This window comes from Podarcis vaucheri (genome assembly GCF_965113315.1).
Source record: "Podarcis vaucheri genome assembly, chromosome: 3".
In the NCBI taxonomy this organism is placed as follows: domain Eukaryota; kingdom Metazoa; phylum Chordata; class Lepidosauria; order Squamata; family Lacertidae; genus Podarcis; species Podarcis vaucheri.
The window spans coordinates 117,051,678-117,340,035 of NC_138761.1; the positions used below are offsets into that span (position 1 = coordinate 117,051,678).

General features: G+C 44.0%; 1 protein-coding gene, 4 long non-coding RNA genes and 2 pseudogenes across 16 annotated transcripts in view; 3 read left to right on the forward strand and 4 right to left on the reverse strand.

Annotated features, from left to right (window-relative positions):
- Positions 1 to 3,326, reverse strand: part of LOC309528883 — an 8,702-nt gene extending 5,376 nt beyond the window's left edge. Inside the window, exon 1 of the long non-coding RNA XR_014217956.1 lies at positions 3,149 to 3,326. This is a non-coding gene — a long non-coding RNA (uncharacterized lncRNA). The remainder of the gene's footprint in view (positions 1 to 3,148) is intronic.
- Positions 3,327 to 22,367: 19,041 nt separating this feature from the next.
- Positions 22,368 to 176,907, forward strand: LOC309528823 (uncharacterized protein). 10 transcript variants are annotated; one of them, XR_014217897.1, is made up of 7 exons: positions 90,443 to 90,581; positions 91,951 to 92,053; positions 94,297 to 94,378; positions 124,835 to 124,924; positions 161,612 to 161,780; positions 176,045 to 176,112; positions 176,441 to 176,907. XR_014217897.1 is itself a non-coding variant. In XM_082216537.1 (5 exons), exons 2-5 carry the CDS (start codon positions 92,030 to 92,032, stop codon positions 155,214 to 155,216), a joined length of 357 nt encoding a protein of 118 aa, XP_082072663.1. In that variant the 5' UTR covers positions 90,443 to 90,581; positions 91,951 to 92,029; the 3' UTR covers positions 155,217 to 155,653. The 10 variants fall into 10 exon arrangements, 2 of the variants coding, with proteins under 2 accessions (XP_082072663.1, XP_082072664.1); XM_082216537.1 differs by lacking the exons at positions 124,835 to 124,924; positions 161,612 to 161,780; positions 176,045 to 176,112; positions 176,441 to 176,907 and adding exons at positions 152,317 to 152,445; positions 155,095 to 155,653; XM_082216538.1 differs by lacking the exons at positions 124,835 to 124,924; positions 161,612 to 161,780; positions 176,045 to 176,112; positions 176,441 to 176,907 and adding exons at positions 118,585 to 118,665; positions 118,751 to 118,932.
- LOC309528891 lies at positions 83,485 to 85,407 on the reverse strand. Its single transcript, XR_014217963.1, has 2 exons — positions 85,260 to 85,407; positions 83,485 to 83,576 (listed from the first exon to the last, which is right to left on the reverse strand). It is a non-coding gene; the product is annotated as an uncharacterized lncRNA (long non-coding RNA).
- Positions 88,702 to 90,370, reverse strand: LOC309528872. Its single transcript, XR_014217945.1, has 3 exons — positions 90,277 to 90,370; positions 89,630 to 89,748; positions 88,702 to 88,852 (listed from the first exon to the last, which is right to left on the reverse strand). It is a non-coding gene; the product is annotated as an uncharacterized lncRNA (long non-coding RNA).
- Positions 176,908 to 207,484: 30,577 nt separating the features above from the next.
- LOC309528897 lies at positions 207,485 to 219,292 on the reverse strand. Its single transcript, XR_014217969.1, has 2 exons — positions 218,842 to 219,292; positions 207,485 to 207,556 (listed from the first exon to the last, which is right to left on the reverse strand). It is a non-coding gene; the product is annotated as an uncharacterized lncRNA (long non-coding RNA).
- A 31,618-nt stretch (positions 219,293 to 250,910) lies between these two features.
- On the forward strand, positions 250,911 to 251,836 carry LOC309528714 (AMMECR1-like protein pseudogene; annotated as a pseudogene). Its single transcript has one exon. The product of its transcript is annotated as an AMMECR1-like protein pseudogene (transcript).
- Positions 251,837 to 251,924: 88 nt separating this feature from the next.
- Positions 251,925 to 252,863, forward strand: LOC309530036 (large ribosomal subunit protein eL31-like; annotated as a pseudogene). The gene is made up of 2 exons: positions 251,925 to 252,106; positions 252,628 to 252,863. The product of its transcript is annotated as a large ribosomal subunit protein eL31-like (transcript).
- Positions 252,864 to 288,358: the final 35,495 nt, after the last annotated feature.

Below are 288,358 nucleotides of genomic sequence, written 5' to 3' on the forward strand. Positions count from 1 at the left end.
ACAAATAAAAGTTTGTTGTTGTTGTTGTTGTTGTTGTTGTTGTTGTTGTTGTTGTTATTCAGAGCTAATCAGCCATTCCTTTCTTCCAGATACTCCATTTCGTTTACCTTCGGCTCCATTTTTCTTTATCTTAAAAGCATATATTATACTGTATGGCCAAATTGTTTTCTGAAGTGCACAGGACATTGTGATTGGGCATGGGCATCTACTCATCAAAAAGAAAGAGAAAAAACTCATAGGTCGTATGCCTGGCCCACAGTACACACTTACAGCTCTTTGTATCCTGGACAATATCTGGAATATTTCTACTACTGTACAGGCTTGACTACTGTAATTCGCTCTATGCGGGGCTGCCCTTGAAGCTGTCCCAGAAACTCCAGTGGGTGCAGAATGCTGCAGCGAGGGGTCCTTGCCATGGGAGCATATTCACCTAGTGCTCTACCAGCTGCACTGGCTCCCGGTGGTTACAGGGTCAGATTTAAGGTGCTGGTTTTGACCTTTAAAGCCCTTCACAGCCTAGGACCCTCGTACCTATGGGACCGCTTCTCCCGGTATGCCCCACGGAGAGCCTCAAGGTCCATAAATAGCAACACCCTAGTGGTCCTGGGCCCTAAGGAAGTTAGATTAGCTTCAACCAGAGCCAGGGCCTTTTCAACACTGGCTCCAGCCTGGTGGCCCTATGCGGCCTAGGACCCTCATACGTACGGGACTGCCTCTCCTTGTATGTCCCGAAGAGGACCTTAAGGTCGATGAATAATAATAGCTTAAAGGTCCCGGGTCCCAAGGAAGCCAGATTATCTTCCACCAGGGCAGGGCTTTTTCAGTGATGGCTCCGACCTGGTGGAATGCTCTGTCTCATGAGACCAGGGCCCTGCAGGATCTGATTTCTTTCTGCAGGGCCTCTAAGACAGAGTTGTTCCGCCTGGCCTTTGGCTTGGAGCCAATTTGATTCCCTCCCCCTCTTTCTTTTTTCTTTTTTCTTTTCCTTTCTCCTCCTGCGATGAGGCTACATTTCAATATCTTAATGTTGTATTTTAATTTTGTTTTTAAGTTGTATTCATTCAACTTGTTTTTATTATTGCTTGTTAGCCGCCCTGAGCCCAGCCTTGGCTGGGGAGGGCGGGGTATAAATAAAAATTATTATTATTATTACTACTAATGGCCCAAGTGTTTTATTCCCCAGTTTCACAGAAGTTCTATATCCATTAAGTTTACCAGAAATAAAGCAACCCTCAAATGTGATTTTTGAGGATAAATATGTTATCGGCTGGTACAGGTTTGTTTTATGACATTGCCATGAGTGGTCGTTTTTCACATCTTCAACACTGTCCTGCAATTCTTTGAAAGGATTATTGAACTTCCCTCCGAGATCTCTAATCTTTGATGAAAGGGATATATTTGAAATGACCACTGATTTCACAGCTTGCTCAGTTTATTCATAAAAGGGGGAAAACGTTTTCCAAGGCAGCTTTCACAGACAAGTGTGTGTCAATGTTTAAATATAATATGCAATTGCTACTTTATTATAATGTATTCTTTAAGACCATACTTTTGTGTGTGTGATATATTTTATCTATCTCACAATTAACCCCAAACAATAAATAATGGAGATGTCCTTTAATTTACCCCGTTACTAAGAGATACTGAATAGTGGAGGTCCACTAATAATATGTAAAGTTCTATTATGGGAAGAACTCTTGTTCAAGAGAACTTCTGTGTTTGTCTTGAGTAATGTTCTTTTGTATTATTTTTGGCTTCCCCAATAATTTTCCTACATTATTTGGCCTAATTCAGCTGAGAGTTCTAGTCTGGTCAAACAAAGTTTCCAGACATAGGCTGTACAGGCCATTAGAGGCCCGTTGAGTGGATTATTAACAAATAAATGAAGATGGCTCCTCAATCCCTGACCACCACTGGTAAACAAATGCACTTTGTGTAATGTCACCATTTCCTCTGTTATAAAGCACAGATGACTTTTCTCTTTTTCTTTAAGTTGTTTTCTCCTTTGGGTCTGCCATTTCCATCACACAGACAGGCTACCCAAGTACAATAAATTGAGATTAATATTTGGCTGAGATTGAGCATTTACGTCCAGTTGGCCATTATGGAAAATGAATCAAGCAGCCCCCTTTCTGACTGGAGCCCAGTCTTTCCATTCTCCACAAACAAAAACTTTGTTATACATCCCCGTGCAGCTATTCAAAAACGATTTCGTGGGTTGGATCAAAAGGTATTATTTTGCATGCAGAAGTCATCTTCTGAGGGGTTGTTTTATACCTTGTGCTATAGCACTGGATTGGGAAAGTGAAACTACATCCAAAGGCATTCAAGTGTTTCTGCAAGAGCTAGCGCAGCTCCATCTGGTATGCAGGCTGAGACCTTACCTGCCTGTGGACTGTCATGCCAGAGCGGTGCTTGTTCTGGTTATCTCCCGCTTGGACTACTGCAATGCGCTCTACATGGGGCTACCTTTGAAGGTGACCCGGAAACTACAACTAATCCAGAATGTGGCAGCTAGACTGGGGACTGGGTGTGCTTGCCGAGACCACATAACACCAGTCCTGAAAGACCTAAAATTTGCTCTCAGTACGTTTCTGGGCACAATTCAAAGTGTTGGTGCTGACCTTAAAAGCCCTAAATGGCCTTGGCGCAGTATACCTGAAGGAGCGTCTCCACCCCCATCGTTCTGCCCGGACACTGAGGTCTAGCTCAGAGGGCCTTCTGGCGGTTCTCTCACTGCGAGAAGCAAAGTTACAGGGAACCAGGCAGAGGGCCTTCTCGGTGGTGGTGCCCGCCCTGTGGAACACTCTCCCACCAGATGTCAAAGAAATAAACAACTAACTGACTTTTAGAAGACATCTGAAGGCAACCCTGTTTAGGGAAGCTTTTAATATTTGATGAATTACTGTATTTTAATATTTTGCTGGAAGCCGCCCAGAGTGGCTGGGGAAACCCAGCTAGATGGACGGGTATAAATTATTACTACTACTACTACTACTACTACTACTTATTTATTTACAGCACATGCAGCAAAACTCCTAGACTTTGCATGCTGGTGGCTTTCACCTCCAATAATCTAATCCAGTGTTCATTTGGTTGCAACAGAGCATGTTCAGAAATATTCTTCCCTCCTTACTCATACACTTACTTATCTGACTGGTGATTGCTCTCGAGTGGTTGTAGGTGATAGTTCCTGTTTCTTTCTGCCACTGTGTGTGTGTGTGTGTGTGTGTGTGTGTGAGAGAGAGAGAGAGAGAGAGAGAGAGAGAGAGAGAGATTGTACCTGCATATCTTCTGCTTCATTAAAGGAAGGAGAAATTAGACAATGTGGCCTCATGCTGATATTACTAGTCATTGTGACCTCATGCTGATGTTAACCACCTTATGAAAAGTGAGACATTGGTCACACGTTGTAGCCAGCTGATTTTCATGAGAAAGGTTCCTTCCTTCCTTCCTTCCTTGTTCACTGGCAGGTAGGCAGGCTCCATTATCCACTACTTATTTTAGACCATGGGATGACTGCCTTCTGTATCCTTCTGCCTGCCAGCGAAGTACATCTCTCTGTGCTATGTCCACCTGCTGCCTGCCACAGATTTCTGTAACCAAAGGAGATCCATGAAGCAGCCATGGTAAGCAGCCATTCTGTGGAGCTCCCAACAGAAAGCCAGCACTGGAACGGTTGAAGTTTTTCCCACTGAAACTAAATTAAAACCATAAACCTAAAGTATTTCCTCTTGAACACTCCTAAATAAGGGAATTCATGACCACAATGACCACCATCTTAAATGAGAGCATAAGAGGAGCAGACAAATGGATGGAGTTAGTAATGTGGAGCCTCCAAGTTCAGATATAGTATGTTTTTGAGTGCAGGTGCCACTCTTGGAAGGGAGAGAACAACAGAGGGATGCTTTTTGCCTCATATCCAGCTTTGTGAGCTCAAAGGCATTGGTTTGGCTGCTGTAGAAGGCATGATGTCTCGATGGGACTTCATGTTGATACAGCAGGGCTCTTCTTAGCTTTGTCACTGAAAATGCTGGAGTATCCTAGACTTCCAGCTCAATGAGTATACAACTTCTCTTCATATCCTTTGCCTCCCCATTCACCCTTTGCTACCTCAACCAAGTTACTATAGGTCCCTGTGGTGATCACACACAGGGCCCCCGGATGTTTGAGGGTCTATTGACCCTGTGCTGCGATAGCTTTTTCCGCTGCCACCACCACCCCGTATCTCATGGGGACACATGGAGTCCAGACAGTTGTTAACATAAACAAATAATCAAGTTTATTTTTAAATGCAGGAACAAGCTTATGGTTTCAGTTAATTTTTCTCTTGTCATTTTCTTATTCTTAGTTCCTAACAACTCCAAACTGATTATTCCCAACTATCTATCTGACTCCACCTAACAATTCCTCTCACTCTCTCACAATACAACTCTACCAACCCACACCTAAACCTCCCTCTTCCTTCTTCAACTCCCAAACCTCAACTGACTTTCAAAACCTCCCACTCTAACTTTTATTCCCCCCTTGCATTCTCGCTGGCCAATCACATCACACCCATTTTAACCCTTTCCTTATGACCCATCCTAGGAGGCAAATGCCACAGTCCCCATCTAAGCCCTGCCCTTTGGAGGATAGCCCTGCCCTTTGGAGGATAGCTCAGTCAGTACACCACGAGACTCTTAATCTCAGGGTTGTGGGTTTGAGCACCACCAGGGGCAAAAAAAATTCCTGCATTGCAAGGGATTGGACTGTGTGGTCCCTTCCAGCTCTACAACTCTATAATTCTATGATTCTAACTTGGATGGTGATTGAACTGATGGCACAACTTGTGTGAGTTAAAGGCTTTGCTTGGGAAGAGGGAACCACCGGTTCGCAATGCTATTTATCTTCATTAAAATAAGCCTTACCTACGGGCACTACTTTGTTGTTGTTGTTTAGTCGTTTAGTCATGTACGACTCTTCATGACCCCATGGACCAGAGCACGCCAGGCACTCCTGTTTTACACTGCCTCCCGCAGTTTGGTCAAACTCATGCTGGTAGCTTCGAGAACACCATCCAACCATCTCATCCTCTGTCATCCCCTTCTCCTTGTGCCCTCTATCTTTTCCATCATCAGGGTCTTTTCCAGGGAGTCTTCTCCTCTCATGAGATGGCCAAAGTATTGGAGCCTCAGCTTCAGGATCTGTCCTTCCAGTGAGCACTCAGGGCTGATTTCCTTCAGAATGGATAGGTTTGATCTTCTTGCAGTCTGTGGGACTCTCAAGAGTCTCCTCCAGCACCATAATTCAAAAGCATCAATTCTTCGGCGACTAGCCTTCTTTATGGTCCAGCTCTCACTTCCATGCATCACTACTGGGAAAACCATAGCTTTAACTATACGGACCTTTGTGGGCAAGGTGATGTCTGTGGTTTTTAAGAATCTGTCTAGGCTAGCAATTCTCTTTCTGAAGCCTGCTATTCTTATAATTGAATCTGGAGTTCCAAGTCTGGTCTAAGTACACTGCATGCTCGCTTGTTTGTTTGGTGACCTGGCTTGGGAGACTAATTGTTTTCCGTTGCCTTGAGGAAAACAAATAGTGTTCTATATTCAGTCTAGTTCTAGCTCATGTTCCCGTGCTTCCTTTAATTTTCCATGATGCCCTATGAGAAAATGGAATATAGGCTTGCTCAGTATGAATGGAAGCAACTGCAGGTCTTCAAAATGATGGATGCCGTCATCCCGCCCCGTGGCGGGAGTTATATTTCTCAGTGACACAAGAGGAAAGAAACAAACACTTTCAGAGGAGCATGAACCCTCCCGTTATTTAAAGATGCATTGGTATTTCCAGAGCTCAGATAATTTTTCTGCCAGAAGCAAATGTGACCTAACTTTAGATTTGGCCTTTGTACAGAATCCCCATTGTTAAAAGATGTGACTTTTAAGTATTGTAGCAAAGATGTGAATGGGTAGATCATCAAGCAAGGAGGTCAAAGTTTGTCTAAGTTAAAACAAGGCTTTGGACAGACAACTTGGATCCCGTTGCCTGTCTCTTGAGCCATCTGTTGTTATGTAGTTAGCAGCATATGTTTAAACATAACTTTTTACTGCTCCCTTGTATGGACTGCAATCCCACCTCCCCTTCATTCCAGTTGTCTTATTCTCCTTCTTGGTTACAACTGTTTGCTTACAAAAATGGTGCTTGTAGTATCTAGTGCAGGCATTGACAAGAAAAGTCTGTTGCATTTAGAACATTTTCAGAAGTGACTTATCAGAAGACGTTCTCCACCAAGAATGCATTCATTTGGTAAACAAGCGTCTGTGTTTATTGCCTCAGCTGTAAAGCACTCTCATGTGTATTTAAATGTATGTATAAATCTCACGTTCGCCCTTGAAAAATACTTGCCACTGGGCTCCTGGTACTTTCCTGTTGGCTGTCTGTGGGTATTTTGATGGGGAAAGCCAAGTTCATGCAAGCATGCATCTTTCAGTCCTCTTATTGGCCACATCTAGGTACAAAGTAGAGACATCACCTTGCCAACAAAGGTCCGTATAGTAAAAGCTATGGTTTTCCCAGTAGTGATGCATGGAAGTGAAAGCTGGACCATAAAGAAGGCTGATCGCTGAAGGATTGATGCTTTTGAATTATGGTGCTGGAGGAGACTCTTGAGTCCCATGGACTGCAAGAAGATCAAACCTATCCATTCTGAAGGAAATCAGCCCTGAGTGCTCACTGGAAGGACAGATCGTGAAGCTGAGGCTCCAATACTTTGGCCACCTCATGAGAAGAGAAGACTCCCTGGAAAAGACCCTGATGTTGGGAAAGATGGAGGGCACAAGGAGAAGGGGACGACAGAGGACGAGATGGTTGGGTGGTATTCTCGAAGCTACCAGCATGAGTTTGACCAAACTGCGGGAGGCAGTGGAAGACAGAAGTGCCTGGCGTGCTCTGGTCCATGGGGTCATGAAGAGTCGGACTTGACTAAACACCACCAACAACAAAGGTACAAATATGGAAGCGATATTGTAGACCTGTCGCTGCCTATGTTTTTCTGCCTTGCCATGTTTGTTGGTCAAACTGTTGTGATAGTGTTTTATGTAGCAGCAAGGGGAAAAATGGAAATGAGCACCTAACAGTATAACCACCATCGGTGCAATAGATGAGTGCTACATGAATCTACAGGACCTATTGGATAATACCTGTGTGATCTCTGAAGATGTGTTGAACTCTGTTCTCATGCACACCTCAGCTATGTCTGGTGGATTCTATTTTGTTTATTTTAGTATTGTATAAGATTTGGGCATATCTATGTGTGGACGAGCACTTTCCAGGCATGGAACAAGTGGAAGTGTGACTGAGCCCTGAGACCCTGGCAAACCTCTGTCTGATCCTGGTCTACTGGATCAGATACACCCAATGATTTGACCTAGAAGAAGACAGCTCCGTATGTTTGTAGGAACTCAACCCCGGCCCCGTTCTTTTCCGCTTTGGAATGCAGGCAGGAAATATGAAACGGATTCCTACAATTTCATTTGTTTAAGCACTAAGCACTTTCAAGATCCCCATGACAGGGAACGCATCGTGGTCAGCAGAGTATGTGGAGTGTAATGTACCAGCAGGGCAGAAAGGCTAACTTGAGAGTAGGATTAAAATTCACAGTTCAATTTACAGTGGCACGTACAGTTGAAACCCACTGCCGAGTGTGTATCCCACTCAAGACTTAAAGAGTTCTCTTTGTGAAGCCTACTGTGATTTTTGGCTGTGGAAGGGAAGTGGGTATGCAAAACAAAGCTCTTTTTACTAGTCAAACGTTTACAGTGCAAACAAATTCAACTATGCATTACTTCAAATTGAAAATTAACTGACCAAAAAATTCTATTCAAGTGTCCTTATTGTTTGCTTTCTTGTTTCCAGAGGAGATTGGAATTTTGCAAGAGAAACACTATAGGAAGAAAGGTGATCAGTACAGGAAGGTAGCAAAATTTGCAGAATTAGATTCCTAGTCACTTAATTCCATTTCCAACACAAGAGATTTGTTTTAAATGGAAGCTGCAGTGCAGGTTTATTTTATGTCTCCAGAGTTACAGGAAGGCATGTACTATGGAATGCGGCATTCATAATGAAATGCTGAAGAAGCTTGTTCTGTTGAGTTTGAAGAACGGGAGTCATAAGGCTGTATACTCACCTACCTGCGAGTAAGCCTTATTAAGCTCAATGAGCTTTTAGTTCTGAAAAGATATGCATAGGATTGTGCTGTCAGGGACCACCATTATCTTTAAAAAATATATTAAAGGGGGATAACAAAAGGTAGCGGTGATGCAGCAGCAGTTATGTAGCTTAAGAATGCCCAAAGAGCTTCACAGAGATTGCATCAATAATCCTTGTGACAAAGACAGAGAACGTGCTGTTCTCCAGATGTTGGACTCTTAGTTCCCATCAGTCCCAGCCAGCATAGCCAGCAGTGAAGGATGATGGGAATTGACCTCCCACAACATCTGGATGGTCCCAGGTGCCTCACCTCTGATTTCAACAAGCCTATACAATAGGACAGTGTCAATACTCCTCTGCAGGAGATGATGGTTAAGGCTGAAAGGTTGTGAGTTGCATAAGACCACTTACAATGACAGAGGTGAGAGTTAGGGTATGTTCACATTAGCAGCATAAAATGTACTGAGGTTGTTGTCCGTCCGTCCGGGCTGCGTTTCAAGCCACATTTGGGCAAAATGAAGCCTGAAGGAAAAAGTAAATAAAGAAGGAAGGTAGGGAGCAGCCAAAATCCATTTACAATTGGTAATCACAAAGGATGGAGTTCTCAAGGCAGATGCTCAAAGGATACTGGGATCGTGAGACGGAACTTTGCATTCCTGACCTAGGTTGGAGGTAAGTATAGTTCAGCCATCCCCATCCCAGTGCCCTTAGAAGCTCTCATCAATACCAGCCAGCAGAGCCAATAGTGAGTTGTAACTTAAATATCTGGAGGTTGGAGGAGGCTGGAGTGCTCTGGTCCATGGGGTCACAAAGAGTTGGACACAACTAAACGACTAAACAACAACAGATGCCTTACACAAGATTTGAAGATAAAACTTTACTTGTTCAGCTGTGCCAACCTGACAAGTATTATTCATATATGTATTAATGAATGCAATACATTTCTCTCCCTTGAGCCCAGGAGAGGGTTTAGTCCTTTTGTTTTCAAAACTCCTTCATAGCAATGCATAAGTTGCTAATCCATATCTTGCCCATCCTCACAAGCACCTTTAGTCAGTGTCTGATCAAAGTCACCACACTCCCACGTTCTTGGTCAAAGGATCAACTAACAGAATAACCAACCAGCTCCCAACTGCCAACTGCCACCTCCTTTCCCCCATACCATTTATTCGTTGTGAAATACATTTACAATGCAAACACAATACAGATACTAGCAACATACCCTTGCCTTCTGTGGGAGGGCCTTGGCAGTAGACCCCATGCTTTTGCATGCAGAAGGTCCCAGATCAATCCCCAGGGCCTTCAGGTAAGGTTGTCTGAAACCCTGGAAAACTGTTGTCAATCATGTACAATAGACAATGCTGAGCTAGATGGACCAATCGTCTGATTTGACATGTTTACATCTTTCTATTTTCTCATTTGGGGAGATGATCAGGTTTCAAGTATACTTGGGAGTAATTCTGAATGCACTTGCATGCTTATGTTACCCCTGATATATCTTTAGAGCTTCTACAAATGAATGTTGAATTCTGCACCTTAGCTGAGCATTGTTTGGATTTGCAAGAGGGGAGGTACAACTTGTGGATGGATGCACTCTGTGAGTCGTCAGTTATTCACATTTCTTTTGCCTTGGTAAAGTCTGCCTTAAGATGTCATCTTTCATCAGCCATCTGTTAATAAGATACTACTCATGGTGACTGTTAGTTGAGAAGCTATATTTCAAGGCTGACTGTCGCCTGATAACTACTGCAAACCGTAGTACTGCGAAGCTGAAGAAATACTTAAAATTGTCGGAGAGAGTGTTAAAACACCAAGGATTAGCAACTGTACAAACAAGTCCTGTCTCTAGCTGAAGTCAATTAATGGTGAAATAGTTACAGAGTTTACGTCTTGTGCCAAAGGACTGAGATTTGGGTCCAGATGCATTGGCTTTAATCACTTGTTCGTTTAAGTGCACGGGGGCAGGGGGGCCGCTCTAGCAATTAAGTTTTGAGTTTTGGCAGAGCCTTCAGAACTTCCATTAGTTAGGCAAATTATGGGATAGATTGTACTTGGAACAGCTGTCCTTGTTAAAAAAAAACCTCTCTTAAAAAGTAAACAATGGGTTGTGTTATAAAAAGAGAGAGAGAGAAGAAGCTTCATCTGTGTCCCACATCAACATGTTTATTAAGGAAACAAGCTAACCAAAAAAATGCAGGGTTCTCTTCCACTCCCCCCTCTCTGAAGACATCTAGAAGAACTAGCATGAAATTATTATTATTATTATTATTACGAATCAAGGGCCGCAATCCAAAGAACTTCCTAACAATTCCTAAGTGATCTTTTCTGTGGGACCAGCCACTCCAGAGGCATGTATGTCTTGTGAAAAATATCTAGCGGCTGAGGAAAAATGGATGGAAAGGGTGAACAGTGGTCATTTACACAACACCAAGAAAGACCAGCAAAATTCTGGCTGCTGTTACTGCATACAAAACTAATTTCACATCTTTTTTACTAATTTCATTATCCAGTATTCCCAACAAGAAAGCTTCTGGTTTTTTAACAAAAGCATATTTCAGCATTTTCTTTAACTCATTATAGATCATCTCCCAGAAGCTTTTTACCTTAGGCCCCAGGATTCTTTGGTGGAGGGAGCCACGACCAGGAAGGGGGATCACGGCACTTTTAATATATGCTGTAAATGTGACTTCAAACATGGTTCCAGTAGTAGATAGGTAGCCGTGTTGGTCTGCCATAGTAAAAAAAATAAAATAAAAAAAATTCCTTCCAGTAGCACCTTAAAGACCAACTAAGTTAGTTCTTGGTATGAGCTTTCGTGTGCATGCACACGAAAGCTCATACCAAGAACTAACTTAGTTGGTCTTTAAGATGCTACTGGAAGGAATTTTTTTTACTTCAAACATGGTCACCCTCATGGTGAAGATATTTAACTCTTTTCCCTTTCTGCTGATCCAGCCCTATATATGCTCCCACCAGGCTCAGAAATACTTTCTCTCCCCCCCCCCTCGTCAGACTTTGAAATCGGAAGTGAACCTGGCTGTGGGGAAAATATCCTTGGGGAGAAGTGGTGTTTGCACATCTTGGCTGTACGTCCTGGAAGACCTGCTCTCTGCCTTGCATGACTTTTCCCACTTGGCCTGGGAGGGCCTGTCTGACTCCAGTGGCAAAAGCTGAGGCTGCTGAATAGACTGTTGGGTTGAGATATTGTTTGGGAGGGAGGGTGTTGCTGTCATTCACACACACACACACACACACACACACACACACACACACACACACACCTCTTTTTAAAACAGGACGCTGTGGGTTAAACCACAGAGCCTAGGACTTGCTGATCAGAAGGTCGGCGGTTCGAATCCCCGCAACGGGGTGAGCTCCCATCGCTTGCTCCCTGCTCCTGCCAACCTAGCAGTTCGAAAGCACATCAAAGTGCAAGTAGATAAATAGGTGGGAAGGTAAACGGCGTTTCCGTGCGCTGCTCTGGTTCGCCAGAAGCGGCTTAGTCATGCTGGCCAACTGTATGCTGGCTCCCTCGGCCAGTAAAGCGAGAGGAGCACCGCAACCTCAGAGTCGTCTGCAACTGAACCTAATGGTCAGGGGTCCCTTTACCTTTATCTTTTTAAAACTTATTATGAATTATGTAGAAATGGTTGCAATTTGGTTGCATACTTTCTGATGTGTGTTTTATCTTTGTGGTTACTTTTGTTGTATTTGTGTTTTTTCATGCTGTTTTAACCATGGAAAGGTAGCATGCAAATAAATTGATGCATGTATGTACGAAAGAGGATTAAGCACCTGTCCTCATCCGGTGATCTTCCTCTGTAAGCACACTTTGGCCTTGCAGGCTCCACAATGAGCTCAGTAGTATAAAATGCAGGGCTGGATTCAGGTGGTTTCTAAGATTAACTTGGTTTTCAGTCTTGAGCCGTGTAGACAGCAATTCCTTTGGGGCACTCTCTAGATGGTTTGCCTTTGATATTTGCAGTGTGTCTTGACAGAGCGTCTCGACCCCGTGAAAAATGCAAACTTGTGCATTGAAGCAGCAATTAGTATTTTGGTCACCGAAGCCAAATTATGGTGGTAGACCCAAGCTATGTAAAAAAGCTTTCAAGAAGACATTAACACATTTATAGTGTGTTGTGTTCTCAAGGTTCAAGAGCCTATGGCTATAAACCAACTATCCCAAAGTTTTATAATAGATGTGGGAGAGATTGAGAAGAAAGATGTGCATCGTAAAACTTTCTAATTGAACAACACGTACTCATTACCCTGATGTTTTGGGCCCTGTATGAGGAATTTCAGATAACAGGTAAAGTATGTTTACAAGCCCACAACTGGAGAGGAAACATAATTACAACTCAAAATTTAAAAACGATTTTACAGTGCGCTCCTATGCTGATCTACTCAGAAATCTAAGTCCTATTCAGTTCATTGAGGTTCACTTCCAAGAAGGTCATTGGTCATTGGAGCTGTAGTCATTTGAAAGCTATACATTCAGAGCACACAAACCCAAATTTTGTTTTATGATGCATGAGTGTGTCTGTCTGTCTGTCTCTAGGAAAGCTGAATGTCACCATCTTCATTATTTAGGGATGTGATGTCCTGTTACTGCTGCAGATTTAGCAGTCATGGCAAAATTTGGAGGCGGGATTCAACTAAGTTGTTGTGCACGTGGAACAAAGTTTGCTTGTGCAATGGGTCTTTCCTCTGTTCTCTCTTTGTTTGTCCCCCATGCTCCCACATCTGTTCTGGATAGTTGTGGGGGTTGGAAAACCCAGAACTGATTTAGAGGTGGTGTGGTGGTGAGGAGGAGGTTTGTCTAGAAGAGACAAAACCATGAGCCCAGGTTCAGGCAACATACTAAACCAAACCATGACTTAGCTCACAACAGTGCAGCAGTGGGAAGAACGGAGGAGGGGCAAAGCAGCCACAACCCCTCCACTCGCCTTCATGGTTTGGATTAGTGTTGACATGTAAACTGAGCCATTAGGTTCCAAAGACCTAAAGGAATGAGCAAGTTTTGATCTGTCCCCTAAGTATGGGTAGCATGAGAGACAGCCTAATTCCAGAACAGGGGTGCCACTATGGAGAGGAAATTCTTTGGCAATCACTCATAGCCAAGTAAGATTGTCTTCCATAAACATGGTTTTAACAGTGAGTCCGTAAGTGACTGTGGAGGCTAATTCTGGATCCACACGTCCTTCCACAGTATGGACATATGTTTCTGAGTGGGAGTTGATCATGGTGAGGGTTTGCCAAGCGTGCCTTCCTCTTAGCACTTTCCCCCTTTTCATCCTGAGTTTGAGCATCTTCAAAGCCTTTGGTGGAAATCAGAAGCCCAGCTGCTGCTTGTCTAGTTGTTTAACAACCCCAGTGCTGGAAAGGGAGGCTATGTGTCAGGGTGTGTGTGTGTGAGAGAGAGAGGGGGGGGTGATGGATCATTGGTGTGCATGATTGTGCATGTGATTATGTATGAGAGAATGAATGTATGATGAGGGAAAGGGAACTCACCACCATCCTGTGGCCTTAAATCTGAGGAAACATAGGATTGCTTTCTTCCACATGTACCTACTATTTGTTGCTTAAGATCTACCTCAGATGCCCCACTCTGGCTTCCTCCAGTGTCTATTGTTTCATGCCAGCCCAATCTCTGAGCTGTGCGAGATTTCAGGGGTTCCAGGCATTTACCCAGGGTTTGTGTTTTCTTCGGAATGAGGCACAGCGAAGACCGTGGGGTCTTGATGAGAAAAGGTTTATTTGCACATATATACACTGTTCACAGCATTAACACTCCAGCAGGGTCTTGCTTCTCCCATAGCTTGCGGCACAGGATTCAAGCAGAAACCAGGCATCATTCTGTTTCTCTGGCTTCCCAGCCTGTGCTTCCAGCTTCTAGCTCACATTATTCAACTCTCATTTCTCATCTTTGTCTGTCTGTCTTTTTTATATATTCGTTTTTATTAGTTTTCCAAATTATTACAAATCCATCCAAATTACTTAAATTTAATACGGTTTCTTAAAAATCAAGTTTCCCGCTCCTGTTGCAAACATAAGTCCATCTCATCCTCCTATTGCCATATCTTCTGTTCTTAAATTTCCATTTCATCCATTACTAGTTGTTGTCCAATCTAACAACAAGCCATATTTTCCTCCACATAAGCAGCACCTCTCTATTATATCTTATAAATATAAAATCCATTTCATGTGTGTAAGGTAAAGGTAAAGGGACCCCTGACTGTTAGGTCCAGTCGTGGCCAACTCTGGGGCCAGCATGACTAAGCCGCTTCTGGTGAACCAGAGCAGCGCATGGAAACGCCGTATACCTTCCCGCCGGAGCAGTACCTATTTATCTACTTGCACTTTGTGCTTTCGAACTGCTAGGTTGGCAGGAGCAGGGACTGAGCAATGGGAGCTCACTCTGTCGTGGGGATTCAAATCGCCAACCTTCTGATCGGTAAGTCCTAGGCTCTGTGGTTTAATCCACAGTGCCACCCCCGTCCCCTTCATAATTTCCACCTTTGTCTTTCTAACTACCAGCTAGTTGAGGGAGGGGGCACACCCATTTTCCCTCTGGCACTGAGCCATTTCCTTTGTTCCATTAAATGCCCATTGCCCAGGCTATCGCCTCACCGGGAAGCTAGTCTGGAATTTAAAGGGTCTTAGCATACAACCTACAAGTCTCCCTCCAGCTCATAACAGTCTAGTGAGGTCTGGGCCTTTGTGACAGTAACACCAAGCTCTGAAACTCCCTCTCGGATGACGTCTGACCTGCTCTGTAGTGAAGTTATCATTGTTAGAAAAATCATTCCTTGGTCAAGAAGAAGAATGTGGCCTTGTGGGTATTCTGTCAGCCGCAAGGACCCTGGGAAAGGGAGTTGTGTATCTTTAAAACCCAGACTTTCTGGCTCCTTGCCATGAGAGGTTTATGGGAGGAAAGGGGTCCCTGATTAATGGAAGGTTTAACACCTGGGTTGTGGGTGTGAATCACTTCTTCCTCCCCTCCGGTTGTTTGTTTTCAAATTGCTGAGAATTGGGGATCTGGTTAATTTCCACAGGTGGGAGGAAGATTCTTTGATTAAGGGTTCAAGCCTAAATTGACCCAGCTGCAAAAGAATGAGCTGATCAAATTAAGACCCTTGACTGGCCAAAAGTTACGACGCAAAGTCAGAATTGTGAATAAAAGGTCAAGGGATGTTTTGTTCATTGCTAGATGCTAGATGCCATTGCTTGCTCTATGCCATTGCTCTGCAATCCGCAAAGATGCCCGGCTGTAAGCTCCATCGTTAACAGCCGTTTCGTCCTTTTGAAATGGAAATCCTCTAACAGCTCCATTATACAACAACTTGAAAGGACTCTTGACTATTCTAACCGTGTTCTCTTTGTGAGTATGTACGAGCTAGTTATAATGTACAATGTTCTTGTTTTCATGTTTGTAAGACTCTTAAGAAGTGCCTGTGGTTTCTCCACAAGTTTTCAGTTTCCTTTTAAAATAAATTTTTAATTTAGAACCTGTTGGTGTGTTGGTGCCTTTTCCGGGGAACAGCTAAATCCAAGCCTTCTGCTTAGTCACGCTATACCGAGTGAACTTCTGCCTGCAAGCTTGTGGATGCAGCTTGTAAGGGGTGGGGATTGCCAGGTTAATTGGACACACTCTTCTCCCTGGGTTGTGTCTCTGGGATTCCCTGAACTAAAGGGAGTGGTGGCAGCCTTACCGGTGTGATTTCAGTCTGTGTTTGAAAAGTAACTTCCCTCGCCAACCTATTCCAGAAACCTGAATTGGCCGGAGAGCAGAGTCAGGGGATGGAGGGGTAGTGTGGGCGAGTGGAACCGTTGCTACATGCTCCATTGTGGTCGACCTTCCTGTGACAAGCAACAGTTGTGTAGTTCTGAAGCAAAAAAATACTATCATTTGTAACGACACCTCTCCTACTTATTTTTGCTGTTCCTACTTATTGCATCTCATTTTAATATCTTTAGCTGCCTTGTTGATGCAAAAAGCAAGATACAAATATTTAAAATAAAATAAAATAAAATAAAGAAAGGCAGAGGACTTCCCACTCCAGGGACCATCTTTAAAATCATGTCTTTTAGAAGATGATGATGAACACACACACACACACCCCACCTCAAGTGGACGCAACAAACATGAAGCAAGATACCGATATGTAAACACATACTAAAGGGCGTTTTGCTCTCAGGGCATAACGAGAAATAAAAGCCCGAAAATGCAAATTTCTTTAGTCTTATAAAGTTGCTGGGTGGTCCTGATCACGAACATTTGCTAAGTATTATGGAAGTCCCTTGGCAAAGGATTAGCACTTGTTGGCAGCACTGCAGTAAAAGATTAGTCCCAAGAAGCTGTTACATCCTCTTCTGTTAAATGTTCCTTCACTTAAAGAGAGTGGAGCCTCATAGTGACATGAACCTAATGGTACTTATTAGGAGAAAGCTGTGTGCTTCTTAAAATCAAGTCTTACATCCCATGCCTTTCCAACAGGCAGCAGAAGGTAAAAAAGAAAGAGTTGTCTTTTCAGAATAGGCAGCTGCTTATCCTTTTCATTTCTTATGAATCCATGCTTTTAAGATGTGATGCTTATCAGCTTAGGAAGGAATCTGTGCCATTATGAAAGCTCAAACTCTAGCATCCCATAGTAAAGTTAGAAAGCAATGACAATGATAATTTTTATACTGCCTACATATATACATATATCAGATACTTATACATATCAGATTATACATATCAGATTTCAGGATAGAGCGAAGCAAAAATGACTGTGAATAACTTAGAGACTCAAAAGCATTATACCAATGCTGAGAATTTATAAAATAACCGGAACAGACACTTTTCAAAGGCTTCTCCATGTAAAGTGAATTGTTGTTGTTGTTGTTTAGTCGTTTAGTCGTGTCCGACTCTTCGTGACCCCATGGACCAGAGCACGCCAGGCACTTCTGTCCTCCACTGCCTCCCGCAGTTTGATCAAACTCATGCTAGTAGCTTCAAGAACACCATCCAACCATCTCATTCTCTGTCGTCCCCTTCTCCTTGTGCCCTCCATCTTTCCCAACATCAGGGTCTTTTCCAGGGAGTCCTCTCTTCTCATGAGGTGGCCAAAGTATTGGAGCCTCAGCTTCACGATCTGTCCTTCCAGTGAGCACTCAGGGCTGATTTCCTTCAGAATGGAGAGGTTTGATCTTCTTGCAGTCCATGGGACTCTCAAGAGTCTCCTCCAGCACCATAATTCAAAAGCATCAATTCTTCGGCGATCAGCCTTCTTTATGGTCCAGCTCTCACTTCCATACATCACTACTGGGAAAACCATGGCTTTTACTATACGGACCTTTGTTGGCAAGGTGATGTCTCTGCTTTTTAAGATGTTGTCTAGGCTTGCCATCGCCTTTCTCCCAAGGAGCAGGCGTCTTTTAATTTCGTGACTGCTGTCACCATCTGCACTGATCATGGAGCCCAAGAAAGTAAAATCTCTCACTGCCTCCATTTCTTCCCCATCTATTTGCCAGGAGGTGATGGGCCCAGTGGCCATGATCTTCGTTTTTTTGATGTTGAGCTTCAGACCATATTTTGCGCTCTCCTCTTTCACCCTCATTAAAAGGTTCTTTAATTCCTCTTCACTTTCTGCCATCAAGGTTGTGTCATCTGCATATCTGAGGTTGTTGATATTTCTTCCGGCAATCTTAATTCCGGCTTGGGATTCATCCAGCCCAGCCTTTCGCATTATGAATTCTGCATATAAGTTAAATAAGCAGGGAGACAATATACAGCCTTGCCGTACTCCTTTCCCAATTTGGAACCAATCAGTTGTTCCATATCCAGTTCTAACTGTAGCTTCTTGTCCCACATAGAGATTTCGCAGGAGACAGATGAGGTGATCAGGCACTCCCATTTCTTTAAGAACTTGCCATAGTTTGCTGTGGTCAACACAGTCAAAGGCTTTTGCATAGTCAATGAAGCAGAAGTAGATGTCTTTCTGGAACTCTCTAGCTTTCTCCATAATCCAGCGCATGTTTGCAATTTGGTCTCTGGTTCCTCTGCCTCTTCTAAATCCAGCTTGCACTTCTGGGAGTTCTCGGTCCACATACTGCTTGAGCCTTCCTTGTAGAATTTTAAGCATAACCTTGCTAGCATGTGAAATGAGTGAAATTGTGCGGTAGTTGGAGCATTCTTTGGCACTGCCTTTCTTTGGGATTGGGATGTAGACTGATCTTCTCCAATCCTCTGGCCACTGCTGAGTTTTCCAAACTTGCTGGCATATTGAGTGTAGCACCTTAACAGCATCATCTTTTAAAATTTTAAACAGTTCAGCTGGAATACCATCACTTCCACTGGCCTTGTTATTTGCAGTGCTTTCTAAGGCCCATTTGACTTCACTCTCCAGGATGTCTGGCTCAAGGTCAGCAACCACACTACCTGGGGTGTACGAGACATCCATATCTTTCTGGTATAATTCCTCTGTGTATTCTTGCCACCTCTTCTTGATGTCTTCTGCTTCAGTTAGATCTTTACCACTTTTGTCCTTTATTATGGTAATCTTTGTACGAAATGTTCCTTTCATATTTCCGATTTTCTTGAACAGATCTCTGGTTCTTCCCATTCTGTTGCTTTCCTCTATTTCTTTGCATTGCTCGTTTAAGAAGGCCTTCTTGTCTCTCCTTGCTGTTCTTTGGAAATCTGCATTCAATTTCCTGTATCTTTCACTATCTCCCTCGCATTTTGCTTGCCTTCTCTCCTCCGCTATTTGTAAGGCCTCGTTGTGAATAACTTAGAGACTCAAAAGCATTATACCAATGCTGAGAATTTATAAAATAACCGGAACAGACACTTTTCAAAGGCTTCTCCATGTAAAGTGAATTACTGTAGTCTAATCTAATAAGGCAGGCAGAACTTGGATATTGCTGATTTTTTAAGCCATGAGAAACGCTGAAAACAGATTTGTAGGAAAACTGCATGTGTGTGTGTGTGTGTATGTGTGTATATATATATATATATATATTATGCAGGTTTTGGTGTCTTCGGGTGTCTTCCCGTGTAAGAGTCGGGGTGTCTGTGCGACGTTTCGACGAGGTCTCACTCGTCATCTTCAGGCTGGTGCTTTCGGCTTCTTGTAACTGGAACAGAGCAGAATCTGGTGTTTGAGTTCCTATAAATACTGTTGAGGGGTGTGGTGTATAGCCTCCAACGTTCTGGGCAGAGAGGAAGTTCCTAGATTAGTGTGCCTTTTCTTCTTTTGTTCCTTAATTACTTGAGGGATATCTTGAGTGATTTCATGAGTGATGTTCTGAATATCACTGGGTGGGTCATTAAGTGTAGATTAGTTGCTAAAGCTTTCGTGTCTTGACCTCTTGAGCTTGTGAAGAGTTTTTCTGAGAAGATGGCTGTGCTGCATTTAGTTGTGCTCTGGCTTGGCTTCGTGTATAGGGGCGAGCTGTGATTTTGTGCCTTGTGCCAGCCAGATCTGTGTAGGGATTGCAGGGGGGTGCAGCATCCGGAGGTGCCACTATAGTTTGGCTACTGGATGGAGTTTGTAATATGTCTGTGGAGAGGGTCTGGGTTTGGGTCTGGTGTGGTTGATTGGTGACGGCGTTCTGTGTGCCTCTGGTTCTGGTGTCGGTTTTTGTGGGGAGGGCTAATTTCCAGATGTCTGGCAGGCGGGACGTGTCGTCACGTTTGTTCATGTTGTGAGGGTGTTTCTCTATCTCGATGGCTTCCATGATTATTCTCTTGTGGTGATGTTCCATGTTAAAGAGCAATTTGGAATCTGCAAAATTAATTTCGTGTCCTGTTTCTTTCATGTGTTGGAAAAGAGAGGAAGTTTTTTCTTCTTTTTTGACGGCATTCTTGTGTTCTGCGATACGTGCATTTATTCGTCTGTTTGTTTGTCCAATGTACGTGGCTGGGCAGACTTTGCATTGGACAAACAAACAGACGAATAAATGCACGTATCGCAGAACACAAGAATGCCGTCAAAAAAGAAGAAAAAACTTCCTCTCTTTTCCAACACATGAAAGAAACAGGACACGAAATTAATTTTGCAGATTCCAAATTGCTCTTTAACATGGAACATCACCACAAGAGAATAATCATGGAAGCCATCGAGATAGAGAAACACCCTCACAACATGAACAAACGTGACGACACGTCCCGCCTGCCAGACATCTGGAAATTAGCCCTCCCCACAAAAACCGACACCAGAACCAGAGGCACACAGAACGCCGTCACCAATCAACCACACCAGACCCAAACCCAGACCCTCTCCACAGACATATTACAAACTCCATCCAGTAGCCAAACTATAGTGGCACCTCCGGATGCTGCACCCCCCTGCAATCCCTACACAGATCTGGCTGGCACAAGGCACAAAATCACAGCTCGCCCCTATACACGAAGCCAAGCCAGAGCACAACTTAATGCAGCACAGCCATCTTCTCAGAAAAACTCTTCACAAGCTCAAGAGGTCAAGACACGAAAGCTTTAGCAACTAATCTACACTTAATGACCCACCCAGTGATATTCAGAACATCACTCATGAAATCACTCAAGATATCCCTCAAGTAATTAAGGAACAAAAGAAGAAAAGGCACACTAATCTAGGAACTTCCTCTCTGCCCAGAACGTTGGAGGCTATACACCACACCCCTCAACAGTATTTATAGGAACTCAAACACCAGATTCTGCTCTGTTCCAGTTACAAGAAGCCGAAAGCACCAGCCTGAAGATGACGAGTGAGACCTCGTCGAAACGTCGCACAGACACCCCGACTCTTACACGGGAAGACACCCGAAGACACCAAAACCTGCATTCCTGTACCCGTGAAAATCTACGAAAGCATATATATATTATATATATATATGCGCACATGCATTCAGAATGTATTTCAGATATATTGTTGATAACTTCCAAATGTTGTACATACAGAGCTAGCATAGGATGTGAGAGTTAGCCTTTGGGTATTTTGTTTGAACCATTTTGGCTGATCTATTGTCTGGCCAAATTCTCCAACAAAGCCTCAAAAGACAAGCAATTCCCTTAACCCTGCTTCTGTGGTTTGCGGTAACTCACAAAAGTTTACTTTTGTGAAACTTATTAAGATTTCCATTTTGCAAACCTGTGTGTAAAACAAATATAATAGTCGTACTTTTTCCAAACCGATGATGTTCTTCCTAAATTGGGGTCTCATTTCTGTTTTCACAGGCTATGAGTTTCCATGAGCAACTCATATTCATTACCATGACAGGGACTTGGGTGTGGATATTAAAATAACTTTGCCCTTCAAGGAGCATTTAATGAAATAAATAAAATAGCAGGACCTGAGATTGTGTAGATATATAATTCTCTGGTATGGCTTTGTTTCTAGAGTCTTGCCATGAGTTTTTGAGTGTCAGTTTTTGAGTTCTCAAATAACTGCATGTAGTACAAACAGCTAAATCTCCATATTGCTGAAATTTGAGTGCTGTAATATGCTCTAAGCTTTACTGCATTTTAACAGGTTGAACCTATTGTAGACACACAGATTATCCTCTGTAGGAATGGGGGGTTAATCTCGCAATAGAGGAGAAATTCTATTTAGTGGACATTTAAAGACAAACCTACCTAATTTGCAATTTCTGAAACAATATACAGACCAAAACACTTTGAGATTTGCATTTGCCTGAATTTTGCGATGCAGTTATCCAGTCAATTAATGCTCATGGATGCAATCATTCGCCCGTCTCCCCTCTGCACTACCCAGGTATAAGATGACCCCCTCAATTTATACTTTATTTTGGAGTAAAAAACCCTTGTCTAATACAAGGGTAATTCACTGACAGAACTCTGCATGTTCTCGTGTTCATTCTGTGCCCTGACCATTTAAAATAACATGGAGGGATAGGATGTGAAAAAATTGGCCTGCCTCAAGTCTTGGAGATCCTCTGTTCACAGAAGAGACAATGCTTGAAAGGCCATTGGTTTGCTTCCGTATAAGACAGCTTCTTGTGTTCATATGATCTGGTCAATGTATGTGTCAGCAGCCTTGAGGGATCTGGAGGAAGAGACGCTCTTTCAAGATTTGCAACAGTAAATACTGATAGTCAATAACTGCCTTGTGTTTGGCATCCAAACATGGGTTTCAATCTTTGACTTTGACTTTGTTATCTATGCTTTACGCTTCTCCCTTTCAATCTGCAGGTTCAGTCCTCTGCTGAATCATACCTCTCCATCCTCCTTTGTTGACAAGAAGCAAGAGGGGTGTGATCACCCATTCACGTGGAAAATGTAAGTATTTTGATGCCTTCAACACAATGGACTGTGCATGGAATGTTAATGATCTTCTTCTTCTTCTTTGGTGATCACTCGTTGCCAAGTAAGATTGTCTTCCATGAATACGGTTGTCAGGGGTTCAGGAGCAGAGGCGAGGGCAAGGGAGGAAACAGAGAGCGAGGGGGAGGAGGCAGAAGAAAGGATGAGTGACGACGACGACCCGAGATCTCCGAGTCTGTCCAGTGAATCAGAAGATTCACAAAGAGGAGCACCAGTGGCAAGGGCAAGGGGGGAGACTAGGGGGACACCCCAGGAAGAAAGAGCCAGAGGGGACTCAGAGGGGAGCAGTTGGAGATCGGGACCTACGTCACCGCCAGAGAGTAGGGAAGAGGAAGAGCGCCTGGGAACTAGCGCTGGCAGCTCACAACAGGAGGGAGGGCACGAGTCAGGAGTGGCCACACCTTCATCGGGGAGCGAAGTGACGGTTAGACGGAAAGTGGAAGGTTGGGCGCGCGCGCCAAGTTCAAATGCACAGGAAGGTGGCGCAGTAGGCAGCCCGGAAAGAGAGCCAGGTCCTAAAGCCCGGCGCAAGGAGACAGGGGAGTCAGGGGGGTCAGCGTCAGAAGAATCCCGGAAGGGAGAGACCCAGGGGGGCAGAGGGACCCAGAGGAGAACTGTCAGGCGGAAAAGGTGGAGCAGGGCTAGGATATTAAGTTGGTGCGCAAGGGGCGGAGACTCAGAAGGAGCTTCGCCGACCTAAGCATAAGGCGTAGGGTTGCACGCAGCAGCTCAAGAATGGAGACTGTAACTCAATAAAGACTTTTAATCAACAACCGCTGGCTAGCGTGATCCTCTGTGAGCTAGGATCTGGAAGTAACCCTGACAACGGTTTTAATAGTGAGTCCATAAGTGACTGTGGAGGCCAATTCTGGATCCACACATCCTCCCACAGTGAGGACACAGGTTTCCGGGTGGGAGTTGATCATGGTAAGGGTTTGCCAAACGTGCCTTCCTCTTAGCATATTTCTCCCTTTCATCCTGAGTCCGAGTGTCTTCAAAGTCCATGACACCTTTGGTAAAGGCTGTTCCCCAATTGGAGCACTCACAGGCCAGTGTTTCCCAGTTGTCAGTGTTTATGCTACATTTTTAAAGATTTGCCTTGAGAGAATCTTTAAACCTTTTTTGTTGACCCACCAGCATTACGCTTTCCATTTTAAAGTTCGGAATAGAGTAGTTGCTTTGGAAGATGATAATCAGGCATCCGCACAACATGACCAGTCCAACAAAGTTGATGTTGAAGAATCACTGATTCAACATTGGTGATCTTTGCTTCTTCCAGTACACTGGCATTAGTTCGCCTGTTTTCCCAAGTGATGTGTAACATTTTTTGGAGACTCTATTGCTGGAATCTTTCGAGGAGCTGGAGACTGCGTTTATAAGTGGTTGATGTTTCACAAGCATACAGTAAGGTTGATAGTACAATAGCTTTGTAAACAAGCATTTGGGTTTCCCTGCGAATGTCCCGGTCCTCAAACACTCTGCACTTCAATCTGAAGAAAGCTGCACTCGCAGAACTCAGGCAATTTTGGATTTTGGCCTCAGTGCTGGCTCTTGTGGAAAGATAACTGCCCAGGTAGGAGAAATGATCAACACACACAGGGCTGTGAATGGATTGTTAAGGATACCATCCCCTCTGCAGGAACCAGGCAGAGACGTATTCACTTAGAGCAGAAATGTATAGGCAATGAAACCATAATACATGCAGGCCAAGCAATCCCAAAGACAGATGTGAGCCTGCCAAGGTCCTCCTAGTCCTGTTGCCCTGCCTGCTAAGCTGCGCTTGCTGCTGACAAGTGGTGATAGCAGTAAGGAACAGCAGCAAGCTCTTATTACAGGCCTGGAATATGTTTAGATGAGCATGGTCTGCCCCATTGCTGCTCAAATGCTTCTAGGAAGTGGCAACAGCAGCTTCTTGGAAGGAGAGATAGTGGGGCTTATGCATTAGACCAGAAAAGGCTTGGGGGGGGGGGGTGGCGTCTTGTTACTACATGATAAAGCAAAATCCCAAACTCCACTCATTATTCTCGCATCCCAAGCAGCAAATGGTTAAAGAATGCTATAACAGACAATTTAAAATCCGAGACATTCCTGAAACCTTTGTGCATCAGACGTCCCCCCGCCCCCAACCCCAAGATGAGGCAGTAGGGTTAACCACTAAAATGAACTATTTTATTTGACGTGAACAAACAAGGTTTTGATGGGTTTGGTCAAAGTGGTTAACAAATACCAATGGGCTTGCCGCTTCATGATATTTTCTCAGGGTTAATGTATGTTGAGCCATGCCTGGAATTTTATATTACTTTCTAATGGGCGCTCTCCTGTGTGTTTTCAAAGCTTTTTTTGGGGGGGGGTCGGAGGTGTGTTTGAGATGGGGTGTTTGGGGATAGTGTGTGTGACACACAAGTCTTGCGCATAAAGCGGTTACGCAGACTTCAGCATTCACAAACCATTTGAAAACCTTCCCACTGAGAGACGCCAGCAGTGAGCCATATGCGCTCTTCAGATCTGAAAACACAATGAAAATGCTTTTGTGGTTCACAACTGGTTGCAAAGAGTAAATGAGGCATGCCAAAGAATTTCTTCTTTTGTAGAAACATACATGAGTGTGTTATTTTGGTGTTTTGACTTGAAAGCGTTTTCCCTCATTTTCCCTCCGCTTTCTTCCTAAGCAAAAAGCAGTTGCATATTTTCATAGATCACAATTATCAGATGATGGCAATTTATAGCCTACGTTGTGGAGGGTTCCGGTGAACCACATCCCTACCAAACGCTCTGCCTAGGTCAGCATAGTTTCCCCAGAAACAGGCGTTTTGCTCTGGCATAAGTATGTTTCTATAGAGGCCTTCAGAAACAAATCCAGCAAAACTCTTTCCTTAGTGAACGGCAAAGGTACCCTTGAGACTGAAGAGCTAATAGTCTGTTCAATTATGTGGTCCTTGGGGTACCAATAACCCCCAAAATGGTTCTGGAAGTTGATATAAGTTTCCTTTTAAAAAAGAGCTACATTCTTGTGCCTGAGTTGGCCCAAAACATTTTTCTTCTTCAAGTGGAACAGCAGGTGGTGGCCCCCAACCCCACAGGTCAAGATACAGAGTACCCAAAACTAGGGATGGGCTGCCCATACTGCTTTTTCTGTTTCCCATTTTTCCAATCTTCAGTTTAGTTCTCCGTGTTTCTACATCAGTATGCAATTTTTCAAGTCCTCGAGAAATGTAATCAAGATTTCAATGCAAATTTCACCTAACGTACACGTTTGCATGCAACTTTGGCTAACGTATACATTTTTACGGCACTGCTTTCCCTCATGCAAAACATTTTTTTTTGTACGCTATATTTACTAATATATGCATTTACATGCACACTTTATATATTGGTATGTACATTTCTGGGCATGTTTCTCAGCTGGAGAACTGCATCACGAAACTTTGGAGAAGTACAAAGTTTGAAGGATGGCTGTGTTTCAGTTTGTGTATTGGTAAAATGTGACAATAATAAATTAAATAATTACTGGCTTCTCCCGACACTCCAAATCTGCTGCCTGAGGCACCTGCCTCACCGACAGTAGGGTCGGCCTCGCTTTTGTCCCTGAGGAAGTTTGCTGCCAAAATGCGTAGGACATCTCGGTTTTTATAAGGACGTTTGGTCAATTTAGAAAGGTTCTGCAGTTCTGTTTCGAGGCCTTGCCTCAGCTTTTGTCCCCTTGTGTTAGGTGTGCCCCATTAGGTTCTTCTTAGAGAACATCAATATTTGGTAGGATTGTGGGACCGAAATAGGTTCGCCCAGCCAAGGGTGGAGCAGGATGGCAGTACTCACCCAGACTTCCACTGGAGCCCTTGTTTGCCAAGAAACATTCGGTCTCTGCTTTTCCCAGCTCCCACAAATTCAAGGAAGGCATCAGATCAGAGGTTCCCAAATTGTGGTCTGCAAGCTTCATTCAGGTGCTCTGTGGCATTCCTATGGATTTTAAGTGGTCCCAAGAACCTCAGCAATTTCCCTGGGGGAAAGTTTGGGAGCCATTGCCTTAGAAAAATACCACAAGCAGGTTCGAACACAATGCACTCCTAGGAAATTGTTTGTTAGGGGAGCGTTCACATAATGAGCTGATGGTTTCCATTATTTCCTATGGGAACATTTTTAATCGGTGATCTCTCCCTCTCTCCTGCCACAGTTCCTTAAATGGCTGCAGCCACAGGAAAGACTGATTTGTCCAATCTCCCTGGCTCTCTGATTCGGCTGATCTCTACCCCACTCCTTTTCTCCATGGTTCCTGCCCCAAATGGCTGCCATTGACCAGCAAAGCTCAAAGTAAGGAAGTGGGGAAACTTTGCCACTTGGATATCTGAAACAGCTGCACATGTAGTGAGATTTGGGCATATTTCTTACATTCAGATAAGTGGATTTTTTCCATAACGAGTGGGCGGATAGTAGGACCTGCATGTTTATGTAATATATCTCCTTTTGGCAAATGCAGCTTATCTTGAGGCATGTTCTGTGGCCTCCAGTGCTACAGTTCAACAGAGGCAACCTTTGGCACAAACAGTGGACTGTTGCTTTTGATGCGATGAGTCCCAAACACCTCAGTTCTGGTCCCCCACCCCGCAAAACCATGCTGTATGCAGTTGTTTTTTTTTATAATTTTTATTAGAGTTTCAAAAAAAAGAAAATATCATATACAGGGGAAAAAAAAGAAAATAACAATAAAAGTAAAACCATATGTACAACAAATCATTTTCCTTTTGGACTTCCATCAACGTTGCTGACATCGTTCATAGTTAACCTTTTAATACACATTCCATCTTTTTTGTTCCTATTGCCAGTTATTCCATCCTTCCTCATAATCTCTACTAAGCAATATTTATTGATATTTTACAAAGCCTCTTTAAATCCCACTAGCGTTATTTTTGCCCCATAATTATTTTCCAAATAACACACAAATTTCTCCCAGTCCTTTATAAATTTCTGGTCCTTAGTATATCTGATTTTCCCTGTCAATTTATCCAATTCAGCATATTCTATCAGTTTTGTTCTCCACTCTTCCACCGTTGGAACTCCTTCCTGCTTCCACTTCTGGGCTAACACAATTCTGGCAGCTGTCACCGCGTACTGGAAAAGTCTACAGTCCTTTCTTTTGACATCCTTCCCTACGATACCTAATAAAAATGCTTCTGGTTTTTTCACGAAAGTATATTTTAGCATCTTTTTCATCTCGTTATATATCTCTTCCCAAAAGCTTTTAACTTTCTTACACTCCCACCACTGATGGAAGAAAGTCCCTTCTTTATGTCTACATTTCCAGCACTTGTTGTCCACCTTATAGATCTTTGCCAATTTGGCGGGTGACAGGTACCATCTGTAGAGCATTTTCATCATGTTTTCCCTCAGTGAAATGCAAGCCGTAAATTTAATGTTCTCTTTCCACAACCTTTCCCAATCCTCTAGTTGAATGTTATAGCCTAGGTCCCTTGCCCATTGTACCATCACCGCTTTCACTTCCTCATCCTTCATATGCCACTCCAGTAGTATTTTGTACATTTTTGACAGGATTTTATGTTCGTTATCTATTATCTCTTTTTGGTAAGTTGACTCTTTTTCTACGTAGTTTCTTTCCTTCAACTCCTTTTTAAACATTTCGTTTATCTGAAAGTAATGCAGCCAATCGTGTGTTAACTCCTTAACTTGATCATAGGGTTTTAATTTCCACTTCCCTCCTTCCTTGGTAACCATTTCTCCATAGTTTCCCCATTTCCCTCTCATATTAACTTTTTTTTACAGACATCATTTCTAACGGGGATAACCAGTGCGGGATTTTTGGTTCCAATATGTTTTTGTATCTGTTCCATACCTCTATTAGAGCACCTCTAAAAATATGATTCGTAAATCCCTTATTTGCCTTCTTTTTGTCACTCCACAAATACATATGCCACCCGGCTTTGTTGTTGAACCCTTCAAGATCTAATAATTCCTTATTCTCCAACTTTACCCATTCTTTAATCCAGCACAGACATGCTGCCTCATAATAAAGTTTCATATCTGGTAGGGCGAAGCCACCTCTTTCTTTTGTGTCTGTTAGTAATTTAAATTTAATCCTGGGCTTCTTCCCTTCCCATACATATCTTGAAATCGCCTTTTGCCACTCTTTAAATATTTTTGTGTCTTTAATTATGGGTATAGTTTGGAATAGGAATAGCAACTTAGGGAGAACCATCATTTTTACCATCGATATTCTTCCCCAGAATGATAATTTCATTCTGGCCCAACTCTCTAAATCTCTTTTTATGCCTTTCCATACTGGGATATAGTTAAGTTGATATAAATCTATGTTCCTATCGGAAAGCCATATTCCTAAGTATTTAATCTTTTTCACAACCTCAATTTCCGTTCTTTGTTGTAATAATTTGATCTTATCGCCATCCATATTTTTTACTATCATTTTAGTCTTTTTCTTATTCAGCCTAAATCCTGCCATTTTTCCGAATTGTTCCATCTCATCTAATATCTCTTTTATACTTTCTATGGGTTCTTCCACCGTCAAAACCACGTCATCCGCGAAGGCCTTGATTTTGTATTCATTTACTCCTAATGTCACCCCTTTAATTTGGCTATTTTGTCTAATTGCATTTAGAAGGACTTTCAAAACTACAATGAATAGTAGAGGCGAAAGTGGGCAGCCCTGCCTTGTACCTTTACATATCTTTATTTCTTCTGTGATAGAGTTGTTTACTATCAATCTTGCTTTCTGGTCCGTATATATTGCTTCGATGCCGTTAAAAAAGTCTTGACCCACCTCCATAAGCTCCAAGTTCTTCAACATAAATTCCCAAACCACATTATCGAAGGCTTTCTCCGCATCTACGAATATTAGGCTTGCTGGTTTATCGCATCTATCAGATAGGTATTCAATAACGTTCACTATGCTTCTTATATTATTTCTTATTTGTCTGCCGGGTAGAAAGCCTTCTTGATCTTTATGTATAATCTTTACTAGTATCTTTTTTAATCTCTTAGCTAGAATTCCTGCGAAAATCTTATAGTCTATATTTAATAACGAGATGGGTCTATAGTTCTTGACTTGTGTGAGGTCCAAATCTTGTTTTGGTATTATTGTAATAAATGCGTCTTTCCATGTTCCAGGGATATCTTTTTCTTTTAAGATGTTGTTCATTACTTTAATCAACGGAACCATTAATATGTCTTTCATTTCTTTGTAGTAGCTGCAAGTGAATCCGTCCGGTCCTGGTGCTTTCCCTCTTTTTAACTCTTTTATAACTTCTTCTACCTCTTCCTTACATATTGGTGCATTCAGCTGTTCTTTTTGATCTACCGGGATCTTCCTTACCATTTTTTCTTTCAAGTATCTTTCTATTTTTCTTTTGTTATTTCTATCTTTATTTCTGTATAGTTGCTTATAAAAGTCCGTAAACGCTCTCCTAATTTCCTTCAGTTCTGATGTTTCTTCTCCATTCAACTCAATTTTGTGAATTGTGTTTTGTTCTTTTTTTTTCTTAACCTGCCAGGCGAGCCATTTTCCTGATTTATTGGCGAACTCGAAGTTTATCTGTCTTAATCTTTTCACGTTCCATTCAACCTCTTTATTAACTAACATTGCAAATTGGGTTTGGAGAATCTTTATTTCCTGTTTTATCTTCACGTTGTTGGGTTTTTTAATCAACTTTTGTTCATTGTTCATAATCTGTCTCAGAATCTCTTTTGTCGCTCTTTCTTTGTTGTTCCTTTTCCATACATTCTGTTGGATGCAGAGGCCCCTCATCACTGCCTTGCTCGCGTCCCACACCACACTCGTTTTTGTCCCTTTATCCATATTATTCATGAAGAATTCAATTAGATTTCTTTGTACTTTTTCAACAAACTTTTGGTCATTCCATAAATTATCGTTTAGTCTCCACCTAAAAGATCGTTCTTCCAAACTTTTTAACTCCATTACTATTGGATTGTGATCGGAGATCACCCTCGCTTGTATTTCGATTCTTTGTATTCTTGGGGTTAACTCGTTCGAGACCCATATTTGATCTATTCTTGAGAAAGATTGATTTGGTTCTGAGTGATGGGTAAACTGCTTCTCCAATGGGTGTCTGAGCCTCCACATATCTACCAGGTTACAGTTCTTCGTCATCGTAAAGAAAGTTTTGGGTAGTTTCCCTTCTTTATTCATCGTTTTTCTTAATCTATCCATTTCTATTGAAGTCACACCATTCATATCTCCCATTAGTATAATTTTTTGGTCCATATACTCAAATAACTTCTCTTCGAGCGATCTAAAAAATTCTGTCTTGTTCCCATTTGGTGCATAGATCCCAACAATTATTAGTTTTTCCCCTTGCCAATTAATTTGGACCGCAATGATTCTCCCTTCTTCATCTTTAAATAATTGGTGTGATTCGATTTTGTTTTGAATATATAGAACAACGCCTCTTTTTTTCTCTTTATCCGAGGATATAAATTCGTTCCCTAATCTTTTATTGATCAGAATTTTCCTATGCTTTCTTGCCACGTGCGTTTCTTGCAAGCATATGATGTCCAACTTTTTCTTTTTCAAGATATGTTCAATTCCGTTCCGTTTCTTCTTATCGTTCATTCCATTGATGTTCCAGTTCCATAGTTTTAGCGTCATTCTTTTAGCTGTTTGGATTTGAGTTTACTTTAAAGTTTTTCTGTCCTTTCTCCTTCTTCCTCTTCCTCCTCTTCTTCTGATTCTCTCCCGGTCAATTCTTCTTCTCCTCCTGATGTAGAGTCTTCCTTCCTTCTTGCTCCTCCTTCTGCTCCTTTTACCTCTTCTTCTCCTTGTTGTAGTTCTTTATATCTTCTTGTAAATTTTCCTATTTCCTCCGGACTTACTAGTCTTCTTTTTACACCTTTATAGAAGAACGAAATTCCTTCAGGGAATTCCCATCTAAAGTCGATCTTGTTTTTCTTAAGTAATTGCACCAGCGGTTTGTAAGCTTCTCTTCGTTTCAACAGTCTTATTGGTATGTCTTTGAATAAAATTATGTAATTCCCGTCTATGTATAATCTTCTCTCTCTATTCCTTTGGAGTACCAAATTTCTCATTTCTCTATCTTTAAAGATTATTAAACAATCACCCGGGAATTTCTTTAACTTATTTGTTTTGATTTTCATTCTAAATGCATTTTGTATTCTCTTTGCAACTTCTTCCTCCGGTAAGTCCATCCACTGCGCAATTTCCTTTGTCAATCTTTCTTTTATATTTTCGTTTTGTATTTCCGGTATGTGTCTCAATCTTAAATTCACTTCTCTCTGTTTTAGTTCATTCATTGCAATAGAGTCTTTCATTTCTTCCTGTGTTTTAATTAAGTCTGCAATCTCATTTTTCATCTTCTCTTCTTCCCGTTTCAACTCTTTCATTTCCTGCTTTGATTTCTTAAATCCTTCATCCACTCTCTTTGAAACCTCTTTGATCTGTCCCTTCAATTCACTAACTGTCTCCTCAATCTTTTTGTCCATCTTCCCGATTTTATTATCTACCTGTTCTAATTTCATCTCTAAATTTTTCTCGCTTTGTTTTATTTCTGCAAACATCTTCAATATTTCTGTTCTAAATTCTGTTTCTTGCCTTGAGGGTCTCCTTTCTGTTGGAGTCCCCCCCTCGCCTCCTTTTTTTGTGTATGTGACATTTTCTTAGGTATTGAGATATCAGGTATTCACACCACTTGCTTACTATACCGTTGCCACCCAATTCTAATTAATTATTAATGAAGTACCAACCAGAAGCAAACAGTATAACAGATTCAGCCTAAAGAAGAAAAAGAAAAATCAATATAACAGATACAATTTCTGCTTCTTTAACTTATCACACCCGGAAGCTTTCCATTAAGTATTTCTACCCCCCCCCCCCGGGAAGGGGAGAAAGAGCAAAAAAGAAGTTAAAAAAAATTGTTAATTTATCGCCTCTGTCTGTATCTTTCTGTTTTCTTCTTGCCCCTAATTGGGCTAATCCATCCGTGGCATTGGTTGAACAGTACACTGATTTGTCAGACCAAAGTCTAATTTCTAAAGTCAGGTAAGATTCAGATGTAGTTCAGTTATAATCCAGAGGAGGGCGTCGAAATAGAAAAAGAAGTCAAACCAGGTTCTAATTTATAAGCTCCAAAATCTAATCAATATACTTTATACTGAGCAGTTCATAAAGTGTGAGCTGTTAGGAGAAGAAGTTTCTCTAAAGCAGTTTCTAATCAGCTGAGTTCACAAACTTTATACGGTTTCCATTGGAGGTTTCAGCATTGGAGTGTAGTAATTAGTTCAAGCCACAAGATGGGGCCAGAGAGCCAAGTTTAGAGGGAAAGTTTAAAATGGTTGTTTCCCCTATTCTTCCAGCTCTGCCCCTTAATTTTGATAGTCTTATTCAAAGGGGAGAAGTGAACCCTCAAAAGACGGCCAAAGGAAACATCTAAGTACTCTTATCTTCTCAGCCACACTGTCTTTTAAGTCTCTTAGTCTAGCGTCAGAGTCGGAGATTCTTCTTAGCCCCGGGTTAATATGGCGCCGGAGCTTCCTCCTAGTGAAATAGTTAATTGCAGATACAGCAACAGGTGGTCCCTCTATATTCAATTTACAATAACTCAGTGTTCACTGAGATTTCTGTTCTGTCCCAAAGTTTCGCTACTCCCCTTCTCATTCCTTTAGAAGGAAACTTAATGTCAAAAGTTACAGGGGAGGCGGCAACTGTAACCGCTAGCGGCAACTTACTTTCGCTTTCAGCTCTGCTGGTAACGCTGCGTCTTTCTTTTGTGATACCAGACAACCGCTGAGCTCGGATTCTTCTCTTTGTTTTCGGAGACTTCCTTGCTGTTTTGAAACCTCAGGTCTTACAAACTTATTGTTGGAATCCGAATTTCTTTGTGTTGAGAGCAGAGCGCTATTCCCTGCAGGCTCGGGGCTTCGCTATTTGGCCGCTGCAATGGCTGCCCGATTGCCCGCTGCGCGTTCCGTCACACTCTTCACCTAGGGCTACCTGGCGACCGAACGATCAGCTTTTGGCTCCGCCGGGAACTTGGACCTCCAGACACCCTCCGGAAGGTCAACGGGGGGTTTTCCGCCCTCAAACCCCCTTTTTTCGGCCAAAAAATAGCTAGGGCTTTCTCTCCCGAAAAAACCCTCGCCTGCCTCGGGTCCGCGCTCTACCGGAAGTCCCCATGCTGTATGCAGTTGTGATAGAACTTAAAGTTGTTAGGAGAGAGAGACTTTGCCCATGGCTAAGGAATGAATTTGTGCCTTGCTAAATGCAGCTTGGACTTTTTATCTGTTTTAGGTTTAGGGATGCAAGCAGCACAAGCCACAGGTTTCTGATTCCGATGGGAACTTTGTGTGGGAGCTGCTTGGAAGTACTTGTGTGTTTATCCAAAATAATAGCAAGTGACAAGTACACAATATACCTTCTTTGTTTCTGCTGCTTCATCCATGATCTCAACTTGCATTATAAATCACCTTTTATCTCCTAAGTTTGAAGATGCTGGACATCACTGAATATACAAATAAGTGCCCACAGAGCGGCAGTTTTGGAGAGTTGCAGAGGAGAGTCAAAGAACTGAGTCCAGACTCTAAAGAAAGCTGGGAGCATCTTGGGGTGATTATGGTTCCTTCTGGTGACCTGTTGTGGGTAGAAATGCGAAGGCACAGGGGAAAGCCCCAGGAAAAAATAGGTAAAATCCCATTTTCCCCCAACCTAATTTTTCCAGTGGGGGGGGGGAATGCTCTGCCTTTTTTTCTGGGCCTTCACATCTCTGAGTGGGGTGGAGTGAACTTTGGGTATCGGTCAAAGTGCTTCACCTGCATATTTACAAAAACACCTTGGAGGTCCCGGGCCACAGAGAGGTTAGGCTGGCCTCAACCAGAGCCAGGGCTTTTTCGGCTGTGGCTCCAATCTGGTGGAACGCTCTGTCACAAGAGACTAGGGCCCCTCGGGACTTGACATCTTTCCACAGGGCCTGCAAGACAGAGCTGGTCCACCAGGCCTTTGGCCAAGGCATAGTCTGACCCCCTCCTTCTGTAATCCTCATAGAACTCTAGCCCAATGGTTGCCATTAATCTGAGTTGAACTGATTTTATAATGAAATGATTTTTGAATGTTGAATCATTTTACAGTGGTACCTCAGATTAAGTACTTAATTCATTCCGGAGGTCCGTTCTTAACCTGAAACTGTTCTTAACCTGAAGCACCACTTTAGCTAATGGGGCCTCCTGCTGCCGCTGCACTGCCGGAGCATGATATCTGTTCTCATCCTGAAGCAAAGTTCTTAACCTGAGGTAATATTTCTAGGTTAGTGGAGTCTGTAACCTGAAGCATATGTAACCTGAAGCATATGTAACCTGAGGTCCCACTGTACTGTTGTTAGCTGCTCTGAGCCCAGCTTCGGCTGGGGAGGGCGGGATATAAATAAATTATTATTATTATTATTATTATTATTAGTAGTAGTAGTAGTAGTAGTAGTAGTAGTATGACACAAATTCCAGTAAGCCTCCAGCAGAGTCCATACCTTGGAAATCACAATACCCCCTAAACGTCTCACCACTTAGAGAACTGGGGCTTGAGTACCAATAGATATATATATATATATATATACACATATATATCTCTGGTGAGGAGTGCTTTCTGATGACAGGGTAGTTTCTCCTCAAATTCTCTAAATATTTCTCATCTTTGTGACCATTAGTTTTGAAAGATACCCCCCTCATCCCTGAAAGGAAAAGCTAGACGTGGTTATTCAATGCTGACATCTTGGCAACAATTATGGGGAAAGTTGTTTAAGTTGTTTCAGGGTCAAGCAAAGATGACAAGTCAGACGATGCCTCCAGATGCCAAAGAAGTTAATAGTCTGTGTAATGCTAACTTCTCTAAATTCCTAGAATTGCTGTGGTCTCAAATATTTTTGGTATTTTTTTACTTTTGTAGATTCAGTAAAATGCTCTGCTAGTGCATATCTCAGCAGAAAGGTCGCTCCCTGACGCTGCATATACTTGAAGAAGTAAAATATCCCATATAAAATAGATTGGAGCTGTGCTGGCATTAAATATGATCTTGGATTCTGTCCTTCAGTGTATTTATTTCTCGTGCACTAAACTTATCAGATTCAAGGTCTGATAACAAGAAAACTTCAGGTAAAGAGGGTGGCAGTGGTATGAGGAGAGGAGAGAACTTTTTGGAAACTCTATTTATTTGAGGGTTGAGTGAGGCCAATACCTGTATGGGCCAATGGTGTGACTCAGTAGAAGTCAACTTCCTGTGTTCCTAGAATTCCTCTCCATGATATCCGAATGATATAGTGCAGTGGTTCTCAACTTGTGGGTCCCCAGATGTTGTTGGACTACAACTCCCATCATTCCTAGCCAGCATGACCAGTGGTCAGGGAAGATGGGAGTTGTAGTCCAACAACATCTGGGGACCCACAGGTAGAGATCTACTGGTATAGTGGTTAGTGTTGGACTACAAGGGAGGTTCTGATCTCCCTCTCGGTTCACCTTGGGCTATCTTGGACCATGTCTCAGCCTACTCCATCTCAAAGAGTTGTTGTGAGGTTGAAAGGGAAAGAATGTATACACCTCGAACCCCTTGGAGGAAAGGTGGGATATGAATGAAATAAAACATTTTAGAAGTGTTGTAAGGCATAGTGAATGTTTATATGGAAGAGAGGTCCATTTTGTGAATCCCCATCTGAAGTTGTGCAAATAGTGGGTGAATTATGGGGGGGAAGGTAGCAAGCCTGAATGAAATCCACAAGCCCCGCCTCCTCCCAAGGGTCATGGTTTAGTGACAGAACATCCACTTTGAACGCAGAAGGTCCCAAGTTCAGTTCCCAGCATCCCCAGCTAGGGTTGGAAGAGCTGCTCTCTGAAACCCTGGAGAGTCATTGGCAGTCGTTACTCAGTCATACTGAACTAGATGGACCTGTAGTCTGGTTCAGTCTAAAGCTGCTTTTTATGTTCCTAATTGTAGCCTTTAAACACAATAGGAAGAGGACAAATGCAAAAGGCAAATAGCCTAGACTTCTTCTCCCCTATTCCCAATAATTTGGGAATAATGACTGCCAATGACTCTCCAGGGTTTCAGAGAGGAGCTCTTCCAACCCTAGCTGAGGATGCTGGGAATTGAACTCGGAACCACTGTATACTCATTTCAGAGAAAGGCTTTGGGAGTAAACCCTGAGGAAAAATCCATACAAACTGCCTTGTGGGACATCTTCGGGAAAAGAAAAGGCCAAGGAGTAAATGCTACACAAATCTGGAGTCCCTAAGACAGTTCAATGGTGTCTTGTGGGCCATCTTTCTGCAACTCCTGCAGCCAAGCTGGTGCCAAATGTATTGCTCTTCTTTCCTTTGGACCACATTAGCAAGGCCGAGGTGTGTGTGTGTGTGTGTGTGTATCTTGTCATTCCTGGGCAACCTAGGACCTCCATACACACTGCCCAGTCTTGCGCCCCAGAGAAACAAAAACAGTGTGGGAGGGACTTCTGGGGTGGCGCCATCGGCAATGGCGGACTCCCTCTGAACCGGAGGGACCAGCTCCGCGTGAAACGGGTCCTTTCCGCTGCGGCGAAGCGGGGACCCTTTTAGAAATCACAGGCGGATGAAGCCTGTGACCGTGGGACTCAGCGGGCACCCTTAGCACCCCCCCAACCCGCAAAGGAACCCAATAACGGGCTCCGAAGCGAAGAGGGGTAAGTGGCACGGTGCTGTGAGTCAATTGCTTTTTCCGTGGAGCGAAGCTGCATAGCTGTTGCTGGAGAGCGCTGCCTTTTTCCTGGGACAATTTGGCATCTAAACTAATCACCCGTGAGTACTTAAACATTGAACAATTGGTCTGCAAATAAGAACTGGCAATTAGAAAGGAATTGGACTTAAAAATTCACCTTAATTTGGTACTGAAACAGGAAGGTCTAAACAGGAAGTCAGCCTTCCGTTTCCTTGTAGTCAGAAGAAAGCAAAGATAACGTACACTAGAGCTTAGAAAATCACTTTTAAAGGATCGGTTTTCACCATTTAAAATCGTTGAACCCCCCTTCGGTAGCAGGAGAAGAAGGGGGATCTTTTTTGGACTGTTTAAACCTGCAGAAGTGAGTTTAAAGTAAAGTAACTTTCCACTGTCCTGACCCTGGAGTGGGGTGTCAGAATTGACGTTTTGAAGCACATTGACCAGAGCCAAATGTTTTTGACAGATAGTTAAAAGAAGAGTAACATTGTGATTCCACTGTTTCCTTTCGCATTTTAAAGGAACAAATATTGACAAAATATCTTTAAAAAAGAAACTTTGTTGCTATTGTCCTTAAAAGAAAGAACAACCAGAAGTTTTCCCCCTAGAGGGGGACTGTGAAACTGTAACCAATTCTAGGGAGCTTGCAGCTGCCACAGATTACAACCGTGGGAAAGGACTTGTGACCTTGCAGGACAATGTTATCAGAAGTACTGTTGGGTGCTTTCTGTAAAATAAATGCCCTATTGGATCAGTTAAGTCAGAAGATGGATTTGATGACTAATGCGGCCAGAGCATTTGAACAGGTAGTGGGAAATTATATGGAGCCCACCCAGGAACTTAAACAGGAGTGTGTCCTGACAGAGCAGATGAGAGAAGAGGATGTTGCAGAATCTTGGGCGCCAGAGATGGAGGGACTTTTGGCCCAGCAGGAAAATGAGCCTTTGGATTTGACAAATGAACTTGGAAAAAACCAGATTTGGAAAGACAAAGTTTGGATTGATTTGCAAATGGGGGGTTGGACTGACACCCCTTTGCAGGGATGTTTGGACTTTCCGAGTCTGGCAATGGGCTGTCAGAGGTTTGGAGCTGTTGGGACTTCCAATCTTGGAGGGAATTTGAAACATGTCTTAAAATACCACATGGAGTCGGGTCTGGACTATGGGAAAGGGGCTGATTTGTTGAAAAGGGTCAAAAACACTACCAAGCTGGAGTTCCCACGAGTGAAAGGAAAATATGAAGAAGAGCTGCGGAAGGGACATGGAAGAGATTTGAAGGCCTCGGATATAAGATCACCAGGTTAATGTGCCAGACTAATGGGATAAAAAGGACTGACAATCCCGGGACCGGGGGGAGGGGACGCTGGAAGAAGATTTGATTGTTTTTATTTTCTTTTTTTATCATTAGAAATGTTTCATGAATGTTGGGAAAATGTTGAAATGAAATTACTTGGCTCTTGTAAAAATGTTCAAAGAATTAGGTAAAAAGGTAATGGTTATGAGAAGCTGGTAAAAATAAGATTTAAGTCTTAAGTTTTAAGGTTTTTTATAAGATAAGATGAAAATAGAGTAAGGTAATGTAATGACAGAATATTATGAATTATTGAAAGGATTTGCTGTGACAATTATTAATCAAGAAACAAGAGATGGGAGGAGGAGAAGGTCATGGAAAGAAGGTAATGAAAGTGGAGAATTTGAAAATGATGGTTTTATTTTTTCTTTTTCTTTTTCTGTTTTTGTCTTTTTCCTTTGTAATTTTTTTAAAAAATTCTTTTTTCAATAAATATAAAAAAAAACACAACAGTGTGGGAGGCAGCAGTTATGACTTACCGGACTCTGCAGCCACAGCAGGCGCTGTGATTCTACAGCAGTTTGACTTCACCCCTGGAGGTGCACTCCGTTGTCTCTCAAGATCATAGGCGCCGACTCCATGGGGCTTGAGGGGGCCCGAGCCCCCTCAAAAATTCATTTGGGGGGGCTCCGCCCCCCAATAATCTCCGGCGCCCCTCCAGCAGAGCGTCATCACCGCCGCTCCCCCAGCCCAAAATGCACAGGGTCGGGCTGCATGCCTCCTGCCCTCCCTCCCGAGCAAAAGCTCCACCCAATTTCCTTCGGATCTGATTAATAGGCGCAGCATGCTCTCCCCTATTCGCTCACGAGGAGGCGGCGCCACTTTATTTGCATATTCATGAGTTTATTTATTATTCATGAGCTTTCCCGCCCCCCCCAATATTTTTTATAAGTCCGCGTCCCTGCTCAAGATAGATAGACGCCAACAGCAACTTACAGAGGCATGTGGGTGAATGCATTACGAAAAGTTAATAACAGAAGTCCAGACTTCTGTGGCAATGCTTAGTACATTTTAGCTGTGTAGGAACTCTTTGCATCACAATAATGGTATCATTTGGAAATGTTATATGGAGATAGCACACGCCAAGATGGGCAACTCTCATTCCTAGCTCCTCTATTATGCCCAGATGATACCCTCTGGTGTAATTCGTGACATTTGAACTCCAGTAAGATGACAAAGGACGCGGGTGGCGCTGTGGGTTAAACCACAGAGCCTAGGACTTGCAGATCAGAAGGTCAGCGGTTTGAATCCCCACGACGGGGTGAGCTCCTGTTTCACAGTCCCAGCTCCTGCCAACCTAGCAGTTTGAAAGCACATCAAAGTGCAAGTAGATAAATAGGTACCGCTCCGGCAGGAAGGTAAACGGCGTTTCCGTGCGCTGCTCTGGTTCGCCAGAAGCGGCTTAGTCATGCTGGCCACATGACCTGGAAGCTGTACGCCGGCTCCCTTGGCCAATAAAGCGAGATGAGCGCCGCAACCCCAGAGTCGGTCACAACTGGACCTAATGGTCAGGGGTCCCTTTACCTTTACCTTTAAGATGACAAGGACTCGGGGCATCAGTCTGCTTTGAAGCAAGGAGTTGGCCAAACTGCACCTGAAGTGAAAAGCAGGTTGATCCTCCTCCCACTCACACTTTGCCAAGAACGGAGACGGAATCTTATTTGCAAGTCTCAGAGCGTCAACTTGAGTGGACCCTTAAACAAACAAATTCTGATTAGCGGCTGAATGAAGGGCTCGTCTGACAGTTATGTGGTCGGTACACTCACTGGTCCCAACCAGAATGAATCACAAGTTCAGAAAAACAACATGTGGGAGGATTTTTATATATGTATATTTGGTGTTTGTTCAGACTTGTGTGTACTCTGCTCTCTAAATGGGCTACTCTGTGCTGGTTGCCAGCTACTGACTACTTTAAATGCTGCCATGCCCGTTCACAGATTGTAGATAAAAGATAATGGCAGTACCTTTGGAGTGCTGCAGAATACCTTCCCTGTTGCTCAATTAAGCTGTGGGGCTGTGAAAACTTCTTGATAAATTTTCTTTCTGTTTTCCCCCCTCAAAGATTTGTGCATGCTAAAGTTAGGTAGCTTACAAGTGGGACTTACTTTTGGTAAGTGTGCTTACCTAGGAACTAGGTACTAGCACTCAGGAAATCAGCCCTGAGTGCTCACTGGAAGGACAGATCCTGAAGCTGAGGCTCCAGTACTTTGGCCACCTCATGAGAAGAGATGACTCCCTGGAAAAGACCCTGATGTTGGGAAAGAGAGAAGGGGACGACAGAGGGCGAGATGGTTGGACAGTGTTCTCGAAGCTACCAGCATGAGTTTGACCAAACTGTGGGAGGCAGTGTAAGACAGGAGTGCCTGGCGTGCTCTGGTTCATGGGGTCACGAAGAGTCGGACACGACTAAACAACAACAACAACAAGTGTGCTTAGGATTGCAGTCTTAAGATCTCATGGTTATGTTCCCATAGCCTGGGCTGGAACCAAACAGCAATCGCTTCAGTCACAGCTATGTATGGCCCTTACTTGGGGTAGCTTGGCCAGGGGTCTTCCTCTATAGAAGACAGTCCTCAATTTTGAAGGAGTCTCTTATTTGAAGGAGTCACCTGGCCACAGTCTTCCCCACAACAGGGAGATGCATTTATATATATATATATTAATTATAGTAATTATTTATATACATTTTCATATAAATCAGCATATGCTCTTTTTTACCCTCTTTTTTGATAATGAGCAAGTGTCCACCTTACCCAGGGAGAAAGCAATCTACAGTGGACCCTTCAGATATGAACTAAATTTGTTCCGGGGGTCCATTCGCACCCCAAAAATAACGTAAATAGAGGCGCGCTTCTGGTGTGATTGAGCGCTTCTGCACATGCACAAGGCACGCAGGGCGCTTCTGCGTATGCACACGGTGAAACCCAGAAGTATACACTTCTGGGTTTGCCATGCCGTAACCCAAAGATTCCATATTCAGAGGGATACATAAGTAGAGGTATGACTGTATTTGTCTTTGTGTGTTTTTGAGCTGTTTCTGCAAAGAGACCAAGTTCCTATCTGGTTTAGGCCAGGGCCTCCATTCTCCAGGGCTCAGCCTTGCTGCAGATTCGTTTTCTTCTTGAGAAACTGGATGGTGCATGGTTCAGTTTAAATTGGACGCTATAAACAATGCCTACCAAAAACGATTCTGGAGACGAGCCATGTGATCTGTAGCCTTTGGCTGCTGTTTGGTTCATTGTAATCTGGAACTAGTTAGCAGTGACCAAAAAGCCGAATAACCATCTGATGGGTTTCCGGTTGATTCTCTTCAGTTTCTCCTCAAACATATGTCTCCCATAGAACCCATAATTAAAACAGGACCTCTCAGAAGTAGCTATGCATTTGTGGTTTTAACTCTTTGTATTACAGATGCCTCTGCCTTTTGAGGACAGTGTAGATGATAGATGGGTTTAGGCAGCTTCTGTTGCATGTCCTAATTCGTCACTAGATTGATGCTTGTTTAGTGTCTTGGGGCAAGAAACCAACCGGCAAGGTCATGTCTTGGGCTAATTCACAGACAATTTGGCTGTGAAAACCTATCAAGGCTATGGATTAGGCATCTCATACGAATAAAATTATCTCATGGTCCAGGTCGTATTGGTTTTGCAAATGAAAAGGATGGTCCGGTTGTTACAGCTGTAATAAAGGAGCTGAAAAGCAATGGAATCAACAAACGATGAAATTAATTATCGAGAGGTGATACAAAATTGGAATCAGGTTGTGTAACGTACAAGGACCTAATATAGAGGATTGTTGAAAGTAAAATTTAAAAATCAACTGTATTACAAGAGCTGTATTTGAAGAGCTGTGATCCTAACCCTAATTACCCAGGTGGGAGTAAGTCCCACTGAATTCAACAGGACTTTCTTCTGAGTATACATGATTAGGTTTGTGCTGTAAACAGGGGAGAGCGAATCTGTCTATTCCCACACTTCTTATTTTCTCATTTTTCCAGTTTTCACTTCATTTCTTCACATTCCCACATCTCTCTCTCTCTCTAAATTCTCATGAAAATTAATCAGCCTTTGAATGCAAATTTCTCCTAATCGCTTCTATGCAATTTTGCACTATGGACTCATTTTTGTAAAGCAATATCCCCTAATACAATGCATTCTGTGCTTTATTTTCACCTGATGTATCCATTCTATGCATACTTTACCCTGATATATACATATTTGTATGTATTACTTTGCCGAACAACTTCATTACAAAATTCAAATAAGTGTGAATTTTGAAGAATTGCTTCGGTCACTCAATGTTTCATGAGCTTGAAGGATTGTGGAAGGATGGATGTAGCTTAGTGACAGAGCATCTGTTTTGCATGCAGAAGGTGCCAGGTTCAATCCCCAGTGTCTCCAGGTAAGGTAAAAGGTAAAGGACCCCTGGACAGTTAAGTCCAGTCAAAGGCCACTATGGGGTCTCGCTTTTCAGGCTGAGGGAGCTGGTGTTTGTCCACAGACAGCTTTCTGGGTCATGTGGCCAGCATGACTAAACTGCTTCTAGCGTAATTGGACACCGTGACGGAAACCAGAGCGCACGGAAACACCGTTTACCTTCCCGCCGGAGCGGTACCTATTTATCTACTTGCACTGCTGTGCTTTCAAACTGCTAGGTTGGCAGGAGCTGGGACAGAGCAACGGGAGCTCACTCTGTCGTGGGGATTTGAACCACCGACCTTCTGATCGGCAAGCCCAAGAGGCTCAGTGGTTTAGACCACAGCGCCACCCGCGTTTTCCCCAGTTACGGCCGGGAGAGACCCCTGCCTGAAAACCTAGCAAGCTGCAGCCAATCAGTGTACACAAGATTGAGCTCAATGAACCAGTGTTCTGAAACAGTATAAAGCACTTCCCTGTGTTGCAGTTTGGAGAGAGTCTGCTGACATCCTCAATTTTGACTTTTAGGCATCTCTTGAAGACTTCGAAGAAAGGCCTATGCAGTTGTTGATTTTTTTAAATAAATAAGTTTAATAGAAATACATACATAAACAGAAATTAAACCTGTACAAATAATTTTCTCAGTAATGTATCAGTTACATTCATATTAAAGTTACAGATAGGTAGCCGTGTTGGTCTGCCATAGTCAAAATAAAAAAATTCCTTCCAGTAGCACCTTAAAGACCAAGTAAGTTAGTTCTTGGTATGAGCTTTCGTGTGCATGCACACTTCTTCAGATACCAAATATTATACATGACTAAGCCATTTTTCACCTTCTCACCCCTTGCCTTTTCCTGTAAGACCTATTGCAGTCGTTAAGAGTTGTCAACAGGCTCATCTCCGCTATCTGCTAATCTCCCATTCCCACCACCCTTCTGAGTAATACCCCTCCCCACCTTCTCACTATATAGAAGGATCTGGCAACTTCTGTTTCAGTGTATCTGAAGAAGTGTGCATGCACACGAAAGCTCATACCAAGAACTAACTTAGCTGGTCTTTAAGGTGCTACTGGAAGGAATTTTTTTATTTATTCATATTAAATTATAAGAAGGAAAAATGATGTCTGTTTTACTACAAAGTCCCACTCCACCAAAGGTGCCCTGCCCACATTTCTTCTATTGGTATAGTAAATAAGGTAATACCAGGTTCTAACAAAAGTAGCTCATTTACCTTGGCCTCTTAGTGTTTTCATATTGTTTGTATTTCCCTCCAGAAGTGCTGCTTGCTAGGCCTTTTTGTTTTTAATTTAAGTGTGTGTGTGTCTAGTTTGTATGCTTGCAGTGATGTGAAAAAATTACTATTTTAATAACAATGGAACAACCGGAAACCAACAATTTTTGAAGATGTCTCAAGCCTTTAACAATTATTTTTGGGAGATGGAACAAAAAAATTCCTAAAATCCTTACAAGGTGAGGTCACTTTCTCTTTCTAGTACCCAATATCATCACAGAACACTTACAAAATGTCAGCAACTTGTGATTCGTCTGACATCTTTATGTTTCAAATTAAATTGACATACAATCAAATAGGGCAAGCATATCAAGCTTGCTACTAAATTGTCTAAGTTGGTCAACCATTGGCCCGCTGCCCACTCTTCATAAGGAATGTGCCTGGAAGATCCTGTGTGTGTGTGTGTTGTGGTTGCGGTTTTATTTACAAGCCAGTCTGAGCAGGTTGTATGGCAGTTTGTGGCTTGGAAATTTCCAGAGTGACTATCAAAGTGTGTAACCTCTTCCAGGTGGTAGCAGATGGGTGTGAGAGGGTTTATGTTGATGTGGAAATGAAGTGAAGTCACTGTGGTTTATCTAGGGTGAATGGAATGGAAATTCATGTTCATTCTTCCTTCCACCATGCCAATGATTGATATTCCTGTCAAGCAAATTGTAATGATTGTATTAGTGATAACTGGCAGAACCGTCTTTTCCGATGGGTCGGATCCTACTCCCAGAAAAAAACAAGGTTGAATGTGGGAAATGATGAGGTGTTTTGGTATGTTTTGCGACATAAACCCAAACCAATCTGGTTGCCAATACAAGAACTGGCTAAACATTGTTGCTTATAATGTGGGGATTCTTGGGTCATCAGAGTTGGGGGGGAGGTGCTTTAAATTTCATCTGATCTCCTTGACCCAAACACATCTACCTTGCAAAGTACTTTGAGGGGTTTTTTCTACAACCATTAGGCATATAAATGCTGTGAAATAAAATAGAAAAATAAATAAATAAATACAAGTCATGTTGAGCCACTGAAATTTTCAAGAGCAATTGTAATTTATGCCAGCTAAGAAAATAAGGCATCCATGGTGTGTCTGTATAGAGCAGGGGTCAGCAAACTTTTTCAGCAGGGGGCCGGTGCACTGTCCCTCAGACCTTGTGGGGGGGGGCAGACTATATTTTTTGGGGGAAGTGAACAAATTCCTATGCCCCACAAATAACCCAGAGATGCATTTAAATAAAAACACACATTCCACTCATGTAAAAGCACCAGGCAGGCCCAACAAATAACCCAGAAATGCATTTTAAATAAAATGACACTTTCTACTCATGTAAAAACACCCTGATTCCCGGACTGTCTATGGACTGCATTTAGAAGGCAATTGGGCTGGATCCGGCCCCTGGGCCTTAGTTTGCCTACCCATGATATAGAGAGAAGAGCAATGCCGCTGTGAAAAGGGAGGTTGAGAACTTGCAATGTTAAGTTAGTAGGTGACCCAAGAACATTTTTTGGCATTACTTGGTAAAACTAAAAACGTGATAATAAATAGATGTGATAATTAGATGTTCATAAGAGTGACACATCTTTTGCTCTGTACCAGCTATTCTGGACTGCCTATTCACAATACGCCACCAAATTTGGTGCTGATTGCACAGTCCAATGAAGTTAGTGTTTCTGCTTTGTGATAGCACCTTGGTAGTTCTAGACCTTCCCAAGCAAAACTACTGAGCTTGACGACTTGGAAAGCGTGTGACAAATGAATTAATGCTTCTGCCGATTATGGCACTATTTTAACTGAGGTCTCTAAAGCCAAAACTACAAAAAATGACTAAACATTCTGTCTACCCCCCTGCTTATATTTAAATTGTTGTTGCTGCTGTTTAGTCGTGTCCGACTCTTCGTGACCCCATGGACCAGAGCACGCCAGGCACTTCTGTCTTCCACTGCTTCCTGCAGTTTGGTCAAACTCATGCTGGTAGCTTTGAGAACACTATCCAACCATCTCGTCCTCTGATGTCCCCTTCTCCTTGTGCCCTCCATCTCTCCCAACATCAGGGGCTTTTCCAGGGAGTCTTCTCTTCTCATGAGGTGGCCAAAGTATTGGAGCCTCAGCTTCACGATCTGTCCTTCCAGTGAGCACTCAGGGCTGATTTCCTTAAGAATGGATAGGTTTAATCTTCTTGCAGTCCATGGGACTCCCAAGAGTCTCCTTCAGCACATATTTAAATTAGCTTCTTCTTTTTCTGAGCTTTCTAGAAGAACGCACAGAAAATATTCAGATTCATTACTGAAAATTAGTCAAGGGAGTCTCAACAACCTACAGAGGAGGGTTCCCCATCTCTCCTTTAGCTGTACTCATGATATAATTATATCTATATGTTTATAACGTGAGAGGCTTTCTGTTCTCAGATTTGTTAAAGCCCACCGCCACTGCTTAAGATTATCGTGCGAAGATGACTTTAAGTCTTGGCACTCTGAGGTGATGTAGCTTCTCTTGGTACAAGTTAACGTGCTTTGAGAGGTCACTTGTAAACACTTCCCTGCTACAGGCTGTTTCTTCAAGTCAGATTGTTATAGGTCAACTAATTTAAGATGTTTCTCTTTTTGGAAGATGTTTTTACGTGCATAAAGAGAATGAACTCCTTGCATGGGAAAAGGTCACACAAATGGAAAGAGTTTTGATATGGTACCATTGTTATAGTTGCCCCTTCGGTGGATCATAAACCTATGTAATCCTTACAAAATCTACATTAACAAGGTGACACATTGCTTTGTTTCCAGATCACTTCTACCTCCCACAGATAGTATTGTTCTGTTTTCCATCATAGTCGAGAACCTGAAGGCTTTACAGAGTTGTTGAATCATTGCTTATTACACAAAGATTTTTTCCATGTGTTCGTTTGTTTTCTTGCTTAATGCTCATCATGTGCCTTGTTTAGTCATCTCTCCCACATGCCAAAGAATGGCCTCCTTCCTGTACCATAGACAGTGAGCAGGACTAATGCTGGTGCTCTTTGGAGTTCCCCACAAGTAGCAATAGAGACAGGAGACCCACAAGGCAGGGGGGCTTCATTTATTAAGTCATAGTTGAAAGTGACATTCTCCCAGTAAGGTTTGGTAGGAGAAAATGGATTTCTCCTGTCCCATTTTATAATTCTTCCCATGGTTTGGCTGTGCATCATGGTTTGTTCCATCTACCTTTTTTTTTTTTTAACATGGAGATATTCTAAAGTGAAGAGTGTGATTTTACATTTTTGTCACTAGGTGGATCTGAAATAGATGCCTCTGGGTGGAGTCAAGAGCTTCTTGCTAACCAGGTTGGTTAAGAAAAACAATAACATTCTCTTCACTTTGTGATTTTAGCATCTCACCTCTTGTGTCATCCATTAAACATGCCACTAAGGTAGTTAAAAAATATTCAAAAATTAAGGAAGTTAAGTTATGAACCTGCAATTCTTGTTAGAAATTGCTTTCAGGTTGTCATGTAATTATTCTCTCTTAGATCAGATGTGGTTATTATAAGGTGAAAGTGATTAAATTAACATATCTAAGAATGAAAGAGAAGAGACTATCTTTATTATTTCAGTGAGGAAAAAAGTCCCTTTTCATTTCTTCTACGGTTTAGGATTAATCCAATGTGATATCCCCCTGTATGTTTTGGACTGCAACTTCCACAATTCCTGACTATTCCTAGGCTGGCTGGGACTGTTGGGTTGCAGTCCATAAATTTAGGAGGGCATCACATTGGCTTCCCCTGGTTTAGCTACACAGAACAGAATCCAATGTTGTATTTTTTATATTAATGTATAATAGCAGTTTGTTGTTAGCATTTTAAGCTATATCAATTTTTATCTGTTCTTTATATTGTTGACAATATGAGAGGCTTGATCATTGGACAGCAATGCTCAGGGCCTGAATGACTAATTCCCATTTGAACATAGTAGGTGGGGCAAAGCTCTGTCATAGAATCATAGAACTGTAAAGTTGGAAGGTACCTCAAGGGTCATTGAGTCCAAGGACCCCTGCAATGCAAGAATCTCAGCTAAAGCATCCATGACTGATGGCCATCCAATCTCTGCCATCTGAAACCTCCCATGAAGGAGAGTGCAAAACCAATGGGAGACCGTCCCACTGTTGAACAGCTTTTACTATCAGAAATTTCATCCTGATGTTTAGTCAGAAACTCCTTTCTCACAACTTGAAGTCATTGGTTTGAGTCCTGCTCTCCAGAGCAGGAGGAAACAGGCTTGCTCCATCTTCCATGTGACAGCCCTTGAGATATTGGAAGGTGGCTATCATATCTCCTCTCAGTCTTCTCTTTTCCAAGCTAATCATACCCAGCTCCTTCAACCGTACCTCATAAAGCTTGGTTTCCAGACCCTTGATCGTCTTGGTTTCCCTCCTCTGCTTGTGTTCCAGCTTGTCAAAATCCTTCTTAAATTGTGGTGTGGGCACAGTATTCCAGTTGTGGTCTGACCAAGGCAGAATATAGCTGTACTATTACTTCCCTTAATTGGGAGTCAACACTATACTTCTGTTGATGCAGCCTAGAATAGCATTAGCTTGCTTTTTTTTTTTTTTTTTTTTTTGCTGCTGCTGCATTACACTGCTGATTCATGTTAAGTTTGTGATACTCTAAGACTCCTAGATCCTTTTTACATGTACTACTGTCACCTTAGGACTCCTTTTGTTGTTGTTTAGTCGTTTAGTCGTGTCCGACTCTTCGTGACCCCATGAACCAGAGCACGTTAGGCACTCCTGTCTTCCACTGCCTCCTGCAGTTTGGTCAAACTCATGCTGGTAGCTTTGAGAACACTGTCCAACCATCTCGTCCTCTGTCGTCCCCTTCTCCTTGTGCCCTCCATCTTTCCCAGCATCAGGGTCTTTTCCAGGGAGTCTTCTCTTCTCATGAGGTGGCCAAAGTATTGGAGCCTCAGCTTCAGGATCTGTCCTTCCAGTGAGCACTCAGGGCTGATTTCCTTCAGAATGGAGAGGTTTGATCTTCTTTCAGTCCATGGGACTCTCAAGAGTCTCCTCCAGCACCATAACTCCTAGAGTTCGATTTTAATTAAACTGGATTGCAGCAACAGCAGCACCATGGCCATCATTTGGGGAGTGAAAAGGAGAGAGGCAAGAGGACAAATCCAGATAAAAGTGGAGGTTAACATTCATTCGATCCTGAGTGTGCAAGGACTGGAGGACACTAACTCTTTACTGGAGCTATCTTTCCCTCTTCCTGATATGCTGAACTAGAGGAAGGATGCTAACTATACCGTTCTTGAATATAGTTCACCTGGGGGGGGGGGTTAGGTAACAATGAAAAAAAATGCAGGTGGACCATGTCATTCAGTAGGAGTTCCTGAATTCCAGAATTTAGGTGGTCTTGTACCCAGAGGCTGCTTTCGACATCCCCCATCCAGATTTCTGTAAGGAACTTCCATGGTGGCCCCAGCCGTTCTGTGACCACAAGAATCTCCAGACAATTCAGGTCATTTAATGTGGACTATATAAAAAAGATGGAGATAAAGAGAAGAGGAACTGAAACAAGATGCCATTCACCTCTGCTTCACTTTGTATCTGACACATCAGTGCTTAAACCTGGTAGTTTTACTGGAGTGATTGTGTGGCTTTCAGAACGTTCACAGTTGGTTAACGAAGTTCCTTGAAATATTTGGGCAGGATGCATTTAATTGTACATAACATATGGCTTTTCTTTTCACAGCGCTGTAGAGACATTAAAAAAAAAAGCTGCTCCTTTTCATTTCGCCTCTACTGTGCAGCTGTGAAAACCACATGCTTGCTTTCCAGGTTGGGTGGTAGCAACATAATCACTGTGCCTAATGTATTAGAATTAGTAGTTTGGGGAGGAAAGCACCATTCCATTGGCACATAAAGCAGTGTAAGAGAAACTTGTCAGTGATCATATAATGATGTGGTATTTTTGACTTATATAATAATAATAATAATTTATTATTTATACCCCGCCCATCTGGCTGGGTTTCCCCAGTCACTCTGGGCGGCTTCCAAAAGAATATTAAAATACTGTGATACATCAAACATTAAAAGCTTCCCTAAACAGGGCTGCCTTCAGATGTCTTCTAAAAGTCTGGTAGTTGTTGTTCTCTTTGACATCTGGTGGGAGGGTGTTCCACAGGGAAGGCGCCACTACCGAGAAGGCCCTCTGCCTGGTTCCCTGTAACCTGGCTTCTTGCAGTGAGGGAACCGCCAAAAGGCCCTCGGTGCTGGACCTCAGTGTCCGGGTAGAACGATGGGGGTGGAGACGCTCCTTCAGATATACTGGACCAAGGCCGTTTAGGGCTTTAAAGGTCAGCACCAACACTTGAGAAGAGAGAAGGTGATTCTTCCCAGGAAGGATATCATGGGAACAGGGTAGGGTGGTTGATGCCTGCAGGTCCTTCCCCAAAAACACCTCTGGGAAAAGAGGAGGTGAAAAAAGTCTTCTCTACCTAATAGAGCCCTGCGTCTGAAACTTTGGAGGATACTGATTGAAATGTCTAAAAGGCAAAACATTAAAAGGATCTTTAGTTTTTACTGCTGTGCTCCACTTCCCAACCTAATACACCAGCTGTGACCCTCACTTGTTCACCATTGGTTTTCCACAACTCCAGGGTCACTCTCTATGCATCATAGACCTGGTTATCTCCGCTGGAATGACTTACGGGATGTTTTCAAAGCAGACACTCCCAGGCTTTCCCCCCATTCTTTTTTTCTAGTGTTTGACTTGTTTTATTATTATTATTTTTTAATGATATTTATTAAAGTTTCAGAAAAAAGAATTACATAAAAACAAGAAATACAAAAATAAAAGACAAAAATAAAAATACAAGAAAAATACAGAATAAAAAAGTAAAAACACTTACAAAGAAAGAGAAAAAAGAAAAAATAATAAATCAATCTTTCCATACCTTACATTCATATCCTTGTTTCCCTGACCTCCTCATACCTCCCTTTTTTGTGTTCCAATTCAATTAGTTAATTCAGCAATTTCTTTCCCTCCTTATTATCCTGATTTTTGATCTTAATATATTATAACATTAAATTTTTACCTATTTAAAAATCCAATTTTTCAATATTTTTTTATATCATTGCAGCTAGAAACCACTTAACTTCAATCAAACATCATTCTAACATTCTTGTTTTAGGCATGGATTTTACTATTTGGAATAAATTATGAATACAAATTATGAATACTATTTTTTAAAAAAAATAATATCAGGTTGCAACTGCCATAATAATTCCAGGTGGCTGTGCTTTAGTGGTACACTGAAGCTGCAATCCAAAACATAATTTCCAGAGCACAGGCTCTCAACCTGTGATCCATGGACCACTGGTTTCCATTTGGGTGGTCTCTGGAAAGGATGCGGAACACTTAAGACTATCTGTACTTAGCCCTGCACTTGACAGTGGTGATCAAGGCCATTTTGACTTTGTCCAGATTATTAAATAGGTTAACAAGACCCAGGTCTGCAGCCTAGGATTTCATTATACCTCACAGATATGAGATGGGAGTTTTGTGACTTGCTTAAAGGTAAAGGGACCCCTGACCATTAGGTCCAGTCGCAGACGACTCTGGGGTTGCGGCGCTCTCGCTTTATTGGCCGAGGGAGCCGGTGTACAGCTTCTGGGTCATGTGGCCAGCATGACTAAGCCGCTTCTGGTGAACCAGAGCAGCACACGGAAATGCCGTTTACCTTCCCACCTATTTATCTACTTGCACTTTGACATGCTTTCAAACTCCTAGGTTGGCAGGAGCAGGGACCGAGCAACGGGAGCTCACCCCATCGTGGGGATTTGATCCGCTGACCTTCTGATCAGCAAGCCCTAGGCTCTGTGGTTTAGACCATAGCACCACCCATGTCCCATACTAGATAGTAAGACTCATCAAATATAGTGGAATGACTTGCACAGAATTGTACTGTTGGGCTGCCATTATATACACAGTTATCTGAGATTAAATTCTGTTGAACTCATTGGACTTATGTGTGTGTGATTGCACAGTTAGTGAACATTGGCATAGAACTAGGAGGATTTCCCCATAATAAACTATCAATGCATATTGTATATCCCTTATTCAAGTGATGCAATAACGCATATGGACTTCCTGAGTAAGGAATTTTTGTGTAGATCTTTTATAAAGTTACCACTTTATAAAATATTTTCACTTGATTTTGACTTTAACCATCTTATTAGTACACATTTTGCACATATGGCAGAATCCTAGTCAGTGACACGAAATGGAAAGAATTATGTTTTGAATCACTTGGAAGGAAGGAAGCCGTGATGTCATTCTCTGTTCAGCGTGGTTCCTTTTTTAACAAACTGAAACAATTTGGTACATGCGTTTTGTATTTTGTGTACAAATGTAATTATGGAAGTCCATTGTCCACGAGAAGTGTCCATTTCCTGTTCCTGTTTTCTCACTGGATGCAATTTGCAAATTTAGCTGTTATGGCTTTGCTCCATAGCTTTCATGGCATCTCGCGCTGAAAAAAAGGTTCTGTAACCCTTCATATACAGGCAGCCACAACAGGCGAATTCTTTTACATATTGCCTTTAGCTTATGGGAAACGGTGGCAAAGAAACCAGTGTTTGATGTGTCCACCCATATATTTGTTTTAGCTGATGACATGATTGTAATATTCATAGTGGCTTTCTGCTAGATCATCTCTGCCCGCAGAAGGATTCCTGGATGTGATATATCAGAATGTACTTGTTGGCATGGTGCATATTGTGTAAATAGCACTTTCTGTGGTCCATTGTGGAATTGGAACAGATTTGTGTTTTGGCCAGTCTTCCTGGCTTGAATAGCACTTTTGTGCTGACATTGCTATTGCCCAGTATTGTGGGTTTCAGAAGCCTAATGCAAATGACTATAGCAATTTGGCATGCCTGTTCACTGCTTTATGGTGAAATTGGAAGGGGATATAACAAACACATCCAGGACATGTGAATATTTGTGAATGCCACAAATGTAAAGTGGGGGCAAGACTTTCTAAGTGTCATGTTTACCAATGGCATATGATGCCAATTATATGTTTGCTTTAACTTGTCCCCCGAGGATTTCAGGCACACAAAAGCCATCGAAATGATACTAGAGGCTTGCAACCAGCATTTTGTCTGGTAAATTCCAATACGCCGTCCTCTCCTTGTCACTCAGGAGACCTGACCAGCAGACTGTGGGCGACTCTCTTCTGTGTCTACCACACACATATCACTGTTGCAGCCTCTTTCTGGTGCTCTCATCCCCACCACATAGCTTATATGCGCAGGGGGAGCATGGGGGCTTGTGTGCCAACGCCACTGCCAACATCTCCAATGGCTCCAACCTGACCTTCTAGCATTGAGTGGGAAGGTCTGGAGGAGATTGTTTGCATGCCCTGATTGCACTTTCAGTCATGGGGAGGATTCTAAACACATTCAGCTGAATGCATGAAGGATCTCCAGATCTTCAGTCTCCACGTGCAAAAGTTAGGTGGAGCCAATAGTGATGTGGAAGTTGGGTGTGCTTCTGTTGCCGCCCGATCCTCTTTGCATGTTTACTTAGAATTAAGTCTCAGTAAATCCAGTAACTCTTACTGCATCCTATGTAACAATGTGAGCCAAACTCTTACCTTACAAGGCCTCTGACTGCCAGTCCATCCTCAGTCTGGTCTCCTGCCACTGCCCTCTTGATCCTCATTGATCTGATTTGGCTGGTTTCTGACTACAGTTCCATCCCTGATTATGTGTCTTGCCTCTGGCCTTTTGTTTCGCTTAGAACCTGATATTGACCTGTTTAGGTCAGTTCAGAAGGTCTGTTCAGAAGGTCGGCAGTTCGAATCGCCGTGATGGGGTGAGCTCCCATTGCTCGGTCCCTGCTCCTGCCAACCTAGCAGTTCGAAAGCACGTCCAAAGTGCAAGTGGATAAATAGGTACCGCTCCGGCGGCAAGGTAAATGGCGTTTCCTTGCCCTGCTCTGGTTCACCAGAAGCAGCTTAGTCATGCTGGCCACATGACCCAGAAGCTGTACCCCGGCTCCCTCGGCCAATAAAGCGAGATGAGCGCCGCAACCCCAGAATCGGCAATGACTGAACCTAATGGTCAGGGACCCCTTTACCTTTAAGTATGTGAATATTGGTTGTTAGGGGGGAGTGCAATTGCACCCACAATCTATTTGAGAGCTTCTCACTGGTTTATGGTTGCCCACTGTGACAACAGAATGTTGCATTAGATGGCCCTTTGGTCTGATCCAGCAGCTCCCATCTCTACATCCTTGGCAATCTTTTATTAAATGACACCTGATCAATTATTTTAATGATGTACATCGCCACGTTTCCTGTGCTCCTACATCGGTTTGTGCTGCTTGAGTCGTCTTTGCTCATTCCTGGATTAGGTCGTATTCATTCCATCTGTTAAACATTTTAGCTCCAAGCTTCTTCCTGTCTAGTTAAACCACATCTTCTTATCCATGTGTATTTGTTGTTGGGCTGTGTCATGCAGCAGGTTCCTTTCCTTGGGCCAAGTGATGTTCATGTGTTGATCAGAGGAAGTTTATAAAAAAAAAAAAATCAAAAATCAAGAGAGAAGGAAAATGTGGTTGAACCACAAGAGATTTGAGGCAGAAGATCAAAAATAGAGATGCTGGAGCATGGAAAACCAAAATAGCCAAACCATCTGGGAAGAGGCTGCTGGGCAAATGGAATTGAAAGCTTCTGTGACCACGATCATGGAAGTCTTTCCGTTATCAGACACACACTTTTAAAAATAAGGTCCTAATTTGGTGAGTAGCAAATGTTATATCCCATTTTCTAAAGGGCTGTTGCTTAGCAGCTGTTAAATGATTTAATCTGTAAAATAAAGGTCAGTTACCAGAGGCACTGCCGTGTTAGATTCATGTAGCACCTTAAAGACCAGCACATTTATTATGACATGGTTGGTGAGTACAGCATCAGTTAAAATTGGTATTTCCCCCATAACCAGCCCAGCATAAAAAGCTTAAGGGATGCAGAGGTTCATTTCAGCCATGGACACCTTAGTTTTTTTAAACATAGTGGTGCATAGTTCTTTCTATGACATCAGACTTTCTTGGATTTGAATACGTATGTGAATACATAAGAGCCAGTGTGGTGTAGTGGTCAAGAGTGGTGGACTCGTAATCTGGTGAACTGGGTTTGATTCCCCGCTCCTCCACATGCAGCTGCTGGGTGACCTTGGGCTAGTCACACTTCTTTGAATTCTCTCAGCCCCACTCACCTCAGTTTGTTGTGGGGGAGGAAGGGAAAGGAGATTGTTAGCGGCTTTGAGACTCCGTAGGGTAGTGAAAAAGCAGGATATCAAATCCAAACTCTTCTCCTTCCAAACATACAGTATTTTGTAGTCTGCTGCTTTTGCCATACACAAAAAAAATTCTAACTAGGGACAGGACATAAAATGGAAAATGAAATTCTCTCTCTCTCATATGTTGTGTTAGGTGTAGAATTATTAATTTCCAGCTTCATCAGGGTAAGTAATATGGGCAATAGCCACCTAAGTCAGACTCAGAAAAGGCTCACTTAAATAAATGTGCTTGGTCTATTGGGTCTTAAGTTTCAGTGACTCTGGTCTGAGTTTGACTAATGTTGGCTATATAACCCTATCTTGTCTTGCCTGTTTGTTTAAAAAGGTAAAGGGACCCCTGACCGTTAGGTCCAGTCGTGGACGACTCTGGGGTTGCGGCGCTCATCTCGCTTTACTGGCCGAGGGAGTCGGCATACAGCTTCTGGGTCATGTGGCCAGCATGACTAAGCCGCTTCTGGTGAACTAACATCGTTTACCTTCCCGCCGGACCGGTACCTATTTATCTACTTGCACTTTGATGTGCTTTCGAACTGCTAGGCTGGCAGGAGCAGGGACTGAGCAACGGGAGTTCACCCCGCTGCGGGGATTCGAACCGCCGACCTTCTGATTGGCAAGCCCTAGGCTCTGTGGTTTAGACCACAACGCTATCCGCGTCCCTGTTTGTTTACCATTCCTCAAATGTAGGCAAACAGAAATCGGATTACAAATGCCCAATTTAAAGCTGGTTTCATGACAACATTTACCTGTGCATTGTTCTGTACAGCAGCATGAGAGCAATGGGAGATCCCATTACAGGGATCCACAGGAGATGCTTCTGTCCAGATGCTCAGGTGGGGGGCAGGGGGCCACAGCACTCCCAATGTGCAATCCATTGGGGGAGTTACTCCTTGATGTAGGTTAGGGACTCCCTCATTTTTGGTTGATCCCGAAACCTAAGTTCATTCAGCAGGCGGGCCAGAAGGGGCAGGGTCTACCCAATGCCTATGCAAAACCGCTTACATTGGTAGTCAAAGTTGTGGCCTGATTTCACCCAAATATTTATTGCCATGCCTCTTATTCTTGGGAGGACCAAAGGATGGGGGGAAGGGATGCAGAGCACACCCTTTATTTGGTATTTTCCCCTGGTGGTGAGGCTGGTGTCTGGAAATTGGCTGGGGGGTATTCTGTGACCATCATGAGTCACTCAGCACTTTCAGGTTTAGGCTGGAAATGAAGTGTCCTTTTTTGACGTTTTTGGAAGAAGAAGAAGAAGAAGAAGAAGAAGAAGAAGAAGAAGAAGGAGAAGGAGAAGCAGCAGCAGCAGCAGCAGAAGCAGCAGCAGCAGCAGCAGCAGCAGCAGCAGCAGCAGCTCAACAAAGCAGTTCCTGACTTTATAAGAACTTGACCTTGTTGTATTGTTGGATGAGCATTTTGGAAGTGTGCGTTGAACATTGTTTTGAATTTGCCTTTTAATTTATTTTATCAGTTTGTATTGCAGTTTTCTTAAGTTGCTTTGAGACATCTGTTTTTTGTGCAAAGCATCTAACATGATGATGATGATTGATAATTCCCATGTTGTTGATTTCACACTTAGTGAAATGTTGGGCTAGGGTAATCGTTGCAGACAAACAAATTGAATGGGAGGCTGAAGAAAATGTGAGGCATCCAAGATGTTAAGTCGGAATGTATTAGTCTTGTTATGCTTGTAATATGTTGGCCGCCATCAAAATCTAAGAGGATTTGCAAGCAGTGAAATAAATGTCAGCCTGCCCTATTGGCAAGCAGGTATTTTTTTTCCAGTTTGGTGGATTCTTTTTTATAATGTCACTTGGCAAATTGTGTGCGCTTGCGGGGACTACATCAATCATAATAACTAAGAATGTCACCTTTGCAAGGAGAGAGGCGGCCCAGCTGCCTCCTTGAAATCTGTATGTCATCCTCAGAGACTAAATGAAATAATTGAAGTAACTGAAATTTATTTTATCCTACCTGCCGCCACCATTTCATGTAACATATATTATTTAAGGGAGTTGGCACATATTTAAATTTGTGGATTGAACAATTTGTGATATTCAGGGGTGCAAAACTTAAGTGCACTGTGGCGTTTGCCCTCCTAGGTGGGTCATAAGGAAAGGGTTAAATGAGTGTGAAGTGATTGGCCAGTGGGAACCCAAGGGGAGGAGTTAGAGTTGGAGTTGTTGGGAAGTCAGTTGGGAGTTGGAGAAGGAAGAGGGAGGATAAGTCTGTGGGTTGGTCTAGTTTTGATGTGTGAGAGTGAGAGAAACTGTCAGGAGGAGACAGATAGACAGTTGGCATAATCAGTTCGAAGTTATTAGGAAGGTATAGGCCGGTAAAGAAACTAAGATTAAGTAACTGACAAGAAAAATTATCTGAAACCATAAACTTGTTAATGCTTATAAAATAAACTTGCTTATTTGTTTTAATGTTAACAACTGTCTGGACTCTGTGTGTACCCGAGAGAAACGGGTTGGTGGCAGCGGGGAAGCGATCACAGTGGTGGCACAGGGATCAATAGACCGTCAAACGTCTGGGGACCCTGTGTGATCACCGCATGCACATTACTTAATCTAGATGTGGGTGACAAGGCTTCCTCGCTAGGGTTTTGTTGAGTGTATAATTTGGGGGTGGGGAGAGCAATAAAAGCAGAGTTTTCTTGCTAATGAAGCATGAAGGCAGTGAAGGAAATGGGAAAATAAACAATTGCGCATTAATTGGGGCCACAGGCTGTTAGTGTCTCATCAGGCTCTTTGCCAGCTTAGTAAAACAAATCTCTTTCCTAAAGGAGTCCTAAAGTAATACAGTTTTTCAACCCCTGCTGTCTTACTAAAAGTCCCTGGAACATGCTGGGGATTTTTGAGAACTGGTGGCTACTGCTGTCCAAGTGAAAAGAAAAGGGTAGCTGTGCAGCTCTCTTGAGGTGAAGTGAATGGCTTGCAACATTAAATCAATTCTAAATGCACCCTCTTGCACTGTTGGCTTTCTCCTGAAGGCTGTGATACAAAGATATTTGCTTGAGTCTTATTTCATTCCTCTGTTTCATTCCACCAACTCTCCTCTCCATCTGCAGCTCCCCTTCTCCCCAAATCTTTCACCATTCAATCATAGAGTTGGAAGAGACCACAAGGGCCATTGAGTCCAACCCCCTGCCAAGCAGGAAACACCATCAGAGCACTCCTGACATATGGTTGTCACGCCTCTGCTTAAAGACCTCCAAAGTAGGAGACTCCACCACACTCCTTGGCAGCAAATTCCACTGTCGAACAGCTCTTACTGTCAGGAAGTTCTTCCTAATGTTTAGGTGGAATCTTCTTTCTTGTAGTTTGGATCCATTGCTCCGTGTCCACTTCTCTGGAGCAGCAGAAAACAACCTTTCTCCCTCCTCTATGTGACATCCTTTTATATATTTGAACATGGCTATCATATCACCCCTTAACCTCCTCTTCTCCAGGCTAAACATGCCCAGCTCCCTTAGCCATTCCTCATAAGGCATCGTTTCCAGGGTTGTTCAGTTCCCAACACACAGGAGGCTGCAGGGGAAAAGGGAGAGGTAGGAAAGTCTTGCTCTGTTCATGTCAGCTGTCTTCTGTTCATGGAATGGAAGTGGGGATCCAAGCCGCTGAGCAGAGTCTGTGTTTCACAACATGTTGACAGCAATGCAACTTGACAAATAGAATGACATCATCGGGGGGAAAGGACTATGATACTGAAAGTAGTTTCTGGGAATTTGCTGGTGTTTGGGGTGATGCTTGGCTCACCAGGAGGCAGGTGTGTGTATATCATGTCTGGTTTTGAGTTTGTTTTTATTAAAAGGAAACTACAAACCTCATGTAATAATAGGCAAAGGAACATGCTTGTTATTCATTGACATGAAGTCACCCTGTCTTGCGATGTAACTGGGGGACCAGGCCGGAGGACATTTTGTGTAATTTTCCTTTCAAGTAGACTGCCATCATCTCCCTTCTGCTCCCTAGCACTGAAGTGAGAGGCACCTCAATGCTAGGGGGATTCACCTAACCATAGGTAAATGTGTAAATGGAAAAATGAGAAACTGAGATTGACAGAGTAGCTTCATCATTGTTATTTTATTTGTATGCTTCATTTCCTTGGTTAAAAGCATACTCAAGATGGCTTACAATGCGGAACGATTTACATAATTACCGTATTTTTCGCTCTATAAGACGCACTTTTCCCCTCCAAAAAAGTAAGAGGAAATGTGTGTGCGTCTTATGGGGTGAATGCAGGCTGTGCAGCTTTCGCTGAAGCCAGGAGAGCAAGAGGGATCGGTGCACAGGAGGAGAAATGGAAGGGACTCCGTTTCTCCTGCAGCTTCGCTGAAGGGGCGCTGCGCAGAGAGGGAAAGCTGCGCAGTGCTCCTTCAGCGAAGCAGCAAGAGAAACGGAGCCCCTTCCATTTCTCCTCCCACTTTGCTGGAGAAGCACTGAGCAGAGAGGGAGAGAATATTTTTTTTTCTTGTTCTCCTCTAAAACTAAAACTGCATCTTATGGTCGGGTGTGTCTTATAGAGCGGACAATAAGGTATGTACATAACAAAAGTAACCCTAAACAATAAATGAAGCACATCAAAAAGTACTGCAAAATTTGAACAATTTTCACATAAATTATAACAAGATCTAAAAATAAAGATGCTGAAAATTAATATTGATAGTGGCAACAAAAACGTGATTCTACTTACTACTTAAGGGTGCTTGTCCTACATTGGTTCTGATATTAATTTGTTACATTTCATATTCTGCCTTTCTTCAACTATGGCAGTGAAAATGGGGGTCTTAAGTGGTCTCTCATCCAATCACTCGCCAGACCTCAACCTACCTAGCTTCACCAAGGTTGCTGCATCATGTACTTTCAGATCATATTATATTTTGTACCGTTAGTAATATAATCTATTTGATTGGTGTAGGGCAGTTCAGTTTTGAATGTGTTGCTAAAACAAAACAACAACTAGATTACTTAATGGGCAGAACAGTTTAATGAAATTGGCAGCTCACTCACATTCCTCGCCAGTCCAGGAAAGGTTTTGCAGAGGCATGAAACGGCTGATTATTATATTTTTATAAATTTTATTTACAACGTAACATAAACCCCCCACCCCCAATACACAAATCCACCCTCATTAAACATGAACATAACATACAGTGAGCATAACATACAGCAATACCAACAACCAAATAAAAGACTTCCTTTATCCTGTAAGTGGCCTCCTTATTTACTACTTATAAACTGTTTCCTTTATGAATAATTATTAAGATTTTTCTAATTATAACTTAAATATCCACAAAGTCTCCTGCAGACATTAATCAAAACAAGTCCAGATATGTATTTTAAGGGCACTGTTTTGTGAAGTATTCTCTGCATTTCCCCCATGATTTTTGAAACTCTTGTCTAGTGCGATCTCTAATTGCCTTTGTTAATCTAGCCAGTTTAATATACTCTAACAGTTTGTCTTGCCATTCCGTTTTTCTTGGCACAGTTTCTTTTATACAGTGGTGCCGCGCAAGACGAATGCCTCACAAGACGGAAAACCCGCTAGACGAAAGGGTTTTCCGTTTTGGAGGTGCTTCGCAAAACGAATTTCCTATGGGCTTGCTTCGCAAGACGAAAATGTCTTGCGAGTTCCTGCGGGGTTTTTTCCTCCCCCCCTTTTTCCCAAGCCGCTAAGCCGCTAAGCCGCTTATCAGCTGATCCTAAGCCGCTAAGCCGCTTAACAGCTGATCCGCTAAGCCGCTTATCAGCTGATCCGCTAAACCGCTAAACCGCTTAACAGCTTATCCGCTAAGCCGCTAAGCCGCTAAGCCACTTATCAGCTGATCCGCTAAGCCCGCTAAGCCGCTAATAGTGCTAATCCGCTAAGCCGCTAATGGGCTTGCTTCGCAAGACGAAAAAACCGCAAGACGAAGAGACTCGCGGAACGGATTCTTTTCATCTTGCGAGGCACCACTGTACTCTAAAAGTTTGTCTTGCCATTCCTTGAGACAACTGAAAAAACCGTCCTGTAACAGGACATCCCTAGCTGGCTAGATCAAGAGAAGGCCTCTCTAGCTTGCCTGGCCTTGAAAGTGATGCTTGATTCAACTCCCAAATTTGCCCTTTGCAAATCTTGCTCTCTTACTGACCAGCCTGCTCTTCCTAGACTCAGAACTGACCACGAGCCAAGGAACGCCTGCCTCTTACTCTGCAACACTGAATAAGAGGGTGAATAAGGTGTTGTTGGTCTTTTCCCAAATATTGTCAAGGGGCGCGAGAAAGTCTTTGTTTCCCTGCTTGCTCGCTTTTATCTGCTGACATGCATAAGGGAGCAGCCAAGCTGATCGGTTTCTCACATCCTGCCTCAGTGCTGGATTGCCCCAAGGGGGGCACAGGTGAAGGATTTGGAATGAGTGTTCCCATTGCACGCAACAGAAGGTTTAAATTAGGAAATGGAAGGAATGTGTTGCTCCAAACAATTTTGCTATAGATCAGTTTCATGCAAAGCTGACAGTCTTACGCTGGAAGCTTCTTGCATTTAGTTAGCATTACCTTTGCTAGTTTTAACCCCATTGGCATGTTGCTAGCATGTTCATGGAAGACAATCTTACTTGGCTACGAGTGATCGCCAAAGAAGAAAGAAGGGCATTCTCAACTGGGCAGGTTGGGAGCCTGGTGTCTCACGTATTTGTATCAAAGTTGAGCTTTGGTTTTTGGAAGATACAATGGTACCTCGGGTTAAGAACTTAATTTGTTCTGGAGTTCTGTTCTTAACCTGAAACTGTTCTTAACCTGAGGTACCACTTTAGCTAATGAGGCCTCCCACTGCTGCTGCACCACCGCTGTGCAATTTCTGTTCTCAGCCTGAAGCAAAGTTCTTAACCCGGGGTACTATTTCTGGGTTAGCGGAGTCTGTAACCTGAAGCGTCTGTAACTTGAAGCGTCTGTAACCCGAGGTACCACTGTAGAGTATTACAGTCCTGATCCTGAAGGATCCAGTGAAGTTGTGGGCTTAAAGTCATAACCCCATGCATGTTTACTCAGATCTCTCACTGATTTCAATAGGATTCCTAGATAAACAATCGTGGGATTGCACTCAGGCAAGGCAAACCAAAGCATCCACCATATGAGTTTATAGCTGTATAATGTCAGCATAGCAGAGACAAGATCATATGTACTCCCAACAGACAAACTGAGGGGTGGGTGGGAAATGAATATAAAATAAATGCATGTAAAATGAATACAATTTAAATGTGATGTGTGTGTGTGTGTTTAATCTGCAATAAAGTGGGCCAAGATAAACTCTGACAGAACGCATGTGAAACTGACATGGAATCAAAGTAGATTGGTTGATCCATCCCTACCAAGAGTCAGTGTGATTGCATAGGTGAGAAGGGAAAGTGCTGCAATCATGCTTTGAGGCAAAGTGCTCCCCTTTCCTTTAACTTCAGTCAAGTGGGGTGGTCATGCACCCCCCGTTTGGGAGATGAAGCAAAAGTTCCTCTTGGCTGGTTTGGAACCTTAAAGCAGAATGCCTATTTAAGTGGTGGCATTTATTCTCCCTATATTTGTTCTGAAGCCCTTTCCACCAAAGTTTCCATCAGTGAAGTTCATTCCATTCCCTTGCAAGGTTGGTGGCATTAGGCCAGAGGAGTGATACACAGTCCCTGTGAACCCTGTTGTCTTTTTTATGGATACCCCATCAAGGTGTCATATGCTGTTACTTTGTGATTGGCTTCAGACTAACCACATTTATCCAATGCTGTGTTGTGGCTGTGTGGGCAGGAGCTGGGATAGTGAAATATATTCAGAGTCGAGTGTTGATTTCATGCTCTTTATTTCAGCTCATGGCAAACAGGGAGTGAGTCTTCCCCAAAACCTCTGGCTATATATACACATTGTTTACACAATGGGTCCTGTGTGATTGGCTGATTCAACTCCCCTCCTGGAGCCTGATTGGGCTGCTGCTGCAGGCCAATCAGGTTGCTGATTCACTTCCTATTGGAGCCGGATTGGGTGGCTCCTGCAGATCAATCAGGGTGCTGCCTTCTAGGATCCTATTTGCCTATTGTTCTAGGATCCAAGCTCAGTACATAACAGATGGGCAGTGTGTTTGGGCTTAGGACCCTCGTACCTACGGGACCACCTCTCCTGGTATGTCCCACAGAGGAACTTACGGTCTTCAAACAAAAACATCCTGAAGGTCCCAGGCCACAGAGAGGTTAGGCTGGCCTCAACTAGAGCCAGGGCTTTTTCAGCTGTGGCTCCAATCTGGTGGAATGCTCTGTCACAAGAGACTAGGGCCCTGAGGGACTTGACATCTTTCCGCAGGGCCTGGAAGACAGAGCTGATCCTCCAGGCCTTTGGTCAGGGCACAGCCTGACTCCCTCCTTTGGCAATCTTCACAGAACTTTAGCCTAATGGTTGCCATCATTTTGAGTTGAATTAATTTTATAATGGAATGATTTTAGAATGTTGTACTATTTTATTGTTAAAATAAAAAAATTCCTTCCAGTAGCACCTTAAAGACCAACTAAGTTAGTTCTTGGTATGAGCTTTCGTGTGCATGCACACTTCTTCAGATACACTGAAACAGAAGTTGCCAGATCCTTCTATATAGAGAGAAGGTGGGGAGGGGTATTACTCAGAAGGGTGGTGGGAATGGGAGATTGGCACATAGCTGAGATGAGCCTGTTGACGACTCTTAACGACTGCAATAGGTCTTACAGGAAAAGGCAAGGGGTGAGAAGGTGAAAAATGGCTAAGTCATGTATAATGAGATAAGAATCCAATGTCTTTGTTCAGACCAGGTCTCTCCATGGTTTTAAGTTTGGTAATGAGTTGCAATTCAGCAGCTTCTCTTTCCAGTCTATTTCTGAAATTCCTTTGTAGTAAAACAGCTACTTTGAGATCTTGTATAGAATGTCCTGGGAGATTGAAGTGTTCTCCTACTGGTTTTATTTTATTGTTGTTAGCCGCCCTGAGCCCAGCTTCAGCTGGGGAGGGCGGGATATAAATACAATTTATTATTATTATTATTATTATTATTATTATTATTATTATTATTATTATTCAATGGAAGCATTTTGCTCTGCCCCACTTCTTTTGTGAGCATGTTATGCCCCTGAAAGAAAGAAGAGTGGTCTGAAGAAACCAAATCTGCTCCTCCCCAGATACACGCTCAGTGCTGTGATGGGCATATGCTGGTCTACCCTTACACTGGCATATCCCTGAAGATCTGTCAACGCAGAATCCCTGAGGACATAGACCAAATCCTAAAGTTCTCCAGCTGATCTAGCTTGGAAAATATGAGCGTTCAGCGAGTCACTCGGCAACTTGTTTTGAGTTGTAACTTGAATGTTTCCACTTAAAAAACTGCTCCGAAAGTGGATCAAAATCCCATGAAAATGCAGGAGCAACCAAAGTTAATGCCATGCGGACAAGATGTCAAGAAGGCACACCCATCGTTCTGGGCTCAGTAGCTCAGATGTAATGAAAGCCAAAGCCAAACAGAAGACAGTCAAAAACCCTGTTCCCAAGTGGGTGTGACCATATATTATACATGTCTCGTTTGAAACAGGCCTCTTGCAACGGGTCATGTTACAAACCAAGTCTGCCAACTCATCAGGCCGATGGTAACAAATGAGTCAAAACATGAATTTTCCCTCCAATTCCACACATTCATGCATCTGGCGAAATGGGCTGTGGCGCATTACATCTCTGAGTCTTTTTAAGGTGTGTCACAGGATTATGGATTTTTAAAATTTTTTTTACTGCAACAGGCTGCCACAACTTCCCCCACTTCAGTACTCCACACACTGGAAATCTTTACAGTGAGTCAAGAGGCAAAAACTCATTTTTATAACAACACTTCTATGGGCAATTTAAAATGGGCGACTGCAGCTGGAAATGACCCACCCAAACCGCTCCCTTTGCTTGCAGTTGAGCTGCTGGCATTTTAAATGGTCTCTTAAACTGATCATTACACCATAGCTAGAAAGTGAATCTAATAAATAGATGCCTATTTTAAAGTTCAGTAGCAGTCATCTTACTTTTACTTTGTGTGTACTACTTTGGTAAACCATTTTGCTTGATCTGATTTTCACGAACATGGCAGACCAGCTGAACTGAGGGCTAGGGGAGCTGTGGTTCTCCAGATGTTGCCGGACTCCAGCTCCTATCATCCCTAGCCAGTATGACTCAATGGTCAGAGACGATGGGAATTGCTTCTCCCACAACTGGTTGGAATAACAGCTGAGATTTACAGCATTTTCAGTTATAATGCATCTCCATAAGGATGATTTTTAGGACTTTCAAGATCCAGGCTAGCCTGGCCTAGTGATGTGACTGGATCCATTCACTAATTAGCATGTCAAAAATGGAGAGGGGCTTTAAATGTTAATGTTTGCTGAGCCTATGTCTTATATATATATATATATATATATATATATATATATATATATATATTTGCTTTCGTAGATTTTCACGGGTATAGGAATGCAGGTTTTGGTGTCTTCGGGTGTCTTCCCGTGTAAGAGTCGGGGTGTCTGTGCGACGTTTCGACGAGGTCTCACTCGTCATCTTCAGGCTGGTGCTTTCGGCTTCTTGTTACTGGAACAGAGCAGAGTCTGGTGTTTGAGTTCCTATAAATACTGTTGAGGGGTGTGGTGTATAGCCTCCAACGTTCTGGGTAGAGAGGAAGTTCCTAGATTAGTGTGCCTTTTCTTCTTTTGTTCCTTAATTACTTGAGGGATATCTTGGGTGATTTCATGAGTGATATTCTGAATATCACTGGGTGGATCATTAATTACTTGAGGGATATCTTGGGTGATTTCATGAGTGATATTCTGAATATCACTGGGTGGGTCATTAAGTGTAGATTAGATTGCTAAAGCTCTCGTGTCTTGACCTCTTGAGCTTGTGAAGAGTTTTTCTGAGAAGATGGCTGTGCTGCATTTAGTTGTGCTCTGGCTTGGCTTCGTGTATAGGGGCGAGCTATGGTTTTGTGCCTTGTGCCAGCCAGATCTGTGTAGGGATTGCAGGGGGGTGCAGCATCCGGAGGTGCCACTATAGTTTGGTTGCTGGATGGAGTCTGTAATATGTCTGTGGAGAGGGTCTGGGTTTGGGTCTGGTGTGGTTGATTGGTGACGGCGTTCTGTGTGCCTCTGGTTCTGGTGTCGGTTTTTGTGGGGAGGGCTAATTTCCAGATGTCTGGCAGGCGGGACGTGTCGTCACGCTTGTTCATGTTGTGAGGGTGTTTCTCTATCTCGATGGCTTCCATGATTATTCTCTTGTGGTGATGTTCCATGTTAAAGAGCAATTTGGAATCTGCAAAATTAATTTCGTGTCCTGTTTCTTTCATGTGTTGGAAAAGAGAGGAAGTTTTTTCTTCTTTTTTGACGGCATTCTTGTGTTCTGCGATACGTGCATTTATTCGTCTGTTTGTTTGTCCAATGTACGTGGCTGGGCAGACTTTGCAGGGTATTTCATAGACCCCTTGGTTTTCCAGCTGGATTTTGTCTTTTGGGTTTCTGAGGATATTGGCTATTTTTTGGTTGGTGCAGAAGGCTGTTTTGATATTGTGTTTATGGAGGATTTTGCTGATTTTGTCTGTAGTGCCCTTGATATAAGGAAGGAGGGCCATGCCATTGTTTTCTTCTGTGTCTTGGTTTTTGGGGGGTGTTTCTTTTTGGATTAGCTTAGTAACCCTGTTTTTCTGGTATCCATTGGCGATTAACACATTTGAGAGATTCTGTAACTCAGTTGTCAAGTGGTCTTTGTCAGCCAGGCGTTTGGTTCTGGAGATGAGAGTCTTGGCTACGGAGTTTATTTGTGCAGGGTGGTGGTGTGATTGTGCATGTAAGTAACGGTTGGTGTGTGTTTTTTTCGGTAGATAGTGTGTCCTAGGGAGCCATCAGGTTTTTTGTAGATTAGGACGTCAAGAAAGGGGAGTTGGTTGTTGTCTTCTATTTCCATAGTGAATTGTATTTTGGGGTGTAGGCTGTTGAGATGTGTGAGGAAGCTATCTAGTTTTTCTTTTCCGTGTGGCCAAATTACAAAGGTGTCGTCAACATATCTGAGCCAAAGTTTGGGTTTGTGTTCTGACTTGTCTAAAGCATTGGTTTCAAAATGTTCCATGTACAGATTTGCGATGACCGGTGAGAGGGGTGATCCCATGGGTGCTCCTTCTATCTGTTTGTATCTTTGTCCATTGTGGATGAAGTACGTGTTGGTTAGGCAGTGGTTGGTCAGGTCCAGGATGTATTTGGGGGGGTTGTATTTGTTTTGAATGGCTGTCAAGGCTTCATTAATGGGCACTTGAGTGAAGAGAGATACAACATCGAAGCTCACAAGTAGGTCATCGGGATGTAGGTATTGTTTCTTTATTGTTTCTATGAACTGGAAGGAGTTAGTAACGTGTGAAGCGATGGATTCTGCATAGGGCTGAAGTTGCTTAGCGAGAAATTTAGCGAGATTTTGTAGAGGTGAGCCTATGGAGCTGACTATTGGTCTGAGTGGTGTTCCTTCTTTGTGTATCTTGGGGAGACCGTAGAGTTTGGGGCATCTGGATGATTTTTCTCTGGGGATGATTCTTAGCTGGATTTCTTCACTGATAGGAGAGGCTTTTATTTTGGATTTGGTGGTTTTTTCCAGATAGGTGGTGGGATCTGTTTTTGTAGGTTGGTAGGTAGGGTCTTGGAGTAGATTTGATAGTTTTGCTTGGTAGTCCGATGTGTTCATCACAACAGTGGCGTTGCCTTTGTCTGCTGGGAGAATGATTATGTTGTTGTCTTTCCTCAGGTTGGTGAGTGCTTTCTGTTCTTCTTTGTGTAGATTGCTTCTGGGTGGTTTGCTGGAGCAGAGGATGTTGGTGACTTCAAGTCTGATTTTATTGGCTTCATCTGGGTCGATTTTGGTCAGGCTAGCTTCGACTCCGCATATGATGTTTTCCGTGGGGATGCGTCTCGGGGCGACTGCAAAGTTGAAACCTTTGGAGAGTACTTTGGTTTCAGTTGGGGTGAGGATCCTGTTTGATATGTTATGTACTGTTTGTTTCATGGGTTGTTGTGGAGGGTGGCTGGGCTTCTGGCGTTTTTCTAGTTTGTAGAGTTTGTTGGTGTGTCTGTCTGTCTTATGTGAGGTCTCAGTTTCAGCTCTCCAGACGGCTAGTTGTTTGCATTTGTCCCAGAGTGCAGGGTGGATTTTGTTGCATAGTTTGAGGTGAAGAGTGAGCAGATCTTTGTTGGTTTGGTTTAGTAGGTATCTTTTCTTATGTATTTCGTTTCTGATTAGGGATAGTTCAGTTCGTTTCAGGATCCTTTCGGTAGCTGGGGTTTTAGAGTGGAATTTAAGTTGGAAGCATGTGGGAGTTAAGTTGTTGTCTCGGCAGTTGCGTAGGAACAGGAGATCACATAAGATGGTGGCTCTTCGGATTTCTAGTTTCTCGTAGGTTCTTGTCAGCTGGAAGGTTTCCTCCCCGTAGAGGTGAGATATTTGCTTTCGTAGATTTTCACGGGTATAGGAATGCAGGTTTTGGTGTCTTCGGGTGTCTTCCCGTGTAAGAGTCGGGGTGTCTGTGCGACGTTTCGACGAGGTCTCACTCGTCATCTTCAGGCTGGTGCTTTCGGCTTCTTGTTACTGGAACAGAGCAGAGTCTGGTGTTTGAGTTCCTATAAATACTGTTGAGGGGTGTGGTGTATAGCCTCCAACGTTCTGGGTAGAGAGGAAGTTCCTAGATTAGTGTGCCTTTTCTTCTTTTGTTCCTTAATTACTTGAGGGATATCTTGGGTGATTTCATGAGTAATATTCTGAATATCACTGGGTGGGTCATTAATTACTTGAGGGATATCTTGGGTGATTTCATGAGTGATATTCTGAATATCACTGGGTGGGTCATTAAGTGTAGATTAGATTGCTAAAGCTCTCGTGTCTTGACCTCTTGAGCTTGTGAAGAGTTTTTCTGAGAAGATGGCTGTGCTGCATTTAGTTGTGCTCTGGCTTGGCTTCGTGTATAGGGGCGAGCTATGGTTTTGTGCCTTGTGCCAGCCAGATCTGTGTAGGGATTGCAGGGGGGTGCAGCATCCGGAGGTGCCACTATAGTTTGGTTGCTGGATGGAGTCTGTAATATGTCTGTGGAGAGGGTCTGGGTTTGGGTCTGGTGTGGTTGATTGGTGACGGCGTTCTGTGTGCCTCTGGTTCTGGTGTCGGTTTTTGTGGGGAGGGCTAATTTCCAGATGTCTGGCAGGCGGGACGTGTCGTCACGCTTGTTCATGTTGTGAGGGTGTTTCTCTATCTCGATGGCTTCCATGATTATTCTCTTGTGGTGATGTTCCATGTTAAAGAGCAATTTGGAATCTGCAAAATTAATTTCGTGTCCTGTTTCTTTCATGTGTTGGAAAAGAGAGGAAGTTTTTTCTTCTTTTTTGACGGCATTCTTGTGTTCTGCGATACGTGCATTTATTCGTCTGTTTGTTTGTCCAATGTACGTGGCTGGGCAGACTTTGCAGGGTATTTCATAGACCCCTTGGTTTTCCAGCTGGATTTTGTCTTTTGGGTTTCTGAGGATATTGGCTATTTTTTGGTTGGTGCAGAAGGCTGTTTTGATATTGTGTTTATGGAGGATTTTGCTGATTTTGTCTGTAGTGCCCTTGATATAAGGAAGGAGGGCCATGCCATTGTTTTCTTCTGTGTCTTGGTTTTTGGGGGGTGTTTCCCAGACCCTCTCCACAGACATATTACAGACTCCATCCAGCAACCAAACTATAGTGGCACCTCCGGATGCTGCACCCCCCTGCAATCCCTACACAGATCTGGCTGGCACAAGGCACAAAACCATAGCTCGCCCCTATACACGAAGCCAAGCCAGAGCACAACTAAATGCAGCACAGCCATCTTCTCAGAAAAACTCTTCACAAGCTCAAGAGGTCAAGACACGAGAGCTTTAGCAATCTAATCTACACTTAATGACCCACCCAGTGATATTCAGAATATCACTCATGAAATCACCCAAGATATCCCTCAAGTAATTAATGACCCACCCAGTGATATTCAGAATATCACTCATGAAATCACCCAAGATATCCCTCAAGTAATTAAGGAACAAAAGAAGAAAAGGCACACTAATCTAGGAACTTCCTCTCTACCCAGAACGTTGGAGGCTATACACCACACCCCTCAACAGTATTTATAGGAACTCAAACACCAGACTCTGCTCTGTTCCAGTAACAAGAAGCCGAAAGCACCAGCCTGAAGATGACGAGTGAGACCTCGTCGAAACGTCGCACAGACACCCCGACTCTTACACGGGAAGACACCCGAAGACACCAAAACCTGCATATATATATATATATATATATATATATATATATATATATATATATATTAATTTTTAACATACAAAATTATAAAATGTACCACACAAAATTATCACAAATACAATCTTACTGGACTTCCATCAGCACCTCTGATAATCCTCCATCTTACATCACATCTTATGCATTTCCTAACTTAATACTGTCTTTATATCTCATATCCTGTCTTCTCTCCTTTTCCGTTTTAACAATATTTCCATTAATACTCGCCACAGAACTTCTTGCAACCCTACAAACGTCATCTGGTCATCACAAATACTCTTCAAATAGTCCATAAATTTACTCCAGTCTTCGGTGAACTTCTGGTCCTGCCGGTTTCGGATCCTTCCTGTTAGTTTGTCAAGTTCTGCGTTAATTTCACCCTCCATTCTTCCACTGTTGGTAATTCTTCTTGCTTCCATTTTTGGGCCAATAGTATTCTTGCTGCTGTTACTGCATATGAAAAAAGCTTACTTTCCTTTCTATTTATATCATTTCCAACCATACCCAAGAGAAATGCTTCTGGTTTCTTTATAAATGTATATTTCAACATTTTTTTCATCTCATTATATATCATCTCCCAGAAGCATTTCACCTTTTTGCATTCCCACCGCATGTGATAAAATGTTCCTTCTTTTTCCTTGCTAAGCCTATATCATTAGGTATGTGTTCATTGCCCTCTTCTCTCTCCTGACTCAACCTTGCCCAGCAGCAGAGAGGACTTGCAGTATGTCTTTTGTTAGATGCTATCGTAGCACACATGAGAGAGTACATTAGAGCATCATGAATGTGACTCAGTCTGAACTAGGTGAAGTTTCTCTCTCTCTCTGATCTGATTAGGTTGCCTAGGAGTACTCCAGAATCCAGTGTTGTTGTTTTTTAAGAGCAGACTAGAATAGTGGCCAGGAATGGCACTCCCCATATTTGAGTCATTAGGACCCCGCCCCTTTGCTAGGCATGCTTTTGTAACTTTCAGGCTTGATTACTACAATGCCATCTTACATGGAGCTGCCCTTGAAGATGACTTTTCTGATTCAGGTGATGCAGAAAAATTCTGTATGCTTTTTGACAGGTGTTGGAATGCACAGTCCTATCCAGCCTGTTCCGTGGCAGCTGTGTTGGCTGCCAGTTTCCTTCTGGGCTCAAGGTACTGGTTTTAACAAAGCTTTGGATACACTGGGACTCTCACACCTCAAGAACTATCTCTCTACTCACCTGTTAAGGTTCAGTCCAGTCAATGTTGCTGGTGTGTCATCTTTAGGGCCAGTGCATAGTAGTGGGTAGGCATCAGCTGAGTTGACCAGACTAGTTTATTAGTGGCTATTGGTAATGGTGATGAAATGTCTTCTAAACAGATTTGGGGTCAGGTTTGGTCAAATGCTAAATGGGATGCGGGTGGCACTGTGGGTTAAACCACAGAGCCTAGGACTTGCCGATCTGAAGGTCGGCAGTTCAGATCCCCGTGACGAGGTGAGCTCCCGTTGCTCGGTCCCTGCTCCTGCCAACCTAGCATTTTGAAAGCACATCAAAGTGCAAGTAGATAAATAGGTAGGGAAGGTAAACGGCGTTTCCGTGCACTGCTCTGGTTCTCCAGAAGTGGCTTAGTCATGCTGGCCACATGACCTGGATGCTGTACACCGGCTCTCTCGGCCAATAAAGCGAGATGAGCGCTGCAACCCCAGAGTTGGCCATGATTGGACCTAATGGTCAGGGGTCCCTTTAGTTGTCTTGAAGCTCTTCTTATCAGCTTCCTCACAGCATATGCCCACCGTTGTGGGACCAGATAAGTGTTTCGTCTGAACCAGCAAGGAATTTGGATTCTAAATGGGGAGTTTATTTCTCTGCGCGTTTTCACAATTTCCTGGAAATCCCTCCACCCCCCTTGTGATTTTGTTTCAAGAAAGCCTTTAAAAGAGAGTGCATATGTTTACAGGGAGAAAACATCCAATCCTACAGGACAGTAAATGTTGCCCCAGGACTCACCACAAGTTGGAAAACTAGGCAAAGTTGGGAACAAGGCAAGCATGGAATGGAACCTACTTGTGTGTTGATGTAGCTTGGTATCTAAGTGCTTTGAGTAAAGGGTGGAACCTCATGGAGGAATGGCCTAAGTAGTAAAAATGTTCCCTCACCTTGTCAAATTACAGTGATACCTCGGGTTAAGTACTTAAGTTGTTCCGGAGGTCTGTTCTTAACCTGAAACTGTTCTTAACCTGAAGCACCACTTTAGCTAATGGGGCCTCTCGCTGCTGCTGCACCACCGGAGCATGATTTCTGTTCTCATCCTGAAGCACAGTTCTTAACCCGAGGTGCTATTTCTGGGTTAGCAGAGTCTGTAACCTGAAGCGTATGTAACCTGAAGCGTCCGTGATCCAAGGTACCACTGTAGCCTGCCTCTAAATGCACTGGCTAATTGTAAGTATGTGATCCTTCCCTCTTTCGTAGTATTCAGCACCATGGCCAGAGTATATATAATTGAAGATCTGTGAAATAGTAGACCGTCATCTTGAACACTAGTGATGGTAGAATCACAGTATCATGGAATCAGGGAATTGTAGAGTTGGAAGGGACCCGAAGCGTCGTCTAGTCCAACCCCCCGCAAAGCAGGAATCTTTCACCCAGTGTAGGATTTGAACCCATGACCCATGTTCTGCTGACTGAACTGTCTGGCTTACTTCCTGACTGCATGGTCCACAAGGCCAGTCCTAATAGCTGATGATAACCTGGTCTGTGCCACTTTGTATGAGTTTGCTCATAAGTTCATTTTGTCCTGTTTCTAAGTCATCAGTGAATTTAAAAAATCACATTTAGATCACATCGAACGTATTTCCTATCCAGTCAAATTTCTGTATGAATTTTCTCTCAAAAAATGAAATTATGAAATTCTCAATGTATTTTATTTTTAAACACACATTTAAAAATGTTTTTAAGAGCAAAGAACATTGCAACATTCAGAGAAGTGCAAAATATAACAATAGCCTTTGTTCCGATTCAAACAATATTCTGGGGTATGTGGAACAGGCAAGTCCCCATTGGAATTCAGAGGAATAAAATTCTTCAAGCATCCCCTACCTTCAGATTGTTTTCAAGTCTAAAATTTACGCCTCCCCTTTATGACATTTCAAGTAAATCCCATGACAGAAGTGCTACACAAGCAAATAGGACATAATTGTAACTAAAGATAGCGTACAGTAGAAAACATAAATGTGTAATTGCAGAATAGTTGTCACCAACAGAATCAAAAGGAGGCATTTTGTTGCATTTATCGAACTTAAAACAGAAAAAATAGTGTAGCTCCCTCAGTAGTGATTCTACCTGATTGTTTGAGGAAGTGGGGAGAGATTTACAGAGCTGCCTCTCTTCATTCTTCTCAATTCCTACTTGTATCCAGCCCAAAAACTGAGGTCCAGCGCTGAGGGACTTCTGACGGTTCCCTCACTGTGAGAAGCAAGGTTACAGGGAACCAGGCAGAGGGCCTTCTCGGTAGTGGCTCCCACCCTGTAGAACGCCCTCTTATCAGATGTCAAGGAGATAAAGAACTACTCTACATGACTTTTAGAAGACATCAGAAGGCAGCCCTGTACAGGGAAGTTTTTAATGGTTGATGTTTTATTGTGTTTTTAATATTTTGTTGGGAGCCGCCTAGGGTGGCTGGGGTGACCCAGTCAGATGGGTGGCATATTAATTATATATATATTCACAAAAGCGTGGTGGATATTAATCATGGACTGGTCACTATTTAGGGACAATACATGTTGAACAGGCAATTATTCAGCATGAGAAATATCACGCCTGTGTTTCCTTAGATACTAGATATGTCCAAGTACACAAATCTTTCTTGATCTGACCAAGGTACAACTATTATAAGAGTGGCCAACCAGATTGCTCTGTAAGCTCACAGAGCATTTAAGGCATGGATAGGCAAACTAAGGCCCAAAGGCCGGATCCAGCCCAATCGCCTTCTAAATCCTGCCCGTGGACGGTCCGGGAATCAGCGTGTTTTTACATGAGTAGAATGTATCCTTTTATTTAAAATGCATCTCTGGGTTATTTGTGGTGCCTGCCTGGTGTTTTTACATGAGTAGAATGTGTGCTTTTATTTAAAATGCATCTCTGGGTTATCTGTGGGGCATAGGAATTCGTTCATTCCCCCCCCCAAATATATTCCGCCCCCCCCCAAGGTCTGAGGGACAGTGGACCGGCCCTCTGCTGAAAAAGTTTGCTGACCCCTGATTTAAGGTGATAGCTCTCCCTCCGGGGTTTGTTCTAAGCCAGGCATATTCAAACTCGGCCCTCCAGATGTTTTTGGCCTACAACTCCCATGATCCCTAGCTAGCAGGACCAGTGGTCAGGGATGGTGGGAATTGTAGTTTCAAAACATCTGGAGAGCCGAGTTTGCCTATGCCTGTTCTAAGCACCTGTAACCAAATAAACTGTCCTGCCTAACAGATAAAAAGATATGGTAGACAAATCATTCAACCATTTGTCACATATGTTATTTCTTTGACTTTTCTCTATGCATTTGGCCATAGCCAAATTTTGCATGATGGTTTCTGATGTCAAAGAGCAGGTTTCCATCTACGCTTGAGTATGATTAGTCAGCATTTTGAATCAAGGTGGTGGATGGAATTTTTATAGGCAACATTGGTTTCAACCATTGATTTGAAAACTGAATATCAATACAACAACAACACGGAAGCCAATGCAGATGACGAGCAGAAAGTATTAGCATATCATCAGTATTCATGTTCATCAGTATGCCGATGACACCCAGCTCTACCTCTCCTTTAAATCAGAACCAGCGAAGGCGGTGAAGGTCCTGTGTGAGTGCCTGGAGGTGGTTGGAGGATGGATGGCTGCTAACCAATTGAGGTTGAATCCTGACAAGACAGAAGTACTGTTTTTGGGGGACAGGAGGTGGGTGGGTGTGGAGGACTCCCTGGTCCTGAATGGGGTAACTGTGCCCCTGAAGGACCAGGTGCGCAGCCTGGGACTCACAGCTGTCCATGGAGGCGCAGGTTAATTCTGTGTCCAGGGCGGCTGTCTACCAGCTCCACCTGGTACGCAGGCTAAGACGCTACCTGCCCGCAGACTGTCTCACCAGAGTGCTGCATGCTCTAGTTATCTCCCGCTTGGACTACTGCAATGCACTCTATGTAGGGCTACCTTTGAAGGTGACCTGGAAACTGCAGTTAATCCAGAATGCGGCAGCTAGACTGGTGACTGGGAGTGGCCGCCGGGACCACATAACACCAGTCCTGAGAGATCTGCATTGGCTCCCAGTATGTTTCCAAGCACAATTTAAAGTGTTGGTGCTGACCTTTAAAGCCCTAAACGGCCTTGGTCCTGTACACCTGAAGGAGCGTCTCCACCCCCATCGTTCAGCCTGGACACTGAGATCCAGCGCCAAGGGCCTTCTGGCGGTTCCCTCATTGCAAGAAGTGAGGTTACAGGGAACCAGACAGAGGGCCTTCTCGGTAGTGGCGCCCACCCTATGGAACGCCCTCCCTTCAGATGTGAAGGAAATAAGCAGCTATCCTATCTTTAAAAGACATCTGAAGGCAGCCCTGTTCAGGGAAGTTTTTAATATTTAATGCTGTCCTGTTTTTAACATTTGATTGGGAGCCACCCAGAGTGGCTGGGGAAACTCAGCCAGATGGGCGGGGTATAAATAATAAATTATTATTATTATTATTATTATTATTATTATTATTATTATTACTACTACTACTACTACTATTATTATCCCGAAAGCCTGGGGAAATAAAATGGTCTTACACTGTCTGCAAAAACTCAGGAATGAGGGCTACGGAATTATCTCCAGGGGAATGCACAAATCGGGCAACGTCACAGAGAAGGCGATATCCCAGGTCACTGCACAGTGGGCGCTGGTGAGACTAATAATGCTGAGAATGCAACTCTGTAACTGTTTACTTAATGATGCCCCCTGAATATGCTCTAAGAAAATGTCTTCAGGGAAGAATGTGATCTCATCTACATCCTATTTTAACAAGCAGCAGCGATAGGCCATGCCAGATTTTTCTTGTCTTCTGTCAAGTAGACATGCAATTAATGAGTCTTAGGGCAGTAACCCAGCTAGGCTTTTTAACCCACAAGCAAAGAGGTCAGGCACTTAACATCATTTTAAAATTCTTGTTATGTGATAGGTGGGGTTTAAATAGCCAGAAGCTAATAGTTCTGGTTAGCTCGCTGGGTACCTCTAGTTGATGTGGGAATTAAAATAAAGGGGAAATACTGTGAGGCTTTGCTTAATCATACTTTCATGTTTCTGACAGGTCCCTTTCTCTACAAATACCATCCTATGCCCTTTTAAAATGTGGTTCTTTTGAGGGGGGTGTTATTGGGTTGTTGTTTTTATTTTGATTATATATATTGTGGTCATATACAATGGTACCTCGGGTTAAGTACTTAATTCGTTCTGGAGGTCCGTTCTTAAACTGAAACTGTTCTTAACCTGAAGCACCACTTTGGCTAATGGGGCCTCCCGCTGCCGCCGCGCCGCCAGAGCATGATTTCTGTTCTCATCCTGAAGCAAAGTTCTTAACCCAAGGTACTATTTCTGGGTTAGCGGAGTCTGTAACCTGAAGCATCTATGACCCGAGGTACCACTGTATTTTGATTTTGTTCTGTGAACCACCCTGAGACCTCTGGGTATAGGGCAGTATATAAATTCAATCAATCAATCAATCAATCAATAAGCAAGCAAATAAATCATCTAGCCCAAAGGCACAAGATTGTTCCGCGTATGGCGGTTAAGACAATGTTTGCTAACTTTCATGGGCAACTAAATAATAATAATCCCAAATTTTCAAAAAAAATAAAATACCGTATTTTTTGCTCTATAAGACCCACTTTTTCCCTCCTAAAAAGTAACAGGAAATGTGTGTGCATCTTATGGAGCGAATGCAGGCTGCGCAGCTATCCCAGAAGCCAGAACAGCAAGAGGGATTGCTGCTTTCACTACGCAGCGATCCCTCTTGCTGTTCTGGCTTCTGAGATTCAGATTCCCCCCCCCTTGTTTTCCTCCTCCAAAAACTAGGTGCGTCTTGTGGTCTGGTGCATCTTATAGAGCGAAAAATACTGTAATTCAAGTAGTCCTGCAGAATAATACGCTTGGGGAAATGACAACAGCATCCTCTTAAATGTTTGTGGGAAAGATATGTTGATAAGAGTCAGTGAAAGCTGAAACATAACCAGTGAATCCTGGAAGAGCTACCATGTAGATAGTATGAAATGTGCAAGAAATAGCTATGAAGATCTTGGCTTAGTCTGGAAAAGCCTAAGGCTAATTGGTTTTCCACAGGCTGCAATCTTTCTATCTGTTACTTCTTTTTTACTTGGTTCCATAGATCAGCTGGCCAAAGGGTGCTGGCCAAACGTTGAAAACAATCGCCAGGGCAGTATTTACTATAGCAGAAAACAAAGTATTGATGGGTGTTATGTACTGAGTTGAATAGGATCCAAATTGCAGCAGTCTGGTTGGTCCTAGAACAATAGGATCCTGAATGCAGCTGTCTGGTTGGTCCACAGGAGCCACCCAATCCAACTCCAGGTGGAAGTGAATCCGCAACCTGATTGGCCTACAGGAGAGTCCCGGAACCAGCCAGTCACGTGGGGCCCATTGTGTAAATAATGTATATAAAGCAGACATTTCTGGGGAACTTCCATTCCTCACTACTATGAGCTGAATAAAGAGCATGAAATCCACACTCGACTCCGAGTATATTTCAGCATCTTATGGTGTGTGGTTTTTTAAAAAAAGAAAAACACCACCAGACAGTGTTCTAGATGAGTATTTGGAAGACGAACTGGGGAATGGTGGAAAGTCAGCAAAAACCACCCCCTTCCTTCTTGCCACTTCCCCCCTGTAAATAACCCCTCACCAACACATTTGAGCCAAGGAGCAGTGCCTGGGGTTTGGAAACCCAACTAGGTCACCTAATGTATAGCTTTTGGCCTGACTTGCGTTCAGAATTTTATTATTATATTAAGGGCTTGCTTTGCGATTGCCCAAGTTATGCTTTCTGCCCTGAAGAATGGAAACTTCTCTGAAATGAATGCAACTTCCAGCTTATAGGGGAGGGGGCTTGGCTTCTTTGAGGGCAACGAAAGCCTGTGTTATCCTGTGTTGTATCGCTTTTTGCCCCTTTGACATTTAATATAGCGGGCCCCGTGAAAAAGCAAACAGACACTATATTGTGGTATTGACTTTAGTGTGGTACTTCCTAAATTTAGACTGCACGCCACTCAGAAGTATTTGTACTGCACCACAGCAAATGTTTACTCTTCACTGATGCAGCCCTGCTGTACTTGTGCAATGCAAATTGCCATTTATGAGGGTTAAAAAAAAAATTGCAGATGGCTACAAATATCTTAAAATGATGAACTGAGCAGCATGCCTATATAGGGTTTTGGGTACTGTAATCATTGAGGCGTTATCTAAAAATCATTTCTCTTTCCAATGAATCCTGTATTTTTCCGTGTATAATACTAGGTTTTTCCTCCTAAAAAATAATGTCAAAAATTAGTGGTCGTCTTATTCACGGATACATCTTCCCCCATTTTCTTAAATCTGAGTCCTCCAAAATAGTCTTATACATGGGGGCGTCTTATAGACAAAAAAATACGGTACAGTGGTATCTTTAGTTGCATTCCGCTCTTGTTACGGACTTTCAGCTTACGAATGCAGCAAACCCGGAAGTGTTTACTTCTGGGTTCGCTACGCACACATGCGCAGAAGCAATCTGCACGCTTTGCACATCCGCATAAGCGCTTGATCGCGCCGTACACAGGTGTGGAAGAGGCACTCTAGTTGTGGACTTTTCAGGGTATGAATGGCACCCTGAAACAGATTAAGTCTGCAGCTAGAGGTACCACTGTATATACAAATGCTAAGAGAAGCTGAAGGCATTAGGCAATTCATAGTCCAGTCCGATACATCCAGGATGAGGCCCTCCCATGGTCCTCCATATATTTTTGGACCCCAGCTTCCTTTAATCTCAACCAGCATGGACAATGATCAGGGATGATGGGAGCTGGGGTCGAACAACGTATCTTGATCCTCTGTGCAGGGTTGCTATATTTCAAAAAGTAAAATCCCAGAAGTTGAGCTTTTTAAATGAACCCCCCAAAATTGTTGAGCTTTTTTTGAGACAAACCCCAAAGCTGTTGAGCTTCTCTTATGTAAAATAGCCCCCCCCCCAAAAAAAACTTGACTAAGACCCAGGACAAAGCTCTGCCTTTCAGAAACGCCCCACCCCACCTGCGACATCAATTCCACTTTTGAAATTCCGGCAATGTCCAGGAAAATCCAGACATATGGCAGCCCTCTCTCACTGGGACTTATTCTACAATAAAATTGAACACTAAGGTCCAATAATGTGTTTGAGAAACTGTGGGTCACAGGGCAAGTATCCCAGGACATTCTGGAAGAGTTGGTTTCAGGCTATAAATCCCTACATACAGGGCCGAATTTAGGTTTGATGAGGCCCAAAGCTACTGAAGGTAATGGGGCCCTTTATATGTCCAGCTGTCCTTTGTCAACAAGGAATTGCCGCTGTTTTATGTGTTGAATATATGCAATATGGTAATTTATGGACCTAATAGGTATCTGAAGCCATTTGCCCATGTTGCCATGCAACCAGTCCATGCAGAATGTAGGCACCTTATATACAGAAATGAGCAAACCAGTGATATTTTAGGGAGCAGGCTAGGCCTATTACTTACATCATAGGAGCCTACACAACACAAAGCACCCTTGTATGTAGGTTTTATTTTATTTATCTTATATTTTGGAAATGTACATCCAGGTTTTATCCTTTAATTTTTTGGGGGGCCCCCAAGAGAGTGGGGGCCTAAGCTATAGCTTATTTAACTTATGCGTAAATCTGGCACTGTCTACATAGCTTGGGCACTGCAGATTATGGAAGCACCTCCTTCCCTCTGCCCTATTGGTCTCCACAGTCAACTGACTCCCTGGTGACAACTTTCATATAGTGATCGGATGAAGAACTGAACACTGGAGCCAGGCCAGGCTGCCTTAAATGCCCCAGGAGTGGATCTGAGGGAAGCCTGCATGATCGGTCAGGCCTGCCACAAAAGCTAGCTCTGCCTCCAAGCCTACCTCCCATTGCCCAATCTGCAGGCAGGCTTGGATCCAGTTCCCAGCTGGCGAGGTGAGCACTAGAAGAGTGACTAGTGGGGTAGAAGAGTGACTAGTGGGGTGCCACAGGGTTCTGTCTTGGGCCCGGTCTTATTCAACATCTTTATCAACGACTTGGATGATGGACTCAAGGGCATCCTGATCAAATTTGCAGATGACACCAAACTGGGAGGGGTGGCTAACACCCAGAGGACAGGTTCACACTTCAAAACGACCTTGACAGATTAGAAAACTGGGCCAAAACAAACAAGATGAATTTTAACAGGGAGAAATGTAAAGTATTGCACTTGGGCAAAAAAAATTGAGAGACACAAATACAAGATGGGTGACACCTGGCTTGAGAGCAGTACATGTGAAAAGGATGTAGGAGTCTTGGTTGACCACAAACTTGACATGAGCCAACAGTGTGACGCGGCAGCTAAAAAAGCCAATGCAATTCTGGGCTGCATCAATAGGAGTATAGCATCTAGATCAAGGGAAGTAATAGTGCCACTGTATTCTGCTCTGGTCAGACCTCACCTGGAGTACTGTGTCCAGTTCTGGGCACCACAGTTCAAGAAGGACACTGACAAACTGGAACGTGTCCAGAGGAGGGCAACCAAAATGGTCAAAGGCCTGGAAACGATGCCTTATGAGGAACGGCTAAGGGGGCTGGGCATGTTTAGCCTGGAGAAGAGGAGGTTAAGGGGTGATATGATAGCCATGTTCAAATATATAAAAGGATGTCACATAGAGGAGGGAGAAAGGTTGTTTTCTGCTGCTCCAGAGAAGCGGACACGGAGCAATGGATCCAAACTACAAGAAAGAAGATTCCACCTAAACATTAGGAAGAACTTCCTGACAGTAAGAGCTGTTCGCCAGTGGAATTTGCTGCCAAGGAGTGTGGTGGAGTCTCCTTCTTTTTAGGTCAATTAGCAGAGGCTTGACAATCATATGTCAGGAGTGCTCTGATGGTGTTTCCTGCTTGGCAGGGGGTTGGACTCGATGGCCCTTGTGGTCTCTTCCAACTCTATGGTTCTATGATTCTATGATTAAGGCTCCTTGGTGGTTGGGTAGCCCCAGAGTCCACAGGCTGCACTGGATCATGGTGGGGGATGTTGCATGGTGGGGGATGCTGCAGAATCATGTAAGGATAAGCAGACTTTCCTGAGAGTTGGCTAGAAGTTGGTTGTTAGATTGGGAAAGGCTGGAAAGGGGTTAAGTTTACTGCATGTACTGTATTAAAAGAAAACATTATGAAAATGATGTATAGATGGTACTTAACCCTGGTGAAATTAGCAAAGATCTAGCATACAAATGATAATCAATGTTGGAAATGCAAAGAAAAAGAAGGTACTTTTATTCATATGTGGTGGACGTGTCCCAAGGTGAAAGACTTCTGGGAAAAGATTTATAATGAGTTGAATTTTTTTTTTAAATATACATTTATTAAGAAACCAGAAGCCTTTCTACTTGGAATACTAGGATTGGAATTGCCCCAAAAAGATGTTAGACTGTTTTTGTCTGCCACTACAGCGGCAAGACTTTTATTAGCCAAAAACTGGAAATCGCAAGAAATACCAACAATAGAAGAATGGCAGGTGAAGATGTTGAACTTTTTGGAGCTGGCAGACCTGACTGGAAGAATCCGCGACCAGAAAGAAGAGGAGATACAAGAGGATTGCAAGAAATTTAAAGAATATTTAGCTAAATATTGTGAAATAAGATAAATGGAAAATTCTTGGAAGTAATAAATAGGCTTAGAGGTAGAATAAGAATACGTGGTAGTAAATATTAAGGATTAAAATATTAATAAAGGAGAAGAGGTTAGTAAATGAAAAGAATAAATATAATTAGAAATATGAATTTGGAGAACTGTTATATAGGTGATATAATGAAATTCAGTTAGAGGGGGTCTGAGGAAGTCAGTTATCAATGCAATGAGAATTAGGTATTTGAAGAAATAATTTTTCTTTGTGTTTAGTTTATTGTTTTAATGTGTTTTTTCTTTGTTGTATGTTTTGTTACATTATTTTTGTGATAAATGTTGAAAATCAATAAAAAATAGGGGGGAAATAGAAGTTGGTTGTTGCTCTTAGTTCAGTGGGGGTGGGTTGAGGGAGATCATCTGACAATGCGATGCTTCTGTGCATCATTTTCTGCTTCAGAATGTTCAAAGGCTTGAGTGCTCTTGTGGCTTGCAAGGAAGGGAGCCTTGTGTGTGAAACATGGTTGGTAACCCATTCCAACCCCCATTCAGAGAGGAGAACAGCTTCCCAGGAAGGGAAGCAGCACACTATAGATGTGGTCATATGCCTGAAGGTGCTATATAAATAACAAGCAGACATGTTTGTATAATCTTCACTACCTTTCAGAAAAGAGAGTCCTGTATACTTACCGAAAATCTTTCATTTATTTTCATTTCAAAGATTGTGAGAGTTAAGATCTTGAAATATAAGTCACCACCTGCAACCAATTCATGATCTCTTCCAGTGAAATTGGGGTGTGGTGGGCATTATTTGGATGAGAGAGAGAGAGAGAGAGAGAGAGAGAGAAGTAGACTGGTGGAATAGCACATCTGTTTTTGTAAAAATAAAAAAAGCCCACCAAAAAGCCCAAACACAACCCAAAATACAAAACCATGGAACCTGGAGTCTCTCTTTTTTCAGTGTGGTATTTTACTACCACATGGCTTTAATCCTACATCTGGGCCTGTTGTTTTATGAAATATTTGCCACAGATGATGTCAATTATACTTTTTGTCCCGGTCATCAATTTATGGACTTTTGGAATAAGACAAAATGAAACAACCAGGAAAAGAACAACTTATGTGGTCTACTCCCTGACAAAATTATAGTGCTGTGATACACATCTAAAATCAATAACTCTGCTAATGATTAACAGAAAACGTTGCTTAGGTTATGAGCGGCAAAGTAGCCCACACTCAGCAGATGCTTGGCTCAGGGATGCATTTTTTGTCGGCTGCATGTTTACCAGCAGATGTTCAGGCCTCTGTTTTATACTACTTGAATGAGCTAGTGGTTGGCTTGAAGTTGTGTGACAGCTATAAGCTATCTGCCAGCAATGCAGGTGAAATGTTCTTGCTTTTGCTGAACTGAAAAGGGAAAGGGCTTGTCAATGAAATCTAGGATATCGTGCCTAAGAGCTACATGTCTAGTACCGCAAAAAACACAAACACACGTCTGTTGATTGCTGTGAATATCTGAAATGAAATCATCAGCATTTGTTGCGTGTCGAGACCCCGCAGCCACCCTCTCGTTGGAAATAACTCAAGGACACGGATATTAGGTTTATGTTATTGGGCAAATTTGGGCCACAACTTTATTGAAATTACAGAATGTGAGCAGTATTGGCTTAGGCATTGATTGGACGTGACTATATCTGACTCCTGCCCATTGTGCAGGAAGTCCAGTAAGGGTATGCCACTGGTAGGGGGAGCCCTGTCGATGCGAACCAACTCAAGCTCCCCCTAGTGTTCCCGTCGGGGTCGTGTCAAGGCCCTAGCCCCCAGCTGGGCTTCAGACTAGATCTACACCCCCAGATTCCTATAACTGAATACCCTTAAGCATGGAGGGGCAGGTGATGGCCACACCTCCCCTCCCCCCTACGTCAAACAATGCCTAACCACAACCCAAACAAAGTTGTGATGATTGCTACGAGGTAGGTGAAAACCAAGTGGCCAGTGGAAAAATTCCTACCAGGCCCCTCAGACAACCAAGGCGACCAACCAAAGTCCATAGCAAGGCCTTTGCCTAACCTGCAAAATAGGGAGGGAGGGCGGGTGATTGAGGAAGCGAGCCAAAGAGGAAGTCCTCTGGCTCGCTCCTCCATTTAAACGACTCCGGCCATGCCCCCCAGCCAGCGGATTGGCTGGCCAGGCTCTGACGTGGCTGGGATCCCCAAGGCAATGGGGGACAAGGTTCCCTGCCCCCAGTGGGGAGTGGGTGGCCACGCGGTCTACCGCAACTCCTCCCCACTGGGAAGTGGAGCGGATTTGGAAGTTTAGGTCCAAATTTAAGTGCATCAAATATTTCCCACTGCGGCCTGCTGCTTCTAATTATTTGATGGTAGGTGTTAGGCATTGCACATACAAAATTTGTAGATTAATTATAAACAGTATAAGCACAAACCATTGTACATGTACGTACACATGCTTTTCAGAGCCTCTTGCTCTGAAGGGGTAAAATGGTAGGTCACCAACCAATCACATTCAAGGGAGACTTGTCACAAGCAGTGCTGTCATGAAAAAGCAGACAGAATTAGATGCAATGGTTTGGCATGAGCTTGATTTTCACAAAAATATTGTGAGAGTACCAAATGTACATTGCAGTGGTATGAATGTTCACCTTTGCTCTGAACATTTGCCAAGAAGTCAAGCCATTATATATTTTGCTCTGGTTCCAGTTCAGCTCTGTTAAAAGTTCGCTTTTGGGATGGGACTATAAAGGTGCACTTCTGCCAACCTAGCAGTTCGAAAACACACGAGTGCAAGTAGATAAATAGGTACCGCTGTGGCGGGAAGGTAAACAGCATTTTCGTGTGCTCTAGTTTCCGTCACGGTAGCCCGTTGCACCAGAAGCGGTTTAGTCATGCTGGACACATGACCCAGAAAGCTGTCTGTGGACAAACGCAGGCTCCCTTGGCCTGAAAGCGAGATGAGCGCCACAACCCCATAGTCGCCTTTGACTGGACTTAACCGTCCAGGGGTCCTTTACCATTACCTATCAAGGTGCAATAGCTGGTTCAGCATGATACATCTCATGATAAGCCACTTGATCTCTGGTTCACTATGATGCTGATTTATAAAGAGGATGTGATAAGTTAACCATTCTTATTTTACTTTCAGCTCAGGGCTGAAAGTAGGGTCCCAAGGCTGGGACGCGGGTGGCGCTGTGGGTAAAACCTCAGTGCCTAGGACTTGCCGATCGTATGGTCGGCGGTTCGAACTTCGAATCCCCGCGACGGGGTGAGCTCCCATCGTTCGGTCCCAGCTCCTGCCCACCTAGCAGTTTGAAAGCACTCTTAAGTGCAAGTAGATAAATAGGGACCGCTTTATAGCGGGAAGGTAAAAGGCGTTTCCGTGTGCTGCGCTGGTGATGGCTCGCCAGTTGCAGCTTCGCCACGCTGGCCACGTGACCCGGAAGTGTCTTCGGATGCTGCCGGCTCACAGCTTCTAGAGCGAGATGAGCACGCAACCCCAGAGTCGGACACGACTGGCCCGTACGGGCAGGGCTACATTTACCTTTACAAGGCTTTTCCAGACAAAATGCTTTGCACTGGGACTGAGTAGTGACCACCAAATAATTGTACAAGATTCAGATGCGTCTCCAACAAGTGCATGTGTTAGTGCAGAGATGCATATTTCAACAGCCCTCAAGTTTGTAAGGTGGAATCTTGGGTACCTATCGGATGTCGCTATATATACGGTATTCTGCCCCGTAAGCACCAAAGCACTTTCTATTTTCTAATTTTGTTTATTGTCTTATGCAGATTGGAACAGAAATGGCGTGGAGAATTGGTTTTGTTCTGTTATCTTTATGTGCCGTCTTTCAGCCAAAGCAAGATTGTGTCTGTGTGGCTGGAAAACGAAGGGGTAGCCAAGGGGAAAGTGGTGAGATGGTGCCAAGCAATAAGACTGAAGTAATGTGGATGTAAGCATTTGCTACAAGGTCCACATTTTGAGGGGCTCCTGTACGTCAACTGTTGGGGGGGGGAGGGGAAATCCTACCATATCGGGTTACAAACACCTCAGATTACAAACACTTTGGGTTACAAACTCCGCTAACCCGGAAGTAGTACTTCAGGTTAAGAACTTTGCTTCAGAATGAGAACAGAATCATGTGGCGGTGGCACGGCGGCAGCAGGAGGCCCCATTAGCTAAAGTGGTGCTTCAGGTTAAGAACAGTTTCAGGTTAAGAACAGACCTCTGGAATGAATTAAGTTCGTAACCCGAGATACCACTGTGCTTGGTATGGCTTTTCTCATCATTGCAGAGCTATGATTGGAAAATGCCCACCTGTCCACTAACTGGGCAGGAATATATTAATTAAATGTGTCTTTTGTAATTCTGTTTAAAATGACCAAACTTATTTATAGTAAACACCATCTTTTCTTAGCACCGTGACTCAGACCTAGTGAATGTTAATATGTACCAAATGAGAATAAACCCCATGGATGAAGATCCAAATGAATAAAGGTCACTGAAGAAAGAGATCATTTATTTAGTATTTACTGTGCTTGAGTCACTGGGCTAAGAAAAGATTATGTATGCTACAAATAAGTTTGGCATTTAACAAAATTAAGCTACAAATGACTCTCTAAACATATTGTTGTCCCGTCTGCTCATGTCTTATAGGATATTAATTGAGCATATATATGGGCCCAATGCACTGACCCCTTGCACCACCTGTTGTTGTTGTTGTTTAGTCGTTTAGTCGTGTCCGACACTTCGTGACCCAATGGACCAGAGCATGCCAGGCACTTCTGTCTTCCACTGCCTCCTGCAGTTTAGTCAAACTCATGCTGGTAGCTTCGAGAACACTGTCCCACCATCTCGTCCTCTGTCGTCCCCTTCTCCTTGTGCCCTCCATCTTTCCCAACATCAGGGTCTTTTCCAGGGAGTCTTCTCTTCCCATGAGGTGGCCAAAGTATTGGAGCCTCAGCTTCAGGATCTGTCCTTCCAGTGAGCACTCAGGGCTGATTTCCTTCAGAATGGATAGGTTTGATCTTCTTGCAGTCCATGGGACTCTGACTCTCCTCTAATTTTACACATATCCGTGCAATTTTAAAGAAGTGTTAATTATAGCTTGTACAACACTGAATTAGAGCTCCCCCCCCCGTACTCCAGAATAACTTCTCCCCCCCAGCATTTTTTATTAATTTTCCAAATTTATAACAAATATAAAAGAAAAACAATACAATATAAAAAAGACAAACAAACAAACAAACATATATCCTAACTGCTAAAATCCCAATTTAATTATCATTGTTAAATGACTTCTGGTCTCTTAATAAATGTATATTTCAACATTTTTTTCAACTCATTATAAATCTTTTCCCAGAAGTCTTTCACCTTGGGACACGTCCACCACATATGATAAAAGGTACCTTCCTTTTCTTTACATTCCAGCATAAATTTTCACTCGTGTGATAAATCTTTGCTGGTTTTACTGGGGTTAAGTATCATCTATGCATCATTTTCATGATATTTTCTTTCTTCCACAACCTTTCCCAATCTTCCAACATTATATTGTGTCCAACATCTGTTGCCCAGTCTATCATCACAGATCTAACTTGTTCATCCTTTGTGTGCCACTCCAACAATAAATTATACATTTCAGAGAGAATAACTTCTTATGCCACCATCACAAGCATAGTTGATCAACGTTATTCTGCTTTCCCCTGTGGTCCAAGTCTGCAGTTCTGTCGCACACTTTATGCACTTAGGCCATTAAAATCAGCAAAACAAAATACATGAGCGGAGCACAGATTATAACTAAGATGTACATTTTCTGATTGATATGTCATCTATTTGCTGTAGACTTGAGACCTTGGTCGTGGACACCAATAAAGCAGTTAAGTATTGAGAAGTTCAGTTACTGGAGTTTATTCTTTTTGCAGTGCAAATACAATCTTTTCACTAAAAAGAATAAAGGTGGTCTCCCTACCTGAATCACCACCCCACCCCCAGTGCTCTTCAGATGCTTCACAAAGATTATCCCGTGAACCACCCTGAGACCTGCTGGTATAAGGAGGTATAAAAAAAGAATATATTATTATTATTATTATTATTATTATTATTATTATTATTATTATAGTCATACCTCGAGTACTAGGGGAAGAGATACACAAGGACCAAGCTGGCTTTCTCCCAGGCAGACACTTGTCTGACAACACGAGGAATATAATTAACATTTTGGAGAAGTTGCAAGAGAACATTAACACTAAAGCAGTTTTAATTTTTGTGGACGCCGAGAAAGCCTTTGATAATATTTCTTGGAGCTTTATGAAGAAATATCTTCAGGGGATGGGGGTCGGTCAAGTGTTTGAAAATGGTATAAGTGCAATTTATTCAGAACAAAAGGCTAAACTAATAGTTAACAATGTGGTGACAGAGGAATTTAAGATAGAGAAAGGGACACGACAAGTCATACCTCGGGTTACAGATGCTTTGGGTTGCGTGATTTCGGGTTGTGCATCACGCTGAACCCAGAAGTACCAGAAGTGGTTACTTCTGGGTTTCGGTGCTTGCACATGCACAGAAACACCGAACTGTGATCTGTGCATGCGCACACACGGCGCTGTGGGTTGCGAACGCTGCAGGTTGCGAACGTGCTTCCTGCACGGATCACGTTCGCAACCTGAGAGTCCACTGTATTATGATTACTTATCCATTCTGCAGAAAATCAGTAGTGAAGAGGGAAATCAGGCAGAAGGAGATAATAGCAGTGTACTGCAAACACCATTGCTCAGAGAGCACCAGGCGTTCCACCACCATGTGGGAAATGTCAACACTTGCCTCGTATTGTGACTTGTCTGGTAAGCAGTTATCTGCTGCTCAAAGAAGCATCGCAACAAGTGCAGAAAATCTGCATAAGTCAAGTGCTGTCTTGGGAATGTGCTCTCCACTTGTAAAACCTGATTCAGACAGAACAATAAAGTTAAAAAGAAATGTCGCATCATTAGGTTCCTTAAATGTCACAGCAATTTTCGTAAGTGCATCTTGGCAGAGGCAAGCTCACATCATTAGCTCCTTCCCTGGTTGCTTTCAGCTTCCTCTCCCCCCCCCCTTCCCTCCTTTTGGTTTGTTCCGCATGGCCTGACTTGACAGGACAACAAATAGACCTTCCATCCGCTCACATTTATTAGTGGATTTTACCATCTGAGATCAAGGGGGTGGGGCGGGAGAAGGCTGATCACCAGGTCTTCAAAGTCCACATCTGTGGATTTTACTGCCTCCCTTTTAAAACAAAGGCAACTAACGAAACACTTAGGAAGTTTACGAAGAAGGTCTCATTATAATAATTTGACATTTCAGATGGAGGTCATTTGCCGTTGGCATAAACAGTTCTCAAATATGTGTGGAGCACTCCTAAGGCTACGTGAGCAACTTCCATGGGAGATCTCTTGATTTTGGCGATTTTGGCATAGGGAAGGGAAACTTACATGTGAGAATGAGTGTCTGCAGCCAATATGAAATTGTACCATCTTTTGACACAGCCTCTCTCCTAACCTTCAGGCAGGCAGCATCAGCATGAGGTCAGAGAGACTGAATGAGGTCATAGTGACCACTCTCTCCCCCCCCCCCCTTCAGTCAAGCCAGGATCAGCCTGAGGTCACAATCGCCAGTCTTACTCCTGTAGGCCAGAAACAGCAAGGCTTCACCTTTCAGTATGTGCCACACAGGCTTTGAGAAAGACTAGTTGAGTGCCAAGTCCCTGTGTGATGGAAGAGTTTGTTTTGCTGGGCAGGTTGGGTCCCCAATTGTTTTCTTTTTCTTTTTCCCTACCAGCAAACGGTTAACGAATGGCAGCCTCTGATTGGCCGGGGTTCCAGGAGGGGGAGTTGAAAAGGAGAGGATTTGGAGAGACAGTTTGGAGTAGGTTGGGAGAATAGGTTGGGAGATAGGTAGGGAGATAGGGAATGAGAGGAGAGAGAATTGGTTCTGGATAGAAACATCCACTCTGATGACTATAACACAAGCTAGAGAAAAGAGTCTCTGAGCTTAGTGTGAAGGACAGTGTGTGGTGTCCTGTAAGAGTAATTGGGCCAGGAATTAACTGGGAGGCTGAGGCTGAGCCAGGAGAAGCTGTAAAGAGACAGACAGTCTACTTAGGACTCAATCCAGTCAGGAAGGGAGAGATTCTTCTATGAAAAGAGAAGACTCCCAAACCAGTTAAGAGGGGTGGGGAGATCCCTTGGATCTGTTACCTGGAGTACCTCAGGAGTAGGGTTGTCTAAGAGGGGTGTGTAACTGACAGGAAGTCCCACCTGGTTTAAGAACCAAAGTATTAAGCAGCAACAGCTGTGCAACATATGAGAAAGCAGTGGAGTGAAATAACATTATAATCTGAAGTATCCTATTACAGATAGGTAGCCGTGTTGGTCTGCCATAGTCAAAATAAAAAAATCCCTTCCAGTAGCACCTTAAAGACCAACTAAGTTAGTTCTTGGTATGAGCAGAAGTGTATCTGAAGAAGTGTGCATGTACACGAAAGTTCATACCAAGAACTAACTTAGTTGGTCTTTAAGGTGCTACTGGAAGGGATTTTTTTATTTTGAAGTATCCTATGTTTTACCCACTCCTGTCATAAAATTCCTTTGTTAAATAAAATCTTTGTTTATTTGATCAAATCCTGCCTGAGACTCCAAATTATTACGTTTTCCCTCACACAAGTCCCCCACAAGATAATCTGAGGTAGTTTGTGGGAATTTGAGGACGTGGTGTTCTGTGAGGTGGGTGCACGATATCTAAGTGAGGGTGCACTCAACAGCGGCAGGGGGGAAAGTGTCGTTGCTCCATCACACCCTGTGACCAAAAAAACCTGAGGAGAAGTGATGGGCTTGCCTGAATTTATTCTCCAGGGGCAGGACCCAAGCAAGGCCCGTTGGCTGGTGGGGCCTGACCCCCATTGGGGAATCCCCAGACCCAGACCTGCCTGCTGTATGCCAATTTGCAGGCCAACTGGCAGGGCTCCTGAGCCGGCTGTTGGATCGCTGACCAGGCCCATGACCAGGCCGCAATGCTGGCTGACCATTTAAGGTAAGCGGACATAGCAAGAGGTGGGGAAGGGGGTAGAGGCTAACCTACCCAACTTACCCAACCTACTTATCTGACAGCCCAGATCTAGTGAGGCTTTGCTTGTAGTATGTGCCGGCTTAAAGGAGAGAGAGGGAGCAACTACTCTGAGCCTCACACATGGTGGGAACCACTTCAGCAATGGTATTGTTATTGTTATTGTTATTGCTATTGCTATTGTTATTGTTATTGTTATTGTTATTGTTATTGTTATACTTCCCTTCATCCAAGGACCACAGAGCAGTTTACAATATAAAAACACCAAAATACGTAACATAGTAACAAACAAAAACAGTAACCCCCTCACACATGGGCGTAGCCAAGCGGCGATAGGGGGGAAGTTGCCCCCAAAATACTCAAAAATTACTGAAAAGCATTAAAATTACTCAATTCACTGAGGTTCTGTTCCCCCACAGCAGAAGCCTGCCCCCCTAACAAAAGCCTGCCCTCCATAATGCCCTCTTTGCAGGAGTTTTTTACCCGTCATCTCCTCCAAAAAGTTCAACAACTTTCTTGGGGGGGGGGGGCTAACAAAATTCCTGTGCCCTCATCACACATACAGAGATGCTTTAGTTATCTCCTACTTGGACTACTGCAATGCGCTCTACGTGGGGCTACCTTTGAAGGTGACCCGGAAACTGCAATTAATCCAGAATGCGGCAGCTAGACTGGTGAATGGGGGAGGCCGCCAGGACCACATAACACCGGTTCAGAGAGATCTGCATTGGCTCCCAGTACGTTTCCAAGCACAATTCAAAGTGTTGGTGCTGACCTTTAAAGCCCTAAACGGCCTCGGTCCAGTATACCTGAAGGAGCGTCTCCACCCCATCATTCAGCCCAGACACTGAGATCCAGCACCGAGGGCCTTCTGGTGGTTCCCTCATTGCGAGAAGTGAGGTTACAGGGAACCAGACAGAGGGCCTTCTTGGTAGTGGCGCCCACTCTGTGGAACACCCTCTCGTCAGATGTCAAGGAAATAAGCAGCTATCTTATTTTTAAAAGACATCTGAAGGCAGCCCTGTTTAAGGAAGTTTTTAATATTTAATGCTGTATTGTTTTTAACACTTGACTGGGAGCTGCCCAGAGTGGCTGGGGAAACTCAGCCAGATGGGTGGGGTAATAATAATAATAATAATAATAATAATAATAATAGTCCATAGATTCTTTAATTAGCCAAAGGCCTGGGAGAAGAGGAATGTTTTTGCCTGGCACTTAGATACATGTAATGAAGGCACCAGACAAGCATCTCTGGGGAGAGCGTTCCGCAAGCAAGGAGCCACCGCAGAAACTGCTAAACGGGAATTTCTATGCAATATCTTTTTGGTGCTTTGAAAAATGGGGCTGTAAAAGGAAGCAAAGAGATTTTAAGCAGCAGCAGGAAGTAATACCCAAAACTTACACACACACACACACCCGGCAGTGTCTCCTTGTCTCATAAAGTATCCCAACAGGCTTCAGAGAAGACTGAACAGTGTCATACATTGTGAGCATTGTGAGAAAAATGTCTTTTGATTTCAGAGACATAAAACATTAAATTTACTGGTTCTGATGTCAAATATAGATGGAAAGGATTATAGGCATGCTTATTTTTTCCACCCAGCTGTGGAAGGGAAATGAAATTGGCACATGATGCAATAAGAATGAAGGTCTCCCTCTCTTCTGGAACATTTGGCTCCCAGAGTCTTTAAAAAAAGCCTGGGGTCAGGAGTAGCGATGTTAAATTCTCGAGAATAATCTTTTGGAGAATATTCTCCAAATGATTATTCTCGAGAATTTAACATCACTAGTCAGGAGTAGAAATGTTGAACCCCCCCCCCCAACAGAGGCTACATCTTTCCACCTAACTGAAACTGCTGCATCCCAGCCTCATGGCAGGCAGTTATACGAGAACCCTAAATCTACATATCTGTAATTTGTTTTAGATAATGCGTTAACTAAAGAACATTAGGCGCCAGATTTGAACACCATGTAAAATGATGCCATAAACTTAATGGTATGTTCTTTTCTCTGTGGAAATTGTATTATATAAGACTTTTTTTAAAAAAAATAAAAATCTATGGCCTTTTAAACTGGGGCAGGGGGTGTATTATTTTCGTTTGTTACTATGCTATATATTTTTGTGTTTTATGTTGTAAACTCTGTGAGATCCTCAGATGAAGGGTGGTACAAAAATTTTATTAGTAGTAGTAGTAGTAGTAGTAGTAGTAATCGGCTAACTGCTTTGTTGTTGTCTTAAATTCACAGCCCTAGACAGGAATTTTCTTTTGGATTTTTAAGAGCAACCGCTAAATTCTGCAACTTTCTCTAATCCAGATATGTTGATCAACAAACAGGAGACGACTCACTGAAATGTGTATCTTACCTCAGCTGTATTTCTCTTTTTCTAGGTACAACGTGTCAGCCCTCTCTACGTCGAATGCCAGTACTCAGTGAGATACTGTTTCATCTGTCTTCACCGCACTTGCAGCGGTGAGTAACTAACAATGGCTTTCTTCAGTTCTACAAAGTGATCTTTTTCAGTCATCTGATGACAGAGCTCAATGTAGTTGACAGCACTCTGTGTAGTTTAATGCTTGGTTGCGTCCTAGATCAATATACATCCAGGGAACTAGTCTTGCAGCCATGTTAGCAAGATGCTCACCAGATAGTGATGATCTGTACTGAAGGGTATGGCCTTGATGCTGTGAAGGCCTTGCATGCTGGAGACTGTGCCTTTGCTTCTTCAAGTCCTCTACTGTCACCCACTTTTGCTTTCTAGGCAGCTGGTCCTATCTCTGCATTAATTCGTAAGCCCTTTGTTTCCTGGCGGTCTTTACCCCTTTCCTTAAAATGGTGTACGTTGGTTGCTGGATGTGTGAATAGGTCTGAGACAAGGAAAAGAGATTGCTGAAGTAATGCTGATGTCACAAAGGCTCTCTAAAGCAGAGGGAAGCAATTCTATTTCCCTGGCCATTTGCGGGGTGTTGTTGGGTGGGGAAAACACAATAGAGGGGCCTCTGTACCCAGCATCTACCTTCACCATCAGCTTCCCAAAGGTATTTGTCCTGCCAAAGCTGTTCAGGAGAAGAAGGAAGGCCAGTGCGAAGTCATTTGTGGGGGTGTGGAATGATATTACAAAAGATGCTGTTCTTTTCATGGGGTACAACTTTAGTTCTAATTTTAAGTGACAGTCATTGTATAGCAAAAGAGCCAACAAAGTCATAGTTTAGGTTTTGTGGTGGCTCTTTGAACACCAAGAGAAACATTTTCTGGCTTTCTGGTGAGTTCCCCTGGCAGAGAGGCAGTTACAGCCTCAGCTAAAACAACTATTCTTTGTTGGAAATGTTAACACATTTGTCTGAATATAAATCCGCCTTGTGAAAGTGAAGAAGGCCCCCCTCTTCTTTTGGACACACATTTGTAGCTTTTGTAGCTTTCAGAGCAAATCATCACTCTGCCTCCAAGGATCTCCCAGTGTGAATGTTGCTTTTCTTGCAGAGCGCTGCTTCTCGTTTGGTGGAAAGGACTCCAGAAGAGATTGCGCCCATACGCGCCTTTCTTCCCATTCTCATTAACTTTATAAAAACTCTCAAATTTAGACCATCTGTCCAGTAAATGTCTCTGAACTGCCCCAAGATGGGAGAAGCTGTCTTTGTCTTTTTGATATAAGTGGCCAGAAAACCAAAGCAAAGTAATGTTTTCTAGTCAGACATGCTTCCCAGCCATGATGGATGAACTGTTATTTTTGATGTGACAAAGCATTCTGATGCTTAAGGAAGAACATGCCTCTTAGATATGCAGGCTTAAAAGCAAGTCAGTAATAGTGCCAAGCATTGCTGTGTGCAGGCAAGATGGAGAGGGGATACCATATGGTGACCTGGGATTTGTAGAAAACCTGTTTATGCTATGATAATTCTCCTGCTTTTATTACAAAGGCACCATAGGTATGGAGCATTCAGACCTGGCTTGAGATGTTCATATTCACATCATTAGTCAAAAGGTCATTGGAGACATTTCTTGTGTGAAGTCACCAGAGGCATACCTGGGCACCCTTGGACAGGAGCTGTATCACACACACCCCACATCTCCCCCAAAAGATCACTTTAGCGCACAAGACTTGAGACTGGAGCTCATGTGGTACTGGGAAGGAAGAGCATAGCAGGCACATATGTTGGATTAATCACAACTAAAGCAGAATGTGGCATTTGGATTTGGGCACTAGGAAAGAATATTGGAGAGGATCTGAGGGAGGTGCTTCCAGAGTGGCTGGGGCAACCCAGTCAGATGGACGAGGCACAAACAATAAAACTATTATTATTGATGTTGTTGTTGTCAGTTTGCATTTTTTGGTACAGAAACTATTGATCTGATGTGCAGAGATCTTTCCTATTCTAACTAATTCAAGAGGGTTCTGGAAGCTTCTCTGTGTGAAAGAAACAAGCTGAAGGTTCATGATGTTTGAGTTATTCCTTCAGAGAAGCTGGCTTAAACTGGTTCTCTTATCTCTTCTGTCAAGGTCGGGCTCATGCTGACTGTAAAAGTAAGGCCAGAAGGAGCCTGGGATTCACTTTCTCTTTCTATCTCATTTCCTTCTGGTTTGGTGTTCTCTACACAGTATGCTATAGTGTTAGGGCTTAGACTTATTATAAGTTATTGTAAATTTACCTTAAGTCTGCTGCAACTGGATTTCTTATGGACAATGCCAATCCTGAATGTATTGGATTTGTGACCATGATGCTCATTTGCCATCACTAGCATAAAGCCCTGCCGGATGAAATACAATTGCCTCTGGTCTATTGTTTGGGAATCCTGCAACTAACTATACACTGGAATCTGCTCTGGATCAATACTGAGTAGAATTTCAATGACAGTTGTTATTCCCAGAGAGCTGTGACAAGAAAGGGCCAAACCAGCACTGCTTTGGGGTTGAGGAAATAAGGAAAACGAGAAATAACGTCCTTTGACTTTAGAAGTTATATAATAGCAGAGCGTTTGCCTTCACCCTCAGAAATGTAGTTGTTAGGACTTGGCTTGTCTGGACTGGACTGAGGCCTGTCTTTGTGTGTGGAGCAAGGCAGAGAATGAGAGAAAAAGAGATACAGACAGGACAAACATTTCAGCAGTCTTTTTCTTACCAACGGCTTTCATCACGTGATACAATCTTGCATCTTGAAGAGGATCTGCAGAAGAAATAACTCAACTATCTATTTTTATATATAAAGTCATAGACCTAGTACAATCTATGCTATGCACTGTCAGCGTGCTTCCTGCTTCACAGAGTATGTGCTGAGTAAACTGCTACATGAGATCAAGACATAACATCCAATTTTTTAAAAAAATTATAACCTAGAAAATAGAATATAAAACACACACAAATGTACGCACATGAAAAAGCGTAACAAATTGCTTCTGGAGGAGAATTTTTTTTTTTATTGCAATGCTTTGGACAATTTACATGTATTAATGCATTTTATTTTATTTTTTAAAAAAGACATGGGACTCAGCTACATTGGCAAGGAAAAAGCGCTTTATAAGCGTTATATATACATTATAACACTGTGGCACCAGATGGCGCTGTGGAGTCTCATTTTTGCCCAAATGATTTTTCATACAAAGTTTACAACACGTTTAACTGAAACACTTCTTTGATGTGTTGAGATCCAGCCATGGTGCCAGTCTTGGTCTTTGCCTCTCCTTTTGTTTTCTTGCTCTATTCTATTATTACCAGCATTATAATTAATTTGATTTATTGCTTGCTTTTCACCATAAGGTCCCAACGGAGGGCCATAGCAATTTAAAATGCAACATTTGAAACAATTTGAAACAAATGACATCATATTGAAAGCTACTCTCTTTACTTCTCTTTTTTGGTTTCTGTAAAATGCCTGCCAGCTACCATTAATTCCAAGTTTAATTCTGGAGGAATTTCCATTTAGGACCTCCCCCCCCCCATTTATTTTTGTATGTTGCATCCTCCACATTCAGTTTACTGTTTACAAAGACTCTCAGCCTTTGGCTGAAAGGCCCCTAGATTTGTAAAACTTGCAAATATCAGATAGGCTTAGGATTTAAATATGTGATGTTAGAGAATAATATGTTTAAAGTCAAAATGAAAACAAAGAAAGAAGTTTACTGATTAAGTTAATTTCATGAGAAAATTGGTTTTGGAAAACTGTTACAATGATTTACACTGAAATTCTGCCAGGGAGATTTGAGGAAGTCACTTAACAATGTTACTAAGATTGGATCAAGTACAATTAAGATGTATGTTTGTTTGTGTGTTTAAAATTTTCTGGAAAACCAATAAAAAAATTTGAGGAAGAAAAAATAGATTTGTAACATCAAATCAGTCGCTGCCACGTTTATTATTTTTCAAAAAAGTTGCTAGGCTGCTGGACATCCTGCCACTTAACATGTGTGCAAAAGTGCTTTCTTCGGCTGCATCAAAGACAACTTTCTCCAGCAGAACAAAAATATGGTGGAAATAGGTCTGGACATCACTTTGCTATACATACATGAATGGCCTCTGAGTATTCTATTTGCCAGAGTTTAAGTGTTATAGGTTGTTATGTTATCAGCTGTTGGCTGTGATAAAGCATAAGAAGTGTGCTATGGAAGCTGTTAGATTTTTGCACCAGAGTAGGGCCCCCTGCTGGCACAATGTTACATACTGATGTAGAATACAAAAGAATAGCATCAAACAGTAAAGTTCCCTTTCTGTTATTTGGCATTTCTTAGAAATGCTCTGTTTCAGCACATGTTGAAACTTGCATGTTAATCTTTGAGCCTTGTTGTTTTTTAAAGAAATACTTTTGGAGTATGATAAATGAACTAGCCTAATAGTGAGCAGGACAAAATAGCTCAGTCAGTAGAGCACGAGGCTCTTAATCTCATGGTTGTGGGTTTGAGACCCACGTTGGGCAAAAAAAATTCCTGCATTTCAGGGGGTTGGCCTAGATAACCTTTGTGGTCCCTTCCAACTCTACAGTTCTATGTAAGGCTCTTCTTTGGGAAGATCCAGGCCATACATTTAAATGACACTCAGCACACATTGAAAGTACAGTTTCTTAAGGACGCTGGAAGCTGCAGCCCTGTGAGGGGAAAAGTGAAGTTCTCATGATTCTTTAAAGGTAAAGGGACCCCTGACCATTAGGTCCAGTCATGGCCGACTGTGGGGTTGCAGCGCTCATCTCGCTTTATTGGCCGAGGGAACCGGCGTACAACTTCTGGGTCAGGTGGCCAGCATGACTAAGTCGCTTCTGGCGAACCAGAGCAGCGCACAGAAACACCGTTTACCTTCCTGCCAGAGCGGTACCTATTTATCTACTTGCACTTTGACGAGCTTTCACACTGCTAGGTTGGCAGGAGCAGGGACCGAGCAACGGGAGCTCACCCCATCGCGGGGATTCGAACCACTGACCTTCTGATCGGCAAGTCCTAGGCTCTGTGCTTTAACCCACAGCGCCACCCGTGCCCCTTTTATGATTCTTTAGGGGAAGTCATATACTGCAAATATTCATTGAATGTATTTTAAATGTATGGTGTGAATATTCTCTGAGACGTTTCTTCATAAATATAACTTTCTACTGTCATGGGAGATTGACATTTCAGATGTCCATCTACATATGATTCCTTTGCATGACTTTAAGCAGTTGAATTTACTGCCTAACTGATCAACTAAACTATAGAGCACATCCACCAGTCATCAGTTATTGATAAAGAAGGGTGGACTGGAATGTGTTTCAGAAAGATACTCATAAGGGGCAGTGCAAAGGGAGAAATAAACCTAAAGAAACATTTTAGAAGCAAAGAACAGTACACAGAGATGCTTTTTTGGCAATGAGACTTGAAGGAATGTTAAATTAAATGAATGTGATATTTGCAATATTGATTCATAAAATAATAGAAATGTCAAGTTGGAAGGGACCAAAAGGGTCATCTAGTTCAGTGTTGCCCAAACTTGGGTCACCCACTGTTTTGGGTTCTCATCATCCCTGATCACTGGTTCTACTAGTTAGGGATGATGGGATTTGTAGTCCAAAGGCAGCTGGACACCCAAGTTTGCTAAATAGTGATCTAGTCCAACCCCCTGCAATGCACGACCTTGAGATTGTGAGTCTCATGCTCTACTGATTGAGCTAATGGTTGGTAATAGGGTGAAGAAAAGAATGCTGTTTTCTCATCTTCTGTGAAGAGCAGCCTGTGTTCCTTTATTTTTGTGGCAATTTCCCCCACTCTAGCAAAAATGGAAGGAAGCCAATGCCATTTTAGCCCTTGTGACGAATGGCCAAGGCTGAATTTGTATGGGTCACTTAACGATGCCTAAAAGCATTGCCATGTTAATCCAAGTGAAGCTTTTCCAAACGAAATTTCTGGCTGAAAACGCGAGGTTCAGATCCTGATGGACAGTCACGAACTCCAAATGTTTTCCTAACACACTTTCAAGCAACTCTACCTAAGGTCAATGTTTGCTTTGGGGAACTGGGTGTCGTGCTTGGATTATGAGATGCCTGTGGAATGCAGGAGACCAGCAGAGGCTTCTCATTGGCTGTCGGTGATGTCATATGGGCAACTTAGTGGGTAAAGCCCAGTAGCTACCTTAAACAGTTCTTACATTACCTCTTTTATTTTGCCAGTTTAATTCCATTTGAGACCACATTCCCCCCCCCTTTTCTTCTTCTTTTTTTGAAGCAGTACTTCATACTGAAACCGTTTTTTTACTAGAAAGTTCAGCAATATTGCTGTGCTAAAGGTAAGGTGAATAACTCACTGTTTCCAAAAAGCTTCGCCAGACCATGTTTCCCTTACGTTCTAGTAGCTTCTTGTGTTGGAGCAAATTAAAGGAGGCCTTAGATAAGCTGCTACTGAAGACCCCCCCCCTCAGCCATTACTCTCTTTCGACTTCAGCATAAGGCAAATATCTTTTCGTGTCCATTTTACATAGCATCTGCAAATTTTGATGATGAGGCAAGTCTCAATATCTACATCAGATATACCAGATATTTTAGCCTATGAAATGCAGGAGGTCAAACAGAACTTCCAAGTGTCTCTATTTTCCAGGGACAGTCCCTGATGTATGGAAGCCGTCCTGGTTTCTGATGTTCCACTTTTCCTTAGGATGTCTCTATTTTCACTGGAGAATGTTGGAGAGTATTGAGTTATGCGACCTCCGAGCCAAGGAGATAAGTAACTAGAGAACCTTTAGAAGACATCTGAAGGCAGCCCTGTAGAGGGAGGTTTTTGGGGTTTTTTTAAGTTTAATGTTTTATTTTGTTTTTATATATGTTGGAAGCCACCCAGAGTGGCTGGGGCAATCCACTCAGGTGTGCGGGGTATGGAGGGTAATTGTCAGGGAACTGCCATCAGAACAGGGGCGGGAATCAGAGGGGAAGTTGTGTTACAGGGAGCCTCCAAAAATATTGCGAAGCAGTTCCTCCTCTGGTGATGAGGAAACCCCCATCTCCAGTGAGGAAGAGGTGAAAGGACCAGAGGATGCCAGTGGGAGCCTCAGCACCGCTCCTGGCCAAGTCAGCTGTGCTGGTCCCGGGGGGGGGGGTTACCGTGAGGCATGGTCAAAGTCCGGTCCTGGGTCGAGGGTCTGGAGACTGTCCACCAAGGGGGAAGCGGGGTCCAAAGCAAGAAGTTGGGCGTGGTCGGGAACTCCGGAAAAACAGGTCTGGGTGCTGGCAGAAACAAGTTTCCAATGACGTTGCCCCCACAACCTGGGACTGGGCTGACTGGCCTTTATCTCCTCTGAGGCCGGGGCGGTCCTGGCCCACAGGTGACCCGCCTCTCCTGGCCTGAAGGCGAGCACTCCTCCTGTGAGAACTTAGTTCCCTCCACGTCTCTGCCCTGAGCCTCTGCAGCTCAGGAGAGGCTGGAGGGTTACTGGACCCAGGAGCAGCTTCCCCTTCCCCTGACAGGGCTGGGAGAGGCGCACCTGCAGGCAATGGGTCCTCAATCACCTCTGGAGCCAGAGTATGCAGTGGCGTAGCGTGGGTTGTCAGCACCCGGGGCAAGGCAAGTAATTTGCGCCCCCTAACCCGTGGATTTGCGCCCCCTAACCCTAACCCCCAGATGTTGTGCCCGGTGCAGCCGGCCCCCCTGCACCCCCCACGCTACGCCACTGGCGAGCGCCTCCTAAGCATGTGCAGAGCACCTCCCTCCGCCCCCGTCACGCGGAGCTCAGCCTGCGCGTGGGCAGGCCCTTTACGTCACACGTGCTTGGCAATCCCCGGCACCTCTGCTCTCCTCTCTCTCTCCCTGGAGAAATGAAGCAGTGACCCGACAAGGAGTAGCGAAGGATGGGAGTGTTTCATCCCTGATCCGGATGAGATCAAGGCGCCGGCAACGGGAAGGAGGCGGGGGAGAAGCAGGAGCAGGCCAGCCGGGGCTGCTCCAGACCCCCCCCCATCTCTCCCATCGCCGCTGGAGGGGTCATGGAGGCACTGAGCCCGGGAGGCGGGTAGCCAGCCAGGGCGCACCTACCCAACCTCGCCGCGCCCAGGCGTGCTGCTCTCTCCAGCTTCCTCCTGGCCGGGCCAGCGGCTCCACCTCTTCCTTTGCCTCTTTGAGCGGCTTAATTCCCGGATCCTGTGGCAGGCGGCGCCTCCACCTCCTCCTCCTCCTGGCTTTGCTGCTGCTGCTGCACGGCTCTTTTCCCTCCACCCAAGGCATGCTGCGCCTTGGAGAGGTTCCCGCTTCCTCGAGGGGGGCCTGCCAAATGGAGACGACAACCCCCCACCCCAAACAAGCCTCAATTGCTTGTCCCTTCCCTCTGGACTCACGCCCCCCCAGATGTTGCGCCCGGTGCGGCCGGCACCCCTGGCACCCCCCATGCTACGCCACTGGTGGATACACCTGGTGTCTGCTCCTGAGGACCAGGCACAGGTGCAGGCCCTTCAGATTCAAGCCCCTGCCCCGGCTCAGCCCGCCCTGGAGGCAGGGACTCCTGTGTAGGCTGGGACTCCTCAGATTCAGCTTCTGAATCAGATTCCCAGGCCATCACATCGGCCAGGAAGGAAGCACGCCCCTTCCGTTGCCCACCCTGCACCGAAGTCTAAAGCGCAAAGAGGGAAGGAAAAGGCTGGGCGTAATGAGACTTTTATGTTGGGGGAGGTCCAGGAAACAAGCACTCCCGGATTCTGCTAGCGATTGAGGCAGACATGAACTTTGGGGTTCTGCACTGTAAATAGTTTTGCACCTAAATAAAACCTGTAAAAGACAGATCGGAGTCCTGCCTGGTTACTCGTGAGCAACCACCTAAGCCATCTGACAGTAATGGTGTGGTTTTTTTAAAAAAAGTTTCTAACCTTCATGTTTGCAGAGATTACTTTGCAAAATATGGCATCAAAATGTGTGAAATGTTCTAGAATAAAGGGTCCCACATCCAACAACAGCTTATATATTGCTAGGCTTGGCTGCCGTATCGGAGAGGAGAGCAGCAAATGCAACTACAGCGCAAGTCAGGTCTCCATGCGGAGAACATTCTGCCACTGGGATGCCACCACCAAGTAGTCCCTTTTCACTGTAGCCACCTGCTGAACCTGAAATAACAGGGGCATCCGAAGAAGGGCCTCTTAGTTTATGGGCAGGCACATGTGGAGGCAAACGGTCCCTGGTCCCATATCCTGGTCCCAAGGCATGAAGGGCTTTAATGGTCATTTTGAACTGAGTCCTGAAAAGAACCAGGAGTGCCCATCAGCACTAGCCAGCCTGGACAATGATCCGGGGTGGTTGGAGTTGTAGCCCAGCAGTACCCGGAGGGCTATCAGTTTCCCACCCCTGTTGTGTGCCCTGTTGTGGGCATGATGGGATAATCTGCCTCAGGTTGGGATGGGAAGCAGAGAGGGCAGGACAGAGGGTTCTGGAAGGATCAGAGCTTTGCCTTCCATGCAGGGCACTGCTGTGGCTGAATCAGTTCATTCAAGCAATGGCAAGCTTCTATCTTTATAAAATTAAACTGACTAACTAAGTGGGAGCTAGAGCATATTGCACAAAGTCAAATATGCTCTCAATGCCTAACCTCGGTTAACAATTTGTAGCTGCATTTTGCACTATTTGCAGTTCCTGAACCTTCTCTCTCTCTCTCTCTCTCTCTCTCTCTCTCTCTCTCACACACACACACACACACACATTGTCCTCACATAGCTTCGAAACCTCAACTCTTTAGCCTTTCATCCCAGGGATCAATGACAGAGAATCATGATGATTCCCTTACCTTCACTCTCCTAAAATGCAAGCTGTCAGGTCCAGCTCTATCATTAGGCAGAAGCTGGGCCAGGGGTGGAACGGGAGCTGTGATGGTGAGGGAGGATATACCTTGAGTCTGCTATGCAATCTATTCTGCACCCTCTGAGCTAGCCTCCAGCTGTTGGGTATGTTGGACAATGCTGTCCTATCATCCCATCACCAGTGTTGCAATAAGATTTAGCTGCCAGTCTAGCCAACGCTCTATACATGGATTGGGAGTGTGAGCCAACTTTCCCTTTGGCCTCAGGCAGCAAAATGTCTTTGGCTGGCCCTGCAGGCTGTCCTCACAGATGCCCTCCAGCATGCCTCTCATCCCTAATCATGAGAACTAGAAACTTGCACTGCACCGAAAGCTACATTTGATCTCATTTTCTCTTGTTGCTGTTGACTTGTTTGGCCAGCCTTGATGTTGTTCTGTGCCTGCACAAACCCAGAGATTTGTGAGAATCGTTGCCGTGTCTGCTAACACTTTGCACAGAAAAGCCAGGGCAGCAGCTTTTGATCGTGCTTTGTTTCTTCTTGGTTGAGAAACCTCCCTTTGAAAAGGAGGGCTGATGAGGAAACCCGGGCTCTTGCAGCACAAAGAATGTTCTGTATCTCTCACAGTAGTTCTCTTTCAGGGTGGCTTCCACCACTCCAAAGGCACATTTCATGGAACAATTCACAACATCAATGGAGCTCCTCAGCAAATGGGTGCTAAGCTCATACAACAGGCCCTGTAAGGGGACAGACATTTGTTTTCACTACATGTCAAGGCCTTTTAGTCCTAAACCAAGGCTGAGCGAACTTTTTTAGGCACACCAGGAAGAACTTGAGAGAGCTTCAACTAATGGTGCTCTCAAGACCATCATGCATATTGTAGGAACATCTATGAATGTTTTGCTTTATTTGATAATGCTCCAGGCATTTGATTTTTCTAATATTTGGCACCGAGTGTGCAATTTGAACAAGAGGGGTGAGCAACTTGAGATTTGATGCTGGTGAATATTTTCTTTTTTAAAAAATATAATTTTTATTAAAAATTTAAACAAAATGTATTATCTTAAAACATATCATCCTTAATTCCCCACCCATTTTCCCCTCCCCCTCCCTCCCATAAAATAACCCACCCTCCCCACGTCCCCTGACTTCCCTCAGTTCCAATCTCTGGTTTCTCTATGAATGCTATTCTCTGCATGTTACAGATTTGTATAGATCCTTAATTTGTCTAGCTGTTTGTTATCAATAAAAAGTTTGTGATTGTTTATTCAAAACCCGCCAAGGAGTCCAATTCACTTTGTTGCGTCTTTAAGTACTTTGTAAAAGGTTCCCATTCATCTTTAAAGTCATAGTTATCCTTGTCCCGTAGTTTATGTGTCAATTTTGCCAATTCTGCATAGTCCATCAGTTTCTCTTGCCATGCTTCTTTCGTCAGAGTTTCCTCAGTCGGAATTTCCTCAGTGGTGCTGGTGAATATTTTCAATAGTAATCTGTCTTTTCCTTGCTGCGTATTTCAGCAAAAGTTGCAATGAATATATATCTTTTAAGAGGAGGCAGATAATTCTGTTTTTTTTTAAGTAATATTTATTAAAGTTTCAGAAGATACAAAAAAGCAAAAAGAAAAAAGAAAACACACAAAAAATTCAACCTTTAGAGTCTCATTTTCAATGACTTCTTTCCACGACTTCCCCTCACCTCCCCTTCTTGTATTCCAAATCCAAATATTTATCCAACAAGTTCTTATCTCTAATTTCTTAACCTTAATTTGTTATTATGTTTATTTATATTAAATTTTAACCCTTAATTCATTATTATATTTAATTCAATTTGTATATCAACTTTTAATTTATATACCTTAATCATTTATATATAAAAAAACTTTTTCTAAGGTTGACCCTATTTCCCTTCCACGAATTCCCCATTCTTGTAGTGATAACGACATAAAATTTAACACAAAGTAAAAAAGATCAGGCCCCCTTTGGATTTCCAAACCCCACCCTTCTCTCCCCGGTTTCAATCCCAAATCATAGTCCATTAGTTCATCTGTCTAGCCTGGTGACCTCACATCCGAGGCTCTTGAATCTCTCTCAGTCCCTTTCTGCCGGCTTCTTTGAGAATCTCTTGTGTTTAACATCCAATCTCGAAGGGGCATTCTCTCTGTAATGTCCATGTTCCTTCCAGCCAAGCCTCCTTGTTTAAAGGTGGAGCTCAAGTTCTGTTTCTTAAGTCCAAGTACCCCAAAAGCTCCAGCTTCCACCTTGATCATATTTATAACCATCTTGGCAGGCCTCCGGCTCAGATAATTCTGTTTTAAACAGTTTAAACTTGCAGCGGAGGAATCCTGTTTTAAAAATTAGTGGGGACTTGAAAACTACAAATCTATGGTGTAACACTGTAACTGCACTTAGAATACTGTTTGCAGTTCTGGTCTCCTTGGCTTAAAAATGCTATTGTAGTGTTGGAAAGGGTTCCGAAAAGAGCGACCAAAGTGGTCAAGGAAAGGTTGCAGTTCACCTCTTTAATTTGTATTAATAATTTGCCACAAAGAGATCCTTGCTGGATCAGATCAAAGGCCCATTGAGTCCACCTTCCTGTTCTCACATATATGCCTCTGAGAGGCCTGTAAGCGGGACATGAGTCAAACAACAGCACTCTCTTCGCTGTTCTCTGCTGATGTTTTAAGCATCTCCATTTAAAATCCAAAAGGTACTTTATCAAGCTGTTTTCTGAGGAACAAGTATACAGTCATACCTCGGGTTAAAGTAGCTTCAAGTTAAGTATTTTTGGGTTGCACTCCATGGCGACCTGGAAGTAACAGAGCACATTACTTCCGTGTTTCGCTGCTCGCGCATGCGTAGACACTAAAAATGACATCACGTGCATGTGCAGAAGTGACAAAATGCGACCTGCGCATGCGCAGATGCACAAACGCATGTTACGTTTACTTCAGGATGCGAACAGGGCGCTGGAACGGATCCCGTTCATATCCAAAGGTACCACAGTACTGAAGCAACCATATCCTGGTTCACACAACTACTGACTGATGTTGGGGCTGTGTTTGGTAGTAATGATGAGCCAGGTTTTCTAGTTTATTTTGAATTATCTTGGATGGTTTTGCAATTTGTTGGCTGCACACAGCTCTGTCATTCCCACTTCGCTCCTTGCCTGGAAAGAGTAGGAGAAACAATCAAGGAAATTGAAGTTAAGCCTAGTTGGTTGTGATATCTGAACTCAGGACACTGGTTTCTTGCTTCCAAACATGGTAGGATTCATAAATTGACAACAAACCGTGGTTTGAGGCTGTCTTGTTAGGGAGACACAAGCCAGGATCCCACCGGTGAATCCATATGACTTCATGATTTGTTTCTGCCTCTTGTTGTGGGCAGCCTGTGCTTGCTTGTTCATAGAAAATTATGATAAACCAGCATCCGTTGCTTGTTGTGATGTGAGTATGGCCACTGTGTGATACTAGGCGATTACCTGGGAATTTTTGCCTTGAAGTCCTAAGCATGCAAGGAAAGGTCATATCTCAATGTGTCATGTAGAAGACACTAGGATCCATTCCTTTCATATTCACTCTAGGGCAGAGTTACTCAAACGTGCGTCTCCAGCTGTTTTGGGACTACACTTCCCATCATCCCTGACCACTGGTCCTGCTACCTAGAGATGATGGGAGCTGTAGTCCAAAAACAGCTGGAGACCCAAGTTTGGGAAATCCTGCTCTAGGATGGGAGATAGCTCAGTGGTAGGACAGGTGCCCCTCATACAGAATGCCCCAGGTTCGAACCCCGGGAAGGACTTCCTGTTAAAAGGATCTGTGACAGCAGATCACTGCCTGAGGCCCCAGAAAGCTGCCTTTGGTCAGGGCAGACAATACTGGGTAGATGGAGTAATAGTCTGACTCAGGGCTCATCCAGACTTGCTCTTGCTCCGCTGCTTTTCCCTGGAGATACATGATTTTTTTCTACTGAACTGGAGCAAACAACCAAGATTTCTTCCGATTGTTATTTGCTCCAATTTATTGGAGTGGGGAGTGGCCACCAAGACAATATAACACTGGTCCTGAAAGACCTACATTTGCTCCCAGTACATTTCCGAGCACAATTCAATGGGTTGGTGCTGACCTTCAAAGCCCCAAACGGCCTTGGCCCAGTGTACCTGAAGGAGCATCTCCATCCCCATCGTTCAGCCTGGACACTGAGGTCCAGCTCCGAGGGCCTTCTGGCAGTTCCCTCACTGTGAGAAGTGAGGTTACAGGGAACCAGGCCTTCTCGGTGGTGACGCCTGCCCTGTGGAACGCCCTCCCATCAGATGTCAAGGAAATAAACAACTATCTGACTTTTAGAAGACATCTGAAGGCAGCCCTGTTTCGGGAAGTTTTTAATTTCTGATGTTTTATCGTGTTTTTAATATTTTGTTGGGAGCTGCCCAGAGTGGCTGGGGAAACTCAGACAGATGGGTGGGGTATAAATTATAAAATATTATTATAAAGAATGTGTTTCCCAGGGGAGAGCTTCCTAAGCATGGGGAAAGCACACATCTAGATGAGTTTAAGAATGCTTCATATGTTCAATGTTTCAGTCCTTCACCACAGAAGTCCTTAAAGAGAGGTAGCATAAAAATAAGTCTGCGGGTGAAATTTGAGCTCTGGTTTTGGGGAAACTGAGGAACTTCCTGGGCAATTGTTCTATTTTTGGGAGGAAAGCAATGCAGTGCAAAGTTTGTGTGTGTGTACTGCAGGCATGTGTGGTGTTAATGTCTGCTTTACATTTAACATAATGTAATGAGATTAGCTTTCAGTTGCCTCTGAAATGTGCAGGGCTACAGTCTGCTTGCATATGATTTTTTTCTTTCTTTCCGTAAGCTGACCAAATATATATATGGGGCTAATGAACACCCCAGGACTCATTAGTGGACACCTTCCTGATTTATAATGATGCTTTTTTAGAACGTTATTGAAGAATAACATTTACTTTATGACAGACCACCCTAACACTCTGACTTCTGTTGGCTTGCTTTGGTATGGCAGGTGGTTAGAGACAGTAAAATCATGGTGCTATGAAAATCAAAGCAGACTGCCAAATTTGTTACAGAGGAATCCAGGAATGGAAATAATTTTTATTCCATAGGATATAATTTATGTACCTTGGGTTTATGAAGCCTTCTATAGAACTGAGTAATCTGCTTTGAAAGGGGGGGGAAAGTTTTAGTTTTACAAAGATCTGTGACTTTTACTAACAATTAAGATGGCTTTCCCCCCAAGCATCCTTCTTAGTAGATAGGACAGTGTAAACATGAGCATATTTACTTTTGTTTAGGCCAGAGGTGGATTGCGCTGAGACAGGGCAGGTATTTACGTAGTAACTTCTTACCTACTGCATCTGGCATAAGAAGACATGAAATACTCTAATGGTCTTTTGGCAAGTTCTTTCTGCAGACATGACGCTTGTGGAAAAGTAATTAAAATAAGGAAGAAAATGTTGTTTTAATGTGAAAACGTTGTCCAGTGTCATCATCCTCTCCCAGCCCCTCCAAATCTCAAAAGTATTTCATCATGCAAAGATAGAAGAATTTGGATTTGATATCCCTCTTTATCACTACACAAAGGAGTCTTAAAGCAGCTAACATTCTCCTTTCCCTTCCTCCCCCACAACAAACACTCTGTGAGGTGAGTGGGGCTGAGAGACTTCAGAGAAGTGTGACTGGCCCAAGGTAACCCAGCAGCTGCATATGGAGGAGTGGAGACGCGAACCCGGTTACCCAGATTACGTGACTACCGCTCTTAACCACTACACCACACTGGCTCTTCTATAGAAGAGACTCACCTTCACACACACACGCACACACACACACACACACACACACACTCTGCTGCATTTGGTGATGTGAACATCTTTGTCTTCATATAACTCGAAAAACCTTTTTTTAGATGATTTATAAATCAAAACAGAGGACAGGAGACAATACCAACCTGGAGTGTAGGTAAACTGTTCACTCAGATTTAATGCCAACAGAGATGGCTTCCTATTGTCATTCATCCCTTTGACTATGTGGTTATACCTTTTTAGACTTATTATGTAGGGTGTAAATTAAAGCTGTTCCGTATTAGGGAAGATTATCTGAAGTGGGGTAACCTTTTTGCCTATCCAATGAATCTGGCCGTGGTAAAAAAAAAACTCCCCCCTCCCCGTACAATCTGCCTTGTTTAGTTTGGAACATGCTTTGGTCTTTGTCTTCAAGGGCTAGGAGAATCTCTGCTTATCCCCTTGCAGAACAGGACCCATTCCCTTGGAATCGAAGAAGAATGGTTTGCTTTTGTATGTAAGTTACTGAAATGCAGTTTTATTATTTCACAGATTCATAGAATTGTAGAGATTGAAGGGACCATGAGAGTCATCTAGGGCAGGTTACAATGCATGAAATCAGTGAGCTACAAAACCACCATCAATTAAAACAACAAGTAGCCATTAAAATCTTATGCAGAAACCAACAACTATTGCACATTCCAAAAGGGCTGGGTAAAAAATTACACATTTTTAGGAACTATGTCAAGTTTAAGGAATAGTTAGACCAGGGGTAGCCAACATGATATCATCAATATGTTGTGTAGTCCAACATACTGGTGTAGCTATTGCTTACACGTGACAGATCCTAAAAATGCATAACTTTTTACCCATTTGCCAAGCTTATGAACCTGATCCTTAAGGGGAATGCAACCTAATCCAGAGCAGGATTACACCCTTCAAGGAACAGGACCATCCACTTCCTTAATGCTTTTGTTTCTTTTCTGGCTATGCTCATAAATATTTCTAGTAGACTCCTGAATGGAGGGTTTCTTTCTTTTCTTTTTGAGCCCACAAATTTCCGCAAAAGCAAACCACATGAAACATTTCTGCACTAGATATATTAGGCAATCTGAAAAGTGTGTGCTGAGAATTTTCACTTGCCTACATTTCTTTTCCAGCATTGCTGTTAAGTGCCTATCAAGCACTTAGCCCCCACCCCCATAGATAGATAGATAGATAGATAGATAGATAGATAGATAGATAGATGATAGATAGATAGATAGTTTTGATCCCTCAGATTTGCACAAAATCATAAAACTGCATAAACAAATTGACAATTGGCTGGCAGTGTGCTTTTGCACACTTCTTCAGCAGGTTTTTTTTTTTTTAAGGTATCTGCACATCAATTAAACACGTGTCCTGTCAGTACTTAGCTTGTTGGCATCCATCTGCCTTGAAAGACAATGGAGTGCACCTCTGGGGGTATAGTCAAACCACTGTGTTAACAGCACCAGTGACCTCCCTGGGGCACAAGCCTAGGCAGTGTGTATGGAGTTCCTGGGCTGTCCAGATGACAAGACTCCCCTCTCGGCCTCACTGATGTGGTCCAGAGGAAAGCAGAGCAAGACGTTTGGTACCAGCTTGGTCGCAGGAGTTGCTGGAAGGAGGCGTACAGGATGCCATCAAACTGTGTTAGGGACTCCACTACAGATTTCTGTAGGGTTTGCTCCTTAGCCTTTTCCTTCTCTTGAAGATGTCCTGCAAGGCAGCGGAGGCTACCTTCCTGGGTTGGCAAGCCCTATCTGCCCCTCACTTCTCTCAACTGGCATAATAGATTCAACACACAAACACAAAAGGGAATGCCTAATGATAGGACCAGGAAAGACCAAAGTTGTTCCTCATATACAAAATAATAATAATAATAATAATAATAATAATAATAATAATAATAATAATTTATTTATACCCCACCCATCCAGCTGGGCTTCCCCAGCCACTCTGGGCGGCTCCCAACAGAATATTAAAAACAAGATAAAACATGAGAAATTAAAAACTTCCCTAAACAGGGCTGCCTTCAGATGTCTTCTAAAAGTCAGATAGTTGTTTATTTCCTTGACATCTGATGGGAGGGCGTTCCACAGGGTGGGTGCCACCACCAAGAAGGCCCTCTGCCTGGTTCCCTGTAACCTCACTTTGCACAGTGAGGGAACCAACAGAAGGCCCTCGGAGCTGTACCTCGGTGTCTGGGCTGAATGATGGAGGTGGAGATGCTCCTTTAGGTATACTCGGACGAGGCCGTTTGGAGCTTTCATAGTGAGCACCAACATTTTGAATTGTGCTCGGAAACGTACCGGGAGCCAATGTAGGTCTTTCAGGACTGGTGTTATATGGTCCCAGCAGCTGTTCCCAGTCACCAGTCTGGCTGCCACATTCTGGATTAGTTGTAGTTTCCGGGTCACCTTCAAAGATAGCCCCACGTAGAGCGCATTGCGGTAGTCCAAGCGGGAGATAACTATTCAAATACATGTGGGTGTAGACTACTCTGGTTTGATTGGATTAACAGCTAAATAGTGCTCAACTGTGAACAAGCTGTCTCTCTAGTTCTGCGGAACTCATTCTCTATTATGTTTATAGCAGACGTGCAGAAAATTGAAGTATTGGCTGTAGAAACTACACCCATTCCCCCCTTCCCCCCTTTCGCTTCTGCACCTGTAGTACCGAGGTATAGTAAATCCAGAAACTACTGCTGGTAACTTGAAGAGTAGTTCACTAGGGAAAGGCAAATCAGTTAGCTGATTGAAACAAGAGAAATCCCTTAGAAAAGCTGTAACTTCCAGGCCAATGCTACTGTTAAGTTTCCTAAATCATTGCTATTGGGAAAAGCATTAGTCCGCAGAATGGCTTTCGCATGCTCCTTATTCTGGCTAGATGCTAGGCTGGTGGGAGACAAATTAAGAAATTTGGCTACGTTTCCTAAGACTGTTCTGCACATGATTCTGCATCTGCAGTTTCCATTCAAAGTAATGGGACATCTGGATGTAGAACGGACCTGAAATTTCTCAGAAGACTTTTTCCCCCCTGAGAAAATATCTGAATTTTTCTTTTCATTCCTTTATGGAAAATGTCTATTTCTGAAGACAACACTCCCCCTCTCAATATTATTCACTGTGTTTTTGCTGGTGGTCAAGATTCCCATCTCAGGGCTGCCAAGAGATGGACAGAAAGGGTCTGGGTCTATGGGACCAGCTTTCATTTTTTAAAAATGTTTCTGTGTGTTGGGAGGGGGAATATAAACTTACCTGTTACTGCTCCATCTGCAATGAGCCATCCTAACCTGGCCACTTCACTCAGGAACATTCTACCATATGTGGTGGATATGTAGGAAAATACAGGTATTCTGGGAGAGTATCCATGCAGAACTGCAAAAAATGCTAAAGATCTCTTTCAATAAAAAGCCAGAGGCCTACCTCCTGGGAATAACAGATTTGGATATTCCACACAGTGGCGTAGCGTGGGGGGTGCAGGGAGGGCCGGCCGCACTGGGGGTTAGGGGGCGCAAATTACTTGCCTTGCCCCGGGTGCTGACAACCCACGCTACGCCACTGATTCCACAAAAGAGGAAGGGTATCTTTTTATATGCGACGGCGGCAGCAAGAGTTTTGATTGCAGCAAAATGGAAGAGTAATGAAATCCCCTCTATACAAGATTGGATCCAAAAGCTGACAGAATATGCCGAATTAGATGGTTTATCAGAAAAAAATAAAGAATAAATCAAAACAGGAATTTGTTTCAAAATGGGAGGTTTTCAAAGAATATCTGAAAAATAAATGTAGTAGTTTAAATTCTGTTGCAGCATTCGAGGAACTTCAGTAATAGTTGCAAGGTAGATATAAGAAATTAGATTTATTAAGAATAAGTTTAATTATGATAAAAGTGTGTATTGGCAATAAGTTATATGAATTTGAAATATGGAATAGACAGGAGGTTGTGTCTTTAGTGTTAAGACCAATAGATGTATTATTATTTGCTAAGAAAATTATGTGTTTATCTTTATTCTTGTGTGTAATTTGGTATTTGTGTTCTTTTTCTTTTTTCTTGTTGTATCAATCAACTTTATTAAAAAATAAATAAATAAATAAATAACCTGGCCACTTCAAGAGCTGTTATTGAGCTCACTGTGGTCCTTTTGCACACCCAGTAGCAGGTCCAGAAGATCAGTGATTGTGGGGGTATATCCCCCCATTAAGTACAGTGGTACCTTGGGTTAAATACTTAATTCATTCCGGAGGCCCGTTCTTAACCTGAAACTGTTCTTAACCTGAAGCACCCCTTTAGCTAGTGGGGCCGCCTGCTGCTGCAGCGCTGCTGGAGCACGATTTCTGTTCTCATCCTGAAGCAAAGTTCTGAACCCGAAGTACTATTTCTGGGTTAGCGGAGTCTGTAACCTGAAGCGTATGTAACCTGAGGCGTATGTAACCCGAGGTACCACTGTACATAGATATGGGTTGCATCACTGCCTAAGGCTTACTCCCCGAGTAAAGCTTCTCGGTTCAAGTGGGGCTTTTCTTTCTTCTACAGTGGTACCTGTAGAACAGATGCTGGACTGGATAGGCCCTTAGTCTGATCCTGCAGGGCCTATTTTATATTATAGTTCCATGGATCTTACAGATTTCCTTGAAGGATCTGATTAGTCACTGTACTAGATGAACTCAACTAGGTGGACCCACCAGAGTAAGCCTCTTTCTCTGCAGTCTTTTTTTGGATATAAATATTTTATTTGGTTTCAAGATTCAAAATTACATTTTAACGCTCAATAATTATAATCCTCTTCTACAATACTAATGACTTCCTGCTCAGCCATCATCAGTGTTTATAACTGTAATTACATATAATTGCATTTTAAAGTTCTGTCACATCGACTTTCATCCTCTTTAACAAGTTTCTTAATATAATCTATTATTTCCCCCCCTTAAACTTCAAACCCCGCTGTGGACTTCATATATAAAGAGTTACTAGAAAAGGTTTCCAGTCCTCACTGAAAGAATCTTACGCTTGTCTCTCATCAGTGCCATCAGTTTAGCTATCTCTGCATATTCTCTGCACTCTTTTTTTAAAAAAATATTTTTATTAGCTTTTTACACAAAATTTGACATTACTAAATTCACTTTCAATATAATAATTTCTTACATTTCGACTTCCCATCCTAACGTCTGTGATGTTTCTGTTGTATCCCTTTATCTCCTGCCATAACTACCATTTATTTATTCTTCTTCCCTTCCCTATTATTCAAATCCTGCTTGCAATTTCATTTGGCTATAGTTTTTCCCCTCAAATAGTCCAAAAAGAATTTCCACTCTGACAGAATTCTCTTTCTCTCTTTATTTTGTTTAAGCATTTTTACAACTTATATATGCATCATACAATATTCCTCATTATCTCTTATCCTCAGACTTCCCAGTCCATCTCTCCATGGCATTCTAGGTAGTCTTTTGTCGGCTGCATAATCTATTATACCACCCATTTTCATCTCAAATCTTCCTTTATTTAATGTTACCTGCTGCTCATATGTTCATTCCTACTTGTAGGTTGATTATTATACCCTCTAAGATACTCTTCAAAACACTTTGAGTATCTTTGACAATGTTCTCATCTTTCTGATCTCTTATTTTTGCTGCCATCTCTGCATAGTCCATCCATATTCTATTTACTTCCTGTTCATAACTATTAGGTCATGATGTTCCCTCAAGTGCTTCTGGTAAGGAATGGCCGTGATATAAATATTTTTTAACCGTTTTTCTGATATAGGCAGCTTGCATGGATTATCTTCTGCTGAAGTAGCAGTGCTCATTTAATAGGGATGCGGGTGGTACTGTGGTCTAAACCACCGAGCCTCTTGGGTTTGCCAATCAGAAGGTCAGAAGTTCTGAATGGGGTGAGTTCCCATTGCTTTGTCCCAGCTCCTGCCAACCTAGCAGTTCAAAAGCACACCAGTGCTACAGGTACCACTGTGGAGGGAAGGTAAACAGTGTTTCTGTGTGCTCTGGTATCCGTCACAGTGTCCTGTTGTGCCAGAAGTGGTTTAGTCCTGCTGGCCACATGACCCGGAAAGCTGTCTGTGGACAAACGCTGGCTCCTTCGGCCTGAAAGTGCGATGAGTGCCGCAACCCCATAGTCGCCTTCAACTGGACTTAACCTTCCAGGGATAATTTACCTTACCTTTTTTTCTTTCTTTTTTGGCGTATTTAATTATTGCACAAAATAACTGCAGTCACCTATTCATTTTGCTATTCTTCATTAACTTGGAATGGGATGCTGCCTCAGGATGTTTGTTTGATCTCAAGGTTTCGAGGTTAAGCAACTAGCAGAACTGCAAAAACTTGGTTCATTTCACCAAGGGCTCATAATCACCGCAGCATAGAGCTTTCACCTGAGGACTGACAATTAATAGCAACACTCTTAATCCTCTGTTGCTTACTGACACCAGTCTCAGAGGTGGGTTGTGTTAAAGCAACATTGTGCCCTATATTCCCATGGATGTGTACCGTAGAGACTTGCCTTCTGCTTCTCTGTATTAACGCTCCAGTTTTGCTTGCTGCTAGTCAACAGACAGAGCCAAAAGCTGGGGAATAGATTACAATACCCCAAAGAGCGGAAAATTAAAAAGAAAAACCTCTTGCCGTTGGGCTCAAGTGCGAACACCACTGCACCTGGAGATGAAGTATAAAAGGCTGTATTCATACAATTTTGTTCTTGTTCGAAAAGCCAAGCAGCAGAGGCTGCCACGTCACGAGTGATTCAGGAGGCCTTCCTTACTTTGGATTAATCATATAAAAGTGGTGGGGGTGGGGAGTAAATGATATCCTGTTGGAAAGAATATTATGTCTGAGTGGTGCATGCATTGATTTTATTACGGCATAGTAGCTAGAAGTTCTTAGACATCTGTGAGATGAATCATAGTCCACAGAACAGGAGCAATTAGCTACATTTTAGGCCAGGAAAGGTCTTGGAAGGTGTCTAATTGAGTGACTTGCAACAGTGCCAGGAAACAATGTGAATTTGACAAGAATCCCACAATTCACATCTACATTGGCCCAGGAGGGACGTAATTTGTTAGCATGTACGTATTACCCTAGATAACCAATCCAATTCATTTCAGCAACCACCAAAGCCAGACATGTTTGGCTAACGACGTTTAAAAGTAAAGGATGTCGTTAAAGACAAATCACTTTACAAGCTATTATTAAAACTGTGATCATTTAAACATTAAAAGGAGTTTTTTTGGCATTCAAGGCCACACATTCTGTACAGACTGAGTTAAAAAGAAGCTTTGTAGAACTCTTTTTTAAAAAACAAAAACAGGGGTCCGTAGTTAATAAATCCGAAGAACCTTGTTAACCAAAGTGACATTCTATGCATGACAAATATAGCAGTTTTGTAAAGGAAAATAGGGTGGGGGTGGGGAGTTGGATTATATTTAGTTTGTGTGAAACATTCTGGCTTTTTTTACATGGATATTTCTGCTTTTTCCAGCAGCTGTGTTGCATGTTTGGGCTTATTTCTTATGGCTGTTCAGCTTTTGCTGTTACCTATGGTTCCCTGTTCAAAACAGTGACATTATTATTATTATTATTATTATTATTATTATTATTATTATTATGCCTTGAGATGGGCTATTGCTCACTGCACAAAAGTGGTGTATGCTCCTATGCTGGACTGTAGCTTATCAGTTTCCTGGTGAAAGCACTGACCTTGCTAACGATTACATATCTGGTCTGAGCTGTTCCAATCAATGCCCATTTCTTGGTGGTTCTAGGTGGTGTTGTGCAGGCTGTCCTCTCGACAGTGGTGCCAACTTGAATAAAATATTGTGGGTGTTAAGTTGTGGGTGAACATATCAGACGACACAGCGATTCTTCAAACAGCTCTTGTTTATTCACAGGCCAGAACAGAACTGAACTGAAGGGTTCAGCCAGCCTGCTTATATAGAGCCCCACTACAACGCAACTGTAACACTTTCTGTAACTATCCAATCACTGAACGTCACTTTCAATCCCTTATTTGCATGTGTGGACCTGAGTGAAAACTACAGTATTCCCCCTGCTGGCCCAGGGTGAGAACTTCAGTACATAACTGTGGGGGTCCAGGTAAGCCCCATCCCAAATAATCGATCACAAGTCACAGTGCAAGCACACCATTTGAATGGGAATGCCCATCAACACAGCCCCCTCAAATATTTTATTGTGGGGGCTTCAGCCCCTAGGAGTTGGGTCCTATGTCTCTCGATCAGGGCTGGACCAAGACATTTTGGCACCAGAGGCAAACTGCTAAGTGCCCTATTCCCTGTTTTGTAATTGTGAACATGTGGAATTACTGAGAGGAGACTGAACAATGTACACTGAACAAACTAAAGTTCTTTCGAACTGATTTTCTGGATGTTGGCAAGTTGTACCTGGGAGGGGGGCTTTGGCTGCAAAGACGCCTGTGTTTCCAGCAATGGTGTATAAGTTTCTTACGTTGTGGCTCTAGCTGAGTAAACCCTCTACTCATCAATGTGGCTGCACTGTCATCATCAACCTTTAGTGTCCGTGCCAAGTCAGTGGCAGTCATGACTGCAGGGAGGACGGGAATGAAGAATTAATTGTCCAACAATTACGGCATCTTTATTTCATCTTCCCACAGTTATTAGTGAGCCTAAGCTCCCCACATCCTTTTCCGCACCTCTGCACAGAAGTCCTCCTGCCTCCAGGACTGATGCCTTAGGTCTGTGAGCCCACTTCTGTACGACTTTATTGCTCCTGTGAAATCTCATTGCTCTCATAGTTAATATATTTGTTCCATTTCACAGTGGGATACTGTCTGTTTCCAGATGTCTGCTTAAGTAAGCAATGGGGGCGTATCTGAGACTGACATCTGAGTTTTTCAGACACAGAAGTATGAGGGGGAGTCGAGTCAGAAGGTACCGCTTTTCAGAAGCTCTTTGATCTGTAGTGCATCTGTTCATCAATAAAATGTTTCTTTTGAAAAGAATACTATAATCACAGGCATTATGTTGTGTGGAGCAGAATATTGGTAAGAAAGGACCAGGGTGGGGGGTGAGGGTGGAAGGAAAGGGGATAATATTGTCCACAAACTGGCATATGTAGCTTAGGAAAATTGCATTGCTGGAGTAAGCCAGTTAAATGTGAACATTAAGAAGTTCTGTGTTTATCATAAATTCTCTCCAGATGTGAAGTTTGCTAGCGCTTGCTTCAAATGTATGGCAAATGCTTTGTGGCTTAAGTAGGTGTTGTGCAAATAGAACAGAAAGCAATTGCTACAGATCTGTGATGACAAGTTGACGGAATGGAGGACGTTTAGCTTTGAAGAGATTGATGGGGCAGATTTCGCAGCCCAGCAGATTTCAAACCTGTATCTGTGCAATCCACAAGATGGCAACACATTCTTCCATAATGCCGCTGATGATAAGACCAGAGGGAATGGCTTCAGACTCGAGAGAGATAATTTCAGCTAGGCAAAAATAAGAAACTGGGAGGGAGGACTGGAAAATCACCCCAGTTTGAATGAGGTCAACGCTGTGGGAGATCTTTCAAATAGGTTCAAAATAGAACTTCCAACATTTTGTTGCAGGTCACGCTGTATCCACTGCTCTTAAGAGGAATGTCCCTGTTCTGGGCTCCTGCCAGCCTGCAGCAGAAGCTTTGTAGCACTTTAAGGGAGCTCATGGGCAGCGTTTGCATGTTCAGGAGCAGCTGACGGGGGGGGGGGCAGTGGCACATAACCGGTCCCCTGGCACTAGCATCACTGCAGCTTATCAGGAGAGGTGAGGTCAGCATGGTGTGGACACCCCATATCCACCCATGTTTCAGTAAATGAACACACCTGGTAAGCTGCAGCAATCCTGGTGCTAGGAGGCCAGGTCAGTTCTGCCTCCCCTCCCTGCCAGCTGTTCCAGATGTGTGTGGGGTGAGTTTTCAGAAAAGGGAAAAGGGGAAAAAAGGACATTGTTTTTCTTAAGCCTAAACCTCCTGTGCCATTTAAAGCTGGATATGGCTATTGGTATGGGATGCGGGTGGCACTGTGGGTTAAACCACAGAGCCTAGGACTTGCCAATCAGAAGGTCGGCAGATCGAATCTCCGCAACGGGGTGAGCTCCCATTGCTCGGTCCCTGCTCCTGCCAACCTAGCAGTTCGAAAGCACATCAAAGTACAAGTAGATAAATAGGTACCACTCCGGCGGGAAGGTAAACGGTGTTTCCATGCGCTGCTCTGGTTCGCCAGAGGCAGCTTACTCATGCTGGCCACATGACCCGGAAGCTGTACTCCGGCTCCCTCGGCCAATAAAACGAGATGAGCACCGCAACCCCAGAGTCGGCCACGACTGGACCTAATGGTCAGGGGTCCCTTTACCTTTACCTTTACGGCTTTTAGTGCTGAACCTGAGCTCCTTATTGCTGTTTAGACAGAGGTTCTACAGAATGGGGGAAGTATCCTTTACCTTTCCCCTCTCCTGAAACCCCCAACATATAGTGCAGCAATGAGAGTTTTTGAATCTTGTGTTGTGCATTCTCCAAACCCTGGCCCTCCCCTTCTAAGATACTACACTGTTATGGGCTTCATAATGGTGGGAATCCCTTGCAAGTGACCGCAGTTCCTGGATAGTCAGGTCCTGCGTCCATAGCAGTGACCCGAGGAGGAATGACTGCTGGGCAGAGTGCAGAGAGAAGAAATGCCTTGGTGCATCTGCAGCAGCACAACTGGATGCCTTCATCTGCCCCAGCTGCAACAAAATATAAAGGTGAAGGTAAAGGGACCCCTGACCATTAGCTCCTGTCGTGGCCGACTCTGGGGTTGTGGCGCTCATCTCGCTTTACTGGCCAAGGGAGCCGGCGTACAGCTTCCGGGTCATGTGGCCAGCATGACTAAGCCGCTTCTGGCGAACCAGAGCAGCGCACGGAAACGCCGTTTACCTTCCCGCCGGAGCGGTACCTATTTATCTACTTGCACTTTGACGTGCTTTCGAACTGCTAGGTTGGCAGGAGCAGGGACTGAGCAACGGGAGCTCACCCCGGCGCGGGGATTCGAACCACCAACCTTCTGATCGGCAAGTCCTAGGCTCTGTGGTTTAACCCACAGCGCCACGCGCGTCCCGCGCAACAAAATATGTTTCTCCTTTATTGGTCTCTACAGCCACAGCAGGCACTGCAACTCTCCGATGGTTTGACTTCACTCCCAAAGGCACACTTCTGCATTGTTTCCCAAGACAGACAGATGCCAGTGATGGGCTTCAGCGGCCACATGCCTCTCCTCCTTGCTTCACTTTCCTTCTCTAACCCTCTGGGGGCATCCTCAACATTTTGTGGTTTAACTACTCTCAGCATTGTGTATCAATGACCTGGAAGCTCCCAGGTCCTTGTCGAGCTATGCGTTAACATTTCTCATTCTTTTAATTTGCAAGTTTTGGAATACCCATGGAGTCCCCTGAATGTGTAGAAACGGCATCATTTAGGGGCTGTTCCATTGTTGCTTCCAAACTGTTAAGTACATGATTACCCAAGTTTTGAATGAGAGAGAATCAAACTTGCATGAAAAGTGGATGGAGAAAAAAACAGATTTGTTGTGACTGTGAGATAGGAGTTGGGAATTGGCTCACAAATCCAGATTCTGAATCACAAATCCAGCATGCATGGGACTTCTGCCTAATATTCATTCCCTCCCTGCCATTTTTCCCTTCTACACTGCCAAGAGGAATGAGAGGAAAGGGGTTGGTAGCACATGCCAAAATTATTCCTGCAATTCTAACACTAGTTGGTTTAGGTTAGAAGTGCAATCTGCCATCAACAATACAGGAGAAGCTGAGAAAGGATCAGCAGTTCAGGAATGCAGTGATGTTGCTTCAGCAATTTTTGACTTTGGGATGTGAATGTAAGTAAAGGGACCCCTGACCATTAGGTCCTGTCGTGGCCGACTCTGGGGTTGTGGTGCTCATCTCGCTTTATTGGTGAAGGGAGCCGGCATACAGCTTCTGGGTCATGTGGCCAGCATGACTGAGCCGCTTCTGGCGAACCAGAGCAGTGCACAGAAACGCTGTTTATCTACCCACCGGAGCGGTACATATTTATCTACTTGCACTTTGACGTGCTTTTGAACTGCTAGGTTGGCAGGAGCTAGGGCCGAGCAACAGGAGCTCACCCTGTCGCGGGGATTTGAACCACCGACCTTCTGATCTACAAGTCCTAGGCTCTGTGGTTTAACCCACTGTGCCACCCGGTCCCCGGATGAATGTACCTGCGAGCATGTCTAGACTGCCACTATTTCAAGGTCAGATTCAGTCACATATCAGTAAATTCAGGTTGTGCAATTATAGTGGGTTGGGAGATCTTGAGTGACAAACCAGCTTCTTCAAACGATCAGACTTTTTGCAGTAAGAAAAGTGACAGGAAAAGATACCGGAAAGAGTGGGATGACACTTGCTTCAACACAACATCATCTAACCTCTCCACGAACAAATCAAGATGAAAACTAATTAAACAGCCGGCATTGCCTAATCCCTCTGTGCACAGGACAGGATGAATGCTCAATAAATAGGTCATCTGTAAGTTCTGACCTTAGCTTTAAGAGGCTGCTGGTACATTGAGCTGGTACATTTCATTTGACCTGTTGTATATAAGGTCAGTTGTATATAAGGACACGGGTGGTGCTGTGGGTTAAATCACAGAGCCTAGGACTTGCCGATCAGAAGGTCAGCATTTCGAATCCCCACGACAGGGGTGAGCTCCTGTTGCTCGGTCCCTGCTCCTGCCAACCTAGTAGCTGGAAATCACGTCAAAGTGCAAGTAGATAAATAGGTACCACTCCGGTTGGAAGGTAAACAGCGTTTCCGTGTGCTGCTCTGGTTCGCCAGAAGCGGCTTAGTCATGCTGGCCACATGTACCCCGGCTCCCTTGGCCAATAAAGCGAGATGAGTGCCACAACCCCAGAGTCGGTCACGACTGGACCTAATGGTTAGGGTTCCCTTTACCTTTATCTATATAAGGTCAGAAGTACAAATATGTCAATAAGCTTTGATAAAATGTGCAATATTGGTAACAGCATGTGGGTACATAGGGAGAGAACCAACCTTGCAACAGGAGCAGTAGGCAACAATGAAATCCAATTTGCCTTTGTTTAACCCTACTGTTTTGTGTCAACACTATGCATGGGAACGTTAAACAAACATACAAACACATACCATTTCCCCAATCTGCCCTTCAGCTGCAGCAATTCCTTCCATCATATTTATGCAAAGCAAGTAAGCAGAGAGGGCCAAGGTTGAATTTCAGCTTGATTTGTAATGATTAATGTTGCAGCAGAAAACAACTGGCATAGAGGGTGAATTAAAGGAGGGGGGAGGTATTCTGTTTACATCTTGACACTGATACCTCCTGGTAACTTGTTGAAGGGGAGAGAGGATTCCCTTTCTGCTTAGAAAGTAACAGAGCAGAGTTTTTCTAGGCCATACTCCATCACTGTGACCGGGAAAAGCAAACAAACAGAATCTCCTCACGGCGTTTAGCATGGCGCTGGGATTTCGGTGCCAGCTCAGTGTGTACAGAGTTATTTGCACACTCCAGGGGAATCCGCTTGATGCCAGTACAGAAGAAAGATGAGGGCCTCTCTCCCCCACCCCCCATTCAACAATTCTCAGGGATTGTCCCTTCCCCAATCATAATAGTTTCCTGCTATAGAATCAATTGCAGAGTTCGCTGTGAGGGGCTCAGAAGGCTGTTTCTCGATTTTAAAATGAGCTGTCAAGATTTTTCGGTGGGAGCAGCGGGCGTGGTGCTGCAGAGCTGCTCTCCTGACAGGGATTGCTTCCGCTAGATGGGAAAGGGATGAGGTCAGGGCTCCGTGGCTGCACCTGCACAGTCCTGGCTTCACTAGCCGCTTGCTCTGTTGTCACACCATTCAGGTAATGGTAGTAGTGCAGAACCTCCAAGTGTCCTGTTTTCCAGGGAAGGCCCTGAATTTGCATAAGCCATCTCAGTTTCAGATTTGATCCCAAAATGTCAAGTTTTTCATTAGGATGTCCCTATTTTTATTGGATAAATGTTGGAGGTTATGAAATAAAGATAAAGGTACCCCTGACCGTTAGGTCCAGTCGTGGACGACTCTAGGGTTGCAGCACTCATCTTGCTTTACAGGCCAAGGGAGCCAGCGTTTGTCCGCAGACAATTTTTCTGGCTCATGTGGCCAGCATGATTAAGCCGCTTCTGGCGAAACCAGAGCAGCGCACAGAAACACTGTTTACCTTCCCGTCTGAGCGGTACCTATTTATCTAAGGTAAATGTAAAGGTAAAGGACCCCTGACAGTTAAGTCCAGTCACAAACGACTCAGGGGTTGCGGTGCTTATCTCATTTTACTGGCCGAGGGAGCCAAAGTTTGTCCGCAGACAGTTTTTTCCCGGTCTACTAGACAATTTTTTAATTTATTTTGACTGTGTCAGACCAACATGGCAGCCTACCTGAATCTAAACAGAAGAAGATAGTCCTTTTTTCTTCCCCCAGTATGGCAGACAGTTGTTAGATGAAGGAGCAACTTCCTGTGGGAAATGTAATTACTTTTGCCATTCCCTTTTCATGTTCAAGATCTGCCCCTATAATCAAGTGCTGTATTCATTCTCCAAAGCTCTGCTGTTTATACTCACAGCAGCATATGCATAGGTGTTCACAACAAACACTGGAGGCAGCCTGGTCAATCATTCCTAGAAAGTCTCACTAGGTGGGGTAGTACCTCTGGAAAACCACAAACAGAAGCTGAGACTGTGTGCTAGCTTTGTTTAGGGAGCTTTTTTTGGGGGGGGGGGGAGACAGGTTGGCCCTCTTCCTTCTCCTGCCACATTACTGCACGGTACTGTTACCCAGTTTCCTTTCCCGTTCTCTCATTTTAAAGGCTCAGCTTTGGACGTGGTGAGTGTTAGGAGGACAGCACCCTTTTCGACCATAAGAAAAAAGTTACCCATGCAAGTGTTGACTGTAACAGGTACTTTAATTATGAATGGCATGAATGAGCCGTCACCCTTGTCCTGGCAAATTGGTTCTGTCACATGGAATCCAGCATTTGGGAAGGAAATCAGCTTTCACTGCGGGCTGCCAAGCCCAAATGAGCTTCATAAAGCACCTGCAGATCTGAGCATCAAGCAATTATTTCACTATCTTGCCTAAAAACAAAACGGGCCCTGGCCTTCTCTAACCTTTGGCCTTTTACAGCTAACATAAACTAATTATATTTGCAGTATGGAGGGAAAATCTTTCTGCAGTTCCCCCTGGGAGTTGTCACACATGCTTTGTGCAGCGTTGTCAGATTAGCATTGTGTCCGCTCAAGATACAGTGGCCTTCATCAGCTCACAGCTCTAGAAAGCTGGGTTGTTTAAGTGCTTAAAGAGATACAAGCCGTGGGCAGGAACTTGCCTCAAACAGAACCTCTCTCACCCCGGCTGGTTCGGTGACAATGGTCTTCGCTGCTTACACTGCCCATTTAGTGGTGGAACAAAAAAACCCTTGTTCGGCATCACTTAGCAGCAATTACAGCCCGTCGAAACAGTTTTTGTTTTATGACAACGTGTTAATGGGCCCACGGTTGGGTGTGAGGAATAACCCAAGCCGCATGCATTAAAGCAAGGTTAGAGGTTAATTGAGACTTTCTAACACAGCGCATGAGATTTTTGCAACCTTTTGCGGAGAGGAAAATTGCAAACAAAAAGGAGATAATGTGATACAATTAGTTGGGAAGCACGAGGGTCAGAATTCCCAGATGCAAAGGAGAACTGGCCAAGTGAATCAGGCCAGACAGGCCACCTGGACCATAACAAGTGCCAAAAATAGCTGCACTCATTTTATCCTTATTTTATTTTTGCCTCGTGAACGAGGAAGTAGGTGGCAGGCCTGTCCGTCACAGTGTTTACATATATAGAAAGAAATACTAGGCCAACTTCATGAGTGATGGTAAGGCATTGTAATTTGTGTTCTGGAACCAGCATCGTTAAGCTGCCACACAGTTTCTCAAATACATCTCTGAAGTCTTCTAACTTTAACCAAGCTTTGCTATGTCTGACATGCTTGGGGTTTTTATCAGCTTCCTCAGCCTTCTTGAAATATTTTCCCTCTCTTGGAGCATTATTAAACTTGGTGTACAGTGGTACCTTGGTTCTCAAACTCAATCTGTTCTGGAAGTCTGTCCCAAAACCAAAGCGTTCCAAAACCAAGGCGTGTTTTCCCATAGAAAGTAATGCAAAATGGATTAATCAGTTCCAGACTTTTAAAAACAACCCCTAAAACATCAATTTAACATGAATTTTACTATCTAAGGAGACCATTGATCTAGCGAGACCCTAGATCCATAAAATGAAAGCAATAATCAGTGTACTGTAATGTAAAATAAATAAGACAGTATTGTAGATGATAAAATTTAAAATTAATATTTTTTCCTTACCTGCACTGATGATAGCCATTGTTTGGATGGGGGGGGTATCCATTTCTGCAGTCACACAAGCAAGCAATCAGTAGCTAAACTGGGTTCCACACAGTCACAAAAACAAATTAACTGAAAAAGCATCAAAAATAAAACCGCAAAATAAACAGCAAAAGCAAAAGTGCCAAACTTAATCCATTCCAGAAGTCTGTTTGACTTTGGAAATGTTCAAAAACCAACTGCTGATTGGTGCAGGAGCCCCAGAAACAATAGGCAACAATTGGACGTTCGGCTTCTGAAAACCATTCAAAAACTGGAACACTTTCTTCCGGGTTTTTGGCGTTTGGGAACAAGGCATTTGAGAATCAAGTTACCACTGTCTTAACACTTAAAGATAAATTCTTCAAAAAGGTAAGTGGATCTGCTCCATGTCAAATTTGGTAAGAGCCCAGTGAATTTATTTCAAGGTGGTTTACAAAATCCAAAAGAAGCAAAGCAACAATACATGTAAGAATAATTATTGGCAGATAATCACTGAGTTCAAACTGACCGGAGGTAGCATTATTATCAATTTACGATGGGGTGGAAGGTTTGCAGGCTATGAAGGACTATCACAAATTTATTGACAGCTGCACCAATAGCCAGGAAGTGGAAGGGGCAAGGTGGATATAAAATGGAAGAATGGTACAAAGAGGTGTGGGATATACTGTAGCTATTAATGATAAATTATCATGTGCCATTAAGGTAAGATGGGGAATATGCAGGAGAAATGATTTTGAGGAGATATGGAGGGTGTTTGTAGAATTTGTACTGTTAAAACGGAAAGGGGTAATACTATTGCCATAGGTGTCAACATTTTGGGAGGTTGGATAGTTAGAATGGAATGGTCTTTTATTCTTTTTTATTTATGATTATTACTTTGTCAAAATAAAAAATAAAATTAAGGGGGGGAGACTGAAAAATTAAAATGTTAAGATAGTAAACAAACAAACAAACAAACCTATAGCTGTTTTTAAGTGTTTCATTGATCCTATATTTCCACTGAGAAGCAAATTTAAAACTTTTTATTTGGGAAAATGTCCGGTCGTTACTGAGCCAATGTAGATTGATAATTCATTGTGTGCCTTTTAATGTCCTTATTGGAGAATAGCTGAACATAATGAGGTCTGCTCTGAAGAGTTCTGACACCTTAAAGACTAACATTTATTATGGCATAAGCATTCATGGACTCAGATGCAGGATGAAGACTTTGCTGAGAGGTATATGAAGGAGAAAGTTGTAAGGTGGGAGCTGAATGGCAACAAGGCGCAAAAATGACTGACTGTGATAATCAGAACTCAAATATGAATTAAATAGGCACACATTTAACCTTTTATATATTAGCCGCCTTAAGTCCCATCAGGGGGAAAAATGGGTACAGAAAATGGTGATGGTGATGATGATGATAGCAGAATGGGAATAGTGGCTGAGGTGATAGCATTAACACCTGTAGTGGGGCACAGAACCATTCACAATAAATAGTCATAGGTAGTGCACAAATTAACACATGTTGTTGTTGTTTAGTCGTTTAGTCATTTAGTCGTGTCCGACTCTTTCTGTTCTCATCCTGAAGCAAGGTTCTTAACCTGAGGTACTATTTCTGGGTTAGCGGAGTCTGTAACCTGAAGCGTATGTAACCCGAGGTACCACTGTAGATGTACTCAAATAAAGAGCATGGCCATTATTTTGCTGACTCTGACTATTCAGGGAAAAGGGCTCAGGACAAAACACAATTATTATAATTTTCTGAGTTCTTTTCTCAATTTGGTCCTTTTGGGAGCAGTTCAGAATGTTACATAAAACATTTACATCCTTGATATGAATTTACTTGATGATTGAAGCTAAGCGACCAGGACTGTTTTTATTGTCAGGAAAGATTATGAGTGTTACTAATGTAGTAACTCAGGTTTGAAAACATGTTGAGGGATTTGGAACAGAGGTATGATGGGGCTGCTTTAAGTTATTTCTCCTCTGTGACTGGTAAATACAGAAAGCCCTGCTTTATATGCCTTTTAAATGAGTAAGTGAACAAGAGGAAAGATGCTTAGCAAAGGTGTCATGGAGAGAGAGGAATATTTATTACCTGGTTAAGAGTTGGCATCGCTTACACCTTATGATGTAGCTTTGATACTTCAGTCATCAAACCCTAACTCATACGCAGTCCTATTCACCTGAGTAGAATTTCATTACATTTCACTTTTAAATTGTATACCACCTTTCTATATTACTACTCACAAGGCAGTTTACAAGCTGAAGAAACAACAAAATAGACAGGGAAGATCACACACCTAATAACAGTCTGATCCAATACAAAAAGTCATAATAAAAACATAACTTTAAAACAAACAACTTATATAAAATAAAGCAATATTCAATAATCCATTCGAATATAATAGTAAACAGTAAAATTAAATACCGGCAAATAATAATTAAACACTTATTTTTGTGTTAAACACTTAACAATGATTAAACACTTAACAATTGCGATAAAGAATTACTAAACTGTAATCAATAAAAAGGACCAGTCACAATGCACAAAATACCACGAAACATACCGGTACATAAGGAAGTGCCTGTGATAAATTGTATGTTATGGTCATCTTAATCAGGGTGCTTTGATTGGTGGCCTTTAGAGCACATGGGAGGTAACATTTTTGCTTTGCTTTTTGTTCTAGTTTTCCGCTGTTCCCTATGGGAATAACATGAGCCCCTGTCAAGTTGCTTCCTTCTTAGTGCTAACTCCTCATTGGCCCCTAATTATTGGAGCACTGATACAGAACAGAAGATGCTCTCACAGGCAACCAACAAAAGATAGCGGTCCCCCCCCCCCAAAGCATTGGATGTCAGCTGGAGGGAAGATGACTTTTGCCTTTGAGAGAATGGCAGAGTAAGAAAGGAAGTTGAGAAGCCTCAGCTTCTTCTTTTATGGGGTGCAAAGGGTTTGGGCACCTTTATCGTGAAAGTTGTTGGCAAAGCTGGTCCCTATCTCTCCTTCAAGTAGGCATCATTATCATGAGGTCACAGTTGCCAGTGGCTCTCCCTCAGGCAGGCAGTATCATCATGGCTCTCTCTCTCCTGGTACATTGGCCAGTTTCTCTCTTCCTGAGAAGGACATCTGAATGGGGACACATGGATTAGTCAATATCCTGGCACCAGCATGTGGTCACAATGGCCAATCTCCTTCAAGCAGGTGACATCAGCATATGGTCACAGTGGCCAGTCCCTCTCCTGCAGGTGAGCAGCATCAGCATGAAGTCACAATGGCTGGTGCCTTTTTCAAGCAAGCAGCATCAACATGAGGTCACAGTGACCAGTTTCTGTCTTTGAGGCCACTGGTATCATCATGTGGGGAGTACATTGGTCATCCTTCATCGGAGCAAATAACAGGGGACACATGGCCCTACTCATGAAGGCAGGCAGAAGCAGAACTGTACGGCTGCTGTAAATTTTATAACATGTTATGGTTTAAGAGAAAATTACATGAAAATGATATATCGTTGGTAACCAACAGCGAGTAAACTGGCAAAAATGTATAAATCTAAACCAAACAAGTGTTGGAAATGTAAAGAGAAAGAAGGTTCTTTTTATCATATGTGGTGGTCTTGTATAAAACTTGACATGAGCCAACAGTGTGACGCGGCAGCTAAAAAAGCCAATGCAATTCTGGGCTGCATCAATAGGAGTATAGCATCTAGATCAAGGGAAGTAATAGTGCCACTGTATTCTGCTCTGGTCAGGCCTCACCTGGAGTACTGTGTCCAGTTCTGGGCACCACAGTTCAAGAAGGACACTGACAAACTGGAACGTGTCCAGAGGAGGGCAACCAAAATGGTCAAAGGCCTGGAAACGATGCCTTATGAGGAACGGCTAAGGGAGCTGGGCATGTTTAGCCTGGAGAAGAGGAGGTTAAGGGGTGATATGATAGCCATGTTCAAATATATAAAAGGATGTCACATAGAGGAGGGAGAAAGGTTGTTTTCTGCTGCTCCAGAGAAGCGGACACGGAGCAATGGATTCAAACTACAAGAAAGAAGATTCCACCTAAACATTAGGAAGAACTTCCTGACAGTAAGAGCTGTTCGACAGTGGAATTTGCTGCCAAGGAGTGTGATGGAGTCTCCTTCTTTGGAGGTCTTTAAGCAGAGGCTTGACAACCATATGTCAGGAGTGCTCTGATGGTGTTTCCTGCTTGGCAGGGGGTTGGACTCGATGGCCCTTGTGGTCTCTTCCAACTCTATGATTCTATGATTCTATGATTCTAAGGTTAAAGCTTACAGGGAAATGATATACAATGGATTGAAAAGGATGGCCTCTCTCTCCTTCAGGTGGGTTGGTACATTGGCCAGTTTCTCTCTTCCTGGGAAGGATATCCGAATGGGGACACGTGGATTAGTCAGTATCCTGGCACCAGCATGTGGTCACAATGGCCAGTCTCCTTCAAGCAGGTAACATCAGCATGCGGTCACAGTGGCCAATCCCTCTCCTTCAGGTGAGCAGCATCAGCATGAAGTCACAATGGCTGGGGCCTTTTTCAAGCAAGCAGCATCAACATGAGGTCGCATTGGCCAGTTTCTGTCTTGGAGGCCAGTATTGTCATCATGTGGGTACACTGGTCAACCTTCATCGGAGCAGGTAATAGGGGACACACATGAGCCTTTGCAGGCAGAAGCAGGACTGTATGGCTGCAGTCGCTTTTCCACTGAAGTGAGCATATATAGGAGCAGTTGGACGCAACTTCTCTCAAACTGAGCGAGCAACATCTGTGTGATCACAGTGGTTCTCGTTGTCTCTTTCACTGAAACAGGGAGCAGTGTCTGAGGACACAGAAGCAGAAATGCAAATGGCAGCCAGATACCCCACCTTATTATAACAAAGTTGGTCTGATACCCAAGGAGTTTGAAATAATAATAATAATAATAATAATAATAATAATAATAATAATAATAATAAAAAATTTATATGCCACTCTGGGTGGCTTCCACCAAATTAAAACATTAAGCACAGTAAAACGTCAAACATTAAAAACCTCCCTATACAGTGGTACCTCCGGTTACGAACTTAATTCGTTCCGGAGGTCCGTTCTTAACCTGAGGTACCGCTTTAGCAAATAGGGCCTCCCACTGCTGCCACCACGCGATTTCTGTTCTCATCCTGAGGTAAAGTTCTTAACCCGAGGTACTACTTCAGGGTTAGCGGAGTCTGTAACCCGTCGTGTTTGTAAGACGAGGTGTTTGTAACCTGAAATACTACTGTACAGGGCTGCCTTCAGATGTCTTCTAAGATTCAGATCCTTGTTTATCTCCTTGACATCTGATGGGAGGGCGTTCCACAGGGCAGGTGACACTACTGAGAAGGCCCTCTGCCTGGCTCCCTGCAACCTCATTTCTCACAATGAGGGAAACGCCAGAAGCCCCTTGGAGTTGGACCTCAGTATCTGGGCGGAAATGATGGGGGTGGAGGCGCTCCTTCAGGTATACAGGGCTGAAGCCATTTAACACTTTAAAGGTCAGGAACTGGGTACAAGAATATTGGCTGCTTCCTGGATAGGACAGACCAGAACTAGAAGACATAATCCCTGATCAATCAGTGGAAGGGATTTCCAATATTTCCCCCCCAAAATGAGTGTATGCCAGCATTCCGTGAAGTGTTCTCCTTATCACAAGTGTTGTTTCCCTATCTGAATTAGTGATGCAAACTGATAGAAAACAGAGTCAGTAGGAGATGTTATGGAAGTTGATTAGGGGATTGGAAGCTTAGTGGAAAGTAGCCCTTTGATACCCTGGACTTGGTGAAAATGCACAGTTTGAATAGCTGCACTTCTAAGAACTGTAGTTCTGGAAAGAAAACTCTGCGTGGCTGAGATGTTGAATTGAACCAAACAGATGGAATACATTACGAAGTCACATGTTCTTAGGATTTCTCATTCTTCTTACCAAAAGTCTTAGAATAGACTTCAGACAAATTAGTGCTGAATGCAGAGGAAGTCTTCAGTAGTACTGGAGAATTGCTGACTCAGTCCATTCCCAAAGACAACCCTTTAGGGACTTATTATTCCACCTTTTTGGCATTTCCACCATGCATGGTGAGTCCTTCACAACCAATTACATTATTCTCAAATGTCACCTTAAGTTTAATGACTCTAGTTAAATGTGGAGTTACTTATAAACCATAGTTCAGCAGATGGCAAGCCCTGCTAGCATAAGCCAATATATGTATTCCACTAAAGAGCTGTGTATGAGCTCAGCTAAAGCATGTGTGTGCTTTCCAGTTATGGAAACGGCGAACAGTTTCAAGTTACTCAGCTGGTTCCTATCAGCTTCGCCGCTTATAGGGTAAAGAAGGTTTTTGATATGTTCCATTGAGAATTTGCCTATTTCATCAGTTGAAATAGTTAATCAGTTCTGGGAATGTTTTCAGATTGGGACTGATGGGCACCAAGCAGCTAGTACAGATTTGGGGCAGCTAGGCTCCAGTGGGCAAGTTGTGTTCTACTTAGCTGAGTGAACTTGCCAGAATCGGTGCTATTGTGTTCCCTGCAAGCGTCTTGGAAGTGTGTTTTTTTCCAATACATGCACACAAATATGATTATTGTGCATTCGTATTTAGGCATGCTCTTGTCCAGCTTTGAGTCAGTGCAACCCTCTATATTATTTCTCCCACCTTGCTCCAGAATGTCCAGATATTTCGTAGTTGACTAGACTGTGTATTATGATGTGTAAAAGAGGGCATCGTCCCGTATAACAGCATCCAACTTATGACTGGTTTGTATGATCACTGATCTCAATTCTTTACTCCGCATGAAACTGATCTTTTCAGAGCCAGTGTGGTGTAGTGGTTAGGAGCGGTAGACTCGTAATCTGGTGAACCAGGTTCGCGTCTTCGCTCCTCCACATGCAGCTGCTGGGTGACCTTGGGCTAGTCACACTTCTTTGAAGTCTCTCAGCCCCACTCACCTCACAGAGTGTTTGCTGTGGGGGAGGAAGGGAAAGGAGAATGTGAACCGCTTTGAGACTCCTTAGGGTGGTGATAAAGCGGGATATCAAATCCAAACTCTTCTTCTTCACCCTTGGACGCAGGTGACAGTTCTCAGAACACTTAGAACTAGTAAGCTCCACTGAATGCTATTAAATGACTTTCCAAGTCAACATGCATAGGACTGTCAAGTTAGGTCCTCTTCAGTGAATTATTCTCCACCATCCTTCCCAAGCAGTTAAATTAGACCAGAGTTTATTTTAATGTATATGCATGAATATGTCTCAAATACACACACACACACACACACACAAACACACACACACACACAAACACACATATTCAGCTATTCAGCCCTGATTACTCACTGGAAGGACAGATCCTGAAGCTGAGGCTCCAATACTTTGGCCGCCTCATGAGAAGAGAAGACTCCCTGGGAAAGACCCTGATGTTGGGAAAGATGGAGGGCACAAGGAGAAGGGGACGACAGAGGACGAGATGGCTGGACATTGTTCTTGAAGCTACCAGCATGAGTTTGACCAAACTGCGGGAGGCAGTGGAAGACAGGAGTGCCTGGTGTGCTCTGGTCCATGGGGTCATGAAGAGTCGGACACAACTAAACGACTAAACAACAACAATACACACACACACACACACACAATGCAAAGCATGTGCTTCCTACTGCTATTTTTTAAGGCTAAAAAAGTAGATTGGTCTACTATTGCTCTCTGTTTGGAGACGCTAATAGGATGCAACGTGTACTGTATTATCATATGCTAATTATGTTAATAGTTGGAGGGAGGGAATGTATGGAGTTTTCTCTTTCTCTGGTATAGGGGTGTGTAGAAGATAGAATGGGAGTTACTGGTAGTTCTCTGGATGATTCTCTGTTGATTGGCAAGGGTTTCTGACTCCTAGTTGTTTTAAGGATGGTAGCAATGAAAGAACTTACGCATACCCACGCCCCAAAATTGTGCTGCTGAAATGAAAAATAAATAAATGGAGAAACAGGAGTGGATTTGTATGTGGAAGGACCATGAGCCCAGCGTAGTTCTGATAATCCTAGGTTCATAATTTATTTTATTCTATAATGTATGACTTTTACACCAGGCTTCAATTGGTGGTCCTTGAGGTTACAGTAAAACAAAGGCAACAACTCATAAATCCTGAAGGTCTGATGTTGCCCCCACTCCCCATTTAAGTCTAGCGGTGGGGAGCCTTTTTTCAGTCCTTCTGGGGTAATATTTTGAGGTACACTTGGTTGGCAGTGGGTGGGTCCAGGGCCCAGGGCTGCACGCCACACATATTCTCACCCTCACAATCCCCATTCATCCACACCCATACATACATAAATGCATCCCATCTGTGCATGCACACATGCGTTCAGCCAAGAATGAGAGACGTGATTGGTGTGGGGTGTGGGTGTGTGATAGCCGGAACAAAAGGGAACATCACTTATTGGAGAAGGTGTCATTCCTTTACTTGTCTCAGTGGGGTCTGAAATATACTCGGAGTCACGTACTGTATGATTTCATGCTCTTTATTGCAGCTCGTAAAACAGTGAATTGAATCCCCCCCCCAAAAAAAACCCTCAGGCTTTATATACATTATCTATACAATGGGTCCCGTCTGATTGGCTGATTTTGCTTCCCTCCTGGAGCCTGATTGGGCTGCTCCTGCAGGCCAATCAGTTGTTGCATTCTAGGATCCTACCGGCCTAATAGGCTGATTAACTTCCTCCTGGAGCCTGATTGGGCTGCTCCTACAGGCCAATCAGGTTATTCTAGGATCCTAACTGCCTATTGTTCTAGGATCCAAGCTCAGTACATAACAGGGTCATAACAGGAATCAATGGTAGGACTGAGTGGTTGCCTGCTTGGCAGGGGGTTGGACTCGATGGCCCTTGTAGTCTCTTCCAACTCTATGATTCTATGATTCCTTATTTCATCCACTATGAAATCTGCTATGAGGAAGCCTCCCATGTTAGCTGTGGAGGGAGGTAAACAAGCTGAAAGAAGGAGGTGGTGGTGGTGGTGGTGATTACCTTGTCACTCGGTCAACTTGCTCCACACCCATGCTAGGTGGGGAGGACATGCCTCATCTGCCCCTCCTCTTCTTCCAGTTCACTCAGCAGTCTCTGCAGCTACTATGGAAAGTGCCTGCAATGAAGACTTCCTCTAAGACTCACTTCATTGCAGATCAATTGGCTGGATCTGACCAACACAGGCCAGTGATTCCCCCTCTAGTAGTTCTGACCCTGCACATCTCGTTGCATTTACCCTCATTTTCAGCTATGGTTTTCTTCAGGAAACCTCTGGAAGAAATAAGCACTTTTTAGGGGGTTAAGAAAATGAGGAAAGAAATGGTAGTGAATACCTAAGAAATGGTAGTAAGCCAGATCGTCATCAGCAATCGACCATTCAAAGACGTGCAAGATTTGATAGATGATTGATATGGTGAGTCTTCCTGAAGTGCGTGTAGAGTGGAACAGGGGGAGGTTGTACAACTATTTGGTTCTCTGAATTGTGGCGGAGCAGGAAATGGATGCCTGGCTCTGTGTGCGTTTATATTCAAGAGCAGATAAAGAAAACAATCAAGAAAGCATGGGGCCTCCGAAGAAATACATTTCAGTCTGGAGAGCTGGACTCCATGACCTTCAAAGTACCTCGCAGGCTAATGGGAGATCTTTATCAGTTGCATGACAGCATAATAGGACACAATGTTTTTCGCCAAGTAGAATGGCTATCGAGACAATGATGTAAGAAGCCACTTAACTCCTTTTTAACGTATAATAAATGTAACCTTTTGGTTTTTAAGCCTTTGTGGCTTGAGGGGAAGCTTTGTTTACTCCTAAAATCTGAAGCTATCGATGGAGAAGAGAAGTGCAAAATTCAGCAAGGAATGAAACAAAGGCCTGCTTAACATCTGAGAAAAAGCTCCCATGCAAAACCCATGCTTGGGTAGACAAGCATTTGCCCGGTTGTCTGTACTTGTGCATGTGCCTCATGTTTGGGGAACCACCCACAGTTTCTCAAGGCTTTTATGGCAGGTTCAACCCCTCCCTGCACTGCATATTGAGATGGATGTGTGTGGACCACTATTATAATATACCAGCTGGCAGAGCTAAATTGTATGTATTCAACAAACAGGCTATTTTGGAATTAAAATGCAAAAGTATTTTTAGAACTTTTACTTGGTTTTCTTGCTAAAATCAGCAATAGTGGCACATACTAATTTTCCTGGTTAGCAGAAACATTGGGTTTTTGTGCTCATGCACTATTTTCGGCTACAGGTAGCCAGTGTTTGCATTTTAGCTGTGTTGCTATAAAAAAGAGAAAGAAAGAAAGAAGAGCAACTGTATTTTTTTTTAACTGTATGAATTAATTCATTTTTTTTAAAAAAAGGAGAAATATCTCCCAGAGTTTTCAGCCCCATGTTAGTTTTTTTTCAGTGGCTAGAAGAGGAAATGATTACCAGGATATTTGTTGCTACCCAAATAGTCCATTTATTAACGTGAATGTGGGTAGTTTTGGAAATACTGTTTAAATATGGGTCATCCCCCCTAATTGCCCTACAATGGTGAGTGAATGCATTTAAAGGGTCAGTTTAGGGAAGACCTACAGCAATTGCCTGGAGCGTGGGTAGGCAAACTAAGGCCCGGGGGCCAGATCCAGCCCAATCGCCTTCTAAATCACGCCCATGGACGGTTCGGGAATCAGCATGTTTTTACATGAGTAGAATGTATTCTTTTATTTAAAATGCATCTCTGGGTTATTTGTGGGGCCTGCCTGGTGTTTTTACATGAGCTGAATGCGTGCTTTTATTTTAAATGCATCTCTGGGTTGTTTGTGGGGCAAAGGAATTCATACATTATTGTTTTTTCCCCCAAAATATAGTCCGGCCCCCCACAAGGTCTGAGGGACAGTGGACCGGCCCCCTGCTGAAAAAGTTTGCTGACCCCTGGGCTGGAGTAATCTGAAACATAACGGAAAGTGAGAACTTTCTAGAAGCTCGTCTGCTCCAATGCAGCACAGTGCGCATATGTATCAGCCTCCCATGGAAGGCTGTGTGTGTTTCCTTGAAGAAGGAGGATATCCTTCAGGAAATCTGTGGCAAAAACCAAAAGCAGGATGTCTTTTGGTTTGGCTGTTCCTGCCCTTCCTCTTGCACTCTGGCTGCCAGAAGAAAAATTGGTGCACAGCCGTCCTCCAAACCACAGCAGGTGACTGGAAATGTTTTTTTCCTCCCTGCGTGTCCCGAGAACTAGAGAACCGATTTGGATTTTATTTGTTGGATTACTGATTGATTGGAGGTTCTCAATTTGCCAATTTCTCTGTTACTTAGGACTACTTGGGGAGTATATTTCCATGCAGTGTAACTCTTTCCTTTTGAAACCATGCAGTCCGAAAACCAGAGACTCTTCCTAAGTCCCAAGTCTGGCTTCTGCTTTTGTACTTTGAAATACTCACTGTACACATGGAATTGAGTTTAGCAGTATTTGTGTTACTTGTGCTTGCAATGTATTGCGGATAATAATGTCCAGCAGGAGCTGGGCTTTCAAACTCTTCCTCAAAACTCCTCTTTTCTGTGAAGGCTTTGGCACAGCCTCAGTGATGTCTATAGGGACGCGGGTGGTGCTGTGGGTTAAACCACAGAGCCTAGGACTTGCTGGTCAGCGGTTCGAATCCCTGCGACGGGGTGAGCTCCCATTGTTCGGTCCCTGCTCCTGCCAACCTAGCAGTTCGAAAGCACGTCAAAGTGCTAGTAGATAAATAGGTACCACTCTGGCGGGAAGGTAAACGGCGTTTCCGTGCACTGCTCTGGTTCACCAGAAGTGGCTTAGTCATGCTGGCCACATGCCCCGGAAGCTGTACGCCGGCTCCCTCGGCCAATAAAGTGAGATGAGCGTCGCAACCCCAGAGTTGTCCGCGACTGGACCTAACGGTCAGGGGTCCCTTTACCTTTACAGTGATGTCTATGCTCTAATAAGCCAAAACACATATAACAGAAGCTATTGCATATTCTTTTCCTGTTCACCCCAGTTTCAAGCTCCCCCTCCTTTTTGTTTCCCTGAATTTTATCTTGTATTCTCATCAGGGCAGGGACCTGTCCATTTGCACTCTCTGAAAGTGCCGCACACACTGAGGGTGCTATATAAATAGACAAAGTGATTCTCCTGCACTTAGATTGATTTATGATACACTGTATGCAGGCATTATTTTATATTGTTACTTGCATGTATTGCACTGTTATGCATGGTGAGCTTTTTCTGCTGGGAAGGGAAAATATGTTCTATTTTCTTGCTGCCATTTTGTGTTTATTAATTGTTTGTGCGTGCCTGTGCTTTATTTATTTTAATTTTTCGCTTTGTGGTCCATCTTCAGTTATCCTTCACAAGGAGAAAGCGGGATACAAATGGCTAGAATAAAAGTAAAACTCAATAGCAATTCACCTGAAATCCTGAGTTTGATTGAAATGAGCTCTAAATTAAAGACCTAATATTGCCTTTTGAAGTAGAGAAATTAAGGAGTGGCAGCATTTCAGGTGTCACAAAAGCAGTGAAGATGGCTTTGGAGTGGTTTTCATCTCTGCAGTTTTTAGGAACACAAAGCTCTCCCCGAATATATGTTGCAGGTTCTCCAAATCCAGTTGTCACCTTAATCTCCAGTACTGCACTCATTGGTGGACCCTTTTCTGTGAATTCATCTAGTTCATTTTAAAAGATTATTAACTTATTATTTTGTGGAACTTACAGCTCAACCCAGACACTGAGGTCCAGCTCCAAGGGCCTTCTGGCGGTTCCCTCTTTTAGAAGACATCTGAATGCAGCCCTGTTTAGGGAAGTTTTTAATGATTGATGTTTTAATGTATTTTTAATCTTTAGTTGGAAGCTGCCCAGAGTAGCTGGAGAAACCCAGCCAGATGGAAAGGCAATAAATAATTTATTATTATTATTATTATTATTATTATTATTATTATTATTATTATTATTATCATCATCATCATTATCATTATCATCATCATCATCATCATTAGTTATGCAGTGTGTACATCCTTTTCTGTCCTGAATCTGTTGCGAGTTGGTGGATGGGATGACCCAGAGTTCTATTATTGTGTGTGTGAATTATAATTTCTTTCTGCCTGTTGTTGTTTTAAACCTTTTGCATGTTTTCAATTGTTGCTGCCTTATTTTTAAGTGACAATTTTATTGTTTTATCTTTTTTAAAAAAAAAACCTTTGAGGGTTCCCCCCTACAATCAAGCAGTGTATAATTCTTATGAAAAAATAACAGTAATCATATCCATTCCCCCCCTTTAATGCTTATAATTTAACAAATCTCAGTATCACCCTTTCATAAGGAGAATCACATGCACATTAGCTTGCTTTTTCAGAACTCACAAGTGAGAATCAGATATGTGTCCCAAATGTGAATGCTTCCTCAATCTCCACAATAGTAATTTCAATGTGATGGCCACAACAACAGCAACTTATAATTTATACCCTGCCCATCTGACTGGGTTTCCCCAGCCACTCTGGGCAGCTCCCAACAGAATATTAAAAACACGATAAAACATCAAACATTAAAAACTTCCTTAAACAGGGCTGCCTTCAGATGCCTTCTAAAAGTCAGATAGTTGTTTATCTCCTTGACATCTCATGGGAGGGCATTCCACAGGACGGGCGCCACTACCGAGAAGGCCCTCTGCCTGGTTCCCTGTAGCTTCACTTCTCGCAGTGAGGGAACCGCCAGAAGGCCCTCTGAGCCTCAGTGTCCGGGCAGAACGATGGGGGTGGAGACGCTCCTTCAGGTATACTGGGCCGAAGCCGTTTAGGGCTTTAAAGGTCAACACCAATAATAATAATAATAATAATAATTTATTATTTGTACCCCGCCCATCTGGCTGGGTTTCCCCAGCCACTCTGGGCGGCTTCCACAGAAACCAAAAAACACTAAAATATCATACATTAAAAGCTTCCCTGAATAGGGCCACCTTAAGATGTCTTCTGAATGTCAGGTAGTTGTCCATCACCTTGACATCCAATGGGAGGGCATTCCACAGGGCGGGCGCCACCACCAAAAAGGCCCTCTGCCTGGTTCCCTGTAGCTTCACTTCTCGTAATGAGGGAACCGCCAGAAGGCCCTCGGCGCTGGACCTCAGTGTCCGGGCAGAACGATGGGGGTGGAGACGCTCCTTCAGGTATACTGGGCCGAAGCCGTTTAGGGCTTTAAAGGTCAACACCAGCACTTTGAATTGTGCTCGGAAACGTACTGGGAGCCAATGTAGGTCTTTCAAGACCGGTGTTATGTGGTCTCGGCGGCCGCCCCCAGTCACCAGTCTAGCTGCCGCATTCTGGATTAGCTGTAGTTTCCGAGTCACCTTCAAAGGTAGCCCCACGTAGAGTGCATTGCAGTAGTCCAAGCGGGAGATAACTAGAGCATGCACCACTCTGGCCAGACAGTCCACGGGCAGGTAGGGTCTCAGCCTGCGTACCAGGTGGAGTTGGTAGACAGCTGCCCTGGACACAGATTTGACCTGCGCCTCCATGGACAGCTGTGAGTCCAAAATGACTCCCAGGCTACGCACCTGGTCCTTCAGGGGCACAGTTACCCTATTCAGGACCAGGGAGTCCTCCACACCAGCCCGCCTCCTGTCCCCCAAAAACAGTACTTCTGTCTTGTCAGGATTCAACTTCAATCCATTAGCCGCCATCCATCCTCCAACCGCCTCCAGGCACTCACACAGGACCTTCACCGCCTTCACTGGTTCTGATTTGAAAGAAAGGTAGAGCTGGGTATCATCTGCATATTGATGGACACCCAGTCCAAACCCCCTGATGATCTCTCCCAGCGGCTTCATATAGATGTTAAAAAGCATGGGGGAAAGGACAGAACCCTGAGGCACCCCACAAGTGAGGGCCCAAGGGTCTGAACACTCATCCCCCACCACCACTTTCTGAACACGGCCCAGGAGGAAGGAGCGAAACCACTGTATAACAGTGCCCCCAGCTCCCAACCCCTCTAGACGGTCCAGAAGGATGTTATGGTCGATTGTATCAAAGGCCGCTGAGAGATCCAGCAGAACTAGGAAACAACTCTCACCTTTGTCCCTAGCTCGCCGGAGATCATCAACCAGTGCGACCAGGGCAGTTTCAGTCCCATGATGAGGCCTGAACCCTGATTGGAAGGGATCCAAATGGTCCGCATCCTCCAGGCGTGCCTGGAGTTGTTCAGCAACCACACGCTCAATCACCTTGCCCAAGAATGGCAGATTTGAGACTGGGCGATAGTTGGCCATACTGGCCGGGTCTAAAGATGGTTTTTTAAGAAGCGGTTTAATGACCGCCTCTTTCAGCGGATCTGGGAATGTTCCCTCACAGAGGGAAGCATTCACCACCCCGCAGAGCCCATCGCCCAGCCCTTCCCGGCTTGCTTTTATTAGCCAGGATGGGCAAGGATCAAGGAGACAGGTGGTTGGTTTCACGCGTCCAAGCAGCCTGTCCACATCCTCGGGGGTAACGGATTGAAATTGATTCCATGCAACTTGACCAGACAGGGCTCTAGCACTCTCCCGCCCCGGCCCTGCTCCCACGGTGGTGTCTAGCTCCTTCCGAATATGAGTGATTTTATCTGCAAAATCGTTGCAGGAGATCTTGGGGTCTTTACAAGGCCCCGGTGGTAAAGGTGGTTCCGTTAAATTGCGGACCACCTGAAAGAGTCTCCTGCTACTATTTTCTGCAGATGCAATAGAGGCGGCGAAGAAAGTCTATCGCCACTTGGTAGGCTCGACGTTGAGCTCTAACCTGTGTCCGGTCAGATTCGGAGTGAGTTTTCTGCCACCGACGCTCTAGCCGTCTCAGCGATTGTTTCATCGCCCTCAGCTCCGAAAACATATGCATCCTGTGCATAGCTACATTTTTAAAGTGGAATAGGAGCTGGATCATGGTGTTCCAACATGCATCTCAGTAGTCATTTATATGAAAAGTGAAACATCCCAACATGAAGGACTGCCTTGATGAACAGATCCAGACCCTGGGCTCATCATCTGAGGCCTTTTTTCATGTGTCCCCTTCACAAGAGGCACAGAGGGTAGAAGAACATATATCTAAAGAAGAGTGGAAAATATTTAGTGACTGTATGGAAAATGACTGTACACAGCTGAAAACGCTGGCAGCATTGAGATAAAATCAACAGGGTAATCATTGTTTGAGGGATGTAAAAATGGAGAACTGGCAAAAATGGTTTTTGTGAAAGATAAATAAAATGAACCAAGGAATGAGAGGGAGGGAAGTCATTGGATAATGTCTGTTCTGTTTGTAAAATAGAAAATTTAATAAACATTATTTTAAGATAAAAGATGTTTCAGAGGGTAACAGCACAAGAAAGGGCCTTTTCTGACATGACTCCCCACTTGTGGAATTCTCTCCCCAGGGAGACTCACCTAGTGCCTTCATTACATAACTTCAGGTGCCAGGCTAAAATATTCCTTTTATCCCAGGCCTATTCTCCTTATTTTCAATGGATAAATGTTGAAAGGTATGGAGTTATGCAACCCCCAAGCCAAGGAGATAACTATACAACCTTTAGAAGACTTATGAAGGCAGACCTGTATAGTGAAGTTTGTTATAATGTTTAATGTTTTATTATGTTTTTATATATGTTGGAAGTCGCCCAAAGTGACTGGGGCCACAAAGTCAGATGGGCAGGGTATTATTATTACTGCTACTACTACTATTATTGATGTCCCTATTTTCATTGCAGAAACATTGCAGGGTATGTAGATTTAATAAATAATGGTGATGATAATATTGTTAGCCTTCTCTTGTTTTTGACATGCTCCAGCTCAATTTAACCAATAGCAACTTTTCAAGAAAAATAGTTTGATTTGGGCCTTTCCAATGACTTGCCACATGCCTGATTTAACTTTTAAACATTTATATAGCCCAGCACTTGACTCACTTTGAACCTTTGGGGCAGCTTACCGTATAAAAGCATACAACAAGGCTAAAAGCAACAGCAAAAAAGAAGCAGCAAAAATACCAGTAAGTCAAGGAGAGTAGCATGAACGAGTTGCAATCAAAGCTTTTAAAGAGCGTGGGAGGAAGCCTGCCAAAGATTAAATCAGAGTTGTTGCCAGCATGTTTTATTTATAGAGATTCAAAGAAATAGTGTCCACGGGTTCACATAATGTTTCATGTATGGGTACGGGAGCTAAAATTACATCTCCCAAAGTATGGCTCATGTCTGTTTATAATAATGAGGGCTGTTTGGAGGCAGCTCTGTGGGCACCAGAAGCCAAGGTGGTGTTTACTTTATTCCTTGAGCTCAGTGTTCTAGCATCTCTGTCCTGCAGTGCAAACATTGTCGGAGCATTTGAATATTCAATTTCTCCCGGGAGAGAGATTTTATAGCAAGGGTTTGATTATTTACTTTGCCACAAGATGTTTCTATTTCATTCTGGCTGCCCTTTCCACTTGCTTTTTAAGCAGATGTATTACCCCCTGATTGAAATGGCCCTTTTGATGCCAGACGGGCTAAGATATAAGACACTGGCCATGTTCAGACAATCAAAATTGGGTCCGATTTGCTGGAATATGAATGAACTTCATGCACCTGCCTGTATCACTTTTCTTCTTCCCATTGAATGAGCAGGTAAATGTCAGGCAGCTGCAGTTAACCATAGTTTCCCATTATATATGAAGTGGGAAACTAGGGTTATTTGATTCCAAAGGAGCCAAAATATGAATCCATCTTAAACTATGTCATCATATTATAGCTTGTGTGGTAGCTATTGGCCACGGTTTCTCAGTTCAGATGTTAGAGGAAGCTATGCCTAACTGCTACTTCCTACTTGCTTCCACATTTGTGTTGACGGTTCATGAAGCTTGTTCATATTTTGGCAAACTAATCTGAGATTTGATTGTCTAAGCAAGACCACTGAACCTGTGAGTCACACCTTCAAAGCCCACCCTGGCCATTGGCTTGCTATGGGAAAGCTTGCAAAGGTTTTCTCCATATCTGTTTCTTACCTGTAAAATGAAAGCTAAATGGTATTTAATTTATGAGCACATATTGTTGTGATTGTCTCTGGATGAACAAAATCCCTGTGTCTAGGTGGAGAGAGTAAATGTTCAGCGTACCAAGACCTTATTGGCTTAAGCCAAATTACTTTTGCACCCAAATCCTTGCCGAGCTCTGAAAAGTATCTAGTGACAGAACTAAGTCCACCATCCGGAAGAAGGCAGCCTACCTTGTCGCAAATATTGAGATGGGTATGCATAGTTCCCAATATTGCATCGCTGAAAGATATGCCCCCCTCTCAATATATGTGTGTGTTTTAATTTTAGGTGTAGTGAATATTGTGGACAACACGGTCTTGGCGGTAGCAGCATATTTGGTAACATTCCTGCTTTAAACAGAAGGGAAATCTAGGTTAACGTTGAGATTTGTACAAGTAACAAAGGGTAAATTGACTAGGGGGTTTCTGCCTTGACCTGGATATTGAAAATATTTGTTCTCTTTGGTATTTGGGGAAGGAGCAGGGTGGCCTCTTAAACTCATTTTATGAGTTTTTGAGTTGTGGCTCTCACATTTTATCGTATAAACATCCACCTAGACCCATAGGATTTTATTATTATTATTGTTGGGTCACAGTGCTCATTCCATTCAACTTTAGGTGTCCATTATAAAGTGAATTAAAACTCCTTTTCTGGATTGGACAGTTTGATTGCCTTTAGTCCTCTTTAAAACGTAAGCATGTACTCAATGACAACCCTCACTTTGCCCCCCCCACCACCACCACAATAACAGACATTACTTATTTACAGAGGTTGTATTGTAATCTTTTAGAGGAGGTTATCTTTTTGAAAGTTCATAGCAAATAACCTTAATAAATCAGTGGGACTGTAGATAATAAACCAAGTTTTATAAATTGGTCACAGTTTTTAAAAGACTCACCCAGAAAAATGGCTCCAAAGTAAATTATGTGATTTTGGTGTGGGTATTGTGTTTCACATCTCTCCCATCTGTTATTTTATTTTATATTCTCCATGTCAAATTTATTTAAATTTATTTAAATACCCTGCCTCTTAATCATGGGGCTATCAAGCAGCTTGATTTTATTCTTCATAAAATATTTTTTAAAAAATGCATACTGGGTTTTCAGAAGCCAGGATTGACATCTACCCCGATGGCAGACTAGAAGCGTGGTCCACTCTGTTAAGAACGCACAGCATGATGTCATTAGTTACGGCTTAGTTCCGTGGCAGACTAGTGAAATTTCTGATGAAGTGCTTGCACTAAATCAAGAAAGCTCATAGAATTGAGGCTCATACCATCCCACGTGTCTCCAGTGAAAATAGGGATGTCCTAAGGAAAGGTGGGGCATTCTGGGATCATCAGAAACCAGGATGGCTTCTGTAAATCTAGGACTGTCATTGCAAAATAGGGACGCATGGAGAGTCTGGAAGATCTGTCAGGATCTATATAGCGGGGGGAACCCTTCCTAAGACAATTAAGGCCCTTCAGAAATTTGGTTCCAGCCCTGGGACCGTCCCTGGAAAATAGGAACAATTGGAGGGTTTGCAAACATGACTCATCTGCCAGCTGTACCTAAAGAAACTCTTAGCAGCCTCTACTAGCCTTACCACTATCAGATAAATGCCGAACATAGGAAGTGGCCTTAATAAGAAGTCAGACCCATTGGTTCATCTAACTCAGTACTGTCTCCACTGGCTGGCAGTGACTGTCTAGAGTTTCAGACAAGGGCTGTCTCTCAGCTCTACTTGGAGATGTTCTACCACTGAGCTATGTCTCTTCCCTCCCCCCTCTGCCTTGGAAATCCAACTGGAGAGGAATTTCCTGCATTGTGGTTGCTCAATCTTCATTCAGCTACTAATTCTACTCTTAGAGACCTGGCCCGCTGCGGTATATGATTCCATTTGCTGTAGTAAGGTAAAGGTAAAGGGGCCCCTGACCATTAGGTCCAGTCGTGGCCGACTCTGGGGTTGCGGCGCTCATCTCGCTTTATTGCCTGAGGGAGTTGGCGTACAGCTTCCGGGTCATGTGGCCAGCATGACTAAGCCGCTTCTGGTGAACCAGAGCAGCGCACGGAAACGCCGTTTACCTTCCTGCCGGAGTGGTACCTATTTATCTACTAGCACGTTGACGTGCTTTTGAACTGCTAGGTTGACAGGAGCAGGGACCAAGCAAAGGGAGTTCACTCCGTCGCGGGGATTCAAACCGCCGACCTTCTGATCGGCAAGTCCTAGGCTCTGTGGTTTAACCCACAGCGCCACCCACGTCCCCACGGTGTGTGTGTGGGGGGGGTGCCAATCCGCAGTAGGGAGTACCAAAGGAATTCATTGCTTGCTGCTGCTGCTGTATACCACACAACTTCTGCTTTTTTTGTTTCTTTCACACGCTACAACTATTTTTCAACCTTTTTTTCTGTGGATTTTTTTTTGGGGGGGGGGGTAGGAACTCATACCCAAGCCAACAAAAAGATTGATTCCGCAGCTACATTTTTTTCCTTCTCGTACTGGCTAAGGAAAACTGGTTACACATAGATCTAAATCAGGCCTGTATAACTCTGAAATGCACCCAGCCAAATACAGCCAGTAGCCAGCACATGTTGTGGCCTTTTAGGTGTTTGACAATACCTGTATTTTTGCAGTCCCAGGGAGGTGGCAGAAACTGATGGTTTACTGAGCTCCAGGTGGGCTGCTGCAGATTTTTGAAGAAGAAGAAGAAGAAGAAGAAGAAGAAGAAGAAGAAGAAGAAGAAGAGTAGTAGTTTGGATTTGATATCCCGCCTTTCACTCCCCTTCAGGAGTCTCAAAGCGGCTAACATTCTCCTTTCCCTTCCTCCCCCACAACAAACACTCTGTGAGGTGAGTGGGGCTGAGAGACTTCACAGAAGTGTGACTGGCCCAAGGTCACCCAGCAGCTGCATGTGGAGGAGCGGAGACGCGAACCCGGTTTCCCAGATTACGTGACTACCGCTCTTAACCACTACACCACACTGGCGTTTGGTTGGTGGGTTGCTAGTTGTGCAGGTAAAAAAATTAAAAGGTAAAGGACCCCTGGATGGTTAAGTCCAGTCAAAGGTGACTATGGGGTTGTGGCACTCATCTCATTTTTCAGGCTGAGGGAGCCGGCGTTTGTCCACAGACAGCTTTCTGGGTCACGTGGCTAAACCGCTTCTGGCACAACGGAACACCATGATGGAAACCAGAGCGCATGGAAACACCATTTACCTTCCCACCACAGCGGTACCTACTTATCTACTTGCACTGGCATGCTTTCAAACTGCTAGGTTGGCAGGAGCTGGGACAGAGCAACGGGAGCTCACACCATCGAGCAGATTCGAACTGTCGACCTTCCGATATGCAAGCCCAAGAGGCTCCGTGGTTTAGACCACAGCACTGCCTCATAACTATAAAATATTAACATTGTAAGATGGACAAGACCAGATTTTGGTGCAGTATATGGAATAGTAATGACCCACTGGACCTTGCCATTTTCAGGTTTGGTGCTGTGTCTGTACCTGACTTTCTTGTGTTAGCCAGCTTCCCCTTTCTTGGGAACCAGTTCAATCTTTCTTCACAACTGTGGTGTTATTATTCCACTGATGCTCATCAAGCTGTAAAGACCGGCTCAACCTTTTCCTGCCTTTTTCTTGTGTTTTGCCCTCCAAACTGCATTTCTGTCTGCGTGCAACACAAATGTTGCTGGTTTTTTTTAAAAAAGAAATAATAATAATAATAATAATAATAATAATAATTGTGACCACTTGTTAGCTGCAAATACCTAATTAGGGGAAGCTAAAAATGGTTGCATCTGAATAAGAAACAATAATAAAGTGTTCTGAGTATTGCACTGAAAATCAGCATGAGTTGGGAGATTAGCTGTGTTGCCAAGATTTAACAGCTGGAACAAAATAGAATGAAATTATTATTTCAGCTTACTCTTTCCATGGTTTGAAAATATGCCTCCCCTTGGTGTTAGTGGCTGGGCTGCAGCCTGTTGTTAGTGCCTGAATTCAAGTGAAAGGAAGGAAAGCATCTTGGCATCTAAAAGGCAACATGCTTACTGCCTTTGATCCAGTTGAATGTTGCCAAACGGCATGGAGAGTGTTCTGATGCCTAACCATTGGAAATTAGGTTAATTATAACACAGAATCCCTGGGGGATGAAAACATGAGTTACGGTCTTATATAGTCTGCACACCTGGATGGAGCAAGCGAGAAAAATGTAGCCTCAAATAAAAAGAAACAATAACAAAACAAGCATTCCCATTGCATTTCTGACCAAACAGGAACCTGAACCATTAGTTAAAGTGGCAGCACCGCTAGGCTCGATAATCAATGGGAACATCTATATGCTTAATATTGCATTGATGTTTAATGCTATTATACTAAACTTGCTGATGTATCAGCCAGCACATAAAGGCTTAACAGAAGTGTAGTGTCCTGGTCAAGGAAACTAATAGTATTCTGCCTTTGTCAGACCACAACTGGTATACTGTGTCCAGCTCTGGGCATCACAATTTAAACAGGATATTGACAAGCTGCAATGTGTGCTGAGGAAGCCTACCAAGATGATCAAGGGTCTGGAAACCAGGCCTTATGAGGAACAGTTGAGGGAATTGGGTATGCCTAACCTGGTAAAGGGGACGCGGCTGGCGCTGTGGGTAAAAGCCTCAGTGCCTAGTACTTGCCGATCAAAAGGTCGGCGGTTCGAATCCCCGCGGCGGGGTGCGCTCCCGTTGCTCGGTCCCAGCACCTGCCAACCCAGCAGTTCGAAAGCACCCCTGGGTGCAAGTAGATAAATAGGGACCGCTTACTGGCGGGAAGGTAAACAGCATTTCCGTGTGCTGCGCTGGCTCGCCAGATACAGCTTGTCACGCTGGCCACGTGACCCAGAAGTGTCTCCGGACAGCGCTGGCCCCCGGCCTCTTAAGTGAGATGGGCGCACAACCCTAGAGTCTGTCAAGACTGGCCCGTACGGGCAGGGGTACCTTTACCTTTACCTTAACCTGGTAAAGAATTGATGCTTTTGAATTATGGTGTTGGAGGAGACTCTTGAGAGTCCCATGGACTGCAAGAAGATCAAACCTTTCCATTCTTAAGGAAACCAGCCTTGAGTGCTCATTGGAAGGACAAATCATGAAGCTGAGGCTCCAATGCTTTGGCCACCTCATGAGAAGAAAAGACCCTGATGTTGGGAAAGATGGAGGACATAAGGAGAAGGGGAAGACAGAGGACGAGATGGTTGGACAGTGTTATCGAAGCTACCAGCATGAGTCTGACCAAACTGCGGGAGGCAGTGGAAGACAGGAGTGCCTGGCGTGCTCTGGTCCATGGGGTCACGAAGAGCCGGACACGACTAAACGACTAAACAACAACAACAACAACAACCACCACCTGGTAAAGAGGAGACTGAGAGGTGATATGATAGCCATCTTCAAATAGCTAAAGGGTTGTCACACGGAAGATGGAACAAGCTTGTTTTGAATCCAATGGATTCAAGTTACAAGAAAGGTGATTTCGACTAAACATCAGGAAGAAATTTCTGATAGTAAGAGAATGGACTCCCATGGGAGATGATGGACTCTCCTTCTTTGGAAGTTTTTAGGCAGAGGTTGGATGGCCATCTGTCATGGATGCTTTAGCTGAGATTCCTGCATTGTAGAGGGTCTGCTAGTTGGGCAGACCCTCAGGGTATCTTCTATGATTCTGTGATTCTATGAAACACCTGTCAGGTATCCTGACCCCAAAATGTTAGCTTTTGTGCATACCATTATGTTTATTTCTTACTTTTTTGTATATTTCACATTTGTACATTCCCTATAAGACATGTGCGGAAGTCAATGCATAGCGCTAAGATCTGACCTAGATTTTTTTTAGCATGATGCTGTGTTCTGAGAATATTAATGTTTACAGATTAGGCTTTAGCATTATACTAAGGTATGACTGATTAAAGTGCACATTATATACATGGTTATATTTATGGCTTTTTCATAGGTTAAGTACCGAGAAATTATGTGTGGTCATAAACTTCATAAGTAAGTAGCTGTCAAATTTCTGGAAGCATATTACTGAAGGTGGTTAAGAAGCCAAAGTATGATGTGTTTTAAATCAGAAAACACACGGAAGTTAGTGTGTGTGTGTGTGTGTGTGTGTGTGTGTGTGTGTTGCTTTTTAAAGAAACGTATGAGCAATAAATCTTTATTGTTCAGTTCAATTGACTCTTTTTGCAGTTCTTTAATGTAGCACCTGCATTTCCTGTCTGTGAATAATGATTCATTTTTGGAATGCCCCAAAAGAGTGGTTCAAAAGTGTGTCTGCAGGCTCAATTCCGAAGAACAAAACCAGATTCCCAAGCTGTACACTTACTGCACTTTTAAAGATATTCCATTCACAGTCTGTTTGGTTTGTAATTCAAGTTATTCCAGGCCAAAGTTAATGGTTAGACCACAGCCACCTGAAATTTTGCTTCAGGGCTGAAGCCTAGCCAGATTGCAAATGGAGGAAAACACTTGAGGTTTGCAAAATGAAGTTAATATGAAATTGTGGACTATGTTTTCTGTGGAGGCATGAAGCAAAGCCTATGATAGCCAAACATAAAATATGTCCATATTACTTAAATAGAAAGTTCATATGGTTTCTTGATAACGTATTAGTTTTGCAATGGGGAAAGAATAGTGGATAATATAGAATGTGTTGGGGCAATTTTGTTAGGGTGGATAGGTTTTGATATAGATTCAAGACTGGGCTTCTGTACGTTTTAAATAAAGGTAAAGGTAAAGGGACCCCTGACCATTAGGTCCAGTTGTCACCGACTCTGGGGTTGCGGCGCTCATCTTGCTTTATTGGCCGAGGGAGCTGGCGTACAGCTTCCGGGTCATGTGGCTGCGATGGGGTAAGCTCCGGTTGCTCGGTCCCAGCTCCTGCCAACCTAGCAGTTCAAATGCACGTCAAAGTGCAAGTAGATAAATAGGTACCGCTCCAGGGGGAAGGTAAACAGCGTTTCCGTGGGCTGCTCTGGTTCGCCAGAAGCAGCTTAGTCATGCTGGCCACATGACCCGGAAGCTGTACGCCAGCTCCCTCGGCCAATAAAGCGAGATGAGCGCCGCAACCCCAGAGTCAGCCACGACTGGACCTAATGGTCAGGGGTCCCTTTACCTTTACCTAAGAAAAAGCAGGACATTCTGGGATCAAATGAGAAACCGGGACAGCTTGGTTAAATCCAGGACTGTCCCTGGAAAACAGGAACATGTGGAGGGTCTGAAAGTGGTTTACTGCTACGTTTAAGCATATCTAATTACACTTTATGCTCTCACCCTTGATCAATTTAACAACAAAAAAGACCTGCACTTCTGCCTTCTATTCTTAGAAAGGAGGAAAGCTTTTGGTCTTATTGACAATGAGGAAAAGACATGGGGTGCCCTTTTATTGAACACTCTGTGTCTCCAGGTGAGGGGAGGGAGAGATAAAATACCAATGCTTTATTAATACCTTATTGCTGCTGTGGTCGTTATCATTGCAAATCACACACACACATGTATACATATACATAATACATAATACACACACACACACACACACACACACACGCTCCCCATTCACCAGTATTGAGCACTTGTCACTTGTGGATGAATCTTGTCACTTTCACTTTTTACAATAAAATACTACAAAAGATTAAATTATGCTTTGAAATTGTGGTGTGGTAGAACACTGATTCGCACACATGTGGAGATGAGTGTTGCTGAATTTGATACAGGTTTGCTTTGAAGTACATGTTCCCTTGACTTCTAAAGGACACCTTGGTATCTTGAACAATCTGTTTAAAATGCTGGTCAAAAATCTCTTTTAAATAGTGACTTGTCCTTTGTAACACTTCTTCTAACATAACATTTAGTTCCCATCCTGCTCTTCTCTTGTTTCCTTCAGTTTTACTTGCACTGATGAAACCTCCTGAACTGAGATTTGAGGCTAAAGCTGAAAGGTGTCGGGTTAACCCTTTTATTGCTGTAACTGCCCCTCCATTCAGAAGTTTAACGCTATCTGTGGTAAGATCTGGTAGGTTGCTGGCTCTTTCAAGAACAAGTCTTCTGTGAAGTAAGAGCATAAACGTTTCAATAATAATAATAATAATAATAATAATAATAATAATAATAGGCTTTTTTTGGGAACTCAGTGTGTGTTTGGTAAGTGTTTCACCAGGAAAGGAGGTGCAAGTAGAATAAGAGCAAAGTTTGGGGGCAGGAACAGGGACACATCTAAAAATGTTTACTTGTAAGTCACTTTGGCTTGCCCTCGTCAAGATAAAGTGACCAAAAAGATTTGACTGACAAGTGTAAGAAATGACGCAAAAGCAGTTGAGCAACATATTTCTGTTTTTGACAACTGTCTGATAAGTTTAGCATGGAGAATAGTTGGAGCTTTGAAATGTAAACTATGTTCACATGAACCTAATTCAGCTCTATATCAGCAATGCGGGAAACTGCCGTCTGGGCACAACCTAATTGCATGAATCTCTTGGACCCAGAGGTGGCCCAAGGCGTTTGTGCGCCTGGGGCGAAACGTCCACTGCTGCCCCTGCGATGGAATAGGGGTTGTGAGGCTCTGCAAGGGCTTTGCCCCAAGGAAAACCCCTTACAACCCTTGCCATCCCACCAGTGGCAAAGCTGGGTGCTGGAACGCAATGGGAGGCATTACGCAGAGCTTTGCCCCTGCTATATTTCTGCAACGTGGAGTGGCAGAAAGCCTCCCTGTCACCAAAACTCAGTGAGATGGAGGTGTTCTGGACAGCTTTGCCACTGGCCTCTGGTGTTGTCTTGGTGAATCTCCATCTCCTGTCTCTCCCACTTCCACATTCATCTCTCTTACAGGTGCTGCTACCTGCCCTCTGTCTTTGAGCTCTTTGCTCTCCTACTTTTAAGGCTTGTCAGGTTCTGGGAGAAGGAGGGTCTGGAATGCTTTCTAATGATGTGTCAGCCAGGTGTTGTTCTGGCTCTCCCATGATTTCCCAACTTTCCCCCTCATCTGCCTCTGAGCTGCTACCTCCCTCAAACCCCGGTTGTAAATCTATACTGTCTTCCTCTTCCTTCTCTCTGGAAGGGTCAGGATGGGGAGGCAGTGGCGTAGCGTGGGGGGTGCCAGGGGTGCCGGCCGCACCGGGCGCAACATTTGGGGGGCGCGTTTGGCCGGCCCCCCTCGAGGAAGCGGGAACCTCTCCAAGGCGGGAGAGACCTCCTCCCGCCGCCAGCCTTCGGAAGGCTGCTCCGAAGCCTGGCGGTGGGGCGGAGAGACCTTCTCCCCGCGCCAGCCTTCCGATGGCTGTCCTGAAGACTTGTGGTGGGAGCAGTGGCGTAGTGTGGGGGTGCAGGGGGGCTGCCGCACCTGGCGCAACATCTGGGGGGGGGCGCGGAAGAGACTCGAGTGCTAAAATCCACGGGTTAGGGGGTGCAAATTACTTGCCTTGCCCCGGGTGCTGAGAACCCACGCTACGCCACTGTGGGGAGGCAATCTCCACCATTCCTCCACTGCCCAGTCCCTGACAGCAGGAGACCAGTGGCAAAGCAGAGCTTCTCTGGTGGCAGCAAAAGTGGCAGGACAGGTGTGGTGCTCCATCCTGCATTTCTGCCACCGAAGGCAGCTGCTTCACCCTGCTTTATCTGTGGGCCAGCTCTGACTACTCCCCATTTTGAAAATCATTCTTATTTCCTTCTGAGAAGGGATCTGCTCAGTTGATACACGGCTGCTCTCATCTGTGCTCATCTTTTTTTCTGCATTGGAAGAAACCTTTCCGGGATGGGACTTGAGGTTGCTACATGAGTTATTTGTCCGGTGGACTTTGACTGCTACTTGCTTAATGAACTAAATCTGGGGTAGCTGACCTGCAGCCTTCCGGGTGTCTCCCATTTTCCTTGACCAATGGCCATACTGGCTGGGGCTCACATAAGTTGTAGTCCAACAACATCTGGAGGCATCGTACTGGCTACCCCTGGACTAAACAAATACACAAAGTCTAAATTATCTTGACATGATTAATTAACTGAACCTATGACTTTGAGCAAATGGTTAAGTAGCTAAAGCATGTGTGTGCTACAACTGAAGTCTCTTCATGGAAATTTGCATTTGCTGGCAAAGTGTGGCAACTTCAGTCAATCATCAGTGGGAAGTGGGTGTCATTAAGATAATGTCTAATCCATATGTTGGAGAGGGAAGTGGCTGTATGACTAGACAGTGCAGATTTCCAAAACATAGATGCAAAAGTTAGACATCTCCCTGCCTTTCCCCCCTATTTATAGAAGCTTTAAAAAACTTTTCCAGTTATCCCTCTACCTGCTGTTCTTCTTAATGACTTCCCTGGATCCTTGCCCTGCGACAGGCCACAGCTGCTTAGCTATGCAGCTTCTGCAGTTTAAGAAATCTTTAAGTATGTGAGCAAGGAAAGAGCGGGATATTAAGCAGTGCTAGTCTGATGCGTGACAGGTGATTACTATATGCATATTGAAGGATTGGTCTGAGTGCAGCTAGTTGATGTAGTGACACTCTTTATAGGCAGAGTTGATGTGGCTAGATTTCATGTCATCCATATTGGCTCAGGGGGGCTCAGGATTCAAGCATTTCCATGGCAATTTCCTGCTCTGTTTTAAAAACATATCTCATATGAAATGCATTTGCTCCCTGATAAGGCAATGTGCCTGTTGTCTTTGTCCATAGAGTGTTCTTGGCAGGGATACTGGAGTGACTTGCTGGTTCCTGCTCCAGGTGGATCACGTTTGGTCAAAACTCTGCACTATGACCTGTTCATCTTGGGTGGCCCTGCACGGCATAGCTCATAGCTTCTCTGAGTTATTCAAGCCCCTTCGCCACAGCGAGGCAGTGATCCATTAAGGTGAAAGAGGAGAGTGCAAAATATGGTCTGAAGCTCAACATCAAAAAAAACTAAGACCATGGCCACTGGTCCTATCACCTCCTGGCAGATGGAAGGGGAAGAAATGGAGGCAGTGAGAGATTTTACTTTCTTGGGCTCCATGATCACTGCAGATGGTGACAGCGTCACGAAATTAAAAGACACCTGCTTCTTGGGAGAAAAGCAATGACAAACCTAGACAGCATCTTAAAAAGCAGAGACATCACCTTGCTGACAAAGGTCCGTATAGTTAAAGCTATGGTTTTCCCAGTAGTGATGTATGGAAGTGAGAGCTGGACCATAAATAAGGCTGATCGCCGAAGAATTGATGCTTTTGAATTATGGTGCTGGAGAAGACTCTTGAGAATCCCATGGACTGCAAAAAGATCAAACCTATCCATTCTTAAGGAAATCAAGCCCTGAGTGCTCACTGGAAGGACAGATCCTGAAGCTGAGGCTCCAATACTTTGGCCATCTCACGAGAAGAGAAGACTCCCTGGAAAAGACCCTGATGTTGGGAAAGATGGAGGGCACAAGGAGAAGGGGACGACAGAGGACGAGATGGTTGGACAGTGTTCTCGAAGCTCCCAGCATGAGTTTGACCAAACTGTGGGAGGCAGTGGAAGACAGGAGTGCCTGGCGTGCTCTGGTCCATGGGGTCATGAAGAGTCAGACATGACTAAATGACTAAACAACAACAACAAGGCAATGTGTGGTTGTAATATTCAGAGTGATGTGTGCTGACATAGTTTATTGCATTCTGTGAAAGGGTACTGTTGGTTGCTTAGAAATAGGGTAGGAATAGGTGACCTCCCAATTTATTTTTATAAGCCTCTCACAAGAAAATAAGCCTTACCTTGAGAAAGGGGAAGGAGGTGGCAGAGGGCAGGAGAAGCTCCACAAGGCTGCTTCTCAATGGCAAATGTTACTCCCCACCAATGGAAAATGTTACTTCCTCCTTGATAATGGGACTTACCTATAAGCCCATTGAGTTTCTCCTTTGTTTCAAATGAAGCACAGAGTGTTCTGACGCATTTCCTGCAAGGGATCAGATCCTGCAATAAATAATGTGCAAAGCATGACATCTGCTATGGAGGAGTAGTTTTAGGATTTGTGCTGCTTGCTAGTGAAGACCTGCAAATATGCTTACTACCAAAGATACTTTTGGAGATGGAGAATATATATTTTTCTGGGTCTTTCTAAAGTTATCCAGCTCTATTTTTATCTCCAGTTTGGCTTCTGTCAATGTATGCTATCACCTGATTTTTGCAGGGCTTATTTATGAATTTATGAAATGTCCTCTTCTGGTGAAGGATTTCCTCTCCCCTTTCTTTCTTGAAGGGTGGCAGAAAAGTGTAGACTAAGAACTTTAGCATCCCCTGATAATTTATCCTGAGCTGGGATGATCCTTGGTCACTGAATAAAGTGCAAGTCAGCTTGTTGTCTGCAATGAACACAAGAAAAGAAAGGGGTTTATTTGCGTACCCAAAAGGAACTCAATCCAGAATAACAAAGTTGAGTGTGTGCAGTGATCTCAACTGGTGTATGAGGGTGAACTTGTTGTTTTGTATGGAGGCACATTCAGTTATGGTGTATCTGGTGTATATACAGTGGTACCTCGGGTTACATACGCTTCAGGTTACATACGCTTCAGGTTACAGACTCCGCTAACACAGAAATAGTACCTCGGGTTAAGAACTTTGCTTCAGGATGAGAACAGAAATCGTGCTCCGGTGGCGTGGCGGCAGCAGGAGGCCCCATTAGCTAAAGTGGTGCTTCAGGTTAGGAACTGTTTCAGGTTAAGAACGGACCTCCGGAACGAATTAAGTACTTAACCCAAGGTACCACTGTAATTTGTTTAATTGGCACTGAAATGGGAATGGCTTTGTGTATTGAAGAAGGCTTTAACATGGGGCTTCTCCTTGGGGCTATATTGAATCCAAGAAGAGCACTCTGAGCTCTTGCTGAGTTGATAAGTAACCAATTCTTGTTTTCTGCTAGCTAACGTTTGAGTGTTGTAACCTTAGATCAGGTGACAAAGGTATTGAGCTGCAAATTTGCCATCTTGAAAGGGTGGTGGCTTTTAGTTTTTCTCTGAACACCAATGAACACAAAAGGCTGTCAAATGGTTCTCTGAGAGTTGCATAGCCTAAGGCCAATGGCGGCTGGGATCCAGGCTGTGGGGGGAGACACAGTTTGGATTTTTGGAATTAGCTTTTACTTCTAAGATGCTGAGCCTGCGCTGCACAGCACAAGACATAGTATGGATGTTTTGGGTATATCATTTGATGTATTTTGCTCTGTTTTTGAAAAGTTCTGCAAGTAAAAGTTTGAAAAATATTTTTGTGGGTCTGGACAATGTTTATTTTAAAAAGGAGTCAGTTCTTATGCATCCGATCACTTCATGCTGTGCAATATTGATACCTGCAGCAGTTTTTTCACCACCTGAAGAAGTACACCCTAGGCATAGTTTAATCCAGCCCAGTGAGGACTAGGGCCTTATACATGCCTAACTCATGATATATTCATTTGTAGTATCTGTATCAAACTTTATTTCAGTCACAGACCAGTATAGGGATGCATTTGATTCCATTGATGTTTTCTCACTGCTCATCATAAACAACTAAAACTTGCACCCTCCATCTCTATTTGATTTGATACTTGGTTAATTACCATTTTTTTCAAAAGCAGAGGCAACCATGAAGCCATCCTGACAGCTAGCAAGTCAAACATAAATTGACACTTGATTCTTAAAAACATGTTACTTTGCTGTTCAGCTGCAATATTACTAACATATGCTGGAAGAAGGGCCACGAATTTGAAGAGTATGTTCACGGCTCTTATTTTCTATTTTGTGACAAATTGCAGACACATTTAAGTAACAGCCAGCCATTTCCACATATAGTATTTATTTTCATTTACAGTAAGAAACTTTTCCCAAGACTTGGGAGGGTATCCATAGACGATTACAATTAAGGAGGCATCAAATAATATGCAGGATTGCATAGGACAATAATTATAAATTGTATAGGACAATATTATTCTCTCCCCCCCCCCGTGTCCCATTAATTTAATATTCCCATCTGGTATCCAACAGTAGTTGCAATGAAAACTTTTCCACATGGAGGTTTAAAAAGCAACTCCCTGTCTGTTCACTGGGGTGAATTAAAGAGATGTAAATGCCTTATAAAATGCTAAGCAACATTACGGTCTTTGCAGAAGAATTGGATGTATCAGTCCACAAAGAGTTCCAGCTGTGGAGGCTATGCGGCAGGGGGGAAAACCACCTCTTGGCCTCAGCATTGATTGTCTGCTTCTGAAGTCCTAGATCAAGCAAGCTGAAGATCTTGACCAGATGTGTTCTTCTGGCCAAACACTCTCCCACACAACAAGTTCTCCTATCAGCTTGACAAATCCAATAGAAACTAAATTTGTTCCCGATGGCCAGAAGGAAATAGTACATAGCAAAAGGAGAACATTAGAGTCTTTCAAGTCTTCTCAAGTAGCTGCTTTGCCCCTGAAAGCAAGCTGACCTGTTCTCTCACCACAGGAAGTTTAGCAAAATCAAATTCTTGAAAAGGTCTCTTGCCATCGTGCCACAAGGCTGGACCCCAAAACGCCGTCCCCATGCAACTCTCTGGCACAGAGCAAAACGTGACGGCAGCCGAAGCTCAAACAGGAGAATTTAAGCATCAAGAAGGAAATGTGTTATCCCCCACTTGCTCAAGCCATCTAGCACTGGAAACTTATCTCTATTTTGAGGAAGCAAACACACAGGGTGATGCAGGCACACAAACATGGAGAAAGAGATTTCCAAAACAAAACCCTCTAGGGGGTGTCAGCCTCATATAAACTATTCGAAATTCACAAAATATGTTTAGACAATAAACTCTCTCTGTTTACCCCAGCACAAAGAAACAACTCGATTTTTAGCTCAATTCAGTGTAGAAACGAACAAAATACCCTCTTTTCAGTCATCCCAGTGTGTTACAAACAGTATGGAAAACTCTGAATAAAATCCAACTATTCTGGACAACAGTCATACGAGAAATATGTAAAATAACCAAGCAAGTATTAGAAATCACCCCAGAAATGGCCCTACTAAACATCTTCCAAGACAACAATGTCCACTTACACCACAAAGAACTCATAACCCACCTACTCTCAGCAGCCAGAAACATCATAAGCAGACACTGGAGAGACCTGTCAGGAGGAAGCATGAACCAATGGTACCAAATAGTATGGGAAACAGCCTTACTAGAAAAAATAACCAATAAACTGAAACTGACACGGGGACAAATAAAAGAAGACGCCTTCACCCGGTATGGCTCCCCTTTATCACATACACAGCCCAACAAGACAATGACAATAATCCACCAACAGCATACAAATCAATATGGCTAACCTGATCCAAAACACCCACCCACCTCACTCACACACGAAAACAAAGATCACAGCCAATCACAAACAAAAACCACACCCTAGGCCAACCCCAACCTCTCTCACCACCAAAGGAACACAAGTGAAGAGCAGAGAATCCGCACAAGCAACGCTGACACAAAACCCCCCATATATTAAGTAAAATAGAAACATCACCACCCGACCCCACCCCCACTCATCTCCCCCCCCTCCACCTCTTTCCCCCTATTCTTTCTAATGTCTCAACAAATGAAACCAATTTGTTTTTGGTTTTTTTAAGTGTTACATGGAAATAAAATACGAGAGACATTGCACATACCTTTGTAAATCAAGAAAATCTTTAATAAAAATACATTTAAAAAAATAACCAATGTCAATCCTTGGGAGAGACTGCATACACATTCTGGATAGGATTCACCTAACCAGCCCAATCAGCAGAAACACTGTGCAAGGACGTCTGCTTGTGTGGTGGGGCCTCTGCCCCTCTTCTCTCCCCTGTGCAAATAAACTGGGAGGAGGAGCAGGAGAACCCTCAGATTCCTAACCCCAAGCCTGCTATTTAGAAGTCTTCTAAAATCTTTATCCCAGGTTGTACCTGCTCTGGATCGGAATTGACTTTATACCTGTGTTGTTTTTAAAACTTTTAGTGGAACCTTGGTTGTTGAACGCAGTCCATTCCGGAAGACCATTTGACTTCCAAAACGTTTGACAACCAAGGCGCAATTGCCAGTCGGCAAAATTCAATTGAAAAAATGGAGAAACACGCCTCGGAAGCCATTCAACCTCTGAGATGAGTTCGAAAACAGAAGCATTCACTTCCAGGTTGTTGGTGTTCAAAAGCTGAAACATTCGACTTCCGAAGCGTTTGACAATCGAGGTTCCGCTGTATACATATTTGTAGTTGCTTTTCAGAATGGTTTTTGCAGGCACTTGTTTTAACTGCTTTATAAATGCTTTTATGTTGTAAATCACTTCAAGACGTCATATGGGAAGCAATTAGTAAATAATAATAATAATAATAATAATAATAATAATAATAATAATAATAATAATAGGAGCTCAAGAGTGAGACTAGAGCTAAGTTTCCCCCCTCTGCATTGTAATGTACTTTTTCCTCCCCAGATGAATTGGGCATTAAAATCTCCAAGTTTTTTATATGAAGGGTTGCACAAGGCTGCTTCTCTTCTGTTTTCGAGCTACCAAGAGACATACCATCCCTTACTAATATGCCCCAGCAGCATAGACTATGCTCTGCCACTTCAAAGCCAGCTGCAGTAAATAAAGAAGGGAAATGGCTGACAGGGATAAACCCACATTGAAATGCATTTGGGAAGTCCTCAATCTTTAATTCTGTATATATGCATCTGACTTCAAAGCAGAGCTGTAATCTGTCAGATACGCCTTCACCTCTGCAAAGAGGAGAGAGAAAATCCTACTGTCAGTCAACGTGATAATTAGATACCACAGTTGTGCATTCGGCATAGTGCTTGCAATCCTTGATCATATGCTGCAATTAGATGCGCAGGCCACATCACCCCATGTCTTTAATTATGAACCCTATCAGGGGGGAAATGAGAAGAAAAGACACTCCCCCCCCCAGAGGATAGAGGATGGGAGTTCTGACTGCTTTTGGTGGGGGGAAGGGTTAAAACATTGAGTGCAAATAACAATAAGTCTTAAAACATATCGGGAAGGTGAGAAATGTCATACATAAAGTCCCAATAGCTCAAGTAATAAAAGCGAAAGAGCCATAGCAGGTCTGACTGTTAAACTGCAAAGGAGGTCTTCTGCTTTTGTAGTGTTTCAGTTTAGTAGAAGGGGGGAGAATGAATCCATGTAGAAAATATTGGGAGCCATGCATCAGTGCTGACCCCTGTGGCTGATATAAGTGTTGTGAAATTTCAGACATTTGGCATGGAAATCGGAGACCAAGGGTATTGCTGCCTTCACTGGGATTGTTCTTCTTCTTTGGGCATTCTGGAAATCCTTGTTTCATCAAGGACTCCTCTTAATCAAGTAATCTTACCAAGAGCAAACAGAGGAACAGGATAGATGAACAGATGAAGTCACAGCGGTAAGGGAAACACACAGTATGACAAACACAACTGTTGGATCTGAATTGCAGACCCTCCAAGTGTCCCCATATTCCAGGGACAGCTCCGGATTTACAGAAGCCATCCTGGTTTATTATTTGATCCCAGAATGTCTTGCTTTTCCTTAGGACGTCCCTATTTTCATCAGAGAAATGATGGAGGGTATGGTAAAGGTAAAGGGACCCCTGACCATTAGGTCCAGTTATGGACGACTCTGGAGTTGCGGCACTCATTTCGCTCTATAGGCTGAGGGAGCCAGTGTACAATTTCCAGGTCATGTGGCCAGCATGACTAAGCCACTTCTGGCGAACCAGAGCAGCGCACGGAAACGCCGTTTACCTTCCGCTGGAGTGGTACCTATTTATCTACTTGCACTTTGACGTACTTCCGATCTGCTAGGTTGGCAGGAGCTGGGACCGAGCAACAGGTGCTCACCCCGTCGCAGGGATTCGAACCGCCGACCTTCTGATTGGCAAGCCCTAGGCTCTGTGGTAGGATGCCCCTATTTTCACTGGAGAAATGTTGGAGGGTATGGAACTATGCAACTCCCGAGCCAAGTAGATTAGCAACTTTACAACCTTTAGAAGACATCTGAAAACAGCCCTGTATATAGAAGTTTTTAAATGTTTATGCTTTTATATATGTTGGAAACCACCCAGAGTGGTTGGGGCAACCCAGACAGATGGGCGGGGTATAAATAATAATAAATTATTATTATTATGGAGTAGGTAGTCCCTATTTTCATCAGAGACATGTTGATGGGTATGGAATTGAGCTGATCGATATCAATGAACACGTGCACAGAATTCAGTTTGCTGGGAAATGCAATTCATGATTTTTTGAAAAAACTATTGATGGGATTTGGAGTTTTCCATTGATGGAGCAGTTTTCCTTTCTACCACTGGAAACACATTGTCATCTCTCTGGATTCCATGGTGAGGAGCCTTTAGAAACAGGTTGCTAGTAGAAAACTGTTTCCTTGATGCTGGTACCATCCATAGCTTGCTACTGTTGTTGTGTCACCCATCAGTACTTGACTTTTTGTAGAATTTGTAGAGTTGGAAGGAACACTAAGAGTCATCTAGTCCAACCCCCTGCAATGCAAGAATCTCTTCTAAAGCATCCATGACAGACTCTGCTTAAAAGCCTCCAAGGAAGAAGAGTCCACCAGCTTCCAAGGTACAGTAGTCAGTTCCCCTGTTGAACTTGCCATCAGACAGTTCTTCCTGATGATTAGTAGGAATCTCCTTTCTTGCAAATTTCTCAATAAGCTATCCTATGCAGAAACATGCTGGAGGAGACTCCTGAGAGTCCCATGGACTGCAAGAAGATCAAACCTATCCATTCTGAAGGAAATCAGCCCTGAGTGCTCACTGGAAGGACAGATCATGAAGCTGAGACTCCAATACTTTGGCCACCTCATGAGAAGAGAAGACTCCCTGGAAAAGACCCTGATGTTGGGAAAGATGGTGGGCACAAGGAGAAGGGGAAGACATAGGACGAGATGGTTGGACAGTGTTCTCGAAGCTACCAGCATGAATTTGACTAAACTGCGGGAGGCAGTGGAAGACAGGAGGGACTGGCGTGCTCTGGTCCATGGGGTCACGAAGAGTCGGACACAACTAAACGACTAAACAACAACAACAATGCACAAACAACCCAGCTAATGAATGAAGCACAAGATATGCCCCTTTAAGTAGCAAGGATAATAAACAAACTTCTTGAAATACAGATTTTTAAGAGCTGAGATCAGGGACTCTGTTAGTCATATTTTAGTTTAAGTAAAAGGAGGAAAACGGCCTCACTTTTACTACTGCTAACATATTTACTCACTGTGTTCTCCAACCACCACAAGGTGCATTTACTTTTCCTTGGTACAGAATCATTGTTGCATAAGCAATATTTTCAAGACAGGTTCAGTTGAAACTGTGACTAATAATTTCACTTCAAGTCATTATGTGTTGGGGGGGAGGGTAGAGAAATAATATGTCTCCCCCTTGGACCACAGAAGTGTACCTCACATCAGATTGCGACAAGACTGATGATCTGTGGCAATGGATGGTGCAAGTGAATAACCAGTTTTATAGCCTTGTAAATGTGCATCATATTTTACAGAGTAATGGGAAAATATCTTAAAAATTAGAGACATCACCCTGCCCACAAAGGTCCGTATAGTAAAAGCTATGGTTTTCCCAGTAGTGATGTATGGAAGTGAAAGCTGGACCATAAAGAAGGCTGATCGCCGAAGAATTGATGCTTTTGAATTATGGTGCTGGAGGGAGACTCTTGAGAGTCCCATGGACTGCAGGAAGATCAAACCTATCCATTCTGAAGGAAATCAGCCCTGAGTGCTCACTGGAAGGACAGATCCTGAAGCTGAGACTCCAATACTTTGGCCACCTCATGAGAAAAGAAGACTCCCTGGAAAAGACCCTGATGTTGGGAAAGACTGAGGGCACAAGGAGAAGTGGATGACGGAGGATGAGATGGTTGGACAGTGTTCTCGAAGCTACCAGCATGAGTTTGACCAAACTGCGGGAGGCAGTGGAAGACAGGAGTGCCTTGCGTGCTCTGGTCCATGGGGTCACGAAGAGTCGGACTAAACGACTAAACAACAACAACGGGGAAATATAGGTCCCTGAAATATGTCCAGGGAAATCTGTTTTTTTCCATAAAAATAGCTTTTAAAATGGCATTTTTTTGCAATTTTGCCCCCCCCCTCAAAAGCTCAACAATTTAAAATTGTTTAAAATATGCCAAGCCTACTTGAGGGAAATTGATTGGGGGCCACATTCTAGTGGCAGGAGTCAGGGGCACGTGAAAAATAGGTGGATCAGCCTCTCCCCCCCCCCTTTTATATATTCAGCCTCTCACACCTTTACACACTCACATGCCAACCCCTTCCCACTTTTAGTTGTCTACCATCTATTCATTTTCAATCATTTTCTCTCTCCTTTGGGTTTGGGGAGGTTTTCCCTGAAGGAAGTGGAGGACCTGATGTGGTATAGATGCCATAGAGGCAGAAAGGAAACAGGAAGCAAAGGTAAGTAAGTGAAGGATTTGTGTAAAGTGACACAAATGCGGGTGGTTGGGGGTCTGAGGGCGGGGGGCAGCAGTTGTCATTTGCTAGTAATCCAGGCCTTCATTTTGACATCTTGCCTGTCGTTTCTGTTAAGAAGTCGAATTCCTTCCACCTTTTCTGCTAGCCAAGAAAACAGATTTAAACTGTTTTACACTAATTGGTATTGCTTTGATGAGGGCAAATGGAAGCCATGCCTCCTTTTCATTAATGATCTGTTAAAAACAATTAAATCAGGGTTATGTCTGACAGGTAGGCTTAAAAATACCCCCCCTAAAAAAAAAGATGATAGATTAAGAACTATCATCTTTTCCCTCCCCTTCTTTCTTTTTCCTTTCTCCTCCTGTGATGAGGCTGCATTTTAATGCTTTAATATTTTAATGTTTTATTTTAATCTTGTTTTTAAGTTGTATTCATTCAACTTGTTTTTATTATTGCTTGTTAGCCGCCCTGAGCCCAGCCTTGACTGGGGAGGGCGGGGTATAAATAAAAATTATTATTATTATTGTAACTGGCAGAAGCTCTTCCCAAACCCCAGTTCAAGATGAATGATCACAGGCAAGTTTAGTTTCCTTCTCCCGGTGACTCCTTTGTTTGGAGGATAGATAGAGGGGCTCTCAGGAGGTTTGATTCAAACAATTATGTACACAGGTGGTTTCCATAGCTTCTTTTAAGGTAAGAACCAGAAGCTTACCGGTAGTTCTCACTCAGATGGTCAGTACTGTTTTTGAGAGATGAAGTCTCTCTGTCTCAGTAGTACTGGTGTCCAAGCCAACATATGAACTAAAACACAGCTATCCCTTTCTATTCACACATCTCCCAATTTTGCAAAGCAGCTCTCCAACGAAAAAAAATAAAAGGGTACAAAAATGTTTATAGCGCAGGAAAGTACAGTGGTGCCTCACAAGACGAAAAGAATCCGTTCTGTGATTCTCTTCGTCTAGCGGTTTTTTCATCTTGCGAAGCAACCCCATTGACGGATTAGCAGATTAGCGCTATTAGCGGCTTTTAGCGGCTTATCTGCTGATCGGATCAGCTGATAAGCGGCTTAGCGGCTTAGAAAAAGGGGGGAAGGAAAAAAAACCAGCAGGAACTCGCAAGACATTGTCGTCTTGCGAAGCAAGCCCATAGGAAATTCGTTTTGCGAAGCACCTCCAAAACGGAAAACTCTTTCGTCTAGCGGGTTTTCTGTCTTGCGAGGCATTCGTCTTGCGGGGCACCACTGTATTCGTAAAAATGCATATTATACGAGAGGACATAACATACAACGGTGCAGAGCCATGGTGAAGTTGGTAGACCATGCTGGTAGACCATTGGGAATGCTGGAATGGTGGCAGTGGTTCCCCCAGGACAACCATGCAGTCCCAACCTCACCAGTACCAGGTAAGAAGCACTGATGCTGCTCCTGAATAGAAAACTGATGAACTATGCTAGAAGGACCATTGTCTGAAGATAGGATCTCCCTGTGTTTGAATTATGCAAGATAAAACATGGAAACCCAAAACAGTAAAAAGCTGTATGATTCAGGGTTCTCTCTGTTGGTCTTTGGGGATTTTTTCAGCTGGGCAAACACCACGTTAACTCTGAGCAAAGTTGAGTACCTTCACCAGCAGATCCAACTGTAAATAGATACCTTCAGAGGATATCCCTTCTTCTGCGCCCAGCAACAGAAGGGCAGAAACACAGTGTTTGCTACTGACTCTTGAAAATGCCTACCATCTGCCATGAAGGCTTGCCATACGCTGTTAGATCTAGCACTTGATAGTAGGCTTTGGGGCATAGACCTTTTTCCTGCTGTGACAATATCAGATAACAGAGAGTTCTATGTCCCTCTCTCTGACATTCTTACAGTGGTGCCTCGCAAGACGAAATTAATCCGTTCCGCGAGTCTCTTCATCTTGCGGTTTTTTTGTCTTGCGAAGCACGGCTATTAGCGGCTTAGCGGCTATTAACGGCTTAGTGGCGTAGCGGCTTTTAATGGCTTAGCGGCTTTAAGAAAAAGGAAACAAACTCGCAAGAACTCGCAAGACGTTTCGTCTTGCGAAGCAAGCCCATAGGGAAATTCGTCTTGCGGAACGACTCAAAAAACGGAAAACTCTTTCGTCTTGCGCGTTTTTCGTCTTGCGAGGCATTCGTCTTGCGAGGTACCACTGTATCTATATTTTATTGAGTTCTCACTCCAGATGAATCTGGTTATGAAGATTGAAGAGCAATGGAAGAGTCATCCTAGGAAGTAAAAACGAATTGCACGAACACATAATTTAAAAAGTTGATTGATGCAAAGTTACTTGATGCAAAATTCTGATAAGCAGAATTTAGCATCCCCTCCACCCCATGTCATTTTCAGCGCAGAATTTGAGTAAAACCTGTTCTCTTACTGCAGCTGAACACAGCCTAGTTCTCTACTCTTGGAAAGCATGATTCCTCAGTACCATTTTACTTTTGCTTCCAGGTCTTGTCTTGCAAATTAATTCATCGTAATGAAGTTCATCATGGTTTTGAAGCACTGGCACAGTTCCTGTATGCATATGTTCTGCTCTGAGTTCCTGGTTCTCTGGCAACTCTGCATGGAAAGGTTTTTCGGAGAACTAATTTTAGCTCTGCTGCTGGTTTTTCCACAGGAGGGCATGGTTTGGTTTTGCAGCGCCTGGGAAAAAGTAAAATCAGAAGTATCAGTTCTGTCCATATGGGGATCCATTAAAAATTGCATACCTCAAGCATCCTTAGCCTTTTGCATTAAGTGATCCTTGAGTACTTAAATAAGGTGGAGAGTAAGGTTTCTGAGTATAGGTGCACTTGTCCTTCAATCCTTTGGCAGAACCATTGTACAGAATTTAAAGTAAAGTTATTAAAATTTTAATACTGAAATGGGTAAGGCTGCAGATCACTTCCCTGAGCCCTTTTTGATCACATACTTATGAAAATAGGGATGGAGAGAGAAAAATTGATTCAATTTGTATTTAAAGGCACATCTGCCTTTTAAATCCATACTTTTTGAAACAATACACAACTGAAACTGAGCCACCTTTCATAATTTGCACTTCTGAATTTTGCAATGCTTTGCAAAAAGAAAGAGAGAGAGAAAAAAAAATTATTAGGAGAATTTTCTGGTGAATTTTCATTCTGCGTTTCACAAGTGGATGTGGAAATGTGAATTTAGGATTGAGGGGGAAAATGAGCTGAGAGAAATTGGAATTGATACATTTGCCCACGCTTGCTTTAAAATGATCTCAGTACAATACCCAAAGTTGTGATATTTTCAATTATTTGAAAGGCCAGCTGGTTCAACGGCAGGTAGTTCTTTAATCCTAAATCCCAAGGAGTTTTCCTAATGGGAAGATTGTGATTGCAGTGTGGAACAGGACAAGTTGCTGATAGCCAATTCACAAAGGGCTTCTGTTTTATTGGGAAATGCTTGATTGATAGATTTATCTTCTTATACCAGTGGTTCCCAAACTCCCAACCCCTCACCCCCGCAAAGACCACTTAAGAATGGCTGAGGGTCTAGGCAGACAACTCAGTGATTTTGCTGCGTGTTGTAGCATGTTTAATGCCCTGTGCTAGATGTGGTATGGTTTTTAATTGCATTTTAATTGCTCCTTTTATTTCTTGCACACTGTATTTTATCGCATTGCAATTTGAATTCCATAGGATCCAAGCTACTAGGCTAAACTACAATATAGGAACTAAATTAAGAAATAAAAATACAATTAAAAATCAATATGAGCATTTAATGTGATGGATGTGCCGTCTCAACCACAAATCCACAGACATGCTGCAGACCACCTGACTGCAGGTCTGGATCCCCTGACTTAAATATTTTGGCTTCGAGTCCCTTAACTGGGAAATCTCCCAGCCAGCTGATTGAAATAATTATAATAAAATCACATAGAGGTTATAGTGAATCTGGCAGAAACAATCCTCTTTAAGCAGTTGGTGGCTTAATTGCTTTGTGGAGTCTATTGGTGACTTGCAGTGAGGAGGAGGGGTATAAATTCCTGAAAGAGAGAGAGAGAGAGAGAGAGAGGGGACAGGACAGCACAGGGGATCTTGGGAAATAATCAGGGCTTCTAATCAAAACAAAAAGGAAGAACTGGGATAGCAAAGCTTTGCAAAATATTATTAAAGATTATGGAATAATGCCAGTTTAAATCTATTTGCCCTATAACTTAAGTTTGTAGGGGAATGTTTTTTTAGTTTAAATCTATAGTTTTAGCTATTTGTGTTGTTGTTTTTAAAAAGAATTTTTATCATAGTTTTACTTTCCTGTGGGAGAGGCATAACAACATCCCTTTTCAAATTGGCTCCCTGGCAGTTTGTCATCTACAAACGGCATGTGCTAACTCTTTAGATGCTCCAATTCGTTAGAGACGTGATTGGCTGGCAGCAAGCAAACGAACATACCAAACAGACAAATCCCATACGCTCCAACGTTTCTCAGATGTAAATAAGGATGTCCTATTTAAGAAGAAGAAGAAGAAGAAGAAGAAGAAGAAGAAGAAGATAATTTTTATACCTCACCCATCTAATTGGGTTGTCCCAGACTCTCTGGGTGGCTTCCAACATATATAAAACCATAATAGGTAAAGGTAAAAGTAAAGGTACCCCTGACCGTGGATGACTCTGGGGTTGCGCGCTCATCTCGCTCTATAGGCCGAGGGAGCTGGTGTTTGTCCACAGACAGCTTCAGGGTCATGAGGCCAGCACAACTAAGCTGCTTCTGGCAAACCAGAGCAGCGCACGGAAACGCCTTTTACCTTCCCGCCAGAGTGGTACCTAGTTATCTAATTGCACTTTGACGTGCTTTCAAACGGCTAGGTGGGCAGGAGCTGGGACTGAACAACGGGAGCTCAGGGTCACATATTTGAATTATGTCATCCTCACTGCAGAGGATAGTTGTTCCATGTCCCAAAAGTCATGGGTGGACAGTTTGACCAGCCTCAGGAGAGGTGAGAAGATGGGTGAGTATGGAAACAAGTTGAGAAATCCTTGTCTGCATCAGGGTTCAAATAGCTCCATACATAATGAAGTGTTTGTGCAATATACAGGAGCCAATGTCCTTTTCTCCTTCAGTGGGACAGCAATTATGGGAGGTCATGCTGCCCAGTTTTCCCCAGAATCAAATGGGCAACATGAGAGCACAATGACCAGTTTCTGTCCTTCAGGTGAGCAGCATCAGCAGGAGGTCACAACAGCCAGTCTCTCTCACCAAAAGCAGGCAGCAAAGCAGGTCTGTGCAATCTCTTTGTCACTGGCAGGACCTTGTGGGAAGTCCTCATAATATTGGAACCCAGGGTCTTCCAGCAAGCTGAATGTACGATAATTAAGGACAGACACAAGAAAGTGTTTGTGCTGCATTGAACTCTGGAATTTGCTAGCACAAGATGTAATGATGGGTTTAAAAAGGTAAAGGGACCCCTGACCATTATGTCCAGTCATGGACGAATCTGGAGTTGCGGCACTCATCTCGCTTTATTGGCCGAGGGAGCCGGCTTACAGCTTCCGGGTCATGTGGCCAGCATGACTAAGCCGCTTCTGGCGAACCAGAGCAGCGCACGGAAACGCTGTTTACCTTCCCACCGGAGTGGTACCTATTTATCTACTAGCACTTTGACATGCTTTGGAACTGCTAGGTTGGCAGGACCGAGCAACGGGAGCTCACCCCGTTGCGGGGATTTGAACCGCCAACCTTCTGATCGGCAAGTCCTAGGCTCTGTGGTTTAACCCACAGCGCCACCCGCGTCCCTTAATGATTGGTTTACATAGCTTTAAATGAGGATTAAACAGATTCATGGAGGATGAGACTATCCATTCTGATGTTCTCCATCAACTGTTGGAGCCAGTATGACTTTGAATACCAGTTCTTGGGGAACACAAGATTAAAGAGTTTTGTTGCACTCATGTCCAACTTGCAGGCTTCCGGGACTATATGGGTCTTTGGCCTGGTTTAGCAGGGCTCTTTTCGTGTTCTTACTGAGGTAGGCAGCAAGAATGAGTGAGCATGGTGTCCCCCCGGTACCTTTCTCCTTGAAATGGACAGTAGTGCATGAGCAGAGAGAGATGCTGTAGACAAAGGAGAGGAGGCAAGCTGGGAGAATACTACAGCTATTGCAAGACATCCGTTTGCAACCAGTGCCTCAAAGGAGGCTGGGCACCAAAAGGAAAGTTGTGATCATGGAAGAAGGCCCAAGAATGTTAGCTGCTACGGTTTCCTGTGACATTGCAATTTAAGGAACTGTGGTTTATTTTAAACTATGCTTTGACAACAAGCCAGGATCTGAAATCACAGTTTGAGCATAATGTGTCCTTATTAGCCAATGTTTAAACAAATCACACAAATTTTGACACAAAGGGGAATTGTCATTATCTGAAAATAGAAAGCATCTCCTTGCAGATGTTACATAGGAGACGGGTAGGGAAAACTGAGAAGCTTAAGGTTTACTGTAGCTCATCATTGTAGCAGCAAACCATGGTTTTCCAACCGTTCTGTCAATACATGTTGTTATGTTTAATTACGCTATTTCCTACACTTACCAGAATATCTCTCTTGGTGTGTCGGCTTTGTGGTTGCTGTGGTCTGTGTGGCAGTGTAAGCATTAGCCATTTGAAAAGTCAAAAACGTTGCTTTGCTTAGGCTGCTAAGATACCCGCATTAAAATGGTCCTGGTTTCCAACTCTATTTATATTGACTAAAGCCACAAAGTAGTATGTTCGTCATCATTAGTAATTTAAATATAAAGTCATTGGAGACTTGGAAATGCATGCTATTAATAAATCCAATGCCTGAATTTCGTTTATTGACGTGTCAATGTTTGCATAAGTGGATAGATAGCTACATATGAACTGTGAACTATTCATTTCCTCTAGACCAAGCATACTGGCTTTGAAACAAGTTTTTTTTTCTGGAAAGGGAAAAAAGAAGAAGAGCTGTTCACCTTTTTACATAAAGGATTTCTTTCAATTTACCACCTTGCTTGGTTACCTTTAAGTTCCCTTTTTCCACCTTGATCTGTTTGCACACCAGTGGAAAGTCTATATAGAGATGGGGGGGGTGACTGCTGTACATCAGTCTTGCAGAAATCCTTTGGAGTGCTTTCGAAGTCGAGGTCAAAGTATGGAAAACTCTCTGCAAAGGGAACAGGGGAAAGGAATCAAGAGGGCACAAATGGATATGGTTTTCAGGAGAGAAACTGTGTTCCTCTAATGGGCTCTTAAGACCCCAAATGGGGTGAGAATTTCTCTACCTGCTATGGGAGATGCAAGAATCTCTGGTTTGCAAGTGGCCTCATCCTGCCCTGCCCCTGCTTTTCTGAGGAAGATTGTGAACTGTGCATAAGCACAATTCCAGGTTCCTGCCTTTTTCTAAATCTGCACCTCTCTTTTCCGTGCGCCCTCCCCCACCCCAGTCAGGGCAGACCCTAAGTAGAAAAGAATTTGTGTTTGTCCTGACTTGATCATTACTTCCATCCTCGGGAGAAGAGAGGGAGGGCAGGGCAAGTCCAGTATTGCGCACCTCTGAATGCATTGCTCCACGCTTTGTACGGTGCTTGTAAGGGCACTGCAGTGCCAGATTAGTGTTTCTTCCTGCAGTAGAGATGCAAAGCCCATCCCACAAATTTGCATCCTTGAATTTAGAAAACAAGATGCTATTATTAAATCAAACTACATTAACAGCTCACCAGAGTGGGAGGGGGGGTGACCTGCGTAGCTGTCCATTATGTGGGTGCTAGCTGTATGTTGGGTATCTTCAAGGCCTCACTTAGAAAAAGAGCCTTCCTTTGGATCTTTACCCCTAAACTGGACTTAGACCAGGCAGCGCTTCAAAGAGAGGACTACAAAGTTGGCCACCCTAATTACAACAGTGCTTTCTACCCCCTGGTCTCCTCTATACTTATATCAACAACATAACACTGTGGAGTAAGGCATACCCTCCAACATTTCTCTGATGAAAAAAGACATGTCCTATTCCATAATAATAATAAAAAAATTCTTTGTCCCCCACCCATGGGTGGCTTCCAATGTTGTTGTTGTTTAGTTGTTTAATCGTGTCCGATTCTTCGTGATCCTATGGACCAGAGCACGCCAGGCACTCCTGTCTTCCACTGCCTCCCACAGTTTGAGCAAACTCATGCTGGTAGCTTGGAGAACACTGTCCAACCATCTGGTCCTCTGTCGTCCCCTTATCCTTGTGCCCTCCATCTTTCCCAACATCAGGGTCTTTTACAGGGAGTCTTCTCTTCTCATGAGGTGGCCAAAGTATTGGAGCCTCAGCTTCACGATCTGTCCTTCCAGTGAGCACTCTGGGCTGATTTCCTTCAGAATGGAGAGGTTCTATCTTCTTGCAGTCCATGGGACTCTCAAGAGTCTTCTCCAGCACCAATATATAGAAAACAATAATTAAACATTAAAAACTTCCCTATACAGGGCTGCTTACAGGTTGTATAGTTACTTATCTCCTCTGCTCGGGGGTCACATAACTCCATCCTCTCCAGTATTTCTCTGATGAAAATATGGCTGTCCTAAGGAAAAGTGGGACATTCAGGGATCAAATCAGAAACTGAGATGGCTTCTGTAAATCTGAGACTGTCCCTGGAAAATAGGGACAGTTGGAGGGTCTGGTAAAGTGGGAAAGGAGTGGGTTTTACTCAGGGCTTCCCCCCCCCCCAAGAAGAACTCACTCAGGTGGTGCCATTGCCATTCTAAGAGAACATGGGAGGTGTTTGTGGTGAGTTCCAGCACCCCTTTTTTCTAGAAAACGCTGGTTTTACTCACTTCCCATGCATGTTTCTTGTTATGTAAAGGGTGAATCTCTCTGTCTCTCTCTGTCTCTCTGTCTCTCTCTCACACACACTTTTTATGTGAACAGGGCAGACATGTGAGCTTTACGCATGTGTCTGTCTGCTCCATTAGGTCCAACTTAGCCCTTAGAAATGAATCTGTGCTTGCTGACAAGGCTCACAATCCCTGCTCAGTGCAGCGTTGCGGAAGTTCTTGGAGGGAAAGAAAATGTTAAAGTGGGGAGCTGGGGGAGGAAGGGTTGCCTCGTGTGCCCTTGGGTTCACCAGGCGCTGCCGCTGCCAATGGGTATTTAATTCATAACTATTTTCATGCACTGCCTTTGGCCTCAAAGCTATTTGTCTCCTCCACCTGCACTGGGTTCTGCTCTGTGCCTCAGACGGTTTCTGGAGCAGCCGGCCAGATAACAGCAGGAGTGACACAGAAGCAGCTGTGTTTGTTTGATCTTCCCAGTGCCAGGTCTTTGGTCTGGAAGAGCCTTCGCAAGCCACTAACAGAGGCAAGACTAAGGCAACATACAGAAGAGCTCCAATGTTGCAAATAACAAGTATAAATAAAGGCAAGCCAGGAATGAAAAAAGCACAAGGCAACTCTGGTAACGAAAATGTAAACACAAACAGACCCTGCGTTGCTATGCAGCCTTCTGAGTTTCCAAAATGTTTTAGGTGCACTGACTTGAGTGTTGTTTTCCTAGTCCGTGACAGGAGAATGTATTAGTCCTTTTTCTCTGTGCCCCCCTCCCCGTCCTGTGAGAGTGTCTGCTGTTTTTGCTTGCAAGATTGTGGGGAAGGAGCAAGCACACAGAAGGGACAACTGGAAACCAATATAAATGGAGAGTTCTGAAATTGCTGCGAGTTCCAGACACGCGTCCATAGAAATGGCTTTCTGTATTGCGTTTAGCAGCACTTTAGCATTCCTGCATATCAAACTCACTGATGTCTTGTTCACACTAGTATTGGACACCTGGATAACCAAAGTGCTGGGAGAGCTTTACTCCCATCATGTGTGAATCTGCTGCATGATGCAGGATTATGTTTCTTAATAATAGCATAAAATTCGTAGGCACCCGTGGTGGCAAGGGATTTTACGCTGAACAAGGAGGTGCAGATTCTGCAAGTGCTTTTATCTACTCTGAAATCAGCACTTCACGCGAGTAGTGTAAGGGAAATTGAAAATGGGTTGTGAAAGTTTGGTCCAAAGGCTGGCAAAGAAGCAGCAGTTTTGTTTTCAGTAATAAGAAAAGCATGGTGGATAAAAATGAATGGTTTAATAAATGAATACCTGATTTGTTATAATTTTTAATTTCTTAGAATTAAAAAAAACACGTTATGAGAAGCCTCTTTTAACAAAAGGGGAAAAAACACATAGCTAAGTTTGTTTGTTTGTTTGTTAAATTTGTTTGTAATGACTTCTGAATTGAATTTCCAAAGGCAGAGGAAACGGCAGTGTACGAGCTCAGAATCAGACATTGTGACAAACCATTGTTTGTTTTGCTGGTCCTGAATCTTTGCAGTCTCATGATTCTTTGGGGGGGGGGTAGTTTCAATGTATGGTGTACATATATCAGGGTCCTGGCCATCTTTGAACTCCTGGCTTGCTATAGCCCTTGTAAACTAGAGCATTTAAATAACTGGAAATTCCAATGTTTGCTCAGGTCTCCTCTTTGGCTGTTTAGTTCTACAGATATTTGAGGATTGTGTCTTTAGAGTTTTATTTTTGGGTTCTGCTTGAGTGGAGTGTTGCTCAGTCCGTATTTGGATGACTCCCCCCCCCCGCTGCCCCCGTGCATGTTTATCAGTATTCACCAAGTATAAATAAATATTCATAAACAGTGTGCATGGAATGACTTATACTGTGGAAGTAAAATAACCAGGGCGAGCTCCGAGCTTGTTCTAAAAACCATACTGTGATGAAAAATAAAAATAAAAAACCAAGCTAAAAATCTGCTGAAAGGACACTTCCAGACACTTGATTTGACTACCAGATGTAAGAACCCAACATCTGATCATTTTGTCAAATCCCATCATTTTGCATTAGCATTGAACTTCAGTCTAATTTAACAATAGAGGTGTTTATGTTGGCATCTGTCTCTTCCAAGGAACAATGGAGTGCACCTCTGGGGGTGAAGTCAAACTGCTGTGTTAGCTGCACCAAACCCTGGGACGCAGTGTGTATGGAGGTCCTGGGCTGCTCAGATGACAAGACCTCGCTGGTGTGGGCCAGAGGAAAGCAAAGCAGTGTGCTTGGCACCAGCTTGGCATCAGGAGTTGCCGGAAGGAAGCGTACAAGGCACCAACCAGCTGTCTTAGGGACTCTACTCCAGCCCAGATTTGTGCTGGGTGTAATCCATAGCCTTTTCTTATCCCAAAGATATCCCGCAAGGCAGTGGAAGTTCAGGACCAGAGTGTTCCTTCTCCTAGATGGGCTACCTTTCCCAGGTTGGTGTGTCCCCGCTCCCCCTGATGGGAGCAGTGTTTGCAGTAGAAAAAAATTGGGGAGATTTTCTTGGCCTGTCCCTAACTGCACTCTTGACTTGTGGGGGGTAACTTGGATCAGCATTATCAGTGCTCAGAAACTCTAACTGTTAATGGGCTCTTTAAGAAGCAAATAAATACACGGAAACATGAACAAAAATCAGAGCCAATAACCTCCAGGATTTCCAGTGATTACAGCACAGTTTCTGCGCTTTTCCTTTACTTTTTCCTCCTTTTTTATTTTTTTGGAAAGCAGGGTTCTTGCATGGGCTGATCAAAATCTCTCTTCTAGGTAAACGGCAAAAGGCCGGCACGTGAGCTTAGTATGAACTTCCGGAAGCAGCTGCAATGGCTATCAAAACCTTGACTGTAGTCAACCAGTGAGCTCCTCCGTCGGAACAAGAGCACTTCTGTTCGATGGGTGTGCTGACCTTTCGCTGCTCTTTCCATAGCCGGCAGGTGTGGGCCCAATACCTGTTTGTTAAAGAGTCGTAAGTAAAAGGCGCAGGAAAGCAAAAATCTGAGTCACTGTCTGCTCGACTCCCAACTAAAATAATTTAATTTTCCAACCAGTTCAGTTTCCCTTCGTTTAATTCTGAAGAAGAAACAACAACAAAGAACCCTACCCTGAACCCCTGACCTTTTGGATGTGAACCCCCCCCCTCCTCCCGAGATGATTCATCTGTTTACCTTAAGACAATTAAATGTGACTCAGATTAAGTAACCTTTAAAAGCAGAGGAACATGTGCTAAAAACAAACCTCATCGCACCCAGTCCCATGCCAAGGGCTGAGGCAACAGTATCAGCCTGCATCCGTCCAGGACAGTATTATTTGGCAAGGAGGGGCCAGAAGGTGGAGCTGTTTCAGAAGAATCCACTTGTCTGCTATTAGTGCTGCAGCGCAGTTCTGTTAGGAAATCTGAAATCTGCGGAGGTTGCTGCTTGTTCACTTAGTAGTGGAGCTGAATGCTTAAACCTAAGGGAGCTAAATTTCGAAGCATCTTAGTTGACAGCGAAGCAGCTACTGGCATGAGGATTGTTGCAGTGTTGGAGCAGGCCCAGCAGCAGCAATCTGTTCCATGAATAAACTGGGCCCGTCATCAGGATTTTAGGTTCTTCTTCGTCGTTTTTGTTTCAGTATTGCTGCTCACAAAATGCTGCAATGTGGGATTTAAAGAATGCTAAGGCGCTGAGCTTTTTATTTAGTTAGAAGAGGCTGAAAACATGCTCAAAGAGCTTTCGGGTGATTGTAGCTCCTTTTGCACGGCACCGTTGCAATCGTGAAATGTTATGCACGGTGTAATCCTCTGCAAGTTTATGCAGCTGTTGGATTTAGTCCCTATTTTCAAAATGTGAAATGTGTTTCCAGATACACAATACAATGTTATTATATCCAATTGTTGTTGTTGTTTAGTCGTTTAGTCGTGTCCGACTCCTCGTGACCCCATGGACCAGAGCATGCCAGGCACTTCTGTCTTCCACTGCCTCCCGCAGTTTAGTCAAACTCATGCTGGTAGCTTCGAGAACACTGTCCAACCATCTCGTCCTCTGTCGTCCACTTCTCCTTGTGCCCTCGGTCTTTCCCAACATCAGGGTCTTTTCCATGGAGTCTTCTCTTCTCATGAGGTGGCCAAAGTATTGGAGTCTCAGCTTCAGGATCTGTCCTTCCAGTGAGCACTCAGGGCTGATTCCCTTAAGAATGGATACGTTTGATCTTCTTGCAGTCCATGGGACTCTCAAGAGTCTCCTCCAGCACCATAATTCAAAAGCATCAATTCTTTGGCGATCAGCCTTCTTTATGGTCCAGCTCTCACTTCCATACATCACTACAGCTCTCACTTCCGTACATCACTACTGGGAAAACAATAGCTTTAACCATAGCTTTAACTATTATATCCAATAATATAATACAAATAAACAACACAACAATATAGTGCACTTCTCTTGACTCATTGAAAGAAGAGAGCTATGGGAGTTCCCCACTAACAGCATTTCCGTTTCCATTGGGGTTGATGCAAAAAATGAGATTCCTGGATAATGAGTCTGGCTAGAATTTTTTTCTGAATAGTTGGAGGTTTTACTGCGTCTCTCTGTTATGCTACAAATGCAGAAATGGGTCTGATATGTCCACAACTTTGTCCGTCTTGCTTTTGCCCTGCCCACGTCTGTGTCAATTTTTCCACTAGGACAATGGACCAGTAGTCTCATATTGTAAAATGTGCTGAATATTTCCACTGATGGGGGGTTTCTAACTCAGATGCTGCTAGCAGATAAAAGATAAAATGTCATAAACCTCTCTCAGGAAAAAGTGAAAGAAGAGCTAGGCCTGGATCTAGATGCGCAGCGTCAGTAACAATTGTTGCGCTTTGTTGAAAGCCAGAAAACTTGCACCACTGAACATGGTCACCACATTTGGAACATTGTGCTAGCCTGATTGTACCCCCATAACATGCTAAGAGTGCTGTTTCTATGATCCACCTTTACAGGTGTTATGTACCAGTGATATGCCTGTCTAAGCACAATTTCCTTTGGTCTTGTTGAGATGGGATTCATTGGCAGTTTTGACCAAATGGTGTTCAAGGTATTTTCCTCAACCTTATAACCTAAATTCCATCCCCATATTTTACACAGATCCGCCAGTCTTAGACATGTTAATTCTTCAAATATTGTTTCATAAAATAATATGTCGCCTAAATTGGCTCAGATGTCTCCTTGGGAAATATCCTGATGCAGTTGCTGGAGGTGTGAGTAAAACTCAGGCATCTTCAGAGCAAGACTTGTGGAGGTTGCTGCTTGGATTACAACAAATATGGGGTACCCACTTGATTTCAGTACAGAAGTTAATTTCGGAATTTTACTGCATGCTTGACACCAGTGTGACAGTTTGGTCCCATTAGTCAGCTCTGGTGGTTCTTCAGACCAACATAGCTGGCAAGAAAGGATAGCTATGACTAATTAGAAGTCAAAGTTGGAGGGCTGAGAAAACCGAGGATGTCTGATTGCTTTAACCAAATAAACCAGTCCATCTGAAAACCAATGCTGGGTTATATTTGTTGGAGACAGAGGTTCTGGCAGAAAACAAGCCCTGGGCACTAGAGTTCTTGTTAGCCAGTGGGGTAAAAGAAGCAACCAGAAGAATATTTGTCAATATCAGTGCTAGTTTCATATTTGAGAAATACATTAGGTACACAACACAGGGACATTATTTTAAAGGACCAGATCCTGGAAAAATAAAAAAGCCTCCCACCTTCCCCTCCCTTTTTCTTTTCTTTTCTTTTCTTTTCTTTTCTTTTCTTTCTTTCTTTCTTTCTTTCTTTTTTTTTTTGAGGAATGGGTGAAACTTGCAAGATTTATTCAGTTATTAGGGTTTTTTTGTATGCTCCCACAGAATTTAATCATTTCCAGTTTGGGCTGGATCCCACTGCTGAGTGATGGCGGTAGTCAGTTTAAAATGCATCCATTTGTATTAATTCAATGACATTTTCATTTACGGCGGGAATACATCAGAATGTTTGTAATCCTCAAAGCCATATCTCGTGAATTGCGTGATATTAGACCTGCATTAGCATGCGTTTCTCATGCGGGAGGTAGCGATACGGAATTTCAGTAAAAGAGATGCCCATGGATTCTTCTCATCAAGAGTTTGCCTGAAGCCAAATACGTTACAACACTGTTGATCCAGAATCTATTCCTAAATCAAACATTCTTGCACATCTAACTCCATGATAACTCCCTCATAAACCCCCGTGGTCATAGTGCATCTGATTACTCATATGTCTGCATTTAGGCTGCTGTAAGGAACGGTCGTTCATAGCTAGCCATTTCTCCGCTACCTTATCCCAGTATTTCAAGATACTTCAAACCTCCCAGGACACACACACAAAAAAAGGGGGGGGAGATTATATGATAGCATTTGCAAAAATGCCATAGATGCTTATCAGAACTGGGCCCTTCTAAATGCCACTGGGCATATAACTACACAATTATCTGCTCCAACATGCAGAGGGACTGGGAATAGCTCCCCCAGGGAATTCATTCACCCTCCTCTCAAGCTATTACAGGGCCATATACTTTCCTGTCAGCAACTCTACAGTCTATGTCAGCCTCGGCACCAGCATTATGTCTGAAAATTATTTCAGACTATTTGGTCATCGTCACTTACGCACCATCTACCCCAGCTTTACACCTACAGTTAAGTAAACCGCATAACATTCGCCCAGTGAGCACATGGCCTAGCTTGCGTAGAGGAACTGCGCAAAATGGTCAAAATAAGGGCCTGGGTTTTGCACGTCTTTGGAATCGATGACACACGTCTAGCAGGAGGAAACCTTTGTTGATCTTGAAACGTGTCCGTTTCATGTATATACAGGTTGACTGTTCCATATTAAAATAGTCGGCAGCATCTTTATTTGGAGGGGATCCCCCCCTCTTCTCTTCTTCCTTCTAATACACTTGTACTTTTTTTTAAAAAAAGTATATGTTTAGTATTTTTAAATGGGCCCCTTCAGACAGTTTTCCTATCCTGCCACATTCAGCATGCGTTTTCACTGGAGTCGGCAAATAAGCAACTTTCAGCGCCTCCCTTTGAACAATAATTGGGAGGAAATGGGGGAGGAATAGTTTTCTAAAGGGGTTGTATTTGAAAACAGCCTGCTCCGTAAACTCTCCTCCACCTTGTCTACCTCAGTTGCGTCTCTACCTTTCAACTCCTATTATGAAAGGGAGAAGGCCTCTCATGGGGAATATGGGGTTGCTGGGGTGATCTCTTCTTAGCACAATGGCACAGTCATCTGGCACATCTAGGTTTTGGATACTGCAGTTCTGCTTAGTGTAAAAAAATAAACCAAGCTCACCTTCTGTCTGTTCAACTTACCGTATTTTTCGCTCTATAAGACGCACCAGATCACAAGACACACCTAGTTTTTGGAGGAGGAAAACAAGGAAAAAAAATCTGAATCTCAGAAGCCAGAACAGCAAGAGGGATCGCTGCGCAGTGAAAGCAGCAATCCCTCTTGCTGTTCTGGCTTCTGGGATAGCTGCGCAGCCTGCATTCGCTCCATAAGACGCACACACATTTCCCCTTACTTTTTAGGAGGGAAAAAGTGAGTCTTATAGAGCAAAAAATATGGTACTTTCTATCCGGAGGGATATTATTATATCAGGGTTTGATGTGCTAACACCCAGACAGTCTAGCTGATGGGCTTAAGTCTGAAGTATTACAGTCTGAAGTATTTTGCTGTCCCTGTTGCTTCATGTTTTTGAGTTTTGACATACCGTAGGTTCTAGTTACTATTGCAACCATGTTTTCGCCATGATTGTGTTTTGCGTCTCTTGTGTGCCACCCAGGGCTTCTGTGGAAGAGCAGAATAGAAAGCCAGTAAATAATAAGAAAAAAAACACACTGTGGTATATGTTTATTAACTTGGTTAACGTCACAGAGCACCGACTAACTTCGCCACCGGCACAGACTTGACTCTGGAAGCAGTGAGCCAGCTTTTGCTCTCTGCTCTAGAAAGAAAAGTGCAAATGAACTCTCTTTTGACCATGACCAGAACTGCCTTCTCTCAGAGGTGCATAGCTTTTCCTATAGACAATCTTACCTTTAACTTCCAGTTTCACCCACAACTTGTGTTTTCTTTCAATAATGTAAATTGATTGGGGGATTTAGTAAGAAGAAGAGGAAGTAGACTTTGGATTTGATATCCCGCTTTATCTCTACCCGAAGGAGTCTCAAACCGCTAGCATTCTCCTTTCCCTTCCTCCCCCACAACAAACACTCTGTGAGGTGAGTGGGGCTGAGAGACTTCAGAGAAGTGTGACTAGCCCAAGGTCACCCAGCAGCTGCATGTGGAGGAGCGGAGATGCGAACCCTGTTCACTAGATTATGAGTCCACCGCTCTTGACCACTACACCACACTACTAAGATAGTTATTTAAGTTGTGCGTGTATTGGTAAGGTAATGGTGAGGGTAAATGATCCCTGGACGGTTAAGTCCAGTTGAAAGCAATTATGGGGTTGTGGTGCTCATTTCGCTTCAGGCCAAGGGAGCCAGCATTTGTCCATAGACAGCTTTCTGGGTCATCTGGCCAGCATGACTAAACCACTTCTGGCACAACAGAACACCGTGATGGAAACCAGAGTGCATGGAAACGCGGTTTACCTTCCCGCCACAGCAGTACCTATTTATCTACTTGCACTGGTGTGCTTTTGAACTGCTAGGTTGGCCAAAGCTGGGACAGAACAACAGGAGCTCTCTCTCTCACACACACATACACATACACACACACACACAGTTTCTAAAAGTAAGGCTGAGAGTTTCCATGGCTATCTGGGCATTTCCCCAACCCTCTAGAGCACATTTGGGGACATTGTAGTGGGAGAAGCAGGAAAGCCATATTGTATTAGTGGGCTCGCCGAAGAATTGATGCTTTTGCATTATGGTGCTGGAGGAGACTTGAGAGTCCCATGGACTACAAGAAGATCAAAGCTATCCATTCTGAAGGAAATCAGCCCTGAGTGCTCACTGGAAGGACAGATCGTGAAGCTGAGGCTCCAATACTTTGGCCACCTCATGAGAAGAGAAGACTCCCTGGAAAAGACACTGATGTTGGGAAAGATGGAGGGCGCAAGGAGAAGGGGACGACAGAGGACGAGATGGTTGGATAGTGTTCTCGAAGCTACCAGCATGAGTTTGACCAAACTGTGGGAGGAAGTGGAAGACAGGAATGCCTGGCGTGCTCTGGTCCAGGGGGTCACGAAGAGTCGGACATGACTAAACGACTAAACAACAACAACAAGTGGGGTCTTCTGCTAGCTGCAAAAAGCAGTGACTGACTACTGCTTTTGAAAGCTGCCTTATAAGAAATCAGACTATTGGTCCACTTAGTCCTGCATTTTCTACACTCTCTATAGTTTCGGGCAGAGGTCTTTCACAGTCCTAACCTTGAGATGCCACTGATAGAAAACAAGACGTTCTTCATGACAGGCATGTGCTCTGCCCCGAGCTACAACCATTTAGGATACTATGTTTGAGAATTCTTCTTTTCAATCCCTTTCCTACAGGGGTTTTTGTGTTCCTACCTGCCTTATCCTGTCTTCGATGCTGGTAGAGAGGGTTGTCTAACATGAATGCCAACCTGGAGGAGGCCAGCTTGTGTGGTGGTAGGAGTGGACATAGTGCAGGAGAAGCAGACTTGGCATCAATAAAGACCCAATGAACCCTCAAAAGGCTGGTTAATATTAAGATGCTCACTATTTTAGGAGACACACTTGTGACGAAAACATGGGTTCCGTTTGCAGAACCCAAAAGCAATTATTTCGCTAGCTAGAGAGTGAAAAGAAGAAGAAGAAGAAGAAGAGTTTGGATTTGATATCCCGCTTTATCACTACCCGAAGGAGTCTCAAAGCGGCTAACAATCTCCTTTCCCTTCCTCCCCCACAACAAACACTCTGTGAGGTGAGTGGGGCTGAGAGACTTCAGAGAAGTGTGACTAGCCCAAGGTCACCCAGCAGCTGCATGTGGAGGAGCAGGGAAGCAAACCCGGTTCACCAGATTACAAGTCCACCAATCTTAACCACTACATCACACTGGCTCTCAAGAAGAAGGGTCTATTGGGTGGTGCTGTGGGTTAAACCACAGGGCCTAGGGCTTGCCAATCAGAAAGTCGGCGGTTCGAATCCCCGCGATGGGGTGAGCTCCCGTTGCTCAGTCCCTGCTCCTGCCAACCTAGCAGTTCGAAAGCACATCAAAGTAGATAAATAGGTACTGCTGTGGCGGGAAGGTAAACGGCATTTCCGTGCGCTGCTCTGGTTCGCCAGAAGCAGCTTAGTCATGCTGGCCACATGACCCGGAAGCTGTACGCCGGCTCCCTCGGCCAATAAAGCGAGATGAGTGCCCAACCCCAGAGTTGGCCACGACTGGACCTATTGGTCAGGGGTCCCTTTACCTTTACCACCACTTCCTACTAGCACTTTGTGATTAAACTGCAGGTGGTACAAGGTAAAAAACATGCAAGCGTTTCTTTATTAAGCTGCAATGGTAGCCTATTTTCACACACGCTTCCCCTTCCCCCCACCCAGAGCCATTAATGAGCGGCTAAAATGATCTCCTGCTTTCATTTTTAAGGGCCTAGCCAATAATGACCTCAAAAAGGCAGGTGACAGTGGTGCCTAATGAGATATGGGCGTTCTCAGTGTAATCCCTCTGCTCCCAGTAGCCGTTAGGTCAACTAAACATTAACGTGCTGTGTTTATACAGTCTCTGACACTTCAAAAAACCAAAGGAGGATCACAGGCCTTGCATTAAAGCCAAAGGGGGAAAAGCTTGACACAAGGTTGTAATCATCTGTGGCTGAAGGGGGAAGAGCCTCGTCGCCTCTTGCGTCTTAGCAAGTTCGAACAAGACACGGTACCACTTTGTGCGAATTGGGTGCAAGGGAAGGTGCACAAATGCCATCCTTGTGGTTTAATTAAGGTCTCTCTCTGGTGAGGTTCTCGCCAATGCATTGTTATGCCTAGTGGGTTTTTTGTGTGTGCTGAGGCAATGGCTGGCTCTCAAGGGGAGGGAGAGGGAAGAGTGTGGGAAGAGATGGGGCTCGTATGGCAGCTGCTAACGACAAATACCATCCTAGCTCATGGCTGCGTGTTCCAGCCCTGTTGGAAAATTACGTCTTAAATAACAGATCATGAAAGAGCAACCCTGACGAGGTCTGTAATTTAGTCTCGAGAGGAAATTCTCCATTCATCAAGCGTGTACCGGAGAACTAAATTAGGCCTCTTTGGAGCGAGACTTCGTGGGTTAGTTTTGTGCTAAGGTTGCTTCTACCTTTCTGAGTCGATCTAGCCGTGGGAGATTTGGTTCCCCAAGATCAGCACCAATTCTCTGGTCTACTCCACGAGTGGAGTGGGGAGAGAAGAAATATGTCTTCCCCAAGCCAGCTTCAGAGTTGTCAATTTTCATAAGCTGAGTTTGCACATATTTGACATTCGGCAACATTCCTGGCCAGTGGATGTTGGGTAAGTTCTGTCCCTTCAGTAAGTCCTTGCAATCATGCCATTCCAAAGCAGCTCTTTGATATTCAAGATAAAGTTATTTATTACAATATATGAAAGTAAATATATCTATCTGCAGTGGCACAGAATTTATAATCTGACTGCAGATGAGGTGTACAGCCCTGTGAAATTTATTCCTGGAGTAATTCAGTTCGGTTGAAGATTTCCTCTAGCTTTGCATCATCCAAAGTGTCCTGAAGTCTCCATGTAGTATCCGTTGAGCTATGAGTCTTGTGTTGCAGGATTCTTCCACCTAGCCTGGGAAAGCCAGGCCCTGACTGATTCCAGCTACAAAAGCTGAGGCAGCTGAACAGACTTTTGGGTTGGGATATTGTGTAGTAGGTTTTGTTGCTGCTATTATTGCCCTAATTGCTTAAAATGTTTTAAACTGCTTTTTAACCTGGGTGTTTATAATTCAGAGTTCTGTTGTTTTTGAATTGCATTATATTTTGTAACAAAATAATAAAAAAGTCCTTCCAGTAGCACCTTAGAGACCAACTAAGTTTGTTATTGATATGAGCTTTCGCGTGCAGCTGAAGAAGTGTGCATGCACACGAAAGCTCATACCAATAACAAACTTAGTTGGTCTCTAAGGTGTTACTGGAAGGATTTTTTTCATTTTGTTTGGACTACAGCAGACCAACACGGCTGCCTACCTGTAATTATATTTTGTGTTTTCATTTTGTATTTTTATGTTGTGAACTGCCCTGTGATCTCTGATGAAGAGAAGTATACAAATTTAATCAACAACCACAGTAATGTGCATCTGGATTTGGAGAACACTTGCCAAAGCATTAAACCGAGAGATCTCCAAAATATGAGGCTAGTTTTTATAAGTACAGCCTGTTGTAGAACGAACCAGGTCAATCTCCTGCCTACTGTTCTTGTCCCAAATGTGGACACACTAACTACATCAGAAAAGTCTTGCTGGATCACACCAAAGCCCCATGTAGTCCAGTGGCCAGAATTTAGGCATCATGGTCAGTAGCCATGGATAGTCTTCTCCTTCATGAATTAGTCTAATCCACTTTTGGAGCTGTCAGGGAACTGCCATCTACTCAGAGGCCAGAGGGGGAAAGGCGGATGGATTACAGAGAGCCTCCGAAAATCGTGGGAAGCAGCACTTCATCAGCGGAGGAAGGAAGCCACACCTCTAGTGGGGAAGAGCTGCAGGGCTCGGGGGATGCAAGGCAGTGCCAGGACACCTTGCCTGAGCAAAGTGGGAAGGAGGGAGGTCCCCCTATACCCAAGCCTTCCTTGCGCAGTAGGCTTTCATGCAGAGAGGGGAGGCGTAGGTTGGGGATCAAGAAACTACTCTGCTGGGGAAAGTTTAAGGACCGCCCACTCTCAGATTCTGCCAGTGAATGAGCAAGACATGGAATAGAGGCGTTCTGCATTGTAGAGGTTTTAGCACCAATGATAAAGCTTTTGAAAAGACCAGTGAGGCATCTTGCCTGATCGCTCTCGAGCAACCACACCGATAGGCATAACAGGAGCCTTCTAAGCTGATGGCCATTGCAACATTTTGTGGTTATGAATTCCACAGTTTATGTGTTGTGTGAAGAACTACTTCCTGACCTCAGCCTTCAGACATTCAGCTTCTTAGATGACCAAAGGATCTAGAAATATGTGTGAGGGAAGATAACATCTGCATATACACTTTCTCCACACCAAATTGAGTTTTACTGTATACACCTTTCTTAGGTCCCATTCAACTCACCCTTTTTCTAAACTAAAGAGCCTCACATGTTTGTTCATCCGATTTTATCTGTAGAATTTGCTGCTCCTTTTCGTAATAAAACAATCCAAAGGTGGAGCACAATGCCGATAAAGCACAATAAAATAATACAGTGAACCAATTAGCAATAAAAGAGTAAAAACAGGCAAGACTGCAAGAGCAAATACAAACTTAAGGACTTTCCTCATAACCCAGAGGCTGAGAGGGAGGAAGCAACAGAAGGAAAATGAATCGATATGTATAAATCAATATTAGTAACTTTGTATTAATGCAATTTTTATATGTAACTGTTTAATACTTTTGTTTGTTGTCTCTTCAGTTTTCTGTACACCCCTTAGATATTTTTTAAAAAATATATTAAACTGTATGGAAATTAAACCATCAACATCATAGAGAGGTTTTGCTCCATCCTCTTAAACATTTTTGTTGCTCTTTTCTGAATCCTTTCAAACTCCTTTTTGAGGTGCAGCAACCAGAACAGAACACAACATTCAAAGTGTGGCCACACCAAAATTTATGTAACAGCATTATGCGATTGCAGGTTTTATTTTCACTCCTCTCCTTATTGATCCTTAACATGGACTTTGTATTTTCAAGCTGACATACACTGGGTCCACTTTTCAAGTGTGCTGTTTGTTGTGACTCCAAAATCTCTTTCCTCGTCCATCACAGCCAGTTCAGACCCATATATTGTATATTGTTAAGTTAGGGTGTGTTTTTTTGTGTGCATCACTTTATACTTGCTTACACTGAATTGCATTTGCCATTTTAATTCCCATTCGCCCTGTTTGGAGAGAGCCTCATAACTCCTTTTTGTTTTCACCACCTACAACAATTTGGGGTCATCAGCAAACTCAAACACCTCACTGGCCACTCCAGGTCATTTATTAACAAATTACAAAAAAGCACTGCTCTTAATACCACATATCTTGCCACATTCCACTGTAGGAAATGTCCATTTGTTCCTACTGCCTGCTTCTTGTTCTTTAAGCAGTTTCTGGTTCTCTTATTCCATGATGATGAAACTTACTTAGGAGTCTCTAGTGAGGGATCTAACTGAAAGCTTTTTGAAAGTCTCAAGTACACAATGTTGATGGAGTCACCTTTTTCTACATGCTTGTTGACACTCTCAAAGAACTCTAGAAGTCTAAACTTTAAAACCAAGCCCACCGGCTTGCCCATCTTGGTTCAGAGGCTTATGAACACTTATAACAGTGTCTCTCCTTAAATGTCTCCAACAAACAGGTAAAGGGACCCCTGACCATTAGGTCCAGTTGCGGATGACTGTGGGGTTGTGGCGCTCATCTCGCTTTATTGGCCAAGGGAGCCAGCGTACAGCTTCTGGGTCATGTGGCCAGCATGACTAAGCCGCTTCTGGTGAACCAGAGCAGCACATGGAAATGTCTTTTACCTTCCCACCGGAGCCTATTTATCTACTTGCACTTTGACGTGCTTTTGAACTGCTAGGTTAGCAGGAGCAGGGACCGAGCAATAGGAGCTCACCCCGTCGTGGGGATTGTGGGGATTCAAACTGCCGAACTTTTGATCGTCAAGCCCTAGGCTCTGTGGTTTAGACCACAGTGCCACCCGCGTCCCACGCTCCAACAAATAGGTCTCTTTTAATTGCTATCATGTCTCCTGCAGTGTGCCTGGTTCTATCCATCCCCCAGTTGGATGTTCATACACTGTTTTATTTTTATCCCTTATGAATGTTCCTCAGCTCCTGTTGGCTTACCACCAGTGATCGGTATTTTATATATATATATATATATATATATATATATATATATATATATGCTTTCGTAGATTTTCACGGGTACAGGAATGCAGGTTTTGGTGTCTTCGGGTGTCTTCCCGTGTAAGAGTCGGGGTGTCGAAACGTCGCACAGACACCCCGACTCTTACACGGGAAGACACCCGAAGACACCAAAACCTGCATACCCTGCAAAGTCTGCCCAGCCACGTACATTGGACAAACAAACAGACGAATAAATGCACGTATCGCAGAACACAAGAATGCCGTCAAAAAAGAAGAAAAAACTTCCTCTCTTTTCCAACACATGAAAGAAACAGGACACGAAATTAATTTTGCAGATTCCAAATTGCTCTTTAACATGGAACATCACCACAAGAGAATAATCATGGAAGCCATCGAGATAGAGAAACACCCTCACAACATGAACAAGCGTGACGACACGTCCCGCCTGCCAGACATCTGGAAATTAGCCCTCCCCACAAAAACCGACACCAGAACCAGAGGCACACAGAACGCCGTCACCAATCAACCACACCAGACCCAAACCCAGACCCTCTCCACTGACATATTACAGACTCCATCCAGTAGCCAAACTATAGTGGCACCTCCGGATGCTGCACCCCCCTGCAATCCCTACACAGATCTGGCTGGCACAAGGCACAAAACCACAGCTCGCCCCTATACACGAAGCCAAGCCAGAGCACAACTAAATGCAGCACAGCCATCTTCTCAGAAAAACTCTTCACAAGCTCAAGAGGTCAAGACACAAAAGCTTTAGCAACTAATCTACACTTAATGACCCACCCAGTGGTATTCAGAATATCACTCATGAAATCACTCAAGATATCCCTCAAGTAATTAAGGAACAAAAGAAGAAAAGGCACACTAATCTAGGAACTTCCTCTCTGCCCAGAACGTTGGAGGCTATACACCACACCCCTCAACAGTATTTATAGGAACTCAAACACCAGATTCTGCTCTGTTCCAGTAACAAGAAGCCGAAAGCACCAGCCTGAAGATGACGAGTGAGACCTCGTCGAAACGTCGCACAGACACCCCGACTCTTACACGGGAAGACACCCGAAGACACCAAAACCTGCATTCCTGTACCCGTGAAAATCTACGAAAGCAAATATATATATATATATATATATATATATATATATATATATATATATATATAGCGTGTTCTCACTAAAAGAGAGCACGTGTTGCGGATGGTGCCGAACAAAACTCCACTTGGTTGCCAGGCAGTATTAGATTCAAGGGGCCTGGAGCAGATTGGAGGATGGTGTTACTGGGGTAAATTTGATGTTGCCAATTTAGGGGTGGGATCAGTGGTTATTTAAGCAAGGTCCACAGCTTTCTCTTTCTCTTTCGCTGTGGACATCGGATCACATGGAGCACTTGGACTGTCTGGAGGACAGTGATGCAAACTTCTCATTGTCTGGTTACATTTCTTTATTTCCCCCTTCTTTTAATCCTCTTTAGTCCCTTAAATAATTTAATTCCCCTTTTTCCTGTTCAATTTCCCACCCCACCCCTTACCCTGCCCTGTGGGAAGATTCTCCCTGTATCTGTGGCTTGCCTTTCTTTCGCAAAAAGGTTTCCCCCATTTATCCTGTTGTAAATTGTGGGGCTAGTCAGGGCTGTTCCCAGCTTAGCTGGAATCACTTTCGTTTATAGCACCCCCGAAGGTTGGCTTTATTTGAGTGTGTGCAGTGCTGTTGGCCAAATTTTAATCTAGCCTTGGGCGGGAGCACTATTTTGAGTTCCTTTAATATTGCTATGAGACTAAGATTCTCAAGAGCAGAGGCATGGAGCCCTATTCGGCCTGGGCATAACTTCCGAGCCTAAGTATGCTACAGGTAGCAGTTAATTGTTAAGTCTCTGACCTCTCTATAAGAATGTACCTGCTTGCAGGCTCAGTTGCTGCTAATGTATATCTGAGGCAGACAGAGGGCGGCAGAGGCTCTCTGTGCTTCCAATGACTATGAGCACTCTGTATATGCTCTTGAACTATGCTGTTTCTGAACAAGTTTATTTTCTTTAAGTTTGTTTTGCCCTGATAGTGGCGACTGCCATTTTAGAGGCAAGCCATTGTGGTTTAGTGGCTAAAGTGTAGGACTAGGACCTGGGAGACAGGGTTCATATCCCCCTCTTAGCCATTGTTATAACAAAACAAAACAAACTGCTCCTTTGGGGCTATTCTGTTGCTGGGTAGTTCGGCCCATTTGTGATAAAAGAACTTTGGGTTTCTTGAAGGGGTGCTTCCCTCTAAAAGGGCAAGCAGGGGTACCTGGACAAGCTGTGGGCTGCCTCAACTCTGCTATTTCACTGGAAACATTTATGCCTGGCCTGGCAGGTGATCCTAGGGCTTTGTCCTAGAATTCGATGGCCTGGAAGCGTTTCCGGCCTGAATAGTGTCCCCATGTGGTCCATGAAGCATTGGTTTCACCAGTTCCTTACATTGTTTAGTTTTTGCGGACTATGACTGGGCTTTTGCAAATGCCTCAAGAGCTTGCCTCTCCTGCAGGGGATGACTTGTGGACGCCCCAGGTGTCTTCTTCCAGAAGGAAGCATCTTCGAAGGCTGCAATCCAGGAGGAGGGCAAAGAGGAGCAGGGATCATGATTCAGACATCACCTTGGACCTCTACAGGGGTCAGGGTGAGGCTGTCCCGGGTCTTTAGGGATCATCCTGGATAGCTCAGCTGGTCAGCGCATAGTGCCGGTAATGCCTAGGTTGCAGGATTGGTCCCTATATGGGACAGCTGCATGCTCCCCCATTGCTCTACCTGGACACTTAGGTCCAGTGTCGAGGGCCTTTTGGTGGTTCCCTCACTGCGAGGGATGTAACAGGCGCCACGTTTGCAATATGCAAGCGGGAGAAAGCACCTTTGTGTGCCCGCACTGCAGTTTGCTCTGTGCGTTGCAGGGCACAGCGCTGCACGGGCTGCATTTGCATTGCATTGCGTGAGAGATTTGCATTGCACAGAGGTTGTGCGCATTGCACAGAGGGTGTGAGTGCATTGCACAGAGGGTGTGTGTGCATTGCACAGAATGTGTGTGCATTGCACGGAGGGTGTAGTGGCATTTGCACAGAGTGTGTGTGGTTTTGTTTTTGTTTTTGCATTGCACAGAGAGTGCATTGCACGGAGTGTGTAGTTGCATTGAACAGAGGGTGTGTGCAGTGCACGGAGTGTGTAGTTGCATTGCATGGAGGGTAGTTGCATTGCACGGAGTGCGTTTTTGCATTGCACGGAGTGTGTAGTTGCATTGAACGGAGTGTGTAGTTGCATTGCATGAAGTGTGTAGTTGCATTGCATGGAGTGTGTAGTTGCATTGCACAGAGTGGGTAGTTGCATTGCATGGAGTGCGTTTTTGCATTGCACGGAGTGCGTTTTTGCACTGAGTGTGTAGTTGCATTGAACGGAGTGTGTAGCTGCATCGCACGGAGTATAGTTGCATTGCATGGATTGTGTGAGCACTGCACGGAGTGTGTTTTTGCATTGCACAGTGTGTGTCTGAAAAGGAAGCTGGCTCGGCGGCAGTTTTGTCGGGACTTTTTTAGCGGTTCTGGCCAGCATCGGCCCTGTAAATTTACGTATTATGATGGCAGCACAAGATGCCCCCTGCCCAAGCGGGGCTGGAAGCTGGCAAGCAATACCTCAATGCTTTTTGCCCATATTCCCATTTTATTTAGGGATCCAGTTGGATATCGTTGCTAAAACATACCACTTGCCTATGGAGAAGCTGTCTGCCTTGAAGGAAGTTATTTTGTAATACTTCCTCTGTAGCAAGTGATGCTTCATCAGATCCGATCTTGCTGGGTCACTTAATTAATCTTGCATGCAGAGTGGTTGCCCCAGGCCGCCCCTTCCCTTCCCACTAGGCCAGGCTGCCTGCGGCCTGAGGTCCCCTTACCTTTCTCATGCAATGGGATCTCATGCAATGGTTGCAATTCCTATATGTATGCAATAGTAGTTGGCCATGGCAGGATACTTGCACAGGGATTTTTCAGGTTCATGCTGATGCTGCTGGATCTTTGCCCTTTGGTTTTTTATTTCAGGGGCTGCTGGTGTGCAAAGCCATGGCCTCAAGCCCGGTATGGTGAGGCAATCATGTGACCTAACTTTTGAGTTTTCCCCATAGTAGTAGCAGTTCACATGTGGCCCGAGGAGTTCAGTGACCATCGGATCTGCTTTTGGTCTGATAACCAGGTAGTGGTGAGCGTCTTGGCTAAACAGTTCTCACGCTCCAGCAGAGTCTCCGCCCCTCCGCTCATGCTTTTGAGCTGCACCGCTTAAGGTTTAATATTGTGCTTTCTGCTCTCCTGATTACGGGATCCTCTAATGATGTCTCTGACACTCTATCCCATTTTCAGATGGAGCGCTTCAGATCCTGGGCTCCAGACTCAGCTATTGCCAGACTTTTCCAGACCACCTGTGGCATTTTGACAACAATTAGTAATTACAGAGAGCAGCAGCTTCCATTTCCCCTTCTGCTTTTAGCTCTTATGGGAAGGCCTGGATGGATTTCTTAGCCTTAAGCTGGCAGTCCTCGGCCATTCAGATGAACTGGCCCCCATCCTCTGAGCAGATCCTGCAGTATTTGGTCCACCTGCAGCAGATTGGGCGTCCTGTTATAACTATAAGAATTCAGTCCGCTGCAATGTCTGTTATACTGAAGCTTTATTTTTCAGAGACCCTTGCATAAAGTTTGTAATGCGCAGGGCCTTGGAAGGTTGGAATAGGCTCCAACCTCATAGGACAGTGGGCAGGAAGTCGGTCAATTTTACCTATGCAGGATCTGCAACAAGTTAAAACTTGTCTGCTGGTAAAAGATCAAGGCGAGACTCCTTTCAGTATTCCATTGCATTTTGGGCACTGAAGGTTGGGGAAATGGTTGTTGGAGCCAGCACAGGGCTGAGAGTCTGAAGGCTTATTGCTTCAGGACTTTTCCTTATCTGCTTTGGAGCTTGTCATTAGAGTTGGGAACTCTAAAACAGACTTAGTGGGCAGGAGTGCCACAATCAGGCTTCCCATTACAGATGAGGAGGGCCCTTGCACGGTTATGGATACCAGAAAAATTTGGCTTTTCATTCCCCTGGGGGCTGGCCCACTCCTAGTGCATGAAAATGGGTTCCCATTAGCCAGGCATCAATGTGCTTACGTCATGCACCAGTTATCACGGCCTGCGGCTTGCCTACCACTGGACACGCCTCATTCCTTCCGAATAGGGCTGCTGCAAAGGCTGCACACTGGGGGCCTGCCAGTAGACAGGATTGTGAATGCGGGTCATTGGAAGTCTGACGCTGACAAGGGTTATATCAGGAAGTGTCACAATGATGTCTGTGCTGATGCTTGTCTGTTATTTCCTTTTCTCATAGGAGCAGCGGTGCACATTTGGGCCATAGCATTGTACACTGGGCTGGCAAGCGCGCTGACAAGTCTGGACTGGGGCGCCATCTCAGTCTTCCTGCCCATGTGGACATATACTGGATGTCCAGATGGGGAATGCTTTGGGAGGAGGTCCTTCCTTTGGTGCGGTCGAGTGTGACCTGTGCAGGTCCTCCCGCAGTGCTGGTGGTACAGCTAGGCGGGAATGATTTGCCGTCTTCCTCCAGCATAAGTTTGCATTCCTGCATGCAAGAGTGCTTGGATTGAGTTGATGGCAGCTCTCCCTGGACTCAAAATAATTTAAGGCATTTGGTTCAAGGTGGTCTGGAGGGGGGGTTGGAGCACCTGTCCCCTCTAATGCGCAAAGATATTCCATTAAAGGAAACCAAGGATTTGCCATGCTTTGTCAACCCCTTTCGAGGGGTAGGGCCACGCAAGAGTCCCTGGGAGCATTTGGGGTGAGCTTGAGTCTGATCCTGGTTCATTGCTCCCCCACGCTGTTTACTTGTACTGACGATATGGTGGGGCCCAGTCGTCAGTGCTGCCCTGCTGAGGTCAGGTGCAGCTAGTCGGGAACCAATGCCTAGACAAACTACCACCGAGCAGGCCAGAAAGCATGTTAATATGGCGGTGGAAAATAAAATAAATAAAGTAAATCAAATAAATAACATATAAAATAAAATAACAAATAAAATAAAATAGGTCCTTGCTTTAGGTGGTTCTGTGATATTGCACCCTGCTATTTTCTTCAAGACTGTTCCCCTCTTTGGGGCAGATGGGGGGTGCATCTTTCCCCTATGGGGAACGACACCTGGCGGGATGCGATTGCCTTGGGATTCCTTGCTCCCCCACAATGTTGCTGGTACTGACGATATGGTGGGGCCCAGTCGTCAGTGCTGCCCTGCTGAGGTCAGGTGCAGCTAGTCAGGAACCAGTGCCTAGACAAACTACCACCAAAGAGGCCGGGAAGCATGTTAATAAGGAAGTGTAAAATAAAATAAAATAATAATAAAATAAAATAAAATAAAAATAATAAAGTAAAATAGGCTTTGCTTCAGGTGGTTCCATGATTTTGCACCCTGTGATTACCTTCAAGGCTGCTGCCAGCTTTAGGGTGAATATTTCCCCTATAGGGAACGACACCTGGTTGGCTATGGTTGCTTTGGGATTGAAGGAAGGGTTGCATTTGTGAGTGGTTTGGCGGTGAGCTAAGGCTCTGTGGCGGTTAGGCATTGGTTAAATTGGTTGGTGGAGGGGTATGGATTGGCTGTGCCTGCCCCTCCAATGCTGCTGCTGACGGGTATTCCGTTAAAGGAATTCTGGGGCTTACCATCCCTTCGTCCAAACCCTTGGAGCAGGGTGCGGGCCGTGTAAGTTCCCAAGGAACAAGCAGGGAATAGCTGAGGGTCTGTGTCGCAGTCCCAGCTGTCCCTGGTCTTGTTCCTCCACACGCTGACTCACGGGAGTCAGCGCTGTCCCCAAGGCGGGGGGGACAGATAGTCATAACCAATGCCTAAGCAACCACTCTCAATTTGTATGAAAATAAAGTTGTGGCCAAAAGTATGCCAAAAACCTTAAACAAAAATTATGTGTGATGTGTGAGTTATTGGGGTAGGGGTTTTGGGGGACCTCAGCACGCAAAGCGTGTTCTCACTAAAAGAGAGCACGTGTTGCGGATGGGGCCGAACAAAACTCCACTTGGTTTGCCAGGCAGTATTAGATTCAAGGGGCCTGGAGCAGATTGGAGGATGGTGTTACTGGGGTAAATTTGATGTTGCCAATTTAGGGGTGGGATCAGTGGTTATTTAAGCAAGGTCCACAGCTTTCTCTTTCTCTTTCGCTGTGGACATCGGATCTCCCGCCCGCCCTCCCTTGCTTGGGCTTGCGCCTTGACCTTGCTCTGCCTGTCATGGGGTCGTTCGCCTTGGTGCGGGGGCCCAGTAGGAATTTTTCCAATTGGCTGATTAGTGTGTGCCTTTTGGGTTTTGCCTACTGCTTAGCAAATCGTCACAACTTGTAAGGTTGGCGGTTAGGCATTGGTTAAATTGGTTGGTGGAGGGGTATGGATTGGCTGTGCCTGCCCCTCCAATGCTGCTGCTGACGGGTATTCCGTTAAAGGAATTCTGGGGCTTACCATCCCTTCGTCCAAACCCTTGGAGCAGGGTGCGGGCCGTGTAAGTTCCCAAGGAACAAGCAGGGAATAGCTGAGGGTCTGTCGCAGTCCCAGCTGTCCCTGGTCTTGTTCCTCCACACGCTGACTCACGGGAGTCAGCGCTGTCCCCAAGGCGGGGGGGACAGATAGTCATAACCAATGCCTAAGCAACCACTCTCAATTTGTATGAAAATAAAGTTGTGGCCAAAAGTATGCCAAAAACCTTAAACAAAAATTATGTGTGATGTGTGAGTTATTGGGGTAGGGGTTTTGGGGGACCTCAGCACGCAAATATATATATTTCCAGCCCTTATGATTTTAAGCACGAATAGGCTTGTTCCATTTTGATTCAAGTGAAGTGCAGCCATTTTGTACAGACCTCACTTGCCCCAAACCTGATAACTGAAAGCACTTGTTCCTTGTTAATCTTGCACAATGTTGCCTTATATAAATAATCAAACTGAAGATTCTCTCTTAGCTTGTTCCTTCTTATCTTTGCGCAATGCTCCTTTATGTAAATGATCACCTTGAACTTGTGCATTTGGCTATTTTGTGTTTTAAACAGGAATCATCACTTAGCCATAGAAATCGCTTTGATGTACTGCATGAAAGGAAAAGAAAAGAAAAGAAAATAGAGATGTGGTTCAAAACATGAAAAAAGATCCTCTGTTAGCACAGTGAAGTTTCTGGATGTCTGAAGCAACAGCCTCATCACACGCCTCTCCGAAATTAGGGAAATAGCTAGTGACCATGGTGAATGGATTGGTGTGTGCAAATGTACCTTTTAAAAAAGGCTGACATATTTAGGTGGGTGGGCTGACAGTTTCAGACAATATTTGTCCAAACGAAATATGGGGAGCAGAGCAATGATCATGGTTAGGAAACTGGGTGATGTGAACACTGTACCAGTTACTTCTCACAAGTTTTAGTGACTGGCGTTAGAACTTGGAGCATTCCCACCCAGCCAATCTAAATTTGTCATCCTACCCGAAAAGCAAAATAACAATTTGCTTTATAGTGACAGTGAAATTGTTGAAAACAAACCAGTGGAAGAACATTTCAGCCTCCCGAGGGCACTCTGTAGTTGACCTTAAGGTGGCCATTCTGGAACAAAGAAACTTCAAAGGATGAATAGAAAATGAAACGGCTGAATTACAGTTCATCAAGATGTTCCTTGTCATCACTTGTAGGTCAAATCGAGACATAGGATTTTTTTTAAACATACTACATGCATTAATTAGCTGACCAATGCCAGGATATCTATTATCATTGACTATTTAGGTTCCCCACTGCAGGTGTTAACAATAATCTCAGCAATGGCTCCCATTCTGCTTGTTGTTGTTTAGTCATTTACAGTGGCGCAGCGTGGGTTGTCAGCACCCGGGGCAAGGCAAGTAATTTGCGCCCCCTAACCCGTGGATTTTAGCACTCGATTTTCGCACTGCAAGTGCGAGCACGCCCCCCCAGATGTTGCGGCCGGTGCAGCCGGCCCCCCCTGCACCCCCCACGCTACGCCACTGGTCATTTAGTCATGTCTGACTCTTCGTGACCCCATGGACCACAGCACGCCAGACACTCCTGTCTTCCACTGCCTCCCGCAGTTTGGTCAAACTCATGTTTGTATCTTTAAGAACACTATCCAACCATCTCATCCTCTGTCGTCCCCTTCTCCTTGTGCCCTCCATCTTTCCCAACATCAGGGTCTTTTCCAGGGAGTCTTCTCTTCCTCTCATGAGGTGGCCAAAGTATTGGAGCCTCAGCTTCAGGATCTGTCCTTCCAGTGAGCACTCAGGGCTGATTTCCTTCAGAATGGATAGGTTTGATCTTCTTGCAGTCCATGGGACTCTCAAGAGTCTCCTCCAGCACCATAATTCAAAAGCATCAATTCTTTGGCGATCATCCTTCTTTATGGTCCAGCTCTCACTTCCATCCCATTCTGCTATTGTAAAAGATTTGAGATATGCCTGTTTAGCTCATTTTAAATTTCTGATTATCACTCACTGTAATTTTTGCATCTCATTGCCATTCAACTCACACCTTACAGTTTTCTCCTTTGTATACCTGCCTTGCCTACTGATTTCACTTTGTGCATCTGACAGGTTGAACTCGCATCTACAAAAACTTATGCAATAATGCATTAGATAGTATTTAACATGCCACAGGACCCTCTGATAGCTTGCTTTGTTGCAAGAGATTTTCAGTTTTGTTATAATAAAATGTATATTCTGCCTTTCTCTACAAAGCAGACCTGGAATATCTTAGAACAACAGCAACAAATGAGCATCATAATTTAAAAAGGCAACAAAAGAGCTAAATAATAAAAGAACACAGAGCAGAAAAAGTAATAGAACAAAAAATTCTAAAATATTTTTTCTAAATGTTTCATGTAAATTGCATAAAAGTTGTTTTTTTGTTTATTAAGCAGCCAGTAAATATTGTTAAATGCCTGCAGAAATATCAGTGTCCTAAATGCCTACTTGAAAGCTCAAAGGTATGTCCTATCCTCTGATATAATCCATACATTTATCCATAAAAGACAAGTTGAAAAAGAAAAGCTAGATTAGGTGAATGCAGAGGGACATTGAATAAATAGAAACACAGGAATTTACTGAGATGTGCTAAGGGCTTGTTTGGAGGAGGCTGGGAAACTATTAAGGATCTATTAATGCGATCATTAAATTGAGAGGAATTCCATGTTTTTGTCCCTCCCCCCCTTTTTTGTGTGTGTCATGGCCCCTCACTAGTCACTTTTACATAATAGCTTTCACAGGCCCCAGACCTGGGCACTTTACCCTAACCCTCCCTCCTCCACATTACACGTCCATGGCAGTGTTAGGATCCTGACTTTTCTTAATCCAAAGCTCCCCCACTATGGGACGTGGGTGGCGCTGTGGTCTAAACCACAGAGCCTCTTGGGCTTGCCAATCAGAAGGTCGGCGGTTCGAATGCCCACGATGGGGTGAGCTCCCGTTGCTCTGTCCCTGCTCCTGCCAACCTAGCAGTTCTAAAGCACACCAGTGCAAGTAGATAAATAGGTACCGTTCTGGCAGGAAGCTAAACGGCGTTTCTGTGAGCTGCTCTGGTTCGCCAGAAGCAGCTTAGTCATGCTGGCCACATGCTGGCCATGCTGTACGCCGGCTTCCTCGGCCAGTAAAGCGAGATGAGCACCACAACCCCAGAGTCGTCTGCAACTGAACTTAACCGTCCAGGGGTCCTCTCCCTTTTTACCTTTTTTACCTCCACTATGCTAGTTGGTGTAACATAACATATATAAAATCCCTTTTACAGATTTAGATGGGTTTCTTACAACCGGCTTTATGAAGCTACATAAAGCAGTGCCACTGAGGGAAGCTCTTTATTATAGATCTTGGGCTTTAAAATTTATAAAACACTTTTTGAAAACCATTAAAAGCTGCTGCAGTTCTTCCAGATGGGCTGTAGTATCACACATAGAGATGACACAACTGAGTCATTGGTAGCAAGGTGGCGGGTTTTTCTAATTTACTGGATTTTCCATGGAAAGGGTAGATCTGGATTAAAGGTGGGGGTGACGACAGGCAGCTGACGGGCTGGGTAAGCTATTGGTACCTACAACAAACAGCTCCCACCTGTCTTGTCTGCTCCCCTGGGGCTTTCAGGTGTATGTCCCACAACCTAGCCATTTAACATTTCAGAAGCCTGTGGCAGTGCCCCTTTGGTGTCCGTGAGGGGGTTGGGGCTGAAATATTTTTATTCTGAATTTGCTTTAATGCTGCTTTTTAGATGTGTTTTTGTTTTCGATTCCTAGGGTAGTGTTGTTAGTCAGTTTTATATCATTTTAACTCAGTTGGTAGCATGCCTTGCTTTTTTATAGTGGGAAATCTGTTTGGGTTAGCAGTCCTGGAGACTGTGATCTTCTGCCCTCCCCCTAAAATAGTTAGCCTGTTTTCATTGCTGGGTTGCGGGGCTGATACTTGCAATATCCCCACAAGTAAACAGTTCCGTATTCCGTGTGCCAATGTGCAAGCCCCAACAATGTCAAATATAGGGATTAGTAAATAAGAATGTAAATACTTCACTTGAGAAGTGCAGTTCTTGGGAAATACTGTCATGAGCCTTTAAAGAGCCACAAGACTCTGTTATTTTATATGTTTCTTGGCACAATCAGCGTATCTTTTCAGCACATACATGAGAAGTGGTTCAGTTCAACAGCATTGGGAAGCTGCTTGACTTAACTGTTACATGTTATGGCATATGCAGACTGCTGAAACTTTGCATCCAGGTTTGTTCATGATGAGGATAGCATGAAAGGGGTCATCTGTTGGGCTGCATTCACACACACACACACACACACACACACACACACACACACACACTGGAGTAAACCAAATTTAATACGGTGACACTTCCTTCTAAGCAGACATGCATAGGAGTGTGCTGTTGGTCATTGCTCAGGGTGTGTGTGTGGTTTGCTTGTTTTTTTTAGATTCTGAACCCTCATCCGTATATTTTGCTGCATTTCACCAGCTATCATCTTGTGGTTGTCTGAACTGTGTATATTTATATAAGTACATTAGTCATATGTTTCATATTCCTGATTTATTGTTCCTAATGATTCACTTCTTTCTTGGCTGAGCTGGATTAACTTCTGCGTTTGTGCAGGACCCAAAGATCCCCATACATGCAGGCGCTAAAGCAGTCCTGTGTGCCTTTCAGGACTTCCCCAAAGTCTCCCACTTTTGCAGGAGTGTGTGGCACAAGGCGAGCTACCTGCCGCATGCCACGAACGTCAGTATATTCTCTGTTGTTGGTATCCGTCTGACTTGAGAGAAAACAGAGTGTACCTCCGGGAGTGAAGTCAAACCACTGCCTTAGCAGCACCAAACTGACCTTCCATGGTGCATAAGCAGTGTGAATGGAGGCCCTGGGCTGCCCAGATGACAAGACCCTCCTCTCGGCCTCACTGATGTGGTCCAAAGGAAAGCAGAGCAATGTGCATCCGCTTGGCTGCAGGAGTCCTGCATGATATCCATTTGTAGCTCCAATGCTATGTCATATGTTGCTTCAGAAGATCTCTATGAGGTTTTGAGGGGCATGGAGGCTATAGCAGACAAAGCCCAAGTGCATGCATGGAAGCTCCTAGTGTAGTTATTCGACTGCTATCAATATTTATATTCTCAAATTCAATTCTAAGTGGTTTTTTTAATGCTAAATATTTTCATAGGAGATACATTGGAAGCATTTGATGTAGCTCTTCAGGAAATAGATCTATGGTTGAACTCCACTTTGGACAGGCATATAGCAGATCAGGGGACTGGCAGTAGACAGGAACTAGGACAGTATGTTACAAGTCCGGTGGAGAAGGAAGGAGAACACAGAAGGCCAAGTGTATGGGTGAAAATTCCAACCAGATTTTGCCAGTCTTCAGCACAGGCAGTCAGGTGGGAGAGGTGCAAGAGATGGTGTTGAGGAGGAGCTGGCGTTCCAAAAAGGGGAGAGAGAACAGAGTTCCGTGAAGAAGGCAGTAAACGTATAGTGGGAGAAGTCAACATAACTCTGAGATTTCTTTGAGGAGCACCAGACACATCAGAAATGGACAAGTGGATGCTGTGAGGTCATTCAAGACTGCTCTAGAGAGTAGGGCAAGGAGGTCAGTAGAGTAAGGATGATCAGGGTAAAAGCACAGATAGACAACTTGGAGAGAGGTACGGAACAGATTTGTTGTTGTTGTTTAGTCGTTTAGTCATGTCCAACTTTCGTGACCCCATGGACCAGAGCACGCCAGGCACTCCTGTCTTCCACTGCCTCCTGCAGTTTGAGCAAACTCATATTGATAGCTTCGAGAACACTATCCAACCTCCTCGTCCTCTGTCGTCCCCTTCTCCTTGTGCCCTCAGTCTTTCCCAACATCAGGGTCTTTTCCAGGGAGTCTTCTCTTCTCATCAGGTGGCCAAAGTATTGGAGCCTCAGCTTGAGGATCTGTCCTTCCAGTGAGCTGATTTCCTTCAGAATGGAGAGGTTTGATCTTCTTGCAGTCCATTGGACTCTCAAGAGTCTCCTCCAGCACCATAATTCAAAAGCATCAATTCTTTGGCGATCAGCCTTCTTTATGGTCCAGCTCTCACTTCCATACATCACTACTGAGAAAACCATAGCTTTAACTATACGGACCTTTGTTGGCAAGGTGATGTCAGGGAACAGATAGGGACCCAGAAAGAATGTTCAGGTTCTTTCCTATTTGGACACATAGCTGCTTGCTTGCTTATTGAAAATGCAGGATGTTTATTCTCATGGTTGGTTGCTGGGTTGCTATTTGTTTATGGTATTAGTAATATTTGTGTCCTCAATCGCCACTCGCCCAAATTATAAATTCTATGTTATGCTGAACCAATGCATTGGAAGCATTTGATGTAGCTCTCCAGTCCTGAGCCTTCCTATTTATGTTGTCACATTCCATTTTTAAAATGTCCGAATTTGGAACCAAGCTTCCAAACTCTCATTGAACTTGTTTTGTTGCACTGGTGTCCTGAAGTAACCAGTAACATTGGGTGCTTCCAGATGGGTGTTTATAGTAGGATCAATACTCTTTGAGCATGCAGATTTTCCAGGGAGTCCACCCTATGTTGTCTGTGTCAAAATGCCAGCCCATGTTCCTCCACCACCAGATTAATCCTGTTACCAATGATCCATTTTCAATATCTCAGTGACCTGTCTGCACATTAAACCACCCATCATGAAGCCACCCACTATGTCAGCATGGTGCTGCTTTGGCTAATTTGCCCAAAATGGGCACACCTCATAAATTTGATGGCAACTGTCTTCAGTCTTGTTGGAAATGAAGTATGTACAGTGCAGTTGGGTATAAAGCAATAAACTCAGTTTCTAATATAGCCACTAGGTGGCATTATCTTTTCTGTAGTTGGAGATTCCTCCTCAAGATGTGCTTCCCCAGTGAAAATGGACTCTTTATTGACGCTCTCATGCATGTTTCATTGTCATATTTGGTCAGACCATCTTGCACATAACTGCCATGAGGTGCTATGCTACAGCAGGTACACAAATCTATTAAGATTATGTCAACGTTTAGATTGGCCAAATTTCTCTAAGGGCCTTTCCCCGTTATTTGTTTTAGTGGCATAGGAGTTACTTGGATGTTACAGAGGGCTAAAAGTAAAGGTAAAGGACCTCTGACAGTTAAATCCAGTCGCGAACGACTCTGGGGTTGAGGCACTCATCTCGCTTTACTCTCCGAGGGAGCCAACGTTTGTCCGCAGACAGTTTTTCCGGGTCATGTGGCCAGCATAACTAAGCCGCTTCTGGCAAAACCAGAGCAGCATACGGAAACGCCGTTTACCTTCCCACCAGAGTGGTACCTATTTATCTACTTGCACTTTGACGTGCTTTTGAACTGCTAAGTTGGCAGGAGCAGGGACCGAGAAACGGGAGCTCACACCATCATGGGGATTCGAACTGCCTACCTTCCAATCAGCAAGCCCTAATCTCAATGGTTTAGACCACAGCGCCTCCCGCATCCCTTACAGAGGGCTAGGTGCCTTAAATAAAATGATTTGGGTGTGATATGATGTAGAAAATATTTTTGCTCTTTCCTTTCCCATTTCTAACCAATAACCACATTACTTGTCAGAAACACAATTCAGCTGAATTTCTGGGTCGCCTTTGGTGTTCCAGTGCAGTTTTTTGTCGATTCCCATCCATATTCCTATACATTAAATGATATTTACCTTCAGTGGCAATCAAATCCACCGTTGCAGTTAAATGAAGGTTAAGAGCTCAGTCCTTTTCTTTGTGGAAGTGCTTGTGGGAAGGGTAGGCTTGTGCCCAAATGCCCATGCCTCAAGTGCAATGTGATTCATCACTGTGTTGCTTTCAACAGCACTGCTGTTCTTTACGCGGGACATCAGCATGCAGCTATAACGTTTACCTTTTAAAGGTAAAGGTAAAGGAACCCCTGACCATTAGGTCCAGTCGTGACCGACTCTGGGGTTGCGGTGCTCATCTCGCTTTATTGGCTGAGGGAACCGGCGTACAGCTTCCAGGTCATGTGGCCAGCATGACTAAGCCGCTTCTGGTGAACCAGACCAGTGCACAGAAACGCCGTTTACCTTCCCGCTGGAGCGGTACCTATTTATCTACTTGCACTTTGATGTGCTTTCAAACTTCTAGGTTGGCAGGAGCAAGGACTGAGCAACAGGAGCTCACCCCGTCACGGGGATTCGAACTGCCAACCTTCTGATCGGCAAGTCCTAGGCTCTGTGGTTTAACCCACAGCGCCACCCGTGTCCTGTTTACCTTTTACCTTACTGCAGTTGTATGGGTGCAGCTGTGCAGTGTAATGTGCAGAAAAGGGCAGAGTGGTGGCATGGGAGCAGTGAACTTGAGTCAGAATCCATGGTGCCAGAACGGAGACCCTTCTTTGTTCGCCCTAAAACTAAATTTCAAGAAAGAGCAGGTAAAATTACATGCTCATAAAAAGCATAGATGCTAGAACCATGATCCTGAGGATCGCAAAACCTGCAACATTTGCATCTGAACTCCACCCCCCCTCCACACATTTGCTTTCAAGCAGTGCTTTTTTCTGGGGGTACGCAGGGGGTTGCATACCCCTAAACATTTTGTGAATCTAAGTTTGGCCTCATTGAGGGGCAGTATTTCAACAGGAGTAGGAAAATGAGAGTACCCCTAAACTTTTTTTTTTAAAAAAAGCACTGCTTTCAAGTACACCAAATATTTTGCAACCAGGGATGGGGAACCTGGGACCCTCCAGATGACGTTGCTGGACTCCACCTCTTATCAGTCCGAGCCAGCATAGCCAAAGGTCAGGGATGATGGGAGTTGTAGTCCATCCAGAAGATCACAGCTTGCCATCTTCTGGTTTAGAAGGACACAGGCTTCTGAGAATGGATTAAATGTTATCAGCAATGTCAGTGAGCATGGTGATTAGTCCCTTACATGTGTAATTGCTAAGCAAGTTGTCTGGATATGATGTAGCTGGTGGAGAACATGTTGCAAAGAATTGCTTGTTGTCTCTCTGTCACCTCTGGATTTGCAGCTTGTTTAATAGCACCATGTTGGTGTGGGGCTGCACATGTTGGTGTGGGGCTGTACACTCATAGCAGCTTTCACGGCTGATACCAGTAGATGTACGCTGACAGCCATCATGGTTAGGCTTTTGGATGAGACTAAGATGGTCCAGAGAATCACCATAAGCCAGGAGTAGAGAACATTTGACCCTCCAGATCAGGCCCCCCCAAACTTGGCCCTCCAGATGTTTTTGGACTACAGTTCCCATCATCCCTGACCACTGGTCCTGTTAGCTAGGGATGATGGGAGTTGTAGTCCCAAAACATCTGGAGGGCTGAGTTGCCTGTGCCTGCTGTATAGGGAGTTTGGGGATGCCTGCTGGTCATTACCCCTGGTCATTGGCCATGCTTGCTGGGGCTGATGGGCATTGTCTCTCAGCAACATCTGGAGGACCCAACATTGGCCACACCTGCCTTAAGCCATGTGGAAGCTGCTTTGAGCTCCTTGGCAGATGAGGAGCCTATAAACATAACAAATAACATTGACATGTACAGCCTGCACAGACTGGTTGACATTCAAGTGTACCCAGATGAAGTAAATTTGGTGTTCAGAAGGTACCCAAGTTTCAATGAATTGGCTCAGAAAATATGCCAGACTCCCCAGACCCCAAGGTACTGTTTAACTTGCCTCATCTTTGTTGACCTAGGAGAAAGACTTGAATATTAGTTTTTTGTATAGCAGGTATTTGATGGTGTCTGTGTAAGGCTAAACAGAATTACTGCTGTCTTGAGTCTGTAATGTTAATCCTTGATTAGTTCTTATAGAATATCACCAGGGTATGGTGGGTTGCTGTTTTTTTTAAGGTTCTAGGCCAAATATGCTTAATATACAGACAAAGGTCTTTTCAGAGAAAATACAGTATATATCCAGATGTGAAGGGTTCTCTTGGGTAAATCCCAGAGCTACAAAACAGCAGCCTCCTATAGAATATATATTTTATTATTATAATAATAAAAATTCTCTGTCGTTCTGAATGGGTGCATTGTATGTAACTGCAAGTAGTGTACTTGATTTGAGTGAGACCCTCCAAAATTGTGATATAACCATTAAAGAAGTTGATTAAAAAACCCCCCACACATTTTGGTACACACATATAGCTACTGTCCACGGAAAACACATCTGGGCCACATTATCCTGTCAAAGCGAAATTCGCATAAACTTGACTTTTCTGTTAATCTCAATATCAGAGACTCACTATTCAGTTGGGGAAATATGGCTCAGATCCAAAGAACCATGCGCAGGTCCCTGCTTGGAAAACTGTGCTTTCCTGCCCCTTCCCCCAAAAGACACTCATAAGGGTTTTTTTTGGGGGGGGGAGTCCTCCAGAACAGCACCTGCACCTGGAGTGGGTGGGGTGGGGATCTGCAGAAATGGATGGGGCTGCCTCCGGTTCCTACCACACCCCCCAGATACAAGTGGAAATGCCTTCTGCCTGCACAAAGGGCATTTTGGATCAAAGCTGATGTTTAATTCCCGAACTTGGCTTTCGGAGGGCGCTAGCTTATGTTTTAACTTGCGTGGTGATGGTCACATCTAATACTACAACCAGATGAAGGGAGCAGAGAAGAGATTTCATGTGGAAGGCTAGAGAGTGATGTTGCAGCCATCCCCACGCCATGGTTTTATCATTAAAAACCGAAGAGTGCTAGAGTCACTTCCCCAGACAATCCCCAGTGGTTTCTGTGCTGCCTCCTAATCTGTCTTTTACATCAAGCGCTGCATTTGCATTTCAGTTTTTGCCTTCCTAAGAAAGAATCTCTTTGCACCACCAACGTTAATTATGACAAATCAGTTTCTTTTTAAATTACGGCAGCGTTTTCAGAGGGAAGGTGACTGAGTGTGAGATGGATATCATCTTAAGCTTGCAAAGCAACATTTGGGATGTTAAGATCCTCCAGTTATTCACACTGCACAATATCTCTCTGGTGTGTGAGTCATAAAGTGCTTGGTATCGCCCTCCCCCTTTTCTTTTTTTGGGGGGTTGGGTGGGGTAGCTGTTTCCTCTTTCACCTGTAAGCCACATCAAAGAAGGATCTCGCCTGAAAGCTCTCTCCTGTGGATTCTGGAGACAGTTCACGCTCATGGGAATGCAAGGCAATGCTGCTGGAAGCAGAGAGAGAAGCCTTGAGACAGCAGGGCAAGTGAATCACGATTCCTGTCAGTTTCTATAAATTTATATCTTACTCACATTCTTCCCATTCAAAGATGTGTCAGGCTTGAGAGTTAATACCTGTGTAAAAAAAGAAAAGAAGCAAATTGTTCATGAAGGAGCCCAATACCTTTTGGTAAAGGTAAAGGGGACCCCTGACCATTAGGTCCAGTCACGGACGACTCTGGGATTGCGCCGCTCATCTCGCTTTATTGGCCGAGGGAGCCGGCGTACAGCTTCCGGGTCATGTGGCCAGCATGACTAAGCTGCTTCTGGCGAACCAGAGCAGCACACGGAAACGGTGTTTACCTTCCCGCTGGAGTGGTACCTATTTATCTACTTGCGCTTCGACGTGTTTTCAAACTGCTAGGTTGGCAGGAGCAGGGACTGAGCAGCCGGAGCTCACCCCGTCGCGGGGATTCAAACCGCTGACCTTCTTATTTGCTCTGTGGTTTAACCCACAGCGCCACCCGCGTCCCAATACCTTTTGGTACCTGCGGCCAACCACAAAATGGTGCCCCTTCCCCTCCACCAGGGAGGAAGAGGGGAGTGAAGATCTACATTTGGTACAAGTGAGGCAGAAATAAAGATCAACACTGGGAATAGAGCGTGGGAGGAGACCATCAGTGCCACTGTGGGCTGCTACAGCAGTGGATGATGTGTTCTTTGGAGGCAGATCTGCTGCCTTTATAGATCCTGCCCCCTGAGACAGACGCCTCACCTTGCTTTGATTGCAGCGGGAAGACATTGAAGATGCTGTGTTCCCACTGAAGCACATACACTCGCTTTCCTTTTTCCTTTTTTGAGTCTACACCTTTTGGTGCTTTGAAAGTACCGTATTTTTTGCTCTATAAGACTCACTTTTTCCCTCCTAAAAAGTAAGGGGAAATGTTGGTGCGTCTTATGGAGCGAATGCAGGCTGCGCAGCTATCCCAGAAGCCAGAACAGCAAGAGGGATTGCTGCTTTCACTGCGTAGCGATCCCTCTTGCTGTTCTAGCTTCTGAGATTCAGAATATTTTTTTTTCTTGTTTTCCTCCTCCAAAAACTAGGTGCGTCTTGTGGTCTGGTGCGTCTTATAGAGCGAAAAATATGGTTATTGATGAAGGTGCTCTCAGAAAGCCAGTGCCCTTGAGAACAGAGGTGGGCAGAAAGCAGATCAGGACCTATCATTGGATCTCTGGGTGATATGCAGTAGAACAGCAACCATCCCAATTGTCTTGGCAATAGCTTGACTAAAATGTTCCCTGCCCCCCACCCCACTCACACAAGTTAGACTGCTGAATCAATGCAAGCCTGGTGGAAAACCAGAAATGCGTTTTCATCTTGAGCTGAGCATGCGGTCAGAAGCACCCTGTCTTTCATTTTTTTGTGCATGGCCACCCTACTGAACCACTATTTTGCACCTGACCATAACTGGTGGACCTGAGGCTTCTAGGAAAATAAAAATTAAGTAGATCCCACATGCTGAAATTGTGCCTGCATCTCCTGTAGAAAATGTTGAATGGTAGCCACAACAGAGGGCCTTCTCGGTAGTGGCGCCCGCCCTGTGGAACGCCCTCCCGTCAGATGTGAAGGAAATAAGCAGCTATTTTCTTTTTAAAAGACATCTGAAGGCAGCCCTGTTTAGGGAAGTTTTTAATATTTAATGCTGTATTGTTTTTAACACTTGATTGGAAGCCGCCCAGAGTGGCTGGGGAAACTCAGCCAGATGGGCGGGGTATAAATAAATTATTATTATTATTATTATTATTATTATTATTATTATTATTATTATTATTATTATTTTCGTGCAGCAATAAGCTGTGCCGGTTTACTTTTTCATAACAGGAGAATGCAAGGCATCAAACTGGTGGATTTTACTTGCTTGATCTGCTGACTGATGGCTGCTTGAGAAGTAGATTGCTCTGGCTGTGATTGCCATGCTGTCATGTTTGGTGTATTGATTTCCCCCCCCCCCTGGAAGGATGTGAATAAATGCTTCTGGTGGCACCCTTCCTTACTACCCTTATACCACATGCTGGTTTGAAGGGAGACAGGGACTGACTGTCGTACAAATTCCCTGCTAGCAAGCTCAGTTTCTTCTGTCCCGGCATTGAAAAAGAGGAAACAACTGGTGATTTTTGCCTCCAGCTTCACTTGCTCGGAAGTTCGCTGAGGATTCTTCCAGAAAGCCGCCACCCCAAGCAAATTGTACCGAATGCGAAAGCAGGTGCACTGAGTCAGTGTTACTGACCCACATCAACCAGATAGGTCTGTGGTGAACCCTGTAACGATCACAGCTCATCTAAGCCGAGCAGCGCAAACAGCTCAGCTATTCTGGCTTCCCACCTGCCATCATCACTGCAAAACCTCATGCAAGGAACTCCCTCTTATATTCAGAGTTGGAGCACTGCTTATAGTCAAGAATGTGTTGTTTCAAAAAAGGCTGATTTTAAAGCCTGTGGGAGTTTCAGGAAGGGATAAGAATCTGACTTCCATAACTTCTTAGGAGTCAAATAAATGGATATGTGTCATATGTGTGTGTTGGGCACAACTTGGAGTGCCCAAATTTAGATGGACAAGACTCTTTAAAAAAATAATAATGGTGGTTTAAATACGAACACTGTTGTGAATAAATATATTTGTAACTACCAGCATAGCATTATTTGTACAATCCTAAGTAAATCTACCATGGAGTAAGTAGTGAGCTCAGTGGGATTTACTTTTGAGTCAACATGCTTAGGAATGTGCTGTAACAGTGCAAATCCAGGCACGTCTACTCTGGAGTAAGTTCCACTTCGTTCGAAAGGTCTTACTCTGAGGTACTTGGATGCAAACTAAGTGTGCTTAGTTTGGCACATCCTTCAAAATGATAAATATAGGACCGTTAATGCAGCTCTGTCTCTCATTTTCAAATATTCTGACCCCAATTTTGATTCCTATAAGTTGGATTAGATAGCTCCTGGTTGAATTTAGGGGGGTGGGGGGCCACCTGGGGCAAGGCAGTGCCTGTTGCAGGTCATCTACTCAACTTTCTTATTTATCATTTATAGACGTTTGTGTGCGGCCTCGTAAAGTGAAGGTGGCCTGCAACAAATAAGTATAAAAACTATTAAATACGAAACAAAACGCAAAGCAATGTAAATATGGCAAAACAGAACTCCCAGAGTTAAATATACAGTGGTACCTCAGGTTACATACGCTTCAGGTTACAGACTCCGCTAACCCAGAAATATTACCTCAGGTTAAGAACTTTGCTTCAGGATGAGAACAGAAATCGTGCTCCAGTGGTGCGGCGGCAGCGGGAGGCCCCATTAGCTAAAGTGGTGCTTCAGGTTAAGAACAGTTTCAGGTTAAGAACTGACCTCCGGAACGAATTAAGTACTTAACCCGAGGTACCACTGTAGAAGGAAAGGGCCTGCGTGAACTTCTCTGCCAATGGTGTTCCATAACTGGGTACCACTTTCAAACCCTAGTGGTTACCAGCTTCCCTTCATGTGGTTGAGGCATTTGAAACAGGACCTCTTTCAGGTAAACTACTCCCAATCCATTTGGGGCTTTAAAGGTTATATCCAGTACTTTATACTAAGCCTGGAAACTGACTAGGAGCCCATTCTGCTGATGAGAAAGAGACACAAGATAGTCAAGTCAACCACGCACTCAACAGCAGAAGTAACTAGCGCAAGCAGTTTGTGTGGCCTGTTGTGTGTCAAAGTCATCCGATAGGCTGCACATGCAATTAAAAAAACAATGGGCTTCACAGCTGAGCAAATGGAAAGGAGGCAATTAAGTTGCTCGTTGCATGGGATGCCATTTGGGCCAAGGCTGGCTCTGCGTTAATTGGAGTGGGAGAGTGTTGCTTTGGTTTGTTCTTCCATGTTATCAGACCCTAGTTCTTTTTAGGGTGCCCGGTCAACATGGTGCTCCTACTGTAGTGGCGGAGGGGTGGAGATCGCTATATTGTTTTTAATGTTCAGTTGGAAGCCCCCCAGAGTAGCTGGGAAAACCCAGCCAGATGGGCGGCCTATAAATAATAATTAATAATAATAATAATAATTACATTAGTACCCCAGGTTACATATGCTTCAGGTTACATATGCTTCAGGTTACAGATTCCACTAACCCAGAAATAGTACCTCGGGTTAAGAACTTTGTTTCAAGATGAGAACATAAATCATGCTCTGGCGGCGCAGCGGTAGCAGGAGGCCCCAGTAGCTAAAGTGGTGCTTCAGGTTAAGAACAGTTTCAGGTTAAGAACGGACCTCCGAAACGAATTAAGTACTTAACCTGAGGTACCACTGTATTATTATTAATATTATTATTATGATGACTTAATGCACATGTGTTAGTGCTGATCTCAGGGAGAGCAGACTCAATCGAGGACTACCATTGTTTTGCCTCTTCAAAACACTACGTGAACTATACCACAAGAGGAGACAATCCAGATGCCTAATTTCAGATGGCTCACATTTCTGTACTTCTAAAATAAAGCAGCAACTTCCTTCACCTTCCAAAAGGAATTCGGTTAAAACAATGGACGGAAACAGTTAGCTGTGGCCTAAAAGCACGCAGGTAGGTCTGATTGCTCAGATCCCAATCGACTCCCTGAAAGATATTATTATTTGTAATGATTTTAAATATTTCTGATCTGATAAAAGGAGGCGGCTTTGCTTTGAACAGGGATGATAAAAGGATGGAAGCAATGTTAACTCTTTCTGTAAATATTTTGAGTACATGCAGCACTTGATGTCCCATTAGCAGTTGGTGTTCCCCTTGTCTCCAGAGTTGTTTCATTATCTACCTATTTCCTTTAACATTAAACAGTGCAGAACTAATCCTAATGACTCAAACTTAAAGATGACTTTAAGTACTTAAAAGGATTTCCCTGCCAAGAAGCACATACCGGGTTCATTCTTTTGACGGCTACTTCGCATCTCTGTGCAAATGGAGAGGAAAAACATAATTAACCTGTTTAAACTTCAGGTGGAAAATGCTACTCTTTGCCTTGTTAACAGCTTGGTGGAAACTGTTAACAAGGCAGCACTAGTTCCAATAGTTTGCAGAGGATATATGCTCTTCACATCAATGTGACAGTTGTTTCTGTAGCAATATAATCTACCCGTTTTTGTGTTGGAGGGGGAGTGATCAATAACTTTGTTGGGATTCTTTGGAAGAGTGTTTAAAAGCCATGATTTTTGAGCCTGTCTCTTGCGCTTCCCAGCCATCATTTTCTTAGATGTGCATTCTGAATTAAATGGGCATAATTTTTACCTTGTTGCGTATAAAAAATAGTGTGTTGCTCACTACAAAATAGCAGCTGTAGGCCATGCTGCAGTGTAAGAGCTACATGAAAATTATAAACTATAAGGCACCCTGGGTTTTCAAATGTTTTGTAGTCATTCTTGTACTACCCTCCCCAGAGAGCTTGAAGGTAAATCTTAATTTTGTAATGGTAACTTGTAACAAAGCTACGTAACAAATCGGTGCGAGAGCAGGAATCGACATTGTGCTGTTGAATGACACTCTGTTGTCCATGTTTCACTAAAGTGTATTTTCATTGATTTGACTTTATGGTAAAACTTTCCTCTTCTGAGTGCCCTCATGCAATCTTGTACCATTAGCAGTAGGAACAGTAAACTTGGTTGCACTGCCAATCCTGATGTCACCTATGGTGTGAAGAAGGTGGGCATGCTTTGGGAGAAATGACCTGGTGGGCAAAACTGGGACCTGTGATGGGCCCAATTTAGCCCGTGGGTTGGAGGTTCTATACAATGTTGTAAGACATTCAGAAACTATGGCACTAGGTCAATCTGGCTTAGCATACTGTTACCAAAAGAAGTTGGTCAAATGCCTTTGAGAGTCCATAAGAAGGCCCATAGACCTCCCATGCTGTAATAATAATAATTTATTATTTATACCCCGCCCATCTGACTGGGTTTCCCCAGCCACTCTGGGTGGCTTCCAAAAGAATATTAAAATACAGTATTATGCCTCCTAGTAGAGCATGAGACTCTTAATCACAGGGTCATTGGGCAAAATATTCCTGCAATGCATTGAGTTGGGCTCTTCCAAATCAACAACTCAATGACTCGTAGAATCATAGAACTGTAGAGTTGGAAGGGACCCTGAGGATCATCTAATCCAGGCATAGGCAAACTTGGCCCTCCAGATGTTTTGGGACTACAACTCCCATCATCCCTAGCTAACAGGACCAGTGGTCAGGTATAATGGGAATTGTAGTTTCAAAACATCTGGAGGGCCCAGCTTGCCTATGCTTGATCTAGTTCAACCCCCTACAATATAGTAATCCTGCCTACAGCCGTCCTTGGTTGGGCTCGAACCACCAACCTTCTGGTTAACAGCCAGACACCCACCCTTTTAGCTATACTAATAATAATTGACACTATTTTTAATGTGCTTCCTCCTGTGTCTGTTGCTAATTGATACTTCAGGCCATCTCACACATTATTCTTCATTTTAAAGTATAATTTTTATGCATGTTGAAAAAACTCTGATGTATTTTTAAATGAATGGTGGTGTGCTGTTTCTTTTGCTACTGACACATGAATCAGGAAAGCAGAATTCCTGCTGGCCTTCTACACCAGGCTTTTGCAATAAAGAGGTATGTGCAATGCCATGCAGATGTTACAAAATAGGGTTGCCATATGTCCAAAATTATGGGACACAAGTGGCGCTGTGGGTTAAACCACAGAGCCTAGGACTTGCCGATCAGAAGGTCAGAGGTTCAAATCCTCGCCACGGGGTGAGCTCCTGTTGCTCGGTCCCAGCTCCTGCCAACCTAGCAGTTCGAAAGCATGTCAAAGTGCAAGTAGATAAATAGGAACTGCTCTGGCGGGAAGGTAAACAGTGTTTCCATGCGCTGCTCTGGTTTGCCAGAAGCGGCTTAGTCATGCTGGCCACATGACCCGGAAGCTGTACGCTGGCTCCCTCGGCTAGTAAAGCGAGATGAGCACCGCAACCCCAGAGTCGGCCATGACTGGGCCTAACGGTCAGGGGTCCCTTTACCTTTACCTGTGTCCAAAATTATAGGGACATACCCAGAATACTGCAGTCAGAAGCAGTGTCCAAGCAGAAATCGGCAAAATGTCCAGGAAAATCCGATGTTGGCAGTGTTGTTTTTGCCGACTTCCCTTAAAAATAGCTCAAAAATCTCTCTCTCTCTTTTTGCAATTTGACCGAAAACGCCCAACAACTTTGGGCAAAACTAATTCACTTTTGGAAATATGGCAACCCTATAAAATGCATGCCTAAGCAGAGAGCAATCAAATAGGAGAAATGACGATGCGATGTGAGCTTTTTGTGGAAGACAAATGCTTTCTTTCCAACAACAGGGTGGATAATTCATGCTTCGTCCTGATGATAGCCCTTTCACAAAGGCTGCATCCATTTCCCCATGACTGGGATAAACTGTGCTCTTGAGAGTGCCACTCTCAAGAGGCGCCTGCTACACCAATTGAAACAAGTTAATGAGTTTCTCTGATGTTAAATGCCGTTAACTGCTTTAAAACAATGGTGTTTCAGCACTTGGGGCAAGATTCATTTTAAAAGGACAAAATTGACTTTGAATGCCTGACAAATTCCTCCATTTGTTTAAACTCCTGGCATTTCAGGTATTTTCCTCCTTTCTTCACTTAAGCCCATTGGTCAAAAGTAACAAGGAATGATAAACTAGAATTATCAAAGGCAAGGAATCCCTAAAGGTAGTAACCGGTATGGATCAAAGCCGGAGAGGTGATAAGATCGCTGGATGTTCACTTCTCCAGTTTTATGGAAGCTAGGTGGGCTGGGTAGACAGGACTAGCAACTAATGCAAACCAAACGCAGACAGACCAGAGTTACTTTCTCTTAAAGTTTCTTCTCCCTTTTCGTCATTCAGTTCTTTTCTGCCGCTTGCGTTAAAAGAATCTGGTGGCAAGCAACTTCGCCTCCTCTTTCCCCCCTTTCACTCACACTGAAATATCTCTCTTCTATTTTGTAGGAAGACTCAATATTCCAATTTTCTGCAATGTTGACAAGAGACAACCTTGGTATATAATCATACATACGTGTTTTAAAAAATAAGTAGTAAAATTTAGTAAAAAAAAAAATCCCTTAAAGTTTTGCAGGTGTAAGGGTAGCTAAAGTGATGCCCTCCAGGTGCTATAAACTTTGATTCCCATCAAACTTTGACTCCCTGCTAACTTTGTCAATGGTCAGGAGCAAAGGGAATTGTGGCTAGATTGAAACAGAACAGTTCTATGCAGAGGCATAGCGTGGGGGGTGCAGGGGGGGCCGGCCGCACTGGGCGCAACATCTGGGGGTTAGGGTTAGGGGGCGCAAATCCATGGGTTAGGGGGCGCAAATCCACGGGTTAGGGGGCACAAATTACTTGCCTTGCCCCGGGTGCTGACAACCCACGCTACGCCACTGGTGCTATGAACCTGAACTGCAGCATTTTCTACAAGTGGAGAAGGCACTTTAGGTAAGACCCCTGCAGACCCTCCTTCTCACAACAATGCTCTCTCACGCACACTTTTTGCACTATCTGCTGCGTGTGATATTCTAGCGATGCATGCAGCCCTCTTATACAGAGCCTTTCCAATAGGTAAGGTAAAGGTAAAGGACCCCTGGATGGTTAAGTCCAGTCAAAGGCGACTATGGGGTTGCGGCGCTCATCTTGATTTCAGGCCAAGGGAGCCGACGTTTGTTCACAGACAGGTTTCCGGGTCATGTGGCCAGTAGGACTAAACCGCTACTGGCACATGGAGGACCGTGACAGAAGCCAGAGCGCACAGAAACACAGTTTACCTTCCCGCCACAGTGGTACCTATTTATTTACTTGTACTGGAATGCTTTCGAACTGCTAGGTTACCAGCAGCTGGGACAGAGCAACGGGAGCTCACCTTGTCATGGGAATTCGAACTGCCGACCTTCTGATCAGCAAGCCCAAGAGGCTCAGTGGTTTAGACCACAGCGCCACCCGTGTCCCTAAAGCCCTTCTGATAATAGTTTGCCGGCTAGCAGCAGAGGAGGCACCTGCCATTTGCTCCCCTTTCGATGCAATGATGAATTTAGCACAAGCTCTGTGAGATCTCTCCTCTGCGATAAAGTTACTCAGGTTAGAGGAACGTGTGATGGCTAATTTGGCCATCGGGTGCTTATTTCTCATTATCTCTTCTGCCAGGATGATCCTTTATCCGTTACATTCATTCCTGCGGAGAATGGGGTGGGGGTGTGATAAAGCAGATGGCTGAAGTCCGGAACAATGTCCAGACAGAACAATTATGATGACAGGAGGACAGTTCCACAAAGATGCCAAGTCCAGGACAATGCTTTGTCTGGAAAGGCTGATGATAGTCGTACAAAGCAATATTCCCCCGTGAACGACAGGAGAGAGTCCTGTAATTGGAAAGCAATCATCACCAAATGCCATCAATTATGGAGCAGCTTCCATAGCATAAGGGGGATTGATTAATCATGGGCCACGTAGATCCCGTGTCCAGCCTTAATCTTGACTCTTTGTACAGTCCCCTAATGACAGTTCTCGTTGTCAGGCATTGAAGTGGCTGAGGCTTTTGTACCCCTCGGTTCTTTCAGCAGTTTTGGCTTGTGAAATTACGCTGAATAATATGCTTATTCAGGCTTTTTATATCCGCACGCCTATTTTATTACCTATCCCAGTGCATACAAGGCCCGGATTGGCTTGCAACAGAACAAAGCTAAATTACACCTTTCATTACCTAAATATAGTATAATGACAGAGTGTCATTCAAGGGGTAGCGTTGAGTTGAGAAACCTCATGGCAGGCCAGGACAATGACAGAGGCTATTCAGCCGCACCTGAATCGCTGTAGTAGGTGCATCTTGAACAGTGAGAGAGGGGATTGGGGTTAATAGACAGGTCACAGTGTAAATTACAGTATCAAATTGAAATGGTGCAGCTGTAACACTGCCCTCGTCAAATGCCACTACATCCTTTTATCTTCCCTTTGGAGTTCTTTCCCCTTTTTTTAGAAAACAAACTCGGTGCTTTTGTGATGGTATTAGCCTTGATCATGTCTCCCGGTGTTGTGGAGAACCACCCCATACTTCCCAAGCGCTAGGTGTGTGATGTGGGCAAGGCCTAATAGTGGATGCTGCGGGCCGAGTCTCTATGGGTAGAATTAGTAGCTGAATGAAGACTGAGCAACCGCAGTGCAGGAAATTCCTCTCCAGTTGGATTTCCAAGGCGGGGGGGGGGAGGGAAGAGACATAGCTCAGTGGTAGAGCATCCGTCTTACATGCAGAAGATTCCAGGTTCAATCCCTGGGATCTCCAGGTAGAGCTGAGAGACAGCCCTTCTCTGCAACTCTAGACAGCCACTGCCAGCCAGTGGAGACAGTATTGAGAGAGCCAGTGTGGTGTAGTGGTTCAGAGTGGAGGACCTGTAATCTGGTGAACCGGGTTCGCTTCCCTGCTCCTCCACATGCAGCCGCTGGGTGACCTTGGGCTAGTCACACTTCTCTGAAGTCTCTCAGCCCCACTCACCTCACAGAGTGTTTGTTGTGGGGGAGGAAGGGAAAGGAGGATGTTAGCTGCTTTGAGACTCCTTAGGGTAGTGATAAAGCGGGATATCAAATCCAAACAACTACTGAGTGAGATGAACCAGTGGATTCAACTCCTTATTAAGGCAACTTCCTATGTTCCTATGTTATTTTCGGATTTATTTGATAGTGGTAATGCTAGTTTCTTTAGGTAGAGCTGGCAGCTGAGTCATGTTTGCAAACCCTCCAAGTGTCCCTATTTTCCAGGGACAGTCCCAGATTTACAGAAGCTGTCCCAGTTTCTTATTTGACCCTGGAATGTCCCACTTTTTCTTAAAGGTAAAGGTAAAGGTACCCCTGCCCTTACGGGCCAGTCGTGTCCAACTCTGGGGTTGCGCGCCCATCTCGCTTAAGAGGCCGGGGGCCAGCTCTGTCCGAAGACACTTCCGGGTCACGTGGCCAGCGTGACAAGCTGCATCTGGCGAGCCAGCGCAGCACACAGAAACGCCATTTACCTTCCCGCTAGTAAGCGGGCCCTATTTATCTACTTGCACCCGGGGGTGCTTTCGAACTGCTAGGTTGGCAGGCGCTGGGACCGAGCAGCGGGAGCGCACCCCGCCGCAGGGATTCAAACCGCCGACCTGACGATCGGCAAGTCCTAGGCGCTGAGGTTTTACCCACAGCGCCACCCGTGTCCCATCACTTTTCCTTAGGATGTCCCTATTTTCATCTGAGAAATGTTGGAGGGTATGTGTTTGCAAACTCTCTCCTTGATGCTGCTCAGGCCTTATCTGCAAGTGACTCTACAGCTCTTAAGTCTTCTAACAAAATTTCCTCTCTATAGATTATAACTCCTTTATAAACCTTGCTTTTCTTCCAAGATGTGACTGATCCTTTCTCTCCCACTCCTTCTTTTGACATGACTCCAACCACACATCTAGCTCTATTTTGTAATATTCAGCAGGATTTGCTTTGTGTTGCAATGTCATGCTGTTCTGTGTTTCCTTGTTCTCACTCTGTATCCCTGATTGCCAGTGACGCAACAATGCAGAAAGTTGTGACATCATGAAACTATGGATATTCTACAAGGCTTTCAAAAGGAAGGCGAGAGAAGAGCTTAGATGGTCTGTTGTGTCACATGTCATTTGAAGGCCTCCGAGACCACAGAAGACCTCAAACCCTTCACCTCTGTTGCTAAATAGTCATCACCAGTGTTTTGTCAGTGGGTGGTCTTAGTGGTATCTTTCTATCCCATATGGATGGGAGGGAGAGGAAACTAAGGACATCACACCAAGTATGAAGAAATAGAACAACAACAACAAAATGCCAAGGCAATGAGCTCTGTGTCCTCTGTTTCCCATATGGGTGAGCAGCAACACCTCTCTATCTCACTTTTAATTTCAGATAGTATACACTCTAAATGTGTGTGTCAACTGGTATAAACACAGACATCTGGTTGGCCATTATTTTTTTATTTTCTTTTTTATTAAAGATTTTCTTGATTTACAGAAGTATGTGTAATGCCTCTTGTCTTTTTTCCATGTAACATTTTTACAAATCAGTTTCATTTGTTGAGACATTAAGAAGAAAAGGGGTGGAGGGGGGGGAAGATGGGTGGGAGTGGGGTCGGGTGGCGATGTTTCTATTTCACTTAATATATGTGGGGTTTTGTGTCAGCGTTGCTCGTGCAGGTTCTCTGCTGTTCATTTGTGTTCCTTTGGTGGTGAGAGAGGTTGGGGTTGGCCTAGGGTGTGGTTGTTTGTTTGTGATTGGCTGCGGTGATCTTTGTTTTCGTGTGTGAGTGGGGTGAGTGGGTGTTTTGGATCAGGTTAGCCGTATTGATTTGTATGCTGTTGGTGGATTATTGTCATTGTCTTGTTGGGCTGTGTATGTGATAAAGGGGAGCCATACCGGGGTAAAGGCGTTTTCTTCTGTTTGTCCCCATGTCAGTTTCAGTTTATTGGTAAATTTTTCTAGTAGGGCTGTTTCCCATACTATTTGGTACCATTGGCCCATGCTTACTCCTGACAGGTCTCTCCAGTGTCTGGTTATGGTGTTTCTGGCTGCTGAAAGTAGGTGGGTTATGAGTTCTTTGTGGTGTAAGTGGGCATTGTTGTCTTGGAAGATGTTTAGTAGGGCCCATTCTGGGGTGATTTCTAATACTTGCTTAGCTATTTTACATCTTTCTCGTTTGACTGTTGTCCAGAATAGTTGGATTTTGGGGCACTCCCACCCCATGTGGAGGTATGTGCCTGTGAAGGTGCGCACTCTCTGGTTGGCCTTTATGAAAACAGAATGCTGGAGTAGATGGGCTATGAACCTTATTGAGCAGGCACTTCTTATGTTCTTCTCTAATGTGTCTGAGATCATATCAGAAGCTTTCAAGAAAGACTGTCCAGTCACATTCATTCTTCTCCTGTTTGGGTTTTGGAAGATCCATCCCTATCATATAGAGCTGGTGTGAATGGCAGGTTCAATGGCCTCCTCTTGCATTCTCCCCCCCCCATGCATTAAACTTTGCCAAAATTATGCCTTGAGCTCTGGCATAAAGGTGTCTTTCATTTCTTTCTTTATCCTGGTGTGACTGGTGTAGCAGCTTGTGCTATAAATGCTTAATCTACTCCATTTGCAGGATGCAAATCTTTTCCTCCTAGCACTTGGGTGCTAAAAGAAATAGATTTTTGAAGAAGGGCACCAGTGTACTCTTTCTGTTGCTGTTCTCTTGTCTGGTAAGTGTACATGGTGGGGTAGTTTTGTATATGATATTCTCCAGTAGATTTGCTTGATACTAGGCTAGCTCCCCCCTGTGCTTCTGCCTATGAAGCTCAGACTTCTCAATCCTCCATCATTTCAGACGTACTGTCGTCATGGATCACCACTTCTGTATATGGATATATCTTTTATTTTGTTCACTTTTGTGCTGGTGTTTTGCAGAATAAGAACAGTATTTAGGCAGGCACCTGCGTGGGATTATATTTCTGTGTACGGACTCAAACAGAAATGGTGGAGGAGAAGGGTGCTGGTGACGAGCCTTTTTCTTTGTCTGACATTGTTCAAGTACTTTTCACCATAGGTCTGTAAAAAGCAACACCTGCCATATGGAGTTTGCTTTCATTAGACAGTGTCCGTACTGCAGCTGTGTACTTGATTGTGAGATGACTTTGAGGTTTATTTTTGTAGGCAGCATCATATTGATGCGATGACCCACATTCTATCAAAATGAAGTAACATGAGAACAGCTCCCAAACATATGGAACAGAGAAAAGGCACTTATTGGAATCTGCCACTATTTCAGCAGGTTCTGGTGGGACCTCGGGAGAGCTGCGTTCAGTGTGGCATCTTATGACCTGAGAAGTCTGAATGGGACCTAGTATGGCCCAGAGATGTGCTCGTGCCACACTGGATGTAGTCACAAAAGTGGATTGCATAGCTTTGAGGAAACCAGAGTCAAGGATCGACAAAACAGAATTCCATGATATTGCTGTGCCTGTATTGCAATTCATGTATTAATTCCTACTTACTGGGGCATGTTTGAACTGCACAACAGTGACAGCATGACGCTTTCCTACATATGCTGGAAGGAAAAGAGGGTCAATGGCACCAATTTTATTTAGGACTGTGTGGGAAGAAGGAAATCCGTCCCTTTTCTAACAGCTGCAGTGTGGTTCTAAATTAAAACGGTGCAGACTGTAATTTGGTTTTATATTTTGTCTTTTCTTACATTGATGCCGTTTTTAGTGCTCACGTCAGATGAGCGTTGCATAGTTTGGCCACATGCTTCTGAAGTACCGGACAGGATCATCTTGGGGCCAAACCAGATGGGACGCCATTAGTAAATAGCAGAGGCCAGCCCCCACCCCCTTCAGACTGGCAGTTTGAACGAAGGGTGGTGCGATGTTAACCCTTTGCCCTCTGCTGCAGTTCCACTCTAGATCAGAGCCCACACACCTGCTATTTGAACCAGGGGAGCCTGTGAGTAGTAATTGGGGATGATCAGGCTTGAGTATTTTCGGTTATCTGAGATGACGGTAGAGATATGAAGCCATTACTGGCAAAAGCTTACCAAAAGCAGTGTGCTGGGGGAATTGACACCTGTTGTGCGTCTCCTTTGTGGCAGCTTCTGTCCTCCCATGGTCATTTATGTTCCTTCATTCTAGTCCTTTAAGCCCAGGGACTTGGTGTTGACCACAGGGGCCTGGCATCACTTAGCTTGTACTTGTAAACAACTCCTCTGCCGCTGCCCCAAGGCCTGATTCTGCTACTTCTATAACTATTGTGAAGCTATGTGAAAGGTTACTGCGGCCAGGGAACTCCAGTGGGTCTGGCCGTTGATTTTCTCGCACTTGTTTGCCAAGTCTTTATATCAGCAGGGGAAATACCAGATGCTGTGAAAACATGTGATCGTGTTTTGAGGTCCTGTTTCCCCCCCCTTTGGGTCTGCAAAAATCCATCTACTTCCCCTTTCTCCTTTCATCCTTATCTCTTGTGATGATTGTGGCTTCATCTCTGGTGATAGAAAGAATGACCCTGTGACGTGACCCTTTTGCTCACTGCCTTCCCTCCTCAAAAACATTCCCAACTGTGAGCTTATTGCCTTGGTGGTAAATTCTGAACTGTGGCCAGCAAGTACAGCAGGGATTCCAGCTTCCATCCTCTTAAGTGCAGTAGGATTAACACTTTGGAACATAAGGAGGCTAAACCACTCCACAGATACCAACTTTTTCGACTGTCATCTTTTATTTATTCCCCGCCCCCACCCCCTTTAAGACCACTTGGGGAATAGAGAGCTGAGATGGTGAAGGAGACAGAAGAATAGCATTTGTGACAGCAAGGGCAGCCTGCATTAAATAAAGCCTCCATCTTTCATTCTTAAGCTCAGCTCAGGGTGTTTGATGGAGATGGACTTTTCAATTAGACATGCTGTATTTATCCTAAAGTTTCATATATAAACCAGCCTGTTGACATCTCCTATGGATTTATTAAGGAAATCAAATGCTTGTGGGAGTTTTTCATACAAATTATCTAAATTTATCATTTCTACAACTTAAAATTATGGGGATATATATATATATATATATATATATATATATATATATATATATATCCCCATACTGTGAATAACAAGATTGTATGTTAGGAAAGCTCTGTCATGATATAAATCATAACACACATGGAATACATTTCCCACTGAAGACAATATTTCTTTCTTAAACAAATGTTGTGCTCCTTCGCTGAAGTGAAAGGAAGTTCAGGAAGGTTGGCAAAACAAAGTACCCATTTTTAACACTGCGCAGAACAAAATGTATTCTGCTGCCAATTACCTTTAAGTAAAAAGGATTGCAACTTCTGAAAGGAAATGTAGCCAAGGGTCAGGAATGGCATAAGAGCTCCTCCATGAAAAGGGATGGGGAAGGAAGGGGCAGCCCACAGGATGAAAGGTAGCAAAGGTAGTGTTTCAGAGAAATGTTGGAGGGTATGCACTATATGGGATGCTGGTGGCGCTGTGGGTTAAACCACAGAGCCTAGGACTTGCTGATCAGAAGGTCAGTGGTTCAAATCCCCGCGACGGGGTGAGCTCCCGTTGCTCTGCCAACCTAGCAGTTTGAAAGCATGTCAAAGTGCAAGTAGATAAATACCGGTAGGTACCGCTCCGGCAGCAAGGTAAACGGCATTTCCGTGCACTGCTCTGGTTCAGCAGAAGCGGCTTAGTCATGCTGGCCACATGACCCGGAAGCTGTACACCGGCTCCCTCGGCCAGTAAAGCAAGATGGGCGCCGCAACCCCAGAGTCGGTCACGACTGGACCTAATGGTCAGGGGTCCCTTTACCTGTAGCTTATGCACTACATAAGCAATGACAAACTTAAACAGCATCTTAAAAAGCAGAGACATCACCTTGCCAACAAAGGTCCGTTTAGTTAAAGCTATGGTTTTCCTAGTAGTGATGTATGGAAGCAAGAGCTGGACCATAAAGAAGGTTGATCGCCGAAGATAGATGCTTTTGAATTATGGTGCTGGAGGAGACTTTTAAGAGTCCCATGGACTGCAAGAAGGTCAAACCTATCCATTCTTAAGGAAATTAGCCCTGAGTGCTCACTGGAAGGACAGATCCTGAAGCTGAGACTCCAATACTTTGGCCACCTCATGAGAAGAGTTGACTCCCTGGAAAAGACCCTGATGTTGGGAAAGATTAAGGGCACAAGGAGAAGGGGACGACAGAGGACGAGATGGTTGGACAGTGTTCTCGAAGCTACAAACATGAGTCTGACCAAACTGCGGGAGGCAGTGGAAGGCAGGAGTGCCTGGCGTGCTCTGGTCCATGGGGTCACGAAGAGTCGGACATGACTAAACGACTAAACAACAACAATGCACTACATCTTGTGGCACTGAGTTCCAAAGTTTAACCATGTGCTTCATGTGAACGACTTTGCTTTGTCTGTCCTGAGATTTCCATATTTCAGTTTCCTTGGATGACTGCGGACTCTGCTATACAAAGCATAAAACGTTCTCTATATTGAAATCATGTATACTGTACAGGGACGCGGACTTATAAAAAATATTGGGGGGCCCCGGGAAAGCTCATGAATAATAAATAAGCTCATGAATATGCAAATAAAGTGGCGCCGCCTCATCGTGAGCGAATAGGGGAGAGCGTGCTGCGCCTATTAATCAGCTCCGGAACAGCTGATATGCGGGAAACGTGGGGCTAGCCGGAGAAGAGAGGGCGAGCCCCCTCCGCTCCGGCCCTAAACCGCTGAAACCGCCAGGAGGAAGGAAATTCCCCCCGGCAGTGCCTTGGCAGTGGCGGTGGTGCTGCGAAGCAGCGAGGCAGGAGCCCCCGCCCCCGGGGATTCCCTAATCTCGCGGGGGACGGCCGGGGCTCTCCGACTAGGGCGCGCGGCTGGCTGGCTGGCTGGCTGGCGAGGGAGCAGGTGGGGGGGAGGCGGGGGACGGCGGCGGCGCTCTGCTGGAAGGGCGCCCGAGATTATTGGGGGGGCTGAGCCCCCCAAAAATTTTTTTTGAGGGGGCTCGAGCCCCCTCAGGCCCCATGGAGTCTGCGCCTATGATACTGTAATGTTATATAAGTCAATGCCCATGCCCCCTTTACTTGCTTCCCTCCCACAAATTAAAAATCCCCAAGCGTTGCAACTTTCATTCACAGAGGATTTGCTCCAGGCATTTGGGCTGTCCTTTTCTGCCTCTTCTCCATCTCTGCAGTATCATTTACAAGATGTAGCAATCAGAACTGAACATGCTGTTCCTAGTGTGTTGACATCGCTTCTGCTGCAGGTTTCTATAATCTTAATAGGCATTTGCATTGTTATTTTCAGTCCCTTTCCTAATGATCCCCAGCATCTGCAGTCTGGCTACTGCTAAATACTTTGCATTTCCCCCTGCAGGGTTATCACCTGAAGAGGACTGAAGGAATGTGACCTCCCAAGCTCAGGGACCCTATGAATTTTGAGAAAATAAACTAGACACAATTTCTAGATGTTCAAAACTGTGGCGCTGAAACATTGCCATGCTCCCTTTCCCTAAAATATATATTTTTCTTATGAGAATTATTGACAGAGGTCAAGAGTTTCTATGGTATTTCTCTGGAGACATTAATGCATTCGTTCCTTGACTGGAGCTATTTTACAAAATGCTGTTTGACCTTTTTACTGTTGTTTCCCAACAGTTTCTTTACTCGCCCCTAACAATACACCTTGGGCCAAAACCAAACACAAAGAATGTTAGTTTAAAAGGCGAGTTTTGCAACTGAAAACACCCACAAAGCATGGAGGCCTAAAGTTAAAAGCCCTATATTTGTGGTTTAGTTATAAGTGATTTGAGTTAGGCTGGTGTTCAAGTTACAGTCAGCTGAGATCTTTGTAATACTTGGATGGCAGAGAGTTTATAATGCATTTAATATATAGATTAATATTATTATTTTTTGCATTTCCTTGGCTGGATTCTCAAAGGAGAAACAGAAGTTAAGAAATACTGCTTGGCTGAGATGCCGCGAAACTTTGCAGTTTGCAGAATGGCGTTACGATTTTAGCTGGCTTGTAATGTTCTTGTAATGGCTTGCAAGAGACAAGGGTGGCGCTGTGGTCTAAACCACAGAACCTAGAGCTTGCTGATCAGAAGGTCGGTGATTCCAATCCCCATGACGGGGTAAACTCCCATTTCTCGGTCCCAGCTCCTGCCAACCTAACAGTTTGAAAGCATGTCAAAGTAAAGGTGAAGGGACCCCTGACTGTAGGGACCAGTTGCAGATGACTCTGGGGTTGCGGCACTCATCTCGCTTTACTGGCTGAGGGAGCCGGCGTACAGCTTCCGGGTCATGTGGCCAGCATGACTAAGCCACTTCTGGCGAACCAGAGCAGGGCACGGAAACGCCGTTTACCTTCCCACCAGAGCGGTACCTATTTATCTACTTGCACTTTGACGTGCTTTCGAATTGCTAGGTTGGCAGGAGCAGGGAGCGAGCAATGGGAACTCACCCCATTGCGAGGATTTGAAACACCAGCCTTTTGATCAGCACGTCAAAGTACAAGTAGATAAATAGGTACCGCTCTGGCAGGAAGGTAAACAGGGTTTCCGTGCACTGCTCTGGTTCGCCAGAAGCAGCTTAGTCATGTTTGCCACATGACCCGGAAGCTGTACGCCGGCTCCCTCCGTCAGTAAAGCGAAATGAGCACCGCAACCCCAGAGTCGTCCGTAACTTTAATGTTCTCTCCCACCAACACATCAGGCTCCCCCTCCCCCAATCTGCTTCCATGACTACCTCTTGGTTGGAGGCAAGTGGAGGAGAGAGGAAGGAAGGCAGTAAGGCCCAATGATGTGTGTCTGCGCACGCATGTGTATGCGTGCATTAGGCAAGGGATCAGGCCCCATCCCATTCCCAATTATGTCACCTGTAGTAAGACAGGTTCAATCTGAATCGTTATTAGGTACATAGTAGTTTTTAATGTTTGATGTTTTATTATGTTTTGATATATGCTATAAGATTTCCCCGAGTGGCTGGGGAAACCCAGCCAGATGGGTGGGGTATTAGTAGTCTCTCAGCCCCACTCACCTCACAGGGTGTTTGTTGTGGGGGAGGAAGGGAAAGGAGATTGTTAGCCGCTTTGAGACTCCTTAAAGGGAGTGAAAGGCGGGATATCAAATCCAAACTCTTCTTCTTCTACAGTGGTGCCTCGCAAAACGAAAAGAATCCGTTCTGTAATTCTCTTCATCTAGCGGTTTTTTCGTCTTGCGAAGCAAGCCCATTGACGGATTAGCGGATTACCGCTATTAGCGGCTTTTAGCGGTTTTTAGCGGCTTATCTGCTGATCGGATCAGCTGATAAGCGGCTTAGCGGCTTAGAAAAAGGGGGGGAAGGGAAAAAACCCAGCAGGAACTCGCAAGACATTGTCGTCTTGCGAAGCAAGCCCATAGGAAATTCGTTTTGCGAAGCACCTCCAAAACGGAAAAGTCTTTCGTCTAGCGAGTTTTCCGTCTTGCGAGGCATTCGTCTTGCGGGGCACCACTGTAGTAGTCATAGAACTATTTCCCAGTTTGGAGGAAGGGGAAATAGCTTGGTTGGCGGGGCTCAGTAAAGAATCAATCTGGTATTTAGATACCTTACTAACATCATAGTATCTTAATAATAATAATAATAATAATAATAATAATAATAATAATAATAATTTTATTAGTTATACCCTGCCCATTCTGGGCAGCTTCCTGCACATATAAAAACATAATAAAACATCAAACATTAAAAATATCCCAAAACAGGGCTGCCTTCAGATGTCTTTTAAAAGTCTCTGTAGTTCTTGATATCCTTGACATCTGATGGGAGGGTGTTCCACAGGGCAGGCACCACTACCGAGAAGGCCCTCTGCCTGGTTCCCTGTAACCTCACTTCTCGCAGTGAGGGAACCGCCAGAAGGCCCTCAGAGCTGGACTTCAGGGTCTTATCACTAAGCAAAGTTCCTACAGCTCAGCTGGTGTTGCAAAAGTATCATTTGATTCAGTGGGCCAAGTCTGCAACCCTATGCAAACTTACCTGGCTGAGAGCAAGTCCCATTGAACTAAATGAGATTGTCTTTTGAATGTTGCTCCCATCAGGCCCAGCCAGGATGGCCAGGTATCAGGAATGATGGGAACTGTAGTCCAACAACATCTGAAGAGCCACAGATTCCTCATCTTTGAACCAAATGGAGCTTTATTTTATGTAGATATAGGAACACGGGAACATTGGAAGCTGCCTTATACTGTGGGTCCATCTAGGTCAGTGTTGTCTACACTGACTGGCAACACTGACAGACAGGGAGCCTGTGCAAATCTTACCTGGGGATGCAAGGTGATGGAACCTGAGGTGTTCTGCATGAGCAGCAGATACTACACTGAGCTTTCATACAGGTAAGATTGCATTGCAAGTTTGGTAACTCATAGCTCTGATAGCTGATTACATGTAAGCTGATCATCATGTCTAAACAAGTGTACCTGAAAAGAAATGGTTTAGTGATTTTCCTGTTTGACATTTGCATAGCTGCTTAAATTCAGGCCCCGAATGTGGATAAAACTAGAAATTCTTCAGGAAACATGTAAAGTGTCTACTGACTTAGAAATCAAAAGCTTTCCTGTAGCCATGGGAGATGCACCTCAAATTTCATCAGAACATGGGGAAGGAGTGTTTAATGGCAAGTCACAAACACCCATTTCAAATCAATGGAACTAAAGTCAGGCAAGAACTTCTTGATTCATTTAAGAGTACAGAATCCTTGCTTGTGCACCATATTAAAGCAGAGGTCATTTGGAAACGTATCCAGGAGAACCATTTAAATATACAGTGGTACCTTGGGTTAAGTACTTAATTCGTTCCGGAGGTCCGTTCTTAACCTGAAACTGTTCTTAACCTGAAGCACCACTTTAGCTAATGGGGCCTCCTGCTGCTGCCGCGCCGCCAGAACACGATTTCTGTTCTCATCCTGAAGCAAAGTTCTTACCCGAGGTACTATTTCTGAGTTAGTGGAGTCTGTAACCTGAAGCGTATATAACCCGCGGTACCACTGTACATTCTTGGTGATAGGAATGCAACTTAACAAACACGATCGAAACCACGTCATCAGTCCTGTAAAAGTATAAGCCAGGTTTTCAAAATGTTGCTCATTGTCTGACTTTGGATAAATAGGACAGTTCTTCAGTGGGACGGGAGGCGTGAGGGAGGAAAAATCAATTCAGGAAACATTGAGTTGTAAACTCCAGCTTGTAAGAATTGCAGATTCGAAAGGTCACATGAGGCTAAATTCTTTGGCTGGAAGCCAAGAGGGGAAAGGTGCATTTTCCCACTGGCAGCATAATCCCAGCTGAAAAGGAATATGCAGACCACATTGTAGAACTAACTCCCCAGAGGGTTTTGCTGTGGCTGTTGTTTTTTTACAATTGAGCTGCCACACCCTTATTCTTCCAGGGCTTTCTCCGTGTTTCAAATGTACAATGAGGCATACTGCTAGGGGCGTTCTCCTTCTGGACATTCATAAGTGATTGCATTCAATGAAAGGATGCCTCAGCAACTACCTAGCTCTTCTATGGACATCTTCCCAGAAATGAAATGAAACTTATCAGAGGGGAAGCGTGTGTGCCTGTTTGGGTAGCTTTGAAATGGTTTCTGTTCTCCGGCTCTTGGTGAATAATTAACAAAAGAGCAGCTTTGTTGCGTTGATCCAAGGATCTATTTCCAAATCATGGTTCCTGGGAAGATTATGGGGGCGAGGCACGAAGCCAATAGTTCTTCCCAGTTCTTTTTACTGAGCACCTGCTATTCAGAGGTAGATGTGTGAAAAGATGCTGGCAGAAGGAAAACAAGCAAGCACTTAGGGCTTATCTTCGCAATCCAATAAAATATACCCAAGTGAAAATGTACCAATTGTATCAATTGAAATTGACATGATTTGTGCATTTGTTTTTATATTCAGGAGAGATGCCCTTTGTGAATGCAAGGGGAGTCGTTCACACACTAAATTGGAGGGTTGGAGGATGGAGGATGGATGGCGGCTAACAGATTGAGGTTGAATCCTGACAAGACAGAACTACTGTTTTGGGGGGACAGGAGGCGGGCGGGTGTGGAGGACTCCCTGGTCCTGAATGTGGTAACTGTGCCCCTGAAGAACCAGGTGTGCAGCCTGGGAGTAATTTTGGACTCACAGCTGTCCATGGAGGCGCAGGTCAATTCTGTGTCCAGGGCAGCTGTTTGCCAGCTCCATCTGGTATGCAGGCTGAGACCCTACCTGCCCGTGGACTGTCTCACCAGAGTGGTGCATGCTCTAGTTATCTCTCGCTTGGACTACTGCAATGCGCTCTATGTGGGGCTACCTTTGAAGGTGACCCGGAAGCTACAACTAATCCAGAATGTGGTAGCTAGACTGGTGACTGGGAGCAGCCGCTGAGACCATATAACACCGGTCTTGAAAGACCTACACTGGCTCCCAGTATGTTTCCAAGCACAATTCAAAGTGTTGGTGCTGACCTTTAAAGCCCTAAACGGCCTCGGTCCAGTATACCTGAAGGAGCGTCTCCACCTCCATCATTCTGCCCGAACACTGAGGTCCAGTGCCGAGGGCCTTCTGGCAGTTCCCTCGCTGTGAGAAGCCAAGTTACAGGGAACCAGGCAGAGGGCCTTCTCAGTAGTGGCACCTGCCCTTTGGAACGCACTCCCACCAGATGTCAAAGAGAAAAATAACTACCAAACTTTTAGAAGACATCTGAAGGCAGCCCTGTTTTGTTGGGAAATCCAGCCAGATGGGCAGGGTATAAATAAATTATTATTATTATTATTATTATTATTATTATTATTATTATTATTATTATAAATTAGAGTTTGTCCACGTTTCTCCTTGTTTCCTTCTGCCTGTCCCTTGCTCCACGGCTCTCCCTGGGGAAACCTGCTGTTTACTGCTCAATTGCAACATATGTCAATTTGCAAAAAACCTTATCGATGTTGTTGTGATTCAATGGTAAACAAGGTTTCCCTGGGGAAAGCTGCAGGGTCAGCGGAAAACCTTATGGATCTGTGCCTATAAATAACAAGATGGGGGAAAGTGTGGGTGAGCCCTTAATTTGTGGAAATACCTGCAGCTGCAGGCCTGTGAAACTTAGGGGACTTAGGTAGAGAGATAAGTCTACTATTGCCATCCACTTTGTTTAAGGAGCTACAAGAGGCTTCTGCTGCTTGAGTAACATAGGAGTTAACAAAGAAGGAAAGTGACTAGGTTCTAGGGATTTAAACTTATAGTACTCAGTGACAAGTGTTTTTATGAGTGTGTTGCTCCTATAATGGACATAGCATTAGGCGCCACTCACGGAGCCCCACTACCCAACCCTAATTTCTGCGAAGCCAGAGTTCTCTCCAGTGAGAAAAATATTGGTGGTTGAAGACTTGTATAATGGAAGCACTATCTTGGAGAAAGTTCTGCAGTTCCCCAGCAAGAGATGCTAAGTGCCTACTTGAGAGCCAGTGTGGTGTAGTGGTTAAGAGCGGTAGACTCATAATCTGGGAAACCGAGTTCGTGTCTCCACTCCTCCACCTGCAGCTGCTGGGTGACCTTGGGCTAGTCACACTTCTTTGAAGTCCCGCAGCCTCACTCACCTCACAGAGGGTTTGTTGTGGGGGAGGAAGGGAAAGGAGAATGTTAGCCGCTTTGAGACTCCTGAAGGGGAGTGAAAGGCGGGATATCAAATCCAAACTCTTCTTCTTCTTCTTCTAGTGTGGTTGGTGGGAGGTTGTGGCCTAGGGAGAGTCTTGAGAGAAAGATAAAATCCTTGAAGCCACACTCTGTCACTTGGTCTGAGGTCCAACTTCAGGCTAGGATGTCTGATTACTGCTGCCTAGCTCTTCTTTCAATTTTTATCTTACCTTTTTGCATTTTTGTTGTTGTTTAGTCGTTTAGTCATGTCCGACTCTTCGTGACCCCATGGACCAGAGCACCCCAGGCACTCCTGCCTTCCACTGCCTCCCGCAGTTTGGTCAAACTCATGCTGGTAGCTTCGAGAACACTGTCCAACCATCTCGTCCTCTGTCGTCCCCTTCTCCTTGTGCCCTCCATCTTTCCCAACATCAGGGTCTTTTCCAGGGAGTCTTCTCTTCTCATGTGGGGGCCAAAGTATTGGAGCCTCAGCTTCAGGATCTGCCCTTCCAGTGAGCACTCAGGGCTGATTTCCTTCAGAATGGAGAGGTTTGATCTTCTTGCAGTCCATGGGACTCTCAAGAATCTCCTCCAGCACCATAATTCAAAAGCATCAATTCTTGCATTACATCCAAGATAATAAAAATAATCGCATTGACCATTTCAGCTCTTTTACTGCCTACCTAAAGGTTTTGGGAATGTGATTCTTTTCTGTAGAAGATTTCTTCTACGGACAAAATTTGGTGAGTGCATTGCACCAAAAGCAAGAAACCTCACTGTACTTTAACAGTGAGAGTTTGATGACTCACCTCTGTTTGATTTGACTGTGTTTCAGGGGCCACCACAAGGCTGGCCCTTCATTGGAATAGCTTCTGGGGGTAACCTCTGCGACTCCCCCCCCTCATTATACCATCAATGCAGCAAGCACCTACCCCTGAAACTGATTCTGTGTTTCCTTTAATGTTCATAATTCCTCCAGCCTCACAACTACTGGATTGAGCCAGACAAATTTCGGGAGATTAGGGCACTTCTACAAAGCAATTTATTGTAGACTTGGTGCTGATGATTCATCCAAATTTTTTGCGTCATCCACATGATGCTGTCCTCATCAAAATGCCATTCTGTAAATTCCACCACCCTGTCCATATAAGTCAGATTTACCATGTTCACATTTACCATGTTCACTAAGCCATTTCTCACCTTCTCACCCCTTGCCTTTTCCTGTAAAACCTATTACAGTCGTTAAGAGTCGTCAACAGGCTCATCTCAGCTATCTGCCAATCTCCCATTCCCACCACCCTTCTGAGTAATACCCCTCCCCACCTTCTCACTATATAGAAGGATCTGGCAACTTCTGTTTCAGTGTATCTGAAGAAGTGTGCATGCACACGAAAGCTCATACCAAGAACTAACTTAGTTGGTCTTTTAGGTGCTACTGGAAGGAATTTTTTTATTTTGACTATGGCAGACCAACACGGCTACCTATCTGTAACTGGAACCATGTTCACAAGTTGTTGTTGCATTTGTCGTTTATTGGATTTTCTATGGAAGCAAAACTGGATTAAATGGGAAAATAATATGAGACATGACATTTTGATGAGGATGGTGTTGTGTGGACACTGCACAAATCTTGCAGGCGTGAGCAGCTGCCACACCAAGACATGGATCATTCACAAAAATGTAAGCAGATGAAATCTTGAACGATTCCAATATTCCTTGGGTAATGACACCATTGGATTGACACCTCCTCACCACACACACTCACACTCCAAAATATAGGACAGAATTGATGGCCCCAACCACGTACTGACAAATCAGATTTGTTTGTGCTGTGGGGGAAGATGAATAGCTTTTTTAAAAAGTATTTATAATAATAATTTTTTTAAAAAAACAACAACCACAACCCAACCGTAGTCACAGTAGGTGCTGGGCACATTGCAAAGTGGAAGTAGCTTCTGTCTGTACTTAATCATTTTCCCCAAAGATAACTTGGTTATAAACATCCTGTTACCATTCATATCATACAGATAAGGGTTGGGGTGAAATCCTATTCCATTCTGGGAGCTTATAAAAGCAAAGACCAGGAATTAAGTATCACTTTCTCCTCGGAGCACACCAAGGAGGAAATAGGGTCAAAAGGGCAGGCTGCAACATGGTAGGCACTTTATCTAGAACATAAACATTACCAGAGTGCATTCTGACCAAATTAACTCTCTCAGATCTGCAGTGTTTGCATTCCGGGAGTACTTAAGAACATCAGCTTTGCTACTCTTCTGGTGAACTTTGAGTTTCGGCTGCCTCTTGATAAAAAACGCTCTCCTGCATTCGGAGGTTTGCGTGCAATTTGTCAGCTCTCTCTTCCCTGAGCACACTTTATTGATGGCGGTGGTGGCAGCAATATCAGCAAAGGTGTAAGGGTCAAACAGGATGATGCATTAAGTGTGTGATTGTATTTAATGGCCTGGTGGAGTCCTGTGCAGTCGTTCTCTCAAGCAGCCAGTCATTTTTAATGATTGTTCTGCCTTGCATTTAAAAGATGCTGTTTTTATAAATAAATACAGAAACAAATGTTGTGGGCTTTTATTGTATTAAATTCCATTGGAACGGGTGGGGGTTCAGTTGGAATTGGAGCTGTGTCATGCGTAGGGAGGGGGTTAATTCCGCACCCCCAAATTGCAGTCTCAATGAAAATCCTTCTACTCCTGTAGCTGATTTTCCCGCTCATGCATTCCAGTATGGCAGCAGTGGTGGACCCCGGAGCCTCAAATTTCAGCAGTGCCCTGTGCAATGCCAAATTTTAATGCCCTCTGCCTCTTGCCTTCCATTCCACATCATCGTTGTGATGATCTCGAGGCTCTGCGCCCAGTGCGACCAAACCAGTCTGAAATATACTCAGAGTCGAGAGTGGATTTCATGCTCTTTAATCAGCTCACAGTGGTGAGGAGGAATGGAAGTTCCCTCAGAATGTCTGCTTTATATACATTATTTACATAATGGGCCCCATGTGATCGGCTAATTCCGGGATTCTACTGTAGGCCAATCAGGTTGCGGATTCACTTCCACTTGGAGCTGGATTGGGTGGCTCCTGTGGACCAATCAGACTGCTGCATTCTAGACCCTATTGTTCTAGGACCAATCAGACTGCTGCATTCTGAATCCTATTCAACTCAGTACATAACACAGTCATTCCCCCCCAAATCTGACTCTGATGGCAGCCTTCTTCCTAGAGTGACTGTCAGAGAGGAAAGGGCTTGTCAGAACCACAGCATTGCCAGAGGGTGAGGAGAAACAGATCGACTCCTCTCAGTCCTGACTCTATACTATTTCTGGAGTGGTGTCTGTGTGTCTTGTGCAGCTGCCTAACGCTTTATTTTGGTTACATGTCCACATCAGTCCACGCATGTTCAGTGCTTTTTTTTCAGCTGGAGCTTGCTGGAGCGCAGTTTCAGCCCCTCTCAGGTGGCTGCCATTGCAGGCTGGTGCTCGCCCCCAATACTTCTTGCCTTTACGTACTTCTGAGAAGTCAAAACATTTCAAGTCAAAACTGGCCAGCTGTCATGGGCTAGGAGTTGGCTTCACCTGCTGAACAGCAACCTGAAGGAGCAAAAAGTGAAGTGCCGATCAGCCTTCTTGCTCCTGATGAGAACCACCTGGCTCCAGTTACAGATAGGTAGCCGTGTTGGTCTGCCATAGTCAAAATAAAAAAATTCCTTCCTGTAGCACCTTAAAGACCAACTAAGTTAGTTCTTGGTATAAGCTTTCGTGTGCATGCACACTTCTTCAGATCCACCTGGCTCCAGTTTTCTTAAGAAGGGTTTCCAGCCTCAATCAGTTGATGGAAACAACATTCTTCGTTCCTGAGCAAACCTTGCTGCTTCTTGACCCCCGGATTGTCTGACTACATGAACTGAGATACTCCTGATCTTAGGACTGGACCGGACCTTGTATACGGACTCTGCCTCCAGGAACGTACCTCTCTGAGACTCAGCTGGTTGGCTGACTTCTCCCTCCAGTGAGCTCTCCTGTGGCTGGTAGCACAGGACTACAACACCAGCGTGTGTGAGTCTACACTTTTTTCGGTTCTGTGACTCCATCTAGCTCTTAACCACTCCTGGCCGCGATTGGTCAAGGTACGGGGTGAGGCCAATTTGCATTTCCTCCAATCCGTCTCCCCTGTAGTGGCAGAGAGATTTAAGCTTTCCAACCAGGCCTCTACCATTGCATGCATGTGTTTTTGCATGAGGCCCCTTCCCAGCTGCCCTAGCCATCTGCCTGAATCTAAGAGAATGACAGAGGCGTTTATTTGACCTGCACCAGAACCAGGGGCACCAGCATCTTATATATATAATTTTTAAATTAAATGTTCTGTTTTATAATTTCAGCTAAACCTTTTGCATACTTAAAATATCAATGATTCCCTCCTTCTCTTTCCATGGTTCATTTTGCATATTTTTTTGTCCCTGCATATTTTACAAAAACTATAGCAATTGGTTTTCCATTATTACATCCATCAAAAATTATTTGCACTGTTGAATTTATCTTAATGCTGCCAGTGTTTTCAGCTGCACAGTTATTTTCCATTTACTCAATAAGCGTTTTCCAATCTTCTTTAAACATACGGTATGTTCTTCTTGTTCTCTTATTCTGTATGTTACGTTTGCAAGTTGTGCATATTCTGTCAATTTAAGTCGCCAGTCTTCTATATTTGGGACCTCGCTCGTTTTCCATTTTGGGGCTAACAAAACACAGGCCGCAGTTGTTGCATACATAAATAACCTTTTCTAACACCTGGGAATTTCATTTGGAATTCCAATGGAAAGGACTCTGTTTTTTGGGGCGGGGGGAGTGATTTTAAACATTTTTTTTTAATTCATTATAAATCATTTCCCAATACTCCTTTACCTGTTTACATGTCCACCACACATGAAAGAACGCTCCCTCCACCTCTTTACTCTTCCAGCACTTACCTGATTCCATCTTGTAAATCTTAGCAAGGCTTCTCAGAGTTACATACCGTCTGTATCTCATTTTCAGATAGTTCTTCAAAGAATAACATGCTGTAAATTTCAAGTTGCTTTTCCAAAGTTTCTCCCAGGGGTTAAAATCTATATTGTGTCCTATATCCAGTGCTTTTTGTTTTTCTAAAAAAATGTTTAGGGGTACTCTCATTTTCCTACTCATATTGAATGAGGCCAAACTTAGATGTACAAAATGTTTATGGGTATGTGTACCCCTGTGTGTACCCCATAAAAAATGCACTGCCTATATCTATTGCTCCAGGAGCACCAGAATCTGTTCAGGGCTGCCCCAAGTTGCCCAGCGAATTACTGTAACAACTTCAGGGGGAGTTCCATATCCTATTTTTCTTGGGGGGGGGTGAGTACTGCCCGTGGCCATCTAAAAGGGCACCGGAGCAGTACCTATTTATCTACAGTGGTGCCTCGCAAGGCGAAATTAATTCGTTCCGCAAGTTTTTTCTTCTTGCGAGTTTTTCGTCTTGCGAAGCACGGTTTCCCATAGGAATGCATTGAAAATCAATCAATGCGTTCCTAGGGAAACCGCCTTCAGACCAGGTCCGGGGACAGTCTGTCCCCCGACCTCTTCTGAAGGCTGGGTGGGGGGGGGACAAGGGCTTTTCTTCCCACCGCCAGCCTTCAGAAGGCTGTTCTGAAGGCTGGCGGTGGGAAGAAAAGCCCTTCTCCCCACCTCCCGCCCCGCAAGCTCCGGGGACAGGAGCGCTTTGCTGCCGACCGCCAGCATTTTAAGATCACCCGGGACAGTGGAGAAGTCTCGGCTGTCCCGGGAAGGCAGGCGGGGGGGAAGCAAAGACTTTTGCCCCCCGCCGGCCTTCAGAAGAGGTCCTGGACCTCTTCTGAAGGCCTGCGGTGGGCGAAAGTCTTTGCTCCCGACCGCCAGCATTTTAAAAGAGGTCCCCGGAGATTTCCGTATGGGCTTTCTTCTTGCAAAGCAAGCCCATAGGGAAATTCGTCTTGCGGAACGACTCAAAAACGGAAAACTCTTTCGTCTTGCGGGTTTTTCGTTTTGCGAGGCGTTCGTCTTGCGAGGCACCACTGTACTTGCACTTTGATGTGCTTTTGAACTGCTGGGTTGGCAGGAGCAGGGACTGAGCAACAGGAGCTCATTCACTGCTGATTAGGATAGCTAAAATGCAACAAATTCAGTTGAAAGCCTCAAGAAAGTTCTAGGTTCAGGGATTCTGAGGGAATAATGGGAATGGAATGTGAGGCTATCAATGGCTGTGAGTCACAATGGCATTCGTACATCTTCCGCATCAGTGTCTGAAGCACTGTGCCTCTGAATGTGAGTTGCTGGGGATGAGTAGAAGATTGGGGTGCTGCTCTGCTTGTGGGCTTGTCCGTGAGACCATTTGGGGGAACAAAATGCTGGACTGGGGAGGCAATTGCTCAGGCACAGCAGGGCTGTTCTCTCCTGGAGGAGTAGTATGTACTGCAGCTCAAGGGTACCTTGCATTCATATTGATAAACTCTAAAAGTTTTTGATAAACATCAGTAAAGCGTAAATACGCATGGCAGCATTTTTCAACCAACAGGTCAAACTCAAGTGGGGAGACTTTAAAAATCCAAATTGGAGTGGCCGGGGGGGGATGTCTTATCCTTTGGCTCTTGAAAATTTGTCAGCTAACTGAAGGTACGGTACTTTTTTTCACCTTTGGTGGACGTGCCCGAAGATTAAGGTTTTCTGGGAAATGATATATAATGAAATGAAAAAGGTACTTAAATGTACTTTTTCTAAGAAACCAGAAGCCTTTCTCTTGGGCATTGTCGGCCAACTGGTGTCAAAGAAAGACAGAATTTTTTTAATGTATGCTACAACAGCAGCAAGAATACTTATCGCAAAGTATTGGAAGACACAGGATCTACCCACCTTGGAAGAATGGCAGATGAAGGTGATAGACTATATGGGACTGGCTGAAATGACTGGCAGAATCCGAGACCAGGGGAAAGAGACGGCGGAAGAAGATTGGAAGAAATTTGAAATTTACCTTAAGAAGAATTGTAAAATTAATGAGTGTTAAAATGTTGTGGTTATAGAAAGTAAGGGATTACAGCTGTATAAGATCAAGTAAAAGAAAAGAAAAGGAAAAATTGAATAAGATTAAGGGGAGGATTTGCTGAAAAAACTTGGGAATTGGAATGCAGAAAGGGGAGGTATGGGGAAGTCGGCGAAATAGTGCTTCAGGTTAAGAACTTTGCTTCAGGATGACAACAGAAATTGTGCGGCGGCGGCAGTGGGAGGCCCCATTAGCTAAAGTGGTGCTTCAGGTTAAGAACAGTTTCAGGTTAAGAACGGACCTCCAGAACGAATTAAGTTCTTAACCCGAGGTACCTCTCTCTCTCTCTCTCTCTCTCTCTCTCTCTCTCTGTGTGTGTGTGTGTATGAATGACCTGGAATATGGGAATCTTACATTTTTCCTATTAAGCCTCAAGTGTTCATGGTAAAGAAACTCTTATTTCATTCTTTTGCTTAAAACGAAAAGGGGGGGAGGGAGTTTTGATAGAACTATTTGATCCATCCTTACGGTTCTTTGAAGCTAGCTCAGCCAGGTCAATTTACACCATGAAAACCATACAATGAAATAACAAAACTCTTCAGGGCTTCACACTTGCCAGCTAACAAAGCGGTTAGTATTCAGTCAGAATCACAAACTGTGTGTTAATCCCGCACAGGACTCCATTCAGTACAAGATCTGTTTTCTTTCCAATAGGTTCCTTTCAGTTTTCTTTTCAAACCACAATCAAACTCGCTTATATTTTGTTTTAGATTTAAAACAGCTACTACTTCATTGAGTTCGCATAAAGGACTAGTTGTGTACTGCAATGTATACCTATGAAATGACTAAGGACCAGATCATTCCTTCCTGTACTCGGGTCTCTGCAGTGGGAATAAAGAGTTTCCACTACATCCTTCTTTTGGCAGTAAGGAGAGATGGAAAGCTTTTGATTCCCTATACCTGTAACAAATTGTTGACACCCTGCAAATCCTGCGATAGCCACTCAGAGGAGATCTGAAGAGGAGGGAAACCTATGCCCAGGGTATCCTGCTTCCACCGTGCTTTTTCCACTGGGCTGCAAACAGAGGGAACTTATCAAGTTCAGCCTCTGAGACTCTGCTTCATCTACTGTAGACTAAGAAAAGGAGCTAGGCTAAGCTGCAGAGTTCAACATATGGTTTCCATCCCACTGTCTTCTCCAATGTGTTTTAGTGATTCAACAGGCATAAATATGTTCTCACTATCCCAACTGATTGTGAATACTATGCCAGTTTCGGTGGGATGCGTCACTTGAGAGATCAGTGGTTTTCACACTGGAGGGGTGGATTGTTAGGTAATCGTAATAGCGAATTAATTCAGGCACGACACCAAGCCATGGGTTATGTTAATGATAGTTTTACTCCAAACCATAATTTGCTTTCCAGATAATACAAGCAAACAATGGATTGCTTCCTCTTTTCCCCACCTTCCCAGTTGCAAAGTGACCTCGGAGGACTGAGCAATGTCCAAACCATGGTTTGTTGGTTTTTCTGATAGTAATGACACATGATGCACTCACGTTCTGTGGCCACTGACCATGCTCGGTCTTCATCCGGCTTTTTGTGTTTTGTGGGTGTTGTTGTTTTGTCTCCTTTGGTTTTCTTGTGAAGATCCCCCCCCCCCACTTCTGCCAACCTTGGGTTTTCCCCAACCATGGTGATGCCACCCTATTGTTTCCCACCTTGGCTACACTGCCATCATAAATCAGCAGCTGAGTTTGTTGTTAGGTTTCCCCTTCCGGTGTATACTTTTTCAGCCCAAAGGCCACATTCCCTGCTGGGCTGTTATCCCAGGCAGTGGTGTAGCCTAGGTTGCCAGTGCCCGAGGCACCACAGAGGGTGGTGGTGAGAGGAAGGGAAACAGACAGGGTATGCATGTGCATTCAGCAGCCTTACAGCATCTGTGTCACCCGGGAGATTGCAGTCGCAGAGATAAAAAAAGAAGAGTTGTTCCATTGTGTGGAGAGGTCACTTCCTGGTTCACATGCTGTTTTCAAAGGAGCCCGGCAACACAGCTGTATTGAGGCAGCACCGGGTGTTGAAATTTTGTGCCCCCTAACAATTTGGCGCCCAGGGCAGTGCCCTCCCTACACTATACCACTAATCCCAGGACTGTATGCCATTGGTGGGTGCAGCCAGAGGCAAAAGTGGGTGGAGCAATAAATGCAAATTTTACCTTTTACTGAGCAGGCTAGTTTCTACACTGTCACCCACACCACAAGGTATCCTCTGTCCAGGCAAGCAAGAGTTCTGCATTTAGCCAAGCAGAAACACTTCAGAATACGAAGCAGGGACAGCGAGAGGTGTGGCTTGGAGAGAGCCACACCTAGAGGACTAGAGGTCCACATTTGAGGTTTCCCACCACTGCATACATGATAGTGTGCCATGATTGTTCTATGAAGCTAGTGCTCTCCAAACCACTTTTATTTCATTGGTGATGCCATTTTTTTTTCACCGGAAAGGTAAAGGCGAGTCAGTTTTCCTTGGCATCCCTTATCCGTTCTGCTTTAGCGAAGAGAAATGTAGAAGCTCAGTCCATGGCTGGAGCCTGGGAATATTGCGTAATTTATCAGCTCAGCTCCGGGGGAGGGGAGGCAGAGAAGAGGGGGGAAGCATTTAATGAAAAGATAATTTACTTGAGTCAATAATGTAAGCAGAAATTTAAGCAGAGAAATCCCTTTTGGCAGAATTTGACAGCCCCCTTCATTTTCATCACAAATCTGCTTTGAAAAAGGGTACTGTTCTACTTCAAAAGGGGAGAAAATACAGGAAGGCAGTGGGGAGGAAGGTGGAGACCCCGTGATGTAAAAAATCATTCACTGCGATATTTTCTGGGAAGTCTACCTGCTCTGAAGTCCAAGTTGAAAGGGCTCCTTTGAGAATACTAGGGAAACATTTATAGCACATCTTGCGAGGTTCACACATGATGGCTTTGACTCAACTACATTGATTTTTTAATATATATATATATATATAAATCCATGTGTATTTTGGTAAAGAGAAGGGTTGGGCCAAGACAGCACAGGAGTGATTTCCCCTCCCCACCTCCCAAATACTGTTTCCACATTCTGAGCTACAAAATATTTTACCAACAGTACTTCAAAATGTGAAGCTGGTAATTGCAAGGAGATTTTTAACCATATAAGGGGCATGGAACATGTTTACTCCTGTTCATTTGTTTCTGATCTTTCATCAAGTAGATCAGTTGTGCCCCATGTTCTGACTTCAGACTGTGAGCTACAAAGCCCAGTTCTGTAGTTTTGTGGCCATCTCACTTGCTTCTCTGTGTGTGTGCTTTCCTCCCCAACCTCGCCTACAGCTCCCAAAGAACCCGTGTTCTTTACATAGTTGTGGATTCTGTGGGTTGATTTGCTGCTTCTGTCTGCATTCCAGTTTCTGACTCATTGTCTGTAGTCACATAGGGGTGGAGAAAGATGTACCTTGGTCACACCTCAGGTCTGTCACTTCTGTCTGAGGGCTCAGCGACCATTTACTTACCCTCATTCAGACCGTGTGAGGGCCCTCCTCAGTTTCCCTCCTTAGCTTCCTTTCCCAGTCCATAATAATAATGATGATGATAATTTATTATTTATACCCCGCCCATCTGGCCGAGTCTCCCCAGCCATTCTGGGCGGCTCCCAATCAAATGTTAAAAACAATACAGCATTAAATATTAAAAACTTCCCTAAACAGGGCTGCCTTCAGATGTCTTTTGAAGATAGAATAACTGCTTATTTCCTTCACATCTGAAGGGAGGGTGTTCCACAGGGCGGGCGCCACTACTGAGAAGGCCCTCTGCCTGGTTCCCTGTAACCTCACTTCTCGCAATGAGGGAACCTCCAGAAGGCCCTCGGCCCTGGATCTCAGTGTCCGGGCTGAACGATGGGGGTGGAGACGCTCCTTCAGGTATACAGGACCGAGGCCGTTTAGGGCTTTAAAGGTCAGCACCAACACTTTTAATTGTGCTCGGAAATGAACTGGGAGCCAATGCAGATCTCTCAGAACTGGTGTTATGTGGTCCCGGCGGCCACTCTCAGTTACCAGTCTAGCTGCTGCATTCTAGATTAATTGCAGTTTCCGAGTCACCTTCAAAGGTAGCCCCACGTAGAGTGCATTGCAGTAGTCCAGCACAAACTCATTGTCCTTCCTTTAACAATCCACATGGTCTTGTTCCATTCTCTTTCATATCCTTGTTTCTCATTATATCCCTGCTCAGTGGTGTGCAGTCAGTGGACTAGGGGAACTGGGCTGGTCTCCTAAATGTTCCCCTGACGCCACCTCCTCAAACCCAGGAAGCTTCATCCTGGCTTAGGGAGGTAGGTGCGGTGCTCACTTGCACAATGTCACGGTGTTGTGCCCTCACAAGCTGGTGCCTCTAGCCCTAATTGTTCCCCTATGAAAAATTTAACCACACGCCACTGTCCCTGCCTGTCATTTCGCTCCTCTGACTAATAATCTCCTGCTCTGCAGATCATTTTTCCTTTGCTGCCCCTCATGCCTGAAACCACCAGTCCCAGAAGAACTGCACACACCACGACTCTCTTCTTTTTCCAAATCTCTCCTTCAAATTTGCGTATTTTTGTCAAACACTTCAGCTCAGCAGAGACCTTTGGGCTTGCACCTCCCTCGCAATTCCCGTGGTGTGTGTTTGTGTGTGGTGCAATTCCACAAATGCTGTGCAAATTGGGAAAATCTACTCTCGTGGAACAGTGTATCCACACTTTCAGAATCTACTAAAGAAAGACAATCCTCTTCATGAGAGATCTTGTTCCATGAATGGAGAGAATACAAGTTAGAGGCACATCAGCTTTCAGTGGGTTGGGTCCAAAGAACTATGAGAAGAAAATAACTGCTGGTGCTCTTCTGCAAAAAGGTTGTAGAAGAACAGTTCTGTAGCAGCTCTCACAGGAGCAATAAGTTGCCTTAAACATCTAGCTCAGGGTGGTCCAATGAACTGCCTGAGAGCTGCATGCAGCCCTCAAGGCCTTTTTGGTAGCGTCCAGCAACAACATTTGATGCCTCCTAGCCATGGCTAGGGACGCAGGTGGCGCTGTGGGTTAAACCACAGAGCCTAGGACTTGCTGATCACAAGGTCAGCGGTTCGAGTCCCCGCGATGGGGTGAGTTCCCGTTGCTCGGTCCCTGCTCCTGCCAACCTAGCAGTTCGAAAGCACGTCAAACTGCAAGTAGATAAATAGGTACCACTCCGGCGGGAAGGTAAACGGTGTTTCCGTGCACTGCTCTGGTTCACCAGAAACGGCTTAGTCCTGCTGGCCACATGACCCGGAAGCTGTATGCTGGCTCCCTCGGCCAATAAAGCGAGATGAGCACCGCAACCCCAGAGTTGGTCATGACTGGACCTAATGGTCAGGGGTCCCTTTACCTAGCCCTGTCAGAAATCAAGCCTTTATCAGGAGAAACTGGCAACTCTCCCAGTCACCCAGCTTGGTCTCCTGTTGACCTCCCTGTCTGCTTTCTCAGCAAGATCCAGGCAGAGGTCGCGACAGGCGATCCTTCTCAGCGTGAGAAGAACACACCACTCTTTCCTGCCCCCCCCCCCAGGCAGGGGAAAGAGATAGACAGAAACGTATTTACATGCCTTTATTTCTGTCTTTGCAGTGTTACAGAAAACATGACTGCTCTCTTCAAATTCCAACAGCCGAGAGACTAACTCCTCCTGTACTTCCTGTACAGCTCATATTATACTCTGAGCTAATTCCGGTGCCCTCTGCACTGTGAATTGACTGTCCCTCTGTTTCCCACGGAACAGTCCCAACATTCCCATTATGTTTTGCTTTCAAGCTAGCAGTAGCTCGCGGCTGCATTGCTTCAATATCGTAACAAGCCCTGGCACTGCCATCCCAAAGCTGAGTGAGTCAGGCACTGGGCTTTGGGATGGAGGCATGAGGGCTCTGACAGGGTTCTAGAGTCCTCCTTTCCCCCCAAATCCTAGTTTGTACTTTCCCAGCTTTGGGAAGGAGATAGATGAGGGCTGGGGGGAGCTTCAAATTGTGGCCTTTCTTTCCCATCCCCTCCACCACACGCGACAAGGTAGTGTGCAGGCCACAGTTTTTGTTTTGAAGTACTGACTTCATATAAAAAGTCGGACCACCCTGATCTAGCTCATTACTCCATCAAACAAGCTACAGTGATTGACAGGTGCCCCCCAATGTTCTAGAATATGATACAAAGCAGGTTGAGATGTTTCAACGCTTCTGGAAATAGTCCAGGGCAACCGGAGCTCATTCATGTAAATTGAGCCTACCAATTTTGGGCTATGGGATGCGGGTGGTGCTGTGGGTTAAACCACAGAGCCTAGGACTTGCCGATCAGAAGGTTGGCTGTTTGAATCCCTGCGACGGGGTGAGCTCCTGTTGCTCGGTCCCTGCTCCTGCCCACCTAGCAGTTTGAAAGCCCATCAAAGTGCAAGTAGATAAATAGGTACCGCTCCAGCGGGAAGGTAAACGGCATTTCCGTGCGCTGCTCTGGTTCGCCAGAAGCGGCTTAGTCATGCTGGCCACATGACCTGGAAGCTGTACACCGGCTCCCTCGGCCAGTAAACCGAGATAAGCGCCACAACCCCAGAGTCGGTCACGACTGGACGTACTGGTCAGGTGTCCCTTTACCTTTACTACGTTTGGGCTACCTCACTAGCAGACCATGGCTCATTGCCTATACCAGTTTGCTCCTTGTTGCAATTGTATTTCATTATAGTACCCTGAGCTTTTGGACAGCACATGTAGAGACCTACATGGTTGGACATCATTGTTCACTAATGCAAGGGGAGGTGTCCAGGGGCATGGGGAGGAAAGTGCCCACCTTAGAAGGTAAATCCTCCATTGTCACCATGTTGATTAAATTCCTGTCTTAGAGATGCAGAACAAATTTTCTCCAACTTCTTTAACCTCCTGCTCTCAGTTGTGATGTTGGGTGCTGACGCTACCACCAGTCTTCCTGGCATCCGAGCTGAATGAAGTAAGAACTTCTGGGCCAGAATTGAGCATGCAAAAATTCTTCGAAAAATTTGGCAGGGCTTATCATTGTTGGCAGTAGCAATGTGACACTCTTTTTTTAATGTTATTTTATGGAGTGCCTATATTTAGCACTCTTGGGGATCAGGATGGAAGGTCCTCTTGAAAGCCACCATATCTCACCAGAAAGCCCTGGACATCATTTCAGGTCATTTGAGGTGAACTGGGGAAGAAGACACTGAAAGTAGCTTTGCTGTTGCAGGTGATGGTAATAAATGTCAATGTTTTTCTTTTAAAGAACCATAGTAAAGCCCCCAGACCTTTTGAAGAATGCTCCCTGCCCCTGAAAATAAACAGTGAAATCCCTCTCCCCCCAAGAAGTTGCCTATGTATTTGGGGTTAGTAAATTTGGGTATGGGGCATTTTCACTCAGCTCTGCATTTCTGGGGGACTGATTTGTGCGTTGGGACAGAGGTGTTCATATCTCCCTTTTCCCCTGACACCATCACTTGATCATCTAAGCATATTTCATCCAGCACTGTGGAGTCCCCTAGCTCTGCAGAACATGGGTAGAATGAAGGGTAGGACTGCGGCAAGGTTATGTGTAGTAGAGGGTGTATCTGTGGAAGAAGGAATAAAACTTTCCAGACTATTGAGACAACTGGTGCCAACTACTAATCATTTGTTACTCAGCATGTCCAGCCTGTAGTAGCTTTCTCTATATTGGGGGTTTCTATCTGAAACAGGAATCCTGGTTCCTGGATCCAGGAACAGGCTAGCAGAAATCACACTAGGCTTTCCTCACCCTTTGACTTCACTGCAGTTTCGTGTACCTCCTGAAAAGCCTTCCCTGGGGGATGGAGGTACCTCCAGATGATTGAGGCGTCCTTCTCAACTTTGGTTGGCTGTGATCTTCCATTGCTGTGTGTCTTGAGTTGAAAAGAAAAAAAGGGAGTCACTGATTGTCATAGCGATGCCAGGTGGCTGACAGTTGAGCAGCCATGCTCGCCTGTCAAAGTGGGTCTGTCCTCTGGGCTGAAATATTCCCCATCCCTGAAATGGGATGTAGTACAGCAGGCCATTGTAGAAAGCAACTACAGTGGTACCTCAGGTTACATACGCTTCAGGTTACATACACTTCAGGTTACAGACTCTGCTAACCCAGAAATAGTGCTTCAGGTTAAGAACTTTGCTTCAGGATGAGAACAGAAATCGGGCTCTGGCGGCGCGGCAGCAGCAGGAGGCCCCATTAGCTAAAGTGGTGCTTCAGGTTAAGAACAGTTTCAGGTTAAGAACGGACCTCCGGAACGAATTAAGTACTTAACCTGAGGTACCACTGTAATGAAAATGGATGGAAGAACCGTGGATGAGTAGATGTACCTTCCCCTTACGCAAGGGACCTTGTTGATCTGAACTATAATCCAACACTCCTCCAGCTGATGTATATTAAGTTGATTAATAGTAGTAGAAGATTTGGCTCACAGACTATGTTGCTGTTTTTACACCAAGTGATAGTGAAACTTTGCAGAAGTTTGTTATTAGGAATCAGCAAATTGTTTTAGATAAAATTATGGCGGGATAACAAAGAACCTAAATAACTTGGGTTTGTGTTTTTTTATTCTTAAGCTATAAGAGCATAAAATAGCATTTGACATTGAACTATTTATTTTTGCTAAGCTTCAGATGAATTGGCCAAACCAATTGTTTCCAAATTCTGTTAAAAATATTGTACTTGGGAAGGGCGCTTGGACAGCAGCTCTCAGCCCAGAAGATCCTTTATGGCTGAATGACAAATCTTGTGGAAAGGAAAGAAGGATAAAAAGGAATACAAGCTCAGCTGTTAAAAGCGTGAATGACACTGCAGATGTCATTAGCAGAACTATTTTCTGAGAATTGTGCAGGGAATGGCTGCATGGAGGAAACAGGCAGCTGCTGTTTGTACCTTCCGAAGACAGAACAGAGGAGGGGCAGTATTGCTAGCCATTTGTAGGTTCACACTTGGCATTACTTATATAGTCATGGAGATTGGTGGCCAGAGATTGGGCCTCTGGTTTATTATGTAAGCAAGTATCGTCTTACTCTCCTTTTTAATGAGCTTTCTCAGAAGGCACCAGAGGTACTTTGGTCAAGGTCAAGAGATGGAAGTCTTTCTTGCATTAGGCGCTAGTGCCCGGTGTAATTTGGCAGAATAGAATCCTCATTATTCATCCACATTGCCCAATGGAAGCTGTGCAGTTCCTTCAAGAAGTTTCAGTGGACTGGGATGGTTAGATATCTAGAGTTCATGCCTGACTTTTGTTTGCCAATGGATCTTAGTTGGACGTATACCAGAAAAGATGCTAGGTTTTGAAATAGCACGATTTTGAATTTTACATTGCTACAGACGTAAACAGGTGCAGTACCTGTTTTCAGTTCACACTGTGCTAATTTTAGCTATTGCACATGTTATGTATAAGAGTTGCAATACCATTTACAGTATCTTCTCCTATCCCAGAGCAAATCAAACCTGTTCTCCAGTGAGATGTCATGGCGTCCTTTTGAACAGGGCCGGATTTAGGTTTGAGGCGGCCCTAAGCTACTGAAGGTAATGGGGCCCTTTATGTGTCCAGCTGTCCTTTGTCAACAGCAAATTGTCGCTTTTTGTGTTGAATATATGCTATATGCTAATTTATGGACCTAATAGGGATCTAAGGCCATTTGCACATAACAAAGTATTTATTTTATCAAAGTAATTGTATTATATTTTGGAAATGTACATCCAGGTTTTTTTCCTTTAATTTTTTTGGGGGCCCCCAAGAGAGTGGGACCCTACGCTATAGCTTGTTTAGCTTATACATCAATCCAGTACTGCTTTTGAGTGAGCACGACTGAAAGAAATGCAATGTCATCTACTTCTGTGCCCCTTCATGTTGTTGTTTAGTCATTTAGTCGTGTCCGATTCTTCATGACCCCATGGACCAGAGCACGCCAGGCACTCCTGTCTTCCACTGCCTCCCGCAGTTTGGTCAAACTCATGCTGGTAGCTTCGAGAACACTATCCAACCATCTCGTCCTCTGTTGTCCCCTTCTCCTTGTGTCCTCCATCTTTCCCAACATCAGGGTCTTTTGCAGGGAGTCTTCTCTTCTCATGAGGTGGCCAAAGTATTGGAGCCTCAGCTTCATGATCTGTCCTTCCAATGAGCACTCAGGGCTGATTTCCTTCAGAATGGATAGGTTTGATCTTCTTGCAGTCCACGGGACTCTCAAGAGTCTCCCTCCAGCACCATAATTCAAAAGCATCAATTCTTCGGCGATCAGCCTTCTTTATGGTCCAGCTCTCACTTCCAGACATCACTACTGGGAAAACCAGAGCTTTAACTATATGGACCTATGTCAGCAAGGTGATGTCTCTGCTTTTTAAGATGCTGTCTAAGTTTGCCATCGTCTTTCTCCCAAGAAGCAGGCGTCTTTTAATTTCGTGACTGCTGTCACCATCTGCAGTGATTATGGAGCCCAAGAAAGTAAAATCTCTTCATAGCCCCTTCATAGTTCCCTTAATTTCACTGTAGCCTGTTTTGATGGAACACGTGGTGGCTTATGGGACATTTGTGGCTTAAGCCCCAAGGGGCAATATCCTTCCATAACTTTAGACAGACGTCTACTCTTAAATATACCATAAAATCTCTTGTTCAGCTTTTAAACTTTTCCTCGGGCATCTGCTTGGCCACTGTGGGAAGGACTCGATAGCGTTTGATCTGGTCCGGCAGGATTCTTCTTATTTTCTTAAGCAGTTCTCAGTTCATTCTTTCTGCTTCTAAAGAACTGATACTCTGGATTTGATTTACCGTAATTGTGATCACAGTCCTGAATTCCCATTATGAAACAGAACCCATTTCTATGACTGTGGTCTTGGTCAAGTTCTTATTAAAACTGGCAGCCTTTAACAGAAAGACTAAAAGTTGGCTCTATGAGAAATGTAGAAAAATAGGTGACTGCTGTTTCTGTCTGCTATGCATTTTATAGCTCACAGCACGGTGCAGAAAGTCTAACCACTTGGCTAATATATCTGTTGTCCTGCAATGTACAGCACAGGGCCTACACTATTACACTGGGGCAAAGCTCTCCTCTTCTCTTTTTGCAGATGCTAGGGAAATCGTTTCAAGTAGCAGCATCTATCCAAGAAAACATTCCTTTTAAGCAGCTAGGCTTTCTCTACCACCTCAAACTCTGCACTGCATTGGATCCCTTGTTGTCCCACTCTCATAGGCAGAAATGTTCTAGGATTTGAATCTCTTGTTTTCCAGGGTGTGCACCACAAGATAGGAAACAATGATAAGTGTCGCAGAGGTCAGAAGAGATTTAACCTGTGGTGAGGGGCCATAGTTCAGTGATGGAGCGTGTGCTTTTTGTGCAGAAGGTTCATTGTTCAAACCTTGGTGTAGGGCAAGTGCTGTTATGCCAACAAGTGCTATTATGCTCCACCAACAGTTGAGTTGGAAGCACTATAATAGTACCCCTCCTGGCTTAAGCCTAAAGAGAGCCAGTGTGGTGTAGTGGTTAAGAGCGGTAGACTTGTGATCTGGTGAACCAGGTTCGCTTCCCCGCTCCTCCACATGCAGCTGCTGGGTGACCTTGGGCTAGTCACACTTCTCTGAAGTCTCTCAGCCCCACTCACCTCACAGAGTGTTTGTTGTGGGGGAGGGAGGGAAAGGAGAATGTTAGCCGCTCTGAGACTCTTTCGGGTAGTGATAAAGCGGGATATCAAATCCAAACTCTTCTTCCTCCTCTTAAAGACCCAACTAGACGTGGTTACATTCAGGCAGCTAGCAGTTTTCCTTTAGTCATGTTTGGGGAAGCTGTGGCCCTCCTGGCATTGACTACAACTCTCATCATCCCAGACCATTGGCCTTTCTGGCGAAGGTTCACACTCGGCGAAGGGGCCGCCGGGATAGTGGAGGACCTGCGCTCTGTGCCGCCTTGCTTCAGCTCCCTGTGCAGCCGGCGGCGAGCCCGGGATTCCTCTTCCGATTTCGCTGTGCGGTTTCCCCCCTTCCCCTCCCCCCGCCCCCGGGCCGCCTCGTCCTCCCCTGCCCCGCTGGGTCCACTTCTCCGGCTCTCGCCCGCCTCGGCCCATGGCTCCATGAAGCGCGGGGCAGTCGAGGTGGCGGCGGCGGCGGCGGGGAGGCAAGAGCAGGAGCGGCGGCGGCGGCAGCGCTGGTGGCGGCGGCGTTGGTTGGGCTGAAACGGCGAACGCTCCGGGGAGAGAGAAGATTTGGGGAACAGGAATGGGCCGTGAGAAAAGAAAATTCATTCCAGATATAAAATAGCTTCCCCTTCCACTTGTCCATCTCCCCCTTGGCAATACAAGGTTTCTGGTTCTACAGTACTCCAGACAGCAAGTGCTGAATCAGGATGGGAAAAAGACGCTGTGTTCCTCCACTTGAGCCCAAGTTGGCAGCAGGCTGTTGTGGGGTAAAGAAACCCAAATTGTCTGGAAGTGGAACACACAGCCACGGGAATCAAGCCACAACCGTGCCAGTCTCTAGTTCAGGTCCTCTTCAGAACCACCAGCATGCAGATGGGGGCAATGGAAGGGAGAACGTATCAGATTTGACTTTATGCCCTGGAAACTCTCCAATTACGCGAATGAATCCCACTTCAGGAGCATTGAGCCCACTCGCCCGGCCTAATGGAACTGCCAACAGCACCAAAAACCTAGTGGTGACAGCGGAGATGTGCTGCTACTGCTTTGATGTACTCTACTGTCATCTTTATGGTTTCCCTCAGCCAAGACTTCCTCGATTTACCAATGACCCCTATCCACTCTTTGTGACATGGAAGACAGGGCGAGACAAGCGACTTCGGGGCTGCATCGGAACTTTCTCTGCCATGAATCTTCACTCAGGACTCAGGGAATACACATTAACCAGTGCACTTAAGGACAGCAGGTTTCCACCCCTGACTCGTGAGGAGCTGCCTAAACTTTTCTGCTCTGTCTCCCTCCTCACTAATTTTGAGGATGCCACTGACTACTTGGGAGTTAAGAGTCCAGCAGCATCTGAAGGTCACTGTGCTGTGTTAAGTAAAAAGCTGCGAGGGAAGGGACCTGCGGAACCAATGGGAGCATTCCTCCTGATGCAAGTAGCATCCTATGTGCTCCTCCTCCATCCTGATCCAGATTGAGACTGTGACAGAAACAAAGGGTTACACACCCACCCACCAAGAAAGCAATGTGTTGAAACGAGGGCTGACTGTTACGTCTGGTCTGGTCCTGAGCAGGATGGCTCCTGCGAAGAAAGGTGGTGAAAAGAAGAAAGGATGATCAGCCATCAATAAGGTGGTTACTCAGGAACATACTATAAACATTCACAAATGGATCCATGGCGTGGGCTTCAAGAAGCGGGCTCTTCGTGCTCTCAAGGAGATCTGTAAATTTGCAATGAAGGAGATGGGGCATAGCTGTCAACTTACAGATTTCAAAATAAGGGGCCCGCAGCCTTGAAAATAAGGGATCAGCAGCCAAAATAAGGGATTTTCCAAGGAGCACAGGTATGTTCAACTTCTGAGCCCCTCCGAGCCAAAGGCAGAAAGCCCAGCCAGCAGCCAAACAAAGCCTCAAGTGGTGGTTCCCACAGCGCAGCAACCCAGCAAAGGGGATGCAGCAAGGAAAACCACCGTCACCTCTCCGCTGGGAAGCGCTGAGCAAAGGCGAGTCCCCAGGCAACGCGGCCGATTTGATCAGCACAAGGCATGCAAGCTCCACCCCCCAGTCGTTCTTAGACTCCTTATTGGGTGAGCAACGCAGCCAAGCAACACAGTTGGAGCCTCCCTCCTTCCTGGCCGGCAGGGAGGGAGGGAGAGGAGCTGCTTCCTTTGAAACCCAGGAAATTTAAGGGACATCATCAATAAGGGACAGCAGCGGGACACAGCGCTGGGATAAGGGACTTTCCCGCCAAATATGGGACGGTTGACAGCTATGAGATGGGGACTCCTGATGGTTGCATTGACACCCCCTTGAACAAGGCTGTCTGGGCAAAAGGAGTAAGGAATGTTCCTTACCGTATCTGTGCGCGTTTATCCAGAAAACGCAATGAAGATGAAGATTCGCCTAATAAACGGTATACACTGGTCACATATGTGCCAGTTACCACTTTCAAAAGCCTACAGACTGTTAATGTGGATGAAAACTAATCTTTCATTACAATAAAAAGGTTATGATGTTAAAAAACAAACCAAAACCCGCCCTGTTCCCTTGCCATTTCTTTCACAGTGGGTGAATTGGACGGGGCTTTTTGAGAATTGGGGGGAAGGGTGTGGAAAACAATTCATATCCTTTCAAGTGAGGTGTGTGGGTGTGCATTGGGACCTTTCCTCTAAGCACTGGTTCGGAGGACTGCTAGAGCAGAGCCCTGCCCACCCTTGACCCATACAATGCCTCCTTGAATGAAACCCATGTTATGTGTTGTAGCTCTGCACACATAGAGCTGAAGGTCTCCCAGTGCTACTGGGAAGGGAATTTCCAAGCACACTTGGGCACGGCAGGACTGTCAGCATCGCCCTAGAGCCAGTGCGCCAACTGGACTCATGCACCTCAACCCCGACTGGGCTGGGCGAGCTGGGTAGCACCGCCAGAGACCTCCTTCTCGCAAATATCTTCCTTTTATTCTGTAACTACAACTATGATACAAAACTATATACAGAGCTGAATATTCTGAGCATAAAGCAATGCTACACTGAGAGTCTGCAGCTGCTCTTAGCAGCAATCTTATCTCTAGGATCTCTAACTCTCACTCTCTCCGATACACTGACTGACTGACTGACTCTCTCTCACACACACAGATATGTTGCTGGGCAGAATAAGTAAATAGGCAGGACACGCCTCCTCTTCTCTGTGGAGAGTCAGCAGAGATCATCAGGAGATGGTCAGGAGATTCTTGGGTATGGGAGGGGTGAAATCTCCTCAAGGACAGCATCAGAACAGTGCCTCCATATTCCTTCCTTGGATTTTCCTCCTTTTAGCTTTTCAACTTCACTCTGTTTGTTCTTTCTTTCTTTTCTCTTTTCAATTTCTCTTCGTAGTTTTATTATTTTGTATTGGAAACATTTATAAAAAGCTTTGGGAGCAGGGCAGCAGTGTAACAACCCGCGCCAGTGCCTGGGGCAGAGCTATTTTTAGCGGAATCGTCAAAGGTGGGAGATGGGAGAGTCTACCTCTCTGTATGAGGACTAATGACTGGATATATATGATAGAAATATAGTAAAGGGACTTACAGGTCTTTTTGCTTTTTTTAAAAAATGTTCCTTTTCTGAAGGCTAATTTGATTCTTACTGTATTTTATCTCAAAAATTGTGTGTGTGCGCGCGTGTGTGCGCAATTTCCCCTGCCCCTCAAAGCAGTAGTTCATCAAGCTGTTTATGGGAGTTGAGGGTGTCAGAACAGGAAATGTGTGCAATAATGGAAAAAAGGGGAATGTTGTGAGTTCGTTTTCTCTCTCTCTCTCTCTCTCTCTCTCTCTCACACACACACACACACACACACACACACACACACGGTGGACACTTTTGCAACAATTATTGAGCCTCACAAATTTCATCACAGCCCCATTATGAATGTAGTCTTATTCACATCTAATCTGTTATGGAACTCATGTAGAGTTGAAGCTGAAATGTTCTCTTTCCTTTCCCAGAAACAGACCTTGCCATTCAATCTTGCTTGCTAACTTTGCGCGACAGTTCCCCTTAGAGCTACAGGCAAAAAGTGGTGTTGACCTAGAAAACAGTGTGGCCAGTATACAGTAGTTTAATCCTAGATCCCTCGTGCAGAATTCTCAATGTGAAAACGTCATATGCATATCGTTCTGAAGATCAGAGTCGGCTTGAAGCTAAGTTACAACCGAAGCCTCTGTTTAATCAATCAACTGCTCCTTTTAAGTCTGACAGCGTTTGTACACAGGAAAATATCTGCTACATAGAATATTTGAACCTGTGGAAACGAACCCACTGGAAACACGAAATGTCTGTCCACACATCAAAATGAACCAGGCTTAAAGGAAGTTGAAAACCAAAATCCACCGAGGAATTGTAAGATGGAAAAATGGAGACTTTGTTATTAATTCCCATGGAATATTGGCTAATTAATTTCTTGGGTTAGTATAAACTAACCGAAGGATATTTGGGAGCTGGAGAGAATGAGGTAACCTCCCTCTTTTCCTGATGAGTGGCAGCTATGGAAACACTTTCAGCGAGGGCCCCTTATTTATGAACTTCCATGGTTATCCATCTAATAACAGTGATTTCCAAAAGGAGTTTTAGATTAGCGCTGCATCTCACCTGTTACAAGTGACCCTTTGTCGCTTTCTGTAGCTGTTGCTCTCAGGCTCTGAGTTCAGCACCACTACGGCTGGAGGAGCCAAACCTACACGTAACAAAATGAAAGGGTAGCAGGGAAGCACTTCTCAAATATTTATGGCACCTGGAAAACAGATCCTCCTTGTAGTGTGTGCAATTTTTTAAAAAAATAAATAAATCTGAAATGGCATTCACCTAGTTACGGTGCGTATTACGCCATTTATTTCTTTTAAAAGTTTTTGACCCGTACAGTTGGTTGAATGTGAGCTACTGTGATACGCACATTTAACCTGGGAGTTTCTTTTTCTCGACTCCACAAAACTTATTTCCGACTGCACACAAACAGGGCTGGACTATGGGAGCCATTGTTTTCCGTGGGATTTATTTGTGGAGATGAATATTGCTGGACTTATTTACATTGTCTTGTGTGAAAAATTGGTTGCCTATACATTACGATGTTGCAGAGACCCTGCTTCCGGGGGGGGGGGGAGTTGTTGGTGTCATTTGGCACTTCCGTCTGTTTTGTTAAGCGAAGAGTGTTGCCACTCCAACCAGCTATGATAAAATCAACATGTTTAATATTCATCTTGCAGTTGCATGACTGCCTGCCAGAGAAAATGGTTTTTCTTCTTCTGATGTGTCACTCTGTGGCAGAAAGATTTATATGCCAAAGGTAACATAGATATTTTGGGGAAAGATACAATTATAAATACTTGCTCTGTCTCAATAAATCTGTTTATTGTCTGGATTGACAGTGTGCTGGATCGACGGGATGCGGGTGGCACTGTGGGTAAAACCTCAGTGCCTACGGCTTGCCGATCGTATGGTCGGCGGTTCGAATCCCCGCGGTGGGGTGAGCTCCCGTCTTTCGGTCCCAGCTCCTGCCCACCTAGCAGTTCGAAAGCACCCCTAAGTGCAAGTAGATAAATAAGGACCGCTTACCTAGCGGGAAGGTAAACAGCGTTTCCGTGTGCGGCGCTGGTGCTGGCTCACCAGCGCAGCTTTGTCACGCTGGCCACGTGACCCGGAAGTGTCTTCGAACAGCGCCGGCTCCCAGCCTCTAGAGCGAGATGAGCGCGCAACCCCAGAGTCGGTTACGACTGGCCAGTATGGGCAGGGGTACCTTTACCTTTAACATAGATATTTTGGGGAAAGATACAATTATAAATACTTGCTCTGTCTCAATAAATCTGTTTATTGTCTGGATTGACAGTATGAGATCTGGGGTATCACTGGAGGAGAAGAACTGGTTGGGTTTGCCTATAGGTGCCTTATCCAAACTGGTACCATCCAGATGTTGTGAACTACAACTCCCATAACTCCCTGCCAGCACAATCTAAGATGACACAGAGTGTAAAGGCAATGGGTTGGTGGGTTTCCCCCTTGAATGCACTCAGGGCCCCACAGATCCTTTGGTATATGCTGTTGCCTCTGTCAAGTTCAGTTAATCTACTTGGCTCACACATTGTGCCTCTATGTTCTGTGAATGTTCAGAAGCTGTACATTAAGCCTAAGGAGGTAGGCAGGAGATGGGAAGAATTTATTGTGCATAAACACACACACACACACACACTTTTTACTATGCATTTGTGTGCATCATCGCATTAGCATTCCTTTCTAAGGCCAGAATCCAAACAGTAGATGATGATTCGGAGCAAAAAGGCAGGCCTGACCTTTTAACATTTTGTGTATGCGGTTACCTCCCGATGCTCTTGTGTCTCCGGGATACGGTTTTATACAGCCATCTGTAATAGACCTTTTAAATTCCCATTATGCTGCCTGACGTCATCAGATGACTGCACACACCTGTTCAGTTATTACAGCAGCTGGCTTTTCAAGGAGGAGGACTCCTCTACAGATGTCCATTTCGCTATGAATAGAAGAATTCATTAAGCATCAAGCTCCTTAATTCATTTGGGCTAAACATCCATTTACCTCACACTGTAACTGTTAATAAGTGATCCACTGACATGAAAATGATGAGGTACAGCTCCCTGGAGGCCTCTATAAATAAAAGTTCTCCTCCCATTCTGAAAGGCTTGCTGAAAAATGTTTATCTATACAGGTACTCAAAACGAATTCCTTTCCAGTAGCTTGACAGCAGTGTTTTCATTCTGGAGAGATGAAAGTTCTGAGTGAGTTCACCTCTTTTTACAAGTATCGTTTGGTAATGGGCTCTTGCATGAGCTAATCGCGCAACTTGGAACATTAAATAAGAGCGTTCTCGTAAACAGGCGGGCAGCTGCTTTCAGCAGCCGTTCTGGAGGTAGCCAATATGCAGAACTCCCTTTTAGAGAAAGCAACTAATTCTAAAGCACAGCTTTAGTTTGGCTTTATGAAGAGCCAGAAACATTAACTTTACGTAAACCACTAACTGAAGGCCAAATGACATGTTGTGTTGGAGTTTCATGTTTGGAGAAAGGTTGAGTTGAAATTTCTTAGAAGAGAATCTCCCTGGGAGTGGGGGAATCTGGGAATTTTCTCTACCGAACTCACCCCTGATAAAGACAGCCGTTTTGCAAAATATCCTCTGCCATTGTGTGTAGTAGCCGTTATTCTCCACTGACACCACCCTTCCCTAGAACAATTCTAGGTCTGGAGCACTGGGTGTGTGTTTGTACAAAGTATTGCTTGCAGATGCAACAACTTAAAAAAAGAAGAAAGAATTCGTGTCTCTCTGGTGATGGACAATCTCATCCCCCATATAATGGTTGGAGAATTTCACCTCTGGAAAATATTTTATGACGAGGCATTTCCAGTTTCACTGCCTGAAAATCAGGTGGAGAATTTAAGGAGGTGTTTTTGCTTAACACTGATTTGTGACTCTCAATGTAATTTGCTTTTTTTGTAAAACAAACAAACAATCAAACAGCTTTGTGGGGCTCTGATTTAGACTGGTGTCCCCACTTCTGACTGTATGTCTCTTCCAGGAGCTGCTCTTAGATGCAGAGGTGAAAACTTGCAGGCGTAACAATTTAAGCCCACAAGTTGTTAACTGGTTATAGGTCCTATTGCATATGGAAGTCAAAGAGGCTGCTATCTAGTACTATTTAAACAGGTGTAAGTATTTATCAGGGATGTGGGTGGCGCTGTGGATTAAACCACAGAGCCTAGGACTTGCCGAACAGAAGGTCGACGGCTCAAATCCCCGTGATGGCGTGAGCTCCCGTTGCTCGATCCCAGCTCCTGCCAACCTAGCAGTTCGAAAGCACAAAGTGCAAGTAGATAAATAGGTATCGCTCTGGCAGGAATGTAAACAATGTTTCCATGTGCTGCTCTGGTTCGCCAGAAGCAGCTTAGTCATGCTGGCCACATGACCTGGAAACTGTACGCCGGCTCCCTCGGCCAATAAAGCGAGATGAGTGCCACAACCCCAGAGTTGGCCACAACTGGACCTAATAGTCAGGGGTCCCTTTCCCTTAAGTATTTATCAGTTTTCCGATATTGGGTACAAAGAAGGTTTCAGATACTAAAACTGTAGTGATTGTGTTCAGGACCTAAGAAGTGCGAGGATAACCTTGTGTTTATGAAATGTTTATGGATTAGATGTCGTCTTGTGCTTCTGTCTTAGATTGACATTGCTTGGAGGAATGAATCTGGTTTTTGAAATGTGATCATGTTGGTAATTCTGAATTGAAAAGGGATTTTGTCAGTTTATGTATGGAAGTGATACAACTAATTCATTTAAGTATTACTTAAGTTGTTACTACCAATGGAATTTCACTTCGTTTAATAGGTTGAACTATTATTTCACACCTGGGAATTTTGCTTGGCTTGTTTTTGAAGGCTTACATGGGCATAAGGAATCGGAAGGACTTCTTGCACATGTGTTAATTGTTCATCTTTTGGTTTAAAACTTTCCACATTGAGCTAGGTGCAATTATGCTGTTCTGATGCTTTGTGGCTACTGAAATGTGTAAATATTACTGCTTGGGCTTTCAAGAGTAAAACTTATTACATTAGGAACACAATTTGACAGTGGCGTAGCGTGGGTTGTCAGCACCCGGGGCAAGGCAAGTAATTTGCGCCCCCTAACCCATGGATTTGCACCCCCTAACCCGTGGATTTGCGCCCCCTAACCCTAACCCCCAGATGTTGCGCCCGGTGCGGCCAGCCCCCCCTGCACCCCCCACGCTACGCCACTGCAATTTGAGACAGAATAATGGGGCCTCTCACATTAAATCTTGTCTTTTAATATTATTGGGGGTTTTTTGAGAAAGGTTGAGTGTAATTAAAAGAAATATACCAAAATCAAAGATCAGAAAGTGTGTGTGTGTGTGTGTGTGTGTCATGTGCATTCTGATTTACATTATCTTTTGTCTTGACATATCTTTCATAGGGCTTTCAAGCTTGCCTCTAGAAGTAATTGCCCGTATTGGAAGGTTTCTCTGGACAATTTTGTCAAGCTCTCTCCATAAAAGAGCAAAACCTCCATAGAGTTTTTACATTTCAATTAGTTGACTGGATTGGTATGATTATATCACAGGTGAAAGATTTGTCAGGTTTCATTTTTGGATGCATAAATCATATTAAGAATCATCTGTTTTGTCTAAGGCAAGGTATCATTTCTTGTTTTCCTTTAGATCATGGGATCAAGCAATTAAGCATGTTTTTGGCTATGATTCTAGCCCGCTCAAAATGAATTTGAGAGTTTTGTGGTAGAAAAAAATGTACACATGGTAATATACTATGGACGTATTTCTTTAGTAATTGCTTTGGCTTGGCAGACAAGTTGCTGAAACTGTTTTAAACTATGTGAATTTTTGTAAATCCAGTGTAATCATGTGTTGATATTTCTCTGCTGTTTGATACTTTTTGCATGTTCATTCTGTAGGGCAGAATAGTAGAATCCCAGCCTTCTGTAGAGTGGAGTTTCAATTGGGGAACTTCTACTTTTAAATGGGTCAAAAATTAGGAGAAATCTTGTTCATAGAGATGAGTTTCTGATACAGTTGATTTAGTCAGGTGGTAAATTATGTTTAATTAAGAGAGTGCTATTAAAGCAGATTAAGCTGAATTTTTTTAAAAAAAATGTAGTGAAAGTTCTAAAGGGGTACAAATCTGCTGAAATTACCTTTGCCAGGGGAGATCAGCTGTTTACCCTGAAGGAATTTGGATAATTACCAGCATGTCGACACAGCAGTTTTTCCACACACTTGGTTCAGTATGTTGGCACGTACCTGCAACATAGGAAGGGAACTGTACCTCTGACAAGACAGCATGCAGGACTTTCTGCGCTGCATGAGTGCAGACAGATTTAGAAGTTGTCACTGAAAATGTGTTTGTTTACCAAGCTAGGTTAGGAGGTTGTAAATTCCTCTTTGCAAAAGGAAGCCTCTTTGAAAGATGCAGCAACAGCAGCAGTGGCCAGATCACTCCTGAAAAATCTGAACTTGGTTCTGAAGAATGCTACTATCTATAGGCTGGTTGCAAACACACCCTTTATTTTTCTATTGTTTTTAATTTAACAATATATTTATATATCACTTGATTGTAATAAAACTGATCTAAAGCAAAATGTTTCTGATGTACCGTATTTTTTGCTCTATAAGACTCACTTTTTCCCTCCTAAAAAGTAAGGGGAAATGTGTGTGCGTCTTATGGAGCGAATGCAGGCTGCGCAGCTATCCCAGAAGCCAGAACAGCAAGAGGGAATGCTGCTTTTGCTGCGCAGTGATCGTTCTTGCTGTTCTGGATTCTGGGATTCAGAATAATTTTTTTCTTGTTTTCCTCCTCCAAAAACTAGGTGCGTCTTGTGGTCTGGTGCGTCTTATGGGGAGAAAAATACGGTATATCCAAAGAGGGTGTAAGTGGGCAGCAAATTCCCAGCTGTAAAATAGGGCAGTTTGATTCCTAGCATGCAGGGCAAAAGAGGGTTGCCATATGTCCTCTTTTTCAAGGGCACATCCTCGTTTTCATGGGTAGAGTCATCATAGTAATCCATAGTTAAAAGTAAAGGTGAAGGGACCCCTGACCAGTAGGTCCAGTCGTGACCAGCTCTGAGGTTGCGGCACTCATCTCGCTTTATTGGCCGCGGAAGCCGGCATACGGCTTTCGGGTCATGTGGCCAGCATGACTAAGCCACTTCTGGCAAACCAGAGCAGTGCACGGAAATGCCGTTTACCTTCCCGCCGGAGCGGTACCTATTTATCTACTTGCACTTTGATGTGCTTTCGAACTGCTAGGTTGGCAGGAGCAGGGACCGAGCAACGGGAGCTCACCCCGTTGCGGGGATTCAAACTACTGACCTTCTGATCAGCAAGTTCTAGGCTCTGTGGTTTAACCCACAGCAGCACCCGCATCCCTTCATAGTTAAAAGTAGAAGTTGGCAAATGTGCCCTCTTTTTTTTGCTCTTCAAAATATGGGAACCCTAACAAGCACATGGACTCATTCATAGATTATATGAAAGATTGTGGCTTTGCTTTGATGTGATTTTGTTTAGGATAGAGGAACTGGTATCAATACCTGGAATGGGCATTTAGCAAATAGAATCAGTTTTATCTGATCCTCTGCTCTGTTGAAGTGCATAAAAAGAGTGGCTTTCTATGATGAGTATTGCAGTTAGTGGAGAGGAAGTTTCTGAGATGTTAGCCTTGTCTTGCTGTATCAGCTTTGATTTAGGTTTGATGAGGCCCTAAGCTACTGAAGGTAATGGGCCCCTTTATATGTCCAGCTGTCCTTTGTCAACAACAAATTGTCACTGTTTTTTTGTGTTGAATATATGCTATATGGTAATTTATGGACCTAATAGGTATCATAGAAGCCTACACAACACAAAACACTGTTGCTGTATGTAGGTTTTATTTTATTTGTTTTTTATCTTATATTTTGAAAATGTGCATCCAATTTTTTTTCTTTAAAATTTTTTGGGCCCCCCAAGAGACTGGGGCCCTAAGCTATAGCTTGTTTAGCTTATATGTAAATCTGGCACTGGCAGTAATGAACCAATATCAAGGTTCTGTGTTTCATAATTTTGCGGGCAGTTCAGTCAGTCCCCAGCTGAGCCACAAGAAAGACAAGGATGGAATAGTGGCAACAGTTGTATGCCACAAATAAGGGAAATCTAATCCAAGAATTAAATAAATCTTTCTGGCATTAAAAACCAAGGCCAAGGACGCACAGCTAATTCAAAACAAGGCAGTAGTAGCTCACAAAGCCTAGGATGAAAAACACAGCGGCAACAGTAGCTAGAAAAAGGCTCCTAAAAACAGAAAAGTCTTCACCTGTTGATGGACGCAGGATAAAGTAGGAACCTGGCAGTGCTTATTGAGCTTGGCAGGGCCAGCAGCAGCACCTGGCATCCTTGGGCAGTTGCCAGGGCCCTAGCACTGTGGCTGGACCCAACTCTGATGCCTGCCCTGGCCTTTTAAAAAATGGACTGGCACTCCATGCTGTGCCAGGCAGCTGGGTCTGTTTGCCGTTTTAATTTCTACCAATTCCCCAGAGTGACACTCTGTTGGGGGGATTCTAGGAAATTAAAGTGGCAGCTAGACAGAGCTGCTTGGGGAGCTGCTAATGTCGCCCAGGTAAGTTTGCCAGTTTGCACTTGAGAGAGGAGGACCCATCAAAGGGTCCTCTGCTGCAATCTCTTATTATATGCAACCACCGCAGCTAGAGTGGTACCGTATTTTTCGCTCTATAAGATGCACCAGACCACAAGACGCACCTAGTTTTTGGAGGAGGAAAACAAGAAAAAAAATATTCTGAATCTCAGAAGCCAGAACAGCAAGAGGGATCGCTGCGCAGTGAAAGCAGCAATCCCTCTTGCTGTTCTGGCTTCTGGGATAGCTGCGCAACCTGCATTCACTCCATAAGATGCACACACATTTCCCCTTACTTTTTAGGAGGGAAAAAGTGAGTCTTATAGAGCAAAAAATATGGTATATGTGAGAAAAATGGAAAGAAAAAGAGATGCCCACGGAAGAAATCTGGCAGAATAAATTGATAGAATACACAGAATTAGTAACTATGACCATGAAATGAAGAAATAAGGATGAGTCACGGATAAGAGATGAGTGGAAGTGCTTCGAAGTGTATCTTAGAGGGTATAATAGTCCATTTAACCTACGAGTAGGAGTGAACATATGAGCAGCAGATAACGCTAAATGAAGATTTGAGACGAAAATGGATGGAATAATAGAATATGCAGCCAACAAGACTCCCTCGAATGCCATGGAGAGATGGAATGGGAAGTCCGGGGATAAGAGATAATGAATATTCTATGATGTGTATATATATAAGCTGTAAAAATGCATCAAAACAAAAGGTTGTCTGCTAAGAGCACTCTCAAACCTGAAGTTGGTCCCGGAGCAGCGATTTCCAGAGTATAGATTCCACTATACCAGACTCTCCAAATGTCCCTGTTTTCCAGGGACAGTCCTGGATTTCTGATCTGATCCCAGAATGTCCCTATTTTTATTGGAAAAATGTTGACCCATAAGTCAAGGAGATAAGTAACTTTACAACCTTTAGAAGACATCTGTATAGAAAAGTTTTGTAACATTTAATGTTTTATTATGTTTTCATATGCGTATGTTGGAAGCCTCCCAGAGTGGCTGGGGCAACCCAACCAGATGGACAGGGTATAAATAATAAAATTACTACTACTACTACTACTGAATAGGACATCTCTGTTTTCACTGGAGAAATGTTGGAGGATATGCTAGGCACAACACCTTGCCTTGGGCATCAATCAAATCTCACTTCTCTACCACGATGCATGTTCCTGCCTCCTGATCAGAGGTGTAATATGGGAGAAAGTATTTGCGTGTCGAGGTCCCCAGGTCCACCCCAATAACTCACACATCACACAGAAATTTTTGTTTAAGATTTTTGGCATAATTTTGGCCACAACTTTATTAAAATACAAATTTGTGAGTGGTTGCGTAGGCACTGGTTGCGACTATCTGCCCGCACCATGGGGGACAGACTGACATTCCGCACGATGCGAAAGTCAGAATGGGGGAATACACTTGGGGGTTACACGGAGCAGGGAACCTGCCCTCACCCCAAATGCAACCAGGAGTTCATTGCTATGGCCCGAGCCCCCTTGACAGAGTGGACAAGCAATAGTTAGCCCCCAATTCCTTTATCAGAATCCCTTGCAGCAGCAGCATTAGAGGGGCAGGCACAGCCAATCCATGGGAGAAAGTATTTCCCTAAGGGAGTTAGAGCCTTCATTATTTTCAGATCCAGGGCACCTCACCACAACAGATATCATGGGATGTTCCCCACTCCAAGGGAGAGCAAGGCTCTTACAACAGTGCAGAGTCAAGCAGAGCAAACTACTTGAAATATACTCGGAGTCGAGTGTGAATTTCACGCTCTTTATTCAGCTCATAGTAGTGAGGAATGGAAGTTCCCTCGAAATGTCTGCTTTATATACATTATTTACACAATGGGCCCCGCATGATTGGCTATTTATGGGATTCTCCTGTAGGCCAATCAGGTTGCGGATCCACTTCCACCTGGAGTTGGATTGGGTGGCTCCTGCGGACCAATCAGACTGCTGCATTCTGGATCCTATTGTTCTAGGACCAATCAGACTGCTGCATTTTGGATCCTATTCAACTCAGTACGTAACACTACTATTTTGTTTTTATGGATGAGTTGCCTGCTGATTGTTCTGCTTCATTGTATGTGCATTGGTTGGCAATTTTCTGTTATTAAAAAAAATAATCTGTGCCATTTTGAGCTTTTTGGAGAAATGGTCTAAAAATAGGGGAGAGAGGGGAGATACTGGCAAGGGGTCTGAATACCACAATTCCCAAGAAGTGTAACTGCCCTCTCAAATGTAAAATGGGTCTTTCCGCCCCCCTCCTCCAGTAACCTAACCCAGCAGAGCTTTTCCCATGTTGACATGCAGAGGAAACATGACTCACGACATGACAAGTTCATCCCCATCAGAAGCTTCTCCAACCTGGCTTGCGTATATTTATCCTTTTGATATTACGATGTTGGTGACGGATTGATTGTGAATCCCCCGCATGTGAACAAGCTGCCGTTCCATAAATTTCCTCATTCAAACCTGAGCTTAATCGTGAACAAATGTGTTGAGGGTTGCGCCCCGTGTTACTAAAAATATTTTTGGGACCGTTAAGGATTGATTAGTTCAGCAGCTCTTCACAAAGCAGCGGCCAAACCTTAACATCTTTTGGGTTGTGAGAAGCCCTTGGCAAGCTGTCCTATTAGGGAAAGGGGAGGCGAAAAGGGATCTTTCAGATGGATCCCTTTTGGAAAACAAAGACCCCCAGGAACATTGTTTGACTGTAATCAGTTACATAAGCTTAATAGCTATAAATGGTTTCAGTATTCCATTTGCATTTTAAATCATAAAACCATATGGCGGTGAGGTAACATCATAAGGAGATAATTCAAGGCAGGGAACTGTTACTTTGTTTTGGAATTAGATTAAGTCATAAATAAGTACTACTTTGTCTTGAGTAAGAAAAACATTCCAAGCCAACATTCTCTTAAGACATTTTCCACCTGTTAAAGGATGTGTAGTAGTTTGAGTCTTTCATAACAGTGGAAACTGGCTTAAAGCTTTCAGTGGGTCTGTAAAAAAATAAGCCAAGTTTGATTTATGAGTTGAGGTACAACAGGGAACATGTAAGCAAACAAAAACAAAGGGCTGAGATGGTGTTGGGAGGGAAGAGTAGGCTGTTGATATGGCACCGCATGAATCACACGGTCAGTCTACAAGGGTTATGTAGGAGCCCAAGCACAGATTGATGGACCAGTGAAGGAGATGTGATCTGTGGCTAATGAAAATGTGAGGGGGGTCTTGCCTGATGCCCTTGACCCAAAGGTAGCTTGCAGTAAAATGATCCATTTTGACTCGGCAGTGTTATTTAAAACAATCCCCCGAGCTCAAATGTCGCCTATTAAAATAAATTCAGGAGGCGAAGGAAGAGGTGATCATGGGTTTTAAGTTCTGAACTGTTTTCTAAGCAGTTGTGAAAAGCTATAAAGCCCCCTGCCCCCCATGAATCATTGGGAAGAGGGCAAAGGACCTTCGGCCAAAGGGGGGGTAGGATAACTTAAAGGTAATGTGAGAACTCGTGAAAGGTGAAGGAAAATTGTACTCTTTCCCCCTTCCCCACCTGCTCTTACTTTTTCCTTTGTGATCCTTGGAAAAGTAATAAAAGCTTGCAATTTCCTATTTATGATGGTTGAAACTCCCAGCTGCTTCAGTGAAACCCATTCCACGTACAACTTTATTGTTTCTGGAAAATAAAAGCTAGGTGTGGCATATTATCTTTGATGTCCAGTGTCACCCTACTAGTCACAGGTTCCTCATCCCTGCAAATTCTTCCCCATGTTTAATGACTGGGAAATTTACAGGTAAGGGTTTTTTTTTTCCTGTTTGACTATCCCTGATCTGGTGATCTGATTGGCTCAAAAAAAAATGACACAAAATATAGCAGGGGGTGGGGGCAGGATTGCAGGAGCTGAGAAACTGCACATCAGAGCTTGCTGAAATAGGTTCCTGCTGACCCCAGAATTGTAAGGGGGACGACGTTCAGAGGAATCCTTTTCAACGGCTTCAGTTGACTTATAGGGTTGGAACGCAAGCTCTGACGATGACAGCATGTCCAGCGCCGCTTCCTGCTTTTCACGCGTCTTTCTTCAAACTTCGAATTTCTAAATCAATTCCTGCCAAATAGCTGTAAAAGTTCCTTTCTTAGGAGGGAAGCTATCCAGGAAAAGACCACATAAATTCCCCAGGAGTGGTGACAGACGAGACAACAAAATTAATTTCTACTCAGAAGGAGGCCGCTGGTATACAGTGGTACCTCAGGTTACATATGCTTCAGGTTACAGACGCTTCAGGTTACAGAATCCACTAACCCAGAAATATTACCTCAGGTTAAGAACTTTGCTTCAGGATGAGAACAGAAATCGTGTAGCGGTGGCGCAGTGGCAGCAGGAGGCCCCATTAGCTAAAGTGGTGCTTCAGGTTAAGAACAGTTTCAGGTTAAGAACGGATCTCCAGAATGAACTAAGTACTTAACCTGAGGTACCACTGTACTGAAGCTGCTGCTGAATAATGCTGAAGTGCCTCACTATTGAGTGTGTAGCAGGCAGCCAACTTTAATTGGGTGGCGTGTGCAATGGAGGTACAAAATTTTGGTATGTGCAGTTGGTTTACCATTGTATGGGATGAGTTAGGTCTTTCCTCCAGATAGGCCCATTTTATAGGCTGTGGTGGCAGCAAGTAAGGATATAGAAGCCTTATTTCTTGGGTTGGCTGGTTGTTTTCAATATTTTCTGTGTTCATTGGAATGGTCGGGGTTGCTGAAACCGAGGCTGGAATCCCCAGAAGGTGAAATAACTGTTGCTCACTGTGATGTGGTTGCTGGTTCTTTGCTTATAACGGGGGTAGGCAACCTAAGACCCGTGGGCCAGATGCAGCCCAATCGCCTTCTCTTTTTTAAAAAAATGATGTTTATTAAGAGTTTAAGAATTACAGAGAAAAGAAAAAAAGAAAAGAACAAAAGATTTAACAAAGCATACATTACAATACATAAAGAAAAAAGCATAAAAAACAATACAACAATACAGCAAAAAACCCCACAATAACATTAAAACACACATCCAATGTTCCATATCTTTATCTTTCATTTACTTGTTTCATTGACCTCCTCACACCTCCCTTTTTGTATTCTAATTTAATTAATTGTTTCAGCAAATTCTTTCCATCTTTCTCAATTTTTATTATATAATTTATCTTAACGATCTAACCTTTTAATTAACTCAACAAATCCTTTCCATCTTTCACTATATTCTGTCATTCAATTTACCTTAATTTATTTAACCTTATCTTGACATAAAAAAACCCCTTAAAACTTAAAACTTAATGTACATAACTCCTTATATCATTTCTACTAAAGCCAAATAGTTTCATTCCAACATTTTTCCTAATACTCATTAATTTTACACTAATTCTCAAAATAATTTTTTTAAAAAACTTTCTTCCAATCTTCATCCAACGTCTCTTCTTCCTGGTCTCGGGTTTTGTCAGTCCTTCTTGTCCGTTCCATCTAGTCCATCAACCTGGTGATCTTATGTCCGAGGCTCTTAAGTCTTTTTTATGTCCCTTCTGCAGATCTTCTTGTTTATACCTGCACTTTACTTTGTCTTTTGTTGATCTTTTTCTTAATTTCTTTCCTTTCTCATTGGGGTGGGGTAGGTCTCGGGAGGACTGCAATCCAAAAATATCTCCATCTCTCCTCAGCAGATCAGCCCATTCCCCACAGTCCCATTCCCCACAGTCAGCACTGTAATCCAGAAAGTATTTAAAAGCATGCTTCAAAGTCCTTCCAAAATTAAGAGCCCTCACAACTCCAGACCCCCCCCCCCCAGTCCACTCCAGATTCAGACTTCAAGAACAGCGGCTTATGCTCCTGCAAGGCCTCGGATCTCTCCATTTGTGTTACTTGAGGTTCAACAGCAACCTCCTCCATTATCTTCTGCACTTGCGCTTGCCCTGTCAAAACAAGTTCCTGGGCTGGTTCCTGAATGGTTTCTATATGGGTATTCGCCGTTTGTCCAAAGTTTTTAACTGCAACAGTCATCAAATCCATCTTCTCATGCATCTGCTCCAGCAAAGCACTTGTCTTGCAAAAAGCAAGCACCAAGACTTCTTGTAAACACATTTTTATTCAAGGTCAGAGTCTGGTCTCACGATCCTAATCTTACAGCTGTGAAATCCCCAGATCGACTCCGGCAACAAATTAACAAGCTCCCTCTAGAGGAGACAATTTCTATTTGTATCCATCTTTTGAAAGCAGGACCAACAAAAGAAAATTACTTTCATTTTTCAAATACTTTGTTTCGTTTGAATGCAAGAAGCAACATTGGAGTCAATTTGTTTTTCTCTCTTTTTTTTAAATTATCTGTCAAAAGACGTTCCATTCATAGTCGATGAACTTCCCCATAAATTTCTGTCTCTGACACCCCGTTCCCAGGTTTGAGACGGTGGAAATTTATCTTTCTTTACTCTCTCTCTTGCAGGCTTAAACAGTCAAACCACCATCCCCTTTTCTCCTGCTTCCAAGAGGGGTTTTGATGGTAATAACTGAAGGAAATTTAGACCTTTATATACGACTTTCCAGACTTTAGCTTACAAAGTTTTTGCTTCAATCTATTTACAAAAAACGGGAGGCGGACTTCCTGTTTAGAGCCTTCCCGCTTCAGTGCCAAATTAAAATGTTTCTTAATCCAATTTTCCGTTCTACTCACGGGTACTTGTTTAGAGTCCAATTGTCCACAGGAAAAAGTCAGCGCTCTCCGGCAACGGCTGTGCGACTTCACTCCGTAAAAGTAGCGGTTGATTCAAAACACCGTGCCACTCACCCCACGTCGCTTCAGATCCCCGAAAAAGGGTTTCCCTGCGAGTAGGGGAGGCGCTCCTGGTGTCAGCCGAATCCCACGTTCCCAGGCTTCCTCTGCCTGGGATTTTTAGAGGGTCTCCGCCTTCGCCGTGGCGGCAAGACACGATTTTCATGGAGCGGGTTCCTCTCGGTCAGAGGAACTCCGCCATTGCCGATGGCGCTAACCTGGAACCCAATCGCCTTCTCAATCCGGCCCACAGGAGGTCCAGGAATCAGTGTGTTTTTACATGAGTAGAATGTGTCCTTTTATTTAAAATGCATCTCTGGGTTATTTGTGGGGCATAGGAATTTGTTATAGTCCAGCCCCCTACTAGAAAAATTAACCAATAAACTGAAACTGACACGGGGACAAATAGAAGACGATACCTTCACCCTGGTATGGCTCCCCTTTATCACATACACAGCCCAAGACGACAACGACAAGATCCACCAACAGGATATGAATCAATATGGCTAACCTGATCCAAAACACCCACCCACCCCACTCACACACGAAAACAAAGTTCAACACAGCCAACCACAAACAAGCAACGGCATCCTAGGCCAACCACAATTTCTCTCACCACCAAAGGAACACAAGCGAATAGCAAAGAGAACCTGCACGGACGACACTGACATAAAAGCCTACACATACATTAAGCAAAATAGAAATATTGCCTCCCAACCCCACCCCCACCCACCATGGCCCCCTCCACCTCTTCTCCCCTTTTTTCTTCCTAATGTAACCCTAATATCTCAACAAACGAAACTGACCTATGGAAAATGTAACTTGAAAAAAGACACATTGCGCATACCTTCGTAAACCAAGAAAACTTTAATAAAAAGAAAAGAAAAATATATTCCAGCCCACCACATGGTCTGAGGGACGGTGGACCGGCCCATGGCTGAAAAAGATTGCTGACCCCTGGGTTCTAAAAATATTGCTCAGATTCAGTCTGATTTTGAAGGTGGTCATTTATTTATTTGGGGGGTGCACACACACATTGTACTCCTTCTGGGGTAGCTGGTCCACCTTTGGTCCTCACTCTGTACTCAGCTCTCACCTGTGGCTCCTAGAAGCTGTCAGCATGTGACAGCAGCCACACCCTGGGAGTGTGTGGAATACTAGAGTTGCCATTCTTCAGCTTTTAGCTCCCACTCCACCCCAAGATCTCAAGAAGCGTCGTGAGTGTATATTGGTTCTTATGCATTCTTACGCATTTACAGGCAAATGTTGGTATGCACTGAGGCACTGTTTGATGCCTGCCATTTCTCAGACAGTGAGGTTTATTTTCAACTGTTGATGACACACTACAGCAGGGTTCCCCAAACTTGGATCTCCAGCTGTTTTTGGACTACAACTCCCATCCTCCCTAGCTAGCAGGACCAGTGCTCAGGGATCATGGGAACTGTAGTCCAAAAATAGCTGGAGATCCAAGTTTGGGAAACCCTGCACTACAGGACAGTTTGTTCAGTGGTGTGCAGTCAGTGGACTAGGGGCACCAGGCTAGTTTCCTAAATGTTCCCCTGGTGCCTCCTACCCAAAGCCTAGGAAACTTCTGCCCATCTTAGGGAGGGAGGTGTGATCCTCATGCACACAGCATCAGAACGTTTCAATAGCACACATGTGTCGACCACTGCAAGCTGACACTTCTGTCCCTAACTGTTCCCCTATGAAAAATTTCGCCACACACCACCGGTTTCTTTTATCCAGTACCTCTTTAACTTTAACCTTGCTTTCTGAAAGCTGCACAGTCTGGAGCATAGTCTATAGCAGGCCTGAGATGAGCTGCTGAGGATACCTACAGGGATAGGCAGAAGGTGTGTGTGGTTCAGGTGTGTAGTCCTTGGTCTGAGATTAGGGGTTTTCAAAACACTCAAGCATCTGTGTTTATAACAGCTGTACCTCAGAGGGTAACTGTGCACAAGTACACGGCACATGCAAAAGCATGCGTGATTAAGTCTCTGCGAGGGCAACGTGTGGCCAAATTTGCCCAAGAGCAAAGGTCATGTGGGTCAATTTCCTCACACAATCATACCCTGGGTAGTTCCTAGGAGTTCTCTTGCACTGCAAATAATAAATAACAGACTTAACTTGTATGACAAATTAGAATTTGGTGGTTTTACAGCTAGCAGTGGAAATCTTTTGTCATACATCTTTGCTGCAGCAGACATACAGCTGTTGGCTAGGCTTTAGGTACTTTTTCCCCCTCCAGGCTTTGTTTGTACAGATGGTTTTGCCCGGTCCTGTCATCAAATAGGTGGGGGATATTCAGGAGGAGGAGAAGAAGAAGAAGAAAAAGTGAAGTGACCAACAAATTGAAAAAAATGCTAATAAATCTGGCACTCACTAAGCCAACACAAATAAGGTGTTGAGTTTGTACTTTTCAGGTTTGGTTTGAGGCACACATAAATCCCCAGCTATTTTTTAAACCCACCTTTAGTGGAAGGGGCAGGGTGCGAGGGACACAGGCAAAAGTTAGATTTTCACTGTCGCACTACATGTATCCTTGCACTTCTTATGTTGTTTCATTTTTCCTACAAAATGCTTAATCAGAATGACAAAAATGGTATCACTTGGTGGGAAATAAGGGAAGCTAAAAGGCTGGACTGGATGAATCCCAAGCCAGAATTAAGATGGCCAGAAGAAATATCAACAACCTCAGATATGCAGATGACACAACTTTGAAAGCAGAAAGTGAGGAGGAATTAAAGAATGTCTTAATATAATAAGAGTTAAAGAGGAGAGGCAAAATATGGTCTGAAGCTCAACATCAAAAAAACGAAGATCATGGCCACTGGGCCCATCACCTCCTGGCAAATAGAAAGGGAAGAAATGGAGGCAGTGAGAGATTTTACTTTCTTGGGCTCCATAATCGCTGCAGATGGTGACAGCAATCATGAAATTAAAAGACGCCTGCTTCTTGGGAGAAAAGCAATGACAAACCTAGACAGCATCTTAAAAAGCAGAGACATCACCTTGCCGACAAAGGCCCGTATAGTTAAAGCTATGGTTTTCCCAGTAGTGATGTATGGAAGTGGGAGCTGGACCATAAAGAAGGCTGATCACCGAAGAATTGATGCTTTTGAATTATGGTGCTGGAGGAGGCTCTTGAGAGTCCCATGGATTACAAGAAGATCAAACCTATCCATTCTGAAGGAAATCAGCCCTGAGTGCTCATTGGAAGGACAGATCCTGAAGCTGAGGCTCCAATACTTTGGCTACCTCATGAGAAGAGAAGACTCCCTGGAAAAGACCCTGGTGTTGGGAAGGATGGAGGGCACAAGGAGAAGGGGAAAACAGAGGACAAGATGGTTGGACAGTGTTCTTGAAGCTACCAGCATGAGTCTGACCAAACTGCGGGAGGCAGTGGAAGACAGGAGTGCCTGGCGTGCTCTGGTCCATGGGGTCACGAAGAGTCGGACACGACTAAACGACTGAACAACAACAACAACAACAAAGTAAAATCAAGTTGTGTACAGCAGTGCGAAGGGAGTGTGCAGAATTGGACAGAAAGAGGCATTTATTTACATATTGATTACATTAATAAATGTAATAATATCCTCCAAGGAGCTTAAGTGTGCATGGTTCTCCCCTTGTCATTTTATCCTCACTTTCTGCTGAGAGGCAGCAACTTGCCCAAAGTCACCACCCTATGAGCTTCCTGGCTAAGTGGGGATTTGACCTGCACTGACCTAGCAGTTTCTCCACTGCTCCTCTGCTTTTGTAGCAAATTTCCTCCCGGCCTACACAGAAATAAAATTATCCAACCCAAATAAGACATTTGTGATTGGTGCGTGTGCACAAGCTAAGACCTGGGAGGGGATATTAAAATGGGACTCGACTGATGAGATCCATCAGCCGAAGCCCTGCACAGGGACGTTTGCTACTACAACAGGGATTTCCCCACTCCTACTCCCATGAACCCCCATGCTCTTGAAATTGACTCTTGGGGGAGGTGAGAACCTTCAGAACAATGCACAGTGAGAAAAAGAGGGTCGTTCCAGCCAGCAAGCTGAAATGCTCACGCTGATGCGACTATCACCTTAGTGTGACGTTGAATCCCTTGTCAAAATAAAAAAATTCCTTCCAGTAGCACCTTAAAGACCAACTAAGTTAGTTCTTGGTATGAGCTTTCCTGTGCATGCACACTTCTTCAGATAACTTAGTTGGTCTTTAAAGGTGCTACTGGAAGGAATTTTTTTATTTAGACTATGGCAGACCAACACGGCTACCTATCTGTAGTTGAATCCCTTGCTTAGACATCATCTGCTATGATGGCTAGTAATGTTACCCCCAGGTAAGAAAGGAAGTTTGGGATGCATATCAGTTGCTCGGATCCAATAGCAGAAGAGCTCTAACGCTTTCATATCTCACTTATGGGCTTTCCAGGGGCATCTCTTTGATTCCTGTGGGAAGTAGGGTTTTAGACTAGAGGGGCTCTGGTCTAAACCAGAGCCCTAGGGCTTGCCGATCAGAAGGTCAGTGGTTCGAATCCCCGAAAGGAGGTGAGCTCCCGTTGTTCGGTCCCAGCTCCCGCCCACCTAGCAGTTTGAAAGCACGCCAAGTGCAAGTAGATAAATATGTACCGCTCCGGCGGGAAGGGAAACGGCGTTTCCGTGCGCTGCTCTGGTTCACCAGAAGCGGCTTAGTCATGCTGGCCACATGACCCGGAAGCTGTCTGCGGACAAACGCCGGCTCCCTTGGCCAGTAAAGCGAGATGAGCGCCACAACCCCAGAGTCATCTGCGACTGGACCTAACGGTCAAGGATACCTTTTGTTGCTGTTGTTGTTTAGTCATTTAGTCGTGTCCGACTCTTCGTGACCCCATGGACCAGAGCACGCCAGGCAAAACTGATGCAAAATGGGCTCAAACCAAGTACTGAGTACATATGCATGCTTCTGCTTCTCAGAGGTTCAATATTGCTCTATTTGCAGTCCTCGTTTTGCTGATTTCGTTTAATATTCTAATTTCCTGATATTGCTAATTTGAGGTTTTCATCAGCTGTACGCCATGATCATCACAATTATAACAAATAAAGGTTTGACATATCTCGCTTTGCACGTCATGAGTCTATCTCATATATTAGTTTCACCTTTTAAGTTGAATTACTGAAATAAATGAACTTTTCCACGATATTCTAATTTTCCAAGTTTCACCTCAATCAAAGCAATTCCTTGGGGTGTTGCCAGAGCAAAAACACCCACCCAATCCACCCGCCAGATTTTGAAGCTCTTCAGGAGGGCTGGTGGGGAGGGAGATTTTTTTGGCAACCCCCACTCCATCATTATGCATTCAAAACAATTCCTAGAACACACAACCAAAAGAGAGAGCCTTACGATGTCATGTGGTGTTGTGCTTTGTTGAGCACAGCTTCAAGTCTCCCTTGAGCGTTTTTGATTCCTTTGCACTCAAGGAAGGTGCAAAGTACGGCTGGCGAGATAGAAAGTCCCAGCTTCCAACAGAGAAAGTACTTCATCCATCCCATGGCTCTGAGGTCCTCCGTTCCTGCTCTGTTTTGAGGCTGTGGTGCATTTTTACTACTGTATTTTTCACTCCATAAGGTGCACCTGATCATAAGGCACACCTTTTGGGGGGGGGGATTCAAGGGGGGGATATTTAAAGGGAGCGCTGAGCAGAGCCTGTATGCATCCCAGGCTCTGCTCAGCGCTCCCTTTCATGAGCCACATGGAGTGTGTGCGTGGCTCTTGGGGGCTTTTCCCCGAGGAGGGAGAAGGGCAGCCCAGAGCTTGTGGGGCTGGCGGTGGAAGCCCGGGTCCCCCCCCCAGCCCCAGGGACCACACATTCGCTCCATATGACTCACAGATATTTCCCCTTAGATTTTAAGAGGAAAAAAGGGTGTCATATGGAGCAAAAAATACGGTATATACTAGACTGGCCCTGCCACTATTGCCTCCTATGACAAACCCATCCATGCTGGGAGAAGTGAGGCAAGCTCATCAGCTTCTAATCCTTTCTGCGCACACTCACACCCCCATTATGTCACGGGGAGCATACTGGGGCATCATGAACACCTCCCCAGTTAGCTACTGGTCTTTTAAACTGATGAATGTTGGACGTCAAGTGGACCTCCTTTTAATCAGTCTTTAATGGGTGAATTAATCGGACTCCTGGCAGTGTATCTTGCCTCATTTCCCCCATGGTTCTTTGCTGTACTCATTTACAGCAAGTGTTTGGGACGGGTGCCTTTCCATTCCTTATGTTTGTCAGCAGCCGGAACCTTTCTTAATAAGCACAACTAGCTTTAGATAATGTGCAGGTATTTTAGCAAAAGAAGTAGGTGTGTGGGGGGGGGGGTTAGCCGTGATTTGTAGAATGAAATGACCGTTTTCCAGCTGGCATTAGATTAGATTTTGGAATTGAGGAAGTTTGTGGCTATGGAAAAGCTGGACAAGTGTGGGTGACCTTTTTATACTTGACAACTGATAATTCATCACTGAAGCAGTTCTAGTCAAGAGTCAATATGAGCTTTCTTGGAGGATGTGGTGACTTTGGTTATTCCTATTCCTATTTGATTTACAGCCGCATGATTTCATTAAATGAAAACGTAATAAGGGGGACTCTTGCCAACCTTCTTTACTTCGGACCACAAATCCCAAAATGGCAGTGTGGGGAGCGGGGGGAGGAATTTGGTTCTGTGTTTTCCTGCAGATGTCCCTTTTGCTCATAGATATATATTTTTTATATAGGCATGTAAAACTGTGTTTATGTTCTCATATTAGCTCATGACCTTTGAGTTTTCCATTCGATGTTATTACAAAGATAGCCTCATCTCACTAATAGCAACTTGAGAACAGAATGCATTTAATAGATGCCCAGCATTGTTTGAGTTGGTTTCAATTACACATCAGCACTGCTTGGAGACTGCTATCCTAGCTTCCTGGATACACCCATGTAGACAACATTTTCTCCCTGGTGTTCAAAGATGAACAAGGCATGTGTAATGTGGGGTTTCCCCTTTAATTAGGTGACAAGGAAATAGTGTTATCTCTGTAGCGAGGAGCTAAGTATGAAGGGAAAGTACTGCAAAATGGCTCCACTGTGTCTGGTAGGTGACTTCAGGAAATTCACTAGAGATGTCTAGATTTCAGTAGAATTTTCTTACACCAGTACTGGTCCTAGCCAACACTGATTCTAAGGCTACTGAGGTATTGGACAAACCAATGCTTTTTTTTCTATTAAAAAAAATGTTTTGGGGTACTCTCATTTTCCGACTCATATTGAAATACTGCCCCTCAATGAGGCCAAACTTGGATTCACAAAAAGTTTAGGGGTATGCGTACCCCTGTGTGTCTCCAGAAAAAAGCACTGGGACAAACTGTTACCCATGTTCACTCCAAGCTTTGTAAAATGGTTTGCTGGGATGGGGAAGACTACACTCTTGATACAGTGATTGCTCAGCATTTTGATAAATGTATGGTAAATTTGTTTTTAATTGATTCTATCTGTGTGGCACTGTGGGTTAAACCACAGAGTCTAGGGCTTGCAGATCAGAAGGTCGGCGGTTCGAATCCCCGCAACGGGGTGAGCTCCTGTTGCTCGGTCCCTGCTCCTGCCAACCTAGCAGTTCGAAAGCAGGTCAAAGTGCAAGTAGATAAATAGGTACCACTCCAGCGGGAAGGTAAATGGTGTTCACCAGAAGCAGCTTAGTCATACTGGCCACATGACCTGGAAGCTGTACGCCGGCTTCCTTGGCCAATAAAGCGAGATGAACACCGCAACGCCAGAGTCGTTCGTGACTGGACCTATTGGTCAGGGGTCCCTTTACCTTTACCTGTAATTTAATGAATATTTTTCTATTGCTTTATTGTAAACTGCTTAGAGGGTTTGGTTGATTAAAGCAGCATCGAAATCCTTGTGAAATAAATAAATGAATTTGGGGTGAAATGTTTTCCCATATGTTGCTCTGTCCGTGAAGAACAGCAGCAGCTCAAAAAATGTATGGCACATAATTTGCCAATAAATAGATGGTAGTACCTGTGAGTTTTCATTTTGCGATTTCCTGCGGCTGCCAGAACAGCCCCTCTGGATTTTTCTACCCCTCTCTCTCTCCCTCTCCCTCTCTCTCTCTCTCTCTCTCTCTGTGTTTTGGGGGGCGGGTCTAACAATTTTGCCCATGCACAAAGTGCAGATTGCTTATGTCTTGTATGAATTGGCCGAGTGCCCTTTCAGCTAATTGGCAATGCTGGTTCATGACTGGGAAAGTGGGATTTGTTTGAGATTAATGACCGAGCGCTGGATCACAGCTGATGTTGAAGCTTGGAATTCCCTGGCTGATGCAAAAATAGGCGCACAGCATGGACTAGACTCCTTCTCTTATCCAAGTGGTGTGAAAATGTGGTTTTTGAGGAAATGTGCGGTCATAACGATTGCAACCCCAGAAACATAACTCTAAACTCCATCCCAAGATTACAACACCATTGCGAAAAGATGGCAAGAAAGTGGACTGAGCAATGGCATAGTAAACGTGGCCTAGTTTCACAGCTGTAAGGCAGTCAAACATCTGCTTCACCGTGAGCACATTGGCTCCGTGCCCACTGTTTCAGCAAAGCTGAAAGGATGAAGGGATGCAAGCAAGCAACATTTCCTATCACCATAGCGTCCTCACGAGCGTAGGGTTTGGGGAGGTAATTCTGTATGGCATTCTGCAATGCATCAAATGGTGTAGGCAGATTGCGGTTGAATCTTGTGTCTCAGAGTGACAAATCAAAGCTTGACTGATGCTTAGGTAAAGGTAAAGGGACCCCTGACCATTAGGTCCAGTCGTGACTGACTCTGGGGTTGTGACGCTCATCTCGCTTTATTGGCCGAGGGAGCCGGCGTACAGCTTCCAGGTCATGTGGCCAGCATGACTAAGCCGCTTCTGGTGAACCAGAGCAGCGCACGGAAATGCCGTTTACCTTCCCGCCAGAGCGGTACCTACTTATCTACTTGCACTTTGACGTGCTTTCTAACTGCTAGGTGGGCAGGAGCAGGGACCGAGCAACGGGAGCTCACCCCGTCACAGGGATTCGAACTGCCGACCTTCTGATTGGCAAGTCCTAGGTTCTGTGGTTTAACCCACAGTGCCACCCACGTCCTACTGATGCCTATTGTGGGGCAAAGCCTTAAGCTGGGTGTGCATCACCACTTAAAATGCAGCCAGGTTGGTATTTTACTCAATTCAGATTGAAGCTGGTTTGGAAGGAAATGCATCAAATGCAGTATTTCATGAGAAACAACAGAACAGATACAGGGTAGATATGGATTGTGGCTAACGCATATGCGCATGTCTTCGCAAAAAAAGCAGTGGGAGCACGCTGGATGCAGAGTAAATGGGAATGTGTACATGGTCTTAATCCAGCTTTGTTACAGAATTGTTTCAGCTTCATGACTGTGTGAAAAGATGTTTGAAGGCCAATAATTTGGGGCGGCTTACATTGGAGAGGGACGTGGGTGGCACTGTGGGTTAAACCACAGAGCCTAGGACTTGCTGATCAGAAGGTCGGCGGTTCGAATCCTCGCGATGGGGTGAGCTCCCGTTGCTCGGTCCCTGCTCCTGCCAACCTAGCAGTTCAAAAGCATGTCAAAGTGCAAGTAGATAAATATGTACCACTCTGGTGGGAAGGTAAACAGTGTTTCCGTACGCTGCTCTGGTTCGCCAGAAGCGGCTTAGTCATGCTGGCCACATGACCCGGAAGTTGTACGCCGGCTCCCTCGGCAAATAAAGCGAGATGAGCACCGCAACCCCAGAGTCGGTCACGACTGGACCTAATGTTCAGGGGTCCCTTTATCTTTTACATTGGAGAACATGGGCTGCCTGCAACTTGTTTAATTTTTACCCTCTTCTGATGGGAACATACAATAGAGCTGAGCATCTGTATTGGTCCTTGAGAAACATAACAGGAAAGAGCACTTGCTGCTTGGGATGTTGCCATCTGTAAAATCTGGAAGCACCCTTGTATATTCTGTGCCAACCAAAGTTCAGAAAGCCTCTTGGCTTGACTCGGAGCTGACTGAAAGAAACACCTGCTTGCTTTTAACATCAGTCAATTTTTCTTTTACTTTCCTTTATGGGCTGTCAGGATTTGGCTTGGGCTCTGTAAAGGGAGCTGTCAACTTGATCCCTTCCACCCCAGGCTAAACTTCAGCAACATGTCTTAAGTGTTCTGGTCATTGCCCCGGTAATTGTGTTTACATCATCTGAGAGAGATACCAGTAAAGAGACAAAATAGCCAAAACAGTTTAGTGATTTTTGGCTTGTTGTTTGAATACTTAAAGACATCTGCATCTGGAAAGAATTCTACTAATTTGTGACTAGCGCCAATATATCAGTTCCATGAGTTCCCAAGTAAGTAAACAGATGTCACTGTAGCTGCCATGGAGGGAAATCGGTGAGGCTAGAATGTGGTCAAGTGAAGGAACAGCGTGGTACAAATTAATCCAAGAAGGAAACATCCACCCAGATGCGTTGAGGGCAATGGACAAATTGTCCTTAAGACCTCTTCAACTTGGACTGTAATACATTCAACCACAACTGGGCTATAAACAGTTCTGCTAACATACTAGATTCAGTGTACAAAAATATAGTATGGGAGGATAAAGCAGGGAGGGTGGAGGATATTTCACAACCTAGAAATCAGTTTCTCCAGAATTTAGTTAAATTTAGTGTAGCAGTTCCACTATCCAAGGTCATAGTTAAAGCTGCAGACTAATGGAGCTGCAACAAAAATGGATTGAAATATTACAGCTATCTTGAGTCCTGCAACATGAAAGCAATGTGACAAGTGTATATATTTTCCAGGGACAGTCCCAGAATTACAGAAGCTGTCCCGGTTTCTGATTTGATCCCGGAACAACCCCGTTTTCCTTTTTCTTCCCCTACACAATTAAAAGAACAATTAAAAGTGATGTGTGTGTGTGTGTGTGTGGATGCAAAAATAAAATCCAGTTTATACTGAAAATAAAATTCCTGCACCAAATGAAGGAAATGGTGAAGCTGGCTTAGGGAGCCGTTCCTATAATTTTGAAGGAAAATGTCACCAATCCACTTCCAATTCTTTGATTGCTATGCTTCAGTAGCCAAACATGGAGTGCTTATTCCTTTAGTGTAAAATGAGCCTTACGCTGTCTCCTGAGAAGTAAGTCCCACTATATTCAATGGAGCTTACTCCATTGAAGTACCACTGGACAGCACTACACTGCAATCCTAAGCATTTTTACTCAGAAGTGAGTCCCACTGAGTTCAATAGCATTTACTCTCTGGTATGTTCCTGATCATTTTCACATTATTATTATTATTATTATTATTATTATTATTATTATTATTATTATTATTACAAATTTAATCCTGCCTTTTCCCTGGACAGGGACTCAAGGCAATTTACAGCTCAAATTTTTATTTTATTGCATTTATTTGTTGAAGGTTTCGTACACGATCCCTCCACTTGCACATTTTTCCTTTACAACAACTCTGAGAGGTTGCATTTGACTCAAGGCGATAGATGTATATGTGTATGTTATGTATATGTGTGCAGTGAGGTCAAACATGGGAGAAGCTTCCTGATGTAGAATAGGATGTCCCTATTTTGATCGGAGAGATGTTGGAGGGTATGGAAGGGTGAGCTATATTAATGATAACATGATAGTTATCATGTAGATAGCTATCTACATGATGTTTAAGGCAATGGGTAGATGACTAATATTCATTAATTGACCATAACAGATCCTTTAACCCAGTTTAAGGTATTGCCTTTAAATCTTTAGAGGGATTACCTTTAAATAGCAATGCACGCTTTGAAACCGCCAGTAGAAACAAAAGAAATACAGCAAGTCAATCATCCAAACAATATAAAGCAGAAAAACAAAACTAAACATCTAAAGAGTGAGCAGGCCAAAATATAGCAATCAAGTAACCTACGACTGTCTCCAATGTCTTTGATTTTAGCCTTCAACCCAGTAGTCAATATCAAACTCTTGTTCAGATCATAACCCCACTTGCTGGTCCCCTTACTGCTATGTACGAAGCTTGGATCCTAGAACTATAGGCAAGTAGGATCCTAGAATGGAACAACTGATTGGCTTGCAGGAGAAGACCAATCAGGCTCTGGGAGGAAGTTAATCAGCCTACTAGGCTGGTAGGATCGTAGAATGCAACAACTGATTGGCCTGCAGGAAAAGACCAATCAGGCTCCGGGAGGAAGTTAATCAGCCTATTAGGCTGGTAGGATCGTAGAATGCAACAACTGATTGGCCTGCAGGAAAAGACCAATCAGGCTCCGGGAGGAAAGCAGAATCAGCCAGTCAGACGGGACTCATTGTGTAAATAATGTATATAAAAGCCTGAGGTTTGGGGGACAATCAAATCACTGTTTTACAAGCTGCAATAAAGAGCATGAAATCTCTACAGGACTCTGAGTATATTTCACTTACCATTCCATTACAAGACCCCAACAACAAGCTTCTCTTTTGTTTTCAACAGCCTGGATAGCTCAGTTGGTTACAGCGTGGGACTGATGCCACCAAGGTTACAGGTTTGGACAGCTACATATTCCTGCTTTGCAGAGATTGGACATGATGATCCTCAGGGTTCCTTCCAACTCTGTAATTCTGTGAACCTTTTATTGTTTGGGCACCCCCACCTCAAAAATAAAGCAATGATGATGTCTGAACTATATGGCAATGCAAAAGAGTTAATCTGATCTTGGAAAGAAGAGAAAGGACAAAAGGAAGGGGAAAGATAAGGAAAATCCCAGGTCTTAATAATAATAATAATAATAATAGTAATAATAGTAATAATAATAATAATAATAATAATAATAATAATAATAATAATAATAATAATAAATAATATATGGCAAGGAGATTGTGAGAGAAGAATGTTTTAATTTAAAATCTGCTTATGAAAGAAGGGCATATCAGGACTTGACAGGAAGTCCCAGCCCATGATTATTACTCAGATCTCAGATAAGGAGGAGGGGATTAAGCAGACCCCAGGGACAAACCCTCCTCCCCACTGCACAGCTGTGGGGGAATCCTCCCTTGTGTGGCTGCCTCTATCAACGGTAGCTCCACAGATGTTGCTGGACCACAACTCCCATCACCCCTGACCACAGACCTCCATTTCTCCTACCGCTTCGCTGAAGGGGTGCTGAGCAGAGAGGGGGAGAATTTTTTTTCCCCTGTTCTCCCCCTCCTATGGTCTGGTGCGTCCTATAGAGCGAAAAATACAGTATATCAGGGGTGGGGAAACTGCGGGCTCCCAGATGTTGCCCAGCAAAGCCAGTGGTCATGGATTTGGGGAGTGGGAGCCCAACAAAATCTGGAGGGCTACAGATTCCCCACCCCTAATGTATTTGCAAAACACTGCATGAGAGGGCACATATTTTGCAGGGGCCATGCATCCAGGCGCCCCCCCCCACAACAGGCGCCCTGACAGCTGAGTCGCGGTGGCAGGCGGGTTGGTCTAGTGGGCAGACGGACGGAGACAGCGGGCAAGGAGCCTGTTAGAAGTAGGCTCTGTTCACCCTTCACATTCACCCCCTTGCATGAGCCCCCACCGTAGCTGTCCAGTCCTGGGTGGGTGGGTGCAACACTTGCCTTACCCCGGGCACCGGAAACCTATGCTATGCCACTGGGTATATGGTAGCATCAGCCAGTGACAATCCACCTCTATGTTGTCCCCAGTTTGCACTGAATTTGGATTGGCTTGGATTACCTTATTACTGTTCCTGTGATTCAACTTGCTCCTCAGAGTGCTCTGTGATTTTATTATGGTTGCAGAGCATACCCAGTCCTTGTGTTTCGTGTCAGACCAGTGGTAAGCCAGGCTTTGATTTCCCCTGTAGTCTTATGCTTTCTTTAACCTCACACACATGCTGGCATATATAAAACTATGTGTTCACCCTTTTTTAAATTAAAACTGAAAGTCCACAAGGGAAATTATGCAATGGGAAATAGCTGCTCCAATAAATCTGAGTCACACATTTTACTGATTATGGTAAATTTAATTATTCCATTTAAACTTGGTTAAAAAAAAAAAGTATCAATTTCTCAGCGCATGTTTCTTCCTGTTTGTATTACTCTTTCCTGGCTGGAGAAATGCCATTTTGAGTTCTGTTTTTACAGGATGATATTCTAGCATTAGGTTGTTTTTCATCCTGTAATCTACAGATAAACACACACACATACACAAACAAACAAACAGTCCTGCACTTTGAAGGATAAATGCAGGCCTTTATCCCTGATTTTTGCTAATTAATAATTCTTAATGATAACAGTTAATAACAGTTCTGTGGCCAGTGGTTCCTAGATTCTAGATTTCGTGGAAGGATTAAGGATCATTTGCCTTAAAGATCCAGTAAATACCTGAAATGTTTAACACATGCTTAATACATTTATTTCAAAGGTATTCCTTGTTATGGAAAAGAACGCTATTACATTTAATACACACACACATTCACACCCTAGGACAGGATTTCACCCCTTAATTGGCATTCGAACAGAGGATACCATGTCAGTCATACTCACCATCTTTTATTTCCCAAACATACTCCTTCCACCCATCTAAGCCACATAAGGTTATGCAATACAATATGATTAAATAATTGGTTTATGGGTTATGTCCACGAGTATCACTGAACTTTGCACCCCAGCCAAATCTCCCGACCGCACTTAATTTTTGAGTTAGCTGGTACCACTCAAAATTTGGCAATAGATTAGCTTTCTTATCAGTTTTTGTACTTGGTCATGATATCTTCCTGTGCAACTGCAAAAGATGTTAAGGAACTTCAAGAGTTCTTCCCCTTTCTTACTGGCAATTGCAATCCATTGCTCCAAGCACCCATGACCTCCGGAAGCTTATGCTACACTGATTATCTAAACAAAGTATTTCAAAGATCCCTAGCAAGCATTCATCAAAGCAACACACTTGGTTATTTAGACATATCTGAAGTTCCTACAACTTGCGGCATTGCATGTGCTTGACCAAACTATCATGGTACAGTGGTGCCTCGCAAGACAAAAAGAATCCGTTCTGTGATTCTCTTCGTCTAGCGGTTTTTCGTCTTGCGAAGCAAGCCCATTGAAGGATTAGTGCTTTTAGCGCTATTAGCGGCTTTTGGCGGCTTATCTGCTGATTGGATCAGCTGATAAGCGGCTTAGCGGCTTAGAAAAAGGGGGGAAGGGGGAAAAACCGCAGGAACTCGCAAGACATTGTCGTCTTGCGAAGCAAGCCCATAGGAAATTCGTTTTGCGAAGCACCTCCAAAACGGAAACCCCTTTCGTCTAGCGAGTTTTCCGTCTTGCGAGGCATTTGTCTTGCGAGGCACCACTGTACTGTTCTGATATAGGGACTCTTCAATAGTCAGGTTCTCAGTAATGCAGTTCAGAAATGTTTAAAGCCTAGCCATAAAAAAAGGTTCTGCACATAGAAAGCAAGCATGGCAGGCAGAAGTCTTCTAATCTAGAATCCTAGATGCTATTGACCACATCAGCTCTATCTCTTACTTGCAAAAGCAATACTGCAATTTTGTGGGAAAGTACGTATTTAGAGGATGTTGCTCATCAAATTCACAACTGGGCATTTATTTAGGGCTGGGTTGTGGGACCGTGGAAATACCTTCAGATTTGTTTCAGGAGGAGTATGTGACCTACAGTTTGAGAGCCACTGACTAAGAACAAAGTCCCCAACTGTAATTGAATATAGAGATCATTTCCTGTGGCCTTAAGTGGGGATTTCAACCTTGCTTTCCTCTCTGAAGTAGGGAACTATGAGCACTTTCCTATTGTAGCTTGCTGTAGAGATTAGCTAACGGTTGCTGTGCCCTTTCATGACAAGGGCTCTGTAATGGCCGTAATAACAACAAATCTTTAATGAAGTCTGGAAAGCAGTTTGTGTGGTTTTGGAACTGTATAAAGTTCGTGTCCTTTCCTGTGAATGGATATTTATTTTTTGGAGATCTTTCTAAGGAAGAACCTTCTAAGAAATACTTCTGATTGCATTGCAGCAGCCTCTCCTTATAAGAACCTGGTCCAAAACACACTAGCTGGGACTGCTGGGGGTGGAGTCCCAAACATTGGGAGGGCATCACGTTGGGGATGGGTGCATAAAAATACAAGGTGTGGCCAGAAAGTTCAGTGAACGGTCACAGATATCGGACAGCAAGAAATATTTGAACGTACAGTGGTAACCTCGGTTTACAAACTTAATCCGTTCCGGAAGTCCGCTCTTAAACTGAAATCATCCTTAAACTGAGGCACGCTTTCCCTAATGAGGCCTCCCACCGCCGGTGTCCTTCCACCATTCAGATTCTGTTCTTAGACCGAGGTAAAGTTCGCAAACCAGGATGGACTCCAGCAAAACGATACCAGAAGAAAATAAGAAGTGCAGGCAACTGCTGGAGATGTGGGAGTAAAAATGCGAACTTAGTACATATGTTGATTAACTGCCCAATGATAAGATCATTTTGGTGCGAGGTGAGGATATTTATGTTGTTGTTTAGTCGTTTAGTCGTGTTTGACTCTTCGTGACCCCCTGGACCAGAGCGCGCCAGGCACTCCTGTCTTCCACTGCCTCCCGCAGTTTGGTCAAACTCATGTTGGTAGGTTCGAGAACACTGTCCAACCATCTCGTCCTCTGTCGTCCCCTTCTCCTTCGAGTAGTGATAAAGCGGGATATCAAATCCAAACGCTTCTTCTTCTTCTTCTTCATACACCTCCCTGGGATCTTTGGATAAAGAGTGGTATATAAATTGAATAAATTATTATTATTATTATTTTGAAAGCACATACACAAATAGAAATGTAGTGATTTTCACAGAAACTGCAACAAGCAAGCCAACCAAAAACAAGGTGCTTTTTAAGTCCTAGAAATTTCAGTGAGAGAGACGTGAGCCCTGCAAAGCGGAACCTGTGGCCCTCCTGGTGCGATTTAGCTTCAGTTCCCAGCAGCCCCAACTTGACCCCCCAAGTTCATTACAGTGGTACCTCGCAAGACGAATGCCTCGCAAGACGAAAAACGTGCAAGACGAAAGAGTTTTCCGTTTTTTGAGTCGTTCCGCAAGACGAATTTCCCTATGGGCTTGCTTCGCAAGACGAAATGTCTTGCAAGTTCTTGCGAGTTTGTTTCCTTTTTCTTAAAGCCGCTAAGCCGTTAATAGCTGCTAAGCCGCTAATAGCTGTGCTTCGCAAGACAAAAAAAACGCAAGACGAAGAGACTCGCGGAACAGATTAATTTCGTCTTGCGAGGCACCACTGTACCTGCTTTGCTGTCTCGGCAGTGTCTTTCAGTTTCATGGTAATGCCTGCTGATTTGTCTTCAAAGGGCAGCCAGCCAATTTGCCATTATTCATGCCTTAGCTATCTTCTTTGAGCTGCAATATTGCCATTGTGTCCCCTGGCATAGCCCTGTCTTTGGGTGGTCTTTGCAGAAACTTCCGCTGTACTGGAAGCTCCGCTCTCCCAGCACCCTGGAGTGCTCAAGGGATCTTGAAGTCGAAAACACCATTGGAAGTTCCATCCACACTGCTGCATTTCCCAACCACTTTGTTGTTGTTGTTTAGTCGTGTCTGACTCTTCGTGACCCCATGGACCAGAGCATACCAGGCACTCCTGTCTTCCACTGCCTCCCACAGTTTGGTCAAACTCATGCTGGTAGCATTGACAACACTGTCCAACCATCTCATCCTCTGCCGTCTCCTTCTCCTTGTGCCCTTAATCTTTCCCAACATCAGGGTCTTTTCCAGGGAGTCTTCTCTTCTCATGAGGTGGCCAAAGTATTGGAGCCTCAGCTTCAGGATCTGTCCTTCCAGAGAGCACTCAGGGCTGATTTCCTTCAGAATGAATAGGTTTGATCTTCTTGCAGTCCATGGGACACTCAAGAGTCTCCTCCAGCACCATAATTCAAAAGCATCAATTCTTTGGCGATCAGCCTTCTTTATGGTCTAGCTCTCACTTCCATACATCACTACTGGGAAAACCATACGGACCTTTGTCAGCAAGGTGATGTCTCTGCTTTTTAAGATGCTGTCTAGGTTTGTCATTGCTTTTCTGCCAAGAAGCAGGCGTCTTTTAATTTCGTGACTGCTGTCACTATCTACTGTGATCATGGAACCCATGACAGTAAAATCTCTCACTGCCTCCATTTCTTCCCCTTCTATTTGCCAGGAGGTGATGGGACCAGTGGCCATGATCTTAGTTTTTTGTTATGTTGGGCTTCAGACCATATTTTGCACTCTCTTTCACCCTCATTAAGAGGTTCTTTAATTCCTCCTCAATCCAGTAGCATTTAATTAGGAGCTTGCTGTCTTATCACTGCCATTCATGACCAAGAAGGCCTGGTTGATGGGAGAGCTGTTAGCTTAAGGTGTGTTTATCTCATTATCTTTTACTAAATTTGAAAAGCGCCCTATACCCACAGGTTTCAGGCCAGTTCACAACATAAAATCACAATATAAAAATGAAAAATGCATAATAAAAATAAGAACAAGTACAAGAACAACCCAATAATCTCCCTCCTTCCCCAGTGCACACCCTTAGCTATTAAGGGTCTCAACGCCACCGCACATTAGCTAAGATCCAAAATCAGAAGTAGGCGTCTTTAAAGAAAACTGTTTCATAGGGGATAGTTGGGGGGGGGGCTGAAGAGATTTATCCATTTCCTCCTAGTGATCTTCCCCTCATCAACTTTCTTCCTTGTGTTCTTTTTTCTTCAGCCTTTGCTGGGAAGGAAACCTTTGGCTTGTAGGCTACGATGAGATATTATGACTATAATATATAAATTCTGATCTTAACTTACAAGGCAGCGTATCAGTTCTCATTGAGGTAAGGATCATTTCTCTGGTGAGGCTAGGATTTTTCCAGATGTGATGACCTGAACACTAAAACCAGGAAAATAATGGCAGCGACCTAGCGCTGGGCGGGGGGTAGGGGGAGACAGAATTCTTCTACGTCCTTTTGGCTGGGACAATTTCCACAA

What these genes read in the sequence shown, in the direction of transcription:
- LOC309528823 (XM_082216537.1), top strand. Translation starts at nt 92,030, where the DNA reads ATGGTGGGAACCACTTCAGCAATG. An exon ending in TGGGAACCACTTCAGCAATG is followed by an intron (nt 92,054 to 94,296) that starts GTATTGTTATTG and finishes CTCTTTTTCTAG; the next exon opens with GTACAACGTGTCAGCCCTCT. An exon ending in GCTATCTGTGGTAAGATCTG is followed by an intron (nt 152,446 to 155,094) that starts GTAGGTTGCTGG and finishes CTTTGTCCATAG; the next exon opens with AGTGTTCTTGGCAGGGATAC.